Source organism: Vulpes vulpes, chromosome 15 (genome assembly GCF_048418805.1).
Source record: "Vulpes vulpes isolate BD-2025 chromosome 15, VulVul3, whole genome shotgun sequence".
NCBI lineage: Eukaryota > Metazoa > Chordata > Mammalia > Carnivora > Canidae > Vulpes > Vulpes vulpes.
The window spans coordinates 47,779,008-48,022,800 of NC_132794.1; the positions used below are offsets into that span (position 1 = coordinate 47,779,008).

Below are 243,793 nucleotides of genomic sequence, written 5' to 3' on the forward strand. Positions count from 1 at the left end.
CCTGTCTTTCCTCTGGGTTGTAAACTCTGGAGACAACAGGTGGTATCTTAGTTGTCTCTGGATCTCCATCACCCCATATCCCCTCCATGACCTTAGTAAATGGTAGTGGATAGATGGCAGGGGCAGGGCTTGTCACTCTGCTTTGGCCGCTCCTGTTCCATGGGGCACTGAATTTCGACTTCCTATACCATGCCAGCCATTCATCTGTCCTTCAAGGCTCAAACTGGGGAGACAATCCCCCTTATCCCTTAGATCTCTGAAGCGCTTCCAAGGCTGAGGTGATGACTCAAGAAATTCTGTATCCCAATGCCTACAACAGTGATCAACACAAAATAAATGCTTAATAAGTGTTTGTTGGCCAGAAAGGAACATCCTCCTCTTAGGGAGGGGTGGAGATGAAGTGAGACGATGCCAGGCAAAGTGCCATTCCCAGTGAAATCAGGGATGCAGGGAGGGCTCAGCAGGTCAACTAGGACGACGGGAGGAAGGATCGCACAGGGGCCGCTAGGGGGCGCTCCCACCACTACCAGGCCCAGTGTTTTCACTGCAGGGGTTTGAGCAAAGGTGCACAGTCCCAGACAGATAGCGAGTGTGGAGCAATGATGGCTGAGATGCAGCCCCTGCTCTTCTGGAAACTACACTGTGGAGTGCAGGTTGAAAAATGGTTTTGTGGAGGAGGTCTAAAAAGAGATGAGCAGGTGGGTGTGGGTGTTCCAGGCACAACAAAATCATAGAAAAAGCCAAGCAGCAGCGATCATGGGTCTTGTTCTGATTGGGGTGCAACAAGCTGCTCAGTTTGACTCAAGCCCTGAGAGGGAAAGCCTGGTGGGTAGAGGCAATGTTGGGGAAGACAGATTTGGGCAGGGGAAGGAGTGATTCAAATTCACCTTTAAGGGGTGCTTGGACATCTCAGTAGGCTAAGAGGCTGACTCTCTATTTCTTTTTTTTTTTTTTTTTTTTGGTGTCAGGAGTGGGATTGACTCTCTATTTCCACTCAGGTTTCCATCTCAGGGTTGCAAGATATCAAGTCCCAAGTGAGGATCCATGCTGGCATGGAGCCTGCTTAAGATTCTCTCCCTCTCCCTCTGCCCCTCTGCCCCTCTGCCCCTCTGCCCCTCTGGCCCTCCCTCAAATAAAATAAAATAAAATTACGAACTAAAATACTTCCTAAAAAAACAACAACAACTCAGCTTTAAGGACGGGTTAGGTTTAGAGGCCCTATCTCTAGAGGGCTTACCACAGGAGAGTGAAAGAGGGAGAAAACCATACAAAGTAAATTAGAGTACCCTGTGTGAAGTACCTAGTAGATGTGCAGTGAAGGCTTGTCGAAAAGTTGCACACCGGCAGCCAACCATGCTTTGACACAAACCATGGTTTAATTTCTTTAATTAGTTACTAACACTTAGGGGATCCCTGGGTGGCCCAGCGGTTGAGCATCTGCCTTTGGCCCAGGGTGTGATCCTGGAGTCCTGGGATCGAGTCCTACATCGGGCTCCCTGTGTGGAGCCTGCTTCTCCCTCTGCCTGTGTCTCTGCCTCTCTCTGTGTGTCTCTCATGAATAAATAAATAAAATCTTAAAAAAAAAAGAGAGAAAATAGTTACACTTAAAGAGTCTGGAAAATTCATTTCTTTTTTTTATAGAAAAAAGAAAAAAATTAGTTACTAATACTTAAAGAGTCTGGAAAATTCATTTCTTTTTTTATAAAAAAAAAGAAAAAATAGTTACTAACACTTAAAGAGTCTGGAAAATTCATTTCTTTTTTTTATAGAAAAAAGAAAAAAATTAGTTACTAATACTTAAAGAGTCTGGAAAATTCATTTCTTTTTTTATAAAAAAAAAGAAAAAATTAGTTACTAATACTTAAAGAGTCTGGAAAATTCATTTCTTTTTTTTTTTTTTTTTAAGATTTTATTTATTTATTCATGAGAGACACACAGAGAGAGGCAGAGACACAGGCAGAGGGAGAAGCAGGCTCCACGCAGGGAGCCTGATGTAGGACTCGATCCCAGGACTCCAGGATCACACCTGGGCCAAAGGCAGATGCTCAACCGCTGAGCCACCCCAGCACCCCTGGGAAAATTCATATCTAAAAAATCTACTTTTCTAGCTTTTTGTAAAAACCTGGGAGACCAGCCATCTGGGGCCCACATTCCTGCAGCGATCTAGGCACTGAGTTTGGGTCCTCTTGAGCTGCGCAGGCACTAACCCATCCATAGCCTCCACCCAGCCTGCTACCCCAGCCATTCAACTTTGGGACCCCCATCGTCTTATCCCTTATGAGGCAACCTGTCTTCCTATATCGGGGAGTTTTCTCTAAAATGCTTTGGTCCCAACAGTTCAACTAAACACTGACAAAACTGGGTTGTTTCTCCCAAACTCATCCCTGCCCACTTAAACAAACAGCCCTGAAGAAGGAGTGGTTTGCCCTATTGCATAAGACCACTCCCTTCCCCACCCAACCGCTAGACTACAGCCTGGGAAGACACTTTTCAGCTCCCCTTGGGAGGGGTTGTTATCAATAGCACTATCTGATAACCCCAAATCCAGAAGTCCAGGTGGGGTGGAGTGGGAGTGGGGGCCATGAGGGGAGAAGGTGGAGGAAGGGTGGCCCAAACTCTCCCACAGTCTCCCTCAGAATGACTATGTTCTCTAACCCATGACTACTGTGGCTCCTGGGGTTATATCAGTGGAACCTGGAACCGGAATGACCAAGAAAATAAACTGGGAAAGAAATCGAGAGGCTCCTTGTTGCAAGGTTTAAAAAAAGAAAAAGTTATATGTTTAGAACAACGAAACAAAACTGGAAAAACACATTTACCCAAATGTTCCCTCTCATTGATAACATTACAGGTGGTTTTCTTTCCTTTTTAATTTTATTTATTCATCATGAGAGCCACAGAGAGGCAGAGACACAGGCAGAGGGAGAACCAGGCTCCACATAGGAAGCTGGATGTGGGACTCGATCCCAGATCCCCAGGACCACCATGGGCCAAAGGCAGCGCTAAACCACTGAGCCACCCAAGCTGCCCTACAGGTGGTCTTTTTTTTCTCCTTTTTGTCAGCCTGCATTTCCTAATTTTCTATAATAAATGTCTATTGCTTTTTTTTTTTTAAGATTTTGTTTATTTATTCATTAGAGACAAAGAGGGGCAAAGACACAGGCAGAGGGAGAAACAGGTTCCACGCAGGGAGCCCGATGGGAGACTCGATCTGGAGACCCCAGGACCACGCCCCGTGCTGGTCAGGCGCTAAACCACTGAGGCACCCAGGGATCCCTGTCTATTGCTTTTGTAATAAGAAAAAGTTATTCTTTTGAAAAAGTATTCAGATCTATTCCAGTAAGAAACAAACCATCAAAAAAAATGAAAGAAAGAAAGAAAAGAAGAAAGAAAAAGAAGAAAGAAAAAAGAAAGAAAGAAAGAAAAAAGAAAGAAGAAAGAAAGAAAGAAAGAAAGAAAGAAAGAAAAAGAAAAAAGAAAGAAAGAAAGAAAGAAGAAAGAAAGAAAGAAAGAAAGAAAGAAAGAAAGAAGAAAGAAAGAAAGAAAGAAAGAAGAAAGAAAGAAAGAAAGAAAGAAAGAAAGAAAGAAAGAAGAAACGGTCAGACCACGCAGCTCTGTGATGGGATGGAATGGAGGCAGTGGGGAGGGTAAAAAGAAGAGAGAGCTTCTGAGATCTGCGGAAGAGAGGTAGCCAGAGTATGCAGAGTCAGTGGAGCCTACAGGTTTTCTGTCCTGGGAGCCTGGATGGGCGACAGAGCCACCAGCAGACACGGGGCCGGGAAGAGGGGCAGCTTTGAGAGAACCAAAGAGGAGATGAGGGGCTCCCAGGTAGCAGAAGGAGACTGCTTTTATTGATTTTATGATTGCTTACTTAGTTTTTGTTTGCTTATGCCTTGCCTTCCGGAGGAAGGATTTAAAGGCAGCTTAAAAAGGTCTATAAAGTATGAAATAACGTGAGTATAAAGTAGTATGGAGACAAAAAAAAAAAAAAGAGCAAGAAAGAACACCGAGAAAGACCAGGAAGGAGGCAAAAACAGAGGAATTCTGTTGCCTTTGGGCCACACAGTCAGCTCCGCAGGGTCCTGGCGAGGTGTGTCCTGGCGAGGCCCTCACTCTGGCTGTGACGGTCTGGGCCTGGTGGGGAGGCTCGAGAGCCCGAGAGCCCGGGTTTGGGAGCAGGTGGGGGAGGGGGAACGCAGAGGCTGGAGATGGCTGGGAGAGGGAACCGCTGCTCTGAACGCTGGGACAGAGCCTCTGCTTGGAGGGACAGGATCCCGAGAAGGAGTGGGTGGAGGGATGGCTGGAGGGGCGGCGGGAGGCCAGGAAGAGAGCGGTTCAAAGGTGAAGAGTGTCCAGGCCTGCCAGGGTTAGGAAGGAGCCAGCTGAGGAGAGGAGCCAGGCAGAGACTGAGGAAGTGAGGAAGGGCGGCAGGTGGAGGCAGGGGCAGTCACAGGTGTTGTGCGGAAGGGGACAAGAGCCAGCACCCTTTTCCATGGACAGCTGTGGGAGGAAGAGAGGCCCGGGCCAGGTTTTAAGCGTGCAGGGAGAGGCTGAAGGTACAAGGTGAAAGAAACACTGACAGAGTACGAGAGACTACACTGCTGACCCATAACTCACTTGGGGTGGTCTTCCCCCCGGATTTTTCTCTCACCCCCTTCCCTTCTCCCGAACGATCCCTTTGCAACCAGTTTAGGACTTGGGTTGATCAGATGGAGCAGGGTTAGTCTGTGGCCCTCAAAAAGGGGCCCATCATAGTCTAAGGAAAGGAAAGGACTAGATGACAAAGTCCTTTGTATCTCCCAAGCCGTGATGTCAGCCTCTGAGTATAGACTAGGGATCCTTGAGTACAGAGCTGAGGGAGGCTGCCAGAGTCAAGTTGTTGAGGCCCAGAGAGGGGCAGTGACTGGCCCAAGGTCACACAGCCAGTGGTTGGGGACAGAGCAAAGCCAGTATTCCTGAGCTCCGAACGTACTGCTCTGACATCATCTTCTCCAGACAATCAGACTCCTGGCTTTGGTTTTTGTCCTTTCTCTGGAATTGGGACAAAGGAGCCAGGAGCCAGGCCAAGAAGCTGTCAGGGCTGGCCCCAAGCCCCAGGATGCTGGGAACCCAAGGTCTACACCCATGTAAACATGGGCCAGCACTGATACCACTTACTTGGCTCTCAATAGCTTCCTCCAAATCAGCTCCCCACTATTATCTTGCTTATCCCTGCAGGTCTCCTGGGAGCCAGGGAGGGGCAGAAAGTATTAGCCCCACTTCACAAGGGAGAGAAACTCAGACAAGGAGGAAGGCAGTAATTTGCCCAAAGTCGCCCAGCAAGTCAGGGACTGGGCTTAAACAGGAGGCCCCATGGGAGATGGGGTGGTCAGCAGAGCACATGGCCCATTGGGCAGTGGTGGGGTGGTGCCCCAGGAATCAAGGGTCCCCTGTCTCACCAGGACAGTGATCTCACTATCCCCAGAGGGAGACCTCTGGGGGCAGGCTCTGCTTGCTCCCCAACTAGTACAGGGTACTGGAGAGGGGGAGCAGATGGGCAGAGGCAGCAGACCATGGTCACAGGTCTGAGGAAGGAAGCCATCATGGGTCAGGTGTCTCAGGGCAGGGTCTGTTCTGGCTGATTTTCTGCCAGTTTCAAGGGGCCTCTATGCCCCTGCTGGGCCCAAAGTCTTCACTGATGCCTCTCACTGCTGAGGGGCCAGAGAATCACCTGGACACCTAGGAGAGAAGTGGATTGGTGCAGGTGAGAGTCAAGGAGGCTTCCTTGTTAACTCCAATGACTGGCTCTGCCTTCCAAAGGGGTTACAAGTAGGGTGACCATAAGGACAGCCTATTAATAGAGCTCCCATTCAATCTCAAGAATATCCTGAATCTGACAATGAATGTCATGGTCATCCCAGTTATGGGACAAATCCTCTGTTCTTCCTCTGGGCTTTTTAAGAAAGCCCTTAAAGGGATCCCTGGGTGGCGCAGCGGTTTAGTGCCTGCCTTTGGCTCAGGGCGCGATCCTGGAGACCCGGGATCGAATCCCATGTCGGGTTCCCGGTGCATGGAGCCTGCTTCTCCCTCTGCCTATGTCTCTGCCTCTCTCTGTGTGTGACTATCATAAATAAATAAAAATTAAAAAAAAGAAAAAGAAAGCCCTTAAAATGTTCCACGAGGAGGGCAGGCCTGGTTCAGTGCTAAGGTCTCTCCCAACACCCCACCTCTGGCCCGGTCTCCCTCTGCCCCACTCCCCAGCCTAGGACAAGCGAATCTATCCCAAAAACCATGACTCCTGGCCCTGCCCTCTAAGAGAATAATTTCCAGGGCTAGGGGGATAGAAACCCAGAGCCCTGGTGACTCACTAGGAAGAGGCCTGGACCCAGGGTCAGGAAATCCAGATTCAAGGCTCAGTTCGGCCTTCACCTTGGTCAGGGGGCTCTGTGCTTCAGTCTCTTCAGCTGAAAATTGGCATTTATGAGAAGTTCGGTTGTAAGAATGAAAGGTGATAGTGGAGGAGGTAAGGCTGCCTCAGCATGGCTGCAATCAGGGACAGAGAGCCGTGATTCCCCCGGCCAGCCAGCGCTGCCCAGGAAGTCACTCCCTGCTGTTGCCACAGGGTGACTCATGTGGCCCCTCGGCTGACTTGAGTTCTGTTCACCGTGGCCCATCTGGCCGGGACCCAAGGAGGGCGCTGACAGAGCAGGCCTGCTGGGAGCCTGGTTTCCTGGCAGCCAAGTACAGTGGGCAGGTCTGACCTGTGAGAGCCGTGGTTACCAACCGCCTGGGGCCTGGGCTGGTTGCAAAAGGGGCTGGTGCTCCTGACGCAGTCTGCTTTCCATCTCACTCTCCCAAGCTGGTTCCCAAGAGAACGGGGGAGCTCAGCGAGGGTGCGTCACCCCTGCCCTGGGCACCCTCCGCTCCCAGCTGCTTCAGGGGTACACACACACACTCGCCAGGGCCCTGCACAAGGATGCACCCGAAGAGGGACCCCCTCACAGATCCACACAGAGTGGAGCCTAGGCACACGCAAATACGGAGACACACGGCCCCCAAGAAACTGGGCCCAACCTAGATGTGCACACATGGGCCCAGAGACCAACACACACACCCACACACACACATAGATTCGTGTATAATATACAGTCCTGGGACGCTCAGGTGGCTCAGTGGTTGAGTGTCTGCTTTGGCTCAGGTTATGATCCCAGGGTCCTGGGATCAAGTCCCGCATCAGGCTCCCTGCAAGAAGCCTGCCTTCTCCCTCTGCCTCTCAATCTGTGTCTCTCATAAATAAATAAATAAATAAATAAATAAATAAATAAATAAATAAATAAATAAAATCTTAAAACACACACATGCACACACTCCTAAGGGCAGACATCATGTGGGTGCACAGACATACACATACAGAGCTGTGCATATCTTGCATAAAGACAGACACCCACAATGATAGACATAGATACATATATGGAATTATTCAGAGTTTTGCACAAAGACAATAACCATTTTAAATACAAATGCAAGAGCAAAAACAGGGACACAGTGAAATATGTGTGAACATAAATGGACGATGTACATACATCTTGTCATCATTTAGTATTTATTGAACACCCACAATCTGCTAGTCATGCTCCAACAGAAAGCGCCCCTACCCCCACCCCCCCACCCCCCCCACCCCCCGAGTCATACATACACAGAAACCCAAGCTTTCTCCTAAGAGCCACTTGAGATTACATGGGGGCCAGGCTCCAAACCAAAGATGAAGAACTTTTTTTCTGTAGATGGTCACCAACCCATGGTGGAAAAATAATCAAATGCTGACGTAGTCTCATTGACAATAGAAAAAGAAGTTAAAGGAAAACAACCTAAATGCTTCCAAATCAGGATCTAGTTGAAGAAATTACGGTCAGGGTGAAATAGTAAGCAAATATACACATATGGTTACAGCCTCTGGTCAGAGTTTACAATAACATGAAAAACTCTTAAAATTTAATTTATCAGGGCACCTTGCTGGCTCAGTTAGTGGAGCATGCAACTCTTGGTCTCAGGGTCATGAGTTCCAGACCCACATCGAGCATGAAGCCTACATAAAAAGTAATAATAAGGGTGCCTGGGTGGCTCAGTTGGTTGAGCAACCAACTCTTGATTTTGGCTCAAGTCATGATCTTAGAGTAGGATTGAGCCCCGTGTCTGGCTCTGCACTGGATGTTGAGTCTGCCTGAGATTCTCTCTCTTGTTCTGCCCCTTCTCTCACACACACATACATTCTCTCCAAATAAATAATCTTTATTAAAAAAATACTACTGGGCAGCCTGGGTGGCCCAGAGGTTTAGCGCCGCCTTCAGCCCGGGGTGTGATCCTGGAGACCCGGGATTGAGTCCCACGTAAGCCTCCCTGCGTGGAGCCTGCTTCTCCCTCTGCCTGTGTCTCTGCCCCTCTCTCTCTGTGTCTCTCATGAATAAATAAATAAAATCTTTAAAAAAAGAAAAAGAGTCGGTCACTTAACCAACTGAGTCACCCAGGCACCCCTTAAAAAAATTTTTTTTAAGTGTTTGCTATACTCTACATATGGCTCGAACTCACAACTCCGAGATCAACTAAGCCAGGCAGGTGCCCCTGTTAAAATTTTAAATGAAAAAAACCCCAAAATAGAAAATTGTATATACAGCATGATCACACAAAAAAACTTCAAAAATATGCATAGAACAGGCTGGAAGGAAATACATCAAAATGTTACTACTGATTATCTTTGGGCATTAAGACTATTACTAAATTTAAGTAGTTTAAGACTATTACAAAATTTAAAGTTCTTTGGATTTTCTAAGTTTTCTATGACTATTTATTATGGGAAAAATAAGACATTTAAAATATCAGCTAAAAGTTTGTTACACAGACATTAAAAACAACTTATATTCATAAGGCCATATAAGAATGTACATGTAAGGGGCACCTGGGTGGCTCAGTGGTTGAACATTTATCTGCCTTTGGCTCAGGTTGAGATCCCAGGGTCCCGAGATCGAGTCCCATATCAGGCTTCCCATAGGGAGCCTGCTTTTCCCTCTGTCTATGTCTCTGCCTGTGACTCTCGTGAATAAAAAAAAAAAAAAATTTTTTTAAAGAAAAAAAGAATGTAGATGTAAGAAACATATAATTTGATCTGATTAATATAATCAATAGTCTTTTAAATTTAGATCCGAGAATGGAGGGGGGTGGGAGGAAAAAGATAAAACAGATATTATAGAGAGAAACAGAAGCAGAACAAGTCAGTGGGTTTGGAACCAGAGATAAATCCCACCTGTCCCACATAGGCTTGGGCTCTGCCTTTCCAAGGGCCTTTCCAGCAACCCATTGCTCTTATGCCCATCTCCAGGCTTCAGTGATACATAACTGGAGCTGAACCTGATCTTCAGAGTCTCCTCCATGGCTCACTGGTTGGCTTTGTATCTTAAGCATTTAAGGGCCAACAGCGAACATTGCCCGAGCCCAAGACCCTGTGGAGCACAGAGGCTTGAAGAGGACTATTTTGCTGGAGAGATGCAATCTGTGTAAGTGACCAAATTCAGAGTGCCCTCGAAGTGCCAAGAGAGAGCTGTGTGGACACTAATACAAGTAAGAGACACTTCCTGGAAAGGGGGAGTATTAAAAGATGGTTAGAAGAGAAACAGGGCTTGGTGGGGGGCACTCTGCAAGCCAGACAGTTTGGCAAAAGCAAAGACATAGAAATCAGAAGTCGAAAAATAACTGGGGATCAGGGAGTGGGATCATTGGAACCGGCTGACCTGGTCCAGGTTGGTGTTGGATTTGAGAAAGCCTTGAATGTTGAAAAGAGGGCCTGGGAATTTATCACAGGGCACAAGAGCTGGTGACGGTCCTGAGTTGGAAAGGTGCCAGAGGGGGATCCCTGGGTGGCGCAGCAGTTTAGCGCCTGCCTTTGGCCCAGGGCGCGATCCTGGAGACCCGGGATCGAATCCCACATCAGGCTCCCGGTGCATGGAGCCTGCTTCTCCCTCTGCCTATGTCTCTGCCTCTCTCTCTCTCTCTCTCTCTCTCTCTCTCTCTCTGTGACTATCATAAATAAATAAAAATTAAAAAAAAAAAAAGGAAAGGTGCCAGAGGGAAGGCACCTGGATGGAGGGCAGTAGTGGCAGGGATGAGGAGGGCAAGGCTGACAGAGGTGCTGACCAGGCTTAGTGACCCAGCAGAAGAGGAGCGTACATGGATGTGCTGATACCATCACAGAGAATCAGAGCAGAAGCTTGCAGTGGGGAGCCTCACAGATGGCCTTTAGACTTCCTCTCCCTACTCATAGCACCTCTAAGCCACCTTGAAGCAGTTTGACAACCTCTAATCCAGAATTTTGAGTCTTTTATTTTGCAAATGAGCAAACTGAGGCATGCAGAAGGGAAATGATCTGCCTAAGGTCATGGTTGATGTCAGAGTCCGAACTCGAACCCAGTTCTCTGTCCCGGGGTGGGGTAGGGGTGAGGGTGGTGGGGAGTGTGTTGTGCTGGGTTGAGGTAACAGAGACCGTGGAGCTGGGCTGTGAGACCCCTCAGGACCTGGCTGCAATGCTGCAGCCCCAGAACCTCCACCTGAGGAGCAGGGGCACAAAGGGAGAGGAGATGGCTTGGCTCTGTGGGATGGGCCCTGGTGGGACATGAGCTGGACAGTCTTGGCTAAAACTGAATTCGGGGATTATCTCAGGTTTCACTTGGCTAGGGTTTCTGTCCCTCAGCCCTGCTCTGTCTCATACCCAGGCAGCTGTTACTTCCTGCAGATGCAGCTGGGCTGGGACACAGCTCACGCTCACCTGGCCCAGCAGTTACCTAGCAGGTGTCCCAGGTGTGCCTTAGAATTTCCTCTCCACAAGAATAACACTTACCCATGTACAGAACTTTAGAGTTCGCAAAGCGCTCTTACAGCTACTTGGTAATAGCATCTCACCTTTTTTCTCTGGGGCTCACTTTCCTTATGGGTAAAATAAAGTGGGGATACCTGGGTGGCTCAGTGGCTGAGCATCTGCCTATGGCTCAGGGCATGATCCCAGGATCCTGGGATGGAGTCCCGCATTGGGCTTCCGGAGAAGCCTGCTTCTCCCTCTGTCTGGGACCAAACTTCTATTTAAATTATTGACAAAGGGCACCTTGACCTTCGATAGGTCCTTATGTGGACTTCGAGTGCCAAGACTGAAGACCAGGTCCAATCAAATTGACCCAGGAGTCTGGCCAGTGGTTGAGGTTTAGGCTGTATGGAGTCCCTTCATGCTTGGGCTCTGAAACAGGTGCCCCCACCACCCCACCCCCAAGATCCTGTGGACAGTTGGAAGGATCAGAGCAGGAAGGTTTAGAGGGCCCAGCATTGCCGCAGAGCCCCAGCACCAAGAGAACGAGGTGCTCTAGAAAGGAGGGGCAAAGGGGAGGGGCAACACCCGCCTGGTGAGGTCATGGGAAAGTAGCTCTGGCGCTGACACCTGGGGAAACCCGTTCCTAGGCTTCTTCCCACGCTAGCTCTCCTGGGAACCAGCTAAGCCCCAGACCTGCTGCCCCCCACCCCCCAGTCCAGTTCCCATCACACTGTCTCATCAGGTCCAGCCCCCACCTCTCGGTCTGGCCTCAGTTCTTTGGTGGACAACCCATCTCTCTCCTGGCTGCTGGGCCTTGAGGAGGGCTCTGAGGGGGCAAGGGGCAGACAGCTCCAGGAACTGACACAGAGACAGCAGCTTCAGTAACTTAAGGCTTTATTTGTAGACTCTGTACTGCTCTATCTTTTAGGCTGTGGCCTTGGAGAAAGAGGTGACCCCAGCCCCTTCTTCATCCAGGCCCTAGGTCGCTGCTCTTCCCCCCCTTCCTCTTGCTGGGCCTTGCCTCTCACTTCCTGCCCAGCTCCTGGCCCAGCCAGTTTGGGCAGTGCCTAGGGAGCCCTGAGTCCCAGTTCTTCCCAGGGACCGGCCCCGCCCTCCCAGGCCCTGGGGGCAGAGGGCAGCCCAGGTGTCGGCCTTGCTCCTCAGCTGCCCCACTTTTCTGCTCTCCTTGCTCTTCCTTCCAAACCTAGCCTTCTGTCCTGCCTCCTCACCAGCCTGCCTCCAAGGCCTTACTTTCTGCTCCCTCTGTTTCTCCTTGACCTCTGTCTCACCCTGTCCATCCCACACTTTTCTCCAAATCAGGACAGGACCCCCTCCTGCCCTCCAAAATGCCTGCCTTTTTGCCAGGCCCTTCCTCCCCACCCTGCACCAAGGTAGGGACCCCTTGAATTAGGGGTCCTAATTCAGCCAGGGCCGACCTGAGGGCTCATGATAAGAAATTGGGAATTGGATCCCAAACTGTTTGGAGGTGGCCGACACTGTTAGGACCACCCCCATGAGAATCAAAGTGCTGGGATTTCTCTGTGAGCCTTGACCACGGAAATCCAAATCAGAGCCTGGCCCCACCCTCACCTATTAGAGTGGGCAGTTAGAGGCCTGTGTCCTCACAGCGTTCAGATGGAACTGAGTCCCCTGGAGTGGTCTGGTCCTACCAGTATCCCCCTCAAAGATCCCGGGAGGTACCCCAGTTTCCAGAAGTCTGTGGTCTTAGTCCTACCACTCCCTAGCTGCCGCGGCTGTTCAAACAAAGCAAAAGAACTTCTTCCAACGGCAGCGGGAGAGAGTTCGCACACCTTTGGCGTTCAGTTTCTTCTCCAGCCGGGCTTTGTGCTCAATGGCACTAAGAATAGCAGAGTCAAACACCTCTTTCAGGTTCTTCTGAGTCAAGGCGGAGCACTCGAGGTAGCAGGAGGCCCGGATTTTCTCGGCTAGACCCTGCGCCTGGGGTTGAGGCACTGGGCCCTCCCGGCCCCCCTGGTCCAGCTGAATCAGTACATTGACATCGTCCCTCAGGTCAGCCTGGGTACCCACCAGTAGCACGGGTGCCTGGGGGTTGTGAGTGCGGATCTCGGGCAGCCATTTCTCTGTGATGTTCTGGAAAGAGCTGGGCTGCACCACGCTAAAGCAGGCCAGGAAGACATCGGTATCCGGGTAGCAGAGGGAGCGAAGGCGGTCGAAATCCTCCTAGGATGGGAAGGCCTGATCATTAGTAGGGTATTCCTTGCCACAGGTAATGGGAATCTGTGACCTGGGGTTGCAGACCTGAGACTCCAAAGGGCTCAAGACCTTCTTCATTCCTTATCCATCTAGGGTCCTCCCAGCCTCCAGCCCACCTTCTCCCAGACCATTAGAGGCTGCTCCCAGCTTCTCACCTGTCCCGCTGTGTCCCAGAGCTCAATGCGCACCGGCGCTCCATCCACCAGGACTTGCACTACAGGGTCAGGGCGGGGCGGGGGGTAGCGAGTTAGGAAGCGCATCCTCTGCCCCACCAGACCTCACCAGCGCCACCTCGGGGGCCGCTCCCGCCTCCCACCCGGGAGGCTCCCTGGCCCTCCCGCCCCCGCGCCGGCCCCCGCCCGCCGGTGCACAACGCCACCCCCAGCCACGCGGCCGCCGGGGCCGCTGAACGTACCGGAGAAGGTGTCCAGCGCTGTGGGCCGGTAGCGTGCGGGGTACCCATTGCAGGTGTAGCTGACGATGAGGCTGCTCTTGCCCACGGCGCCGTCGCCCACCAGCACGCACTTGATGCCCAGCTCCGGGGGCGCGCTGCCCCGCCGCGGGGGAGGGGTCGGGGCCCGGAGCGGGGACGACTCGGCCTCGCTCAGCTCCCGCGGGGGCATGGCCCGCTCCGGGGGCAGCCCGGGACCAGGCTCCGCGGCGCTCGGGGAAGCAGGTGCCGCAGGCTGCCTCTCGCTGGGTCGGTCACGGCCGGGCGCGCCCGCCCGCCGCTACCCTTGGGTATATGCGGGGGCCCCGCCCACCTCATCTGCATGTCCCCTGCGGCCCCGGGCGCCGCCCACCGCCGGGCCTCCTGCCGGGCCTCCTGCCGGGCCTCCCTCCGCAGTGCACCCCACGAGGCCCGGCAGTCGCAAACGTCCGGGAGGAAGAGAGGCAGATCGAGAACTGGTAGAAGGACAAAGAATCGCCAGAATGAGGCAGACCTAGGTATCATGGCAGAGAAAGATATCCAGGATTTATTGTTAGGAGGAAGAAGCAAATTGCAGCACACATAAAACAGCACGTTCAAATTAAACCTTTGTTCAAAATAAAACAAAAGAAACTAGATAGATGTTTGCACAAGTCTGGAATGTCTGGATAATAATTTTCTTAATCAATGGATGATTTAAAAAAATATATATATAGGTCCTGGGAGCACCTGGTTGGCTCAGTTGATAGAGCGTTCAACTCTTGATCTCAGGCTTGTAAGTTCAAGCCCCACATTGGGTGTAGAGATGACTTCAAAATAAATCTTAGGGAAAAAACAAAAAACAAAAGATTGTCAAAAGACAGGAGATAAACTCAAACATGAACACATCAGGAACTTACTGTACTCCCAGGGGAAGAGCTTCTTCCAGATTAGGCCTGGAGGAGGACTTAAATACCTTCACTATACTCTGCTAAGGGACTTTGGGGTGCTGGAGAATCTAGCTGGAGAGGGTCTCCAAGGACAATTCTCCATTTGAGTGTTTTCTAAATCCCCAAAGTCCCTAATATTATCTTCATCATCATCATCCTCATCAAAAGCACATAGTAGTTACATATTTGCTGATGCCGTTTTGGGCCACCCACTGTCCGTGCCCCAAAAAGAGCTTGCAGACTGAGGCAAGATATCCCAGATAGCTCTAGGAAGGTGAGGTCACCAAGAGAGCTAATTTCATCTCTTTATTTCAGCCACACACCAAGTGACACCAGGCCTAGAATCCTTTCTCTGAATTCTAAGGCAGTCTTTCATCTCAGCTTATACAATGATCATTGAGAACACCTCATTCTTGAGTTGTTGCAGGGATAGTGTTGGGAGGGGAGGAGTCCACGAATATTAAACAATTGGTAGTATAAAAATCCATAAACCCAAATCTCTAAATCTCTTGGAAAAAGTCTCAGGATCCCTGGTTTTTATGTTTCTTCCTTTTCCCCTTCCTTCCTTCCTGCCTCCCTTCCTTTCTTCCTTGTCAAAAGTTGGGGACAACACCTAGAAAGTTGCTGACTTTTTAAAAAGATTTTTTAAATTTATTCATTCAAGACAGCATTAGCACAGGAGAGAAGCAGAGGGAGAGGGAGAAACAGACTCCCAGTTGAATCAGGAGCCCAATGCAGGGCTCCATCCCAAGACCCAGAGATCATGACCTGAGTCGAAGGCAGATGCTTAACCATCTGAGCTACCCAGGTGTCCCAAAAGTTGCTGATTTAACCATTAAAATCTTGAGTGTGGGAAATGGTAGGATCCTCCTCAATATCTGCTTCTATATCCCAATGTCTACATCCTACATTCCCTACGTCCGTATCTGGGGATGCTAATAATCCTGAATTATAGCCCCAGGACTCCTCAGACATATCCACATAAGTTTATTTACCTAGCAAGTGAAAGAGGCCCCAAAGTGTTATCTTGCCATTATAACCTCCAAAAGGAGGTCCAAAAGCTATTTTTGGAGTTTTTTGTTGTTGTTGTTGTTTTTATCTCCTGGAAAGGGAGGCAAGAATGAGGATTTGAAAAGACCTGTGTATATCAGGAGATCTAGTATGCCTACTTCTTCAGCTCATTAACTATGTGATTCCCGAAAAATTACTTGATGCATCTTACCATTATAAAATGACAGGTGAAGCCTGTTTGCTCCTGAAAGCCCTTCTGGTGCTAGCAATCTGTGATTCAGGGAACCAGGTGTCTGGGACAAAATTACTTCACACACATATACACACAGAGGGGCTCTTCTTCACAGAACTCATGTCTTTTTGTCCAAGTTTTAATAATAGTTTTATTGTAGTTGTAAATTTGAGGGTAATCTTGCTTAATCCTTTCTGCAGGTATGGAGGGTATATATAAATAATACACAAATGGGGGGAGTTGTCTGCTGGGCATGGGGAAAAAGCCCTGACTTGGCCCACAGCTGGCCCCATGGGTGGGGACACTTTCTGACCTAGGTCCCTCTGTCTGAGCTGGTTTAGGGACAGTCTTGCCAGCAAGAAGGGGAGGGTGGAGACAACCCTGGGAGCTGATGAGTCACCTGTTTCTCAGCTAAGGACTTGCAATTGTAGCTGCTACTGCTGGGAAAGTCCCCTCCTAAAGGTGGATTGAGTCTTATTCCTGCCCACCCAACAGATCATCTGTCCTAACTTCCAGCCAGACACACATTTGCTAAGATGAAAACTTGGCCCTAACATTCTCCTTAGAGAAATGTTTGATCCAAGAACTGGGGAAGAAAATACACAAGATGAGCCTGGAGCATTCTGTGGTACAGAAAGTGAGGAAGTCCTAAACAAAACAAAGGGAAGATGGAGGTCCATCAAATGGACACAGACCCAACTGAAAGAGCTTCCAAGGGCCAACTCTGGAACAATTTGAACAACACAGTAAAGGAGTACTGGATTATAACCCAAAGTATGAAATAAATATTCACAGGTAGGAATGCCTGAGTAGCTCAGTGGTTGAGCGTCTTGCCTTGGCTCCGGTTGTGATCCCCAGGTCCTGAGACTGAGTCCCACATCAGGCTCCCCTGTGGGGAGCCCGCTTCTCCCTCTGCCTGTGTCTCCACCCCTCTCTGTGTCTCTCATGATAAATAAATAAAATATTTAATAAATAAATAAATATTGACTAGTCTATTCTGATATAAATGATTGAATACATGAATTTATAGACAATAATAGGCAGATCTCCTGTGCAAAATTCCAAATAATGTATGTAGATACTCAAACCTTGTGGAGGAGCATAACCCCTAACTCCTTAAGTGTGGGCTGCACATAGTGACTTTCTTTCTAGGAGGACACAATGAAAAAAGTAGGGGGGTGAGAGGAAGAGTAACTTCACAGCAAAGACTCCTGACAAACACTCCCTCAACCAGGTGATCAAGATGAAGATCAATATCATTAAGTCAAGCTGATAGTGTGTGCCCTTGATATGATGCAATGAGAATGGCATTTTTCCTCTGTGGTCTTCCCTACAGGAACCGAAGTCTCATCGTGAGAAAAATGTCAGAAAAGTTCCATTGGGGCAGTCCAGGTGGCTCAGCGGTTCAGCGCCATCCTCAGCCCAGGGTGTGATCCTGGAGATCCGGGATCCAGTACCACGTCGGCTCCCTGGGTGAAGCCTGCTTCTCCCTCTACCTGTGTCTCTGCCTCTCTCTCCCTCTGTGTCTCTCATGAATAAATATATAAAATCTTTTTTAAAAAGTTCCATTGGAGAGACATTTTACTAATTGCCTGCCAGTACTCCTCAAAACTGTCAAGGCCATCAGGAACAAGGAAAGTCTATTAAAAAAATAAAATCTTGGGGATCCCTGGGTGGCGCAGCGGTTTGGTGCCTGCCTTTGGCCCAGGGCGTGATCCTGGCGACCCGGGATCGAGTCCCACGTCGGGCTCCCGGTGCATGGAGCCTGCTTCTCCCTCTGCCTGTGTCTCTGCCTCTCTCTCTCTGTGACTATCATAAATAAATAAAAAAATTTAAAAAATAAAAAATAAAAAAATAAAATCTTTAAATAAAATCTTTAAAAAAAAAAAAAAGGGGGATCCCTGGGTGGCGCAGTGGTTTGGCACCTGCCTTTGGCCCAGGGCACGATCCTGGAGACCCGGGATCAAATCCCACGTCGGGCTCCTGGTGCATGGAGCCTGCTTCTCCCTCTGCCTGTTTCTCTGCCTCTCTCTGTGTGTAACTATCATAAATAAATAAAAATTAAAAAAATAAAATCTTTAAAAAAAAAACAAGGAAAATCTGAAAAACTGGAAAGAGTCAAGAGGAGCCTGAGGAGAATGTAATGTAGTTCGCTGGATGGGATTCTGGAGCTGAAAGAGGACACTAGGGAAAAACTGAGGGATTCTGAATAAAATATGAATTTAGTTAGTAATAATGTATCCATGTTGGTTCATTGATTATTTTTAAAAAATATTTGTTTGTTTGTTTGTTTATTTATGAGAGACAGAGACAGGCAGAGACACAGGCAGAGGGAGAAGTAGGCTCCATGCAGGGAGCCTGATGAGGGACTCAATCCCAGGACCCCAGGATCATGACCTGAGCCGAAGGCAGACACTCAACCACTGAACCACCCAGGTGCCCCTGGTTTATTAATTTTGACATATATAACCAGATAGTGCAAGATGTTTATAACAGGAACCTGGGTTGGAGGTTTATGGAAATTATCCTGTCAATTTTTCTGTAAATGTAAACTGTTCTAAAATAGTTTATTAAAAAAAAAAAAAGAAAGAAAGAAAGAAAACACCCCCAAAACTAAACATGGCCCTGACATTGAATTATGGCAGGAATAACATTTTATTTCCAGAATGTCTGACACAAATATGTGGGACTTAGACTTATAAAAGTGCTTTAGTTTCCCTGTCTTCCAGGAAGCCAAGTGAGATGGCTGGGGGAGAGGGTCAATATACTGGCGGCCCAGTGGATCAACAGGGGACTTGCCCAACATTAAAGAAGCCAGTAAGTGGTGGACACTTTACAAATTCGTCTTCAGGTGTGGTCAAGTTCTTAGGCATTTCTGTTGTTCCCTTATCTTATTTAAAAATCCTGCATATGTTGAGATACCTACGGCAAAACCACAGCGAGAGCAAACCAAACAAATCTACCCCTACCCCACCATTGTGATTTTCCTACTACTGAAAAGGGCGTTAACAAAAAAACACTGGTTGTGGGGCAGTGTTTACTTAGCAAGTTTAGTGTGCAGGCTTTTTGTGAGAGAAATGCACCTAGAGCAGTCTTTCTCCAGTTTCCATGCATACTCAGCTCGGAGGCCTCCAACTCAGGTCTGTTGCTCAGAAGGAGCTCTGGGAAAGAATTGTCTACTTAACACTTCATTTCTTTGTTAATCATACCTCAGTAAAGCTGGGAAAAACAACATTTATTTACAAGATACAACTACACATACAAAAAATAGACTGCACAGTTAATTGGTAGTTTTTTAAAAATATTTTTTTATGTATTTATTTCAGAGCAAGAGATAGAGAGAGAGAGAGCATGTACTTGTGGAGAACCATGAGCAGGGGGAGAGGCAGAGGGAGAAGCAGACTCCCCGCTGAGCAGGGAGCTCAGTGGGGCTCCAATGCCAGGATGCTGGGATAGTGACCTGAGCAGAAAGCAGACACTTAACCGACAGAGCCACCCAGATGCCCCCACAGTTATTGGTTTTTAACTGGTTTCTCTACTTGGGTGTTCTTGCATCCTGGGAGGGAGTTGGTGGCAAACTCAGAGGCCTGGTCTGAGATGGCCTCATTGTGTCCTCCCAGGACATGGTCCTGCTAGTCAGCTCTCCGACCCAACCCCATCCATGTCCTCCATGTCCCTAGGCTCAGGCTTCTGCCCTGCCCTGCATCTACCTCCTAATTCAGCTTTAGCCTCTGTTCCTCCCTGTCTTTCTCTCTACCTCCTCTACACCTAGCTAATTCCAACTGCTACTGCCCCCCTCAAATCCCTTTTACTCACCCAGATCTTGCACTCAAGCCCTGGGCAGTATTTTTTTTTTTTTTGAGATTTTATTTATTTACTCATGAGAGATACAGAGAGAGGCAGAGACACAGGCAGAGGGAGAAGCAAGCTCCCCTCAGGGAGCCTGATGCGGGACTCGATCCCAGGACCCTGGGATCACAACCTGAACCAAAGGCAGATGCTCAACCACTAAGCCTCCCAGGCACCGCCTCAATCCTTTCTTTGGAGTACTGGACTCCCCTCTTCCCTCTAGCATCGTTTGCCACAATAATCATCTCCTGTCTGCCTCCCATCTTTGCTTGGAACATTGCTGGTGCACCCAAGCTTCCTAAGACAGAAAACTTATTCTGTCACTATCTCACTCAAAGCCTGTAATGATGCCTTGTTAGCCACTGGATAGTGTCTGAGTCTCTACCTGGCATCCTACATCCTCCAGCCCTGCAAACGGTCCTTAAGAGAATTTCCCATGACATGAGGAAATGTTAAAAGATAATATAAATGATATGAGTTATATATACAGTTTGAGCCTAAGTGTTAAAAAAAAAGTGTGCAATTAGAATAAAAGAGAGTCCTATATGAAGGATGTATATTAAAATGTGGAATTATTACCACTAGGTGGGAAGATTATTTTGCCTGACATACAATGTGCCCCAAGTACATGATAGCCATTTTTTAAAATAAGTCGTATTGCTTAGCGACTGCTTCTTCTTTTTTAGATTTTATTTATTTATTTGTTTGAGAGAGAGAGAGAGAGAGAGAGAGAGAATGCATGGCAGGGAGAGGGGCACAGGGAGAGGGAGAGAGAATCTGGAGCAGACTCCCCACTGAGGGCAGAGCCCTGACACAGGGCTCCATCTCATGACCCTGAGATCATGACCTGAGCTGAAATCAAAAGTCAATCATTTAACCTACTGAGCCACCCAGGCACCTCACGTTAGCTATTAATAATATGTTGCTTATTAACATTTCTTTTTCTACAATGAACGTGTTACTTTTGTACAGAAAAAAGTTATTGAAATTAAAAATATAGGGCAGCCCGGGTGGCTCAGCGGCTTAGCGCTGCCTTCAGCCCAGGGCATGATCCTGGAGATCCTGGATCAAGTCCCACATCGGGTTCCCTGCATGGAGCCTGCTTCTCCCTCTGCCTGTGTCTCTGCCTCTCTATCTCTCTCTGTGTCTCTCATGAATAAATAAATAAAATCTTAAAAAAAAAAGAAATTAAAAATATGTATTTCTTGTGTATTTAGAAAAAAGGGGGAAATGCACCAACAAGTAAATAATGATTACCTATGAAAGGCAGGATTATGAATAGTCTGTTCCCTTCATTCGTTCATTCCATGAGGTTCTTTCAGAACTTACTCTCTGGGCCAGGCTCTGTAGAAAGTACTGGGTACACAGCAGTGATCAAAACAGGGTTCATCTACTTCCCGACTTTGCTCTACCCTACACTAACTGTCCCCCTTCCCTGAACCCACTGTCTGTTTCACTAGTTTTGAAAACATGGAACCTGCTTGAGATTCTCTTTCTCCCTCACCTTCTGCCCTTCCCCGGCTCACATGCACTATCTCTCTCTAAAAAAAAATAAATAAATAAAATAAGGAGGGCTGGTCACCTCATTTTTTTTTACTCCTGTTAGCAGTCCAGCGTGCTCTTCAGAAAGACTGCAGCAGCTAGAACCAGAAACAGAGCAGGATTTTCCAGACCCACGTGAAATCATTCACAATTTTGTGAAGGTACTAATATGAAAGGTACTGGGGTTTGTTCACATTTAAATTTGTATAAAGCTAGTATTTCCAAGTCAAATTCCTTTCCCTTCCTTTATCTCAAATTACAATTTTGTCAATAAGTGACGTATTTGCTTGATGGTCAAGAGCATGGGTTCTGGGACACAGCACCTGGATTAGTATCCAGGTTGTGTTACCTACTAGCTGTTGTCTTCTTCAGTTTCCTTGCCTGTAAAATGGGGTTAGAATAGTACCTATCTCATAGAATGTTGTGGGAACTAAATGAATTATGGAGAATGCTTAGCGCGGTGACCATAGAAAGTGTTCTGCAAGTGTGCTCCATTATTATAATTAATTTCTCCCTGGGTCAGGGCAATTTTTTCTGATGAAGTCATGGCCCTGCCTGAGAGTAAACAACACAGATTTGTCAAGTAAGGTAAGATTCAGAATTTTGTCTTCTGAGACCCAGGTAGGGAACAGGAAAAGAAATTCACTTTTATTGAAGTTACCATCCTAACATCCTGGAATTGTTATGATCTTTATTTTACAGATAAGGAAACTGAGTCTCCTTAGAGGTGAAGTGACTAGCCCAAGACCTTGAGTCTGAGACAGCCAGGACTGTGCAGCCCAGGTCTGTGCTCCACCACCACTATCTTTTTAGTCCTCCCCCTTGAGAATTATTTATGTCCTGGGATGCCTGGGTGGTTGAGCATCTGCCTTTGGCTCAGGTGGTGATCCAGGGGTCCTCAGATCGAGTCCCGCATCAGGCTCCCTGCAACTAGCCTGCTTCTCCCTCTGCCTGTGTCTCTGCCTCTCTGTGTCTCTCATGAATAAATAAAAAACATTTAATATATAAATTAATTAATAAATTAAAGAATTATCTATGGGCTACAAAGCAGGTCATCTATTGTTTTGTTATCTTTTGCCATGTAAATACTGATTACATTCCAACATTTGGTCAGAGATCTTTTTAAATTTTTGTATTGTGATCAACTTTATTTAGATATTACATAGAAGGTGTGATAGTCCCCACCACCAGCACAGTCAAGAAATAAAATATTTCCATCTCCCCTAAAAAAGTTCCTTCTTATTCCTTTTTAGTCAATCCTCTACCCCCCTATGCCAGGTCCTAGACAGATGTTGATCGGGTTTTCTGTTGAGAAAGCTTAATTTCTGTCTCGTTAGAATTTCAAATAAATAGAAGCATACTCTGTGTACTCTCTTCTATGTCTGGCTTCCTGTGCTAAACCTGTTTTTGAGATTCATTGTATGTCAGGGTAATTGTTCTTTTTTATTGCTGAATAGCATTCTATTCTACAGATGTGCCACTATTTGTTTATTCTCTCGTCAATAGATTGAGCTGTGTCCAGTTTGTGGCTATTATGCTACTATAAATATTTGTGTGTAAATCTTTGTCTGGACAGATGTTTTCTTTCTCTTGGGTAAATACCCCGGCACAGAACTGCTAGCTAATAAAATGCCTGTTAAGCAGCTGTTAATGGCTGCATTTTATATTCCCTTCAGCATTGAGTTCACAACTTCACCCTAAGTATTGGTGACCTTTTTTATTTTTATTTTTTGAAGATTTCATTTATCTATTTGAGAGAGAGAGAGAGAGAGAGACAAACAGACAGATAATACACACAGGGGGAGGGGTAGAGGGAGAAGGAGAAGCAGGCTCCCAGGTGAGAAGCAGGGCTCCATCTTAATCATCTTAACTGACTGAGCCACCCAGGCACCCTTCAGTGGCTTTTCTAAAATATGTGAGATTTATTATTGTGTCGTTGCTATTGTTTTTCGTTTCTGTAAGAGGCCACATGGGTGAGTCTACAGGCAAGTTAGCTCAGTCGTATGTGGTATGACATAATGGGTGCATTTAGTTGGAGGCAGGATGAGGGCTGGTTGTTAGATTTTACTGGGTTTTACATTAATCAGAGAAGGCTTCCTGGTGGTGGCATCTTTTGAAACGTCTCCTAAACTGAGGGATAGATAAGAAGCATAGCAACCAGCTCTGAGACATTGCCCTGAAAATCATTATTCCCTAGGCACTGTCCCTAAATGGACTGTTTCAATGGTTTGGCTTTCAGAGAACCACAGAATGTTAGAGATGGTCTAGTTCCACCTTCACAGTTTAGAGCTAAGGAAAGGAGAGGAGCCCAGAGCAGGCAGGTGATTTGTCTAGCAGCAACTGGCTGTTATGTTCCATATTCTGAATGAGGTAATAGTTTTCTTTAAATATCAATATTTATTGTGGAGAACAAAAGCCAACCTGGGAGGGGTCCCAACTAAGTGGTGCTGAGACAAAGCATGGACCCCACCAAGCCTCCAATACCCTCTAAAAGAAGTTTATAAAACTCTACTGACCACTAAAACTTTTCATCTTAAGACCAAAAAGTTCCAAAGGATGTCACTTGTAGCATTCTTGTCAATGAATATTGATATTTAAAGAAAACTATTACCTCATCCTTTTACACCATGCATTGGCATGGAAATACCAAAGCAATGTATTTAAAAATGTATCCATTTAAAAAATATGTGACCTGGGGCACCTGGGTGGCTCAGTGGTTGAGCATCTGCCTTTGGCTCAGGTCGTGGTCCCGGGGTTCTGAAATCGGGTCCCATATCAGGCTCCCCATGGGGAGCCTGCTTCTCCCTCTGCCTATGTCTCTGCCTCTCTCTTTGTGTGTCTCTCATGAATAAATACATAAATACATAAATAAAATATTTAAAATAAATAAATAAAAATAAAAAATATGTGACCTAAAAAATGTGACAGAGCTCTACTTTAATAGCTGGAAATTTTACATAGTTTATTTTCTCTTTCAATGTTCCAGTCTTACTAGAATATATGTTATGATCAAAAACTTTTATTGATGACTTATCCTAATTATTATTTTTTAATATTTTATTTTTAAGTAATCTCTACACCCAAAGTGGGGCTCAAACTCACAACCCCAAGATCAAGAGTTACATACTCTACTGAGTGAGCCAGCCAGGTTTCCTTATATTTAATTAGTATATAAATGTTTTTGAACATTATAATGATATATTTCTTGTTACTGTGAGGTTCTAAGTCAACGTTGTTGTCTTTTGAATGAAGTTATCATTATAATTATTATTCAACTGATCAAAACATACATTTTGATTAAAATAATTATACATAAAAAGTAAAATTATATTAGGAATACATCTCTTGATGAGATGCATAGGGCTATTTTTTGGTTTTGTTTTCTTTTTAAAAAAGATTTTATTTATTTATTCATGAGAGACACATAGAGAGAGAGGCAGAGACACAGGCAGAGGGAGAAGCAGGCTCTATGAAGGGAGCCTGACGTGGGACTCGATTCTGGGTCTCCAGGATCATGCCCTGGGCTGAAGTCGATGCTAACCCATTGAGCCACCTGGGCTGCCCAGGTTTTGTTTCTTTAATATTTTATTTATTTATAAATAGAGGGAGAGTGATTGGGAAGTGGAGAAGAGAGGGAGGAGGAGGTGAGAGAGAGGGAAAATCCCAAGCAGACTCCACACTGAGCACTGAGCCTGACACGGGGCTCAATCCCATGACCCTGAGATCATGATCCAAGTGGAAACCAAGAGTCAGATGCTCAACCGGGCCACCCAGGCGCCCCTGGTTTTTTCAATTAGTTCATTTATTCATAGATAGAATGCTTGAATGAGACAAAGTTTAGCATCAATTATCTTCCTATGTTTTTTTGTTTTGTGTTGATCTAAATGTGAGTAAAGCTTGTTCACATAAACGTCAGATGGGAACAGAAGGTTTGATATAGCAATGTCACCTGATTATTTGACTCCATCCCAAATTATATGCCAAAAATGTTAGTAATTTTTTTTTCAATAAGCCAGCACCTGATTAGATTCTCAAATTGTACTCAAATGAGAGAACCAAAAACCATTTGATGTACAAATGATTTGTTTCCTGTTCTTTGTAAGAATACCAGCAATAATTCCAGAGGTCTCTTTGCTGGGCTCCCTGCAGATTTCTATGCCCTAAAGGAAGCACCATCGTGTGGAGGGTTTTGGTTTTACCATCCCACTGTGTGAGTGGTGTGTTATTCTTTGAAAAGTAGGAGCAGAGGAGGTGGAAGAGAACCTGCTTATTCTTCCCAGGTACCTTCTTCTGTTGATAACTTTTAGGAAATAGATGAGGGAAGCTGAGGACACTGATTTCCTTGGCGCTCTGTGTCTCTTGGGGAGAGCCTCTCATACCCCTAAGGACGTGTGAGCCTCAGTTTGAGAACCAATGAACTGAGGATGTTTCATTTCCCACACAGACAAGTGAAAAAGTGTCTCTGTTCCCTGACTTCTAGTGTCTTCTCTGGGACCACTGGGCCTATAATTCTAGAAGGTAGCAGAAAGAAAGAAGGTAGGTTGGGTCCATACATGCCTTGGGTAGGGTTTTGACATTAACTCAGTGAAAGAGAAATAACAGTATCGGGGAGGGGAGAAGGCTTTTTGAAAATTGGGGCCATTCAGATAGGTTTGAAAACATTTGGAAGGGAACCAAATAGGAAAGAGAAGAGATTTACAATCTCTTATAAAGGATTGAGAAGAGGTGTTCTGCATTAGCTAGGGCCTTTTTCCCTTCAACATATTTTTTTTCCTTCAACATATTTTAAGAATGTGCCAGGCTCTGTCCTAGGAGAGGGTATACTTGTGCACCTGTCCCTGCCCTCTGGAAGCTCCCCAGGGAGGGGGAGGGAAAGGTAGGAGGGGGAAGGGGCAAGAAGTAGAAGAGGGGTGGGAGGAAAGAGAGAAACAGTGGAGGAGGAGAAGGGGAAGAGGGAGAGAGAGTGAAGGAACAGGAAAGGAGAGAGAGAGAGAGAGAGAGAGAGAGAGAGATACTACCAGACAATTGTAATGCAGAGTGATCATAACATGGGCAAACAGTGCTAGAGGCTAGAGGAGCACCTAGGAGAGGGCCCTATTGCTGGCAAGGGGAGGGATATCAGCAAAGTCTTTCCAGAGGGATCAAACTCCCAAGACCAAATACTCAAATGTCTGCAGAGGCATGTGCCTTTGGGAACATCCCTAGATCAGCACATCCGGAACACTGAGAGATGAGTACAGACAGGTCAGATAGAGTTTAACGGGGGATGAGGAAAAGGACTGATGAGTTTCCTTAATAAGTCTTATGGCCCTGTTTTAAAATTTATACCTTTTTATGATAATTAAAATAAAAATTAAATTTAAAAACAAATTCCTAGGGACGCCTGGGTGGCTTAGCGGATGAGCATCTGCCTTTGGCTCAGGGTGTGATCCCAGGATCCGGGATTGAGTCCCACATCAGGCTCCCTGATGTGTCCCCCACATCAGGCTCCTCCCTCTGCCTGTGTCTCTGCCTCTCTCTCTGTGTCTCTCATGAATAAATAAATACAACCTTTAAAAAAATAAATAAAAACAAATTCCTACGGATGCTTGGGTAGCTCAGCAGTCGAGAATCTATCTTTGGCTCAGCGCATGATCCTGGGGTTCTGGGACTGAGTTCCGCATCAGGCTCCCTGTGAGAAGCCTGCTTCTCCCTCTGCCCGTGTCTCTGTCTCTCTCTCTCTCTCTCTGTCTGTCATGAATAAATAAATAAAATCTTAAAAAAAGAAAAAGACATATCAGACAAATTCCAACAGAGAGCATCCTACAAAATACATGCTCAATACTCCTCAAAATTGTTAAGATCATCAAAAGCAAGGAAATTCTAAAAAACTGCCATTTTCAAGAGAAGCCTGAGGAGACATGACAACTAAATATAAGGTGATATCCTGGAGATGGAAAGAGGACAGTAGGTAAAAACTGAAGAGATCTGGGGCAGCCTCAGGTGGCTCAGTGGTTTAGCACCGCCTTCAGCCCAGGGCATGATCCTGGAGACCCGGGATCAAGTCCCATGTCGGGCTCCCTGCATGGAGCCTGCTTCTCCCTCTGCCTGTGTCTCTGCCTCTTTCTCTGTGTGTGTGTGTCTCTCATGAATAAATAAATAAAATCTTTAAAAAAAACTGGAGATCTGAATAAAGTATATGGACTTTAGTTAATAATAATGTATCGATACACTGATTTACTAATTTTAACAAATATGCCATACTAATGTAAGATGTTCATAGTAAAAGAAACTGAATGTGAGGTACATGGAAACCCTTTATTATCTTCTTACTTTTTTCATAAGTCTAAAACTTCTAAAAAGAATGTGTATTTAAAAAATAAAACCTAGGGACTCCTGGGTGGCTCAGCGGTTGAGCTCTTGCCCCTGGCTCAGGGTGTGATCTGAGGTCTCAGGATTGAGTCCCACAATGGGCTCCCTACCTGGAGCCTGCTTCTCCCTCTGCCTACATCTCTGCCTTTCTCTCTCTGTGTCTTTCATAAATAAATAAAATCTTAAAAAAAATAAAACCTAAAGGGCGCCTGGGTGGCTCAGTTAAGCATCTATCTTGGGCTCAGGGCATGATCCTGAGGTCCTGAGATCCAGCCCTGCATTGGGCTCCATGCTCAGTGAGGAGAGACTGGTTGGGATTCTCTCCCTCTCCTGTTTCTCCCTCTACTTGCGTTTGCTCTTGCTCTTGCTCTCTCTCTCTCTCTCTCTCTCTCTCAAATAAACAAATAAATCTAAAAAAAAAAATTTTAAACCCCAACTTGGGGAGGATGGCTGCCTCAACCAGAAGAGCATTAGACCTGATCTCAGGGTTGTGAGTTCGAGCCCAATATTGGGTGTAGAGATTACTAAATAAATAAATAGGGACGCCTAGGTGGCTCAGCAGTTGAGCGTCTGTCCTCAGCTCAGGGCGTGATCCTGGGATCTGGGATCAAGTTCCACATCAGGCTCCTAGCAAGAAGTCTGCTTCTCCCTCTGCCTCTTTCTCTGTGTTTCTCATGAATAAACAAGTAAAATCTTGTTTATTCAAATAAATAAACTTTTTAAAATAAATAAATAAATAAATAAACAAACAAATAAATAAACTTTTAAAAAATCACTTAAGTCAATGAAATCACTCCTTTTGGTCTGGGCCTTCATTTACCCAACAATTACTACTAATAGTTAACTTGTATTGAGCATTTTCTAGATACAGACACAATGCTGAGTGATTTGCATAATATCCTATAATTTTCACAATACTATAGTATTTTTCTCATTTCACAAATGTAGAAACTGAAGCATGAGAAAAGTCATGTAAGCAACTGTTTAATAAATATTTATTAGTAAGTTATGACTGCCCCATGATGCTGGGTCTCTGAGTAAATGCCCTGCAGGGGTCTCAGGCACAACTGTCCAGATTATGCTCAATCATGTGACCTCTGCCACACACCCCCATCCAGCTCTTCTTCCTCCTGGACAATGGTTATACTGCACCATCTGCCAGGTCTCCCCAGGAGTTGTCTTGAACCCTTCCTTCTTCCCCACATCTAACTTATCACTAAGTCCAGTGGGCTTTTCCTCAGAAATGTCTCCCCAGAGTTTTCCCAGTCTACTCTCCAGGTTGGGCCCTCACCACTTCTCTGCTTCTGCCTCAGGTCTCATACTCTCTGATGTGGACTCCACCCAAGCCACCACCCATTTTTCTAGAACCCACATCAGATGATCTCATGCCCAGCCAAAGCCTTCTGAGGGCTCATTCAATTGCTTTCATAATCTGGCCATGACTGATCCCATTTCCTATACTGCTCTACTCCCTGACGCTCCAGCACCCCAGCCTCCCAAACTGACACTGTTTGCAGGCCTATCCTATTCTCTTCAGTTTCTTGACACCTGCCTGATGCCTTCTCTTCTTTGCCCTTGGAAATCATACAGGCACTTCAAGTCTTAGCTCAAATTCATCCACTTTCATACACTATTCCTCTCTCTCCCTGGCCCAGCAGTCAACCCTTATCTATCTTGTAGCAACTACCACACAGGTTATAAGAGGTAAGAGCTGGTGGTGGAACTGTATCCCCAGCTGTGAGTTCCTTAAGACACTTCAGTATTCCTGTGCACAGGTTGTTTGGGGTATTCTCCACAATCAGCTTCTGTAATATCAAAGAAAAAAGCCCACACTTCTTTTTTTTTTTCTTTTAAGCCCACACTTCTTAATTAAGGACCAGCAAATGGCAGGACAAGAAAAGCCATAGCAGTTCTTTTTTTTTTTTTTTTAAGATTTTATTTATTTATTCATGAGAGACACAGAGAGAGAGACAGAGACACAGGCAGAGGTAGAAGCAGGCTCCACGCAGGAAGCCCGACGCGGACTCAATCCTGGGTCTTCAGGATCACGCCCTGGGCCGAAGGTGGTGCCAAACCACTGAGCCACCCAGGCTTCCCAGCCATAACAGTTCTAATGGCAAAGTTGTAGCCCAGGGAGGCTTCATGGAGGAGGTAGACTTGAGAGTGACTGTCAGGTTAAAGCCACATTTTGAGTTTCCTGAGCATATGCTCTATGTTGGACATTATGCTATAGCAATGAGCTTCCACTTAGATCACCTCATTTACTTTTTGATACAGATCTATTAGGTAAATATAATTATATCTACAGTATTTCGGTAGATGAGTAAACTGAAACTAAGAGCATCACCGGTGCATGGTGTCCAGCTAGTGAGTGATTGGGCAGGGATAAGAATGCTGGTCTTGTTCTCATGGACCAAAGTCCAACATAAGGTTGGGAGAATGAGTGTGCAGAGGAATACTGCTGTAATCAACTCAACAAGGAGTATGTACTGAGTCTGTAGTAAGCAAGGCCCACTCAGTCCCCACCCTATACATCCCAGAGAGCAGTGAAACCCAGGAGGGAGGTTTGAGGGACAGTGAGGAGGTAGTTGGAAGGACTTTGGGTCTTTGAGACATCCCTGCTATATTGGCTGGCTCCGTGCAAGGAGGGCATTTCTCTGCACAGTCCAGACCTGAGGAATCACCTGTACCCTCTTCCCTTCATCTTGCATTGGGAAAAGGACAGTGCAGTGGTTTGCAGTGGTTAGCTCTTCAGCATCTGCTTGTATTTGAAAACTGCCTTCTGGTTTCCCTGTTTCCTGTCCACGTGCATGATCCTGGACAAATTGCTCCATCATTCTGAATCTCAGTTTCTGATTTTGTAAGGTGAGGGAAAGAGCAGCACTTGCTTCATAGAATTAGGGAAAAATGAAGTAACATTGACTATTATGAACTTAGTGTGGTGCTTGGCAAATTATTGATACCCAGTAAATGTACCTTTTATTACTATCCGACCTTAGGCTGGACCTATTTGTATTTCCCTAATGCAGGTGGAGCCTTATGCACAAGGCAGGGCAGTTCCCTAGCTGGGATCCCTTTTCCCAGGGTGGAAACCTTTTGTCTATGGCTCACCTCTGGCATCTTCCCTTCTCGGACCTAGCCTGCGGGGCAGCACCCATGGCTGGCAGAGCCACTTCCCTCTGCAGGTTCTGGGCAGAAATGGGACCAGGGAGCAGTTGAAAGTTATTTTGGTTTCGTTTGTTTAAAAACATCAACATTTATTTAACATAAAAAAGAAATGAGATATGAACATTTATATTTAAACAATAGTAAGTAACCTTTAACACATGTGCTCATTGTATAATATATACACAAGGAACATAATTACATTTGTACAGAAACTAAGTACTGGATTTGAAAATCTGGCAAGATGGCAGAAGAGTAGGGTCCCCAAGTCACCTGTCCCCACCAACTTACCTAGATAACTTTCAAATCATCCTGAAAACCACAAATTCAGCCTGAGATTTAAAGAGAGAACAGCTGGAATGCTACAGTGAGAAGAGTTCGTGCTTCTATCAAGGTAGGAAGATGGAAAAATAAATAAATAAAAAAGCATCCAAGGGAGGCAGGGCCCACGAGGAGCCGGGCTAAGGCCATGGTGAGAGCCCCCAGGACAGGAAAGCCCAGGACCGGAGAAGCAGGAGCTTTACCAATCCTCCCGGACGGAAAGACGCTTGCAGGGAGCTCAGGCAGGATCCCAGGAGGGGCAGGGGAGCCTCCAGGTTCCCGGGGTCACTAACAGAGGAGGTGTGCCCCAGGGGAGAGCGCACTACACCCCGCAGGCCGAGCTCGGTAAAGGGCTGGAGTGTGCGCCCGGCGGGGGCCCCGGGAGCAGCTCAGGAGACTGATCAGGCGGCAGCTCTGCGCGGAGGGGGCTGCGCGCCCCGGGAGCGCGATTCCAGCGGCGCAGGCCCGGGAGCCCAGGGCGCGGGGGACACAGCCCAGGATCCTGTGCTCCCCTCGGACAGGCCAGGCGGAGGCCAGGAGGGCACAGGACAGCAAGGACTCTCCTGCCCCCAGGCGGCCCCGAGCTGTGCAGATCAGCGCCGCGCCCGGAGCATCCAGGCCAGTGGGGACCTGGAGCTGCGGTAGTTACTGTGGGAGCTGACTCCAGGGCTGGAGAGCTGGCCGCCGCCACTGTTGTTCCTCCCTGTGTCACCCTGTGCCTGGGACGGAGCGGGGACGCCAGGGAGCAGGGGCCTCACAGGATAAACAGCTCTCACTGAGCCGAACACCTGGCAGGGGGCGGGCAGCTCCCCCAGGTGCACACACCTGAGAATCAGCACAGCAGCCCCTCCCTCAGAAGAAGGACAGGGGAAGAGCAAGCTCTACACCTAGCAGCAGTGCTGGAAAACTCCAGGGAAAGTCTAGGGACTTATAGTATATAGAATCAGAGGATACCCCTCCTTTTTTTTTTTTTTTTGGTTATGTTTTTGTTTTTGTTCTTGTTTTTTGTTCGTTTTCCCCTCCCCCCCCTTTTTTCCTTCCTTTTTCCAGCACAACTTGTTTTTAGCCACTCTGCACTGAGCAAAATGACTAGAAAGAGCTCACCACAAAAGAAAGAATCAGAAATAGTACTCTCTCCCACAGAATTACAGAATTTGGATTACAATTCGATGTCAGAAAGTCAATTCAGAAGCACAGTTATAAAGCTACAGGTGGCTCTGGAAAAAAGCATAAAGGATTCGAGAGACTTCATGACTGCAGAATTTAGATCTAATCAGGCTGAAATAAAAAATCAATTAAATGAGATGCAATCCAAACGGAGGACCTAACGATGAGGGTTAACGAGGTAGAAGAACGAGTGAGTGACATAGAAGACAAGTTGATGGCAAGGAAGGAAGCTGAGGAAAAAAGAGAAAAACAATTAAAAGATCATGAGGAAAGGTTAAGGGAAATAAATGACAGCCTTAGAAGGAAAAATCTACGTTTAATTGGGGTGCAAGAGGGCACCAAAAAGGACAGAGGACCAGAAAGTGTATTTGAACAAATCGTAACTGAGAACTTCCCTAACTTGGGGAGGGAAACAGGCATTCAGATCCAGGAGAGAGAGAGATCGCCCCCTAAAATCAATAAAAACCGCTCAACACCCTGACATTTCATAGTGAAACTTGAAAATTCCAAGGATAAAAAGAAGACCCTTAAAGCAGCAAGAGACAAGAGATCCCTAACCTTTATGGGGAGAAGTATTAGGTTAACAGCAGACCTCTCCACAGAGACCTGGCAGGCCAGAAAGGGCTGGCAGGATATATTCAGGGTCCTAAATGAGAAGAACCTGCAGCCAAGGATACTCTATCCAGCAAGGCTCTCACTCAGAATGGAAGGAGAGATAAAGAGCTTCCAAGATAGGCAGAAACTGAAAGAATATGTGACCACCAAACCAGCTCTGCAAGAAATATTAAGGGGGACTCTGGATTTGAAAATCTGCTTATTGCTGTACACATCTATCCCAATCAAAGTATAAGCCCAGTACATCAAAATACCTACATTTTAAACTGTATTTTTAAGAAAAAGTAAGCGGTAACATTTGTGTTTAAGCTGACAAGAGTGTGGCAGTAACTGCTGACATTGCAATCTGACTGAGAAATAATCATAGCAGAAAACAGGACATACTTCACTTAGCAATACTAAAATGGCACATTTTAAATATATATATAAAATTTTTACAAATCAAGTGTGAAACAAAGCATTGCAGTGGTCAAAATGGGAAGGAAAACAAGCTTCATTGGAAATAATAACTAAATTTATGTACTGAAAAACCAAAAAGAAATATAAATCCACCTAAACTTTAGAAACATCAAAATCTAAAAATCAGCAACTAAGTAAGCTCTGGCTGTAGATCACACATTAAAAAAGCACCATTAGGGCGGCCTGGGTGGCTCAGCGGTTTAGTGCTGCCTTCAGCCCAGGACCTGGTCCTGGAGACCTGGGATCTAGTACGATGCATTCAGGCTCCCTCCATGGAGCCTGCTTCTCTCTCTGCCTGTGTCTCTGCATCTCTCTCTCTCTCTCTCTCTTTCTATCTCTCATGAATTAATAAATAAAATCTTAAAAAAAAAAGCACCTTTACTTATGTACTCTGAAATCATAGCAGCAAGCTGGTGTCAGAACAACCTTGAGATTACAGAGTGTACATATGAGCCATTAAAGCTGTTTGGAATAAATATTTTTTAGAAGTGATAAAATGATGATCGGAGGCCAAAAGCATCAGAACTATGAATTTCATAGATTTAAAATATACTGTACAATATCTTCTCACATTGCTGAAGGTTTGTGTCCTTAGCTTTGAATGGTTTCAACAGAAGCTAGTATAGTTTTTCTGAGACTACACACACATGAAATGGGATCCTTCTGTGAGCTGCTGTTGAGTGGCTGGAACTGGCAATGCCAAGGACTCAGGAGATGGGGACAGACTTTTCACTGCCATCATTTGACTTCCTCTAGAAGCTTCAGGAGTTTGTTCATAAGAAACAATAGTTTCAAAAAAAGAAAGAAAGAAAGAAAGAAAGAAAGACAGAAAGAAAGAAAGAAAGAAAGAAAGAAAGAAAGAAAGAAAGAAAGAAAGAAAGGTTTCAGGCAGCCCGCGTGGCTCAGCAGTGGCTCAGCAGTTTAGTGCTGCCTTCGACCCGGGTCGTGACTTTCGACTGGGGGTGTGATCCTGGAGATCCAGGATCGAGTCCCACGTTGGGCTCCCTGTGTGGAGCCTGCTTCTCCCTCTGCCTGTGTCTCTGTCTCTCTCTCAGGAATAAATAAATAAAATATTTAAAAAAAAAACAATAGTTTCGTCCTGCTCATGAATATTGTCCTTTTCTTTTTGAATATTGTCCATATTTTCTTCAGGGTGGCTTTCTGCTTTATGATTTATGATCTGTGTCTCATCCTGAGGGTTGTATGAAACATCCTCAGGCATTTTCTGTTTTCCTCTTTATCCATCATTTCTTCTGAACTTACTCCATTTGGTTCAGGTTTCAAGAGTGCTTTGGAAAAAAATGTCCTCAGTTTAACTCTTTGCTGAAATCTGCATTTTGAGGTTCAGCTTCTTTTAGTCAAACAATTTCTGCTGCAGGAGTTTCGTGGTTCAGCTTTACATTATTTTCTTAAAAAAAAAAAAGATTTTATTTATTTATTCATGAGAGATACAGAGAGGGAGAGAGGCAGGGACCCTTACGCAGGACTTGATCCAGTGACTCCAGGATCACGCCCTGGGCGAAGGCGGTGCTAAACTGCTAAGCCACCAGGGACCCTCTACATCATTTTCTCTAACCATGGTATCCAATTCCTTAATGTTATCATCTCTTCTTCGAGGCTGGGTAGTCATGAATGGATTATCCCTTAAACCTGAAGGGCTTTGTAAGGGTGACTGGTCTGAAGCAGTAGATTTAACCCTTTTTTCTCTTCCCTCAAGCACGCTTGTTGATGTCTCCTTATTCTTTCCATTTGCTCTTCCATAGTCATCCTAGGCTGGGTACTTTCAGCCAAACAGAGGTGGTTCATTGCACTTCTTGGTCTTTCTGTTCTTGAATCCCTCATCTTCTTAGCTTTCCCTAAGGTTACATAGGAGGCTCTTGTCAAAGATTCAGGTGTTGGTGATTTTGTTCTGGGAGGGACTACTCCAACAGGAAAGTGGGAACCTTACTGAGCCATCCAGGTGCCCCTCTGAGACTTTTTTTTAAAAGAGTTTATTTATTTATTCATAAGAGATACAGGAAGACAGGCAGAGACATAGGCAGAGAGAGAAGCAGGCTCTATGCAGGGAGCCTGATGTGGGACTCGATCCCGGGACTCCAGGATCATGCCTTGGGCCGAAGGCAGATGCTCAACCACTGAGCCACCCAGGTGTCCCCCACTCTGATGGAAAGTTATTTTGGATGCCATAAATTGTCGCCTCCTCCTAGGCCAAGGCCACTCCAGGTCCAGAAAGCCCTCGATGGAGGCTGGTGAGCATTCAGTCCTCTGTGCCTGCTTGGCAAGGAAGTTCAGCTTCAGTAGTGCGACCACACAATATACAGTGCAAAGCTGGACACTTTTGAGAGCAAAGGAGGAGCTTTTAGTCATTAGGCACAGGCCGTCGGTTAAAGCTAGGATGGCAGTGACCCTGGCCAGTAGCTTTCCACTTTAACAAGGTAGAGTCCATAGGCCCCAGAAGGGAACATACTCTGTCTGGGTGACCTAGGCAGGTGGAAGAGGGAAACTGAAACACAGTCACACTGGCTTTGGACTCCTCACCAACCTTCAAGATCACTTGTCCCTCATTCCTGCAGGCTTTCCAGGTATTTGCTCCTCTGTGCTCCCACAGCAGTATGGCCGTGTCCCTGGGTAAGCCTCACCAGGGCTGAGACTTTTGTCTGTTTTTTTGTCTGTCAGGCCCCCAGAGCCTGGAATAGTGCCTGGCAGAGAGTGTGCACTCACTTGTGAAAGAGTGAGCTTCTGAACAAATCCATCCACCGCTTTTCTAGCATTATCTACTGGTTCATCGTCCCTGCAGATTTATGACCTTCAAGGACGGTATTGTACTTAATCTGTGACTCCAGCACCTAGCACCTAAGGCAAGGCACAAAGTAGGTGCTCTATGCTGTTTTGAATGAGTGAATGGACGTGAATGGAAGCAGTCCGACACCCCGGGGCCGTGCTTGGCGTTTTCGGCCACTCCTTCGCCACTGCGGAGCCGGTCAGAGGCAGGTTAGGTAGCACTTGCCTTCCTTTGGCCAAGTCCACTTCCGGAAAGCTGGTGGGCCCCTCTATGTGGGAGAGGAGAGGCCAGAGCTGCTTGCCTCTGTCTTGTGACGGTAGGATCAAGACAGCGATTAGATTGAGGAGCGGGAGGATCCTGAGGACCGGGGGCAGCGGCCTGTTCGGAGAGGTCGGAGCGGGAGCCGGACGAGGAGGCTGAGCGGTGCGAGGGAGGAAAGCCTGGGGCATGCAAGGAGCCGGAGACCGGCCCGGAGGCTGGGGCTGGAAGGCGCTGAGCCGGTAAGGGAAGGGCCTAAAAAAGCCGGGACTGCCTCCTCGCGTCAAAGCTCGGAACTGCACCAGGGTCCTATACCGAAGGGCCGGGGTTCCGCGGGGCCAGCCCGGCCCCCAGCAGGCCTGCCCCTCTAGCGCGTCCCGGGCTCCGCCTCCAGCCGAGAGCTCCTGCAGCACTTCCGGCTCCGCCCTCAGGGGCTGACCGGGCCCAGGCCCTGCCCCGCCCCCGCCTTGGCCCCGCCCCCGCCTTGGCCCCGCCTCCTCTCCCGTCGCCCTCCCCGCCTCCTAGCGGCCGGCCGCGATTCGTTCCTACGCTAGCAGACGTGGGGTTCTGAGAACCCGGAAGTTACGTTATAGGCGCGCGTCCCGGGGGCGGGAGTCAGCTGAGCTGCCGGGGCGAGGTTGGGATCTTCTGGAAGCGGCTGAAGGGAGCCAGTGATCTTTTAGGGGGCGGGAGCAGGGTGCAGGACTGCGCCAGATTCAGGGGGTGGGCTCCCCGGGCTTCTCGCTCTATAAGGCGAGAGCGAGAAAATCCTCGGGAATTTTAAGAGGAGGAGTGGGCGGCGGATTGCCAAGATCTGTCAGGTTCTTGTCGCGGCTGGGGAGACGTAGTTTCCAATCCAGGGCGACGGGGATCCCTGGGGGAAGCCCTGTTGTAGTCCCTGGGCCCGGGACGGAGGGTCCAGAGGCCGGGCACCATGGCGTCCATCCTGGATGAATACGAGGACTCCCTGTCCCGCTCAGCCGTCTTGCAGCCGGGCTGCCCCAGCGTGGGCATCCCCCACTCGGGTAAGGGAGTGAAGGGTGCCGCTCACCCTATCCGCTCACCTGGCACCTTCGGGGGACGATCAGGGGAGTAACTCCAAGAGGTCCGGTTCATCGCCCGGAGGTGCAAGTCCAGGTCTAGGCCCCCGATTCTCCTCAGGCTCTCTCGGCCCCCAGCTGGTGGATGGTCGAAGTTTGAAAAGAGCAGCAAGAGCAGCCTCGTGATCTACGCCCTGCCACTAGGGTCCTGAGAGGAAACTGGGACCTAGATAAGGAAGTGACTTGTCTACAGAGCCACTGTTGAGAGAACTGAGACTAGGCTTCAGGCTTCAGCCAGAGCTTATGCTTTTCCTACCAGGCCCCATCTGGAGGTGGGAGGAAGAGAGTGGTCAAAGAAAATGGTGGAAGGGGAATGTTGTAGGGGAAGGAAGGCTGGTTCTAGAGGGAATTTCGTCGCTGAACAGGGAAAAATGAAGTTATTTTAGGCCTTTGCTAGATCTGGGTGAGGCCTGGTGTTGAGGGGAAATTTTTGTAGAAAGTAGGACAGAGTGAGCAGAGGGGTCTGAAGTGCTGGGATATTTTGTGCAATGGTAAAAACATGAGAGCAAAAGCTAGAGAGAAAGAAGCTGCAGTTTGATTGGAACTGTTCCCCAGGGCTCCCTCTGCCTTCATTCTTCTGGAGACTCAGAGCATTACTGCATGGGCAGGGAGGAAGGGAGAGAGTGGATCTAGAATACTTCAGTTGAGCTGGGATTGCTGGGCCCAAGACTGACGAGGGGAAACATCCAACCCTTCCCCCTCGGTACCATTGGGAGCAGGTACATGACAGTGCAGCAGCAGGCCTATGGTTCAAAGAATCCACCCCTCGGGGCTGTCATTATGTGTGAAAAGAGCCCAGGATCCCTATTGTTGAGGTGATTAGCAGACTACTTGATATATTGATAGTTAAACTTTTAACCAAGGGCTTGGGGTAGGAATATGTTGGGAAGGTGGGGTGGAAACTTTTTTTTGTTGCCTCTCCTTGTCCTTCCTCCATGTTTTCCATAGCTAAGCTTTAATTCCCTCCTTTCCTGTAGGGTATGTGAATGCCCAGCTAGAGAAGGAAGTGCCCATCTTCACGAAGCAGCGCATTGACTTTACCCCTTCTGAGCGTATTACCAGTCTTGTCGTCTCTTGTAATCAGCTCTGCATGAGCCTGGGCAAGGACACACTACTCCGGTAAGTGAGAGCCCAAAAGGTTTAGGAGTAGGGAGTAGATTAGTGGTATTTGGGGACTGATCACTGACTGGGGCCTTTCTTTCACTGCAGATGAAATAGTAGATTTGGAATTTTCCAGAAATATCCATTCCCAAAGAGAATTAATGTAGTTAAATCAGGTAGACCTGGATCAGATCCCAGATTTCCACTTACCAGCAAGTCATCCCCAGTCTCTCTAAATGTGTCCCTTCATCTGTTAAAGATAGTACCAACTCACAAATTAGTCACATTGATCAGGGGAACTGTCTAGAGTCCTAAAGTAAATCCACTATAAATGGAAATAATATATCTCAATAAAACTGGAAATAAATACATACATACATACATACGTTAAGTGGAAATAATATATAACAAAGGTGTCAGCAAGCAAAATCGTTTATCCAGAATAACTACCTGGGATAAAACAGAACTAAGCTTCTATATCACAAAAAAAAGTTCCAGGTAGAATAATGATTTAAATATAAAAAATACACTGAATGTCAAAAGAATATTTAATGGGAGCACCTGGGTGGTTCAGTCAGTAAAACGTTTGACTCCTGATTTGGGCTCAGGTCATGATTTTGGGGATTAAGTCTCACATATCGAGCTCTGTGCTGGGCATGGAGCTTGCTTGAGATTCCCTCTTTCTCTTCCCTCCCTTTTCAAAAAAATTAAAATATAAAATTTTAAAAAAATAAGAGAGGGGTGTCTAAGTGGCTCGGTTGGTTAGGCATCTGATTCTTGATTTCAGTTCAGGTCATGATCTCAGGATTATGAGATCAAGTCCTGCATTGGACTGAGCACAAAGCTTGCTTAAGACTCTCTTCTCCCTCTCCCTCTGTCCCTCCCCATACCCCCTTCCACTCGTGGACTCGAGTGTGCACACTCTCTCTTTCTCTCTCTAAAATAAGTTAAGTAAGTAAAAAATGATAAACTTATAAGAAAAAGCATTTCAATCAGGTCACGGTCAAAGATGGTGGGAAAGGGATCCCTGGGTGGCGCAGAGGTTTGGCGCCTGCCTTTGGCCCAGGGCGCGATCCTGGAGACCCGGGATCGAGTCCCACATCAGGCTTCCGGTGCATGGAGCCTGCTTCTCCCTCTGCCTGTGTCTCTGCCTCTCTCTCTCTCTCTTTCTGTGTGACTATCATAAATAAATAAAAATTTAAAAAAATTATAATAAAAAAAAAAGATGGTGGGAAAATGATGTTTTTCCACATGATTAAGGATTTACATCCCTATTCCTTAAAAAAACCCTTACAAATTAATAAGAAAAAGACACTTCAGGAGAAAAGGGAGGGCAAAGAATATAAACCAGCAATTTACAAAAGAAGAACTCTGCCTTTCTAGTAAACATCTAAAAATATTTTCAGCCTTTGGGTTGTACAGTACCATGTTTTTAACCTATCAGATTGACAAAAATTAGAAACAGTAACATACAGTGCTGGTGAAGACACACAAAGGAGGACTCTCACATGCTGCTGGTGACAGTGTAAATTGCCACCATGTTTTTGGAAAAGTAATCTGGCAGCATTATTTGTAGTAGGAAAAACTGGACCCAAACTGAATGCCCATCAAACAGGAAAAAGATAAAATTATGGTTGAGCCGTAAAGGGGAAAATTATGCAGTTTTTGAAATAGTTAGAACTGTATCTGTTGACACAGTAGAATGTTCATGAAATATCATCAAGTGAGAATAGGAAGTTATAAATTTTTTTTAAAATGCTGAGTATCTTTTTTTTTTAAAGATTTTATTTATTTATTCATGAGAGACACACAGAGAGGCAGAGACACAGGCACAGTCTCAATCGAGTGATGTGGGACTTGATCCTGGGACTCCGAGATCACGCCCTGGGCCAAAGGCAGATGCCCAACCACTGAGCCACCCAGGCGTCCCAGCAAGTTATAAATTAATATGTATATATACAGACACAACATGAAGAATTTTTTGTAAAAACATAAAAACTGAGGAAACAACTATGTTGTAAGCATGGAGAAAGACATTAAAACCAATTTTGTCTATGGAGAATGGCACGTTTTAGAAGAAATCACTATACATCTTTGATTGTTTAGAATGAGCATATAATTTGAAAAGAATTTAATAAGGGAAATATAACTTACAGGAACACTTGTCAAGGTTATCATGAAGATTTTTTTTTTTTTTTTAAGATTTTATTTAAGAGAGAGGGAGCAAGCATGAGGGTGGGGGAGGGCAGAGAGAGAGAAAAAAAGAGGCAGATTCCCTGGATATGGGACTCCAGGCTCGATCCCAGGACCCTGAGATCATGACCTGAGCCAAAGGCAGACATTTAATCGACTGAGCCACCCGGGTTATCCCCAAGGTTATCCTGAAGATTAATTGAGCTCTACTAGGTTAAGCTCTTGGCATGGTGCTTGGTATATAGAAAGTGCTCAGTAACTGTTAGCAATCTGGTTGCCTGTCTTCCCAGACGTACTGCAGATCTACTGAGAAGAGGAAAAGACTTGTTAGTGACTTCTCAAAATGAAACGGAAGAATTCTCAGGGTGGAGGGTTCTTTTTTTTTTTTAATTTTTTTTTTTTTAATTTATGATAGTCACACAACAGAGAGAGAGAGGCAGAGACACAGGCAGAGGGAGAAGCAGGCTCCATGCGCTGAGAGCCCGACGTGGGATTCGATCCAGGTCTCCAGGATCACGCCCTGGGCCAAAGGCAGGCCCTAAACCGCTGCGCCACCCAGGGATCCCCAGGGTGGAGGGTTCTTAAGTAGGACCCTGTATGTATTTCAGAGTTCCCTTGGGATTGTATGCAGAATTTTATGTGTGAATATAGATTTCAGGGCAGAAGGACTGTGGCTTTCATCAGATTATAAAGAGGTTTGTGATTCCAAAAAATGATCTGTCCTTCTCTGGAGTGATGCTGTGACTCTTGTCTCAACAGCATTGACTTGGGCAAGGCAAACGAACCCAACCACGTGGAGCTGGGGCGCAAGGATGATGCCAAGGTTCACAAGATGTTTCTGGACCACACTGGTAAATGGTGGTGGAGGTCTGAGGTTGGAGGGCGAGTGGAGCAGAGGGTAGGTCACTGCCTGAGCAGGTGGGATCTGAGAGTGGTGAAGGCAAGGAGGAGGCTGAGGGTGGGAATGGCAGTGTTCTGTAAGGTGCCATCCTCTCCCCCACTCCAGGCTCTCACCTGCTGATTGCTCTGAGCAGCACTGAGGTCCTCTATGTGAACCGTAACGGACAGAAGGTACGGCCACTGGCACGGTGGAAGGGGCAGCTGGTGGAGAGTGTGGGCTGGAACAAGGCACTGGGCAGTGAGAGCAGCACAGGCCCCATCCTGGTCGGCACTGCCCAAGGCCAGATCTTCGAAGCAGAGCTCTCCGCCAGTGAGGGTGGGCTTTTCGGCCCTGCCCCAGATCTCTACTTCCGCCCATTGTATGTTCTAAATGAAGAAGGGGGTCCAGCACCTGTGTGCTCCCTTGAGGCTGAGCGAGGCCCTGATGGGCGTGGCTTCGTGATCGCCACCACCCGGCAGCGCCTCTTCCAGTTCATAGGCCGAGCAGCCGAGGGAGCTGAGGCCCAGGGCTTCTCGGGGCTCTTTGCTGCCTACGCTGACCACCCACCCCCATTCCGTGAGTTCCCCAGCAGTCTGGGCTACAGCGAGTTGGCCTTCTATACCCCCAAACTGCGTTCTGCACCTCGGGCCTTTGCCTGGATGATGGGGGACGGCGTGTTGTATGGAGCATTGGACTGTGGGCGCCCCGATTCCCTGCTGAGCGAGGAGCGTGTCTGGGAGTACCCAGAGGGGGTAGGTCCTGGGGCCAGCCCACCCCTGGCCATCGTCCTGACCCAGTTTCACTTCCTGCTGCTGCTGGCTGACCGTGTAGAGGCAGTGTGCACCCTGACGGGGCAGGTGGTGCTGCGGGATCACTTCCTGGAGAAGTTTGGGCCACTGAAGCACATGGTGAAGGACTCTTCCACAGGCCACCTGTGGGCCTACACTGAGCGAGCCGTCTTCCGCTACCACGTACAGCGGGAGGCCCGAGATGTCTGGCGCACCTACCTGGACATGAACCGCTTCGACCTGGCCAAAGAGTATTGCCGAGAGCGGCCTGACTGCCTGGACACTGTCCTGGCCCGAGAGGCTGATTTCTGTTTTCGTCAACGCCGTTACCTGGAGAGCGCCCGCTGCTATGCCCTGACTCAGAGCTACTTTGAGGAAATCGCCCTCAAGTTCTTGGAGGCCCGACAGGAGGAGGCTCTAGCTGAGTTCCTACAGCGAAAACTGGCCAGTTTGAAGCCTGCTGAGCGAACCCAGGCCACGCTGCTTACCACCTGGCTGACAGAGCTTTACCTGAGCCGGCTAGGAGCACTACAGGGTGATCCTGAGGCCCTGAACTTATACCGGGAAACACGGGAGCGCTTCCGGTCCTTCCTCAGCAGTCCCCGCCACAAAGAGTGGCTCTTTGCCAGCCGGGCCTCCATCCACGAACTGCTGGCCAGCCATGGGGACACGGAACATATGGTGTACTTTGCCGTGATCATGCAGGACTATGAGCGGGTGGTGGCATACCACTGCCAGCACGAGGCCTACGAGGAAGCCCTGGCTGTGCTTGCTCGCCACCGTGACCCCCAGCTCTTCTATAAGTTCTCACCCATCCTCATCCGTCACATTCCTCGCCAGCTGGTAGATGCTTGGATTGAGCTGGGCAGCCGCCTGGACGCCCGGCAGCTCATCCCTGCCCTGGTGAACTACAGCCAGGGTGGTGAGGCCCAGCAGGTGAGCCAGGCCATCCGCTACATGGAGTTCTGCGTGAATGTGCTGGGTGAGACTGAGCAGGCTATTCACAATTACCTGCTGTCGCTCTATGCCCGAGGCCAGCCTGCCTCACTGCTGGCCTACCTTGAGCAGGCAGGGGCCAGCCCACACCGTGTGCATTACGACCTCAAGTATGCGCTGCGGCTTTGTGCTGAGCACGGCCACCACCGTGCTTGTGTCCACGTCTACAAGGTCCTAGAGCTGTATGAGGAGGCCGTGGACTTGGCCCTGCAGGTGAGCCAATGAGTTTTGACCCCTCCAGCACAGGGCCCTGGAGAGCAGTCTCATCAGATGCTGAGGGTTTGGAGTGGGGGGCTGTGGCTAGAGGGTGCTGACTACTCTTGTGGAAAGGTGCTATAGTATAGAGTTTAAGAACATGGACTCTGAGGCCAGCGTTTGAAGTCTGGTTCTGCCACTTAATAAGCTGTATGACCTCAGGCTGATTTCCAACCCTCTCTTTGCCTCAGATCATTCAGCCGCAAATGGGATAATATTCTAGTACTTCCCTCCTAGGGTTGATGAGCATAGTGTATACGGAAAGTGCTCAGAACAGTGCTTGCCCTGCTGGTAAGTTCTACACGTGTGCTAGTGCTAGCAATTGCGTTACAGTCACAACTGCCGGAGGGGAGGGTGCTGAGTTACATTTTTCAATCATGAGTTATCACGTGCCTTTGGATAATATGAAATGCTTAGTGAAAATGCAAATTCCTGGGCCTGAATCCAGGACTTGCTGTATTAGAAAGTCGAAGGTGGGGCCCAAAAATCTGTATTTTGAATATGCTCCCTAAATGATTTTTAAATTTGCCAAAAATCAGGGGTGCCTGAGTGGCTCAGTCAGCTGAGTGTCTTCAGCTCAGGCTATGATCCCGGGGTCTTGGGATCGAGCCTCAGATCAGGCTCCTGCTCAGCGGGGAGTCTACCTCTCCATCTCGCTCTGCCTCTCACCCCTACCCCCACCCATGCTCTTTCTCACTCGCTCTCAAATAATAAAATCTTTAAATAAATAAAATAAATTTGCCCAAATCAAAGCCCCCTCATCGTAGGTAGCTTGTACAAAGCTTTGACAGGGCCAGGCCTGTGATTGAGACAGGTTCCTTTCTGGACCCCCAGAAGCCCCCACATTTCTTGCTGCCCAGAATGTTGGGAATCCTTCCTTGGGACCTCTCCTGGGGCCCAGGTTCCCCCTGGGCATCTGTGTCTCCCACAGTCTCTGTTCCAAGGGGGCAAGGGTCTTGACCCTACCCCTCGCGGTCTCCCCACAGGTGGATGTGGACCTGGCCAAACAGTGTGCCGACTTGCCTGAGGAGGACGAGGAACTGCGTAAGAAACTGTGGCTGAAGATCGCTCGGCACGTGGTGCAAGAGGAGGAAGACGTGCAGACAGCCATGGCCTGCCTGGCCAGCTGCCCCCTGCTCAAGATTGAGGATGTGCTGCCCTTCTTTCCTGACTTCGTCACCATCGACCACTTCAAGGAGGCGATCTGCAGCTCGCTCAGGGCCTACAACCACCACATCCAAGAGCTGCAGCGGGAGATGGAGGAGGCCACAGCCAGTGCCCAGCGCATCCGGCGAGACCTACAGGAACTGCGGGGCCGGTATGGGGCAGTGGAGCCCCAGGACAAGTGCGCCACCTGCGACTTCCCCCTGCTCAACCGGCCTTTTTACCTTTTCCTCTGTGGCCACATGTTCCATGCTGACTGCCTGCTGCAGGCTGTGCGGCCGGGCCTGCCCGCCTACAAGCAGGCCCGGCTGGAGGAGCTGCAGCGGAAGCTGGGAGCTGCTCCGGCCCCTACCAAGGGCTCCACCCGTGCCAAGGAGGCTGAGGCAGGGGCAGCCACAGCGGGGCCCAGTCGGGAGCAGCTTAAGGCTGACCTGGATGAACTGGTGGCAGCTGAGTGCGTGTACTGTGGGGAGCTGATGATCCGCTCCATTGACCGGCCCTTCATTGACCCCCAGCGCTATGAGGAGGAGCACCTCAGTTGGCTGTAGGAGGGTGTGGCCCTGCTGGGTGGGCAAGCGGCCAGGGGCACTCGCCCCCTCTGGGGAAGGCCCCCTGGGGTTCTGTGCTCGGTCATCAAGACTGCTGGGCTGTGACAGCATCAGGGAGAGTGGGAGTATAGCTGTTGCTGTAAGGTGCCATCCGTGAGTGCGTTCTGCCACTGTCCTGTCCGCGCTCTTCTTCAGAGCTGCTCTAGAGCTGCTGTTATGCCAAGCCGTCTGCCTGCCTCCCAGTAGAGGGCCTTAGTGTGGAGAGGTCAGAATTCTGACCCCATCACTGTCCCCCCTCCATCTAACAGTTCTCTTTTCCTTTTTACTTTCCACAGGCATCCTGTTCACTTCTACAGTGAGACTAGCATTCTTTCTTTTCACTTCATGGCTCTTCTCTCTCAGAGGAAGGCCTCTCCCATATCTGCCCCTAGATCCCAGAAACCGAAAGACAGCCCCTCCAAGCCCTGGACGTAGAGGATGGGAAAGGTGATGCCAGTGGTGGGTGCCTCTCATGTACACCTTCTGGGGCTCTGGTGTGTGTGGGTGCCCTGGGGAAGAGGGCTTCATGGAGGCCAGTGGGAGATGGTGATGGGGTTGGGGAGCATTAAACTGCCTGCACTGCACTGGGGGCTCTGGACTTGATGGCTTTGTGTTGATGCTGGTCTGAGAAGTGTGTGAGTCATTTCCAGGGGGGTACCACAGGGAGGCTGCTGAGACCCTGAACGCTTTCCAGCCGTGGCCTTCACTCCCTCAGCTGGAGATGTGACCAATTGATTTTGCTATTCTTGTGATTTGCTCACTCCCTTGTCCCTCCTCCATCCTCTCTGACTCCAGGCTTCAGCTGGAACCCCTGGCCCACCATCCTCTCAGAGCAAGAACTGTCCTCAATTTGGCCGGCAGGTGGTGCTGCTCCCCACAGAATCCTTCACAGGCAACTGGGGGACACTGATTTCTTGTCACCTTCTCCACTGCTGCTTCCTCGGTCTGTTCCTCCCTAGCATGTTCTGGGAGTCTATACTGCCTAATCGTGAATCTAAGTCCTCATCCTTCTTCCTGCCATTAGCCCTTAGGCCTGCTAGATTTTGTGTGCCCTTCCCTTTGCCAGCCTGGATCCTTGCATCCCCAGCTTCTGCCAGCTTTGAGACTGCCACTGCCACCATCCATAGTGTTTGGCAGATAGATTTTTCCTCATCTGACTCCTGTGACCTGCCCCTCCCTGTCCAGATTACACTTTTGTAGTTTTGGCTACCCTAGGGAGTCCTGGATCAGGGCCTTCCTGTGACATCAGAGAGCACCCTTTGCTCCATGGACTGGGGTTCACAGTCCACTGCCCTGCAGTATGGGTGTGGTCTGTCAGCTGCCCAGACTGAAACAAAATAACAAAATAAGTGGGTGTTCCTAGAATGAGGCGAGTGAAGCCCCCTGACTGGTGACTGCAGGCTTTTCTCTCCCCTGCAGACTAGCCCTTCTCCAAGACCTTCACCTCCTGCAGTCCTGGTGAAGTCTTGCCCTGCTGAGGTACCTCCAACCACTAGAACAACAGTGTCTCCTTGTGGCCTCTGCCAATGGACAGGCTAGAAGCTGCCCATCTTTGATGAGCCTCAGACTCCCCATCTTCCACCTAAAGCAAGAGGGAGCAAATGTGAAGCAGTTGGTAATCACTGGGTGGTGTGAGAACATCCTAATCCTGTTCCTCGTGTACCCAGAAGATTTAAAGGGCTCTTGTTCCCTCTTCCCATGTGGCCTAAGGCTCCCCTCATACCTAGACCAGCCCAGTAGAGGACTAAGGGGTACTGTTCCCCACTATCAGTATTAGGTCTAAACTTTGACCTGCCACTTACATGGTCACTTGCTTAGAACAGCTTGGGTTGTCTGTCTCTGCACATAATGGGTGCCTAATACATGTTAGTTAAACAAACACAGCCTTATCGCTCCCTCCTCCCGGAGGACTTGACTAAGACAGCCTGGGATGCCCTTCCCCCTTCTGTCCTCTCTGGAGCCTGCCCATCTGGTCCTAGGCTGCTTCCTCTTTCCTGGAAAAAAAGGCCTCAGGCTTCCTTGGCACTGACAGAATGGGGTTCCGTTGAGTCAGGGCAACGGGAAGCCACAGCTCTTAGATCCCTGGAAACTAAGCAAGGCCTGGAATGGAGGGGAGAGAGAAGGCCCTTGGGGCCTTGGCCCTAAGCCTGGGGAGGGCCAGAAGGGGGTGTGGTGGGGGAGCAGCTGTGTGGGCAGAGACCAAGATGAATGAGCTACTCCTGGAGCTGTCACTGGAAATAGGAGGAGTGGCCACAGGGAGTGACGCTGAGAACAGGGCAGGAGGCCCGTAAACAAGGAAGCCACCTGGGGGAGACTCAGGGCGGTCACTGGTCCTGGGGAGCAGGTGCTTCCTGAGGCGCGCCCTTGAGAGGGCTCTAGGGGGCTGCCTGGCCAAGTCATCAGCTGGCACGAGGGGGCGCTGTCGACTGGCTTCCCGAAACCACTGGCTCCTTTCCACCGCTCCACGGGGAGTGGCCATCGGAGGGTGTGACGACCCAGGTCTGAGCCCTGGCTTTCCCCGCCGGCGGCCCTCCCTTCTGTCCCTAAGGCAGGCTGGACAAGGGCACTAGCCCTGGCAGGTAGGGCACGGGGCTCCAAGCTGGCCAGCACGGGTGTGAGCTCATTCCCCCAGGACCACCAGTTCTTGCATCCCCCCTCCCCCACCCCAGAGCTTAGGTTGCACACTGGGCCCCCACTGACTTCATTGGTTGGGAGGGGGCTCCGAGGCTACCAGGCTCCAGGCTGCCCTTGGAGCTGCCCCCCTGGCGCCAGGGAAACAAAAGGTTAGGGGGCCCAGAGGGAGTTATCTGGCCCCAACACCACCAAGGGATGGGGAGGGGCCCAGGAGGGGCATACCTCCTCCCCACTCCCCGAGCTCTGCAGATTCTTCGAGACACTTTCACAGGCGGAAATTCCCAGAGGTCAGAGGAGGGAAACGGTTAATTCCTTTTATTCAATGGGTCCCCCCTACACGCCTCCCCCCAGCTTCCTCCCTCCACTTCCCGCCCCCCCCTGTGTGAACAGGAAGTGGAGAGGAAAAGGCTCTGAGCTGAGCAGCTGGGAGCAGGAGGCAGGGAGTGGGCGGCCGGCTTGGTGCCAGCCCTGCCCAGGCCTCTTGGTTGCTTGCTGGAGGGCCAGACCCACTGTGGCCTGGGAAAGAACCTGCAGCCCTGCTGACGAGTGGCAGCGGAGCCCGGTAACAGCCTAGTGTCAGAGCCTCTTCTCTCAACCTGCTTCTAGGTCAAAGGCTGCTGCCAGAAGGGCGCAAGGCATCCTCCGTCCAAGACACAGCTGCCCTTGCCACTGCAGCCCCACCCCCACCGCAGGCTGGGCATCCTGAGGCTGGCAGGCATCTCTTCAGGCAGCCGCCAGTCCTGGCACTGGCTCCAGCACTCAGCCCCTCGGCCCTGCCAGTTCTTTGAAGCTCATGCAGTGCTTCCTGTTTGGGGCAGGCAATGCCAGAGCCCCTCCCCCACCATTGTTCTGTAGAGACCATAGGTCCATCTGTTGCCCCATGGTGGGGCCCCTAGGCAGTGCCACACGGGAGCAGCACCACAAAGGACCCTGCTGGCAGCTTTGATTGTGTGGAGTGAAGCTGGGGCCTGAAGCAGGTTGAGGGTGAATGGTGGTCAGAGGCAGGCCTGGCGTGGGCAGTGGGGCTAAGAAGGAGGATGCTAGGTAGTTCTAGTCCCAGGGCAATCAGAGCCCCCAGGTTCCCCCTCCACCTGGAATGTGGCTAGGATGCTATTCAGGGAGCTCTACCTGCTGAAGCCACCAGGAAAGGAACGCCATTCTCACGCCCAGTCTCCAAAAGGGGAAACCGAGGCAGGGGGCCAACTTTGGTCTAGGATGGCTGATAAAGGAGGCACAAAGTACTGTTCTTCTCTCAAGGGGATTAGCCCTTCTTGCTGATTGCCCTCTGATTGGGTGCTTGTGGCAGGGAGTGGCCAAGCTCTCCTCTCCCCAAGCTCTTTGCTGTTTCTCAGCTTCTACCTTGAAGTAGCTCTTGAGCTGAGAAGTCAGGAACCACACAGGGTCACTGCGAGGTTAGGGTGGCCCTAGGTTGGTGACCAGCAACCAGTGTGCACTGAGAACAAGCCCAGGCAGGCCCAGCAGGAAAAGAGAAAGGGGCATTGGTCTGGCCCCAGGAAAACGGGTGCTGCTGAAGTTCCTAGATGGTCGGAGCTGAGTCTGTTTCCCAGGTGCGGGGGCAGGCGCTGTGTATCTGCAGCTCACCTCCTCTGCCTAATCTCACAGCTCTGCCTCCAACCTCCTTCCTCCCACAGGGCTGGAAGCCCAGACGAGGTCTACCCCACTTCCCTTACCAGATTCTCTGGCTTCTCACCAGCCCAGAACCTGAACTACCTAGACCATGCCTCCCGAAGGTCAACAGTGCCGAGACCTTGGCTGCTCTTGTTCAAAGAAAAGCCTTCATGGGTGTTTGGTGCCTGAAATTGAAATGCTGAGCGTCCCTGGTGGAAGCTGGGCCGAGAGGTCCACACCCCTGTTTAGTGTCCTCTATTCCTCCACCCCAATCTCTGTGGGATTGTCAGGATGCTGAGAGGAACCCAGTTGGAAAACCATTGAGCTGCCCATCCCACCTGGTGAACTTAACAGATACTGAATCTCAGAGGAGAAATTGGTGGCTGACGTGAAGCTGTAGCCAGCATCCCGTCCCTTCTCCATGAGATTCACCATAGGAACCCCCATGCCCATTGGGAGCCAAACACTGTCCTTGGCTTCACTGTGCTCACTCTCCATCTCTAGCTAAAAATGCATTGAGCTGAGGGAAAGGGCAGTGATTTGGAAAGAGTAAGTGTTAAGTCTCTGCCATTTACCGGCTGTCAGGTTAACCATCCCCTCAGAACTTCCAATATCTTCACTCTAAAATGTGAATAAATATTACAGAACTTGGAGGCTCAAGTGTAGCTTAGACAAGAACAGTGCAGCATATCAGGCCAGGCCCCTGAACAATTCCTGTTGGCTTGTTTCTCTTCCACTTCATTCTCTGCCTCATTCCTCTGGGACTGGGACCCTGTAAGCCCTATCTTGGCTCTTCCCTCACAAAGCCCTCTGATCTTCTCTTTGGGAAGCAGAGAGGAATTGGGAGAAAGAGATTGCTTGAGAAGGCTTCTCTGGTCTCTCAAAAGATGACAATTCTAGGGAAGAGGTTCAGGATGATCCTGAGAGAGGAATCCCTCAGGCATGTAGAATATGGCCACTGAGGGCAGCCTGGGTGGCTCAGCAATTTAGCACTGCCTTTAGCCTGGGGCCTGATCCTGAAGACCTGGGATGGAGTCCCACATCGGGCTCCCGGCATGGAGCCTGCTTCTCCCTCTGCCTGTGTCTCTGCCTCTGTGTGTGTGTGTCTCATGAATAAATAAATAAATAAAATCTTCTAAAAAATCTTAAAAAAAAGAATATGGCCACTGAGGTAGGACAGGAGTGCTGCCTTGGGGGGTGGGGTTCCAGTTTCCTGGAGGACAGAGGACACTACTCTTGCTCCAGGGGCAGATAGGATAGGCTGAGGGAGCTGGGCCAGGCGTGGCTCCTGTGCCAGCCTGCCCTCAGGGTCCAGCCCAGAGCTTGCATAACAGCCTGGCTGGCTGGCTGGCACTCCCCTGGGAGCTTCAGGAAGCCCCTCTTGTCCCCCATAACCTTTGACCCCTCAGGCCTGTGCAGGCCAGAATTCCAGGCAGCTGTCCTCTCTTTTACCTTCTGTTCCTGGCCATTTCCCTTTAAGGCTGGAACTCAGAGATACCCCAAACTCCCACTTTATAGCTCATCCTTTTACATGCTATCTGGTACAGACCACCTGGAGCCTCCCTGGGGCTGCTCCCAATACTCCCTTTGTGGGCAGTGGGGACCCTGGGTCATAAGCCAGTGGGTAGGACCCTTGGAGTGTAGCTACCTGAAGGGCCTAAGCCTTATGGAAAAGTGGCCCCAGCAAGTACTCCTGACCTCCAGACATCCCAGCTGTCTTGCTTGACTTCTCTGTCCCAGAGCTCAGCGGGCCAAGCCAAGAACAGAAGACAGAGCCTTCTCTCCCTCCATCCTCTGTGCAAAGTTGAAAGGACCCTTGATACTGTTCCATGTTAAACCATGCTGCACCTCACGGCACTCAGTTTCACAATCAAATAATTCCCTTTGGTATTCTAGCGGAATTTTTGCTTTTATTTTTTAGGGTTTCTTGGCCTTTTTTTTTTTAAGCAATCAGTCTAAATTTGTCATCACACATCCCCCATTTCCGCCCCTAAGGGCCTCCTTTTCATCCCCTGGAATCTGGAAACCATATGTGTGGGCAGAAACCCCCCAGCATCCCCCACGGCACCCTGGCCCAGCCTGGCCTCCACAGAGGCAGCCTGTTAGCTGGGTAAGAGTCTACACTCCAGGCTGGGGCTGGAAAGGGAGTTTCTCTTTGGACCTTCCCAGCTCAAGCCATGGAGAAGCCGTGTGGTCTAGTGGTTAGGGCTGGAACACATGGGTTCTGTCCCCAGCAATCTCTTTGACTAACGCCAGAAGCCTGGGAAAGTCCCCTTGGTATCCAACGGACTCAGTTTCCCCGTCCGCTAAGGGACTCAGAGCATTCAGCTAGCTCATCTACCTACCTGCCTTGGTAAACAGAATTTTTGAACCAAAATTTTTGCTCTGTCACTTACAAGCTCTGTGACTTTGACAAATGGCTTAATCTTTCTAAACTTCGATTTTCTCCTCTATAAATTAGAGACTATTGAACACCTACCTCCTGGTTGTTGCTAGGATTAAATAAGAAAACATATTCTCAAGGGCCTAACATCAATAAACATTAGTTGTTAATAATAAGTAAAAATACATAATGAGGTGGCAGTGTGTTCTTACCGGGTGCAGCTCTGGGGCCTAACCTGCCTGCCCCTGCCTCTCCTGCTCGGGCTGCCCTGGCCGGACCTTCTTTGGGCCTCCTCTGGCTCTAGAAAGGGAAGGGATGCACCAGCAGTGCTAGTAGATCAGGCCTGAAGCCCTGCTGCTCTGTCCCTGTCTCCATGGCGACCCCAGCCCCTCCCCTTCTTCCTTCCTCAGGAGCTTTCTGTTTACTGTAAACAGCTGCCCTAGCTCACTCAGCCCTAGCTGATCCCGCCCAGGGCCAGCCAGACCCTCTCTGAACTGGGGACAGGCTGGATGTGAAGGTCTCCGCACAGCATCCTGGGCTCCCAGCAGCCTTGAACACGCTCCATTTTCCCACCTGGACGGGAGGGGAGGCAGGAAGGGGAGAAGAAAGCCCTGTTACCTCAGACAAGGGCAGCCAGGATCTCAGAGACAAGAGTCAATGGAGGACTGTGTAATTAAGGAGACTGTGCGGGGAGAGGCTGGTAGAGAGATCTCTGGCATGGCCTTCAAATTCTAGGTTCAGACCTGGGTTCAAATTCTGACCTGGATGTATGAATGTGGTCATTATGTGACTTCAGTCTGGTCATTTAACTTCCCTAAGCCCCACTCAGTTTACTGATTTGTAAAATGGAGGCGATGACACCCTCCTCAGAAGACTGGTTTGCTGTGTAGGTTGGTGATAACGCACTCACATTATCAGTGCATGTTGTTAGCCTGTTTTGGTGGTGGCTGGATTTATGATTTCACGTCTCAGATACTCTCCTGCTCAGTTCCAGCCTATTCCTCCACCAGACATGCCTCAATCACACCAGCTGCAAGCATGTGTATGTGTGCACAAAGCACAGACACACGTGCACACGGCAAATACAAGTCAAGCATAATGAAATGAATCTCACAAATGTCTGAGGCACAGAATCTCCATGAAGGTAGAGATAGATTCCAGTTGTTTGCTTCTTTCTTTCTTTTTTTTTTTTTTTTAAGATTTTATCTATTTAAAAAAAAGATTTTATCTATTTTCAGTAATCTCTACACTCAGTGTGGGGCTTGAACTCACACCCTCGAGATAAAGAGTTGCACGCTTCACCAACTGAGCCAGCCAGGCACCCAAGTCCAGTTTCTTAAGCCCCTATCTGGGCCTGAGTAGAACAATAGAGGAGCTGGGATGTTGTCTGTACCACCATCACCGGGTCTTCACAAGTACCTACCTGTCTTTCTACTCAATCACCAGGATGGCACTGCCCTCCCTGGTCAGCTGAAAACTGTGCAGGAATACAGAGAATGCTGTTAGGGTACGGCTCCCCATTCCTAGGGGTCAAGCTTTCAGGGGAGGATGTCTGGAATAGAGGCTTCTGGCACCCACCTGAGGGGCTCACATTGGTTTCTTTGACTCCAGTGTCCTTGGAAGTACCAGCCAGTTAGGGGAGCCTTACAGGGTGAGATTGAGATGTCATTCCCCTTACCACCAGAACTAGGGAAAGCTGGGGTTAGGCAGGGGCATTCATCAGTTTGAGTCATTCCCCACAAGCCCATGAGTAAGTGTGGCTCTGGATTTCCAGCACCCCTTCCCCATCAAGATGCCTGTTGGGTCTTCCAGGGCTGGTTCCTATTGGTCCCAGGTGTGGCCCTGGGGTTGCATCCCAGGCTCAGCTCCTTCAGAAGCAGAGAGCAGCATCTGGAGGCTTGTGGGCTTGGCTGACTCTGCTGCCTCACACCTGCCTGCCAACAAGTGGGCCTAACTCCGGAGTTTCTGTCCTCACGCTGGTCTGGGCTGCATGAGCAAGGAGAGCAGCCCCCAGTACTATAAAGTCAGCCCCGTGGACAGGGCTGGAAATCCCCCACTTCTTACCTTGGCTGGTTGAGGAAACAGCCTCCCGGCAGAAGGCCACCTCCCGCCAGGGACTTTTCTCCTGGGGGTGACACAGCATACAGGGCAGCTTACAAGGGACCCTGGCCACACTTTAGCCAGCCCCCCGGGGGTAAGGGGAGTGTCACACAGAACCACTCTCTCCCTTGCAGGAAGCGTGGTAGTCAAAGGTCCTAGAACCCTATGGGGACATAAGCAGGCCTGAAAGGGTAGCCAGGAAGGTCCACACTGCTGGTGGCATCCGGGAATCTGACAGGGCCTAAGCGAGTCCGTACCCAGAGCTCACCAGCCTCTCCTTCACAGCTCCCTTCCCTCACCTAGCACCCAATCTGAAATGGGCTCCTAATGGAATACAAAGTCTTCACAGGGCTTTGGTCTCCCAGGGTAGTGGTTTCCAAACTGTTTTGATTATGAACATTTATGTTTAAATTACACACTATAGTCAAAACACATATGAAATATTATTAAATTTCAATTTATTTTTTACTTAAAAAAGATGTTTAAATGGAAATCTTCCTATTTCCTCCCACCTCCTGACAGATGGCCTTGCTCACTCCTGCACTCAGCCCACCATGGAGCCCTCCACACTGACAGATGAAGGCAGGATAGCCTCGCTCAGAGCAGACCACCCCACCTTGCCGGAGGGTGCAGGGCATGGGGGGCAGCTCATTTTCTTAATCCTTTGCAAACCACAAACAGTTGAGTAACCCACATGTGAAGCTTTTCTATTTGTTGCTGTTCGCTTGAAAAGAAACTTGGTCATCTTTGATAAGGCTCTCTGGCTGTAGTGGTGGTTCTGCTATGGTTCCCTACCCCAAAGGCCCATGCGGCCTGTCCCTAGAACCACAACATCCCCATGCAGCAAGTGAGCATGGATTAAGGAAGAATGCACAGTGCTGTGTGTGTGTTTCACATTTGTGTACATGTGTGCACACACACCCGGGGTGTGCCAATCAAACAGAACCTGCTCAGGGACAGCCTATGTTTTCTGATCTGCTGGCTGTTGGGGCCTCATGCAAGTCACACAGGTACTGAGACACCTGCCATTAACCCTTCTGACCTGAGTCAGAAGAACCTCTGACACTGAATCATAGACTTTTATCTCATCTGCATTCTCACAACCCAACCGTTTAGATAGGTGAGGCAGCTATCAATATGTCCCTGGTGGAGGGGAGGAGCCCGAGGCACAGGGAGGAGAGGGAATCGCCCAAAGTTACAGGGTTTGACAGAGCTGGGTCCCCTGTGTGCTCCCCCTCCTCCCAGGGTTTCTCTCTTCGTCCTGCCACACTGCAGCTGTGGGGTGGCCTGCCTTTTCCATCCCCTAGAGAGAAGACAAGCTCAGGACCTTCTCCCTGTCCTTGAAAATGTGACCCAGCCATGGGTCAACCCTCCTAGCAGGGAGGAGAGAACCCTCTTCTGCCCAGGCCAGGGCCAGAGTTGCCCCCAGCTCCAGTTGGCCTGGCAGGCTTGGGGGGCCAGGGCTTCCTCCTTCACTCAAAGGATCGGAAGGATGGAAGGATGGGTCCTGTAAGGGTGGCAGAAGGGGAGGGTGAAGGGAGGAGGGCTCAACCTTCAGCCCCCTCCCCCCTCACTAACAGCTGTAATCTGCTTGGGAAAATCTCTCTCTCTCTCTCTTTTTTTTTTTTTTTCCGCACAGGAAAAAATATTAGTTGTCCCGATAACAAGGAAAACAAAATCCAGCGCAGGGCATCAGAGACTTCCTGAGGCGGGAAACAATGTCCAGGGAGTTCAGTGGAGAAGCTCGAGCTGGGAGGCTGAGGGGGAGCTGAGAGAGGACACTGGTCCAGGCCTATCCGGCCGGCGGGGGAAGGGGATGACAGATCGAGGAACTTGGAAAAAAGATTTCCCCCCCAAAACCTTGAAGTCTGGGCCATTGAGCTATATCCGGGAAATGATTCAGGAGCTGCACATCCCAACCGGGATCAGGCCCCATCAGCTCAGGTGCTCAGAGTCTACCTCTCTTCCCTCCCAGGCCCCAGCCTGTTCTGCAGGGCGCTGTCACTGTTTCAGGGTCTGGGGGACTAGAAGGTTTGGTGGCAGGGTCCCTGCTAGGGATCTGGGAGAGGCCATGGGCACCCCACAGACACCCCTCCTCCAAGGCTTTTCGCCTTGCCTCTCGGCCCTGCCAGTTGCTGCCTGGGGTAACTTGGGGGGAGGGGGCTGGGGGATCAAGAAGGGGTGGGCTTCTCCAAAGGCTCCACCCCCAAGCCCAGGGGGGAGGCTGTTGCCCATTTCCTGGGCACTTGTGCTATTCCGCTCTGCGGCCGGTGGGTGTGGCCTCTCAACACTGTGGGCTCTGGGAGGCCTCAGGATTTAAAGCAGGGCCTTGTGCTCCCAGTCAGGAGTGATTCTCAACCCCAGGTGCACAACGGGGTCATGTAGGGAGCGTTTCGAAAATACCAGTGCCTCCTAGGCCTCTTTTCTGAACAATTATATCAAAAACCTCTAGGGAGCTGCTCAGGTGTTTCTTGTGTAGTCAGGGCTGAGAAACCCCTGTTCCATGACCCTGTGAGCCTTTGGTCACTTGCTGGCTGGTCCCCTCCACCTGTGCCATCAGCCCTGACCCCTCAGTTCCAGGTTGGAGCCCCTGGGAAATTACCACCTAGCGGTTGGCCTCCAGAGGTGCCTGCAGAGTTAGCTGACCAGCCAGAGGCCAGCTGCCTAACCCAAGAGGAGGATCTGAGTTACTGCTGCCCCTTCCCTCTGCTCTCTTCCTCTTGGGTAATGAGGCCTGGGGCCTTTGTTTTCGGCCAACAGGAGTGTGACCAGAAACCTACCCACAGCTTAATTACAGCCCTGTTCACTGGCCATAGGCTGGCCACCTTCCACATCCAACCTGCCCAGCCCTTCAGCTCAACATCCCCCTACCTCATAACGCCTGCAGCCCAGGCAACTCCTCCCCATATCCCAGGGTCATAGCTGGCTTTATTCTCAGGAGGACTTGAGGTTCCTTCCCCCATATGCCCTCAGCCCTAGCTCTGCACAAAGCCTAGGGCTCCTGGAGGTCTGGGCTATGAGCACAGGAGCTATGATCACCACCAAGGGCTGGGGGCCCTACCAGGGTACTGCTGCTGGTAAACTTACATGGTAAACTAGTAAAGTCAGAGACCATTCCTTGTTCGTTTTTGATTGTTCGTCAACATGTCACAGTCACCTAAGTGCCAGGTCTAAGGGGAGACACACACCTGAAGGGAGCCACAGTCCTTCCACTCAAAGGCCATCTCAAGACAGGGAAGGACCAGGGCACCTGGCTCTTGTGACTCTTGATCTTAGGGTTTTGTGAGCTCAAGACCCATGTTGGGCATAGAGATTACTTTAAAGAAAGAGAGAAGAGACGCGGTGGCTCAGCAGTTTATTTGTTTATTTTTTTAAGATTTTATTTATTTATTCATGAGAGAGAGAGAGAGAGAGAGAGAGAGAAAGAGAGAGAGGAAAGACACAGGGAGAGGAAGAGGCAAGCTCCATGCAGAGAGCCTGACGTGGGACTCGATCCCGGGACTCCGGGGTCACGCCCTGGGTCAAAGGCACGTGCCAAACCGCTGAGCCACCCAGGCGTCCCGACTCCTATCTTCTCCCGGGGATCGCGTCCCTCGTTGGGCTCCCTGAATGGAGCCTGCTTCTCCCTCTACCTGTGTCTCTCATGAATAAATAAATTTTTAAAATCTTAATAAGAGAGAGAGAGAGAGAAGGACCGTACTGAGCTATCACAATGAGTTCTCTGAAACGTTCTCAGGAACACTCTATCAGCATAGAGCAGGGAGTATAGCAACCGCTCCATAAATGTTTGTTGAAGGAATATTCGTTTCTTAAGTGGAGGAGAGTATATCCCTCCCCTAGCTGTACAAATAAAAGGAGATATTTCAGGGGTCAGGGACAAGATGAGGTTCCAATTGCATCAAAAGAGAGGGGGAAAGGATAAAACGAGCCAGGGCAAGCCTGGTGCAAGAGAACTCACTAGGATCCCTTTTTTTGCTCCCAGCCAGGCTTTTACCAACTGAGGGGGCTTGGAAGTCTCTAGGGTCTGTCCAGAGGGCATGTGGGTTACCATCCCCTCTGCCCAAGTGGTCTTGCCCACCTGGAGAATCACCACAGATCCTGAAAGGCAGGACCATAGGAGCAGGCTTTTCCCTTCTCCTAAGGGGGCCTTCGTGGCTTGGGATCCCCAGGGGTCTCCCGTTTCCTGTTGGAGGAGCCCAACCCAGCTCTCAGCCCCCATCACAGCATTTTTCAAACAGGTGGAGGATGCTGTGGACAAGTAGCCACCTGGCTGTGGAGAGGGGAAGCCCCAATGCATGCCCCTGGGGCTTCAGATGCCCCAGGGGAAGCAGTTTGCTGAGAAGCCACTGCCCGCTCCCCAGAAGCTTAGGCTCTGACCCTTGGCCTGGGCAGTGGGCAGCAGGCTTCAGGAGCTTGGGGTGAGGGGGCTTAGAAGGGAGGGGCTCCAGTCCCAGCTGCCTAGCTCTGGGTACTAACAGGCCATGCCGGGGGCAGCTGAGATTGGGGGGGGGGGGCACCACCACCTGCTTTTCCTTGTTTTGTTTTCAGGGCACTAATTACTGTGCTGAGCTCCGAGCTGCCTAATGAGGCCGTTTGGATTTCCTGTTGTTCTGGCTTCCCAAGACCCTTAAAGGGCCAGCATCTCACTAGGAGCATGCCTGGGTGGGACACCAACCCTTCTGGTGAGGGTGAGCACAGAGGGGCTATCCCTAGGTTCAGCCTCAATGCCAAGGGCATGACAAGGGGATGGTCTAGTACTTCCCAGCTGCTTACATCCTCCATGAGGACCTGCTCAGAAGTGCCCGCACCGGAAGCAGGAGCTTCAGAGCTGTGTAGCCTGGCCAGAGCCTGGGGTAGGGTGGGAGGGGGAGGCAAGGAGGCCCGGGCTGAGGAGGAAAGGCTGGTGATGTCACCAGTGCCCAGACTGTGAGAACCACTGCAGCACTAGGCAGGAGGGAAACGCCATGACGTCCTGTTCCCCCCCACACACTAGAAAATAAACACTTGTTGTCTGAGCAGCCAGCGCTACTTCCGAAGGGGCAGGCTAGCCAAGCTAGTGGCCCAGAAATGGGCCTCAGCCCAGCTTTGAGCAAAGTTCTTTGCCCAAGTTGGATGCAGAAAGGCCTGCAGGTCAGGCTGCCCCTAACTCAGCCGCTCCATGGCACACCACCAAACAGGGCTTACAGAATGCATTCAGCCCTTCTGCACCTTATGCTCATCTTTGCACACAGAGGAGCGGAGCGGGGCCCATGATTTCAGGGAACCCCCTTCCATGCTTGCCACAGGCTGCTGATGACCTGGCTGGGCAGGTGGGGGGGCACCCTTCTGCCTCCTGAGGTGCCCTCAGGTCTCCGGCACAGCCTCAGCCCTAAGACGTGTCCCAAGTGCCCCTCAGGCCGCCCCACACCATGGGTCCCCTGAGCCCAGGAGCCCTGGCCTCCAGCACCCTCCCCCGCAGACAGGGTGACGACATTGTTGTTCTTATACGGGGCCTTCCGCCTGAAGTTCCGGCTCCGCTAAATGGTGGGAATGAGGGTCCCAGGGACAAAGCCAGCCTGGTTCCCGCAGCCACCTCAGAATGGACGGAATCCCCATTGTGTGGGGCGCCCTGTGCCCGCCCTCCCCTTGCCCGCGCCGGACATGCCAACAAACAGCTCATTGAGCCCGGGGGAGGGGCCCGGGAGACAACAATGTCCCCCAGCGGCCCCGGCGGTGAGCTCAGCTGGGGGTGGGGGCTGCCATGGAGGCCGGAGGGCGATGATCTCAGCCTGGGGAGGGCCGGCCCTTGCGACAGGCTGACCTGAGCCTGGCCTCCCCGTGAGCCGGTGAGCCGAGGCCGAGGCCGCGGAGGACTGACCAGGGCTGGCCTCACCCTGGCTGCCCCACCCCCGGCCGAGCTGGGAAGCCACCGGGACTTCTCACGCTTAAACTGCGCCAGCCCAGGGCGCCAAGCAGGCGCAGCAGGGGGCTCACAGGACCAGCAGAGCCAGCCCAGATCCAAGAGGCTGGCGGACCCTCCCTCTGCCCATTCCAGAAGGCCCCTGGGCGAGTCCCAGTCCAAACAGAGCCCTCCCAGGCCACCAGGCCACACCGACCACAGCAGGACTTTTGGATCAGTAAGCAGATGCACTGCCTATAACCAGAACTATCTAAAGAGCAGGATCGGCCTGGAGAGGGGGGTGAGGATCCAATCCCTGGAGGTATTCAAGCTCTTGGTCACAGAATATGGGGTTGGACTAGGTGTCCTTGAGAGCTCACCTCACTCTGAGCTTCTCGAGACACCTGTGGATTCTTTTTGTGGAGCTCCAGGCCTGAGGTTAGATGAACCCAAGCCTGATCCAACGCTTTATCCTCTTCTAGGCAAGTCTGGGCTTTCAGGCAGAACCTTAGGCCTCTGAGAGAAAAAGGAGGAAGTGGGAGAACTGGCAGGGAAAGTGGCGTGGCCAGAGTGGCCCTCACCCTCGGTATTAGAGCTGGGGAGTCCTGATGCTGGTCATGTTTGCAGGACTGTATCTGGAAAGCAGATGCTGGTTAAAAAAAAAAAAGAAAGAAAGAAGAAAGAAAGAAAGAAAGAAAGAAAGAAAGAAAGAAAGAAAGAAAGAAGAAAAAAAAAGTATGGGACCTCTTCTAGCAGGTCATCAGGGGGCTGGCATTCTCAGGTGCCCAGCCATCCCAGGGGCATCAGTACACACCTGACCACCAGTAGTACAGAAAGGCTTCTAGCTGCCTTTGGCCTTCCCTTGGTACCTCCCTGTTCTAGACCACCTTGCATGCCACTGCCAGATGGTGGCTGAACACCCTCTTCTGCTCAAGAGCCCACAGGTTCCCTACTGCATCTCAGTCAAATCTGAATTTGCCTACTGGGTCCCCAAACCCTGCTATCTAACCTCATGTCTCACCCTCCATGTGTGAAATCTGTTCCAGCTCTACCTACTTCAATTCTACCCTGATCCTTTTCCTCTCTCCATTCTCCCTGCCAGGAATGCCCTCCCTTTCTCTAAGTTCCACTCTTTTCTTCCATCCAGGATCAGTGCAATCCCCCTCTCCCATAAAGCATCTTTGGATCTTTGAAGCCCCCGCTCCCTCCCTGAACCCTGGTTCCAAAGGTCATCACATTTCTTTCCATGGGTATCAGGAGTGAAGTGGCCTCACTGACCTTAGCCCAGTGCCAGGCACATGCTAGAACTCATCCACGGTTGGTTGACTGATGGACCCAAACTCAGCATACGCATGTGGCCCCAGGAAACCTAGCCATGGGGTGCACACATCTTTTGCCTGCATCCTCTTCTTTTGCTGTCAGTTTGATGGATTTGTCCTAGGTCACCCTAGCCTCCACTCCACCTGGAGAAGAGCTGTAGTAATGGGGGCAGGGGGTCAAGCCACTTAGGAAAGGAAAGGAAGTGAGAGGGGGCAGTTGGCCACAAGGCGACACAGGAATCTTGGCAGCAGAATGCTCCAACAACAGGAGTATTCACTGCTGCCCAAGGAGGACTCAAGACACTGGGATGAGTGGACACAATGAGTGTCCCAGCTTGCCTGTTTCTAAATATATAGAGTTAACTGAGGCTTTTACTGAAGCCCCTGGTGTTGGAGATCCTGAGTGTTCACGATCGCTCTGGAAATTCTCTCTGAGCTCCCAGACCTTAAATCCAGCCTGCCCCTTTACCTCAAAGTTCTTGTAGCTGGACAGCTCCACAGGACTTGTTTTTCTGAGAGTGGCGGCCAGAGGGCTAGGGGCAGGAGAGGCAAAGTGACATTGGCGGGAAGTGGCCTAAGCTTGTCCAGAAAACTCCTTGGGGCTGAAAGGAGGCTCTGGTCCTGGTGCCTCCCAGGCCTCTCTGGACTTCTTCCCTGGGGAAGAGTCTGGACACAGAAATTCTGTGGGCTGGAGGTTCTTTGCTAATCACAGGCAAGGCGAGTTACTCATTAGCAAGCATCAACATGCAATTCTCATCAACTCCAGGGGAGAGTTCAATCTGGATGAACAACTGGGATACAGAGCTTAGACACTGTCACAGGAAGTTCTCCCATATGTCTAACCTAAATCCTTCCTGCCACAATTGAAGCCCATTTCCTCTCATTCTGACTATGGTGGGAGAAGGAGACAGCCAGTCACCATCCTTTGCTTAAGACCCATCACCTACTTGACCACGGCAGTCAGATTCCTCCTCAGTCTTCTCCAGGGAAGTGCCCTGCCTGCTCAGGTAGCTGTTCAGAGTTGGCACCTGTCCCTGAGGTCTTTCTACATGAGAGTATTTGAAATACAGCACTTCCTGGTTCAGGCCTGACACTTTCTCCCAGGGAAGCCATCTGAGTAGCCCCCACTCTCAGGTTCCTGGGGCGGCCTGTCCCCTATCTCTCGCTCACTTCAAGTCCTGGGTGGCAGCAGGGATCAGAGATCAGATGCTATGTGGAGAAATGAGGAGAGGTCAGAGTTCCTTCCAAGAGATGAGCTGCAGCTCGGTGGAGGAAGGTGAAGGACACACAAGCACCCGGGGCCATCCGGAGGTCAGGGAGGATGCCCAGCCTGGATGCCAACGAAGGCCAGAGCCAGAAGAGGGGAGTGAGGGCTGAGGGAAGGGTGGGCCCGCGGAGAGCTTCCCACCTGTCAAAGTTTCCAGAAAAGAGAGTTTCAGAAACAAGTGACCTGGATGCTGGGGAGGGACAAGAGGAGAGCACAGTGCAGGCTAGCCAGCCAGGGTAGAGTATAAGTAAGTGAGGAGGCTTCTACAGAGGAAGAAACACCTCAGCTAGGGAAGCTGGTCTGAGACAGAGGGCCCAACTGCCCTCAGTCCTTCAGCTCAAGTTGGCCAAAAGTTCTGTCTCAGTCCCATCACTTGGAGCAGTGTCTTTGTCCTCTTGCCCCGTGAGCGAGGGTGCCTGAGGGGTGCCTGTAGACTCCTGATGTCTCTGTTCTCTTGCCCTATTCTTTTCTCACCTCTCTGAGTCCTCTGCACCCTGAGGGATCTGGGCAGGAGGCAAGGGCAGGATGGGGTGCGGCTTGCAGCCTGAGGGTCTCCATGGGGGTAGAGGCCTCCCTGAGCCTTCCCTACCCCCCCCCCACCCCCCAGCCTCCCAGTTCATTTGCTAGGGTGGGGACAGGAAGGAGCTAGGGAAGGGGAAGCCAGGGGCTCTGGGAAAGTTGCCGTGGAGGCTACCATAAACCCCAGACTTGTCGGTGTCTGGAAATACCCGCTGCATGGCTCCTGGCCCTAGCTTTCCAGGCATCCCCTGGGTTTGGCAAACGAAGCTGGGACAGCTGCTGGGTCACCACCAGTGAGGACCCTGCCCCTCCTTTCATCACACAGGAGGCCTAGGGAGAGCTTCCTTCTTAGACAGTTGAAAGGGGCTTCTCAGGTCAGGGGAACTCAGCTTCTCCTGTCTTGAGCCCATTGTCTCTGCAGGTCAAAGTGTTCTCCCTGAGAAGGAGAGGGCCCTGTCCACACCAGTTACCCCAGCTCCAGGCGTCCCCTGCCCTGGTCTTTCCAGAAGGCAAAGGAGATACTGTATGGGGCTAGCCTATAGGATATGGAAATCAGTGAGCTTGAAAGAGGGAAATGCTCCTGGTCTCACAAGGAGCCTGAGCACACACTCTGACTCATGCTCAGTGATTTTTACCTACCCAGACATCCATTCCTTGGGACACTGGGTCACCAGTCATGAAGGACAGTCCAGCCCTCTTGGTGATGTGGGGAGGGCTGAGTCCCTTGAGCTACCAGGAGCCTCAATGACCAAGGCAATTCAGAAGTTGACTTCTCCTTCCTCTTACACACCTCTGCTCTGAAACACCACAGGAAGGAGGAGGGCTGCCATCTTGAGACCTACACTTACGCTTGGCAGGAGAGTCATCTCTGGAAGGCCAAGGCCACAGGCAGTTGGTTCTTCTACCCTTCATCTCTTCTCCAGACCCATTCCCAAAGCTCCAGTCTTCTCTCTCCAGCCAAGAACCTTGTCCTATCTCCTTCCCACAAAAGGCCCTCACAGTCAAGGTTTTCCTCCTTTCCATGATCCACCTGGCTTTCCTCCCTTACACTGTTTGCTTTCAGCTCTCCTTTTTCCTCGCCTTCCTCTTAGACCTCATTTGATGTCAGGGATCTCCTTTCTACTCCAAGTCTGCCCCTGGTTGTCACCTGGGGGAAAGGAAATTAGTGTTTATTGAGCTCTGCAAATGTGTAATCAAATATAGTCCCCCAGTCACCCTCCCAAGTTACTGTTATTATTATTATTCCCATTGCACAGATGAGAAAACCCAGGGGTTTAGACTACAAGCTTCAAGAGGGGTGCCTGTAGACTCTTCATCTTGGGGTTGTGAGTTCAAGTCCCACATTGGGTATAGAGATTAAACATAAAATTTAGGAGTGCCTGGGTGGCTCAGTTGATTAAGTGTCCAGCTCAGGTCATGATCTCAGAGTAGTGAAACTGAGCCCTGAATGAGGGGGAGCTGAGCTAGAGCCTGCTAGAGTTTCTCTTTGCCCTTCCCCCCAATTAAAATGATAATGATAATAAAATAAAAGCCCCAAGGCCTCAAGACTACCGTGGCTGAGGAGTGCTAAAAGCCAGGTCCATGTTATGTTTATTCACCAGACTCAGCCAGTGGGGGCACTGAGGAGAGGCTCCATTCTTAGGTCAACCCTCCCGACATCACTATCAGAGTGTTCAGGACTCAGTGTCTCTTGGCGCCCAGGCCCCAAGTCCTACACCTCTCTCCTCACAGGGGCTCTCACATCTATCTTATCATCAGCCACTGCATCCTGTTCCCCCATAAAGGCCCCAAACGAGTCCTCAAGGCTACCACTAAGTCATCATCTTTTACTCCTCCACCAGTCTCCGGCCTGTCCTATGGGAAACCCACTCTGTTCCGCGGGAAAGACCCTGAGCAGGCAGTTCCTCGTAGGGACTCGAGAAAGAGGTGACCGAGGCTCCGCGGGGCACCGCCTGCCGAGCGGGAATCCCTGCCCTAACCGCTGGCGCCCCTCAAGGGGAGGGGTGAGGGCGGAGGTGGTTCTGCGGCGGCATCTGTCCCAGGCGGGCGGGAAGCTGCTGCATTAAATTGTAAAATCGATTTATTGACCGGCAGGTGCGAGCAGCGGCAGATGGAGAGTAGCGCTGCCGGGGCGCATCTGCGGGGAGCGGCGGCATCGATCCTGGCCCCCCTCCGAAACCCGTCCATCCCGGGCCTTTCCCGTCGGCTGGCTCCCAACTGCAGGGCCAAGGTCCGCGAAACTGCGGCGCCTGAGCGGCTAGGGGAGCTCGGCGCCCTCCCCTCCCCCCTCCTGGCCTCAGGGCCCGGGCTGCGCCCCCACGGCTGGCAGGCCCTGCCAGCCCCACTGCCCCAGTTGGCACGCGGCGGGCCGGGCTGACGCGTGGCAGCGCCCTGCGGCAGATGAGGCACGCGCCGGCCTCATTTCAATGTGAATGGATCGAAAGGAGCAGCCATGTGGCAGCAACAGTTTGCAAATCTCCCCGCCTTCTGTGCAGCTCCCGGGCCGCGGCTCCCTGCACGTGGCCCCTTCTCTGCAGCGACCGCAGCGGCGCCGCTCAAGGCTTAAGCGCCCCGCCCCAGCCAGGCCCGCTCCCCCGCCCCGGCCTGCCCGCCGGGCTCGCTGGCCGGCCTCCGCCGCGCTCCTACCTGGCCCACCGCCGGCCCAGCGGAGAACGCGAGTGGGGGTGGGCGAAACGACGCCGGAAGCCGCGGAGCTGCGCGGCCGGCTGGGGCTGGGGGACGGGGCAGGGGGCGGGTGGGCTACTCAGTGCGGGAGGGGTCCCGAGGCTTTATGCGGCCCCAGTTGTACGCCTCTTGACGACCCGAGGTCGGCTTAGGGGCGAGGCTGGAAGACAACCTTGGCCCTTTAAGGCCCCAGGTGCGGGTTCTGCCTGCGGGGGTGCTGTGTGCAGTAGCCAGGAGGAGAGGACAACAAGCAGAAGGCCCCTGGCAGGGGAGGCTTGTGGGCCTTGCATGAAGCCAGGCCTGGAACCTACTCCACTCCTGACGTTGTCTGTGTGAGTGGGGATGAGGACCCGTGGACCTTCAGAGGGCCCACAGTCCATCCAGGGGAGTCCAGGTCGATTGAACTTTGCATCCCTGCTCCCGCTCTAGGGCATCCCCAAGCGTCTGCATAGGGGCAGGGTCAGCAGGTGTCCAGGTGGGTCCAACTCCACTGTGATTTGCGGCCTCCAATGAATGACCTCACAGCCTCCTGCTCTTGGTAGCCCCCGGGACACATGTTGGGTTCTTCTGGTCTCTAAAAGGAGTAAAAGGGAGGAGTTCCAGCTGTGGACACTGGCATTTCAGTTCTGGGCCCCCAGCGGGACCTATTCTTGTTCAGCAAATGAGAGCAAAGAGGGACTCCAGCAGACTGGAGCGTTGGTGGGTACTCAGGGCCCCGCTAGCATCTTAGCAGGATAATGAACTTCTGGGACAGGGCCCAGGTAGCAAATAGATGCTTCATAATTGCCTTTTGATGATGAGGAGAATTTAACCCTTTCCTCCTCCAAAAGGATTTCTAGGTCTCTGAGGATAATAATATTTTTGTTTGGTCCTTAACTGTTTGCAAAGTGCATTTGGACACATTAGTCAGGGTGTGTAAGAGGGGTAAGAGAGTGTTTCAGATCTACCAGTATTGAGCAAGATGCATCCTGTAGGACTGGATGTCTCCCTTGAGAGGCAGGCAAGTGCAAGTGCCAGAAAAGGAGAGCGTTCTTATGAACTCCTAGGCCTGGATTTGGAGGTGGAAGCAGACAGAACTAGGTAGGGAAGGATGCCAGCGCAGAGGAGAGCGAGGGACACTCTTTGGCACCCTAGGCAAGTCTAGGGATCGTAGAGTTTGGGCGGAGCCAGCGTGAGGAACCCACTTGTCAGGACCGCTGTGAGGCAAGCCCTGGGCCCCCCTCCCTCGGGCCTGGGGACTCCGCCTGCCCATAACCTACATTAACTCTGGAGCGCAGCCTGGGCCCATCTGCCGGCCCCCGCCCCACCTCGGTTCCCCACGCCAACCCGCTCGCGCCAGATGGTGGCTGGGAGGGGTGGCCGTGCGTGGGGGACCCCGGAGCCCATCTCCTCATCTCGCCCCTCCCCCAACCCACGCTCCCAACCTCTTGTTTCTCATCTCCCCCCCCAATCTTCCACCACCACCCCCAAGTCAAAAAAATCAGACCGTGCTGCCTAGGCAGCTGTTGTGCTCCACTGCCGCGCCTCACCCCCCTCTAGGCCTCCCCCGGGCCCGCACCGCGTCGCTGCTCCCCCCCCCCCGCCCCCCCCCCGCCGCGCCGATCTTATCGCCCGACGACAGCCATCGCTGTGCGGGCGGGCTGACAGCTGAAGCCACTGCGCCCCCGCCGCCCTCGGCGTCGCAGAGAGAGAGATCCCCGGCACCCCCGAGACTGGGAGAAGCCGGCCCTCCCTGGTCTAAGGCCTCTGGGGATCACGCCGGGTTCCGGGAAAGCAGCTGCCGCCGCTCGGAGAAGTGGGGCCACCCGGGGGAGCTGCGAAGGCGAGACGGTGAAGCCATCTGAAACCCAAACTAGTCCGCGCGCTTTCAGTTCCACCCTACGTGTCCTCCCTAGGAGGAGAGGACCCGGGTCTGCGCGCCCTCCGCCCCTCACCAGGGCTCTCCAGCGGCTGAACCGGCGCTGGAGCCAGGAGAGTTCCTCCCTGCCCCAACGGAGCGACAGGACGCGTTGGGGGCTTGGGGCTGCCGGGGTGGGGGGAGACGGTGGTCAGTGGAGCTGAAGCTGAGCCCAGGTGAGCGGAGGCGCCGGAGGAGGGGCCAGACCCCTATTACCATACAGCTGAGGACGCGCCCCCCTTCCCTACCTCGGGGACCACGCCCCCTTCCCCCATCTCCCGGACCCAGCGTCTAGGGGCTGGCACCGGTCGAGCCCAGGCTGGGGCAGACGGGAGAAGGCACGCGCTGGACACGCCCCCCGCAGCTAGGGAGGGAGACGCCCACCAGGAGGGGGGAGGGAGCCCCCGAGTCTCAGACTCGAGGCTCTCGCCTTGCCCAGTGTGGCCACCGAGAGGTTAAAGCGTCCGCGGGCTCCTCTGTAGCGCGGGGGACGCGAGGTGGGTGGGCGCTCACAGGTTGGGAACTGCGGCGGCGACAGCTTTCAAGGTCGGGGAAGAAGGAGATCCAGGTCCTTCGACACCGCTTTCGCTTTCCGAGCTTAGGTTCTTTTTACCTGCTCGAAGGCTGAAGGTAACTAGCTCCGGCCGCGGACGGACCGCCCGCGGGGACTCCCCAGTGTCTCCGCCTCCACGACCATCCGGGAACCACTCGCTCACCTCCCGCCCCATTCCCCCAGGCCCTCCCCCTCCTCCCAAGGCCGGGGTCTCGGGCCGTCACCCCTCTGTCGCGGAGAACTGGTCACCTTGACATGCGCAGAGTTAGGGGACCCAGGGGCTGAGAGCGGCACCGAGGGGCGGGGACCCGTGCGTGACTGGCTGGCGGGGGCTGGGGATGGCGGGGGCGGAGGCCCCCTCCAGGCCCTGCTGGGGCTGTAGCGCTGGAGGCCCGGAGGGGAGGGGAGAGTGACCATGGGTTCTGAGTGACAGGCGGCGAAGAGAGGAGCCAATATATATAAGGAAGGCTCCCGAGCGCGCAGGTCCCAGTAGCGGCGCAGAGCGCAAGCCGGGAACACGAGGCTCGAGCCGCAGCTCAAGCCGCCTCAGTGCGGTGTCCCGAGCCCTGGCCCGCTTGCAGCCCCAGGATTAGCCCGAGGACACGTCCTCAGCGCGGCCGCCGCCCGGCCGGCCTCACCTGGATTACCTACCGCCGCAGTTGGAGCAGAACGAGCGAGGAGGCGACGCGGGAGGAAAGCCCCACAAGAGCCCGGCTTTGCAGGGAGCCCTCCGGCGGACAGACGCGCGGGAAAGCGGCGTCCCGAACGGAGCCAGCTACAGGGCGGGCGCGGGGAGAGAGCGACGCTCCAGGGGATGGCAGTCGCGTCCCGTAGCGCCTCTGGCTGGGCGCTACTGCTGCTGGCGGCACTGTGGCAGCAGGTAACGTCCCGCGCCCCCTCCACCCCCTCCTACCGCGCTCTGAGCCCCGCGCGTCTGCCGAGCTGACCGCTCCCCTCCTTCCTCCCCTCGGTCCCTGTGCAACAGCGCGCAGCCTGCTCCGGAGTCTTCCAGCTGCAGCTGCAGGAGTTTGCCAACGAGCGGGGCGTACTGGCCAGCGGGCGGCCGTGCGAACCCGGCTGCAGGACCTTCTTCCGCGTCTGCCTTAAGCACTTCCAGGCGGTCGTCTCGCCCGGGCGCTGCACCTTCGGAAGCGTCTCCACGCCCGTGTTAGGCACCAACTCTTTCGCCGTCGGGGACGACAGTAGCGGCGGGGGACGCAACCCTCTCCAACTGCCTTTCAATTTCACCTGGCCGGTGAGCACAGCCTGGGTGCACTGGGAGGTCACGAAAGACGAGAAGGGGGCTCCCTGGGACCAAAGCCCTCCCCCCAGATTTCCTCGCTTCCAACCAAACCAAACCAAACCAAAAACAAAAAAACAAAAACCAAGGGGCGCTCTTTTTTGATACTTTCTTCCGACTCTCTCCAGGGACCTCATCCTCAGGAAAGCTCTCACCACCAGTCTCCCTCTTTCAGTTCTATGCCCTCTCTTCTCTCCACTCTTGGGATGTGGTTTTCATCACTTACTACCCCGGCGCGTTTGCCCCCGTGGAATGACTCTCGCTAACAGGCCCCCATCTCTTGGGTTCTCTCACCTTCCTTGCTCGCGCCATGCTGCGCGCAGCCCCGTTATGCTGACCCGGGAGCTGTAACTGTATCCTGCAATTAGATTAATTAAACCCGCTGCCGCAAGGCACCCCCACCTCCCCCGCCCCTGCTCATCTCTCTCTCTCTCTGTCTTCCCCGGCCCCCTCCCTTGGCCTCCAGGGCACCTTCTCACTCATCATCGAAGCTTGGCACGCGCCAGGAGACGACCTGCGGCCAGGTGAGTAGCTCGCTCGGCCGCCACAGGGGGGCGCACGGCGCAGCGCCGAAAGAGTTAACCTGTACTAGGCGGGGGAAGTGCGGGGTGGGGGGTGGGGGGGCAGGACGCTAAGCTGGGCCAGGAGCTGCGCCCCGCGCTGGACGCTCGGATTCCGCTAGCTGCCTGGACTCTGAGCACAATTGCGTTTCCTGCGGGTTATTTTTGGCGTGGGAACGCGGGGAGCACGGCGGTGAGAAAGGCCGAAGCTGCCAGCGCCGCTGACGGGCCCCTTCCTGTATTTTACACCTTTCGCGAATTCCGCTCCTTTGGAAAGGGAATAATGGCTTTGGGATGTTGTTCTGACACAGAGGAAAAGGATATTTCAGCAGCACAACAATTCTCACTTTGAAAAGGAAAAAGAAAAGCATTACCCATCTCTGAGGGCAGAACCCGTGAACGGGCACCAAAGGACCCCTTGCTCTCAGAGTCCACCCCCGCCGGGCTTTCTTTTTCTTTTTCTTTTTCTTTTTCTTTTTCTTTTTCTTTTTCTTTTCTCTTTTCTTTTCTTTCTTTTCTTTTCTTTTCTTTTCTTTTCTTTTCTTTTCTTTTCTTTTCTTTTCTTTCTCCCTCTTCTCATTCTTTCTTTCCTTTTTTTCTTCCCCACTTTGACCTCTTTCCTAGTCTCTCTGCCTCCAGAACACTGGGATATCTTAATATCCTTCTATTGTCCCCTTTTTGAATGATATCAGGCCTTCTACACATGGACACACACACACACACACACACACACACACACACAGCAGCTAAGTAGTGGGGACACTTGGGTTCCTCTGGCCTGCACTTGCTGGCAGGTGGGGGTCATCTGGACAGCTGCTTTGATCCAGCACTTGCTGGCACTCCCGGGGACTGGCTGCCCTTCCTTGACCTGGCCCTCTGCCCCTTCAGAGGCCTTGCCACCAGACGCGCTCATCAGCAAGATCGCCATCCAGGGCTCCCTAGCTGTGGGCAAGAACTGGTTACTGGATGAGCAGACCAGCCCTCCCACGAGGCTGCGCTACTCTTACCGGGTCATCTGCAGTGACAACTACTATGGGGACAGCTGCTCACGCCTGTGCAAGAAGCGCAATGACCACTTCGGCCACTACGTGTGCCAGCCAGATGGCAGCCTGTCCTGCCTGCCCGGCTGGACTGGGGAGTACTGCGAAGAGCGTAAGCAGCCAAGCTCCTGCCTACCTGGCAGGGGTCCCCGGAGCAAACACGGTGGCCTCTTTTCAGCCACAGCTAACCTCCCTCACAGAACAGGTCCGGGCTGCCCACTAGCTGGGCCTCGGGAACAGGTGGGGATGCTTAGGACAGGCGTGGACTCTGATCTTTCTCTCTTAATGCTCCTCCCCCATCCTGCCAGAGCCCACAAGGACCCCATTACTGCATTCCATTCAGCCTGGATTCTCCTTCCCTGTTGCCTTTAGAACACCCGTGGCTCCTCTGGGAGGCCAGGAGTGGGAAGTGAGCCCAGGAGAGCTGGGGCACCCCCAGGGCCAGGAGAGGGAGAGCGGGGCTTCAGGGACAGCAGGGCTTCAGGGTCCTTGGCATTCCAAACTCACCCCGCTCTGTTTTCTTTCCTCAGCTGTCTGTCTTTCTGGCTGTCATGAACAGAATGGCTACTGTAGCAAGCCAGCGGAGTGCATGTGAGTAGGGGACAGGAAGTGGATGAGGAGGGAGCTGTCCCCTGGCCAAGCCCTCACCTCACCCTCAGCCTCCCCTTTGTTCAACAGCTGCCGCCCAGGCTGGCAGGGCCGCCTCTGCAACGAATGCATCCCCCACAATGGCTGTCGCCATGGCACCTGCAGCATCCCTTGGCAGTGCACCTGTGATGAGGGCTGGGGAGGCCTCTTCTGTGACCAGGGTGAGTCAAGGCAGAGAGAGGATGCAGAAGGGTTGGGACAGATGGGCAGGGAGTGGGAACCAGAGTGGTCACCCTTCTTACTTGGTGACTGCCCAGTTGGCTTTCCCACTATCCTTCAAGGAGCTTGGAGCTTTTAAGGAATCTTACGATTGGCCTAGAATGAGATAGTGAGTCCTTCTTGCTCAGGTGCTGGGGAGGCAGGGTGACTGGAGAAGCCAGGAGCTCTACAAGGTGGCAGCCTGGAGTTCATACTCAAATTCCAGCAAGGCCTGGGAGGAGGGATACTGGGCTCAGTTCCTCTTTCTACCTTGTAGTTACCTATTAACCCCCTAAGTGTTTGCTTACCTGCCAGGGCTGTTTGAGCAGCTCTCCCCTAAACAGCTGTCTGGTGGGGTGTGCCCACCAGCTGCCCTGAGGCTATGGGTGAGCTGCGCCTCTGGGCGGAGTGGCATCTTTTTTTTTTTTTTTTTAATTTTTTATTTATTTATGATAGTCACAGATAGAGAGAGAGAGAGGCAGAGAGACACAGGCAGAGGGAGAAACAGGCTCCATGCACCGGGAGCCCGATGGGGGATTTGATCCCGGGTCTCTAGGATCGCGCCCTGGGCCAAAGGCAGGCACCAAACCACTGCGCCACCCAGGGATCCCCGCGGAGTGGCATCTAACCGACTTCTTGGCTTGAGGCAGAAATAGCCTCCCTCGTTCTTTCCCACTTGCACTTGCCAGGCAGCTGTCCAGGGCCCACAGTCTCTTTCTGGGTCAGCGTGGGCGACTGGTCATTCTTCTGGCTACGTAGGGGTCTACTGGCCCCAACCTTGGGGGAGGAAGCCTTTGCTCCTTCATCTTTCATCCTGGTAGCCAGCTGCAGCACGTGCCTCCCATTTTCAGGGTCAAATAGGGTGGCTGCTGCCATGGAGACACGGGCACAAGCCCCAGGAGGGTGGGCAGGAGGCTTGCCAGGGTGGAAAGAACTTGCCTAGCCCCTGACGTGCTAGGAACAATTCGTGCTTGGAATTCAGCCCCTGTATTCTGTGTGTGTGTGTGTGTGTGTGTGTGTGTGTGTGTCTGTCTGTCTGGCTGGCTGGCTGGCTTTCTCTCTCCTCGCCCCTACCCCAAACACAAGAACACACCTGTGGTTCCTGCCCATTCTCGTTCCTGTTCCTCTCCCCACATTTGCTCCCGGGTGACACAGTCATACACTCATCATATGCAAACACAGCCCTTCCAATCTCTATATTTGAGCTGTGTTTGCTCCCTCCCTGTCCTTCCCAAATAAGAAAACAAATACTTATATTTCAAAACACCCTCATAATGCCTTTCCCTTTAAAAAATACTGGGTCACTACTGATGGTGGCTTTTGTCTCCTGTCTACCATTTCCACCTGTTAAAATTTTATCCCTCCTTCCAGGCTTATCTCAGCTGCCCCTCCTCCACGAAGCCTTTTGTGACTTCCTCCTCAACATGTGGCCTTGCCATCCATCCGCTCCTCTTCCTTCCCTTCATTCTACCCTGGCAGCCAGTGGTTGCGACCTTACCTAGCAGGCAGTTGTCCATCTGTATTTTTTTTAATTTTTAGAAAGATTTTATAAATTTATTTGACAGAGAGAGCACAAGCAGGGGGAGTGGCAGACAGAGAGAGAGGAGGAAGCAGGCTCTGTGCTGTGCAGGGAGTCTCCATGCAGGTTTCGATCTCAGCACCCTGGGATCATGACCCCAGCCGAAGGCAGACGCTTAACCAACTGAACCACCCAGGCACCTGCCAACTGTTTTTTTTTTTTTTTTAACTTTGGTTGGTAGCACAGGTCAGATGTGGGTCAAGGTGCCTTGGTATATGTGACTGGAGAAGGAATGAAGGTGGCTAGGCCAGGACGACTTGGGGCTGCAGGCTTTGGGCCACACATGGACAGTGAGCTTGCACTACAAGGAGCCTGAAAGTAGGGACCAATCTACTGCTCTGCTTAGCTGGCTGGTCCCTGTCTTCGCAGATCTCAACTATTGCACCCACCACTCCCCGTGCAAGAATGGGGCAACATGTTCCAATAGCGGGCAGCGAAGCTACACCTGCACCTGCCGCCCAGGCTACACTGGCGTGGACTGTGAGCTGGAACTCAGCGAGTGTGACAGCAACCCCTGTCGCAATGGAGGCAGCTGTAAGGTGAGCCCCAGGCCAGCCCAGGTCTGGTGAGGTAGTGTCCGGGTGGCCCCACATGCATGGCCAGTGGAGGTACAGCCATGAAAGGCATTGTGGGCAGGTGGGTTCCCTGCCATACATCCTAGTCACTAGTCTTGGGGTCTGACTTTGCCTCTTTCTGGTCTCTCTCCAGGACCAGGAGGATGGCTACCGCTGCCTATGTCCCCCAGGCTACTATGGCCTACACTGTGAACACAGCACTTTGAGCTGTGCAGACTCCCCTTGCTTCAATGGGGGTTCTTGTCGGGAGCGCAGCCAGGGGGCCAGCTATGCCTGTGAATGCCCCCCCAACTTCATGGGCTCCAACTGTGAGAAGAAAGTAGACAGGTGTACCAGCAACCCGTGTGCCAATGGTGAGTCTTGTTGCCTCGCTCCCCTGGTGGGCCAGCCTTAGGACTAAGAGAGCCTTCTGGTGAGGGAGAGTCAGGAGAGGAGAGAGGCTGGGTCTGTCCCTCTGGACAGGCTGAGATGGTCCCAACCTGCTCTGGATGGTGAAGAGCTTGCATAATCAGCTGGGTGGCTTTGGAAGAGGAGCAGGTTGGCTGTGGGTGCAGGCCTTCGGAGGAGGAGAGGTGTCCACCCTGCTTCACATCCTGTTCGCATGTTGTGGAGCTGTCTCCTGGCTGGGGTGGCCTCTGAGCCTCCCCCGGAAGTCCTGGGTTAGAGAAAGGGATATATGAGGCCTTGTATCTTTCCTAGAGGGAGCCTGGCATAGTCAGAGCCCTACGTCTAAAGGCCTCGCCTTGCCCCATGGCCACGTGGAGCCTGGCATTGGCACAAGGTGTCCAAAATGCTCAGCATCTTTTGGGGTGCAAAGCACACCGGATATCTTTGTCTCCTTGGCCTCCTGGTGACCCACTGTGAGGCAGGCGGACAACACTATGCAGGAGAGAAGCCTCACGAGCAGGAGAGGGGCTAGAAGAGCTGAGATGGAGTCTGTTCTCTGGCTAATCACTCCATTAACTTTGTTAACTGATAATTACATTTATTTGACCATTTACTATATACGAGGCATGGGCTCCTGCCTTCATGCGTCATCCAGCCTAACCGTCAGAGATCTCCTATGGAGGGGATAGCACTATACTCTAATATAACAAGTGAGGAGACTGAGGCTTAGAATAAGACAAAGCAACATGTGTCAGATCAGCTTCAGCTTGAGACACAGCTGAGATTCAGACCCAAGCATACTTGTCAGGTTCTACTGTGAAGCTCTGTAAGATGCTAGTCATTCTTACACAGGTGCTCACTGAGGGCTACAAGGCCAGAGGCACCCTCAAGCCCAGGTCTCCTGACTCCTGGTACAATGCTGTTTGTGGTGGGATCCTTGATGGGGTGCTTACCCTCTGCACCAGAGGGGTTCCCAGGTGGTTGCTGACTTATGCCCCATGTGTACCCACAGGGGGCCGGTGCCTGAGCCTCGGTCCTAACCGCATGTGCCGCTGCCTTCCTGGATTCACAGGCCCCCACTGTGAACTCCACATCAGTGACTGTGCCCGCAGGCCTTGTGCCCACGGCGGCACTTGCCATGACCTGGAGAATGGCTTCGTGTGCACCTGCCCTGCTGGCTTCTCTGGCCGGCAATGCGAGGTGCGGATACTTCTCGACGCCTGTACCTCGGGACCCTGCTTCAATGGGGCCACCTGCTACCCTGGCCTCTCCCCGGACAGCTTTGTCTGCAACTGTCCCTATGGCTTTGTGGGCAGCCGCTGCGAGTTCCCTGTGAGCATGCCACCCAGCTTCCCCTGGGTGGCTGTCTCTCTGGGTGTGGGACTGGTGGTAGTGCTGGTGTTGCTGGGCATGGTGGCAGTGGCTGTGCGGCAGCTGCGGCTTCGGCGGCCTGACGATGGTGGCAGGGAGGCCATGAACAACTTGTCAGACTTCCAGAAGGACAACCTGATCCCTGCCGCCCAGCTCAAGAACACAAACCAGAAGAAGGAGCTGGAAGTGGACTGTGGCCTGGATAAGTCCAACTGTGGCAAGCAGCAGAACCACACATTGGACTATAATATTGCCCCAGGGCCTCTGGGGCGAGGGACCATGCTGGGGAAGTATTCCCACAGTGATAAGAGCTTAGGGGAGAAGGCACCGCTGCGGTTACACAGGTGAGCAGCACCTGGAGGCCAGGGCCTGGCCGCAGAGCCCTGCATGATACTCCCTAGGCTCCCCAGGACAGGTGGAAAGCTGGCACCAGGCCCTTGACTGCTTTTAAGCAAATGGGGTTTTGCTACTGACAGGAGGCTCCTCCAACAAGATTTTTGCCAGGGATCCCTCCTTTGTCCCTCTTTCCCATTCATTCATTCATTCATTAATTCATTCACAAATGTCGAAGGTCTACACTGTCTGTGACTTCCATCTTTCCATGGCCTGGCTTATGTAGAGTAGCAATACTGGCTTTCCCCAGGCCTGAGACCCTGGTAAGGTTGGGGGGCCTGTGGCTGAGGGCCTGTTCCTAACTGCCCCCCAAGCTACATTGGGCATCCCCAGTCCCTGTGTCTTCTCTCAGAACTGCCTCGGCCAGTGTCCTTTGGCCATTCAGGGTCTAAGTTAGTGCCCTGCTTGCCCCCCAGCCCTCTCCCATTCCTCCCTCACCGGCCTGTCTTGTGTTCCCTCAGTGAAAAGCCAGAGTGTCGGATATCAGCGATATGCTCCCCCAGGGACTCCATGTACCAGTCTGTGTGTTTGATATCAGAAGAGAGGAACGAATGTGTCATTGCCACAGAGGTGAGTGCTGGGCTCACCTTCCCTTCCAGCATGTCCCCTCCTGCCATTCGGAAATGGGAAGGTGGCCTGGTGACTTTCGACCCCAGGGGCCATCCTGAAGGGTGGGTCGGAATCCCTCCTTGGCAGGGCAGGTTCAGGGGCTCTTAGATCCCGGCTGGCCTCATTGCCACAGAGGGTGTGAAACAGGAGCCGTGGTGGTGAGCTGGCCTAGCTCTTCCTGCTGCGTTAGTGATGGGCTGGGTGGCCATGGCACCTGGCCAGCTCCCCGGCACTGCTTCCCAGCTGCTGGTGGGTGAGAGTGGTTGCCTCATCCCCTCCTGCCTCTTCTCACTGCTTCCTCCAGTGGCCCACTTCACAAACAGAGGCTCGCAGGCATGTGCATGTAATAGGGCAGAAGTCTGGGGAGGGCTACCCCACCTTCCCTTCACCCCACCTGCCTGATGGGCTTCTCTAGGAGAGGCCCTGGGGCAGCCGTGGAGGGAGTGCTTGTCTTCCAGGGTAACCCACTTCCCTGCTTTCCTGTCATCTCCAGGTATAAGGCAGGAGCCTTCCCAGCACATCCCAGCTTTGCCCCAGCAGCTGGATCTTCCTTCTGCATTGTTTACATTGCATCCTGGATGGGACATTTTTAATATGCAACGTGCTGCTCTCAGGAGGAAGAGGGAATGGCATGACCTGGACAGACTGTGAACTTGCCAAGAGATGCAGTACCCTTCCACGCCTTTGGGTGTCTGTCTGGCATCAGATTGGCAGCCGCACCAGCCAGGGGAACAGAGAGGAGAGGTGCCACTGGGACCTGCCTTGCCAGCAGTGGCCTTCTGAGTGCCCCTCTGGGATCTGGCCTGTTTTCCAGAGGGAGTGGCAGTGGCCCTGCAGGGCCTGGAGCTGCTGTGGCCTCCACTGGCATCTGTGTTTCCAAAAGTGCCTTTGGCCCAGGCTCCATGGCAACAGCTGGGTCTAAATCAGAGAGGAGAGAGGAGGTCAGTGTGGGCAGGGCCATCTGTGGGTCAAGATACCATTGAGGGTGGCTTTTGGCAGGAGTTGCCCTGCAGGTGAGGTGAGTGCCCAAAGCGGGAGGAGCACTTTCTGCCCTGTGCCTCTGACCACTGCCTGTGGGCCTTGCTCCTAACACCACTCCAGCTTCTCCCTGGCTGAGGCCCTCTGGGCAAGGCTATTGGTAGGCCTTACTTGGCTTCCACAGCCTCTAGCCTTGGGTGCCTCTGGATTTTGGTGAGCAAACAGGTGAAGGGCCCGCCCCATTGGCCAGCCAAGAGAGCCAGGCCTAACGGGGAGCTCAGGGCAGTGATGTTGGAAATTCCAGTGAGGGAGAAACCAGGTGCTGTTGCCACCGTGGCCCTTTCCTCCCTCAAACCAGCCCTATAGCCTTGAGCCTGGGGCTCTGCCCACACCCACTACTGCTCCCAGATCACCCTTGAAGCCGATCTTCAGAAATCAATAATATGAGTTTTTATTTTGGTTTTTTTTTTTTTTTGTAGTTTATTTTGGAGTCTAGTATTTCAATAATTTAAGAATCAGAAGCACTGACCTTTCTACATTTTATAACATTATTTTGTATATAATGTGTATTTATAATATGGAACAGATGTGTACAGGAGTTTATTACTTCTCGGGTCCTGTCTTTGTGATGGCAGAGTGGGAATCCTCTCTCTTTCCTCTCTGACTCCTCATATTGCTGCTGGCTGCCCCTGCCAGAACCCCCAGGGACCCGTGCATGCACTTGGGCTTGGCCTGTTGTGCTCCAGACCCTTGTTTCCTTCTAGTCCCTGAAGAGCCCTACCTTGCACATCTGACCCCAGGCCTAGGCCAGCCTTCCCTGCCTGCTGGCTTGAGGTTGCTGTGGCTCCCCTTTCCCCCTTATGCTCCCACCATAACTTGGGGGATATGCCCTCTGACCTGAATCTCTCCCCCTTTCTCTCCTCAAGCCTGAAAATATTTTCAGGCTCCTTAGTCAGTTTGGAGGATACAGGAATTTGGGGGAAGGTATGCTCTTGCGTGCATTCCTCTTTTCAAAAGGATTTGCTTACTGGAGAATGGGCTCTCTGAACCAGAATGGTATCTGGGTCTTTCCTCCTGCCACTGCAGGGTTTTTTTTTTTTTTTTTTTTTTTTTTTGTTTTTTCACTGCAGGGTTTTAGATAGACTGGCACCCACCTACTCTTCTCTCAGTCCCAGCAGGGCACTGGTCTTGGGGGAGGGGGGCTCAACTTAGGTCTGTCTATCCTCCTTGCAGCTGGCCAAGAGTGCTGAGTACTTGGGTACAGGGTCTGGTACCTGGTCTACCCAGAGCTGCAGGAATTTATTGAAGACAGCACGGAGGGATCCCTGGGTGGCGCAACGGTTTGGCGCCTGCCTTTGGCCCAGGGCGCGATCCTGGAGACCCGGGATCGAATCCCACATCAGGCTCCCGGTGCATGGAGCCTGCTTCTTCCTCAGCCTGTGTCTCTGCCTCTCTCTCTCTCTCTCTGTGACTATCATAAAAAAAAAAAAAAAAAAAAAAAAAAAAAATTGAAGACAGCACGGAGAGGAGGAGGAGGAGGAGGAGGAGGAGGCCTTTCTCGAGTCTAGGTTTCTTTTTTTCTTTTTAAAGATTTTATTTATTTATTCATGAGAGACACAGAGAGAGACAGAGACAGAGACAGAGACACAAGCAGGCTTCATGCAGGGAGTCTGACGTGGGACTCAATCCCGGGTCTCCAGGATCATGCCTTAGACTGAAGGTGGCCCTAAACCACTGAGCCACCAGGGCTGCCCTCACCACTACCCGCCCCCCCCCCCCCCCCCCAGTCCAGGTTTCTCAGGCCAAGGCACTAATGAGATACTTTGTCTTTGTTTGATGTCTGTCTCCCTGTAAGGTGCAGGATGGTCCCTAGGGGGCCATGGTCCTCTCCCTACAGCCACAAACCTACCCCACGGAGAGCAAATGATGACAAAATTGAGCCACTGACAAAGGTCAAGTAGATGCTCCCAGCTCTCAGCCTGTCCACAGTAAAGCAAAATAAGCCCACCAGAGCTGCCTGTAGAATCCAAGTATATGCTGTGCTACCCGCCCTCCTTTTTCCTCTTTATCCCTGACACATGCACATGGCATGGCTCCTCGACCCGGGAGCTTATGCCAGAGACATAGGAGCCAGAGACCTCGGCTCATTCCCACTCACCCCCATGCACAGGCTCCACGCCTTGCTCTTGCCTCCTGTTCCCCTCACTGAACACACAGGGTATCAAACAGGAAAGCATTCAGGGAACCGTTCCCACAGCCTGAGCCGGCAGCAGGGGGAAGAACAACACGACCTCACTCTTCCTGCCCAAAATGAAACAGGAAAGCGGCTCCCGGGCCCTGGGGGCTGGGGAAACTGGGCTGGGACACAAGGCAGATGACGAGGCTCCCATGTGGGGGACAGGTAGGACACCCGCGAGCCTGCACGTCCACACGGCCAGGCTGTGCTGGGCTTCATGGGCTGCCAGCGCCTCAGGCAAGAGCCTTGGAGGGGAGCTGGCTAGCTAAACCCACTCACTGGCTCTGATCCCCTAGACAGGGAGCTGGGAGAGCCCACCACTAGGCTTTCTGGGGTAAAGGGGATCTGAGCACAGTTTAGGGTTGGGCAGCTCCAACTTGTAGCTCTGCCTCCAGTGACCTGGCAGAGCTAGGCCAGTGGGTTGGGGTGAGAGCAGGCCCCAGCGAAAGCCCTCCATCCCTAGCCTGGAGGTCACTCCCTGGGGGTCCAACTGCCTGTCGCAGGTCAGGCACCCAAGACTTTCCTGACAGTGTCCAGGTATACAGGAGAGTCCCCGGCTTGGCAGAAACAAGGCCAAACGAAGCATTGAAAAGTGCTCTCTGGGCTTTAGCAAGTGCCTGCTTAATTTGTATGAGTACTTCATGAGAGAATTCAGTTTAGTGGCTCCTTAACAGCCTGGAGGCAGTGCCCAGCCTAAAGGCTAATCTGACCCCATGGTGAACTCCAGCTCTGGGGACAGCTGCTTTTCCAGGGCCCACTGGCTGCCTACCACCTGGGTGTCTCTGTGGGGTAGGGAGGTGAGTCAGGAAAAGGCTGTGACTCGAGGAATGCCTTTATTCATCTTATTCAACCAAGGCCCCCTCTCCTGCCTCAGTGCCAGGGTCAGACTGGCTAGGAGGTAGGGATGAAAAAGACAGTGACTCTTATCCGGGCCCCCCCTCCCAAGCTAAATAAGACCACGAAACTCAGTGTGGATGGATGCTCCACCTCCGCCCGAGACCCACACACAGGCTCTCCCCTCTCTGCATCTCTCCCAGCCCTTCCTCGTGGGTTCGCAGGATCGCAGGATCGGCGACCCCAGCCCTCCGTCCCACGTGGCCTGCTGTATTCCGGGAAGGGGATGGAAGTGATTCACTCAGGGAGCTGTGACTGTCCCTTCCCGGGGAGAGGATGCGCCTTCCCCGGGTGGCCGCACCCTCCCTTGCGCCCAGGTGCACGGTTCGGCCCCGTGGCCCGGCCGGATCCCGGCGGACCCGGAGCCCCGGCGCGGCGGAAAGGCAGGTGCGGCCGCTCTCGGGGCCTGCCCTCCACCTGCCGCCGCCGCCGGGCGCCCCGGAGCTCCTGCGCTCCCCCCGCGCTCTTTGTTACAGCCCGACTTCCTGTTTGCGGCCTCCCGACCCCCGCTCGCTTCCCGGGCCGGGAAGCCGCCGAAGGCCGCGAGTTTCTCGGAGACGCCCCCGCCCGCCGGGCTCCGCCTCCTGCGTCCCCGAGTCCCGCCCCGGGCCTGGGAGGCCGCGCGGGGTCGGGGCCGCGGCCGCGGGAAGCCGGCGTCGCCGGCGGGCCAGCGGGCGGGAGGCCGGGCGCGGTGCCCGGCACCAGAGGGCGCTGCGCGGCCGCGGGGCCCGCGCCGTTGGGGGCCGCCCTCCCCCGCCGCCGGGGTCAGAGGCTCGGCCGGGCTCCTCCCGGGGCCGAGGGGCCGAGCCGGGGGAGGGCGCGGCGGCCGCGAGTTCAGTTTTCGTCTTGGTCCCGCAGGGCTCCCCGTGGGCCGTGGGCCCCGCACCCCCGGGAGCAAACCGTGCCACGCTGACCCTAAAGACGCCTCAGGGTTTCCAGAGAAGCCGGGCCCTTTTGCGTATAGACAGCAACCTCCCCGCCTCGCAGTCCTCGGTGCTCCAGCCACCCCCGCCCCGCAGGCACCCCGAGGCACCCCGAGGCAAGGGAGTGGGGGGCGGGCTGGAGAGAACACCCGGTCGGAGTTGCGAGGCTGAGGCTCCTCTGCAGCAGCACCTCCCATTGCCAGATGACCTGGGACAAGTCCATCCTTTTCTTTCTTTTCTTTTCCTTTTCTTTTCCTTTCCTTTCCTTTCCTTTCCTTTCCTTTCCTTTCCTTTCCTTTCCTTTCCTTTCCTTTCCTTTCCTTTCCTTTCCTTTCCTTTCCTTTCCTTTTCTTTTCTTTCTTTTCTTTTCTTTTTTTCTTTTCTTTCTTTCTTTTTCTTTTCTTTTCTTTTTTCTTTTCTTTTCTCTTTTCTTTTCTTTCTTTTCTTTTTTTCTTTTCTTTTTTTTCTTTCTTTCTTTTCTTTCTTTCTTTCTTCTTTTTTTTTAAGATTTTATTTAGTGATTCATAAGAGACACGGGCAGGGGCACAGACACAGGCAGAGGGAGAAGCAGACTCCATGGAGGGAGCCCCACGAGGGTCTCCAGGATCACGCCCTGGGCCAAAGGCGCTAAACCCGCAGCTAAACCCACATCCGTTTCTTCATTCCTTCAACACTGATCGAGTACCTCTTGTATGCCAGGTATTGGCGATAAAATACGGTCTCTGCCCAAAGAGGCTAACGATCCAGTTATTTATCTTTACCCTCTCAGAGATTGCTGATACCTCTTGCACGTTACTATGAGGTTGAAATGAATTGGTGTATGAAATACTTGTGAGCAACGGGTTCCCCCACTGGTGGGTTAATCCTTCTCAAGCTTATGGCAACAAACCACTTTTTGGAGCTTCCACCCTCCCAGCCCACAGGGTGGAGGTGGGCCAGAGAGGACTTGGAGCCTGGCTGGATCACCCCGGCAGTAGCTCTAGGACCAACCAGGCAGAGGAGATCCCAGGTGGTCTCCGTCTTTAAGGAACACCTCTAGTTCAGGTCAACTTCAGCTGTGGGAAGTAGTAGAAGGGGGATCCTGGCTCTGGGAAGGGATGGCAGGGCCTCAAGTCCTCAAGACTCCCCTTCCCCTTGGAGATCTGTCACAGTGGCTTCCACCACATTTTTTCCCTTGCCTCTCGGGCCCTGCACCCTTCTAACACTCTGGCTAAGAGTGGACTCAGCCTTCCCTTCATGCCCAAAGACCTCCTGAGTCTACGATGTAGGTTCCAAGAAGCCAGCCAAAGCTATGGCCAGACACAAGGTAACTAGCATCTCCAGAGTCTGGATTTTGCAACAGGTTGGCTCTGGGCAGGAGCCTGTCCTGTGTCATGGCACCCCCTGCAGGGCAGAGCCAAAGCCCTGCCAGACATGGCCAGCCTGTCTCTAGTGTTCCCGCTTCTTGGCTCAGTTTGGAGGCAAAGTCAGCCATGGGGGTTAGCAGACAAGCACGTACCACTTGGCTTGTCCAAGAGTTGCTGTCGGTTTCCCACACTGGCAGACGTCAAGCCAGGCCCAGCATCCTAGGCCTGGTCTGTTCAGTATCACCTCCACCAGTGGCTCTTTCTAAAGAGATCTATGTCGGCTGTCTCCTTCCCATTTGCAGTAGGCTCATGGGGGATGATGTCCCAGCTGATCTCATTTAAGGGGCTTTACTTCCTTGGTTCTCTGAGGGCCTGAGCCATACTTCTCCACAGGGGCTATTTTTCTAGACTTCTTTTAAGCCAGGTCCTACCACACTGCAGCATTTCTGTAGGGTCTGACATATTTATTCAACTCTGACCCCTTGGTCCCCCTCTCAGCATCCCTGCCACTTCACTGAAATGCTCCTCAACCCTGCAGCCAGCCACTTGCTGTTGCCATGAAGGATGCCTTCCTCTCTCCTTGGAATTGGGAAAGAGGCTCCACCATCCCATCCCACCCTCTCTTGGAGCCCTGGTCCTTCCCCTTCCAGGTGGACAAGGCCCAAGGTCTGAATAACGAGAACACTGGCCGCCCTAGGGTACCCTGTCAGCTGTGTCTTCCTCCCTCCTTAGAAGCTAGACATGGAGCCAAGTTTTCCTATCCCATGCACCCTCTGTCAGGGCATGGGGGAATCCTTACAGTCCCTGCTTATAGAAGGGTCCAAGGAGCCCTCCCGCCTTGGCCCAGGATCTAGCTGGCATACCCAGCAGAGCAGCTGTCTTCTCTCTCTCATCTGAGGCAGACTGTATTGAGAGATTCAGCTACTCCTTTTTCCCAACCTTTTGCCAGAGTGTTGGCAGAAACTATGTCCCTGCACAGAGGCCAAGGACCTGAGGATACACCTATCCCTCAGAAGTCTGTGGGAGGTAAAGCCCTTATTGATTGTGGATTATTAATTTTATTCACTTATTTTAACATCTTTCTCCTCCAAACAGACACAGAAAATCTCTGCTCAAGCAACTGTTCTATTAATAGTGGCTTTGGGGCAGACTATCACCCATCTGCCTTTTAAAAACACTCCTTTAGCATCTTCTTTGCTGGAACAATCTGGGAATTGCATGGCAAGAATGGAGGGTGAGATAGTTGGAGGTTTCATCCATTGAATCAAAAATACCATGACCACTTTCCTGACCCACTCAATTCTTCTGAACTCTGTCAGACGGAGACGTAGGGTGAAGGAAAACATACTCTTCTGTGCATCTCATCTACTCTCAATACTCTCCTATGACCTTTTTTCACTTTTGTTTTTTCTTAAAGGTTTTATTTATGACAGAGAGAGAGAGTGTGCATGCATGAGCATGGGGGGATGGAAGGGAGAGGGAGAAGCAGGCTCCGCAATGAGCAGGGAGCCTGACACAGGACCTGAGATCATGACCTGGACCAAAGGCAGACACTTAACCTACTGAGCCACCCAGACGCCCTCCCTGCTTCCCTCCTGACACCAGACCTGTAGGTTTTCCGGATATCAAGCGATTCTGCAACACCACCTGGGCGTCCTGCAATTTAACTCAGCCCTGACGCTCCCAGCCTGGAGACCGCATCAGATCCCACAGACTCAGGACTCCATCTCACAAGACCGCCTCCCACCTCAGATGCCAATCACAAGTCCAGGTTACTTGTGCCTCTAAATGGCTGTAGAGCCAAGGTCCCCGCAACCCACTCCTTAGGTTTGATTAATTTGCTGGAGTGGATCACAGAACTCAGATTACTAGATTACTGGTTTATTGTAAAAGGATATAACTCAGGAATAGCCAGATGGAAGAGATGCATAGGGCAAGGTATGTGGGAAGGGATCTGGAGCTTTCATGTCCTCTTTGGGAAGTGCCATCCTCCTGGCACCTCCATGTATTTAACAACCCAGAAGTTCTCTGAACCCCTGTCCTTTGGGGTTTTTATGGAGGCTTCATTACATAGATGTGATTGATTAAATTATTGGCCACTGATGTTTAAACTCAGTCTCTAGCCCTTCTCCCCTGCCCAGAGGTTGGAAGTTGGGGCTGAGAGTTCCAACCCTCTAATCACACGGTCAGTTTCCCTGGCAACCAGCAAACCCCCCCGCCCCCCTCCTTAGGGACTTCCCAAAAGGCCTGCGCATTAACTAAATTCAGGTGTGGTTGATATGGGCTTGTTATGAATAACAAAAGGCACCTTTATCACTCTTATCACTTAGGAAATTCCAAGGGTTTTAAGAGCTCTGCCAGGAACAGGATGAAGCCAAAATTTATATTTCTTTCTTTCTTTTTTTTTTTTTTTAGATTTATCTATTTATTTTAGAGAGAGAGTGAGTGCAAGCAGGGAGTCAGGCAAAGAGGAAAACAAGCAGGCTCCCTGCTGAGTGGAGAGCCCAATCCTGAGCTTGATCCCAGGATCCCGGGATCATGACCTGAGGTGAAACCAAGAGTCTGATGCTCAACTGCCTGAGCCACCCAGGCACCTCTATATATTTCTTATTATAAATCACAATAGTAGGTTAGGGCTCTATCCTGGATAAAATGGAAAGTGAAAAGTCTACAGTAAAAATAATAAGGAGCCAAGTATATTGAGGGCTCCCACATTCTTTCAACCCTCATCAGAACCCACAAAGTGGATACTATTATCCCCCATTTCACAGTTGAGAAAACTGAGAACCAGAGACAGTAGGCCTGATGGTAAATGGTGGAGCTGGGCTCAGATCTGGGCAATTGGGGCTTTACAGCCCATGTCTGGGAAGGTTTTATTTTCATCCCTTGGGCATCGGCAGCTTTATAAAGCAACCTTATCACTTAGCATAATAAATTAACACAGTCCCTGAGCTCCTAAAACACACTCTTCCCTTGTTCAGCTAATTGTGCCCACTAATGCCAGAGGTTGATTGCGGACTGGAATGAGAAGTGGGAAGGAACAGATCATAAGGAAATGAGAAAGGATTGCCTGAAGGGGAACAATAAGGAAAGATTAATTTGGGAAAGGTCCAGAAAAAGGAAGCTACCACGTGTGCCTCATGTGCAAATCATGTGCCACTCTTCGAGGTGGAAGTAATCCTCTCTCATGAGGTGGTACTTCTGTGGGCATGACATCTGCAGCCCCTTCCTGAGGGGATTTTCAGAGGAAAGATGGTACGGCTGCTGCAGAAGTTAGAGAGGAATCTGCTGAGTGGGATGGTTGACTGCCCGGGAGTGTCCCACTTGACGGGAAGGAGACATTTGTTGGCAAGGATAAATGAGGAATGGGAACAGGCAAGATACATTCCCAGGAAGGTGGCCAAGACCCCTGAGCCAACTTTTGTGGGGATTCCTATTTTGAGAGGGTCAGGGTTGAAACTGTGCCTTTCAGGATTCCTCCTCCTCTGAACCTCAGGGTGACCTGGCCTTTCCAAAGTAAAAGCTCCACGTCTTCTGCGTAGTTTTGTGGAGAACCTTCCATGAGCCAGCACTGTGTGGGTCCCCCTGAGACTTCAGGGATAAAATCTGCTCTCAGGGAGCTCTCAAGAGTTCTCAGGAAGCAGGATATCCAAAGCCTCCCAGCAAGGAGGATCTGGGGCTGATCTACCTGCCTTCAGACCTGGACTTGCTGGGCTTCACCATATGTGGCTTACCTGCCTTTCCTGTGCTCCACTTGGCTCACCTGGGAAATGATATTTACCTCACAAATTAGGGGAGAAGTTTGTAATTAGAATGAATGTAAAGCATTTAGCTCAATGCCTGGCTCATGGTAAACATTCAACAAACGATTGTTTCTGTTATAAGCATGAAGTGAAGGGGACAGGTAAATAGAAGTGAGGTAAGGGGTTGTGGGAGCATAGAGGAGGAAGTGCCTAACGTACTTGGAGCAAGAGTTGGTTCCTGATGATTTCACCAATGGGGCTTTGTTCGGATGGGAGGAAGTCTGAATGGGCAGCTAGAAAATATTCCCCAGGTAATTCTGATATACTCTGCCCCCTTAGCCACCAGAAAACTATTAATGACTCTTTTAAAGTAACTTTTTGGGGATCCCTGGGTGGCTCAGCAGTTTGGTGCCTGCCTTCGGCCCAGGGCGTGATCCTGGAGGCCCGGGATCGAGTCCCACATTCTGCTCCTTGCATGGAGCCTGCTCCTCCTCTAAATGTGTCTCTACCTCTCTCTCTCTGTGGGTCTCTCATGAATAAATAAAATCTTTAAAAATAAAAGTAACTTTTTATTATTAAAAATTACATTCTGTAAGGCTTGAAAAAGAGAGAAAAGAATCACCCATAGGGACGCCTGGGTGGCTCAGCGGGTTGAGCATCTGCCTTTGGCTCAGGACATGATCCCGGATTCCTGGGATTGAGTCCCACACATCCGCCTCCTTGCATGGAGCCTGCTTCTCCTCCCTCTGCCTGTGTCCCTGCCCTTCTCTCTGTGTGTCTCTCTCATGAATAAATAAATAAAATCTTAAAAAAAAAAATCACCCATAATCCTAATACCTCAACACATCCATCATTGGTATATGATGCCCCCCCCATCTTTTTCTTCATGTATCTTGTTATTGTTGTTTTAATAGTTTTAATCACAGTGCATGTGATAGTTCATAGTTTGCATTTTTGCCTGACTATGCAGCCTCGGGCATTTTTACTACATTGTTGTTGTTTTTTTTAAAGATTTTATTAATTTATTTATGAACGCCGGGGGGGTGGGTTGCAGAGACACAGGCAGAGGGAGAAGCAGGCTCCATGCAAGGAACCCGATGTGGGACTCGATCCTGAGTCTCCAGGATTACGCCCTGGGCTGCAGGCGGCGCTAAACCGCTGCGCCACTGGGGCTGCCCACTACATTGTTTTCAAAATGGATTTTTATTTTGACTTTTTCTTTTCTAAATAGAAGTGGTTTATGTTCCCTTCAAAAATCCCAAAGAATTTGAATTGGCTTTAAAAAAGTGTAAATCTCATGTGCTCCTACTACTCAGAGGTAATCACTGAAACTTTTCATGTGTTCTTGTGGATTCTTTTCTATGCAAATAAAACAAAATTTTTCTTAAAGATTTTATTTATTTATTCATGAGAGACACAGAGAGCCAGAGCCAGAGGGAGAGGCAGGCTCCCTTGGGGAGCCTGATGAAGAACTCAATCCCAGGACCCTAAAAAAAAAAAAATCTCAGGACCCTGGATCACAACCTGAGCCAAAGGCACTCAACCACTGAGACACCGACGTGCCCCTCTTCTAGATTATTTCTTTTACAAATATATATTTTTTAAATTTTTATTTATTTATGATAGTCATACAGAGAGAGAGAGAGAGAGAGAGAGAGGCAGAAGCAGGCTCCATGCACGGGGAGCCCAATGTGGGATTCGATCCCAGGTCTCCAGGATCCTCCCCTGGGCCAAAGGCAGGCGCTAAACCGCTGTGCCACCCAGGGATCCCTTCTTTTACAAATATTAATGTGTAGCTTTTTTTTTTTTTTTTTTTTTAAGATTTGTTTCTTTATTTTACAGAGTGCAGGGGGAGGGGCAGAGGGAAAGAATCTCAAGCTGACTTCCCGCTGAGCGTGACCCCTGGGCTAGATCTCAACACCCTGATCAGGACCTGGCTCAATGGACTGAGCCACCCAGGCATCCCTAACTTATTTTGTTTTTAAAGAACTAGCTTCATACTATACACACTGTAGTACATTACTATTGGAGAATATATCTTACACACTTTGGGAATGACTAAGGGTGCAGATAATTTTTGGTTTAAATATCTAATTAGAGGGATCCCTGGGTGGCGCAGCGGTTTGGCGCCTGCCTTTGGCCCAGGGCGCGATCCTGGAGACCCGGGATCGAATCCCACGTCGGGCTCCCGGTGCATGGAGCCTGCTTCTCCCTCTGCCTGTGTCTCTGCCTCTCTCTCTCTCTCTCTGTGACTATCATAAATAAATAAAAAAAAAAATTAAAAAAAAAAATAAATATCTAATTAGAATCTAATGAGAAGCAATATTGCTTGTTTCGCCTGCCAGAGGGCTCACCCGGATCTCATCAGCTGTTTCCCGAGCCAGCTCTGCAGTTCCAGAGGCAGGCCCTCTGCGGTCTCTGTTCCCCCTGTCGAGCCGGAAACATCCCCAGGCGGCAGCCTCTTGCCCCTGCTTAGGGAGCCGACCCCAGGCGGCCGGGCGGCCCTCCGTGGGTCAGGAGAGAAAGCCGGTAGCTGCTTACAGGCGTCTGGAAGCCTCAATCGGGCTGCCCTGCCTGCGGCTCCCGGAAGCTCCCGGAACTTCTGCGCCTGAGGATGACCCCACTGTTGCAAACCTTTCAGGTCCCTTCAGAACTGCCCATCGCCTCGGGGCAGAAATGCCCGCCTTTCTGGCCTCTCTCCGCAGGTTTCCACACCATCGCCAAAGCCAAAGTGACAGCGATGGTCGCAAGCGTGCTGAAAGGCTCTGTGTACCCCAAGCCTACCTGGGCTCAGGGGGTTCCACACATGGCCCTGGGAGTAGCCCTCACGTGAGGCCGGTAAGCTCTCGGCCCCCGGCCTGACTCAGCGTCGCAGCTTCTGCAGAAACCCTTGCCAGCCCCGTGACTCAGTTTCTCCATTTGCTCACGCGGGCCAACCGCGTGAGGCACCTGTACGGAATGCAGAGGGTGCCTCCGACAGCTTCTCTAAAGTGTGTGCTCCCCCGCGGAGCCCCAGAGACTGCATCTACGCCGCCCACAGAGCTCCTCCGGGACGTCCCCTGCACTGGCCCTGTTAATGAGTCCGCGCTGCCTGGGGTGGCAGTGACGCGACCAGGTGCACCGACAGAGCTGCAGGGGAGCCGCCCGCCTGGGACACGCCGGTGCTGGTTCCTGAAGGGCCTAAGCCATGTAGGGGCTGCCTGAGAGTCGACCAGTGTCCCCGTCCGTGCCCACTGCCCCCTGCCCGCCGCCTGACGCAATCCGAGGTGCCCTTGCTGCATGCCGGAGCTGGGGAAACCTCCCCCGCGGTTGCATCACTCCTGCCAGGTTTGCTACGGAGGTGGAGCCGAGCCAATCAGCGCGCGCGCTGGGCCTGGGGCAGGCCGCTCAGTTACCCATTCAGAGGGCGGCGCGGTTAACCGGGAAGCAAACCAGGAAGGTGATTGGTTAAAAGGGGATTTGCCCCGCCCCAATCACCGCGGCAGCCGGCGCGGTGGGCGGGGCCCTCCCGGCCGGAGGGTTTAAAAGGCGCCTCCGGCGGGGCCGCGCAGCTGGAGCGACCGAGCGGTGCCAGGCCAGGTGTGCGCGTCCGTCGGTCCTTCCGTGCCCGCGCCGGAGACCAGCCCCGGAGGCCGCCGGGCTCGTCCCTGTGCCCAGCACCATGAAGCAGGAGTCCACAGCCCAGAAAACCCCGCCCGCCTCGCCACCCCCCTCGCCACCCGCGCAGCACCCCCGGGATGACAGCGACCCCCAAGCGCTGTGGATTTTCGGGTACGGCTCCCTAGTGTGGAGGCCAGACTTTGCCTACAGCGACAGCCGTGTGGGCTTCGTGCGCGGCTACAGCCGGCGCTTCTGGCAGGGAGACACCTTCCATCGGGGCAGCGACAAGATGGTGAGCATCTGACCATGCCCAGGGGAAGGAAGGGGGTGGGGGCAGGGTAGTGGGCACCAGTGCCCTGGAATGTTCGGGGCTCTCTGGGCAGAGGGTGACTCCGTGCTGGTGGGGGAAGTGTGTAAACCTGTGCCTGGGGTTTGTTGCTTCAATTTCTGTGCCCCTGGATCAGGGTGATGGCTGGAATCTGTGATCCTGTGGATCACCATGTTGATGGATATTTCTGATGATCAATTTGGGCCACTGCCATGTATCTATTTCTCCTGCAGCCATGCATCACTCTCTCCACTTCCCTCTGAATGAGTGGGGCCCTCTGGGTTAATAAGGGACCAGCAGGGTTAATAAGGGTTTCCTCTGGCACTGGTGACAGCTGATTTCTAACTTGTCTTTTTCAAAATCTTTCTTCCCTCCTCAGCCTGGCCGTGTGGTGACCCTCCTCGAAGATCATGAGGTAAGTGCCTGAGTCGAGAGAGAGAGAGAGACCCCGGGGAACTAGCATGAAGGGTTGCAGGCAGAGCTCATGAGTCCATGGCTATAGGGTAGATTAGATGCCTCTCAGGTAGAGGGTAAGAGTGGTCTAGCTAAGTACTTCTCATTAGAATCACCTGAGCATCTTAAAATGCAGATTCCGATTTAATAAGGTCAGAGTGTGGCCTGAAACTCAGATTCCTCTTAATTATACAAATGATGCTACTGGATCTCAAGCCACACTCTTGAGTAGGAATCCTCTTGGCCTTGGGGCCAGACCACCTTATCAACTCTTGTTAAGAAAGGGAAAATGAGCTTGATGTGTGGCTTCTTGACGACTCATCAGTCCTCTGCCCACTTTCCTAATAGAGCACAGACCTGGGGTGGGACTAGCCAGGAGCTGTTTTGAGTGACCCCAGTGTTCGTGTTTCCTCCTAGGGCTGCACTTGGGGTGTGGCATACCAGGTTCAAGGTGAGCAGGTGAGCGAGGCCCTGAAGTACCTGAACGTGCGGGAAGCAGTACTTGGCGGCTATGATACCAAGGAAGTCACCTTCTACCCCCAGGATACCCCTGACCAACCACTCAAGGCTTTGGCTTATGTAGCCACTCCACAGAATCCTGGTTATCTGGGCCCTGCCCCTGAGGAGGCCATTGCAACACAGATCCTGGCCTGCCGTGGCTTCTCCGGCCACAACCTCGAGTACTTGCTGCGCCTGGCGGACTTCATGCAGCTCTGTGGGCCCCAGGCACAGGATGAGCACCTGGCAGCCATTGTGGACGCTGTGGGCACCATGCTGCCCTGCTTCTGCCCTACAGAGCAGGCCTTGGCACTGGTCTGAGGGGTTGAGCCCCTGCAGGGAGTGTCCACGTAGACATTAGGGCCAGGTCACCACTCCTGCATACACAGTGGACTTGATATACCTGGAGCCCGCTGAGAGGACTCGGTGGGTGGCTGGGAGCCTCTCTCCATAAGCCCCTGCCTGTCCCACCAGCCTTCAGCTCTCCTGCCTGACACGGATTTAGTACTTGAAACTATTTATTGCACCATGTTGGTGTGGTGGGCAGGGTGGGGGGCCTGCCCTGGACAAAGGGGCCCTGCTGAGCGGTGCCCCACCCCAGGCACCTGGTGCCTGACCAGATTCCCCCCAGTGCTGCTGCTAACCCCGTACTACCCAGGCCTCTGCCTTCCCACCCCCAGACCAGCCATTCCCTAGCCCTGGAAATACACCACATGTGAGAAGTCCCAGCCTGCTGGTAGGGGACAGGAGGGAGTGAGGAGATGGGAGCCTTACAAGAACTGAGGCACCTGTAGGTCCTGCTCATCCCCCAGGTTCCCAGGGCAGAACTGGAACTAGGGCCCAGGTACAGCCACCGAGGCTGGGCCTGGGTCTCTCAGCCATTTGGCTTTGTTTCCCTGCCCCTCTGTTTACTTGTAAGTCTGTCAGTCTATTCCTGGGAAGCTCATTACTATGGGCCCTGGTACCTTCCCAGTCTGTCCCATACCGTTAACCATAAACTGATCTCTTACTATCTGTGCTGGAATGTGGTTCTTTCTTCAGATGGGGTGTTGGGGCAAGTGAAGAGCTCGAACTCTGGAAGGCACATAAGAGGGTCAGGGGGCCCCTCTTTGTCTCCATCCCTCTCTTCCAGGGAGAGAGCAGCCAAGCAGGCAGGGCTACTGATAGGGTTGCATCACTCCCTTGGGCATCGTTCGGGACTTAGTGCGGGCAAGAAGTGCTCCGAGTCGTGCAGGATTCCGCCCATGTGGCTCAACTTGGCAGCCCCGTACGCAGTGTACTTACCACTGACCTGGTACTCTGCGTCTCTCCTCAGCTGCCCTAAAGAGGCTGGCAGGCTTGGAGGTCAGACCAGGTCTTCCTCTAGCTGCTGCCTCTTGCTGACAGCAAAATCCACCCCCCCACCCCCCCGGCTTCCTGCTAAAGAAGCATGTGGGTTACTGTAGGGTGGTGATGATTTCAACAATGCCAATAGCAGAGACCTGTGGCTTGGAGGATCTAGTGGCCTTTTGGTTTCGAGATCCAGGTGCTTACTGTTGCTTCCTGAGGCTGGGGTGTGGGCTGTGCTTTCTCTGTTAACCGGCCAGGGCTCCTGCTCAGTAGGGAATGAGTTGCCAGGGTGCCCTCTGGGCTGCTAGTATTTACTCTCTGCCTGCCCCCACCCCCATTGCTTCTCCCCCACCCCAAGCCCCTACCCCCATCTCCAGGTGCAAATCCCAGGATCTCAGAATTACCCCTTAGTGGGCTCAGCCTCTATTCCTAGAGCTGTAGAAACAGGGCTCCTGTGACAGCTTTTGCATAGCAGAGGAGCCTGGCTCTACCCCAGCCTCTTCTCCCATTGGCCCAGTGACCTCCAGAAAACTCTTCAGCCCTCTGAGCATCAGTTTACACTGGGACGCTGTGTGGTATGTCTTGCTACTGCTTTTGCTGTGGCTAGTGCCCTGGATGGGTCTGGATGTCCCCAGCGGGGTCAGCTCTGACCAGTTGGGCAGCCGTTGTGCCTGATGTGTCGGTGGCCTCGTGTCTTGGCCATTGATGGGAGAAGTGTGGAGTTCAGCCAAATTCTGGCAACACAGCAGGAGGAGGTGGCGGGTAGCAGGGAGGCATGGGCAGCTGTCTCCCAGGCCAGGGTGGGGCCAGCCAGCCTGTTTGGGTGCTCAGAGCAGAGCCCTACTCTACTGAGTACTGGTGGGAAGGGCTGCATGTCCTTGAAGGGCTCACATTCTCAAGCCTTTCATTGAAGCAGTTACTAAACTGCTATGTGCCAGGCACTGACCTGGGCACTGGGGATATAACAGTGAAGCAGTCACTCTTCCTCTTTTTTTTTTTAAGATTTTATTTATTTGTCAGGGAGAGAGCACTAGCAGGGAGAGGGGCAGAGGGAGGGGAAAGCAGTCTCCCCGCTGAGCAGAGAGTCCTTTGTGGGGCTTGATCCCAGGACTCTGGGATCAGGACCTGAGCTGAAGGCAGACATTCAACCATCTGAGCCACCCAGGTGCCCCTACAACATTTAGCATATTTGAGATTAAAACTGAAATTTAAAATACATTTATTAGGGACCCTGGGAAGTTCAGCGGTTGAACGCCTGCCTTCGGCCCAGGGCGCGATCCCACAGTCCCAGGATCAAGTCCCACATCGGGCTCCCTGCATGGAGCCTGCTTGCTTCTCCTTCTGTGTCTCTCATGAATAAATAAATAAAATCTTAAAAAAATAAAGTATATTTATTAAATTAAAAATCCATTACATGTTAACATATTTTTAAAGAAAAATGATTCTATTTTCTGAAACAAATTTCATGAAAAGAACGGCATTTTTTTGTTTTTAATGTCTGGCTTGATGAAAGCAGTGGGTTCTCATTGTTTCTGCGTTCATTCTGTTGCAGATCCACCTATTGTATAGTTCTGGAAAACTCCACTGTATACTTGTGAGTAACTGAGAGCAGAAAGGCAAATAACCTCTCAGTTTTCCTATGAAAATAGTTTTGACTTTGCAGGTCCCCCGAGTGGGTTTTGGGGACCCCCCAGGGGTTCCCTGGGCCATGTCTATGGACCTCAGGTATAGCAGCATTAATTTTTTTTTCTTTTTTTTTTTTTTGTTGGTGAGATTCAAACAGAGTAATGGGTAAGTGCCTAGCCCTAGACTGCAGCATTGAAGGATTTCACAGTTAGAAGGGAACTCAGAAATCATCCTGTCCATCCCTGAGGACACCCTTCTGGAGAACCAGGAGTGAGCAGGATCAGCAGGTTCAACTGCTATGTACTGAGTCTGTAGTCGGCCACCTCCCGCAGTGGGAGACACAAGGCACAGAAGTGCCCTCACATCTGGGCTTGGGGGTAAGGGCAGGTCCTGGGGCTGGGGTGGTCAGGTCTGGGAGAGCCTTAAAGAAGCTGCAGGAATCCAGCAGGTGTGTGGGGATGGCATGGACAAAGGGGGAACTGACAGAGTAGCTGGTAAGTTGCTGGGTGGAGGAAGCCTTGCTGGTGTTGGGGACAAGGCTGAGAGCCACTTTGGAGTCAGTGCGCAGAGGAAGTATTAGACTGTATCTTGTAGGGAGCTCTATAGTGATGTGGCTTTTTCCCCCATGTGCTTTTCCTCCCACGGAAGGGTCTTTGTTTTTGTTCTTTTTGTTTTGTCTACTTGGAGTGTTGTGTTCGGGCTTCGGTTTACGTCTTGTGGCAGGGAAGACGGTTTGAAGGCTGCGAGCCCTGGAGGGCACCCTTTGCGACAGTCCAGGCAGATACTGGAGTAGATTGAACTAGAACCAGGAATCAGGAATATGAGGACACCTCCTGGCAGCCCGTTGGAAATAGGGGGCAAGCAGGAGGGAAGAGACTGAGGATCGCAGGGTTTTCCCAAGGTGGGGGGCAGGGACAGTGCAGGGGGAGTCGGTGGACCTCGCTCTGGCACCCTTCCAGGGAGGGCAGGCTCCTAGGGATTCTCCAGGTTGCCCCCACTGGGCCCCAGAAAGGACCATGGTCCTCTGGAGGCTGTTAATTCCTTGAAGACAGTGCAGTACCCCTGTCAGTCATCAGAAAAGCAGACGGTGTGGGGAGATGGACCTGGAATGGGAGAGACCCCTCCTTTCCACAGCCCTGACTCTGAGGAGGATCGCAGGGCGGGGGATGCTCCAGGGTGTGAGTCCAGCTTCAGTGCCCAGGGTTATGTTAGGGGAGGCAACAGTTACAGGAAGCGTGTCCCTGCAGGCCTGAGTCCTAGCGTGAGGACCAGCCTCATGCTGCATGGCTAGGGTGTGTAGCTCAGCCCGCTCTGCCCAGGACAGGCCTACTCTGCTCCTGTTGTCCTGGAATAATTATTCTCACTCTCAAAAGCATCCAGGTTTGGATAGTACGGTGGCTGTGCAAACTGGGACTGAGCAGTTCTGCTTTACTAGGGGGGTGTTGACCAGAGCTTGGATGGGCCTCATCCCATCCCTGGACCCTCACCCCTGGCCCAGCACCCTGGGGAGGCCACTCTCCTCTGCCCTTTCCTGGTTTGCCCTTGGAGCATCCCCACCAGCTCTGCCCTTCCCAGGTCAGGTCTGCACCTGCGCTTCCCCTCCGCCTGGGCATTTCCTGGGCTGTGAGAGACAACGTGACACATCCTGAAGGCTCAGCCCCACAGCGGCAACCTGCTCGCTGGAGGGAGAGGGCTCCTTCCGCACCCACACAGCCTCTTCCTTAGGCCTGGACTCACCCCTCATGCCCTGATCCTGCCCCTGGAGCCTCAGCCCCTCCTCGGCTTTGTTCTGGATCCTGCCCCTCCCAGGAGACGGGCCACCAGTAAGGTAGAGTCCAGTGAATGCTTCCATCTTACAAGCTGGAATGTGGGGCCGGGCCTTCTTCCTCAAACCCTCCCACGTTCTGGGATCTGAGGGCTTCAGATGTCCGCCCTATCACCTGCCCTGACGCATGCCCTCCTTCCCTGGACCATTGTTTCGAGTCCAAACTGATCCACCTTCCCGTCTTCCCCCTGGATATTCATTTCCATAATGTAGACTGCAATGCAAAAGGCCTCAGCCCTCCGCACTGCCCCCTGCCCCCGGTTGGCTGGTGTCCCTCTTCAGGCTCCTCACCTCTGCTTTGCACCCAGCAGGTCGGTTTGGTGGCATCTGCTTGCAGGTCTGCCCCACTAAAGTGAGCACCCCCCACCCCCACTCCAGGGCAGGAGCCCGTGCATCCCAGGACTAGCACAGCTCCGGGCCACAGAGGAGCTCAGGGAACCTCAGGGGAAGGGGTTTGAATGGGACGCTCTTCTGAAAGCAATGTCACATGTCCCTTTGGAGGGAAAGACCACGTGAAAACCTCAGTTGTAGCTGAAGGAAAGTGCCAAGTGGCCTCCTCTTGCTCATATTCGGTCTGAATATTTATGTGCACAGCCCAGGAATGTGGGACAATGTGAGACAGGGAGTCCCAAGGGCAAGGGCGGACCAGCCGGGCATGGGCAGCCCCAGCACGTACCTGACCGGGGCAGTACTGACCCGCGCTGGTGGCTGCCATCCTGGGCAGGCCACTCTCTCCCCCTTGGTCTGTCTGAGAGCAGCCAGGCCCTAAACCCTCGCGAGGAGAAGGGCCACGTTTCGGCACGCATAGTCCGCATAGTCCGGGGCAACCTCTGCGCCCTCACTGCTCCTCCCTGCTCTGGGCACTAAGCCAGAGGGGTGGCTTGCGCTTCCAGGGTGCTGCTCCCTGTGCCCACAGGACGGGGAGCTTGGCCTTCCCAGGCACAGCCTGAGGGTATTGGCGGGGGGATGGTGGGAAGCCTGGGGACAGTAATATATCCGCCTAAGGCTTTGGCTTCCCCCACACTGCAGTCAAAGCCTCCAGCCTGGCCCAGCCCCTCCTAGGCTGAGTTGCGTTTGTGCCAGGTCAGGAGGATGCAGAACATGGGGAGGGTCCGACATGCCAGGGGCTCTGGTGGGAGGGATGGTGAGCCCTTGTGGGCAAAAGCTGATGATGACAGGCTGCTTACATGGGGTGTCTGAGTCATCTGTCCACAGGGGTAGGCCCTCGCCAATGGGGGTTTCCAGCGGAAAGGAGACCCAGTTCCTGTTCACAGGCCACTTGCAGCCCTGAGAGGCATGACACACAGTGAACAGATGGGAGCTGACCTCACAGAAGCCTGCACCGTGCCTGCGACACGCAAGGGTGACTTCTTACTCTGTTCTGAAACCTCCAGTCCCTCACCTTGAAAGTCTCCGCCCTGCCAGCTCTAGCCTGGACAATTTGTGACTCAGACTTCAGGGCTCAGTTCAGATGTCACCTTCTCCAGGAAGACTTCCCTGACCCTCCTCTGTCTGACTGCCAAGGCCTGACTTTGGGGCCCTGTCATGTGTCTCTGATATCTGTGCTTTTCTCCTGCAGCCTTTTTTTTTTTTTTTAATTTATTTTTAATTTATTATTTTTCTTATCTTTTCAAGATTTTCAAGTAATCTCTACACCCAACATGAGACTTGAACTCATAGCCTTGAGGTCAAGGGTCACATGCTCCTCTGAATGAGCCACCAGGGGGGACACAGGTCCTGCAGCTTTGAAAGCACTGTGTTTCTCACCTGCCTCTTAGCACCCAGCAGAGCCTACAAAGGGTAGGTGCTCATGTTGCATTCGTTAAACAAAAGTCTTGGAAAAGCAGGCACTGGTAAAGGTAAAGTGGGGCCTAGGGGTCACTCTGAGCTGTCTTCCCATAAAAGCAGAGGGAGTGAGCTGGGTAAGGGATGCAGGGGAGGGGAGGAGATGGACCTACCATGATACTCTGCATTCCAAATTCACCAGGGCCCAGTCAGGGCATCAAACAGCTGTTCAGAGGCAGAGTGAGCATTGACGTGGGATCCAGAGGTTCCAGGTTTTATTTTTTAAAAAATTTTAAAAGGATTTTATTTATTTGACAGCACAAGCAGGTGGAGCAGCAGGCAAAGTAAGAGGGAGAAGCAGGCTCCCCACTGAGCAGGGAGCCCTACGATGCACCCCGGGATCATGACCTGAGCTGAAGGCAGACACCTCACCAGCTGAGCCACCCAGGCACCCCCCTACCCTCCCTCACTAGTCCCGTTTTAAGCTGTGTCTTAGGTAAGGCACTTTTCCCCTCTCTGGGCCTTCGTCTCTGCAAAGGTAAAACGAAGAGCTGCCAATTCCCAACCAGTTCCAGGGGCTTCCCTTTTCTCAAGAGAAACACAGGCTTGAGGGCAGAGGGACTGGGCTGAAGAACCAGGCTCCTGGCCAGGCTATTTATTTATTTACTAAAGATTTTATTTATTTATTCTTGAGAGACATAGAGAGAGAAGGAGAGACACGGGCAGGGCAGAGGGAGAAGCAGGGTCCATTCAGGGAGCCCGACGTGGGACTTGATTCCCTGATCCGGGATCACATCCTGAGCCAAAGGGCCCAACCGCTGAGCCACCCAGGTATCCCCTTGCCAGGTTATTTAATATCTCTGGGCTGCAATATCTTCATCTCTGAAGTGAGACAATCACAACTGCCTGTCACTTCTTGGGACTAGATGAGCTCTCAGTGAAAAACTGTATACTTGAAAGCACTATGTGAATGGTGCTTATTATTATAATTTAACATTATTATTTTTTGCCAACATCTAATGAACTACTGGATTATCTCTAACCCCACCAGAGGGTAAGTAAGCTCCATGAGGGCCAGACCTGACACCTTCCTGTTCATTGCTACACCCTTGGTGTCCAGCATAGAGCCTGGCTTATCTTAGGCCCTCAAAAAAATCGTTGCTGGACAAATAAACAGATAAATGAATTGACTTGGATGAATGACTACATAAAGAAACTCTGCTACTTCACAGAGCCTGAGGACACATGAGGCTGACCAGGTGGAGCGAGAGAGGGGAAAGGGGGAGGGGGCAGAGGAGGAAGACAGTGCTCCCTGGGCTGTCTGGGCTGTGCCAACCTGGGGAGGGCAGGTGAAGAAAGGCCAGCAGGGAAATGACAGACCCAAACTTGGGGCAGGGAGACAAGTCACTCCACTGCTGGGTGCCTTGAATGGGGGGCCTCTGTGTGAGCCCGCTCCCAGGCCAGAGCCCTCCCCCACCTCTCTCAGGCCTTGCCCTGTCAGCAAGTTGGGGAGAGGAAGGAGGAAGGAGGCTGGCTGAAGTCACTCCATTCTGGCTTGTTTACCAACATCACAGTCCTCTTGGGTCATGACAGAGTCAGCAGCCTCTGACCCAGCTAAAAATATCTCCCCTGCTGGCCAGGACCACACAGCCAGCCCCTGAAGACCAGGGACCACCCGTTCGTCCCTCTGGATTGGGCCCTGGGTCTCATCCTCACTCTGAGCCCCGTGTCCCAGGGGAGCCAGTGGCCAATCAGTGTCCAAACCAGATGCAATTACTGGCTGCACCCAAGCAGTAGTTTCATTTGGACAGAATCAGAGGGCTTTTAGGAGGGAAACTCTCGCTGCCCAGCAGTAGGACAATCCAATGGCTCATGCTGCTTCAATGGCATAGTTATAGGCTTTTTGAATATTTAGGAAGAGTATTTCCTACTGTTACTTACTATACAGTACTCTCTTAACATTACCATATAATGTCAAGAGGGGAAAAAAGGCACACAAATTTACATACTATGAATACAATCATGCCTTTTAAAAAGCATAGAAATATGTCTGGAAGAAATCACCAGAAACTGTCAACACAGTTTGCCTCCCAGTAGGGGAACTAGAAACCCGGGATGGAATGAGAGAGAGACTTTCTCTTCTTGTGCCCTTTTGTATGCTTTTCATTTTAAACGATATAAATGTATTACTTATTCGTAAGTAAATAAGTCAAATATGTAATAAAATGCAGATTTGAAAAAAAGAAAAGGGGCCTATGCATAAAGAGGTAGTGGAACCAACGCTGAGAAGAGCACTTATTTGGGTGGTGGGCCATGCAGGGGGCTCCCTTCCCCACCCAGAGGAAAAGCTGGCCCGATGCCCAGGTAAAGCAGACCATCAGCCTTGTGAGAAGAAGCAGGGACCCTATCAATGCTCAGATCCTAATTTGAGGCATGAAAAAGGACTTGCCCTCCTTAGACTAGTTCCCTGTGGTGTGTGAAATGCCAGCCCATGCTTTGCCTGAAGTATGCTTCTCTAAAGTTCCTTTGAAAATATTATTGTGTGTGGGGGGGGGGGCAGGCGGGGTGGGGTGGGGGACGACAGACTATGTTACCATGTGAACCAAATTGAAACAGGGAGACAACTTGTTTGTTTTAAGATTTTATTTATTTATCCATGAGAGACACACACTGAGAGAGGCAGAGACACAGGCAGAGGGAGAAGCAGGCTCGATCCCAGGACCCCGGCATCAGGACCTGAGCCGGAGGCAGAGGCTCAACCACTGAGCCACCCAGGTGTCCCAGGGAGACAACTTGTAAGAAAGCTTTATTCTGGGAAGTATTTCTTCTTGCTTTTGAGTTTTTTTCCTGAATTTTCCTAAGAAACATACTTCTTTAATTAATAATTAATTATACATCAAATAACATAAACAGTGGGAAATGTGGAAAATATAGAATGATAGAAAGCATTAAAAATTCATTCACAATTATGCCATCCAAGAAGTTTCCTTCCTTCTAGTAGGCTCTCTTACTACTCTACTAAAACCTATATTTTGGGGACGCCTAGGTGCCTCTCTGGTTGAGCATCTGTCTGCCTTTGGCTCAGGTCGTGATCCCGGGGTCCTGGCATCGAGCCTGCTTCTCCCTCTATGTCTCTGCCTCTCTCTGTGTGTCTCTCATGAATAAATAAATAAAATCTTTAAAAAACCAACAATCGGGGATCCCTGGGTGGCTTAGCGGTTTAGTGCCTGCCTTCAGCCCAGGGCGTGATCCTGGAGTCCTGGGATCAAGTCCTGCATCAGGTTCCTTGCATGGAGCCTGCTTCTCCCTCTGCCTGTGTCTCTGCCTCTCTCTCCCTCTCTCTCTCTGTGTCTTTCATGAATAAATAAATAAAATCTAAAAAACAAAACAAAACCAACAACCCCCAAACCTACATTTTAATTAGAGGAAACTGAGTGAGGATGGTACAGGAGCCCACTGTACTACCTCTGTAACTTCCCTGTAAACCTAAAATCACTTCTGAGTAAAAAGTTTATTAATGAAAACAATTTTTAAAAAACCTATATTATATGTGGAGGTAAGTGAAAAGACCCATCTAACCACACTTTACTATTTTGTGTACTACTTTTTCACCTAAGTAAGATTAAATTGTGAGGATTTTCCTATGTGATTATTCTTGAAAATATGATTTGTAATGCCTACCTAATATTCCATCATATCAACATACAGAAATTTATATGCCAAATCCTACAGCTTCTATCTGGGTTGTTTCCAATCTTTCGCAAGTTTGATTATGCTGCTATGAACCTCTTACATTAGTTGCATACAACGGAAAATCTAATTCAAGTGGGCTTAATTAAGCCAAATAGAATTTACTGGCAAAACCCAAAAGTTAAAAGGAAGGGAGCTTCAAGCAAGGCTCAGTCAGAGCTTCTGGCTTCTTTTCTCACCTTACCTTTAGCCCCCGGGTTTCAAGTTCACACCCACAGGAGTGGGAAAGTGTGTGGGGGGGACTCAAGGTGTATTACTCTCTGTCCAGTTTATGACAAGAGAGCCAGGAGGGAGGGAGGCTAGGCTCTGATTGCCTTGGGCTTGGGCTCCAGTCCACCTTTGCCAGGTCATTGTGACGGGGTGTGTTTGGGGGAATTAAGCCTACCCCTGTGGCTTTTGCACAAATGGAGGAAGGGAAAATGCTGGCTAAGTAGCCAAAGAATGTCCTCTGCAGTCTGGTTATTCAGACTGGGGTCCGGGAAACAGCAGCCTCCACATATTCTGGAATTAATTGGAAATGCAGAAATCTAGGGACCTCCCCATACCTACTGAATAGCAGTCTGCATTTTAATAAGAGCCCCATCATGAGATTGTGCATTAAAACTGAGAAGACCTGCCCTACAGCAAACTTGATTATCCTCTGAGAATAGATCCCTAAAAGTAGAGTGGCTGGGTCAAGGGGTATGGATTTTTCTAAAATTCATGATACACATGGTCAAATTGTCTTATGTAATAAAGGCTATCACTTTACATTCCTACCCCGGGTATGAGAGGCCTAAAGTTTAAGCAATTTGGGAAAACTCTAATCTTTTCTTTTTAAAAATTTATTTATTTGGGGGGGGGGGGGCTGCAGAGCGCAACGGGTGAGGGAGAACACGAGAACACAGAGGGAGAGGGAGAAGCAGACCACCCGCTGAGCAGAGAGCATGAAGCGGGGCTCCATCCCAGAACCCTGAGATCATGACCTGAGCTGAAGGCAGAAGCTTAACTGACTGAGCCACTCAAGTGCCCATGGGAAAACCCTAATCTTTTTTTTTTTATTTAAATTCAATTTGTCAACATATATAACACAGTGCTCATCATTTACATGCCCTCCTTAAAGACTGTCACCCAGTTACCCTATCCCCTCACTCACCTCCCCTTCTGCAACCCTTTGTTTCCCAGAGTTTGGAGTCTCTCATGGTTTGTCTTCCTCTCTAATTTTTCCCCACTCAGTGCCCCCACCCCTTCCTTTTGCTCCCTTTCACTATTTCTTATAATCCATATTTGAGTGAAACCATATGATAATTGTCTTTCTCTGATTGACTTATTTCACTCAGCATAATACCCTCCAGGTCCATCCACATTGATGTAAATGGTGGGTGTTCACACTTCCTGATGGCTGAGTAATATTCCATCGTATATATAGACCACATCTTCTCTGTCCACTCATTTGTCGAAGGACATTGTGGCTCCTTCCACAATTTGGCTATTGTAGAGATTGCTGCTGTGAACATTGGAAAATGCTAATGTTTAAGGAAAGGAATACAGGAGCACCTGGGTGGCTCAGTAGGTTGAATCCTACTTTTGATTTCCCTTGATTTCTGCTGGGGTCATGATCTCAGAGTTGTGGGATCCAGTGCCCTGCCCCCATTGGGTTCTGTGCTGAGTGAGGAGTCTGCTTAAGAATTCTTTTTCTCCCTCTCCCTCTGCCTCTCTCTACCACTTGCACTCAATCTTTAGAGAGAGATTGAATAAATGAATAAATCTTTTTTTTTTTTTAAGGAAAAGAGGGCAGCCCCGGTGGTGCAGCGGTTTGGCGCTACCTGCAGCCCAGGGTTTGATCCTGGAGACCCAGGATTGAGTCCCACATTGGGCTCCATGCGTGGAGCCTGCTTCTCCCTCTGCCTGTATGTGTCTCTCTCTTTCTCTCTCTCTTTCTGTGTCTCTATGAATAAATAAATAAAATCTTAAAAAAATAAAATAAAGAATACAAAATTAAATACAAAATCAAACATTTAGAATAATAAAAGAGCTAAAAATACCTCAAACATTAGAAAGTAACATTATTTTAAATTATCAATAACTTGACACATATGAAATTGCCATATTTGTAGGTAAAAAAGTCACATGTGGATAACAATTTCATGTTCATACTAACACTTTTCCCCTACATTTTTGGCTATATCATTCCCTGCCCACCCCCCAACAGTTTTATTGAATTATAATCCACATACCACATAGTTCACCCTTTAAAGTATGTAATTAAGTGGCTCACAGAGGTGTGCAACTACTACCACAGTCAACTTTGGAATATTTTCATTCATCCAAAAAGAAACTTCACATCCCTTACCTGTTACCACCTAATGCCCCCAGACCCTGGCAACCATTGAATCTACTTTGTCTTTATGGATTTGCCTATTCTGGACATTTCACAATCCTATAATACATGATCTTTGGTATTTGGGTCTTAACATTTTCAAACTTTATCCATGTTGTAGCACGTGTCAATACTTTAATCCTTTCTACTGCTGGGTAATACATTGTATTTACCCATTCATCACGTGGTGGACATTTGGGTTGTTTCTACTTATTTTCTTTTTAAAAGATTTTATTTATTCATGACACACACACACACACACACACACACACACACACACAGGCAGAGACAAAGGCAGAGGGAGAAGCAGGGAGCCTGACCTGGGACTCAATCCTGGGTCTCCAGGATCACACCCCGGGCTGAAGGCGGCACTAAACCACTGAGCCACCCAGGCTGCTCCACTTTTTTTTTTGTTTTCTAAGATTTTACTTATTTATTTGAGAGACGGAGGAGCACAAGAAGGGGGAGGGGGCAGAGGGAGAGAGAAGCAGACTCCCTGCTGAGCAGGGAGCCCCACTGGAGGCTGGATTCCCAGGATCCTGACATTATGACCTGAGCTGAGGGCAGACGCTTCACAGACTGAGCCACCCATGTGCCCCGAGTTGTTTCTACTTTTTGACTATAAATAATGCTGCTGTGAACTTTTGTGTACAGGTTTTGTATGAAATGGGTTTCATTTCTCTTGGGACTATATGGAGGAATGGAATTCCCAGGTCACATTATTAGGGCTTTTCAAAGATACAGAACTAATAGGTCTCTCGATCTGTGTAATAGATTAACATACAGATAGATAAGATAGATCTAGCATAATTGGCTCATATGATAATGAAAGCTGACAAATCTCAAGATCTGCAGGATGAGCCATGAGCCAGTCAGCTGGGGACCCAGGAGAGCTGATGGTGTAGTTAGATCTGAGAGCTGGCAGGAGGAGTTAATGTTTCAGTTCCACTGAATGCAAGAGAAAGCCAACATTCTAGTTCACAGGCAGGCAGGCAGGACTAATTCTCTCTTACTGGAGGGAGGGTGAGACTTACTGTTCTATTCAGGCCTTCAATTGATTGAATGAGGCCCATCTACTGAATGAGGGCAGTCTGCTTTACTCAGTCTATGGACTTAAATGTTCAGCTCATCCAAAAAACACCCTCACAGAAACACCCAGAACAATGTTTGACCAAATGTCTGGGTACTCTGTGGCCCAGTCAAATTGATACATAAAACCAACCATCACAGAAACTCTATGTTGAACTTTTTCGGGAACTGCCAAACTGTTTTCCAAGGAACCTGTGGCATTTTATGTTACCTCCTGCAATGAAGGATTCTGATTTCTCCACATCTTCATCAACACTTGTTATTATAGGTCTATTTATATATATATTTATTTATTTTTAAAGATTTTATTTATTTATTCATGAAAGACACAGGAAGAGAGGCAGAGGGAGGAGAAGCAGGTTGCAAGGAGCCCGATGTGGGTCTCGATCCTGGGAATCTGGGATCAGGCCCTGAGCCAAAGGCAGACGCTTAACCGCTGAGTCACCCAGGAGTCCCAAGTCTTTTTAATTATAGTCATTCTAGTGGGTGTGGAGGGTTGCACACTCTTTGATTGTCTTTTCAAGCAATGATGATACTGCAATTGCCCTTTCTATAGAAAGAAAAGGAAGAACATGTCTTTTTTATTTTTTATTTTTTTTAAGATTTTTTATTATTTATTCACAGACATAGAGAGAGAGAGAGAGAGGCAGAGACACAGGCAGAGGGAGAAGCAGGCTCCATGCTGGGAGCCCGACGCAGGACTTGATCCCGGGACTCCAGGATCGCGCCCTGGGCGGAAGGCAGGCGCTAAACCGCGGAGCCACCCAGGGATTCCCCCCCCTTTTTTAAAGACTATATTTGAGAGAAGGAGAGAGCAAGAGCAAGACAGAGTGAGAGAGCATGAGTGGGGAGAGGAGCAGAGGGAAAGGGAGAAGCAGTCCCTGCTGAATAGGGAATCTGACTCGGGGCTGGATCCCAGGACCCTAGGACATGACCTGAGCCAAAGGCAGACATTAAATGGACTGAGCCACACAAGTGCCCCAGAAAATGTCTTTAAAAAAAATTATTTAAGTAATCTCTACGCCAAAATCAGGCTTGAACTCAGGACTGTGAGATCCACTAAAGGCACTAGGCTCCTCTGACTCAGCCATCCAGGGACCCTGTAAATATTTAATATACATTTTTTTAATTGATCGTTTTGGAAAGCATCCCATGGCTACCTCTGTAAGTTCCTCCGAGATGCCTGTTCGGGCTAGGCATTACTCACTGATCTCAGTAAACACGGTTTCCCATGGTCCAGCCAGCTAAGGCCTTACTGGTCTGGTGCCCCCCACCATGCCAGTTCCTGGAGATCTTATTGGCTGTGAAGCCCAGGTCAAGGTGGAACAGTATCTTGTTCTGATCACTCTCCTTGGGGTTAACAATGGATCTGAACACTGGATGAAGGCCAAGGGCAGAGTTTCACTAGAGGTTGAAGAATAGCCCCAGGACTACCTCCTCCAAAGCCGAGGGGTTCCCCTAGACTGAAGCAGTGTTCCGTGGCATCTGTGCAAAGGAGGCCCCTACAAAGTGAGGTGTCCTGAAGCTTAAACTACAATATCTCACAGTAAATCAGCCTCTGATTATACCAGGAAGTTGTGAGAAGGCCCATTTTCTTGTATCTTCCCCAACTCTTATAAGTGTTGTTAAAAATCTCAGGGGTACCTGGGTGGCTTAGTTAAACGTCCAATTCTTGATTTTGGCGTTGGTTGTAATCTCAGGGTTGTGAGATGGAGTCCTGCACTGAGCCCTGAGTGGGGAATCCGCACTCAGCAGGGGGTGAGCTTGAGATTCTCTCTCTCTCTGCCCCTACCTCCAACCACCCTGTGCCTTGAGCAGTCTCTCTTTCTCTAATAATCAATCAATCTCAAGGAGTGCCTGGGTGGCTTAGTCGGTTAAACGTTGGCCTTCAGCTCAGGTCATGATCTTGGAGTCCTGGGATCAAGTCTTGTACAGGGCTCCCTGCTTGGTGGGGAGCCTGCTTCTCTCTCTCTCCCTCTGCCCCTCCCTCCCCTGCTTGTTCTCTCTCTCTGATAAATAAAATCTTTAAAAAAATAAATCTAAAAAAAAAGAAAAAAACAAATCTTACCATTCTGATACGAAAAGCTTGGAATCTCATCGTTTTATTTTGCATTTCTTTGACTATTGAGGCTGAACATTTTCCTATATTATTATTAACATTTGCATGTGTGTGTGCAGTTTCTATGCACGTAGAGGGTCCAGCATATATAAGATGGTTAATAATAGAGCTTGAGGGTAGCCCGGGGTACTCAGCAGTTTAGCGCTGCCTGCAGCCCAGGGTGTGATCCTGGAGACCTGGGATCGAGTCCTGCGTTGGGCTCCCTGCCTGGAGCCTGCTTCTCCCTCTGCCTGTGTCTCTGCCTCTCTCTCTCTCTCTCTCTGTGTCTCTCATCAATAAATAAATTAAAACAAATAAAGCTTGAATAAGTGGTTTTGTCATTTTCCTTTGGAGTATTGTGCCCAAGACCAACAGCTATCCATCCACATCTGCTCTCTTCTTCTGTTATTGTATAGCAGCCTCTTTTGCAGCAGTTGGGTGGGTCTTGGCATCTAAAGCTTGTTCTGAGAATGTGGGCTACCAAAGTGCTGTAAAGCCACTTAAGGGTCTAACTCCTAAGGCAGCTGGTAAGCCCCCTCCCGAGCCCTTTCCTCTTCCTATGTTTTTGCAAACCAGCATTGACCATGCAGATGAGGACAACGCATGGAGGTGACAGGAAACAGGATGAAAGGAACCTGGGACTTTAAATGATTATGTGCAACAGATATGAATTCAAACTCTTATGTGAGAGGAATATGGATTTATAACTTATTTGAGCCATTGTATTTTGGGATCTCAGTTATGCCAGTGTTTTCTATCCTAACCAATGTAAGCAATGATATTATTTGGCCAGAGGATTTATGGTTTAACCAGTGGACATCTGCGATTAGTCCTTAGGAATGATGAGGCTGTTTCCATATAGATGAAGCACAGGGTAGTGGAGGAGATCAGGAGATCAGGTTCAATGACACCGGCCTTTGAGATCACCCATTTCATTTTCCTTGTTCTCCCTAATCTTGGATGATGGACTACCTTTGCTTATAGAACTTTCAGATTGCCTTCTGAGAGTGAGCATGCCACCAATCTATTTTTTATTTTTTATTTTTTGCCACCAATCTATTGACTAGACTCCTTGGCAGAGCTGTTCCTAGTTGGTTAAGTGCTTTTCATTGGTTCAAAAGTTCCAGATTAGGTAAAAATGGTTTCCACACCCCCCAGAATTTGGAAAAAGTAAAGTATAAGAGGGAGGGCTACCTCATATTGGCATAAAAATAGTGATGGAGCACAGGTCCTGTTGAAAATAGACTTAAATGCTAAGATATGTTTAGTATGGTGTGTTTAAGCTGTGACATTCCTAAAATCTCTTAGAGTTCTTCAAAGGATTAAATAACAGCTCTCTGAAAGACTTAGCTATTTGGAAAGATTATGGGTAACAGAATTTATGTGGGTCTTTTGAAATCCATTTGGCTGAGGGCAAACTGAGACCACTGAAGCCACAAGGCCCCAGCAAGCCATTGGATTTGAGCCCTCCTCTCTCCGTCTTCCTCAGACATTCCCAGGCAGGTGGCACCAGGACTTCAAGGGTACCAGGTACAGACCCACCCAGGGTCTTCCAGGACCCCTCACTGGGAAATGGGAAGGGAGCCCCTTCTCTATTGTCTGGTAGAAGGAACAGCCACAGATGGGCCTGATTCAGGGTGGGGTTTGTGTGACCGTGGTGGAGGAGGTAAGACGTTCAGAATGCTCCTGGATCTTCTCCCATGGAGCTGCTCTCGGGGGTCACCAGCTGGGGATGGGGAAGCTTAGGAAACTCGCCACTGTCTCCTGTGACTTTAGCCCTCTTCGCCTTGGTAGGCTGCTACAGCCTAATGCCCAGTCCAGGTCAGACCCAGAGAGCCCACTCCAGCACCTGGGGCCCAGCGTTCATTCTCGAGCTTTGGGTCCCAAGACAAAGAAATCCCACAGGGAGGAGCAGAGGCATAGGCCCTGCAGGGCTGCTCACAGGAGCACATTCCTCTGCCTTTTGGGAAGAAACTCTTACTTCTCTAAGAGGAAGGAAAGAGTTGGGGAGCCTCTCTCTCTGGAATCCTTGTTTCTCTCACCCAAGGTGCCAGGAACTAGGAACCATAGACTCGGTGAGAGATGTGGGATACATCTTTTTTTTTTTTTTAAGATTTTATTTATTCATTCATATGAGAGAGAGAGAGAGAGAGAGAGGCAGAGACACAGGCAGAGGGAGAAGCAGGCTCCATGCAGGGAGCCCGATGTGGGACTCGATCCAGGGACTCCAGGATCACACCCCAGGCCAAAGGCAGGCACCAAACCGCTGAGCCACTCAGGGATCCCCGATACATCTTTTTCTTTTTTTTAAAGATTTATTTATTAATGAGAAACACACACACACACACACAGAGAGAGAGAGAGAGAGAGAGAGAGAGAGAGGCAGAGACACAGGCAGAGGGAGAAGTAGGCTCCATGCAAGGAGCCCAATGTGGGACTCCATCCCCGTCTCCAGGATCACATCCTGGGCTGCAGGCGGCGCTAAACCACTGCACCACTGGGGCTGCCCGCCCCCCCCCCCCCCCTTTTAAAGATTTTATTTATTTATTCATTCATGATAGACACAGAGAAAGAGGTAGTGACACAGGCAGAGGAAGAAGCAGGCTCCATGCAGTCCACGATGTAGGGACTCGATCCCAGGACTTCAGGATCACGCCCTGAGCCGAAGGCAGATGCTCAACCGCTGAGCCACCCAGGCGTCCCTCCTTCCACCTTTTAAACCCAGCCGGGTGACTGCTACCTGGGATTGGTATTTCCATAGCCCAGGCCTGGCACTGCTTGTCCCAAACACTTTTTTTTCCCCCAAACACTTTCAAGGTGACAAATGAGTGGGTTCTTTCTGTGAGGACTGAGCCCAAGCTCCTACCACCAGTCCTCAGGAGTCTCCATTCAGCAGCCTTTCCCAGCACCATTTGCTACCATAGAGCAAATACACAGGTGCATGGTTTTAGGACAGCCAGAGGCCCTGCTCTCTTTAGAACAGACCCTGCCCTCCACACACCTTTTCTATATGAGTGGTTTGAACGAGCATCGTGCAAATGCCATAGGGCAGACATCCCTGACCACGGCTGCTTCCCAAGCTCCATGGCTTCCCACAAGCCAGGAATCTCTGAGAAGCTAGAGGAGCAGCCAAATTTCTGCACACCCTTGAGAAGGGCTTAGCAGTGAGCTAAGGAAGTTAACTGACCCTGGGGGATTCTGGTGGCCATGACAAGAAGACAGGCAGCACAATAAGTGAGTCTAGGGATCGCAGACCCTCCAGTGACTGCCAGCAACCTAAGGAGGCTGGATCTTGGCAGAAGCCACACTGGACAGAGTAAAAGCAGATCAGAGATCTATCATACCTAATACGTCTAACAGAGGTGCTACCCAGAGGGGAAGGGTGATGGTAAAAATAATGAGTTTAGTTTTAAAATGAAAAAACAACAACAAAAAACCCTGAGAAAATACATATGGGGACCAACATTTCCTGGAAATACTGGGCTTTCACTTTCTGTCATCAGATGGATTAAGTGGAATAAGGGAAAAAATTAAGTGGTATTTCCTGCACAGGGTCTCCTGGCTGGGGTGGGGACACATAAACAGAGGTAGTTTCCTCAGACTGGCAGGGCTGGAGGGGTGGTGCTCTAAGCCTTGTTATTCCAGGTGTGGTCCAAGGACTAGCAGCATGGCTATCACCTAGGTGTTAGAGGTGCAGTCTCACGCTGGACCTTCTAAAAACTCAGTCTTCAAGATTCCAAGGTGACTCATGCTTATTAAATTTGAGAAATATTGCCTTAAAGGAGGATTCGGGTTTCAATTTCTTTTCTTTCCCTACAGTTGAACTCCACACAAAAATCTTTGCCTGGCAGTAAAAGCAGAACTGTGCTGATTATTTTGGGTGGCCATGCCCCTTGGCTCCTCGTTCACAGCGGCCCCTGAGGTACATCTGAGGATCTCTAAAACTTGAAATCAACTTAACCTGCTAATCTCACCTCACCTCCTAGTTTGGCATTGATGGGAGCTAAGGAGATTAAAAAAAAAAAATCTTTCCACCCAACATGGGGCTTGAAATCACAACTCCAAGATCAAGAGTCACATGTTCTTCAGACTGAGCAGCCAGCTGCCCCTGGGAAGATCTGCTATTGACAGATGGCCTGCTGTGAGGAGCATAGGTGAGGGGTGTGGATTGTACCTGCAAGCCAGCAAGGCTCTATAGATGGAACACGCTGGCAAACACTAGGACAAAGCTGTGCATAAGAACCCAGCTCGATGCTCAGTCTGCATTGCCCTGCTTTCTGCCCAGCCCAACCTCAGGACCACACAGACACAAGCAAGCCCTGGTGCATGTCCAGAGTCCTGGGTGCCTTAACAAACCCCTACGCATAGAAAGCGTTAAGCCCACCACAGACCCTGAATTTCCAGGGCTGCATGTACAGACCCACAGTCTCAAAATTCACTTACCTACAGTCTCCACGGTTGGCTCATGTGCCAAGGTCACCCTGGCCAAAGGACAGCCCTCGATGTGATCCAGGCCAGAGCTGCATTCTAAGGCCTGGGCTTCTAGGCTTCCTGAGGGACACTTCCTTTAGCAGGCAGGAGCCCTCCCTGGCCTTTGGGGACTGGCTCCCACATTCCTAAGAAAGCTGGGCTCTCTCATAGGGGAGATGGTCAAGTCTTCATAAAGTGGGTAGACAGAGTCTGACTCATAACTTGGGGACTGGTTAATGGGCTTGCAGCCTTCACTTTTAAGATTCAAGTCCCATTCATCTATCCTCAGGGAAGGGACAGGTGAGGAGGAACATTAGGGCTGTGAGTGTTTCTCTTTATGAAATGTTAGCTGTGTTTCTTCAGGGACTGGATTAAAAATGGGTGAAAGGGAGTAGGATGGTATGTTTGGGGACCAAGAAGACTAGAGGTCTCTGATGCAAAACTTAACATGCTTTTCAGGCAGGGGCATTAGCCTACCCACATCTGGACAAAACTGAGAGAGGCCGAGTTGTCAGATCTTCAGAGAGGTGGCCACTGCCAACTGTGGCAAGGCTCCAGCAGGAATGTCACTGGGGGCCATGCTGAGTAATGAGCACTGGAGAGAACCCATCCTAGTGGGCTTGTTGTGACTACAAGTGATGATAAGAAAGCATGGTTAACTGGGAAACTGGCATTGGTCTCTTCTGTGTGAGGCCTTGGTCAAGTTTACCAGCAGGGAAAACAAGACCCAGTGTACAGGACAATGCTACCAGAGATCAACAAAATGAAGAAAAGGCTGACCCTGTGACCGGATGAGCAGCCATTACTCAGGAGCCAGCCCACTCCAATCAAGGGTATACAGGGTGAGCCAAGGCTCGCGGGGCCATGCAGCCAGCACACTTGGGAACAGCACGAGCCCTGCTCAAAGGTGACGCAAGAGTATGTGTTTTCACTCAATCAGAGAAACACCAACTGCCAGTCTAGGCTGGGAACTTGCTCTTTTACCAAATGATGGGACAGCTAAGTTTACAAAGTGTGGATGTCTTTGGAATCATTGCACACATTTCACTATTTTCGTTCATGATTCTTACAAGCCTAGCTAACTTTGCGAACACTAAATTCCATTCAGTTTGTTCGTTTCCGCTGCCTTAACTGACCCACAGTGTAGTGTACCAGAACTGCCAAGGGGCTGGTTTCTGGCATTTATACATACATTTGTGGACACACACCAGTTTTAGAAATTGGGACCAAACTAGTTCCTATTAGTTGGGGATCTGATACATTACACATTGCCAGGATCATCTCTCACTTGTGGTTTTTGGAAAGAGCCTGTCAGTCTTAAATAGATTATCACTATAAAACTATCCTGAAGATAGACCAGGCCAAGCTATCCTCACCAGCGTCTTAGGGTCTAGGTCCTGAGTCATCAAAATGAGTTCACACCCCCAGGGCTTTGGCCTCGGCTTGCCAGGCACTGGTCAGATCTCTTCTCTGATGGCTACAGGCAAATTCCTAAACCCAATTAAAAATGCCACCAAGGAAATGCCCACAGAGTGCTCCTTGTCCCAGTGACGACTGGTCCACTCACCACAGGAATGATGTGGGGGCTGTTTCCACTTTACCCTGCCACATTCCTGTAAGAACCCTACTATGTTCCCCGAGAGGCAGCTGCAAAGACCACAGACACCCTGATTTACATAAAATTATCTCACTCCATTTTATTTAAGATTCTTTTCTCCAGTTAGTAAAAGAAAGATGTGTCTCTCTTTATACATATGTACAAGTTCAGTTATAAAAATAGACAGCACATTCAAAGAGAAAAAAGGCTTGGCATTTTTCTGATTCCCTCTAAATAGCATCTGTACACAAGAGTCTGGGTTTGGGCAGAGGAATCTTAATGATTTAAATTAAATGATTCCCCTACCACCCCTACTCCAAAAAAAAAAAAAAAAAGTTTTAAAAATCAATCTGTCTAAACTCAATTCCGCGATTTTCAGGTGTGCAAATTAGAGGCTGGCCTGCCCAGAAGCACCTGCTCCACCAGGGACATCAGGCTGGGGGCAGGTAGACACACCTCCCATGCAACCACCACCCTGTGCCTCTCTCGGGGGTGGGGAAGCAAGCTCAGGCGGGTGGTGCTGGGGCTGGGAGGGTCGGTGCTGAGCTTTCCCCTTTCTCCATCCTCTCTGCCTCACTTCTGCTTCCCTTCCTTTCTCAGTGCAATACAGACAGTGCATACAGCCAAGCAGGGGGCCGAAGGGCAGGGGTGGGGAGACTGTGCATTCAGGAAGGGCAAGGGGAGTCTGCAAGAGGGGCAGTGAGGATGTCCTGCTGATTGAGGTGGCTCCTGGTCTCTTAACTGGCTTCTGGGAGTCCCGGGGTGGAAGCTTGCTGCTATGGTTGCTGGTGGGACCTGAAGGTTCTCTGGCGTGAACCATGCAGGACAGGGGAGGAAATGCTGGGAAAACAAGTGCCTCCAGGCATACCTCCTCTAGCCTCTGTCACCCTCACAAGCCACTAACCTTCTCGCGCTCACTGATCTCTTCAGTGCTGATACTCTGGCAAATGGGGTCTGGAGACTTGGGGAGCTGCCCAAAGACCGAGGATGCCAGATACATGATTTCCTCCCTTCCTAGCTCTACAGGAAATCACAGCCCTAAAGAGATGTCTCCACCGTGGAAAGTTCTCCACAGCACTTGCAGAACTTCTGCAAGGGACATGGCCAGAGCCCAAGAGTAGAATGGGGATGGAGACTGTGTGCCTGAGCATCTAAAGGGGGGGTCTCTGTCAGCCCCTTTCCCAGTGCGAGGTTTAAGATGTGGCTGTCAAGCTCACTTGAGATGCTGCAAGGCTGATCTCTGTTCTTGGGCCTTCTTCCTAATAGGTCCCCCAAAGCATTCCTCTTGAGACACAGGTGAAAAAAGTGCTCACACCGACCACCTGCTTGTCCTTCCCTTGCTGCAACTGGTCATCTCAGCCCTCTGACATGGGATGTAAGATGCTGCACTGGGCAAGCCATCCAAAGACCATTTGTAGGCCAGGACACTAGCCCCTGGTTTGGTTGAAGGAAGCTAGAGGGTCCAGGTGGTTATCGTCCTCCAGAGGGGTTGGTGCCTTTTCCCTGTTTTCGGACCAGGGAGTCTGGGGCTAGGCTGCTGGTCAAGTGGAGGCTCTTGGGAGTCCCAGGAACATTATTTCCTTTGCTCAAAGGGGAACTCAAGGGAGAAGAGGCGCTTGAAGGTCCAAAGTCAGCAAGGCCAGCAGGCCGAACAAGAGACGTCTGCAGAGGACTGCTGGCAGAGATTCCTGTTGGTTTGGAGAAAGAGAAGAGTATAAGCATCAGGCCTGTCTGAGTCACCCCAATGCCTGACCTTGGTTACTGGAGTCTGGGCTGGAGGAGAGGTTGTGGGGAAACCCTCCCACTCCTTGCCAACCTCATCTTAGTACATTTGCTTGTTCCCTTGTCAACTGTCTTTTCTGTAAGAGGGATGTGTTTTTCAGGGAAAAATGATACCTACCCAGCCTTCTTCCCATCACCTCAGCCACAAGGAGAAAGATGTCATGCTGGTACTCAAGGACAGAGCACCACTGTTATATATAACATGGGGAAGCCATGGCTGCAGGATGGTGTGTATCTTCTTAGGCACTAATGTATATTCTTACGTGTTCCTTCTTCCTTCTTAAGACACCACTTGTGATTAGCTACCTCCTTTTTTTTTTTTTAATTTAAGATTTTATTTATTTATTCATGAGAGACAGAGAGAGGGAGAGACACAGTCAGAGGGAGAAGCAGGCTCCCTGCAGGGAGCCCGATGTGGAACTTGATCCCCAGACCCAGGGATCATGTCCTGAGCCAAAGGCAGATGCTCAATGGCTGAGACACCCAGATGTCCCAGCTACCTCCTCCTTCACTTCACAAGATGTCCTCTATTCCCCAAGCTCTGCTGTGTCAAAGATCCAGTTCAAACTGCTCCATAGTAATGGCTCCCAGGGTAACAACTCTTTCTTCTTTGTAAGAGCCAAATCCACTGATACCTGATAAACACTGTCTAATATGCTTCAACTGTTTCTTGCAGACTGGTTTGACTTTCCTGAAGAAACATACTAACCGCTTAGTGGGCACAAACCGTCTCTTCCCATCTCTGAATCAGTGCCTTCCCTGGCTTTTCCATTCCCAGTTACCAAGCATCGTGGATTTTTCTTGTGACACTCTGCCCCTGTTGCCTCCTTCACTCCTCCTGCCCCTTCTTAGACCAGATTTCCAGGAGAAAGTCTGATGGGTGTCTTGCTCTGCCTGTCCTCGGGCGAGACCCTGCCACAGCAGCCTTGACTGCTGGTGTGATTGTTTTTCAAGGATGTGAAGAGCTGACTAAAGGTTAAGAAAGCCTGTACACAGCTATTATACCTCATATTTGTTGAATGAATAAATGAAAGCCAAGATTCCTGCCACAGGAGAAGGGGAGAGGGACTAACACTTACTAAACACTTTCTATCCAGTAATGAGCATACCTGCTACACACCACTATCAGCTAAATACCAAGCCCAGGCTGTCATTGTGGAAAGAGATCAGTAAATGGTGCTCCCCTTCCTACCACTCGCAGTTCTCCTACAGGCTACGCTTATAATCATCCTCCACATGTCATGCTCACAGCCACCTCCCCTCTCAAACTTTCCAGAGCCCCTCATCACACACCTGATAAGCTCTCGTCCATCAGGTCCTGCCATGTCTTTCCATTCTTGACTCCTACTACTCCTCTAGAGCATAGCCTGACCGACCTGCTTGGTGACCCCCAGATATACCCAATCCTTTGTCATCCTTCTCCTTCTTTCTGAATTATAGCCTGAATTACTTTATCTTCAGGTCCATGGTTTCTCTGTCTGCTGAGCTACAGCTACAATTAAGGCCTCCAATTAAGGCCTCCCCTCTTCTGTCATTCAGTATACGAATACTGACAGCTCCCCCTTCTCACTTCTATTACACACTCCAGAGTGGGGTCCATGGGTTCTACTCTTCCACACACAGCACAGGTGATGGTAAATACTGACTATGCTAGCCTGGATTACTGAAATATATTTACTGAAATGCATATCTTGGAAAAAAAACATCAGTTCTCTAAGCAGGAAGAGATGTGATTGTTTAAAGTAGTCCAGTCCAGAAATTCAGCTCTTTTTTCATTGCTACTTCTACTTTGATGGTGAAACTATACTAAGTCACAAGCGCACGGGCAGGAGTGCTCAGCACACAAGCAGAATCCAATGTGGCCTCTGGGAAGGAGCTTCCTAGCCTAGTGTGTGCCCTACCTGCTCTCTGGGCAGAACACACCACAGAACTTCCAGACTGTCCCCATCAGAATGGAGCCTGCAGCTCACCCGTGCCCCCTTGGGCCTCCGCACCTTTAGACACATTGTACCCGTATGCAGCATAGGCAGCGGCGGAGGCTGCTGCAGCCCCTGCTTTGGCTCCTGCCATTGCGGCAGCACTGCCTGCAGTGGACTTCCGGCTCCGGCCTTTCCCTGCTCCTTTGGCTGTGCTTCCTGAACCTTTGGGGCGGCCTCGGCTTCGAGCTGAGTGACCACGTCCTGCGGCTGGCATTTCCTGAATGGAAATTCCTGTGGGAACAAATGGGCCAAGAGGGAAAAGAAAAGTCAATCTCTTCACATGTTAACAGAATCTTCCCCAGACAGGGAAGACTGGCTCTAGGGGTGTTTCAGGACTCCCAGGGAGGGAGCCACAGAGTTAGTAAGAATTCTGAACAGCTCAAACAGCCTGACTCCTTAAGCTGCTTTTCATTCTAGAAGAGTGGTTCCATTACTCCTAAATTTGTTCTTTCAACTGGTTCATTGCTAAATGAACCCCAGGGGTGTGCTGCCTGTAATTTACCTGTGTATTTCAATGAGCTCCTGCCCTGAAGAGTCAAATTACTCCCAAGTTTAAAAGCTAGAGGGCCTCAAGAAATAGTAGCAACACTGGGCCCCAAAGAACAAAGTGAGGAAAAGCCCAGAGAAGCAAATTTTAATTAAAAACTAGCAAAAATAAAGGTGAAATATGAAAGACAGTGCTGACTAGAAAACAAAGTTTGAAATCTTTATAAATTTCTTTCTCCTTTTCACTTGACAGGACTACTGAAAGAATAAGCCTATCAATTCTCCTCTTTACTCCCCTCCACCCTTCTTTACAGACAGTAGAAAAAAAAATCCATGATCTTAAAAGGAATTAGGACTTCATCTAGCACCAAACCAATGCTACTCCTGAGGCAGTGGACCAGGCCCAAACTGTACGAGACCACAGAGCCACTCACCATTCACGGTGTCTGAAACAGAGCCCGTTATGGAAGCAGGAGAGTTGGTGGCCCGAGACTGGGGGGCTGAGGAGGCTGGGTCATCCACAATGACCAGCATATCACTGCTGCTCTCGTCGGGGGGGATAGAGCCAGTGTGTAGCTCACTGCTGATGGAGATCTGGAGGAGGAAGGGTTAAGATCACCACCATTCCTAATGCCCATAGCCCATGGCCCTCATACCCATGTGAGAACGTGCTTCTCAGGCTGCATCACTATTTCCCTCTCCTGGTTGGCTTCATTCCTGAGGGTGGGATCCCCTGCTTTGGCTTCAGAGAAGCCAGCCTGTCCTCATTTCCCTTTCTCCTTATGGATTCCATGTGCAGCCCCCTTCCCCAAGGCAGGAGAACTCCAGGAGAAGCAAAGGCTATAAGGTTAGAACATGTTCTCCACTGATGGCATGAAGGCATCTAAAAGGAACCTCACCTCACTGAAAGGGCTGGGCATGGCTGAGTCCACGCTAATGAAGGAGTCGTCCCCGTCAGCGGAGAGGTTGGAGTTATCAGCCGAGGGAACAAATGGGATCACTAGATTCACACCCTCCTTTCTCCTCTTCCCATCCAATTCATCTTCCTTTTTCTTCTGGGAACACACAAATAAAAAAAGAGGGAAAAAGCATGAAGATAGGCACCAAAAGAAAAGTGGGGTTGGAAAAGAGAGGACAGAAATCTCTTTAAAAACTTCCAGGTTTTTTTTTTTTTTCCAATTAGCATTATTTTAAGAAGAAAAAACTCCTAAGGAAGGAGGAAAGGAACAGCTAAAGAAGACTTTCTATTCCAGTAATACAGAGCTGAGAGGCAGAACAGTCACACCAGATCAGAGCTGCACCAAGCCGGACCTGGACCCATGAGGGGCAAGCTGCACAGTCAGCTTCCAGCATGTCTGAGCTGTAGCACTCATGGAGGGGAACGGATTCACCCCTCTAAGAGGGAGGCCCAGTGCCTTTACTGTATTTTCTGCACATCTGTTTTTACTCTGCCTCTTTAAATATGCATAAGGAGAACAAAGGTTCTCATCATACCCAAGACATAACGGGCTGCTTTTGTCATTATTTTCTCAGTTTACATGTAAATGCTTATGGGTTGAGCTACATTAAGCCGGTCTAGAACCAAGTTCAGTAGGGCTCTGTCACAGTTTAAGGCCCTGAAATTGTAGACTGTGCTCAGAAAACTCTGGGAATCACATCCACTCACTGCATGTAATTGCATTTGTATCCACTCCTATATTAGGTTTAATACCTTTGTGTAGTTTCTACTACCACTGGGTATTTTTCTGAAACTTCTTTACTCAGAAAAGGGATGGATTCTTTTTTTTTTTTAAGATTTTATTTATTTACTCATGAGAGAGAGAGAGAGGGAGAGACAAGCAGAGGGAGAAGCAGGCTCCATGCAGGGAGCCTGACGTGGGACTTGATCCTGGGTCTCCAGGATCATACCCTGGGCCAAAGGCAGCACTAAACCGCTGGGCCACCGGGGCTGCCCTAGGGATGGATTCTGATGCAAACTTAGTAAACCCTACAACGTCCCATATTAGAAAGCCACCTTTTCTTTTTTTGATGTTGTTTCTGAATATTAAAGCTATTTTAAGGGAAACCTGGGTGGCTCAGTGGTTGAACATCTGCCTTTGGCTCAGGGCATGATCCCGGAGTCCCGGAATCGAGTCCCGCATCAGGTTCCTTGCATGGAGCCTGCTTCTCTCTCTGCCTCTGTCTCTCTCTGGGTCTCTCACGAATAAATAAATAAAATATTAAAAATAAATAAAACTGTTTTAATTCTAAATAGTAGTAAGTACGTACGTAAGTAGTAAGTTAGAGATTTGAGGGTGGAGTCATAGTTCCTGGATTTTTCAACTTTATATAAATATAGTGAATATCAGAGCATCCTTCAGGTTAGAGATAGTTCTACTTAGCAGAGGGGGTGAATTTTATAAAAGGAAGAGTTGGTGTATCTACTGGAAGATGACCAAATAATATAGACAAGTTCCTAGGCTGCTGACCATAATAAGGTCATATGGCCAAAGGGACAAGGGACATGAGGCCCAGTACAAGCTTGGAGAAGGGGAAGAGAAGTCAACCTCCACTTAAGACAGAATCAATTTTAACATGTGGCCAGGCAATATGCTTCACACAAACCAAACAGTCCAGAGAAATGAAGCATGGACAACTGTTGGGTGAGGATCCAGAGTTATCAACATGCCTGAAGCTCATGGTAGCTATCTTGTTCAAGACCAGGGGCCCAATGAGGGCTGATAAAGCTAGGAAGGGCAGCACAACCCAAAGTTAGGCCAAAACCACCAGAAAAAATTAGGAAGTACTCTCTCTGAAGGTGGTAAAGTGGTTTCTAACCAACAATCCTTCAGTGTTAGGTCTGAGAACCCAGTCAGAACCAATGGGCTGACTCCTAAAACAAAAAAAATCCTGAAGGCCTCACTTTGATTTATTGTCAATAAGGACCAGGAGTATGGATCGCTAAAATCAAACTCTGGTAGAAACAACAAGATAGGGAGAGATGTAAGGGGAACTACATCCCACTTTGCAGCTGACCTGGTGAGATCATGTGGGAAATGTCAGATGGGAGACAAAAAACAGCTGAAATCTTTGGTATAGAGAAAAAGAGATGAGCAGAGTGGCCAGTGATTTCTTTTTCCAATGATAGAGTACACACATTGAATGGAATAGTAGCAGAATTAAGGTAGGATTGGATATAATGATCTCTTAGGCCCTTTCTCAGATTCTATGGAATCTTACAAATCTGATAATGTGAGATCCATCTTATTCACATTTAGCCTTGTACTTTGCAACAACCCTGACAAATGGTTTCCATAATCACGTGGGATCACAGACAGGGTAGGTCTATGTAGGGACTATTGGTCTACCAAGGCTGCATTTCTCCTGATCAAATGTCATTCAGTATAGAACTGTTACTTACCACAGACAGCCGGAGCAGGGTATCAACCAGTAACCAAGATGACAAGCCATGTACCCAAAGACTTTCTTATAAACACAGCCCCGCCCCCCCCCGTTGGTCTCTGTTGGGCACCCAAAGCTTGAGATACCTTCTCTGCATACTTTTCCCGCTTGCGCTTGCGCTCTTTGACTCGGTTGGTTTCCTCCTGCTGCCGTTTCTCTTCTTGCCGCAGTCTCACTATCAAGAAAATTAAAGAAAAGAAAGATCTGATGAAGTACTAGTGGTAATCATAATGCTCACTCTCTGAAATTAAGGTGGCTGAACCCTCTGATATTTATGTTCTAGGGTAGGACTTCTGTCTAAGGCAGATACTGGTGGTTTTTTAACTTGGAGAGGGAAGAAAGTTCTTGGATTCTTAACAGTTTCTGGTTCAAACCATCATTCAGTTTAACTGTCATGGCCTGTTCCTTGCCTGTATTCTTTCCCTTTTCTTTTCAGCCTTTTAATATCTCTGCACTGCACAAATCAAGTATGGTTGTAGACTCCTGAAAGGGTTTTAGAAGGTGGTGGCAAATATGATCACTGTGAGAAAGGACCTTCATCATATTTCCTGATGTTATGCTATGACATCCTCTGGGGCTCACAAGGTCATTCTGAAACCAATTATTCTCAAAAACCAGCAACTCATGGGACAAGTGCTACAACAGTGTGTTTCTCCAACCTCTCCATAAAAACACTTCTTTGAGCAGAACAATGTAAATTCATTACTGCCGAGGACTCTAGGGTTATAGCTTCCCTGTGGCAAATTTATTTAAAGTCACAGTACTTTTAAAATACACTGGAGTTTAACCTTCTACTCTTTAACACATTCTTTTTTTTTTTTTTTTAAAGATTTTATTTATTCATCAGACAGAGAGAGAGAGAGAGAGAGAGAGAGCCAGAGACATAGGCAGAGGGAGAAGTGGGCTCCTTGTAGGGAGCCCAATGCGGGACTCGATCCGGGACCCCAGGATCATGCCCTGAGCCGAAGACAGATGCTCAACCACTGAGCCACTGGGCGTTCCCCCCTTTATTTTTTAAAGATTTTATTTTTATTTATTCATGACAGAGAGGGCAGAGACATAGGCAGAGGGAAAAGCAGGCTCTCTGTGGGGATCCAATGAGGGAGTTGATCCCAGAATCCCGGGATAAAAACCTGAGCCAAAGGCAGACGCTCACTGAGCCATGGTTATTAACATAAAAATGTTTTTCCCCAAATATGGTCTTTGGCTTGCTGGCACGTAGCCCAGGGCCCCTATCATTTTTAAAGGGGTGGGGCCAGATAAAAATCTTTTGTAGGGAGGAGAGAGCTTTAGTAAGAAGTTTAGAGTACATACATTTCTTCTCCAGTTCTTCATCATCTAGAAGAAGACTAACCACTTCTTTGGGTTTCAAGGTATCTGGTTTGAAGTTTCCACCAGAAATCACCATCCGCTGAATCTACACGAAGCAGATCAAAACATCACCACCAAAGAACCATTTCCTTATGGCTAATATCCAGAAAGAAGGAAATATTTTTCCCAGTCTGCTCCTCTGGCACCTTGATTCCCTATTTCTCCTCAATCATCTCACTGGCTCATCCAATTATTTGTCCAACAGAAAGAATAATGAGAACTACTTTTACTTGTAACTGCTAATTGATAGCTAGAATATCCAATAATACTGAAATCAAGATTAAAAGAACAAACCCCCAAATAATCAGTTCTTTGGAAACCAGAAAATCTGCCATACAGCTTAGAGGCTATCAAATCAAGAGTACTAGGATGAGAGCTCAAATGTCATTCCCTCTTCCCCTGAAATGGAAAGTATGTGAAATAGGAGAGCCATGACTGGTATTGAGCCCCACATGAACGACAGCCCAATCTAGGCTGTAGACACCATTCAGATAGAAAAGGAGTGAAGAATGAACAGCCAGGGCAGTATAGGACTTGATTTTATTTTCTATTCAGAAGAAGTTTTCACCCCTTCTTGATCCATGGAAGGCAAGAGTCTTAGCCCAGTAAATGTGGTTGGACTTTCCAGTTTCTCCTCTATAGTACTTCCTCTGCCTGGCACTTACCTCACTCTTCTCCTTGGCTCGTTGTAGAATGCGTTCTTCAATGGTGCCTTTACAGATGAGCCGGTATACAGTAACCTGCTTTGTCTGCCCCAAACGGTGGGCCCTGTCCATGGCCTGCTGGTCCACAGTGGGGTTCCAGTCGCTATCATAAAAAATCACCTGTACAGGCAGGACAAGAATACAGCAAAGACTGAGACACTCTTACAGCAAAACCAGGAATTCTGAAGGTAACCTGGCCACCTGTTATTTGTAGTTTGATGTCAGATTTTTTCCTAGAATATTAAGACGAGCAGATACCCTCTCATAAAATCCAAGCCATTCCTTCATTGCCCTGGGCAAAAAACACATACCCTAAGCTTTTTCCCCCCAGGATTTTCATTTAAAAATAGGGAACAGCAATAATATTAATAGTTAACCCTTAGTGCTTACTATTTGCCAGTCACTGTTCTAGTTGCTCTAGTGTATGAACTCACTTAAATCCCACAGTCATTATGATTTAGGTACTATTAAGACGCCCATTTTATAGGTGAGGAAAGTGAGGCACATAGGAATTACAGAATTTATCCAAGGTCAGAGAGCCTAAGTAAGTGGTAGGCCTACAAAGTGGGGGATATAAGCCAAGCCTTTTCTCTCTCTCTCTCTCTCTTTTTAAAGATTTTATTATTTATTTATTTATTTATTTATTTATTTATTTATTTATTCAATCAATCAATCTCTACCCCCAACGTGAGACTCAAACTCACAACCCCAACATCAAAAGTTACATGCTGGGCAGCCCCGGTGGTGCAGCGGTTTGGCGCCGCCTGCAGCCTGGGGTGTGATCCTGGAGAACCGGGATCGAGTCCCATGTCGGGCTCCCTGCATGGAGCCTGCTTCTCCCTCTCCCTGTGTCTCTGCTTCTCTCTCTGTGTGTCTATGAATAAATAAATAAAATCTTAAAAAACAAAAAGTTACATGCTCTTCCAACTGAGCCAACCAGGCATCCCTTGAAAGCCTTCTCTTTCACACAGCCTACTTTGCTAAGGGAGAGGAATGGCTTTCCCAGTATTCTCCGGCCCATATTTTCTATTCCTTAAATTCAGCAAAGAAGTGCTAAAGGGCCTCCTGGAAGCTACTTTTAGTTTGTTAAACAACAAACATAAACAACAATGTACTCTCCTCTTCTCTACCCCACAAGTGATCCTATGGTCAACAGATTCCTGGGTCCTCAGCCCTGAGGCTGCCATAGAATATAGGGGACTTCTTGAAAGAAAACTAGTTCCAAATGGTGCTCATCTCTCTCTGTCCTCATTCATATTCAAGCAAGTCACCAAATCCAGCCACTGCTGCTTCAGAAATGAATCTCTTTTTACAGTCCCACTGTCTCTGTCCTGCACTGAGCCTCATCACCTACGCCTAGCTTGCTCTGTCAGACCAGCAGGCTTTTTAGAGATCAGTCCTTCTCTTCTTCAGTGTACTTGGGGTACTGCTGTAGGCCACTCCATCTCCCTGCCAGTTAATGTGGTAACACACCAAGTCCAAATTCCCCTCAATAATCAGGCCCTGCTATACTGGGCCAACTTTATTTCTATTCTTTTCTATAATAAACATGCCCCTTCCCTTTTCTCAGATAAGTCTCCTCAGGGCTCCTCACTCATGTTTTGTCTGCACCGCTTTTTGCTCAAGCTGTTTTTCTGACCTGGAGTCCCTCAATTTTTCTCTGTTGGTCCTTTATGGTTCAATTCAAGCTTCCCATTTTCAGGAAGGCCTCCCTGATTTCTCCTGCCTCTAACAATGTCCCTTTCCCCTATTCCTCATGGTTTCTTCCTAGAAATAATAATGGTTAAAATCTGTTCAGCACTTACAATGTATCTGGCACTACTGTGCATAAATATCTCACTAAATTTTCTCAAAAACCTTGTGTATTTCCTTTATTTTACCAATCAGGAAGAGACTGGCTTAAGCTCACAGTCCTAACAGTCTCCCTCCATAACCTGCACTATTAACAATACCTTGCCTATCCTGGTCGAAGTTCTCACTTAATCACAGACTATCTTCTATGGGTGTCCAGTTAATTCATGTGTATTATTTTAAAAATCTCCCTATCTAGGGCAGCCTGGGTGGCTCAGCAGTTTAGCGCCGCCTTCAGCCCAGGGCATGATCCTGGAGACCCAGGATCGAGTCCCACATCAGGTGCCCTGCATGGAGCCTGCTTCTCCCTCTGCCTGTCTCTAATAAATAAATAAAAAATCTAAAAAAAAAAAAATCTCCCTATCTAGTCATATTGAAGGATAGACAGCATCCATACCTACAAAGCAGAATTCCACAAATACTAGTCAATTGATACTAGAATCTCTAGGGGGACTGATCATCACTAGATCAAGCCAAAAATGTAAACTGAGTGATTCACTCCAAAGTAATTTATTTGTTCTTTCATTTAAAATTGGACACAATTTTATTCTCTGCAGAATTCAGACTTTGAGTGAAGATGGATAAAAGGCATCTGCATTTTCAACATTCTTGTCTATAACAGTAAACCCCCCACTGGCTCTTTCTTATGCTGCTCCTTTTGTCTTGCTTTTATGTGAGGTATAATCCCACAATTTTTAGCATCAGTCAGAATCCTTGGGGAGAAAATTACCAACTGCCTCCCAAAGAAAAAAAAAGTCACTGGGAAAACTTACTGCTAATCCATAGTGGTCCACAGATTTAGGATTTTGAAGTACACAATGTTTGCCATTTGTAGAGGAGCAGAGCAAATCTGACCATAGGATATTTTGGAGATTCAATAGGATATGCAAAATTCTAGAAAATCTACTTTGAACTTTCAGAGAGAACAGGATGGGAAGACAGAGTTAATGAAAAGGAGGCCTCCAATTGGACTGGGGAGAAACACTACTTACCCAACACACCTAAAATGACTACTACTAGAAAATGACAGCTGATGTCCCATCTAAAAGATATTACCTTTAGTTAGTTACCTAAGCCTGAGGCAATGGTTCAGTAGGAATTTGTAATGGGAAGTTCTATATTATGAATCATCTCATGGGTGCTTCCTTAACATTTACATTTTTTCCTGGAAGACTCAATGGCAACCAGACCTGATTCAACTTGGTTTCTTTCTTTTTTTTTTTTTTTAGCTCATAAAAGGTAAATTACAGCTAAGGAGACAGGTCTGCAATTTAACTTCAAGACAACCCCCATATTTAGTGGCTAATTATCATTTAAGTGGGTTAAAAGAGGTGGGGAATTTGTGAGGACTAGAATAAAATAAGATTCTATTAAGAAAACTATGTATCCGGGGGGAAAAAAAAAAGAGTATGGATATGTATAAGCTAGTAAGTTACAACAAGAATGAGAGAACTAAAAACCAAGCCAGACAGATGGTTATTATCTAACCTGACAATGAAATGAACACTGAAATCAACCAGGACATGAACTGGGGGCAGTGAGGAGAGTGCAACGGGAGACAATGCCCACCATGGTGGGAAAAAAATGACACTGAGATTTGGTAATCAGGTTTATGGAGCTCAGTGAGACATTCTAGAGAAAAACAAATAACAATTAAAGGATAAGAACAACTAACTTAGCCAGGAAAGATTAAAGCAAGTCAATGCATGGCCACAAAGCACAGCCCAGCAATGACTAAGGGGAAATATATTAATAGCACCTTCATGAAGTTGTACATGCCAAGCTGGACAGCCATGGGGGGAAGAGGGAGGTGAGAGCTAAGAGGGGGTGGAGGCCTCCGGCTTTACAGGTCACTGAGAAGGAGCTTCATGGGATGAGGGAGTGAACTACGAAACAGGAAAATTTTGAGAGGAACAACTGGAAAAAGGTGGACCAATACTTGGAGGGTAAAACTCGCCTTCAAGAGAATGAGTGGAACCTCAGTTCCTTGGGAGGGCTGAACTGTCTGTCCCATGTGGTCTCAGGGGACACATAGGATCACACTTCTACCAAGAGAGAAAAAAGCTCCTCCTCTCTCTACATTTGAGTATTTAGTACAGGTCTGACACAGGGACAAAACAGTGCAGTTTGTAATAACCCCTCACTAAACACAGTCAAATGCACAAATTCCCTACTTTAGGAAGAATATACAAAAACAAAACCAGGCAGTACAAGGCCATTAATCACATGGTAAAATCATGTTTTTACTAACAGAGTGGGCCAGAGTCCACTGTTTACAAATATACGTCTATATATGCATTTTCAATCATAAGACATTAAGTTTTTCCTGACATTTAGGCTGACTAACCTCTTCCTTGTCCATAAATGGTTCTGGGGAATCTTCCAAAGCTAAATAAATCTCAGGACAAAGGAAGAATGCCAGGCAAGCAGTTAAGCCTATTGTTCTCTAAACACACACACACACACACACACACACACACACACACACACACACACGCACTTTAACTTCACACAAAAGAAGCTAGAAACTCAGTCTTGTGGTCTCAGTTTACTGAGAAGTATTCCAGGAGGTTCTAATTTACAAGTGATTCCCCAAGCTTTCCCCTCAAAATTAAATGTAAATTATTTTGGAACTAAGAACTCAGAATATTCAGCCTTTCTCTCTAGCCCCTAGGATGAAAAGGAATTCCTACTTCAACTTCTCTAGCTATGGGTTAGGCCTACTTGGGTTCTTTGTGGGTGGCAGGAACTCCTAACCTCCACCGGGCAAATTATGTGTACACTGGAAGCAGAATTCAGGATCTCCTCACTCAAATCTGTGTTTTTTTTGTTTTTGTTTTTTTTTTTGCCATGTAAATAAATGGCTAGAACCATGCCTTTTTTTTTCCTCCAAGACTTACTTATTTGAGAGAGAGAGTATGCATGAACAAAGGGAGAAGGCAGAAGAGAGAGACATGGACCCCACTCGCCTTGAGCAGACCTCGAGATCATGACCTGAGTTGAAAACCAGAGTTGGAAGTTCAAAACACTGAGCCACCCAGGTGCCCCAAAAACTTTTCCTTAAAAAACCACAGATAAAACCTGAGATAGGCAGACTGAGAAGAGAAATACATTTTAATCACATGAATTTATGCTAGACTTCCCAGGTAACTTTACCCAGCCTCATGGCCTTAAATATCTAGGACCTAATGATTCCAAGAGTACATCTTCAGCTTCAATCTTTTTTTTCTTTTTTAGAGAGAGGATGCATGCATGTGTGCGTGAGTAGCGGTGGAAAGGAGGGGCAGAGGGAGATTTTCAAGCAGGCTTCATTGCTCAAAATGGAGCCCGATCTCAAGAGCTGAGATTATGACCTGAGCCATAATGAAATGAAGAGTTGGATGCTCAATCAACTGAGCCACCCAAGTGTCCCTGGACTCAATTTTTCTGCTGAACTCCAGACCCTGCAGCCTGGGTGACCCCCTTAAGTGTTTACTAAGAATCCTGAACTGAATACACCCCAAACCAAACTCCTGATTTCTCTCAAATCCATTCCTTTCTGTATCTTCCCCTTAATTGGTAACTGATGTCTCCATCATTGCAGCTGCCTAGGTCAAACACCTTGAAGTTTTGACACCTCCTACACTTCCCACATCTAATGTAGTAGCAAATCCTACCTCCCATGCCTAATTAAAAAAAAAAAAAAAGATTTCCTATTTATTTATTCACAAGAGACAGAGAGAGAGAGAGAGAGGCAGAGACACAGGCAGAGGGAGAAGCAGGCTCCATGCAGGGAGCCCAATGTGGGACTCAATCCCAGGTCTCCAGGATCACACCCTGGGCTGAAGGCGGCACTAAACCGCTGAGCCACCAGGGCTGCACCATGCCTCCTAATTACATGCAAATTCCTATTATTTCTCCCCACATCCATTGCTTCAACCCTTGTCCAAATCACCATCACGTTGTGTCTAACTCCCCACCCCCCCCTTTTTTTGTGTGGTTTTGTGCATCTAACTCCTAACTGAACTTTCTGCTTCTACCTTTCTCCCTGTAGATCTTCCCATCTCATTCCCCCAAAGCCAGAGGGACACATCTAAAACCCAAGCCAAATCATATTACTCTGTTCCAATTCTTCCAGTGGCCTCCCATCTCATCTGTTTCACAACACTTATCTGACAACTTCTCCCCCTCATCCTTTCTATTCCATCTACAAAGGGCTGCTTTCTATGGCCTGATCATGCCAAGCATGTTCTCGCCTCAGGGCTTTGCATTTATCTCTTCTGCCTGGAATGCTCTTCTTTATGCCTGATATATGCTTGGCTTGCTTCCTCACTTTCTTCAGATCTTGGCTCAAGCGTCACTTTATCAGAGAAGCTACACTAGCACATATAAAACAACCCCTGATCATGAATGGGGTTTTGAAGAACAGAGAGAAGTTTACCAGGTGAAAGAGGCGCTGAACAAACAGTTCATGCAACAGTGTAATACAGTATGGTATGTTCAGGCACAAAAAGTCAATCATTATTTCTGGAACATAAATTTTGGAAGGTGGGAGAAATCTGGTGATTAGACTGGAAAGGATAAATACCACAAAATGAAAGCCTTGTATGCCATGTAAAGGAGCTTATCTTTTATCTTGTAAGATGATGGAGATTCCCTGAGAGTTTTAGGCAAAGGGAGTGGCATGGTTAATAAAGAGGGCATAAATAAACCAAGAGAATAAATATGGGGCTAGGAGCTGCAACTGGAGTAAAAAAGAGAAAGTGACGACTCTGGTACTCACATTGAGAGTATGACTAAGTTAGGACTGTATGAGATACTTAAAAAAAAAATAGAGCCGAGAACTAAGAAGTAAAGAAAGCCAGATTTCTGCTATCTGATGTGATATGAAGTGAACCACCATGTCAGAGAACTTACAAGAACACACTTAACACCCATTACAACCTGCCCTTAAAGAAGCCGGAAGCTGATGATGTACATGTTAGATCCAACATCTACCCAGTTAGGCTTCCAGCAGTCCTCAGGCCCTGGAGCCTTGTCCAAACCTGGTTAACTGGATGATGAACTTTACATGCCAAAGAAGGTAACAGCTGAGTCCTGTGGTTGATATGCTACTTAGACATTATAGAATCTGCTCTTCTTTCTTGTACTGAAGCTCTAGGTACAGTAGTTAGTAAGGAGACAGTGGACACAGCCTTGGAGTGGAGACTAGGCTCTAGTTCTAGCTCTGCAGCTTGTGAGTCTATTCAGGCCTCTTCTCCCTTGTACCTCATTTCTCCATAACTCTCCAGGGCTTGCATCCTCCTCCCATTTCTGGGAATTTTCATGCTATTTCACAGAGAAGCACTGCAACAGCCACATAAAATGACATTTTTAGAATCATACTTTCTACAATTTCCCACATATGTATTCTTATGTCTCAAGGTCACTGAAATTGTTATTAAATATATTTGAACACTGGGAATAATTTTGAGATTCAAAAGGAATGCTCTTTTCCATTTCAGTCAACTTAAGTATTCTTCCAAGGAGATTGGGTATGAAAGGATAGCTCATTTGATACAATGCCTTTGGTTTTTTTTTTTTTTTTAAGATTTTATTTATTTATTTGACAGAGAGAGAGAGAATAGAAGCAGGAGGAACAGTAGGCAGAGGGAGAGGGAGAAGCAGGCTCTCCACCAAGCAGAGAGCTGGATATAGGGCTCCATCCCAGGACCCTTGGACCATGACTTGAGCCAAAGCAGACGCTGAACTGAGCCACGCAGGTGCCCCATTTTTATTTTTTAAGGTTTTATTTATTTATTCATGAGAGACATACAGAGAGAGAGAGGCAGAGTCACAGGCAGAGAGAGAAGCAGGCTCCATGCAGGGAGCCCGACGTGGGACTTGATCGCAGGATTCCAGGATCATGCTCTGGGCCGAAGGCGGATGCTCAACTGCTGAGCCACCCAGGTTGTCCCCCATTTTTATTTTTTAAATTACCAATTTCATTGCTCTCCAAACACCTTTTAAAATTTGGGGTAAATAAGGAATTTTTCCCATGGTAGAATAAAGCATAAGAGCAATAAAACAATCATTTCTGATTTGTTCAGTTATGGCTCCTAAAAAAGAAATTGTCAATCCAGGCAGATTAAGTCAATTTATGTACTGATATACTCCAACTGTTTTAAGAACAGTATCAGGGCAGCCCTGGTGGCTCAGTGGTTTAGCGCCGCCTTCAGCCCAGGGCGTGATCCTGGAGACCTGGGATCAAATCCCACCTCGGGCTCCCTGCATGGAGCCTGCTTCTCCCTCTGCCTGTGTCTCTGCCTTTCTCTCTGTGTCTCTCATAAATAAATGAATAAAATCTTAAAAAAAAAAAGGGAACAGTTTCAGACACATAGCATTCACTAAATCTTTGTTGAATGAATGTGTAAGAAACATATTCTAAGAGAATGGACAGAAAAGTCCAAAAGTAAAGCTAAAATGTCCTAGTTCCAACCAAAACGCAACTATTGTCTTTTAACATAACGAGGCAAAGAAATAAAAAGTGTGACACAAAGCAAAGGGTAATACCAACTGAACAATATTTATAGTAGAAAACTTGCATATCTGGTATATTGTGCTCTCATTACTTACTGTATCTGCAGCAGTGAGATTGATACCCAGTCCTCCAGCTCGTGTGCTTAGTAGGAACACAAAGATGTCATTCCTATAGAAAAGGGAAGAAGATATATTAAGAGGGAATTCTTTTTTTTTTTTTAAGAGGGAATTCTAAAAGAGAAAAACGGCATGTCACAAAAGATGGATTTCTGAAAACAAATAGTGTCTAGGACTAGAAAGGGATATCCAGGCCTGATCCACATTTCTTGACACATTGTACCAAGGTGCTCTGATGTTAAAATGAAACCATGGCTGTCATCTAAATTTGCAGATATACTTCTGCTGCACACTAATACTGACTGATAGGCAATATAATTATAAACATGTAGCAAATATAACAGAAAAATGTTATCATGGAAGTAATCACATAACAGTCATAGTTCAAACAAGCCAAACCATTCTTAGTTCACACAGAAGGGACAAAAAGCAGTATTCCCTGGTGATTCCCCCAGGAATCATGACTTCCAATAATTTGGGAACTAATGATTACAATTCCCAAGTACTCATTTTTCAGATGAATAAAGTCAGTTCCAGAAAAATGAGGCTGAGGTCAGGACTAAGACCCAGGTTATGATTTCTATGTATTAAGGTAAACTTAGGATCAATCTATGAAGACATGCTGGAATTAAAGCATTTTTTAATGAATGGCAACATAGCTCTGATGACAGAGTTGTTTCAGTTTCCCTTGACATCCTTCGTCCTTTTAACAAAAGCCAGAATTACAACTAAACCAGTAGGTCCCACTGTCACTCATTCACACAATAAATATTTATTTACTAAATACCTTCTAGGAACAAAGGTCATGCCAAAACACAGAGAGCAGGTTTGGACTACAAGATTTATCTACGTACAAACATACAATTATGGGCTCAGTTTGAACCCAATTCTTCATATATTTTAAGATTCTCTTATGTTTTCATGTTCCTGCCACTCAAGATCATTTTCCAGAACATTTCAGAGACAAAGGAACTGCATTATACTAGTTAGCAAACTTTACAGTCCTTTAAATCAAGCTGCTAATCTCTTTTCTTCAGGACTAAAATGATAAGTACAACTAGAAATTAATTTAGACCAGTGTTATTCAAATTGCAGGTCACACCTATTACTGGTCATGAAATCAGTTTGGTAGATCTGGACATTAAGGAAGCAAATTAAAGACAGGAATAGAATAGATTAGAAAATATTTTAATACAGGGGGACCTGGCTGGCTCAGTTGGAAGAACATACAACTCAAGTTTCAGATATGGCATAGAGGTACTAAATCCCAAAGTAAAATGAATTTTATTTTGCTGGTTCCTACTCCATTAAAGAAAAAAAAAAGAAAGAAAGGAAATACAGTGATATCAAGATGTTCTCATCTCTTGATGCTGTTCTTCCTTGGTAAAGTCATTTGACTGCTGAAGCTCTGTTGTTTCCTGGACTATAAAATGATGATGCTCCGAATATAGCTGAAGTGACTAAGTGATGACACATCAACAGTAAACATGAGTATCAGTGAAGGAACTATTTTGAAAGAAGCCTCCTGGTTAATCACTAAGCTGTATTGGTCCTCGTAGAAATCTGTCCATTATTTGCATTTAGTTAAATACCAGGTTCCCAGAGGCAGGAATGGTAACAAAGTCTGTCTACGAGCTTGTTACAAGGCCAGATTCCAAAAGCTCTATACTCCCACTGAAATTCTACTAGTTTATCCTTGATTTTATCAAGTTTAGTATTTCATAATTTTATTTATTTACTTTATAAAGTGTTCTCTTTTATAGTCAACATATATAGGGCAAACCTAAAAGTTAAAAGGTACATGCTAGTTTGCAAACACATTTTCCTATAGATATGAAATAATGTAAATGGAAGTTGACACCTTACAGCCCAGAGGAGGGTATCTGACCACAGTGAGGCTGCAAATAAAAACTGATTCAGCTTTCCAGGGCTACATTAATCTCTACCGAAAAATCCTTCCCTCTCTGACCCTGAGAAGACTGTTCCTCCTCATACTTCTCTCCAATACCTGTGTAAGAGCAGATGGAACCACCCAATCAATGGTTAGGATTCTTCATAATTCTTTAAGTCCAGAGCCGGAACAAGGTGTGGGGGTAGGGGATGGGAGAGGAGACAAGGAGGGAGGTAGAAAACAGTTGGAAACTGCAATATAAGGAAGGGTAGAGGCAGGGGTGCCTGGGTGGCTCAGTTGGTTAAGTGTCTGATTTGATCTCAGGGTCTTGAGTTCAAGCCTGTTTTGTTGTTTTTGTTTTAAAGGGGTAAAGGCAGAAAGATAGGTCAATTCCATAGTCTGGATAGCCAGAGACAAGTCCCCAGATATGGCAATCACTTACAAACAGGGACCATGTAGAGAAAAAATAATGAAGGGAATTTGGGTAAAAATAAATCAGTAGCAAAACTTAGAAATTGTAACAGTAGAAGACAATTTTTTTTTTTTGTATTAACTTTGTATTGAGAAGAATGCCTTTTAATGATAACGTAGTAAGTAGCAAGATTTGGTTGAATTCAACCTAATTGCATCATATTGTTTTTTTTTAATTTTTTAAATTTTGAAAAATTGCATCATATTGTAATGGGAAAATAAAAATTATGGAAATCTTGAGTTAAAATAAATTACTGTCTACCCTCGATCACTGGGTACTGCTGGATAATTTATAAACAAAAACATCTAAATCAAATTGCTGAGAAGTCCCTTTCAACTTAATAAATCTAGTATTGATCATGGGAATTACTGTTTTGGGGGGCTCCGCCTAAATGGAAGAAAACAGAATCCCTGAAGCAAAATGTTGGTTTGGGTGCCCTCTAGGGGGCTGAGAGAAAATTTCCACTCAGGGTTTTGGTTGGAACAGGCCTTAGTGAGCAGGCTTCTGGGTGGTCTGTGAGGGAGCCCATGAAATCACGTAGCAAAGCATGCTTAGGTCTCACTCCTAGTCTTACTTAATGACCCATTAAGGCCACTGTGCACCAAAATACCCAAATAGTCCCTGGGCATGTAGCCTAACCGACTACAGCAAAGACTTGCTCAATAACTGAAAAAGAGCCAGAATGAAAGAAGAGGCTGGAACTCTATAACACTCTTCTCAAGAAAAAAAAAAAAAAATTGATGCTGCACTCACTTTTTCTCATGTTTTCCAAAGGGTTACCCTGAGGGACCAGGTGATTGGGGGGGCGGGGCAGAGTGGGATCCATTTGGTAAATGTCATGGGGTATCAACAAGGGAAGCAAAGGCCGAGACACTCCAGAGCAAAGACCTTGTGAATGGCTTCTAGAATCACGCACTGATCACATGTTCTGAATGTTGCCCAGTCAGGACATCCTGGCCAAACAGTCTTTAGTCTCAGTCGGACTCTTTCCTGGAAGGATCCCTCATAAATAAATCTTGTATGAAGGGAATGTAAATGGCTTTTTATAGGCGTTCTTGTTTACTCTGGCTGACCTTTGAGCCACAGGGCTCTCCAGTTGAAACTACATTTTTTTCTTTTGATGTCTTTTCATTAATAGTAATGAAAATATTTGGCAAGGAATGCTTTTTTTGTTTTCAAAAACACCTGTCTTTTTCTCTACATTGGGCTACATCAGCCACTCAAATTTATAAATTGAAAATTTCTTCCCATTTGGAGGGGTCTGTCAGATAAGCTTCTTATCAGCATAGGTGCAGTTCTGACTCTATATATGAAAAGGAGATTATGTCCTACTCATTATTCTAACTCTAGTCAACTATCTACCTCATCATGTAGGCAGGGAAGTCTGTTTTTTTTTCTTTTTCTTCCATTTTGCCTAGTATTAGATGCAGGTGGTAAAGGGATGGTTATTCAAATGTGGAATCTCAAAAAAGTCACTGCTCCCTAAGTAACTTTCAGTTGTAGGGTCTGGATGCTCAAGTAAGGTTTCCCAAGAAAGTTGTGTGAAGTGAGCATTTACTATGCAGATCTAGCTTTATTTATTTATTTATTTATTTATTAAAATATTAATTTATTTATTCATCGGAGACACAGAGAAAGGCAGAGACATAGGCAGAGGGAGAAGCAGGCTCCATGCAGGGAGTCCGATGTGGGACTTGATCCCAGAATCCCGGGATCAGGCCCTGAGCCAAAGGCAGACACTCAACTGCTAAGCCACCCAGCCGTCCCAGATCTAGTATAATTTAATGGTGAAAACATCCTTCTTTTGGAGCTAAGCTTTTCAAAAGTATTGTGTGATACTGGGATTGCCCAAACGACTGTTCCACAAGTTAAACAGAAGATTTTAGGGACGCCTGGGTGGCTCAGTGATTGGGCGTCTGCCTTTGGCTTGGGGCATGATCCTGGAGTCCCGGGATCGAGTCCCACATCAGACTCCCTGCATGGAGCCTGCTTCTCCCTCTGCCTCTGCCTCTCTCTGTCTCTCATGAATAAATAAATAAAATCTTAAATAAAAAATAACTAACTAAATAAATAAATAGAAGATTTTAGAAGTAATATGTTAGATACATCTACTAGTCTTTTCCGCTAAAAGACTGTAAATATACTGACCTGGGATCTCATGTCCACTGGGTCAGCTAGAAAAAGAGCTGTACCTTTATCATTCAAAAGACTGAATCATTAGAAGTCAACGTATTACATCTCTGGTGGGACTCTAAGTTGGCAAAACTTTCCACAGAGCAATGTGACAATTTGCAAAGTCTTAAATGTTCATATCCCTTCACTCAGTAATTTTTCTTGTTTGCATCTCAATTAAAAAAACTAAAATGGTGACAAAATTTTGTAAATAAAGATATTCACTCAACATTTTAACAACAGATATGTGGTATAAATATCCAACGTAATAGAGTATTAGTCATTAAAAATGATTACAAAAAATGATTACAAAGACTTTTTAAATGATACGTGAAAAATGTTTAATATATATAATATTAAGTGTAAAAAATCAGGATATACAATCCTATCTACAATATGGTATCAACATGTGAATATAACCACACACATACTAAAGACCAGAGGGATATATCTAAGAGTTGAAACTCAGGCTGGAGTAGGCAAGGAAAAAGTAAAACAGGTTTTATTTGATTTTAGAATTAAGAAAAGAAGAAGACCAGCTGGCAAAAGATTTTTTTTCTGGGGGGAATAACAACATAATGGGGTTAGGAAGTTGACCCTTGAACAATGTAGCAGGGTAAGGGGAGCCAAACTCCTGGCACAGTCGATAACATGAAATATAACTTCTGACTCTCCAAAAACGTGACTACTGATAGACTCCTACTGACTAGAAGCCTTACCAATAATACAAGCAGTTGATTAGTACATATTTTTATGTCATGTTTATTATGTTATAATTTTACAATAAAGAAAACTAGAGAAAGGTTATTAAGAAAAGCCTAAGAAAGAGTAAATTCATTTACTATATAGTACTGTTTTATAGTTATCAGAAAAAAAAAACAAATCTATGTATAAGTGGACCTGCGAAGTTCGAATCCATGTTGTTTGAGGGTAACTGTACTATGCTAATGCATGTCTCAAATAATCAATTTAAGAATCTGCCAATAACTTCTGCTGGTGAGAAGCTAGGTTAGGTCGTCCACACAGTTACTCCAAGGTAACAAAGCAAAGTAGGTTCAAAGCAGATCTTCCCTTTCCATTGTTGGTCAAACAACCACTTGAATTCAGATATATAGTTTCAACTTAGGAGTTACTGGCTTGGGTATAAAACCATAAACCAAAACAAGGTTTATCTCCTTGCCTGTGCTTCATTATAAAGCATTATGCAATAGCAGAAATTATCAATCAGAGGGTACTGTATGTTGAACCATCAATTTTAGGGAAAATTGTTTTATATCTGAAGTAAACCATGCTTTAAAGCTGAAATGAAAGAAATTAAAAATTATAACCTAAATACAAATGACTATGTGCTTAGTTTTCTTCCCATGAATTCAAAACTTAAATATTAATAAACTATACAATTAAAGTTCAAAAATCCAGAATTGTTGTGATTTACAGCACAGTAACATCTCCCTTATTCTTCAGTTACTCAGTTTAAAGAAGAAAATTCAAGGGTGCTGTTCAGCAGCCCTATGACTAGCTAGTGGAGCTTGGCTTTCTCCTTGGAGGGAGCAGTAACCAGACTCTGCTTATTACAATGAGAAGCTGCACTTAGGATAATTATGGCCCTGCAAGCCATCAGCACCCAGCAGGCAGTATTTGAAATTTCATAGGCTCATTATCAGGTGGGAGAAGAACTGTAACAGAGCTGCTGGCTGAAAAGATTGTGCACCACTCCCATTTGTCATACTGTACTCTATTACTACAACGCTAGAGGGAAAGCAGGAAAAAGCAAGGTATTTTTCTTTAAATTTATACAAAAGAGGTAAGCAAAATAAACTAAAAATCAATATCCAGAGATAGCCACTGTTAATATTTAGAAATACAGTCTTACGGACTTTCTACATAATATATTATCTACATAAAGGAGAATCTGGGTTCATACTAAGAAATAATTTCTTTTTTTGCCCAAATAAAAGGATACTGACTTGGTAAGAAAGTGTAGTTTGAATACAAAAATTATCAAGTATTCACATTTTCTCTCTTTCTTCCCTGCATATAGATCTGAACCAATATAAACAAATTTAGCTATTGTCTTAAAATAACGATATCATGACTGCTTAACAATCTGAGATGTGTTGGATGTTTCTTTTAAACTCATCATCTTAAGCACTAGAGGAAAATCAAATGAGAATTTCTGTAATTTCTATTAATGTTACCTGTTTTGAAAATCAGCAACCATGTCCCGCCTCTCTGAGATCTTGGACGAGCCATCAAGCCTCATGTAGGTATGCTTCCTGTAAACCATGTATTCCTGCCAATCAGAGTTAAAAATGTAAGTCTGATGAAAATTACTGTCTACTAATTCCCACAACATCTACCCACCTTCTATCTCATCCATACTGGGGGCAAGCCATTATATCCAGAATAAGGAGAAAGTAATCTGAAGAGTGCAAGAACTTAACTTGTAAATGAATTTATTGCCAGTGTGTCAGAATTGAGGGTACTGTGAAGATTACAGCCACCCACAATTTCAACTTTGAAACTCATCTCATTCCTGCAGATTTCAGTAGGTTTCATGAAAATAAATCAACAAAATAAAATGAAATTTCCAAACAAAAATGGCCTTTCAGTCAGCGACCAGATGTTTCTCACAGCTACACAATATCCAGTGTTCTTTCTGTAAGTAACTCACCCTAGTGTTTTTCTCCCTAACCTATCCTTGCGGAGCAGTATCTTTGAATTTACAGCCTAAGTCTCCTTCTCCTAGCAGAGCATGCATCATTGTTAAGGGAAGCCTAAGCATCTGAGTGAACAGAAGACAAGGTAACTTTCCACGGCAGAGCATGTTCTGGACATCATCTGTAAGAGGAATTACAACTTTTTTTTTTTTTTTAAGATTTTATTTATTCATGAGAGACACACAGAGAGAGGCAGAGACACAGGCAGAGGGAGAAGTAGGCTCTCTGCAAGGAGCCCGATATGGGACTTGATCCCAGATCCTGGGATCATGCCCTGAGCTGAAGGCAGATGCTCAACCACTGAGCCACCCAGGTATCCCGAGGAATTACAACTTTTTAAGACTGGAGAAGAAACTTCAAGAGATGCAATGGAGAGAACATAGTGCCATTCTCTGAAGCTGCAATTTCTCTTACAAATGATGTCCAAATGAGCACTGATTTCCTCTTTCTTACTCCTAATTATATGGATAAGCTTCAAAAAGTCCACTTGTAGAGGAGCCATTATCAAAAACTCAACACAGCTGCCTATTTATAAGAAACATCATGAAACAATATTTCAGTTCTAAAATAACTCTTTCCTACTGAAAAAGACTAGTTATTACATTTGGGAGAGGTCTGTGTTAATTATCTACAATCAAATGTTCGTTTGTTGCAATATTCTCTTGTGTAATTCTTATTATACCTGGCTGGGTATTTCAGCACACAAGATTGCTACAGTGGGGTATGGCTGGTGCAATGCATGTGGCAGCCTACTCTCAGAGTGAGTACCAAAACTCCGATGGCTAGGCAGAGGTCTCTGCCTACCAAGTAAATCTGGTCGACAAAGTGGACAAGCTCACTGAGGCACACATCTTCATTGTGGTGTGTATATATTTTTACTATTTCTTTCTCAAGTAGTTCTTTAATCAAAAAGGAGTAGAACATATTTAGTCAAAGAAGAGCTTCAAATTTAAATTTGGTACTATAGTCCTATAAAGGTACTAGATTAATGGCAGAAGAGTAGGGGGTGTTTTAGATAAGGAGGGATTCAGGAAAAAAGACGAAAAATGAGAACATGATGATAGTCTTTAGAGCTCACTCTAGCTTGGCAGCTAATTCAATCAGGGATGCTACCATCCAGAACAACCAAATAAGTAGATTACACACAGAGACATCCCATAGGTTGACTTCTACCACAGGTGGGCTTTTTACACAGGCATTTTTGTCTTCTGAACTAGAACTTTTAACTTCGGTGAAAGCACTGATGAATCAATCTTCTTGTAGATCTTACTGTTTACATCAGTTATATATCAAGGTCAGCATGACACCAGAGATATTAATCCTAGACCATAATCAAACCAATGCTGATTACAGAGAGCCTGTTACTGAGGCAACAGAAGTGAATCTTTTCCATTTATTGCTTTAAGCCTCTGCTCTCCACCCAGGGGAGCAGTGAGATTTCAGAAGGCTTAGATGAGTTTAGATCCGATTTCAGTAAATAGCTTCAAAACAACAAATAAATGGACATGGAAAAACGCAGTTAAAAGCAGAATAATGTCTACATCCTCACACCACAGAAAGACAGCTAAAATATAAAGGCAGACATAAAAAAGCAATTCAGTATTTCCTTCATTCACAAATTCTGGCTATACCAAAGCTATTCTAGATGTTTCTCTGAAATTCTGGGTGGTTTAGAAAAGATACTTAATTTAATCTGGAAAGAAATGCCTAATTTCTTCCAACTGCTAATTTTAAGATTTGTGCCCACTTCTATGCTTAGTTCAGCTTTCCTATGATCTGAAAAACATCTAAAGATTTAGCATAAAATTGAATTCAATTTTGTTAAAAACATAACACAAATTCTAACAATAAATGATAAGTCATAGCACTTTATTTATATCTAAGTAATCTCTACACCCAATGTGAGGCTCGAACTCATGACCCTGAGATGAGAGTCACATGCTCTTGTGCCTGAGCCAGCCAAGGCACCCCTTAAAAATTTTAAAAAGCTATCTCAAAAAGTCTTTCTCTCTCTCAACAATCTAGACATCATAAGGTTTTGTAAGATCCAGGGCCACTGCTGACTACCACTTGCTGGCTGACTCTACTGTAGTTTGTAAGAACTGTCATGCTGAGCACTCCTGTGCACCAAAGAGGGCTTATGGAACAGAAACACCAGGTATTATCCAGTCCTTTCTTACACAAGGTACTCTGTAGACACCAAGGATCTCTTTCACCCAAGTCCCTTTTGGTATTCAGGAACGACTTAGAAAATGATCCACCAGTATGATTAAATTTCCTGGAGCCTTGTAAAGTAATTCTTTTTGCTCCACCACTTAAAGAAGCAAAGAGAGAAGAGAAACCAAATATAGACCTTCCTCTTCCAGGTCTCATAATTTAGTATCCTCCTTTAATTAAATAAATATGAACATTAGTACTCAAGTGGATTCCTGTGGATCAATAAGTATTAACCAAAGTATATTCTAATTCTGCTTAAACTAATAACATTTTTCAACATTTAAGACTTGAGAGCTATACAGTCCTAGTAGATACTATTTTTAAAAACACTGAAGAAGCCAAAAACGGGGTTATGGACAAGATGTGCTCTTGGTATTTTAGTGATTTTTAACCAGGATTAAAAATACATGTGCCTGGACCCACCCCAGGGATTCAGACTCTAGGTCTGGGCTAGGGCCCAGAGTGGTTTATTTTTAAAAAGCTCCAAAGATGAGTGCAGTAGATACCCTATATCTGTAGCTGAGAACCACCACTACAAAGAGTAGGTCCTTCAGGATCTTGCTACCACAGCATGGCCCTCAAAAGTTTGTTAAAATGTAGAATCTAGGGGCACCTGGGTGACTCAGTCTGTTAAACCTCCGACTCTTGACCTCAGCTTAGGTCTTGATCTCAAGGCTGTGAGTTTAAGCCCCATGGTGGGTTCCACGCTGGGCATGGAACCTACTTGAAAAAAAAAAAAAAAAAAAAAGGAGAATTGAGGGATACACCCCATAACTGATAAATCAGAATTTGTGCTTTAACATGTATTACTACTTGCAAGTACATTTATGCTTGAGAAACACTATTGCAGGGATCCCTGGGTGGCGCAGCGGTTTAGCACCTGCCTTTGGCCCAGGGCACGATCCTGGAGACCCGGGATCGAATCCCATGTCGGGCTCCCGGTGCATGGAGCCTGCTTCTCCCTCTGCCTGTGTCTCTGCCTCTCTCTTTCTCTCTCTCTCTCTCTCTCTCTGTGTGACTATCATAAATAAATAAATAAATAAAAAAAAGAGAAACACTATTGCAGAACAATATCCTTATACTATTTTAAAAGCGCTGGAATTTTTTTCCCCCAAGTGAAATTTAATTTTAATTTAAATTCAATTTGCCAACGTATATTATAACAGCCAGTGCTCATCACATCCCATGCCCTCCTTAATGCCTAGTCACTCCTTCCTCCCCACCCACCACCCCTGAAGTGAAATTTTATATGAAACCCTGCTAGGGGCGCCTGACTGGTTCAGTCAATTAAGCATCTGCCTTCAGCTTGGGTCATGATCGGGTCATGATCGAGGTGTCCCGAATCGAGCCCCATGTATAGGGCTTCCCTGCTCAGCAAGGAGTCTGCTTCTCCTCTCCCTCTTGCTCATGTTCTCTCTCAAATGAATAAATAAAATCTTAAAAAAAAAAAAAAAGCCCCTCTAATATAGGATAAAGGCCATTACTATGCTGGTTGATGAAGAAGGGGGAGTCCAGGACCCTACCTGCTTAATCCTTACCTAGGTTTCCTGTCCTCTACCCTGCCCTACCAGTTTGAAAAACATTCTTGGAAAAACATATTAAGAAGACAGAGCGGGGATCATATCTGTAAGTTACTTTTAAAATAGTGGCTGCACAGGTATCAGCATAACTCAAAATAGTTTCCACAAGTATCTCTCACTCCTTTAAAGTACATTAAAAAAAAGCAAACATTCAGACACCAAGGGGTGTATAACAAAGGAACTAAGTTCATCTTGAAGCAGTAGTAACGATGGTGGTTAGTATTTACTGAGCATTTACTAAGTGACACTATTCTGTGCATTTTACCTGGTTTTGCTTATCTAATCCTCACTATAGTAGTCTTTAGGTGTTGTTATTGGCACTCCCATGTTACAGATGTTAAGCTGTTCCTGTAGATGTTCCTAAAGTTACATAAGTAGGTAACGGAGCTAGATTGGAACTCACGTTAATTGGTGCCAGAGCCTCTGGCTTAACTCCTCTATTGCTTTCCAAATAGAACAGAAGCTTACCACCACCAGGGAAAAAGGTGGTTGTAGTGTGTCGAGAAGCCACATGATTAATACATGCTATCCATAACCTTCATGCATCACCATCATTAAAAAAAAGATAATTGGGCATTTGAAAAAATAAAGGCAAATGTTTGTATGTATCTTTAACATGAACTTCCCATTCTGAGTCTTCTTTTCTATTTCAAAGTTGCCTCTGTTCATTTCAATGCGATTTTACTTTCCCAAAACATTTTGGGGGAAAGGCTCAGTATGATCCACAAACCTGCAGACCTGGTCTAACTTTATTTCCCGAACATGCCACTTTCCATTTTTGAGGTGTATCACCAGCAATGGCAGCCATCCTTCCCTTACCTAATACAAAGAGTCCTTTGGAGCAAGACCTAATCACAAGGCATACATAGGCCCATCATAATCTGCCTTCACTCTACTTGTGTTATTTCCTTTTTTCCTAAACCATATGCTCCAGTCACACCAAGCTAGTCCTGCCCAAATGTCTTGCACCTTCCCATCTCTGTGCCTTTTTACAGCTGGCTTCCTTAGTCTGGAATGCCCTTCTCCTTGACAGTTGAAATTCTATTTAAGTTCAGTTCAGATATCACTATCTATGGGAACCCTTCCTCAAGTGACCCAATTAGAAATAAATGTATCTGCCTTACTGTCTTCAGCTCTGTTTTTATTTATTTTTATTTTTTAAAATTTATGATAGTCACACACACACACACAGAGGGGGAGAGAGAGAGAGAGAGAGGCAGAGACATAGGCAGAGGGAGAAGCAGGCTCCATGCACCAGGAGCCCGACGTGGGATTCGATCCCGGGTCTCCAGGATCGTGCCCTGGGCCAAAGGCAGGTGCTAAACCGCTGCACCACCCAGGGATCCCATCTGTTTACGGTTCATTTTGGGCACTGATATCAAGGTACAGTTGACAGGTGTGTGTATGTATGTGTGTGTGTGTGTGTGTGCATGTGATATCCCCCACTAGATACATTTCTTGAAGTCAAAGACCACATTTAACTTATATTCGCAATGCCTAGCACAATGCCTTCCTCTTGCTCAGCATGAACAGAAATGAATGAAATTGAATAAACAGAATGTAGTTGTAAGCTGACACATTTCCTTCCACCACTCCTAAAGCCTAACCAAAATGCTAGTTACAGTGACCCCAATTTGCTTTTCATTCTGTGGGACAGTTTTAGAATACCCAGTTTCCCAGAGTACTCACAATCACAGCTCCCAAAGGTAACTGGGAGTTCTAAGAGAAGCCAGCTCATAAATGATAGAATGTCTGTTCAAGATGCATCTTATCCAAGTGAAATACTTGTTGATTGGGTAAGTTATAAAACCTAGTGTTCTCAAATGTCATCCTTCACTATACATTATCTGGAGTTAATTTTGTATTGCATTATTTTCATACATTGGTGCAGTTCAAAATTTGTTTGGGTTTCAGTGCTTAACAATCACACCACATACAGTACCAGCTGGCTGACCCTTTCCAAGTACTTTTGTATTACATAGAAAATACTGACATTTCCTTAAATTACAGACTCAGCTGCTTGATGTAACAGGAATGAACCTCAACTGAGACAATTCAGAGATAATGTAAGTCATCTGCAATGAGTTAAAAGCTTTCTGCAACTATCAGAATATGGTGGTAATGAGTGGTAGCGAGTGGGGAGGTTCCAAACTAGGGTAAAAATGGTGGTGGTAGGAAATGTTTTGTCTGACATCCAGCTGGACACCATCATCCCAACTGCACCGTGGCTATGTCTGCTTCCACAGTACCTTCACCAGCAAAGACCCTACAGGTGACTAAGTAAATATAAAATAAATCCATAACATAACATTTAGTGACTGAGCATATCCTCCCCTATCTATGGCTTTGACTTCTGCCTGTGGCACCCTAAAAATTCCTGGCCCTGTAAGTTTAGCAGTCTACTTTTTTATCCCCCACCCAGAAATAGTATTTGGATACCATGAGAAAGAATAAGACATTTCTGAATACAGAATTCTATTTGGAATAAGATCTGATATATTCACAAGAAACTTAACGTCAGATTTTTGCCCAAGAGAAAGACGCTATCAATCACTTCAAAAAATACTGAGCAAATACTAAGTGCACAGAACTAGTATTTCTCCCAAAATGGAAACCTGGCCATACAGAAGTATATGGATTTTTGCTGTCTTCTGGTTCTTGTGAGTCCTAGAAACAAAGAGTCAAGTTGAAAGCACAGAACAAAAAGCCCAAAGAGGCTGTTCTATGTAAGAGATGCTGATGTGCTCCACAATTATTCAACAGAGCTTTAATGTGCCCATGTGAATTTCTACCTTCTGCTCTATTGGAAGCTTTTCTCTCCCTCTTTGATATACAAGGTGTAAGACTGTCAAGGTATGAAGAGAATCCTGAAAAAAAATTTTTTAATCTAAAACTAACCAACCAAACAAACCCCACAACACATTGAGAATGAAGAAGCAAGGCAAGGGTCAAGGTTATTTATTTATTTTTTTAAAGAAAAGGTCAACTGTGCTCAAGGGAAAGCAACTATACAGAAGGGCCTTTCTATAACATGATCCTTAGGTTCATGTGCCAGGTCATGTCTTAAAGTTGAAACATGGCTCTAATAAATGTTTATAGTGAAAGCTTCTATTATGACAGTGACTAAAAAACCCAGAATAACTCTTTGAAAAGGTAAAGAAATGTAGACCTAATCCTGTACTGTCCTAAGATCCACACTAAACTAACATTTCAATAAATGATATATATTAAAATTGTGGGCATTTTAACTCCATGCGTACAAAATAAAATTTGAGGATTAACCTCTTGAAATATAGAATGTGGTTCATTTGAGTAAACAGTATTAAAACAAATAGATAGACCAAACCAAACCAAACGGATGAATGAACTTTCAGGAAATGTAATGTGAAGGAAAAAGAATAGTACAGTATTAAGGAAACTAGACAACAGTTTCATTTTAGTTTTTCAGTAAAACATGTAAACAGTTGCAACATTTTCTGGCTTTAGCATTCTAGATGCATGTTATCCATACGGTTAAGGAATGTTAGCAGCTGTGAAATTCAGTTTTCCCTAATTTAGAATTCTCCATAGAGAGATCAACCACATTTATTTTTTAATTTTTAAAAAGATTTTATGAGAGAGAGAGAAAGAGAGAGAGGGGCAGAGACACAGGCAGAGGGAGAAGCAGGCTCTCTGCAAGGAGCCTGAGGTAGGACTTGATCCTGGATCCTGGGATCACGCCCTGAGCTGAAGGCAGACACTCAACGGCTAAGCCACCTCCAGGTGTCCAGAGATACAACCACATTTAGATAAGGTTCTCAAGCTGCCATGTTTGCAAAAACTACCCACAACATCCACATCCTCTCAAACGTATCCAATAAATCTGCTGGATTAGAAAGAGATAGGAAGCAAACTGGTGGGTACGGTTTATAGCACTCATCCTGAGCAAAGCTCATTATCATACTTTGAATCACTTATTTTGGTAATATTTAGGAGTACCTATAGTGTATAATACATAGAATGAGGAGCCAAAATGTAGGGCTGTATGAAATCTAAACCATCTACACTCCCCTTCATCTGCCAGAGCTAGCTTATTTTTTGGTAGCTTACCTCACTTAACTCCTGAACTTCCCCCTTTAATATGAAGCAACCTTTAAGACTTCAAAATACACTGACATATAGCCTTGGGGAAAAAAAATCATTTACAAAATCTTTTTTTTTTAAAGATTCATCCACATATTCATGAAAGATACAGAGAGAGAGAATGACAGAGACATAGGCGAGGGAAAAGTAGGCTCCTTGCAAGTAGCCTGAAGTGGGACTCGATCCTGGATCCTGGGATCACGCCCTGAGCCAAAGGCAGACACTCAACCCTGAGCCACCCAGGTGTCCCATCACTTACAAAATCTTTATCATATTGCTTTTTCTATAATTCAGAGCAGTGCAAGATCATCATTACTTCATCTGTACTTCCCTGACTCTTCAGGACAAGGCAAAGTGTATTTTATCTAAAAAGAGCCCCAATAAAGAAGACTTACTCATATTTTTAGACTGTTGGCATCATTTGGTTTGGACAGAACATTAAAGATACAGGCAGTCTTTTTATTTTGAATTATTACTGTTAGGACCTTTTACATAGGTAAGATCTGCATCAAACATGATGGCTTAATCACTTCTTTTACAGTGATTTACAGCCACCAGTACGTTTTCTATCATTTAGAAATAGATGGCCTGTTTTATAGGACAAGACAGAAAGTTCAGCCACTTGACAGCATTTGAGGGGCTAAACCAATCCTGTATTAAATGCCAAACTTACTGATTAAATTGATCTCAAATATCATGTGTTATGTATGTCTCTTGCTAAAAAGAAGCTGCCAAATTATTTAAAAAGACCTACTACTGAATTAACAAATTACTATGAAATCCTTTTTTTTTTTTTTAAGATTTTTTTTATTTATTCATGAGAGACAAACAGAGAGAGAGAGAGAGGCAGAGACACAGACAGAGGGAGAAGCAGGCTCCATGCAGGGAGCCTGATGTGGGACTCCAGGAACATGCCCTGGGCTAAAGGTAGGCTCTAAACCCCTGAGCCACCCAGGCATCCCACTGACTGAGAAATTCAGTAAGCCAAGCTTGGCTTCCAAAAACCTACAACTTCTTCTCTATGCTATCCTTTATTCCTTCTGTGCTGATATCCCTTTTCTCTTATTCCTAAATAGGGATAATGATGGTCCAGTTTCCATTTATTTACTATCAGCTACTCCCTGGAATAGCAGGATTAGGATATGAAGTCTTAGCTATATAAAGCCCATGGAAAAACCTGCGAATATTTATACACTACTTACATCCAAGTGCTTTAGCTCCCTGACCAGCGGCTTTCCAACTTTCTAGCACTAAATACTAACTGGTAGTTTGTGATGATTTGTCCTTTCACGCTCCCATTTCCATGTCCATGACTTCCTCTCCCTCAAATAATTAGCCTCCACGCAGACAACAAGGAAGCAGAGAAAACGTCAACACAGAAGTAACTAAAGAAACAGAAGATGCCCTGCACAGTAAAACAAGTTGTATCTTACCATAAATGAATAGTTGTCAACTCTGATTGCATATTAGAATCACCTCACAAGCTTTAAATATCCTGATGTCTAGGTCTCATTATTATTAGGCCTCACCTCACTTATTAAATAAGAATCTCTGAGGATGGGGTGAGACATGAATATTTGTTAAAGCTCCTCCAGGAGAATGCAACATATAGTCAAGTTGAGACCACTATATTAAATCAGACCAAACAGCTGTTCTCTGTTTTTTATATAGAGAATTAATCCTAAATCTTTATTTTCCATACAGAATTTCAGAGGACTTTTTAAATAATTCTCAAGCTCTGATCTCCTTCAAAATTAAGGAATTTCTTCCCTAGTAATGGAAGGAATAGGGGATGTTCTGCTTCACTGGTGTATGGAAGGAGATAAAGTCCTTTGTACATTCTCACATCTGCCAGGAGCTGCTTCTCTTCCCTTTATAGACAGTAAAATCACAAAGACAAGTTTTGGGTTTCCATTAAGCAGGACTGACCATTAGTCATAGACATCTGATTCCTGCAAATTAAATGTCAAGGTGTCCTAGGGTCCCCAAGGTTCCTTCTCCTACCTCCAGCAGGTCTATCATCCTGGTCATCTGGGAGTAGATAAGGACCCTATGTCCTTGAGACTTGAGCCGAGTCAGGAGGACATCAAGGGCATACAGCTTTCCACTGTCAGTGATGAGGCTCTCCTTGCCTGGGGAGAAGAAAAGGGAGGGAGGAGGAGGAAACTGTATTTAATTGAAGCAGCAAAATCACTCACTGCAAAGCTGTATGCAGCCAAAATTACTACAACCAGGATGCTTGTCATCCCGAGAGCAGGAAAGTACTCTAGAGAAGAAAGCAAAGCACTGTTAAATCAAGATCCAGTAGTGCTCCGGGAAGAAGTATCCTGAAAGAGGGAGGTGTAGGTTCCCTTCCAGCTGACAGCCCCCAATCAGATATCTGCTGCTAAGACATTTGAAACCTTCTCTGCTCCACATCCTTACTGAGGGGACAGCAGGTACACATGGACATCTAAAAGTGAGGTCCATGTCATATCTGCTCTAAATGACCCAAGAAACTTGTTTTTCCTGTTCATCCTATCTCTAGATATCTGCTTCTGCTAGTTCCGTGGCTAAATGGTTACACCTCCTGAAAGCATGAGAATGTAGAGAAACAGGCTACTCTTGCCTGTCCCTTGAGACACTTAAATACTGAGAAATGCAAACACATATATCCATTCCTGTCCCCCCCCCCCTTTTTTTTTTTTTATTTATGATAGTCACAGAGAGAGAGAGAGGCAGAAACACAGGCGGAGGGAGAAGCAGGCTCCATGCACCAGGAGCCTGATGTGGGATTCGATCCCGGGTCTCCAGGATCGCGCCCTGGGCCAAAGGCAGGCGCCAAACCGCTGCGCCACCCAGGGATCCCTCCCCTTTTAAATCCAAACTCCTTCTCTTGGATGATTTCAAATAGGCTGGCTGGTAAAAGTCATTATCCTAAACTGTAATTCAATAAAGACACTAAGATTTGTTCAACTTCTCAGAAGGAGTGACTTTGGGTTTCTGTGAAATGAAAATTGCTTTTACTCATTGACTTATGTTTTCTCTTTCCTCTTTCCATTAAAAGAAAAAAAAAGGGAACATTTTAGCTAGAGATCTTTATAGAACACTTAACTCTCAAATTTTCATCTTATCCATTTAGTATCATTCAACTCCCATCACATTTCAGGAAGTAGAGTTTCCTGTTTGCAGACTGGTCCATAAACATGCCCTGAACAATCGCTGCTACTAAGAGGGGAAGAAATGAGGCTGAATGAGCTGGGAGATTTAAGAGTGTATGTGGAAGTAGCTGTGGGATGCAAAAAGGGAGAGACAAAGTATAGACATACTGCACAATTAGGCAATAAAAGTAAAGGAAACGATTAAAAAAAAAAAAAAAACCAAGGTCTATCCCTAGTTTCTAGGTTTGAACCCATAGTTTTTTTCCCTCAGAACTGCAGAGGCTGACTGTTGAGAGCAATCCAAGAGTTCTCAATGGATATTTCTCTGTTCTCGCCACTATTTGCCAAGTGCACAAATCATTGTATAAACCAAACAAGAACGGATGTGCTGACAGCACCATAACAAATCATCGGCCACTCTGTTTTTGCTACAAAGCCACAGGCCCTGGATGTTTACTCCTCTGTACTGCTGCCTGCCTTTCCCACCTTCGGAACGCTGCCAGGCCACATCTCTCCCTCCACCACCCCCTCCCTGATGCTGTGGCACACACCTTTGTTCAGCTTCTTTGTTTGGTCCTGTTTAGATTATTGAAATGCTCTTCTTTTTGTTGATCGCCTTACCAACACAATCAAATGACTGCAGCTGGGACAGAACCAAATGCTAGGCCCTCTCCCTGGCACCAGACAAGGAGATCTGTATGAATTCCAAGTCTGATCAGGCAGTGACGCTTTCCTAACAACTTTAACGTTTTCTTCTGGTCATGATTAACTTTCTCCTTTAACTGGATTCCCTGGGATCCTTCAATTTTGATAGCTCCTAGACACTCCCCACGGAGCTACCCCATCAGCTTTAGTTTCTTTTTTCATTAAAAGTACAGGAAGGTGAAAAAAAGAGAAGGCCGTATATTTTTTAGTCCTTGAGGAGAGTAAGCAAGCTAAGCTCATCAGATTTCTGCAGCCTGCTTATCTTCACTCTCCATTCACATTCTTCTACTCCCTCATCACAAATATTTTAGCATATAGAAATCTGTATCGTGTCTGCAGTCTGAGAAGCTTCATCTCAAAATCATGATTCAGTGGTTTTCACACATTTCTGCTTCTCACATCCCCTTTCCTTCACCAACTACAATGATCTGATGCTAAGATTAGGAGGCTCAGAGATGAAGACTCACACAGGTCCTGAAGGACAGAACTCTGACGCACCTGAAAGAGGCAAGAGAGGCACGTGTTGTTAGCTGTTTCTGTGTATGTGGGAAGTGAAAGAGGATGGACTGGATTTCTTTGGACTATCCTGAAAGAAAAGGCCTAAGCACAAAGAGACGGTAGCGATAGCCTTAGAATATTTAAACAACGAATAATATTTCTGCTTCTCTGTTAAGTGTGTTAAGTTAGCACCCAGTACTTGTCCTTAGAAAGATACACAGAAAAAAGAAGCTTCTTTCCCTGCACACACTGCTGTCTTCTGGGTCTGGCATCCATTACCCAATTTTTTAGGAGCTATCAAAGTTGCACCAGACAACAGCACCACCTGTTGCTAAGCAGGGCGCAGAGCCAAGAAGAGCACAATTCCCTAGAAATTAGGCTGATTATGCCAAGTCAAACCTCTCTTTAAAACAGGATCTCAAAAACTGTTGTACAGACCCTATCCTACTTTCTTGCAATGTTTTCTATGATCCTATAGTACAATCTTACAGTATTTTTACTAAGACACAAGTTCTTACTGGCCACAGTGTAAGAGCCTGCTTAGAGACAAAATGAATATATCCCATAGCAGTAAAACTAGGGTAAAAGATGATATACATACTTTTTCCAAGAAGAGGAGACTTTTGAAAGGACTATACATCTTTCTCCTAGTGAAACAGGGAGATGCATTCAAGGTGTGAAATCCAGATTTTGGTCTTTGGGGGACTATACTGGAACCAATCCTTCCCAAGAAAATAGAAAATGCAAAAGTACAGGAAAAAAAAGAGATAAAATACAGATTTCAGTGCCCCCCCCCCCCCCGCCAGCCCCCGATGCCTTGCTGCCCTGCCCCAGCCAGTCTACAGAGTACAATGGGGTTAGTGAGGAGCTGGTTGGTTCTCACAGTAAACAGCCAGTGAGGCTGGCGCTTTTTATCGATGCGAAAAGAACTCAGACACTTCCTGCTATTTAAACAAGGTCCATTTTTCTTTCAAAGAACAGGAAAAGCCACAAGAGATTCCCACAGCGCCAGCAATAAGCCTTCTACTCCTGTACTGGGAACTTAGGAGCTAGAGTGAAGAAGGGAGAAAGAATAAATAAGGTGTTGTCTTGCTTCTTTCAACACCTGTGCTCATCCTCTGCCTGGGATTCTGGGGTTTCCAGACCTGTTGGATTTTAGCATTCTATTCCCACTGCTAAGTCTCCTTTACAACTGGACTTTCCTCTTGTTTTCTAACAATACACCTTCACTCACCCCTTTCAGGTGTTCTAAGTCTGCTTATACTATGAGGCCACATCCATATTGCTCTCATAAATTCAAAATGGTATCTTCTAGTTCAAAGCACCTCCACAGCTACTACCAGGCTGACTCAAAGTCTCCTGACATGTGGCAGATTCTCTTTTGAATGCAGAGCTCTAGTTTATTTCCATTATATCCAGTAAAAAGAATACAAAGTATCAGAGAATCTGGACAACCAAAACTAACAGGGTAGCTCTCAACTACCACCCCAATCTGCCAGCAGGTGTAAGCAAAGAACATAAGCCTATGAACCCTGTGTTCAGTTTCCTTAAAAGTAGTCTCACTCAAGCAAAGATGAAAACCTAGTTTCCTTTCAACCCTCGACCTTGACTCTAGGAGGTCTGGGAATCTGCTAGAATTTTGGCACAAAACACACTGTTTTTCTTCTGGTTATCATTCAGATCTCTAGTGCTCCGTGCAGGATACTGTTTATGCTACTTCAACCAGGCTTTCTGAGAGTGACGACATTCTCATTCACTCTACTGGCAATGGCACAAGACAACTGTACTCACTCGACCTAGAGCCTTTCCTACCAACTTTATTTCTTACGTCTCCTCCCTCACTTTTTTGAAAGGGTAGCATTCCTTTCTCAGCTGTAAGCTTGTCAAAGGAGAGTACGTAAGCACAAATCTGAAAAACATTTCTCTCTTAAGTCATAAATTACTTAAGTATTTTTACCTATAAAGCTAAGGGCAAAACAGGAAACAAACCCCAAGAACACTGAATTCCAAATATCTAAAGCCACCACATGGAGTATCTCTTTGGTTCTTCCTCCCTTGCCACAGCTGGGAACACATTCCCAAAAGAACAGAGCACTTACCTGGAATCCTGATGAAAGACCAGCCATTCTGAGGCCTGATGCTCCACAGTCCTCCAGCTGGCTCTGGGAAGAACTGGGATCGTCGATTTAGCCAATCTGCCGCTAGTTCAGGGGCCCCATTTAACAAACACTGCTTGGCTGCCAGACTCCCTCCTTCCTTCAGCACTCGCCGCTCATATTCTGCACTTCGGTCATTGCAGTAAGAATCCAATGGCACTGCGGTAACCTGCAGTGAAATATTCATGAGACAGCTCTTGCACATTTCCTATACCCCAACTTTGAAATCAGACAAATGTGGCTAATTCTTGGACTAGTGGTTTTACCTTCCTTGTTCTGACAAATAAGCAGCCCCTAATAATAACTGACTTAGTGAGCTGGTCTAGGTAAAAGGCCAACCTCTTATAGTATGTATCTGCAGCAAACTAAAGATCCAAAGAGTGCTAGAGTTTGCAGAAAAACTGGGATACCAGTCAGGAATAATTCTATCACAGATGTATATATATCTGATCACTCTGCCACCTCCCCTCATTGCTGGATAGTGTTTCTAGCAAAGTTCTATTAGCCATACACAGACTGGTGAGATCAGAAAGGGACTTGCAACTATGCAGTCATTATTAAAGAATGAAAAGAGTTATCGGCCTGATGAATTTAAAGCTGTCTTTAATGCTTTTGTGGCAAAACTCTCAAGTTTATGAAAACTTCTTTCTCCTCTTCCCTGACCTGGTTGCTGACTGACAAGCCTAATGAAAGAGAAGACAATCTTTCTTTCAGGCCATAAGCTGGGATATGGAGGGGTGGAGAAAGCAATTGCCAGAGAGTAGTGGATTCATTTCTTGGCTAGGACAGGGGCTATGCACAAATTCTTATCTCCCCACAAGGTGCAACAACACTGAAATGCGGCCCCCCAATGGAATAGAAGGCTCCAGCCAATTAAGAAACGGGCTTTTTAATCCTTTAGTGATCTGGGTCTATTCCCACTCTAATAAGCATCTGTGTATTCAGATAGCTGTGAAATCACCTGATTAGAAGCCTGAGTTACCTTCTGTTGAAATTTGGACGCTGTGATTATCTGCAAGCTCAGGTTGATAAAAATGCTAACCTCCCATTATACACAGTAAATTGCTCAGAAAAACCTTGGAGCCAGATCAAGAGATGGGGAGAAACTGGGTATAAGGAGCAAGGGCAGAGGAAGGAGAGAGATCAGAACATAAAACACAGGCTGTACCTAGTTAGCTAGTTCTATTGTTGCTATTATTTCCCAGAAGTGAGACATTTAGGAAAATATATCTTGCTATTAATTTTTCTACTTTCATGCCCATCAATCTTTAGGGCAATGGAATGGTTGTCAAGTTCTGGTACACATAAGAATCTTTGTAGGAGCATATCTAAAATGCAGATTTTGATCCAGAAGGTCTAAAGGAGAAGCCAACAGCTTTAGGCTTTTAATGAGCACCTCAGGCCAAGCCTTAATACTGCCCTAGGGTACATTAACAATCAGCTAGCTGATGATGGGGCTGCAGATGCCTCTGCTGGAAACTATAGGATACCAAAACAAGAGAAAGAGCATCATTTACTAAACCACAGGGTCCTCTACTCTGGTTTAGATGAAGCTGAAAAATGAGTTTGCTAGAGAACAGTGCCATCTACAGTCCACGCACAGAACTACAGGGAGGGTCACAGCAAGTTGGGCCCCTGCAGCTCCAAAACCCAGACAGGCTCACACACAAATCACCTTCACATACAGTCCTAGACACAGGTGTTGGTAATCTCCTATCATCTTTACCCACTCCAAAAAGAGTCTGTTCTGTTGCCTCTAACTAATTCCTTTTTTGCACCAAAAGCTGAGCACAGACAAATGAAGACAGATATAAAACACAGGTGGATAAAAACTGGATCTTTCCTGATGTGGCCTGTCCTAGCAGTAGTTCAAGCAGCTTTCTACCATCCAGGGTATGAGTCCTAGAGCCTCACAATCAATAGTGGCTGTACTTTCCTAACAGTGATATAAGCAGCTGTGGTTGGACTACAGAAGCATGACTGGTTCTATATACTATATATACTCTTAGATGAGTAAAGCATATTTAGTCATTTCCAATAAGAGACTCATACTGACCAATTTTACACTCAAAGATAACAGCTTTGTTTTTATTTTTGTTGCTTATTTTATATAAAAGCAGAACTGACACTGCAATTATATAGACTTCAGGGGGAACCTGGGTGGCTCAGTCAGTTAAGTGTCTTACTCCAATTTTGACCCAGTCATGATCTCAGGATTGTGAGATCAAGTACCTCATCAGGCTCTGTGCTGGGCATGAAGCCTGCTTAAGATTCTCTTTCCCTCTCCTTTTGCCCCTCCCCCACTCACTCTTGCACAGGGTAAATGTAATGTAAATAAATACATAAATAAGGCTTCGCACCCAATTCTCCAGATGAAAAGTCAAAAGCCAGTAATTCAGCATGAAGGAATAGGGGAACACTGGCACAAGGAAAATGTGTTTCCTGCCTAGAACTCACTCCTAGGCCCTTCTATGGTTTAAAAACAAAACAATTTTTTTCTAGTTATAAACTTTCACATATTTTCCAATTTCATTTTGCGATATTCTTCCAAGTCCAGGATTGAAAACTAGGAGGTATGTGAGGCCTAGTTCTTAGGGACATATTTTTTTAATGTTTTGATAAGCTTCTTTGGCAGGAGCCCTGGATCAAAATATATGCAGAATCACAGAACGTCGTATCATAAGTATGTAAGCAGTGAACTCAATGAGGTCCAAAAGGAGGCACTTTTAATTAAACTGTGCTTCCCAAGTAAGCTCTATCCTAGACAGCCTCCACCCATTCTGCTAACCCCAAGTGGCCTTCCTGATTGCTCAGAAGCAGGGGGGAGATGAAGCATGACATACCATTTTTCCCTCCGCACAAATGGAAATGTATACTCCCTTCAGTCTCATATGAACTAACCTCTGTTTCTTGCTTCATTAACTCCCTAAACTATAGTATCTTCAAGGGCTGTCTCCTCAAGCATTTAGTGCGTCCTTCCTGAGGACATGTATACTCCTGCTCTAGCTCTAGAAAGCGTGACCACTCCAAGCGCTTCAGTTTTTTGGTAAGATGGATTTCCAGGATCTTAGTTTATTAACCCTGCAGGATTATTTCCTTCAGCTAATGAGAAAACAGCTCCTGTGATTTCTTCCAGAACTGACCCTAAAGTTTCCATAGCACAAGATAGGGACATGAACTTGTTTTAGCTCAAAGCCAAGGTTAAGACTTCAAAGGAAATCAGCACCTCCCATCCCCAAATGGGTTAGAAATCAATATAAGATAACCAAGGTATCTCAGGATTATTCACACTCCAGACCTGATGTGAAAAGTAAAAGCTTATGTATGAATGTATAAAATATTGACATATTTAAAGCTCCTCTTCCTGTCCACATAACCACAGTGTAATTACTCTCATTTCAGGTTTGGAACCTGCTATGTGAAGAAACTACAAAGAATTATGGAAAGAGGAGCTGAGTAGGAAAGGAAGGTACTGGGGAGGAGCGCTTCAGCCAAATGATAAAAAGTCCCCTATTCTCTGCCTGCCAACACACCTTTATAGTATTCTAGCCTTCTTCAAGCTAGTCACCATTTATTGTTCTTTAGGGAAACAGCAGCACGAGGCATGATAATTTAGATTTTGGGCTCCTCAGAAAACAAGTCTTCAGTTGTACTGTTGGGGTATTACAGGTATGAGGATGGTGGGAAAGTGACGTGGTTCTTTACAATGGTTGGCTACAGAGCTATGAGTGGAACAAATGAAGAATTTTTATGCCAGTAAATGCAATGACAGCCTAAGGCAGCTTGCTTTTTAATTGGCTCTATAAATCACTGGGGATATGAGAAATCAAACTATCTGGATATCCCTCTCTGAAATCTAGACTTCCTCTTATTAGGCCACTCAGTATATACACATCAGATCGGGAGGGTGAGAAGAAAATGAACCATACAACTATGAAGCCTGAAGACCACTTTCCACAGAAGCAACTGACTTTAGATGTTTTCTAGAAAAGGTGCATTTCCTTGCATCGACTTAAGCTTCAAAGACCAAAAATGCTTTGGAAGAACAGGATACAAAGAAAATCTAAATACTTTCTATTTAGATAGCCAATATAAATCAAAGTTGACAGTGGTCTGGGAATCAAGTTCATGTAGTACAGGGTCAGCAGAAAGAAGGGAAAGCAGGCAGGAGTCAATGGGACTCATTTCTACCATCTCATTTCCTTTTTTTTTTTTTAAGATTTTATTTATTTATTCATAAACACAGAGAGAGGGGCAGAGACACAGACAGAGGGAGAAGCAAGCTCCATGCAGGAAGCCCGACGTGGGACTCGATCCCGGGTCTCTAGGATCACACCCCAGGCTGCAGGCAGCATCAAACTGCTGCCCCACCGGGGCTGCCCCTACCGTCTCATTTCCATTCAGCTTTCTTGGGACCCTCTGCCAGATTCTGACCTTTGAGAACTTAATAAAGATACAAGCTGATGTAAAAATGACAGAAAAATATCACCAAGGAAGATTCAAAAGGCTCCACCTTCTTTAAATAGAACTATGAACACAGCTTAAGTGTAGAATAAGTGGAGAAAACAAGGTGAAACACAGAAGGGTAAGAAATGTTGGCCTCTATAGAGCATTTTGCTGGCTAACTGAAAGACGCCCCTTACAGCAAAAGGAATTGAGCCAGGAAGACAGAAATGTGTTCTCTGCTCTAACCAGAGTCTGGCGCATCTCTACTCTGTGCCTCTCCCTTCATATACTTCTTCAGAACTGTGAGAGAGCTTCTGTCTAGCTCTGATCAATGACAGGAAAGAGAGGAAGAGGTAAGTAGAGTAAAAAAACACTGCATTGTGCAAAGGAGAGCCTTTGCAGCGATGGTATTGGCAATTATCAGAGTATCCTGTTTTCATAAATGGAGTATTAGGAAGGATCTAACAGATGCTCAATGCTGAAACCACAACAGAAACTGCTCCCAACCTGCAAATAAAACTAGGACTGCTAAATGGTGAATACAGCACAACAGTCGCTTTTCAGAGGGAACATACTTGTGAACCACAGTCTAGGCAGGGCTGCTGAGGAAAGTGATGGAACACCAGAGGAAGAAATTTTTTGATGCTGGAGTGTTATGTTTCCTTTTGTTATTTGGAGACTGTACCAAGGCGATAAGGCCAGATCAAATCTCCCTTCCAATCTGGCTCCCTCCTCTGAAAAACCCTCAAAAACCTCAATGCAGGTAACAAATGGCTCTTTTTCCTTTTCAAATATTCCGCTGTCCCTGACCCTGCTGCTTGGTGATAATCTACCTGACAGATGGCTTGCTCCCATGGTAGTTTAGAGCCCCCGCCTAAATGAAAGGAACTACACAGGAGAGACATTGCCAGGGAAAGAAGTCATTCCCATCTATCATACAACAGTTCTCAAACCAATGCCATTTAAAGGAAAGAATACTGTCTTGGGAAAGCCAGGACCACATATGTCTCCTAAATACTGAAGATTTATGTTTCTTACGGTCCAAACAGCTTAAAACAGTTCTGTTTAAGAAATGGATCTCTTAAAAGTTGGTTTATTTCTTCAAGTATCTATTTTGTCTCTTTCCTCCTGTGGCACTTACTCGTGGACTGGCTACACACAAAAAAGATGGCAGTTCAGTGAGCAGGCAGCAACGAAGCGAGGAGGTAGCTGATCTCCGCTGATGGATGACCTGGTCTGAGTAGCCACTCACTGCTTTGCAGTGGCTGCTGAAAACCAGTGACTACAAAACAAAAAATGCAAATTAGTGTCATTGGCAAATATGTCATTACAAGTTTAATGCAAGCAAAATGGAAAAAAAGTCACATATTAAACGTCTGACTTAAACATATTCTTCTTACTGAATATTGTTAATTCTAATAGATAATAAACCAGTAATTAGAATCAAATGCATAATACAGTCAAGGTCTATGCTAATTTTTAAAAACATGGTTTTATTAATATACTGTAAGCAAGTGGCATTTCTAATTCTATCTTTTTATGGAAGAGATACTGTTAATTATAAATAGAGCAAAACTTTCATTAGACAAAACAAAGTATATATGAGGGGGAAGTTTGGTTCATTTGTTATACCATGAATACAAACTCATGTCTTGCATTAAAAACATGATGGCCAACAATATTTCCTTCTAAATTTTTCTATAAGGCACATTTAAAAAATTTATTTATTCATGAGAGAGACACAGACAGAGGCAAAGACATATGCAGAAGGAGAAATAGGATCTCTGTGGGGAGCCTGATGCGGGGCTCGATCCCAGGACCCCAGGACCATGACCTGAGACAAAGGCAGATGCTCAACCACTGAGCCACCCCGGTGCTCCGCTCTCCCTTTTAAGATTTAAAGTAATCTCTATACCCAAAGTGGGGCTCAAACTTACAACCCTGAGATCAAGAGTCGTATGCTCTACTTACTGACTGAGTCAGCCAGGCATAGCCTGTTTAGCATCACATGTGTATACTAACAGTGCAGTGTACAGCTGACCCTTGAAGAACGTGGTTTTGGAATGTGTGGGTCCACTTACACATGTATTTTTTAAAAAATGCAAATACAAATGTAAATGTATTTTCCTTGTGATTTCCTTAATAACATTTTCTATTTTCCAGTTTACTATCTATAACACTGATAACATACAAAATTTGTGTTAATTGGCTGTTTATGTTATTGGTAAGGCTTCCTGTCAACAGTAGGCTATTAGTAGTTTAAGTTTTGGGGAAGTCAAAAATTATACTTGGATTTTTGACTGCAAAGAGGGTCGGCATCCCTAACTGCTGCATTGTTCAAGGATCAACTGTAGTTCTAGTAAGTTAGCTTGTCTTATTTATTCAGTGACATCAATACAAGAGGTCAGGAAAAGAAAACAATATTGCTTTAGTTCCTTTATCTGACCACTTAAAAATATGTATAAATTCTTCATTTGTATTACTGTTTCAATACAGTTTAACAAGACTAAAAGTTCATATTAAAACTTCAGTTCATAGGCATTCATGCAAAAGATTTTTTTTTTTAATTTTTTTAAATTTTATTTACTTATGATAGTCATACAGAGAGAGAGGCAGAGACATAGGCAGAGGGAGAAGCAGGCTCCATGCACCGGGAGCCCGATGTGGGATTTGATCCCGGGTCTTGAGGATCGCGCCCTGGACCAAAGGCAGGCGCCAAACCGCTGCGCCACCCAGGGATCCCCATGCAAAAGATTTTTTAAAAGTATGCAATGTTCACATAAAAGAATGTGTCAGTGGGATTATAGTGTTCTTTATTACAGATGCAATTCTTCAGTGCAATGCTAGACATTTTATCTTTGGATCTTCATTCTTGATTACTTCATTTTTTTCTTTCTTTTTTTTTTCTCAGATAAGGCAGGTTGTAACCTGAATAACTATATGGATGAAGATAATACATACACAAGGTAGTCAAATTTATACATTGTTATAAGGTCAAGAAAACAAACTGCAAGAGAACAGTAAACAGGACTCTGTACAGAAGAATAGCTATAATTCCAGTACCAAAATCTTCGAGGACTGAATCTCTTTCAAGGCTTCTTTATTCTGTAGGTATCTTTTCCCAAAATAAATGGGCTCTTCAGGATCATGATTCCAGAGAAGCCATCTCAAGTTGTCTAGCAGAATATGTGTATCATAATCCATTTCCATGAACCAATCAGCATTTTCTAAGTAATAGTCATGAACAAACTGAAAGACTTTAAAACTGTTTCCAGGGGAGTTGGGCCATGTCCAATGGTTTCTAACCACACTGAATACTTTACAATACTTTATCACAACATTGGGTCCACGTAGCTTTGGCATGTTTAATATTTTCCTCTGGATGTTGACATCCCTGTCATTACCCAGAAAAGAATTTTAACCTTCCAATAGTTTTCAACCATAATCTGCATTCTCATCTTTATGTTGGTGAGCATGTACATTGAAGTTCATCCACCTCACTATATATTTATGTCCATTACCTTCTGAATGCCTAAGGTGAGGATCATTGCAAAGATAATTAGACCAGGTATCATCCTGTTCTTCCAATACTTGATACTAGATAGCTAAGAACATACACTTAAAAAAAAAATCCTATTCCTACTGCAAAGAAGGTAGTCATTTTTCTTGTTTTCTGCATGCACGTTTTTTTATTATTGGTGGTAAGCCCCCCTTACCCCTCTTCCAGGAGGTGGAGAGATGAGTCTAGTGGCTACTGCTCATGTCATCAAGTTACAGTTGTAGTAGGTTCAGGACTGCTAGTTGGGGTGCCTACAGCCATCCAGGTAGCTGAGGCAGCAGCAGCTGACCTAAAGACCTCTGAATTGGTTTACCAACTTCTAGAGTACTAAGTAACATCTCTGCCAGAGATAGTTATCCTCATTTTAAGTATTCCCAAATGGCAAAATTAAACAAAGCCCATTCCTTACTTCATTCTTAAAATGTAAAGTTGAAAGATGAAAGAATATTTCCTTCAGTTATCTTCTCATCAACACAATTTATTAATAAGAAAGTTAACGTTTTAGCTATAGAGAGTCCTTTTAACACAATGTTATTTGTGATACCTTTTTGGAAAAAGCCTAATGATAACTCTACTCCCAGAGGTGGTCATTCACAAATTAAAATATGTTCACTTGTCTTAAATGAGCTAGGTTAAGATAGTATTCTCATTGGAAGTCACTAAGGCAAGGTGATTTATAGTTTTAAGATTAAAAACAAAACCAAAACCCACTAGCTCAAAATGCTTATACACAGCCTTATTAGCTTTAGAGAAATCCTGAACACCTCCAGCATATTTTATTCAATCTATACTTTTTTTATTTTCTCTATACTTTTTTACATCATTTTCTCTTAACAGTGGTTCCATCAATTCTTCCTCAGTACAGATGGTCCTTTAATGCGACACTACTCACTATTCCCTTCACATAACGACATGAACTAGACACTGCTCCCTACAAAAAAATTTAATGCTTAACACAATAAGGGACACCTTAAATGCCAATACCTAAGATGCCTGGGTGGGGGAGGGACAGAAAGAAAGGTTCATTACCGCTTTAGTCTGTTTTGGACTAAAACAAATTAGAAAAAAAGACAATGTCACACTATGGGAGACATGATTTGGTTATGATATGGGCACAGGTTTTGCTGTTCTGTTGTCCCTTCCTCATGCTCTCGAGTGTCTTCATTATCCCATAGGCATTGGCAGCTTTGTGTATGTCTTGCTACCAGAATCACAATATGCACATAGCAGAGGTTAGGCTTTTGTAAAGAGCCTTTTGGCACTATGCAAAAGTCTCAACTGAAAATAAGTTGGGCAGGAAGATAGACCTCACAGCTGTAAACTTCCTGGCATAGTACAGCAGAGAAAACATACAAATGTTTTTCCCCTCAGATACAGATCCATTTAACAAGGGGCCATACTTTATTCTCCATGTCTTATTTAAAATTAAAAGGAACATTTATGTTACCATTAGATTTTCATTGCTCAGAAATTAATTTTCTGCTTTTGTTCTTAAAGAATATATCAAACATAGGTATAGACAAAGGTCTCATTTTATTATATTATTTTGCTTTTTAAGTGTTTATTTCAATTCCAGTTAGTTACCATACAGTGTTATATTAGATTCAGGTGTACAATATGGATTCAGTACCCACAATTCCATAATTCACTGGGTGCTCATCATGACAAGTACCCTACTTAATCCCCATTAACCTTCCCCCAAGCCCTCTGATCTCTGGCAACCATCGGTTTGTTTTCTATAATTAAGAATCTATGAGGAGAGGTCTCACTTTATTTTATTTTATTTTTTTAAGATTTTATTTATCCATGAGAGACACAGAGAGAGAGAGAGAGAGAGAGAGAGAGACAGGCAGAGACACAGGCAGAGGGAGAAGCAGGCTCCATGCAGGGAGCCTGATGTGGGACTTGATCCTGTGTCTCCAGGATCACACCCTGGGCTGAAGGCAGCGCTAAACCGCTGAGCCACCCAGGCTGCCCGAGGTCTCACTTTAAATGAAAGGGTGTAGTGGGTGTAGTGTTTATAGACCAAACACTAAACTACATGGATTCTATTTTCTGATATTTTAAGTGACCAAACAGAAAGGGAGAAAATAAAGTACAGGAAAACCCTGAATACAATGGCTTCCTAGGGCATTGGCAGCTTTCATGATCTCATGAAGTAACGACAGATATAAATACTGTAGTTGCAAATTAACATTTAGCAGATGAGTTTTTGAAAACTTCCTGTCTGCAATTCTTCATCAATAGCCAGTCAAAGCTCTCTAAGCATTTAATAGAGACAGTGTTTAAAACTTAAACACACAACATCTTTTTAAAAACAATTCTTGCTAACAGACACACAAAATAAATGAATATAAAACAGAGATGCTCCCAAACACAGTTCACACCTATGGCAGCTCGATACTAGGTATAGTTCCTGGGGAAGGAGCTTGGCAGAGCCACTCTCACTGCTCTTGTACACGTAGGCCTATAATGGCTCAGTGCAAAACAAATGCTGAATGCTATTTCCCCTTTTTGCCTTTTTTTTTTTGGTAAAAGTAAAAGTCCTCTTCAGATTTCTTTTGGTTAGTGAAAGAGGTACAAATGTAGGTCTTAAAAGCAAAGTGGAATAATCTTGAGCTTTTGACAAGTGGGGGACACTCTGAACTCTGCTTCTGCCAATCATCATTTTTAACTGGTTATAGCATAAAATCTGCTTTGCCTCCTCAAAAGATGACTACATGGTATATATTCTATAGATTCTGGATTTTGTCTTTATTCTTCTAAGCAAAACAAAATTAAAAAGAAAAAAGATTTTTTTTAAAGATTTTATTTATTTATTCATGATAGACATAGAGAGCGAGAGAGAGAGAGGCAGAGACACAGGCAGAGGGAGAAGCAGACTCCATGCCAGGAGCCCGATGCAGGACTCGATCCCGGGACTCCAGGACTGCGCCCCGGGCCAAAGGCAGGCACCAAACCACTGAGCCACCAGGGATACCCAAAGAAGAAGATTCTTATGTGTAAGACTTGTACTCTTTAATCCTTACAAAACTGTACAAGAAAGGAACTCTAGAGCCAGAGCTCACAGTGGGGAAGGAGGTGTGTGAGAATGAATTCATGAAAAATTTGAACTACTATTCCTTCTTAAAATTCTCACCAGTAAAGCAAGGGTGGAGCACAATAAAATTAAGTGGAACGTAGTAAACCATTCTGACTTCTCCACAAGTATCACAAGAGAAAAATATCAGACAAGCATTCACATCAAATAAGAGAGTTTAAAAGGCCCTAAACTTTGTTTAAAACATCCCTAAGTGTCATCTGATTTGTGTCCTTAGCCTAGTTCCTTAGTTCCTTGATATTTATATATCATTCCAAAGCCAGTATTATGAGAAAGGTACTTCCTCGAACTCTCTAATACAGAATTCAAACCTAACATTCACTGCAGAGTGAGAACAGGATCTTACAGGTGCACCTCTGGGGGGTGGAAAAGCTTCTGTCTAGATTTATTCATATCCATGGTGGGAAAGGGGAGGAGAAGACTGGGTTAGACTGCCGAATGACTCAGCAGTATGGGAGCTGAGGTAGTTTATTGGGAACAAGATGACAAGAAGTAGCTAAGTCAACATTCATTACCTGTCTTCTAACAGGAATGAGAACAAAGCCTTTACCTGGATGTGAGGACTGGAAGCTGTACTTAGGAGACAGGCTGCTGGAACAATAACTACCACTCTTTATAAAACAAACGAAGGCACAGAAGAGAATGAAGGGTTTTCTGCAGTAAGAGGACAAAGCTGAATGTGGAAAAATTAATTCAAAGCTAATTTGATAGCTCCAAAAGAATTTTACGTGAAATTATTATTTGAATAGTACCAGAGAAATAATTCTGACACTTGCTTCCAATTTTAGCACTTCCCCTTGTCTTTGCTCTCAGGTCTGTCCACTCAAGAATAATCCCAAAGGTGCCTGGCTGGCTCAGTAGGTAGAGCACTCAACTCTTGATCTCAGTGGAGCAAGTGACTCTTGATTTCAGTGTTGTGATTTTGAGCCCCATGCTGGGCACAGATTACTTTAACCCCCCCCTCCCCAAACTTCACCTTTAAAAACTGATCTTGAACATGGAATCAACTTGCATGTTCTTCCATCAAAACTTTGTTGTTCTTGTCTTAAAGGTTTTATTTTTTCTCCACACTCAATCAACATGGGGCTCAAAATCACAACACCAAGACACAGATTGAGCCAGCCAGTGCCCACTTCCAACAAAAATGAAATATAATTTTTATTTACTTTGCATAATAAAACAAGGCTATTCTATCTAGCACCACAAAAGAAAGCAGAGTTGGAGAAATAGTATCTCTTCATTATGTTTATAAATAATCAAGGTTACACAATCAGAATTAAGTAGGCAAATCAAATAAAAATACAAGATACAGAATACTATTGAGATTGCAATGAAAAAAAATTTTCTCACAAGGACTTAGGGCTTATGACCAATGAATTCCTGAAGATAAAAGTCAAATGTCATTCTGTGTTTACTATTTTCCTCAGCCAGCATTTGCTGTGGCTAATAAAACTGAACAAAATGAGTAACAAAAAGCAGGGAGAGATACCAACATCCTTTAACCAATTTAAGAACTTTCATGATGTCACAGTCAGAAGCCATCAATAGCCTAGCCAAAATATCAGAACTGACAATATCAAAACAAACTTTATGATGAAATAATATAAAAGCCCAACAGTAAGAGGCTCTGGTCATTTTAAGATATGTTCATAAATTCTCTGGTAACTGGTAACTTTCTCTTCAAAAGTAGAGCCTAGTTCTCTACTCTTAGTGTAACTCCCAAACCTAGATCATAAAAGGCATTGTGGCTCTTCTTTGTGCTTTTGCACATTTTTTATGTCATGTTAAGCTTAGTTTCAGAGATTCCAGAAACTGTAAAACTTTCTTTGTGGCAGAGAGTATCTTTCCATTAATTACAGAGCTCGCACCAATATTCAGTGGAGTTTTCTACCTTATAAAAAGGGTACGCCTGGGTGGCTCAGCAGTTGAGCATCTGCCTTTGACCCAGAGCATGATCCCAGGATGCAGGATGAGTCCCACATCGGGCTCCTGGCAGGGAGCCTGCTTCTCCCTCTCTGTGTCTCTCATGAATAAACAAAAACAACAACAACAACAAAAAAGGTAGCTAACTGCTTTGCTTCCCCACCAATTGTCTGTCTCTTGCATATTCAATTTCCTTCTTTGCAGTCTTCTTCCATTTTAATCTTCAAATCTGAGTCTCCGCTTTCCCACAAATTCAACTTTGATTAAACCCAGAGTCCCTCCTGAAATACCTCTCTATTCTTTTTTTTTTTTTTTTTTAATTTTATTTGACAGAGACAGAGAGAGCACAAGGAGGGAGCACCTGGCAGAGGGAGAGGGAGAAGCAAGCTCCCCGCTGAGCCAGGAGCCTGATATGGGGCTTGATCCCAGGACTCTGGGATCATAACCTGAGTCAAAGGCAGACACTTAACCAAATGAGCCACCCAGATGCCCCTGCAACTGGCTACCAGATTACTCCTTCCAATGGCTTCACAGTAGCTACCAAGTTTATTTCCCCAAGACTACAATTATAGCATCTGTGGAAGAATGCAACTAAAAAAAAAGGCTAAGACTCCTGGTTTAATAACTAAATCCCAAAAGACTGGCATTGAAAGATTCCTTTCTGGCTTTTCTCTTGTTTAGCTCCAGTCTTTGACTTGTAATATCCTTCCTCCTACCCATTATCTCTATCACTCCAAGTTCAACTAAAACAACACCATTTCTACAAAGACTTTTGTCCATTTCAATCTAAAGTGATTTCCGATTCTGAACTTTACTACTAATTATCCACCATCAATCTGGCAATTAACTATGTCTTCTTCCAATGTTTATACTGAATCATTTTTGTTTTTAAAGTCTTTCTAGGGCACCTGGGTGACTCAGTTGGTTAAGTGTCTAACTTTTGGTATTGGCTCAGGTCATGATCTCAGGGTCATGAGATCAAGCCCTGTGCCCTGCTCCAACCTCAGCAGGCAATGTGCTCAAGATTCTCTTTCCCTCTGCCCCTCCCTCACCCCTATGCACTCTTTAAAAAAAAATAAAAAATAAAAAATAAAAGTAAAAAAAAATATATATATATACATATATATTATATATAGCAGTACCTAGGTGGCTCAGTCAGTTAAGTGTCTGCCTTGAGCTCAGGTCATGGTCCCAGGGTCCTGGGACTGAGTTCCTAATTGGGCCTCCCTGCTCAGCAGGGTGTCGGCTTCTACCTCTCCCCTGCCCCTCCCCCTGCTCGTGCTTTCTTCCTTACAAATAAATAAAATCTTAAAAAATATATATATAAGGTCTTTTTAAGTCTGCGTGTGTGTGTTTACTACATGGGTGAATGCTTTTTCAAACCAGAAAATAGGGACCATGCCTGTTAACGCACCCTGCCCACTGCAGACACTACCTGACAAGTTAGCATTAATTATATATGCTCTCTGTGGGAGTAGACTGACACTGGGAGGAGGCTATTTTTAAAAATATTTTATTTAAATTCAATTTACCAACATACAGTATATAATACCCAGTGATCATCCCATCAAGTGCCCTCTTTAGTGCCAGTCACCCAGTTACTTCATCCCCCAACGCTCCTCCCCTTCTGCAAACCTTTATTTCCCAGAATTAGGAGTCTCTCATGGTTTGTCATCCTCTCTAATTTTTTCCCCACTCAAGTTTCTCTGGGAGGAGGCTATTCTAAAGGAAGCCTGAACCAGCAGAGGAAAAGGAGCATTAGACAATCCCTGATCATTAAGCCAAGATCACATTCTACTACCAGAGATTCATTCAATCAATAAGTTCTTCTGACATATAGATCAATTCACCCATTCACTGCAACTGGCCCTTGGTATTTAACAATTAAAAACAGGATGGAGAGAGAAAGAAGAGTGTGTGAAGGAGTATTTCCCCCAATTAATATTGGGCCCTTCCCTCTATCATCATTCCTTACTCAATTAAGCTTCTTTTACTATCCAAACTAGTGGTCTACAAAGAAAGCTTCATAGCCAAGATTAATAAGGTAAGTAATATTAACATGTTAGTTAAAGTGTATCATTTTAAAGAAAATAATACACAGGTAAAGTAGTGAAAATGGAATTTAGTATAATTTAGTAACAGGGGGAAATAATCAAAAAACATCTGGGACCAGTAGTCTACATATCTACAATGTTGAAGAGTTTAAAATATTTATAAGCTGATTCTAAAATTTACATAAGAATGCAAAGAGCCAAGAAGAGCCAAGGCAATAATAAAGAAAGATGAAGCAGAAGATCTATGCTACCAGTTATCAAAACCTGTGAAGCTATATATAGTTCAGACAGAGTGATACTGGTTCAAGGATAGACAAATGGACTTCCTAATGGAACAGAAAAGGGCCCAGAAACAGACCCATACATATATTAGCAAACCTATTTAGCAAAAGCAATGCTGAGGGCAGTAAGGAAAATCATTTCAATAATTGGACAATAAATGACAATCCTTACCACAGACTAAAAAAACCACAATTCCTTGTAGGTTGGAATGTGAAAGGTAAATTTAAAAAAACTTATGGAGGAAAACAGAGGATTATCTTCATGACCTTTGTATATGCAAAAACTTCCAACAGGACACAAAAATGTTAACTATTTAACAAAAGACACCACTGAGAGTGCAAAAGTAAACTGCAGAGTTGAAGATAATCTGCAATACATAAAGACTACAAATCACTTTGAAAACATAGACACCCTCATAAAAAAATACGATCTTTGAATAAGAATTCATAAAAGAGGGCATGCCCCGGTGGCGCAGTGGTTTGGCGCCACCTGCAGCCTGGGGTGTGATCCTGGAGGCCGGGGATCAAGTCCCATGTCGGGCTTCCTGCATGGAGCCTGCTCCTCCTTCTTCCTGTGTCTCTGCCTCTCTCTCTCTCTCTCTCTCTCTCTCTCTCAATAAATAAATAAATAAATAAATAAATAAATACTTAAAAAAAAAAAAAAGAATTCATAACAGAGGTTATCCAAATGGCTAATAAGCATTAGAAAGGGTATTCAATATCATTATTCATAAGGGAAATGTAATTTAAAGCCTCAGTGAGATACCATGGCACAGAGGGGCTAAAATGAACAAATAACATTACATTCTGGCAAAGATGTGGAACAACTAGAACCTCTCACATGCTGTTACTGAAAGTGAAAATACTGGTCCAATTGTTTCAGAAAACTGTTTGGCATTATTTATTAAAGATGACCATAAGCATACGTTATGATCCAGCCATTTAACTACTAGATCTATACTCTACAAAATACATATGAATTTTCACTAAAAGATGTGTATGGTAATACCCACAACAGTAGTATTTATAATAACAAAAACTAGAAAGCACCCAAATATTTGCCCACAGCAACTCTTGGGAAAGCAAGGAGGACATAGCAATGGAGAGGGAAAAGTAAATGGTAATGGGCACAAGGGATTTCTGGAGTAGAGTTCCAGTAGTGTATCTGAAGTAATACAGCTGCATAATTTGTGCACTTTCTCATGTGTGTTAGTATCTCTAGGACAGCCATGGCAACAAAAGTGAAGACATAAAAAGTTTAATATGCTACACTTATTACTTCTGTCTCTAATGTACTTGGCTTGTTATCTACTAAAGCAAAGCAAATGCTCATCTTTTCAGAATCAAGTTAACTGCTTCTCAGAATCATGAGTTCATATAGTAGCTAACTAAAAAAAAATTTTTTTTAACTTGCCTAATAACTTCATTAGGGTACTTACTGGTTATCATGCCCAAATTTTCTTCCTACCCCCACAAGATTTAAAGATGGACCCCACATTTATGTCAGTCCTTTTCAAATCTTTCACGACTTTTCTCATCCTTCTTAAGTGTAACTCACCATCTGAATTATAGTATTTCTCCAGTTATACTATTGGAACATTTACTGAAAATAGTAGGGGCACCTGGGTGGCTCAGTGGTTGGGCTTCTACCTTTGGCTCAGGTCATGATTCCCGGACCCTAGGATGGAGTCTTACATCAGGCTCCCCCACAGGGGCCTGCTTCTCCCTCTGCCTATGTCTCTGCCTCTCTCTGTCTCTCATGAATAAATAAAATCTTTAAAAAAAATATATAGTAAGCATAGTTATAAGTCTATTTCCAGTGAAAATAAAAACTCTGATTCCACAGTAGTAAAATCCCTATTTAAACAAAGTGATCTTTCATAGGATTGTAAATTATATTAAGAATGCCAGAAATATTTTTCTAGACCTCAAAAACAGCAAACAAGTCATATCAGGCATGAGAGGCACAAAACACATATAATGAATTTATCCCAAACAAGAGAGTCCAAGACTTTATATTTAAAATTAACTGAAAAACTCAAACATCAGCACAACAGATAATTATAACCTATAAGTCTTAGCACTCTTAGCCAATCTTTGAGGAGTTATTATTTATTTTATTTTTTTTTAAAGATTTTATTTATTTATTCATGAGAGACATAGAGAAAGAGAGAGAGAGAGAAGCAGAGACACAGGCAGAGGGAGAAGCAGGGTCCATGCAGGGAGCCCAATGTGGGACTCGATCCCGGGACTCCAGGATCATGCCCTGGGCTGAAGGCGGTGCTAAACCGCTGAGCCACCAGGGCTGCCCAAGTTATTTTTTTTTTAAAGACACTTTTTGTAAAAAAAAAAAAAAACTTTTTTTAATGGAAAACTGGCAGGATCAGAGCAGACTATGAAATTTCAAAGGGTGGCTTTCAGGTGTGTATGTACGCTAAAATATCATGCATCTTAAGTTTTAACTTTTATATTCTTAACTAATGAATTTTGGAAATCTAAAGGATTAGGTGTCCAAAATTTCATTTTCTACTCTTCTTTGCATAACAGACAAAACCAGTGTTCTCTAGATAAATACTTCATGAATAAGAAAAACTTAGGTTAGATAAACCAGTGTAAGAAACAGGACAGTCATGGTGACAGGCATATTCTAACAAAGCCATTTTTGGGGGTCAATTCTCATAATAAATCACTTTGCTCAAGCTTGGATACCGTGGGTTCTTCTAAATTAGTTATCTTTACTTACACAATCTCCGAAACCCAGGGATATAACAGTTACATACCAGAATATACTAAGACAGAGACGGACCTTGACTATTCACTGTATGTCAGAGTTACTACAATGAAATGTGCATTCAGCTCTCTGAGCAACTTCTGGTGTTCTCTTTCACATACAGAAAGTCAGACTCTTCTTTAAGTTCCAAATTTTAGTTTCTTTTATTTTCTTACTATTAAAAAGAATGATCCAGAATGGTCTACGTGGGGATTAATACTATGCCTATTAATACTATAAGGTCATATAATGCTCTATTTCTCAAACTGTGAGTAGTGAGGGTCATGAAATAATTTTTAGTAGGTTCCAACTAACATTAAAAAAAAAGAACAAAAGGAAAAAATCAGGATACATTGTACATGAAGGTTAAGTATTATTTTGTGAATATTGTTATAAAAATTTATATATGTATATGCAGTATTTCATGTATCTATAACACTTACCAGGTTGTGATATAAAATATTCTTTAAAAATATATTCCTGTGTTATGGTTACACTTCAATAGCCACAGATCTAATGGACTTTGTTATAGTTTTATTAATTGTTACACATGGAGACTCAACAAAATAATTCCTTATTCAGAAGTTAGGGCAACCTTTAAGATACTATGTAAAGATCATTCTGCTTAATTGAAAGCAGTAATTTCTTAAGACAGATTAACAAACTGGCAAAATACACTGCCTGGTTGATACCTCAATATATACATGTTGGTGATAAGGATGATGAATTCAAAAGCGGAGCTTTTGGGGATCCCTGGGTGGCGCAGCGGTTTAGCGCCTGCCTTTGGCCCAGGGCGCGATCCTGGAGACCCGGGATCGAATCCCATGCGGGCTCCCAGTGCATGGAGCCTGCTTCTCCCTCTGCCTATGTCTCTGCCTCTCTCTCTCTCTCTCTCACTGTGTGCCTATCATATAAAAAAATAAAAAATAAAATAAAATAAAATAAAAAATAAAATAAAAAATAAAATAAAATAAATAAAATAAAATAAAAAAAAACAACAAAAAAAAAACAAAAGCAGAGCTTTTGTATGCTTAGTGTTTCTAAGCATACAGAATTAGCTTTCAGCTACCTGCAACCCACTGGTTATGGACATGGTAAGCCCCTATGACAGCAAATGTCCATCCACAACATGAAATAAAATTAAAAAGGAAATGAAAGTGAATCTAACTTCAATTAGATAACCTTATAGATTTCCGTGTCAATTCCCCATAAGGCATACTGCCATATCTCAATTTCTCAGGAAATTCATTAACTGATACAAGGACCTCACTGAACAGATACAGTGAATACACTACTTTATTTTCAGAAAATAGAAGAATACAAATAAGGGAAGGAAGATCTTTGAGAGTTAAGTAAGATGTAGGTGTCTACATAAGAAGGCATAATAAGCCCCTAGGAGAATGGTGCTTCCTGTATCAAAAAAAAAACCAAAAACAAACTAGCAATGATTTATAACTATAGTAATGGAAATTACCAAATGTAGCTGAACTAGTCTATAGGAGGAAGTCAGGCAACTTGACCAGGTATAGCAATATCTCACTAGTAGGAAATGGCCTTGCCACCACTGACTACATTATTCCAACAGGACTGGAACCTAATTCTACTCTCCTTTTTGCATTACCAATCTCTCCAGAGTCCAAAAAAGTACATAAAGCAATGCTTGAGAAACCAATAGGGAAAACAGAAGGAAATCATATGGGTTCTTCAGTGTAAGGGGGCAAATACCAGATCCAACCAAAGAATATCCAATATTCAATAGCAATTAACTGTAAGTCTAATGACCATTAATTTTCTAGCGAACACCAGGAAAACGCCCTGTCTTCTTAAGTTTTAATTTTGTTGAAGGACCGCAACATATAAATAGTCAAATCTTTTTTCAAAACTTTCAAAACTCTACAGTGTTCCCCATTTCATTCAGAATAAAACCCAAGTCCTTGCAATAAGTGATGATATCCCTTATGATGTGGACTTATATCTATAACCTTATTTCCTGTCACTTTCTCACCTATTCTACAATGGCTAAACAGTTATATGAAAAAGTGTTCAACATCATTATTTTTCATGAAAATATAATTTCAAATCACAATGAGGTAACACTACAAATGCAACAAAATGGACTGACAATATCAGGTATAGGCAAGGAGGATGAACAGCAACAGACTTCTCACACTGCTAGTGGGAGTATTCATTTCTAAAACCTTTTTGGAAAAAGGCTTGGCAAGGACTGCTAAATATAAACATACATATGCCTGATGATGCAGTAATTTCATTCCTAGATATAAACCCCAAAGAAACTAGTACTTACATTTATCAAAAGACATGTACAAGAATATGCATTGCACTTTTTAAAAATATTTTTTAAAAAATTTTTATTTATGATAGTCACACACAGAGAGAGAGAGAGAGAGAGAGAGAGAGAGGCAGAGACATAGGCAAAGGGAGAAGCAGGCTCCATGCACCGGGAACCCGACATGGGATTCGATCCCGGGTCTCCAGGATTGCGCCCTGGGCCAAAGGCAGGTGCCAAACCGCTGCGCCACCCAGGGATCCCATGTGCCACCCAGGGATCCTGCATTGCACTTTTATTTATAATAACTCCAAAATGGAAGCAACCTAAATATCCACCAACAGTAGTACAGGTTATAAAATTGTGGTCTCTTTGTTCAAATGGAATATTTCATAGTATTACAAAAAATGCTACAATGCAATGTGGATGAATCTCACAGACATAATATTGAGGGAAAGAAGCTGGACACAAAAGTGCACACAGTGGATAATTCCACTTAAATTAAGGTCAAGAACAGGCAAAAATAAGCTACAGTGATAGCAGAGTTGTTTTGTTGGTTCATTCTGAACTGGAGGTATTAAATGGGAAGATGCATGAGGGAGACTTCTGGGTGCTGGAAATAAATGTTCTATACCTTAATCCAGGTATAGTCTAGTAGTTACACAAGTGCATACACATGGATAAATTCAAAGAATTGTACATTTAAAAGTTCTGTATACTTTACAGTAATATATGCAAAATACATGTTAAATATACACACAGGCACAAGTACACACACTATTTTTATATATAGATCCATAAACATACAGAATGCCTATGAAGTAATAGTAAAGCTATAACTCAATACACTGCTCCCACTCAAGGAACTTGTGGCTCCATGAGGCTATCACTGATTTTACTATTCCTTTTACTGATGCAAAGAGAAGGGAAGGGAAGTACCACTACAGATAGCTGATAGTGAAATTAAGTGCTTACCTTTAACAAAGGGCAGCTGCAAAGGTTGGGAAAGGAGAGTGGAAAATTAACCCCAAGAAGGAAATCCTTGTTTCTCAGATATCTCTGCTGGCTCTCCCCTTCTGGCTCTCCCCAGGAGCGCAGCTGATGGAGCCTGTAGGAGGCTTTCAGAGACAGGAAAAGAGCTAACCATCTGAAACAGACCACAGCAGACATGCTTATTCAGTGCTCCATGGAGGTTTGAGGGTAGTTCAGAGCAGCGAGGAACCTTGTCTTTCATTCATGTCTCTTTTTTGTACATCTCGAGTATTTTAAAAACAGTTCTTTCCTACTTTCAGATGAAGCCATTTCACACTTTTCTTCTATAAATTCTTTGGCATGACTTGGTTTGCTACTATGAAAACTAAAATCTTCCGTAAAGCTCCTCTCAGTGCTAAAGAATATTTGGCTCTATCACAAAAATTCTGTTATAAAAACATCCTCATATTAGAGAGATAGCTTTTTCTAACGAGGTCACTATTTATCACATAAATACAAAATAGTAACATAAGTGAAAGCCATTATTCCAAAGAAAAAGAACACAGAACTAAGTTTCCCAGAATACTCAAAGCAGGCTATGCTGCAATTACTAACAACTAAAGGACTCACTGGCCACTATTTGTCCTAGAGATGCAGATACAACACAGTAGACTAACTAGAAATTAAGAAGATTTAAAGACCTTCTGGTAGTATCTGGGGAGGAGAGTCGAAATAATTTTTATTTAACGTATATCATGAAGCATCATGCAATTATTAAATGATCAAAAGAAAATTATGATTCCCTTATAAAAATTTTTACTCTTAACAAGAAAAAAATAAAAGGCTTGCTAAGATGATATAATATTAAGTATTTAATTTCACAGTTCAACCTCTCACCCTGTTTATTCCCAAATGCTCTCTCAACAAATCAAGCAAACTTCTCACCTGGCCAAAAGTCCCTGAAGCATGAGGTTTGCCATTTCTGCTGGAGATACATCAATAAAGCGAAGGAAGGAGAAACAACTTTCTTCATTAACACCTGGAATATCAAAGGACAAAGTGAAATCCAAAAGCAAACCAAGAGATAACAGTCAACTAAAGCTACTGAACTGCTATTGTTTTATTTAACAATGAAAAGATATATAAGGTTTCGCCCCAGCCCCAATGATGGAAGTCAGGGTGTTATAATTTTGTACTACAACCCCAAATGGGAGAGGCAAACCTATAAGATATAGCATACATGAGCCAGAGTGGAACTGGCTTATCAGCTACCTTTGGGCTTTTTGGATTCTTGGCTAACTGCCTTTCTCTTTTTATCATGGTAGGAAAAAGAAAAGTATAGAGCTAAAAGATTCTGAACCTTTGCCTTAATTCTCTGGACAACGCTCAAAGTTGAGCTCCTCCTTTCTCTTAGACTAAGGAGGAAGGAACCAAGTCACATTAATGAAACTCCTGCATTGTCTATGTCAAGTTTCAAGGGTGTAAGAAACTCTTAAGAGGCAGGTATAAACTAAAGATGGAAGGTCAGTTTAATAATTTTTTTATTGCTTCATATTATAGCTGCAACTCATAGCATCTACAGATGAAGACAACTAATTTACTTAAAACTTATCAAGACTCTATAATAAAGACCTAGCATGCAGGCAAAACTATGGCTAGTTGAAAATAAGTCACTCAGCAAAACAGAGCATTCTGTGAACCCTGGCCTACTTTCCTTCCCCCAAATCAGAACACCTACCTTTTCTGTGAAAGAGAGACTCCTGGATATAGTCTGGTGCAAATGGAGAAAGAAGAACCCTTAACCACCTGTAAAATCAGTAAATAAAATAAAATAAATCCAACCCAAATATAAATATTGGGAAGTTAACTAGACTGGAGGCTCAAAACTAAAAATAATGTTTTAGATTTAAAACAGTTTCTACTTTTTTTTTTTTTTTTTTAAGATTTTATTTATTTATTCATGAGAGACAGAGAGAGAGAAGAAGCAGAGACACAGGCAGAGGAGAAGCAGGCTCCATGCAGGGAGCCCGACGCGGGACTCCATCCGGGTCTCCAGGGTCATGCCCTGGGCTGAAGGTGGTGCTAAACCGCTGAGCCACCCAGGCTGCCCCTGTTTCTACTTTTAAAAGGCCTATTGCCATATTGCTAGGCAAAAATCATTGCACAAATGTCAGAAAGTAATACAGATAATACAGTAATACAGAAATTAATACAGATATAAGAAAACAATACAAGTTTAAAATAGTCTCAATTTTAAGCTATCCCAATCCCAATTTAAAGCTATAAGTTACCATATACTATATGAAAGAATTTATCCCAATTTAAAGAATCCAATTTAAAGCTATAAGTTACCATATACTATATGAAACAAACAGCACTATATAGCTCTGGTCTATATCCCCCTGCCCATCTAGTTGAGTAACAGCCAGGAGTTATCACAGATAAAGACTTTTTTTGGGCAGCCCCGGTGGCCCAGAGGTTTAGAGCTGCCTTCAGCCCGGGGTGTGATCCTGGTGACCAGGGATTGAGTCCCACATTGGGCTCCCTGCATGGAGCCTGCTTCTCCCTCTGCCTATGTCTCTGCCTCTCTGTGTGTCTGTCATGAATAAATAAATAAAATCTTAAAATATTTTTAAAAAAAATATATTTTAGAGAGAGAGCGTCAGCATAGGAGAAGGGGCAGGAGGAAAGAGTGAGGGAGAGAATCTCCAGCAGACTTCCCGCTGAGTGGGGAGCCTGACTTGGGGTTCAGTTCCATGACCCTGAGATCATGACCTGAGTCGAGATTGGGAGTTGGACACTTAATAGACTGGAGCCACCCAGGGACCCCACAGACAATGAATTCTTAAAATTAAACCCAAGAAATGCGTCTCAATTTCAGATTCATTAGGCTAAATATTGATTATTTTGATAATGCTGCTTATACTGTTTCTCTATAGAAGGAACTCTCCAAATCTAGAATTCTCAAATGTTGATGTGCATAAGAATCCTTTGGGAGCTTGTCAAAAAATCCAGAAGCCAGGGCTATCCTTACTTACAGGTATAGAATGAACCTATACACCTATTTTCTGAATGGAATTGGTCTCTAGCGTATTATATTAACCATCACTTCACCTTTACTAAATCTGTCATGGCTGATTCCAGGAGGAAGATAAATTTGATTAACTTAAAATACAATCAGTTATCCCACAAGTGCTAGTCCCAGTATAAAATAAGGCACCACAAAACAAGTTCAGTACTGGAGTGGAGACATTTAGTGATCTCTCTTGGTACATGTTCCCAGACGCATGTGCATTCCTCATTCAGAAAGGAAACCAGAAAAAATAAAAAATAAAAAATAAAAAAATAAAAAAATAAATGGAAACCAGAAATGGCTACAGCAGTTAAGGACATCCAATTAAACCCTTGATACTGTGCAGATTCCTATTACAACATCTCTCAATAAATAGCTGTCCATCATATGCTTAAATATCTCATTGTTGGGGAAATCAGATACTTTCCACTAAACCTCCAAGAGCACTAAGCCACAAAACCTCAAATTACAAAAACAACCTTAGAATAAACAGCATGTACTCACCTGTCTCGTGAATGGTTGAAGACCCTGATCTGTCCATGACGGTAGATAAACTTTGAAATCTGGTATGGCTTTAGGGAAATATGAAACGGAGACCAAGTTTCTTGTCGTTCAAATAACTCTGGGTGATTACACACCTAAAGAGGAAGGAAAATGAGACACCACTGTCATGTGCAGAAATGACGAGGCATCCCAAACTCTGAATATTCACCTATGTGAATATATACTTTCTCATTTCATCTCTTTTGAACAGCCTTTGTTTATTTGGCAGAAAGGTTAGATCCCTTTTCTTGAAATGGGTTAATGAAGACAACTCCAAGGCAGCTGACCTACAATCTTACCTTCCTAAACTGCATGACTAGATTCATGAGGCTGCTGGTGGTGGTCTGTGCTTGCTGGGTAGAGCCCATAGAAGACTGCAATAAATCCTCAATAGAAATTTTGTTCTTTAGTGCCTGATATAGCAGCTTCTGTCGGCTGGTCAGCTGGCAATACATTAGAATCTCAATCTAAAAATCAATAAGGACATTTATATTTTGAAGTTTATAAGAGAATTCAGCATCACCGTTAGAAACAAATGCAAGCCAGATTATGATTGAACAGACAATATCCATATCTCTAGAAACTCAGTATCTCTATAAACCTGTGATATGGCTAATCATCCAGAAAAATATGCTTTTCTTGACATTCTTCCCTGTCATTTATTCACTCTGCATACTGTCCCTGAGAAAGCTCTTCCATTTCCAATAGCACCAACTGCTATCCATTGCAGTACCTTGCAAAAGTATTTTCCTGAACATTCTCAGCCCCATATTTTCAACTACCCACTATAATAGTACCAGTCAGGGAGTCAGTGGAAAAAAAAAATCTTTTCCACAATTTACTAAATTAATTAACAGCATTACATTCACTCAGTAACCGAAAAAGAAATTTCAATCAGCTCTGGGTTTTCTTTCTCTCTCAATGCCCATGTTCTGTCATTTCCTAAATCCCTCAAGTCCACCTGGAAATTAGCCTCTAATAATCATCCTTTCTGACCACTCTCATTGTTTTACTGCAGAATCTCATCATATCTAATCTAGACTGCTACTATCTGGGAGGAGTGTCTTCCTGCCTACAGTCTTTACTGGTTCTAAGAAACTTTCCATATAAATCTTAAAAGGTGATTCCAAAGTTGAAAAACCTTCAGTGTGTATTACTGTCTATAGTAAAACATCAAAAATTCTCTGGGAAATGGAGGTGGTCTCCCATACTCTAACCAACCACAACTGTCCCAGTCTCCTCATCACCATGTCCTCCTATATATCTTACCAACAATGCTCTGAATAATGTTTGCTAAACATGCTGCATATGTGAATGTTGTTCTACCTTTGTTCACAATGCTCTGGTTGCTTAGCATCCACCTGCTTCCTTACCACATTTTCCTAGTAAATGCCAATTTACCATTCCAGACCTAGCTTACATATGTCATCTCTGCTTTGATGCCTTCTCTAACCTTCCTTAACAGAACTATTCTCTTATCTGTGTTCCTATTATACTTCACATAGACAATCACTGTATCTCTTATGATACAATATTAGTTTAGTTATATATTTATCTCCCTTGGAAATCTGAATGGAACCTGAATGGAACCTGGATACTACATCTTTATATACCAGTGGCTAGCAGGCAATAAGAGTTTAATAAAGAAATTATTATTTAAAAACAGATCAGAAACAATACTGATGTTTAAGAAATCTTAAGAAAAATACTATGCATAGTGATTAAGAATCATACTACATCTTCTAACCACATCCCCATTCACCAAGTAGCAGAAATTATGACACTGCTAGTTTTTTAAGCCCCTTCTGATATAAAAGAATTCATTGTTTTATATAGTATTTTCCTTCTATCAGGTATATCTGTGCAACACTGCTCTTTAGTTAAAACCAGCCAGTTTCACAAAACAGTCATCAAGTTTTCTTAAAAACAAATAAAATAAAAGTACAAGATACTCTTCTCTTTAAAGGTACATCCCCACCACAATCTTCCAAAGAGAGTTACCAATTTCAAAATAATCAAACCTTCTGACAGTGATATAGGAGAACCACCTGATATCATCAAGAACCTTGGAAGATGCCTTGTAGGCAGAGAGTAGAATTGTGAGAAACAGGTGGGATATATGGAAGATGGGGAAAAACTCTGAAGGACTAGGTACTGGGAGGAAAGAAGAAGAAAGCAGAATATGGAGAGGATTCACAGGAGATAAGAAAAAAATAATAGAAGTCTGATAAGGATTCAAAAAAAGATATTTATAACCAAAAAAATGTAGTTTTTAAAGTAATCTCTACATCAAACATGGGGCTCGAACTCATTATCCCAAGTTCAAGAGTCACATGTTCCACTGACTGAGCCAGCCAGGCACTCTAACACACCAAAATTACTGTATGCTTAGTATGAGAAAAAATATTACAACCCGAAGCACACTCAACTTCTAAATCTAATTCTCGGTTTACAGAAATAGAGGAGACCAAAGAACGTTTTAAACAACACCACAATGATGCAATTAGCAAAATCCTCTATGTGGAAAACTCTAGGAAAAGTAACTCAGTTTCTTCAACAGGGAAAAATAATAGGGAGGAATTAAAAGATAATTAAGACATGTATCACCCAAATGCTATGTGTGGGCCTTTCTCGGATCGCAATTTTAAAAGTTCTTTAATTGTTTAACAGAGAAAAGAGGGAGGCAGGGAGAAGTTGGGAGGAAAACGGAGGGAAGAGAAACACACAGAAAGAAAAATGGGGAAATTGAGCAATGACTGGATACGTGACATTACAATGGAACTATTGTTTTCTTTAGCAGAGGTGATAATATATGGTTATGTCTAATTTTTTTTAAGATTTATTTATTTGAGAGAAAGAAAGAGAACACATACAAGTGGGGGGAGGGGTAGAGGGAGAGACCAGAATCCTAAAGCAGACTTCCTGAATGAGGAACCCGATTCTGGGGCTTGATCACAGGATCCTGAGATCACAACCTGAGCCAAAATCAAGAGTCAGCCACTTAACTGAGCCACCCAGGCACCCCATAGTTATGGATTTTTTAAAAGATTAAATTTTTTAAAAAAGGCGAAATTTTTAAAGATATATAAGAACATATTTGTAAATGAAATAAGACATCTGAGACTTGCTTCTGAATAGTCTAGAGGGATGGGGATGGAAATGAGTTGATCACTGTTGAAGCTGTATGATGACTACAAGAGGGTTTGTATACTATTTTTTCTACTTTTATAATGTCTCAAGTTCATCATAATAAGAAGTATAAAACAAAAAGAAGAAAGAAAAAAATATTACCTGCATTGGTTGTCTGACTCACTTTTTTTTTTTTTGTCTGACTCATTTTAAGCCTTCTTTGATCCACTAAAGTTTAATGGTCTTTTCTCAAACTATTCGCCCTTCAACTAAATATTTACCAAGGAGGGTTTTGGGGTTTTTTTTTTTGGGGGGGGGGGTTGTCCTGAAACCCTAAGGTGGTGCCTATTAAGCCTTAAACTAATGAAGTCTTCTTTCCTTACCTTGTCAGACAATTCATTTTCTACATCCTTCTTGATTCTCCTCAGCATAAATGGCTTCAAGATCATGTGTAAGCGAGAGAGTTGATCTAAAATGCCAAAAGGCCCAAGACAAATAACACATTATATTGATTTAACACAAACAAAAGTATCATGATCATCTCTCACTAAACTGTTCTTCTAACTTTTGGCTTAATGAACCTCTAAAAGAAGACTGAAATTTAATCTTTCTTTACATAGGAAATCAAAGAGTCTGAATTTTCACAGAATCCACCTATAGTTGATGGGGCAAGTGCATTTTTCTATCATTTACTCAGACCAATAAGGACCACTTTATTTTTATTAGAATTCATCTTTAGAGTGTTTTAGGATCATTTTATCAAGGACAGAGTTCTCATACGGGTTGAATGGAAGCTATCTGGGGCTCCCAGTGTTCCCCCAAAATCATTTTTTCAAAGTGTGTTAGCAAATTAACAAATTGTAGTATAGGAAAATGCTTTAGGACTTTTCTAATAGTTGGCAGATGTCCATTCATATCTATGTAATAAATACCTCATAACGCTCTTTATTTTTAAGATTTTATTTATTCATGAGAGACGCAGAGAGAGAGGGGCAGAGACACAAGGCAGAGGGAGAAGCAGGCTCCATGCAGGGAGCCTGACATGGGACTCCATCCCAGATCTCCAGGATCACGCACTGAGCTGAAGGTGGTGCTAAACCGTTGAGCCACCCAGGCTACCCCCTCATAAGGCTCTTAAAACTCATTATTCAACAAGGTCAAAAGTATTGATAAATAAGGCTTAAAATATTCTCAGTAGAAACAAATCCTAAGATAGAAAAAAAATAACAAAAATGAGCCCTCTAATATTTCTGTTTTTATCACAGGATAAAAACCTTCCCTCATCCCATAAAGAATATAATTCTGATATGAATTTTTTAGAAACTACATAGAAAATGAGGATTCTGAAGCCAAAATACGGTTTTTATGAATTCTACCTGTTCTACCTTGATTAAATAGTCAACAGTACAGCAGCATCACCTGTATTAGTCCTTTTAGCTCTTTTAAAGATGAACAAAGCACATAATTACTTTATAAGAGAAACATTCTCCTCATCCTGATTGTTCTACGAATAGAAGAAAAATTCTTCACATAGAAGCAAATACTCAATTATGTGGTTGCTTACACTGATAGGCAGAAAGAAAGTTCATAAAAGCACTCACTCTCATCAATGGCAGATTTGTTTTCGGCATGGCTCTCAATGTCCTTGGAAAACCATTCATTGAATTCCTCATGTGAATCAAATAATGTTGGCATAATGAAATGTAGTAGAGCCCAGAGCTGGAAACAAAAGAAGTGAAATAACTGTAGAACAACAAAATGACAGTGTGTGAGAATATAATGAGGGTTTGGAGAGTGAAAGTTGCAGGTGTGTGTATGTGTCTGTGTCTAGGTATAGGTGTAAGTGTAAGTGTGAGTGAGTGGGTGAGAAGGAATGAGTGTGTAAGAACATGCCTCATCAACCAACCTTAATTCTATAAGGTGCTCTAAGCAAACTGAGATTATTTTTCAATTAATTTCAAACAAAAAGTTGGAAAGTACAAGTCCTGCTCAGATTTTGCAGTGGGATAGTTTTAAAGATCTTATATATTTATTTATTTATTTATTTATTTATTTTTTTTTTAATTTTATTTATTTATGATAGGCACACAGTGAGAGAGAGAGAGAAGCAGAGGCAGAGGGAGAGGGAGAAGCAGGCTCCATGCACCGGGAGCCCGATGTGGGATTCGATCCCGGGTCTCCAGGATCACGCCCCGGGCCAAAGGCAGGCGCCAAACCGCTGCGCCACCCAGGGATCCCGATCTTATATATTTAAAATATTCATTTCACAACTGAACACAATCTAAGGTAAAAATAACTTGCTAATAATAACTCTTAATTAGGGGTCAGTAAATTATGGCCTATGGTGCCAAAACTGGTCTGCCAACTATTCATTAAACATTTCTGTCAACTATTTTTATAAATAAAGTTTTATTGGGACATAGCCACACTTATTCTTTACGTATCATATATGGATGCTTTCATATTATAATGGCAAGGTTGAGTAGCTGCAATAGCAACTATATGGTTTGTAAAGTCTGAAATATATACTATCCGAAAAAAAAAAAAATTTGCTATCTGGCTCTTACAGAAAGTTTTCTGATACCTGTTCTAGATGAAAAATTATCTTTTCTAAATAAGGAATTTTAGCTCCTCTCAGTGCCAAAGAATATTACCTTCTCAATCTATCATAAAAACTTCTCTGCATTAGATGGATAGAAGTCCTAATGTGGTCACTATTTATTCCATAAGTACAAAGGAATACATGAATTTATTTGCTTATGCCAGAGAATAATAGGAATGATGCCTAAAAAACCCACTGAAGGCAAGCTATGATCAAATTCTCCCTTTTATAGTGTGGATTTTAATTTGTACATGAAGACCCCTTCTGTAGAGGGTCTTCATGTTCCAAGTGGGCATGGAAAAGAATTCTATTCTGTGCTAGAACCATTCCATTTAAGGCAGGCATAAAACTGAAGCCTTAACTATTGCCTACCTCTGCCATGGTGTTCTGAATTGGGGTTCCAGTTAGCAAAAGCCGATTCCGACATTGGAACTGCAAGAGGATCTTCCAACGAACACTGTTCAGTAAAATGAATTACAAATTCCAAGTTAGCAGTAAATCTTTCTTCATCCTCTTAAGACCTTATACTTCTAAAAATGCTTTCCAAAAAACTACCAAACACCCAGAATCAAATACTCCACCATGTACACAGTGAAAAATACTATTCAACAAAGCTGAGGACAGGAAATGACGCCTATATAACTGAAAACCTGGTATTAGGTTTAGAAAAAATAGCCTTCAAATGGGCAGAATAAGATCCTTTCTGGCTTGACAAAGTACTCTACTATCTTTGGTCAGTTTTGTTGACACAAGCCATTTAATCGTAAGGTATTTATCTTGTAGTAGAAAGCTTTATGATTATTAATATGTGTGCTTCCAGTGAGTTTAGAGAGATCAATGGAGAGACAGTGGAAGAGTATGAGAAGAAAATGCAAACTGAGTATACTGCCCCTGGCTATAAGCATGTCCTTCTTCAACAGAATATAATATGAAGTAATGTCTGACAGAGGATAGAAAGTACCACCCTGTCAGTTAAAATGGATCTCTAAGAAAGTCTTATGGGCTCACCAAGAGTTAATAAAAATGCATCAAAAGCAACATTTAATACCACTAACACATTAAGGTCAAGTACTGATTGACTATTTAGTTTGTAGTTTTGAAGGTAAGAGGATATTTTAAACATGTAACTGACAATAAAAAGAACCTGTGGCTCTAATAACCATCCAGAGACCAAGACCACCTGCATAAAACAGAATCTACAATCTGTATAATGTAATATTCTACTTCCTATTAAGACTTCCTGTTCAAAATAATCTCTGAATCAAAGGGCAATGAGCCTTCTCCCACAAAAATGTTCCCTGAAGAACAAAGACCTGTTAAGATGCAATAATTATTGAGTAGAGAAAAAAAAAAAGTTAAGAAAAACCCTGTTTCTAAACATTGTTTGTATTCCATGTAAAATGCAAAAGGTAATTTTTTTCTGGTCATATACATGGTATATGTAGACCATATCATACCATGTTCTGAAACCTCTCTGATCTTTATTCACTGGTATATATATGTATCATATGTTATCTGTATCATATTTCTATATATCCATACAGCTTCAGTCTACAGTTTGGTTTCTATTAATTGTGTTACCTGGAACTACTCTTGAGTGCCTGAGCCTCATCCAACACCATGTACTGCCACTTGACCCGCTGGAAATACTTTACATCCTGCACCACCAGCTGGTAGCTGGTGATAACCACATGGAAGGGGGCATCCTGAGTGTAGAGGGTCTTCTGTAAATATAAGAAGGGAATAATGAAAATAAATACCTAATAATACATAAGATAATGAGGAATGGACTTTATTTTCTAAGGCTAAGAAGTTTAAGACAGTCCTACTGAAGATGTGCTTCTCCCACATGGTAGATGTGTAGTGAATTAAACCATAACTGTTTTTAAAGTACTTACCTTAATTACAGATCATATTAAAAATTAGTCTTCAGCTTATTTAAGAGTTCTTATTTAATCCTGGACTTAGAGTCTAAATGATGTCTATAATGGGAAAAGTGTTATAGAAGTAAAAAAGTGTACTTGCCTAGTGTCTAGAAATATATATAAGATTTTATACATGAGAAGTTACTCAAATAAAATGGAGAAATGATGGCATATGTATAGTGTGTGTATATAATATGCAGGCGTATGTGTATATGCATTAAGCTAAAAGTTACCTGACTCCAGAATCTCCTGATAACTTTTCTATCATGAGGATTTCCCCAATACGGTAGCACCTGGAAAAAGGACCATTATACAGATTACTTCCTACTTATAATCTTAAAAAGTATCATTATAAATGTTATTCAGAAGGACTTTAGAAGAACCTAAAGCAAAAAAGAAAAAAAAAAGTAAAGAATGAATATAGAATTCCTCTTCTGTCACTGCTGTTAGCACTCTTCCTGCTGACTGAATTAAAGCATACATACATTTGTTTGAAGCCTTCAGAACACTACTGTGGCAGAGCAGAATCAGAGAGGGTCAAGATCCAGAAAAGAAAGTCCATCCAGAAAGTAAAGCCTGACAACTGGGACATGTCTTTCTTAAAGGTGTTGACTGATCCTTTCCAAAAGTTCTAGTTGGGAAACTAAGAAGTTGAGCAGAATTTTTTGTTTTTGTTTTGTTTTGAAGAGATGCAGGGTCTACAGAACAAAAACTGTAGTTCAAGAAGGAAAAATTCTGATAACCACCCACCTTCCTGGCCTTATGATGGGAATCCTAGGATACATACCCATGGGCAGGAAAGGGCAGCTACACATAGATGTGCCTTAACAAGTACTGAATCCCAGCTCTGAATCATTTCAATTCCTGACTAGATTAAGGTGGGGACTTTGAATTTTTAGTGCTGCCCCCACCCTACCAAACCACTAGAGGACAAAACCAAATCTTAACACATATAAAGCCTCCTTGGAAGAAGAAGAAAACAGATCCCACAATTATCTCTAGAACTTTTCCTATATAATGTCTAGTATACAATAAACACAAACAAACAAAACCAACAAAAAACCCTCCAGACATATGGAAGACTAGATTCCATGACTAAAAACCAGTATGAAAAACACATACAGGAAATAAACCCAGAGTTAGACCCAGATGATGAAAATATCAGAAAGAGACTTTTTAAAAATAGTTGCTAATTTGTTCCTGGAATGAAAAGATATGCTTGGGAATTTCAGTGGTATACTAGAAATTATAAAGTACCAGAGGAAATTTTTAGAACTGAAAAATATAACTAAAACTGAGAATTCAATTATGGGTTTAATGACAAATTAGATGCAGCTTAGAGAATATTAGTGAAACAGGTCAGAAGGAAATATTTAGACTAAAGCATGGAGAAATAAAAGAATGTAAAATTTATCACTTTTTCTGTGATGTCTCTCTAGATGTGGTTTTCTTTCAAAGTGCTTCTTGGATCTGTAGCTTGATGTTTTTTGTTTTTTGAAAAATCTCAGTGAAATATGAAATATACAATGAAATATAAAAATACAGGAAGAAATGAAGATCAATGAAAATAGTGAGTAGGTAATATGAATATATTTAAATAAATTTAAAATGTATAGATAACAATAACCATGCATGTTAAGTTGGGTGGTTAAGTTGGTTAAGCATCCGACTCTAATTCTGGCTCAGGTCACGAGCTCAGGGTTGTGCAATTGAGCTCTGTGTCCATGGTCTGTAGCTGGATGTGGAGCCTGCTCAGGATTCTCTCTCCATCTCCCTCTCCCTCTGCCTTGACCCCACCCTGCTCACAGGCTCTCTCTCACACTCACTCTCTGAAAAACAACATAAAACAAAGAAGTATAATAAAGCCCTTGTACTGTCAGGGAACAGTAACAAAAAGTCAGGGATGCATGTTCCTTGACTTCTGGGTATTCTCCTGGGTATCTACTAAAGAATAAAATGAATACATAATTAGCAAACTAAGAAGGAATGAAAGAGTAGTAAATTCTAATCAACCCAAAGGACACAAGAAAGGAGAAAAAGGAAAGTTGTAGAAGTAGAAGCAGCAGAAAGCAAACAGCAAGGCAGATTTAAACTTCATGCATCAATAACTACGTAAAGTCAGCATAAATATTACAAATAAAAGGCAAGAAAAAACCTTAAATGTTGACAGAATGGTTAAATGTAAAAGAAAGAAAAAGATACTACATAAAACCAGAAGAAAGCTAATCTATTTAATACCAGAGAAAATAGGCTTAAGGCAGAAAGTCTTAACAAGAGGAATTTCGTAATAATAAAAGGTTCAATCCATCAGGAAGATAAAATAATTGTAAATTTGTAAAACAACTTACAGCCTTAAAATATAAAGCAAAATGGACAGAAGAAAACAGAAATATAAAAAAAAAATTAAAAAATTTAAAAAAACAACAAATGCATAAACCCTTAATTGGTGGTTTTCTTTTTTCTTTTTCTTTTCTTTTCTTTTTTTTTTTTTTTTTTTTTAGATTTTACTTATTTATTTGAGAGAGACAGGAGAGAGCACAAGCAGGGGAGGGGCAGAGGCAGAGAGACAAGCAGACTCCCCACTGAGTTGACCAGAGCTGAAGTCAAATACTTAACTAACTAGGCCACCCAGGTGCCCCTGTGGTGAATTTTAACATACTTCTTTCAATTAGTAATTATACAGGCAGACAAAAAAATCAGTAAAGATACAGAAGAGCTGAAAAAACCCTGAGCTAATCAACACATACAACGCTACACTCAACAACTGCACAATATCTACTATTTGTAAACAGATACAAGACATTTCTAAACACTGACTATACGGTGGGCCATAAAAGAAAAGTTCAACAAATTTCAAACGATTAAAATCATAAGAAGCCCATTTTTCTATCATAGTGAATTTAAGCTGAAAATCAGTAACAAGAAGATACCTAGAAAATCATCCATTGCTTAGAAATTAAGAACCTTTCTTTCGTTCATTCTTTCTTTCTTTAAAAGCAGGCCCAATGTGGGGCTTGAACTCACAACCCTGAGATCAAGAGTTGCATGCTCTACCAACTGCTGGTCTGGCGCAAGATTCACTCAATTAAATAAGTCAGAAATCAAATAGGGACTTGAAATAGAAGTTAGAAATTATTTTAAATTAAAGAATAATGCAAATGTGACACATCAAACCGTTGGGTGGCTATAGTCATTCTAGAAAGCAATAAATGCCCTTAAATATACTAACTGGAAAAAGCTAAAAATCAACAATCTAAGCTCTATCTTGAGATGTTAGAAAAAGAAAAAAGTGCACAAAAAAAGTAGATAATAACAAAACAGCAGAAATGAAATAGAAAACACACAAAATAGCCAAATTTAGGAATGAAAATGGAACATTAACTATGGAAAAAATGTAAACCATATTTCTTGGGGGGCAAAAAGAAAGTCAGAAGCACTGGTCATACTAGAATTATAAAACAAATGTTACTCAGATACCTGCCAAATAAAATGAACTTTCAGATGTTCTCATCATAGATCTAAATATCTTTTGAACTCAAACTGAGAAGAGTCTGTATTTAACTATGTTCTGTAGGGAAGTGAACATATTTCTGACAATGCAACAGAGTAATGGAAGAAACAGTGAGTCGATAGAGCAGAGGTCATCAAACCTTTTCTGTAAACAGGCAAATGATAAATATTTTTGGCTTTACAGGAAATATGATCTCTGTCACAACTACTGAACTTTGCTGTTTTAGTAAGAATGCAACCATAAATAACAAACAGAAGAGCATGGTTGTTTTTCAACATATACATGTTTAATTTTCATATACCATTAGTTATGAAATACGGCTCTTTTTAAACCAATAGCTTAAAAACATGAAAACTATTTTTAGCTTGCAGCTGTAAAAAAAAAACAAACAGGTGACAGATTCCCTAATTAAGTTAAATTTCGAATGACTTAGCAATTCCACTTCTAAGTACATACCAAAATAACTGAAATGAAAACAGGATGGGGGCAGCCCTGGTGGCTTGGCGGCTTAGCGCCGCCTTCAGCCTGGGATGTGATCCTGGAGACCCAGGATCGAGTCCCACGTCAGGCTCCCTGCATGGAGCCTGCTTCTCCCTCTGCCTGTGTCTCTCATGAATAAATAAATAAAATCTTAAAAAAAAAAGAAAAAAGGACGGGTGTTCAAATGAGAACCTGTACATGAATGTTCCCAACAGTGCTACTAACAATAGCCAGAAAGTAGAAACAACTCAAATACCACTAAGAGATGAACGGATAAACAAAATAGATGTGTGTCTAGATAATGATGTATTATTCAATAGTAAAAAAGAATGACATGCTGACACATATTGTAACATGAAGATATTATATGTGAAAAGAATAAGAAGCCAGACATAAAAGGCCACCCATTATATGATGCCAGTTAGATAAAATATCCAGAATAAGCAAATCCAGAGACAGCAGATCTGTGGTAGCCAGGGCTGGTGGCAAAGGGAAACAGGGAGTGACTGCTTAATGGGGAAAAGGTTTCGGGATCCCTAGGTGGCGCAGTGGTTTGGCACCTGCCTTTTGCCCAGGGCGTGATCCTGGAGAACCAGGATCGAATCCCACATCGGGCTCCCGATGCATGGAGCCTGCTTCTCCCTCTGCCTATGTCTCTGCCTCTCTCTCTCTCTCTCTCTCTCTGTGACTATCATAAATAAATAAAAATTAAAAAAAAAAATGGGTAAAAGATTTCTGTTTGGGACAGTGAAAAAATTTTGCAATCAGATAGCACTGATCATTGCATCATACTGTAAATGTACTTAATTCTAGTAACTGTACACTTTGTATTAGTCTATTTTATGCATGTGTTTTTTGTTCTTTCTTAAGTAATCTCTACACCCAGTGTGGGGCTTGAAGTCACAACCCTGAAATCTAGTTGAATGCTCTACCAACTGAGTCAGCCAGGTGCTCTCCCTATGCATGTGTATTTTATCACAATTAAAAACAACAACAACAACAACAAAAATTAGTACAAACGAAAGTGGCAACTGGAACAGGCCCAAAGGCCATATTTTACAGATCCCTATAATATCAAAATGAAGCTCAAACATGCAAATGAAAGCTCAGTTCCAGGCACAGGACCAAAATTAAAGGACAGGTATCAATGATGTAAGCAGTACCGCATTGCCATCTAATAAGCAGTAAAGTTAATACTGAAAACTCAAGTGATTTGGTGGAAATTTTTAAGACTTAATTTTTCAACTTCCTGACTGTTCAACATGTATGAATGAATGAATGCAGAAAAAATATGGCAGCTCCATATTCCAAATGGCAAACAAGTCTACAGAAATAATCAACAAATTGAGATAGAATAATCTTTTTGAAAAAAACTATTTATTTATTTTTAAAGATTTTATTTATGTATTTGACAGAAAGAGGGTGTTGGGATAGAGAGCGAGCCAGACAGCACAAGCAAGGAGATCAGCAGAGGGAGAGGGAGAAGCAGGCTTCCTGCTGAGCAGGGAACCAATGTGGGGCTCCATCTTAGGATGCTGGGATCATGATCTGACCCAAAGGCAGACGCTTACCCGAATGAACCACCCAGGAGCCCTTAGAATGATCTCATCTTAGAAATTCAAAAATGAGTTAGCCAAGTTAAAAGCTATATACTTAATGTGCCTTGTAAACCATTTTTAAATCTACAATCAGAGAGGTGGGGCTACAGCCACAAAGGTATCCCAAAGTGGAATATCCCAGGCGTGTCCTTATTCCTTACAATACATAAGCCAAAAAACATCTGACTCCCATCTCCACCTTATCCTGTGCCCTTTATATTGCATGGAACCCAGTATTATTATGGAGACCCCAAATCAGGGAGACCATAACAATAACTCTTGATACAGAATTTCCATAAAGTCTTTTTCACCATGCAACCTCATTATCATTACATTACTTTAGGGACAGAACATATATTTAACTGATTTCACCAGTTATACTTGCAAGCAATATAAATCTTACCCATTCTTTCTCATCTCAGTAACTTTCCACAATTAAACCTGTTTAATAAATCTTACCCATTTCTTACCCAACTTAATGCAACATACTTTCCTGCTGATTACTTTTGACCTCAATCTCACTTCTTTCCCTCTAAATTAGTTAAAATCAACTTTCTCATTATCTACCTCAGACATTATAATCTGGACTAGTTCGAAAGATCTGACTTTAAAAGTATCAAGAAAATGGATTATTTATGCATATATCCGGGGGGAGGGGGACACAACAATGCCATAAATTACAGGATATGTGCACTAATAATAGGATTTGCCAAAATCTAGTTTTTTAGGTTTTTTTTAAGATTTTATTTATTTATTCATGAGAGACACAGAGAGAGGCAGAGACAGAGGCAGAGATAGGAGAAGCAGGCTCCATGCAAGGAGCCTGATATGGGACTTGATCCCAGTACTCTGGGATCACACACTGAGCTGAAGGCAGACACTCAACCACTAAGTCACCCAGATGTCCTGCCAAAATCTCTGTTAAACCAAGAAGATAGATATTTTCTAAAATATTTTCTACTATTTGACCAGGAGCATCAATCCATGTGGCTAATGCAGCAAATCATTGAAATTGGACTTTAGCTTTCTCACTTAGGAAATGTAACGATGTAATACACTCTCCTACTGCTCCTATCAGTAACTTAAAAAAAAAAAAAAAGATTTGAGAGAGGACACACACACGTACGAGAGAGAGAGAGAGAAAGCCAATGAGGGAAAGAGGAGGCAGACGGGTAGGGAGAATCTCAAGCAGACTTCCCACTGAGCATGGAGCCCAGGGCCCAAAAATCATGATCTGAGCTGAAGTCAAGAGCTAGACCCCTAACCAACTGATGAGCTCCACCCATCAGTAACTTTTAAAGGGGCTGAATGCAAAGTATTTTGGAAAAAATTCAAAACTCAGACCAATTAGTAAGGCAGCAAAAGAAAAGTCAGAAAGTTTATTTTATTTTATTTTATTTATTTTATTTTTTTTTTAATTTATGATAGTCACAGAGAGAGAGAGAGAGGGGCAGAGACACAGGTGGAGGGAGAAGCAGGCTCCATGCACCGGAAGCCTGATGTGGGATTCGATCCCGGGTCTCCAGGATGGCGCCCTGGGCCAAAGGCAGGCGCCAAACCGCTGCGCCACCCAGGGATCCCCCAGAAAGTTTATTTTAAAGAGCAACAGAGGGCAGCCTGGGTGGCTCAGCAGTTTAGCATCGCCTTCAGCCCAAGGCCTGATCCTGGAGAACCGGGATCAAGTCCCACATCAGGCTTCCTGCATGGAGCCTGCTTCTCTCTCTGTGTGTCTCTGCCTCTCTCTCTCTCTCTCTCTCTCTCTCTCTCTCTCTATCTCTCTGTCCCTCATAAGTAAATAAATAAAATCTTTAAAATAAAATAAAGAACAGAAATTTTTGGATTTTTACCTTAAATTTAGGAACGAATCTAGTAAACTCCTGGTGCCAATTGTTAAGTGTAGAAGCAGGTGAAATTATTAAAAAAGGTCCCCAGATGTTCTCTCTCTGAAAGACAAAAACTGGGTCAGCTAACTGCAGGAAAACTGAAGATATTTAGTTCAAAATTATAATTAATGACAAGCTTAGCTTAAGAATAATACATTATAACAAGAAAAATGGTGCCTAGCTCCCACATCTGCATACTTAGTATAATATCCTATGTTAATAATAACACAGCAAGGAATTTGCTCAGAAAACATCTTGAGAAAAAATACCAAGAAATTAGTCCCACCCTCACCACTTATAGGTCCTAATTTCTATCATTTACCAAGCAGTTATGACATCCTGACTTTTATGTGTTGCTTTCCCTTTTATGTGTTACTATTTTCCTAAAATAGTAACAATTTTACTATTATTGGAGTTTTTGCTTTTCTTCTATACATATTTTCCCATTTAATTCTCACAGAATTCCTACAAAGTAGATATTATCCTCAGTTTGTAGAAGTAGAAACTAACCTCAGAGAATTAAAGTGAAGTCAGAACAAAAGAGATTAGATGAATTGAATTGCCCAAGTTCACATTGTTCAGATGCGGACTTGGGTCTTCTAGTCTAACTAACTACAATGTCTTTGCCCTATACTAAAGGCTCTGGACAGGGGACAGGGGGCAATATTTCAAACCACACATTCTCAAGAACTATTTTAGTCTTGAAAACCAAAAAGCTTCACCACACTATGTCACCCTGTAATGACCCTGAAGGCAAGGAGTTAGTCCTACTGTCCTCATATGCTACAAAGCCTATCACAGCGCTTGATAATGGCTGATTCTCATCCCTGAATCTAGAGTGGGGAAGACAGAAAGACTGCATTTACCCACCTCAGCTAGATGGGCCAGAAGGGCAATACTCTGTACTGTTTTACCAAGGCCCATTTCATCTGCAAGAATGCCATTAATGCCCTGGAAAAAAAAATACAGTCAATACCTCTCACATTCCATTACACAGAGTTCAATCTACTGTTCAAAAGAACTAACCAAACTATCAGACTTATTTAAACAGAAGTGATTAGAAATATCATTTTAGCACTATTACCCACTAATGCGATGATTACTTTTCCCAACTCCATAGCTACAACTATGAATCATGATATCTGAGGTGAAGAGGCCAAAGCCAGGTTTTCAGCTAATTTCATCCAGGCAAAAAAAACAATCAGGTTTACCAAGATCACCGAAGACAAACTATGTACAGGATACAAACATTCTCCAACAAAATTTCACGTTAAAAATATAAAGGCATCTTTCTGACCCTTGTCAAATGGTAAAGCTTTTCAAAAGGGACGAAATTTAAAGCATTGTCTTGTGCTCATTTCATAATACACTGAACTGACGACTTTAGGAAACCAAGTAATGAAAGAGAGTGGGTATGACAGTTCTAAAATTCACCTGTTCATAGAGATTTGCCAACCAATTCATGCCTTTCAGCTGATAGCCTTTTAATTTGCCATTAAAAATTGTCGGCTGTGGAATATCTTCCCCAGCCCGGATAGATGGGTTTGCCAGGCTATAACTCTCCCCAAACCCAGTGCCAGATTTGTTTGCTGCCCGTAGGGCAGCTGCTCGACTTTCTTTTGCATCTTCATCAAATGACCTTGTCTGGAAAATAAAAACACATTAGAAGAAAATATGAAGGAAAAATGAAATTCAAATAAAGTTCATAATGACAATATATCTACCTTGTGGTAAATGGAACAAAATTTCTGATAATATTATGTATATATGTATATATAATATATTATGTATAAAGTACAATGTATGAAATATTACTAATATTTTTAAATTAACAATTAAATTAAGAATATGCTTTTGATGAGCAGCCACTAAGCCATATTACATGACTACCTGCTTCATCAAGGAATTTGTTAAAAATCTAATATAAAATTTGTTTGGATGGGGCTGTTGGGAGAAGGTCAAGTTTATAGTGCGTTGGATGCTGTTACATGGGGTTCCTATGCTGTATATTCTTTACTTTCTTTACTTACTTTAATTCAATCTAACTCACCCGAGCTTGATGAATATGATAAGCATTTTCAGCATTCTTCAGGGCCTGGGCTTTGAAATGGTTACTATCTGAAAAGGAAAACTTACAGATTATCACATGCTAACTGATCTCCTTCAAAGATACAACTTACACAACACTGTCAATCCCTAACTCCCTCAATTTACTCATCCCTAAGCTCACAGAGGATGAGAGAGCAGAAAAGTTCAAATTACATAACAGAGGTAAGGACCTAGAAGTGGCGATGAAGGCAGAGGGTTGCCATGATCTCTAGCAGCCCAAGCCAGCTCACAGAAGCCACCAGGAAACTAAGCTTATCTCCTAATCCTGGGTTTCTTGCACAAAGCAATGACAAAACAAAGAAAAACAAAACAATTCAAAATTGTGATAGGTTTTTTTTTTTAAGATTTTATTTATTTATGAGAGATAGAGAGAGGCAGAAAAACAGGCAGAGGGAGAAGCAGACGCAAGGAGCCTGATGTAGGACTTGATTTCCAAGACCCTGGGATCATGATCTCAGCCAAAGGCAGACATTCAACCACTAAGCCACCCAGGCATCCCTCAAAATTGATAGATTTCTGGTGGGTGAAATTACTCCCAAAGAAGAAATAAAGACATGTGCAACCCCCAAGATCCTTGCAAGCATGCTCATTCTTTTTATTCTGAGCTCAATGTGATCTTGATCACTAGTTTCTGTAAAATTCCCCTCAAACTTCACCCCAATTCATTCCTTCCCTTTTGGTCATAAAAATACAACTGAGAGGCAACATAACTGGGTCAGTTAAGCATCTGCCTTCAGCTCAGCTCACAATCTCAGGGTGCTGTGATAGACCCCCCCCCCACTAGCCTATGCTCAGCAAGGAGTTTGCTCGTCTCCCTCTCTTCCTGCGCCTGTGCTCTTTCTCTCTCTCAAACAAATAAATAAAATCTTAAAAAACAAAACAAAACAAAACTCCACAACTCAACAGTCTCCTTCTCATGTTGACTTGTATCACCAAGAATCTTGATATGTGACGTGATTTTCTCTGCTGAGACAGATTCAACACCCTCCATTTCTACTAACAAATCAAAACATATAAAATATTCCCAAACTTACAAGATCATATAAATACACCCTTTCCTTTTTTCCTTTTCAAATTCTTTAATAGAAGTTATTTTGTATGTTTGCTTATACTTTCCCTACTCCAGTGCAATAAATTCCCCTTTACTAATCATTACCTACTGATCAAGATAAAGCTTGTAATAATAGTGTGTACAACTTCAGATATAAAAAAATGGAGGGTACCCACTTCCTTACTTCCTGATTCAGGACTCACCATAATCCTCCTGTGTGATGTTAACTACCACCCCTCCACCAATGTCAATTTGTCTTTGGGTAGAACTGTCTTCCAGTTTCCTTAGGATTTCTTCTTGAATTCCATCATGACCCATGTCCCGTTTGCGACTCATGAAATGGGCATACAACTCTGTCTGGGTAATTAGGAAGTTCAATTTTCGCTGCTGTCTCTTGGCCTAAAGGGGAAAAAAGTTATTCACTAAATAGAGTCAAATCATCAATCACATACAAGATGTGATCAATAGAATTCACTAAATCTTATATATAGTTTGCATGTAATTCTTTTACACATTCTTTACCTTTAGAAAAGTAATAACTGGTAATGCACACTTTTACTATAATCAAGTCAGTGGACTTACAGCAAAGAATAGCCTTCACTTATATCTAATAATAACATATATTTGCTCTCATTTACAACATGGTATCTTTTCTTCATTAGGCTTCTGTCTAAAATGCTTATTTCCAGGACGTCTGGGTGGCTCAGCGGTTTGGCCCAGGGCATGATCTTGGGGGTCCCGGGATCGAGTCCCACATCACGATCCCTGCATGGAGCCTGCTTCTCCCTCTGCCTATGTCTCTGCCTCTGTGTGTGTGTGTGTGTGTGTGTCTCATGAATAAATAAAATCATTTAAAAAAATAAATAAAATAAAATCATTTCCTGGGACGCCTGGGTGGCTCAGTGGTTGAGTGTCTGCCTTCGGCTCACAGCATAATCCTGGAGTTCCGGGATTGAGTCTGACATTGGGCTCCCTATGGGGAGCCTGCTTCTCCCTCTGCCTATGACTCTGCCTCTCTCTGTGTCTCTCGTGAATAAATAAATAAAATCTTTAAAATAAATAAATAAAATTTTAAAAATAAAATACTTATTTCTTTACTATATTACTTTCCTAGAGTGGCACTGAGACACCAACTAAACTCAACCAATGCATTTTATTCCATAACCTGGGTGTAGATACATGTGTATAGCTTTAGTATCTTAAAAAATGTAAACATGTTAAAAGATCTTCATCACTGAAAGTCACAATAAGTGACCAGGAGCTATGAATTATTCTGAAAGTCAATGCAGGAGATATTTGAGAATAAGAAGCCAATCAAAAGAAGAAAACACTCCCAAAACCAATGTATAGTTTTCTGTGATAATGATCTACAAAATATGAATATAGCTCAAATACAAACATACAAATACATACTTAGTCATTACTCTGCATTAACTATTTTATAATAAAATTCATATGACATACAGCTGACTTATCCTTGATCCACTATCTCCCCAAATGAAAAATAAAAACATAACAAGGAGGTTATTAGCCAAGAAAGGAGACCAGTCCTAAAGTATGGTACATAAAACTGTGCTTTCTCTTTAAGGTTTTGCAGTACTTGAGCCAGATTCAAATCAGTAGGAAATCTAAAAGAACAGTTCAACAGAACAGGGAGTTATTTTTCATAATGGATACAGGTGTTTATGTTTAGTATTTAGCAAAGCTAATGTATTATCAAGAAAACCTTTCCAAATTAAAACAAAAAATATCTCCTTTAATATTAAAAAAGTCAACTGCTACATGCCTAACGGAATAAGGTAAATTAAAGGAATAATAAAGTTCCATCACAAATAGTTTTATTCCGAAAGATTGGAGAAAGACATAGACATAACCATGAAGGAAATTCATTGGTTAACTATCAACAAAACTGAGAGAATGTCTCACAAACTCAGACTACAGGTCTGGCTGCTTGAAAAATTTCAAGATCTGTGACTAACTCTCAAATGCTTCTAAATCTGGTAAGTATTCTGGATAGCATCAAATTAGTGTTAACACTAATATGTTTATCTTACATGTGAAGATTAGGTTACCCAGGGGACTTAAGAGAACTGGACAAAGTCCATATTCATCCTCAACGACATGATAAAGGAGGGAAGATCAAGAGCTCAGAAGAGGCCACAGCTCACAGCTCTGCTCTGATAGGAGTTCTACCCATACCTGAAAGAAAACATCAACCAATCCCTTGATTCCTTTCCTCCAGACCTTAACTTTCCTTCCACACATCACAATTGGTTTGCCCATGGCAGCACAGGATTTTTGTTCTCCTACTCTCTCCTCTTGCTTCCCTAAACAACCTTCTCACCTACATCAGCTGATATCAGGCTTAGAAGAATAATGGCTGAGAGTTAAAACAGTGAAACAGGTGGGGGATGGGTCTCAAAACTGGACTAGTTGTCTATCGTTTCTATCTGGCCCTAAATTTGGCAGCCAATTCTGCTCTTCCAACAAGGTAGAAACTGCAGCCAGTACCTGGAACCAAGCCAAGATAAGCTGTTCTTTTTCTTTGGTTCATCCCTGTTTTTTTCTTTTTTTGGTCCTCAGAAATATACAGAGGAATAAGGCTACAAAGAACAGAAAAACTTCGCATAGAAAAAGAGAGGTGAAGGCTAGAAAGAGGACCTCAATGAAAGGAAAAAAATCAGTTTACTGAAGTTACTATCCTCAAAATTATGCCTTTAAATGATTTTTCAATGATTTCATTGATTAACTTGTAATGTATGTAGTACATACCAATCTCTGGTTATGGCTGCAGCAATCAAGGTTTTCAAATTTTTATATTACAGTCATACCTCCCGCATTTCCTCATCTAACTTCCGCTGCTCCAAGGCCTCCTTCTCTGCACGCTTGCGGTGTTCCTTCTCCACCTTCTCATACTTCTTCCAGTAGAGAAGCATTTCCTTGGTGAGGCGGCGGGCACGAGGCAAGGTCTCCTTACAGTTCTTTTGGGCCTGCAAGGCAGCTCGACGCACCTCTTTCATGCACTGGTGGGCAAGCTGCAGATGACAACATTCACAGAAAAGAGAACACCCAACAGCAGGGCCAGTTTTCCCTGAGCTCTAAACCACAGCATTCCTCAGTCTGCTCAGTGCACACAGTCTTCCTAGGGTCACATCTCTTTCTCCCCCAATGTGACTCATGTCCCCACATGGTACTATGACCCAGATCCAGACCCCAAGGCAATATATGGAATGAGAAACCTATATATTTATAACCTTAGTAGATGAAGTAAAGAAGTATAATGATCTGAGATACAGTGGGAAGTTACCAAGTATTATTACATGCATTAATAATAATAGTTATTAACGCTTATTATATGCTAGGCCCCACTCTAAGCCTAACATATATTAAACTAATTTATTCTTCACAAAACTCCTTATGAAGTTGGTAGTATCAACATCATTTTACAGATGAGGGAACCAAGGATGGGTGACCAGCCCAGGGAAACAGAACTAATAATATTACCTCATCTGATCTCACAGCTTTCAAAGTTGTGTTACTTCCCTCTAAAAGGAAGGTACTGATATTAACACCATCATTTCTTAGATAGACTGAGACTGAGCGCAAGAAGCTTCCACGATCTGCCTAAGGTATCAGAGCAGGCTATGGTCTCATCCAAAAAGGTTCAAATACCAGAAATGTGAGGAAGAGTAATTTTATTTATAAAATAAATTGAAAACATTTAGAAATCCCCTTAGTCACTAGATTTATTATTGACAGGTCACAAGAGACAAATGCAGCAAACATTAACATGTTACAGCATAACATAAAATGGGAAATAGAAAACTAAAATTTACCTTCCGGCTATTGGTGAGAAACAGGTTACGAGCTGAAGCTTTCTGCTTGTTGGCCTAAAATATTTAAAAACAATTATTTCATTTAGGAGTCCTTCTGAAATAAGATTATGTAAACAGACACAGTCTTTTATTCCAGTCTTCAAGGTTTAAAAAAATAAAGTCATCCAAACATACCAACTCAGAAACACATACAAAGCTACTAAAGTAGTATTGAGAAAAATAAGCTAGTGCTGTGGTTGCCTTAAATAGAGTCTTTTGTATCCTTTTGGAAAGAATTTAAGTTATATTTAAGGCTTGAAGTGGACTAGGAAAATATAACAACATATCCAATATACACCATCCTGACTAAATAAAACACACTGCTTTCCAGAGCCAATCTGCAAAGAAGCTGAGATAGCAGGCACTCATATGCAGAAATTGTTAGGAGAGGGGTAAACTAGCCTCTCCATTTGTGATTCTATCTTTCAGCAAGGACAAACCTGCTGTTACTATGAATTTCTGCCAACACTTAAGCTTCAGCTTCTCAAACAAAAAAGTCCAAGACAGATCTAACACAAGATGACTCCGCAGCCAACAAACCAGTCATGAGCTGCTTATTTTGTCTTCTAATTCAGTTAAAACAAAAAACTCAATAAAGAAACCTGATTTCCATGATGATCCACATGGGAGAAGACAAAGCATAGGCACAGCTGAGTGAGTGAGTCTCTAACTGTTAAAGAACACTCTCCCTAGTTCTGAAGAAATAATGGGTGCAAAGTTATAGAGGGCCAAAATGCCATTTCTACAAAATTCCCACCTCAGACTGTCTGCTTATGGGAATTTTTAGGCCCTTTATCAAAAACTTCCTTTTACTAATGCTTAAGCAACTACTGCCACTTTAAAGACAACAATCTCAAATACTTCTATTGAATTCCTGATCATCAGAAGAGCATCATTTTCTAAAAATTATTTTTATTTGTTTTTTAAAGTAATCTTGATACCCAGTGAGAGGCTGGAACTCACGACCTGGAGGGTAAGAGTTGCACACTCTACACACTGAGCCAGCCAGGTGCCCCAGAAGGGCATCATTTTGAAGGCTCTTCACCAGATACAAAGAGGGGTTCCCCATAACTTTTATCAAGAATATTCCTATGTAGGGATCCCTGGGTGGCGCAGCAGTTTAGCACCTGCCTTTGACCCAGGGCGTGATCCTGGAGACCCGGGATCGAGTCCCACGTTGGGCTCCCAGTGCGTGGAGCCTGCTTCTCCCTCTGCCTGTGTCTCTGCCTCTCTCTCTCTCTCTCTCTCTGTGTGTGTGTGACTATCATAAATTAAAAAAAAAAAAAAAAAGAATATTCGTATCTTAATTTTTTTCTCCAATAATACTTATTAATTGGTATGGGGAGAAAAATAGTAATTATAAAGTAGAGAAGCACCAACACACCAAGGAATAGAAGTAGTATCATCATACTGGGATAGGTGTGTCATGTGCCTCCTAATGTGTCATAAAAAGGATACATATCACTGCTTTGGTAATCCTGCCCAAAATGCAAAACCCAAATCTTACCATGAGGGATCACATGAACCCAAATTCTGAAACACTGTACAAAATAACAAGGGTATACTATTCAAAAATAAAAACGTCATGAAAGAACACTGTGTCAGATTTAAAGGAGATTAAAGAGATGTGACAACTAAATGAAACATGGAATTCTAGATTGGATCCTGGATTGAATCAAGAAAAAAATAAAAGCCCTATAAAGGAAGTTATAGAAACAATTGATGAAATCTGAATATGGTCTGCGGACTAGATAATTTTTATAACTGCACTGTGGTTCCATATGAATGAATGCCCTTTTTCTTAAGAAACACACATTGATATTACAAGGAAATTCAGTACAAAGTGTCAAACTAAACCTCAAAATGGGGGGGGGGGGGGTAGGCATATGTGTAACAAAAGCAAAGGAAGCAAACAATTGCTAAGTATGAGTAAAAGTAACATAGCAGTTCCTTGCGTTATTCTTGCCATATCGTTTTAAAACGTGTTTTGAACAAATTTTAGACTTACAGAAAAGTTGCAAAAAATAATAGAGTTCTCTTACCATCCCTCCTGCTGTTTTTCCTAGTTTAAGCATCTTATATAACTAGAATATAATAACTAAAAAGGAAAATAACACTGGTAAGATATTAACCAAACTACAAGTCTTACTTAAATATTAACAATTTTTCCACTAAAATCCTCTTTCCTGTTCCAGGATTCTGTAACAGGATCTCATGATGTATTTATTAGTTGCTTCTCTCCTTAGTCTCTTCCTGTATGTCACATTTCTTCCATCTTTCTCTTATGGCATACTGAACACTTTTGAAAGGCACCAATCAGTTACTCTGCAGAATGTTCAAAAATTTGTTATTTTCTGGTATTTTCTCATGATTGGAATGACATTATGCATGCTGGCAAGAACACCACAGAAATGTGTTTTTCTCTGTGTCTCATGTCAAGTTCATGATATCAAAACCTATCTTACTAGCGGCTATTTAGATCATTTGAGTAAGGTCGATTCTGCTCCAATTTTCACCACAATAGTTACTCTTTTTGTGCTAATATGTGTGCTGAGTAGAGGCTTTTAGTTTGTGCAAACTGGTTTGTGCAAACTGTTTCATGCAAACTGTTTCTCCCCTAACCTTTCTCTTCTAACTTCAGCCTTCATCAATGGATCCAGTCTGCAACAATTATCTCTGTGCTATTTGTATAATAATGGTTCTCTACTTCCTTCTTTCCTTCTGCACTCATTAACTTGAATTCTACCACAAGGAAGAGAGCTACTCCTTCTACCTTACCTATTTGCTTATTTATTTTTTTTAAAAATTTTTTATTTATTTATGATAGTCAAAGAGAGAGAGAGAGAGAGAGAGAGGCAGAGACATAGGCAGAGGGAGAAGCAGGCTCCATGCACTGGGAGCCCAATGTGGGATTCGATCCCGGGTCTCCAGGATCGTGCCCTGGGCCAAAGGCAGGGGCCAAACCGCTGTGCCACCCAGGGATCCCCCTATTTGGTTATTTAAAACAGTATGGACTCATAGGTATTTCTTTTAATCTAGGTGTTAAAATTCAGTACTATCTTTTCCTTTTTTTAAAAGTTGGCTCCATGCCCAACATGGAACCCACTGTGGGACTTGAACTCACAACACTGAGATAAAGACCTGATGCTTAACCAACTGAGCCACTCAGGTGCTCATTATCATTATCAATTTCGGTGCTCAATTATTCTGACTTTGACTCTGAGGAGCTCCTTCAGATTGCTTCTGTATTCTTTTTTTTTTTTTTTTAATTTTGTTATTTATTTATGATAGTCCCACAGAGAGAGAGAGAGAGAGAGAGGCAGAGACACAGGCAGAGGGAGAAGCAGGCTCCATGCACCGGGAGCCCGACGTGGGATTCAATCCCGGGTCTCCAGGATCACGCCCTGGGCCAAAGGCAGGCGCTAAACTGCTGCGCCACCCAGGGATCCCGCTTCTGTATTCTTTTTGACAATTCCCCATACCCATCTTTCTTCAGGCACTTCTTTACTTTCTGGCACTACAAGATGTTTAAGGTACATCTTGTTATTTTCCCTGCCGAATTCTGGAATAAGCTACTTTTCCAAGGAGCTCTGGTTCCTTTTAGAAAGGAAAAGGTGTTTAGAAATCAAGATCTGGGTACAAGATATACTCACTGTTACTAGGGTCTCACTGCTTTTAGGCATTCTTAGCAAAGAGCTAGAAAATAAGTATTTACGCATACTTGCATATGTGTACACACACAACTATATTTCTGTACATATCTGTGTGTGTGTGTGTATCTCCAAGAATTTATACTGATAGCTCTGATTTCAATCAAATTTCAAATGCTTCACTTTAGTGCTCCCAACAGTGAGAAAGTGGCTGTTATCTACAACATATTATTTGTTCAATTTCAGTATACATATAAAGTAGTTCCAAAATTACTAACCCACTCCTTTATAAGAAACACTTACTATGTCAATCATAGCATTTATGTACCATTCTTTTGGTCTTCAGCCTTACATATCCAGTCCTCAGTTACTTCAGTGAGTTCTTTTCTTTCCCCACTCCCTGAAACTTGATTATTCATTTCTAACAACACAGTTAACATTTGTTCCTGTCTTCATTCCACTTTGCCCACATGGCCCCTCAGCCTCCTTCTTCACACACATCCTGATTGGTTTTCATTGTTTTATTATTGGGGTATGTGAGAAGTATATGAAATATTACTAAGATTCTGAAAGTCAGCCCTACATACAAAAAGATGTACCTGAAGACTGCCCCCAACGTTGCTACTAACCTGATTCCATTCCCTCCCTTCTTTCTATACTTTCCCCACCTGTACCCTATAAAAAAAAAACTCTGATTTCTAGTTTATCCTTCTTGAATCTCTTTTGCATGAATGACGATTTATTTGTGTGTTTTCTTGTATTCCTGTTTTGCTTGTATCAAAGATAAATAACTATAGATACCTATTTTTGTTTTGCTTTTTTTTCTGTATATTTTTTAATTGGAGTTGGATTTTCCAATATATAGTATAACACCCAATGCTCATCCCATCAAGTGCCCCCCTCAGTGCCTGTCACCCAGTCACCCCAATCCCTTGCCCATCTCCCCTTCCACTACCCTTGTTCGTTTCCCAAAGTTAGGAGTCTCTCATGTTCTGTCACCCTCTCTGATATTTCCCACTCATTTTCTCTCCTTTCCCCTTTAATCCCTTTCACTATTTCTTATATTCCCGTATGAATGAAACCATATGTTTGTCCTTCTTGTTTTGCTTTTCTCACTTAACAGTGCAACCTAAAAAATTACTCTGTATCATCTCAGAAAGGTCCTCAACATTATTTAACTACAGCATAATAATCCACTGTGCAGATCTATCATAGTTCAATTCAAGCCCCACATATAGGCACTGAAGTTGTTTACTTTACTTTGCAATTAAAAATAATGCAGTGGGGCAGCCCCCGTGGCGCAGCGGTTTGGCACTGCCTGCAGCCCAGGGTGTGATCCTGGAGACCAGGGATCGAGTCCCGCATCGGGCTCCCTGCATGGAGCCTGCTTCTCCCTCTGCCTGTGACTCTGCCTGTCTCTCTCTCTCTCTCTGAATAAATAAAATCTTAAAAAAAAAAAAAGAAAAGAAACTTTTCCCATACCAAGGTTAAATAGAAAGGTAACAGTTTTATTCTAGTCTTTATATGGTTTCATTTTTTACATTGAGAACCATAATACATTAGGAGTGTATGTGTGAGAAACATCTAATTTTATCTTTTCCCAAATGGCTACCTAGTTGTTCCAGCACAATTTATTAAAAAGTTCATTAGTCTACTCAACTGGTCTATTTACCTATTCATGTGGCAGCACTACACTGTTTTAATAATAGAGATTTATAGTATATTTTAATGTCTGATGGGGCTTTTTCAGTGTTTCTCCAGCAATTCTTATACACTGACCTTATCCTGGAGTTTAGTATCAATTTTTCTAAATTCATAAAATATCCTGTTCATGTTTCTATTAGGATTGCACATAATTTATAAGGCAATTAACAAAGTAAAATGCAAATAACCGGTGAATCTGAGTAAAGAGTATATGGACATTCCTTGTACAATTCCTGGAACTTTCGAGTTTGAAATTATATCAAAATAAAATGTCAAAACCAAACAAATTAGAAGAGCAAAAAGAATGCTTATAGATCTTTCTCTTGCATCATTCACATTTTTTCCTAATGTCTGTGATTATTCACCAACATCAAAGTATTTATAAATTCTCCAAGAAACTCAACTTCACCATTTTGATTTCCTCTATTACCACCTATCAATTTGCTATCACATCTCTACTGCTATTAATAAGAAAACTGCTTTCCTTTCTTAAAGAGGTCTCCCTCCATTTTTTGGACAAGGAACATCATACAACTGTCTTGTGAATTCTGATCAAAATCTAGAAAAAGAGTTGACTGACGAGAGTATTCTTCAACATAATCTTCATTCCAAGAAATCAGTTTCCTTTCTGAACACTGTGAAGATATCTAGCTCTCACACCTCCTCTTTAGAGGGGTGGGAGACAAAATATTCTTGCCATCTCCTATGCTGGAGGCACTCACGTACCTTTGGTAGTTCCTTTTTCACAATGCTGAGCCATACTTTCCTGCGACGAGCATTAAGCTGCTCGATGGATAAGTGCTTCTTCTTGGTGCCAGGAGGAGGTGCATCATGAGAGAACTTGGCAAAGACTTTGGTCTGGTGGTGATGGCAACGAGGAGATTCTTCAGAGGAGAGTTCTTCATCCCTTCGCCTTTTTTTCTTCACTTTTTTCAACTTGGCTGCAAAGGAAAATGGACCCTGAAAACCATGCATTTCTGCCCTTCCTCAGAAGACATCACAAACAATCTCATCACTTTAAGACAGTTCAAAGTGTTTTCCTCATTCCACCTGAGACTAGCAAGGTTTATCTCTTTATCTATTTAGGCCTATTAATATTCCAAGAGGAAGGGATCCCTGGGTGGCGCAGCGGTTTGGCGCTTGCCTTTGGCCCAGGGCGCGATCCTGGAGACCCGGGATCGAATCCCACGTCGGGCTCCCGGTGCATGGAGCCTGCTTCTCCTTCTGCCTGTGTCTCTGTCTCTCTCTCTGTGTGTGACTATCATAAATAAATAAAAATTAAAAAAAAAAATATTCCAAGAGGAAGATCTCACTACCTTGGAAAAGAATACTGGATACTCCCTATGTTTACATGAAAGAGAAACACAGAATAAAACCTAAAAACTGAATTTCTGTTGAACCCAACAACAGGAAGGGAGACTTACAAAGTACCACGAACTCAAGTCATGGCCAAGAGGAAGGAAACATTTCTACTTGGCGGCAATGTAAGGTAATTAAAGAGAAAGAACAAAGAAAGAAAAAAGCACTCTAATAGGACATTCCAACCTGTGAAGAGAAAAATTACACACAGAACAAAAAACTAATTTGTAGGGGGAAAACGTAGAGGATGAGAAAATAGAGATAGACTAGAAGATGTGGGAGAAAGGGAAGAAGGCTGAAAAGAATTTCTGATAGAGTTCATACCTTCAGGGGAATAAAATCCGCCTTGTACAGATAGTTCAAAACTTTCCCTTCCTATTTCCTTCCTGATTTCCAGCTGCTTAGAGCTTAGTAAGGGAGGAAAACATACTTCCTGGCAAACATGCAAACAAATGCTATACAAGATTATCAAGAAGTGATCTATTTTAAACTTCCATGTATGGCAACAATTATAACTTATTCCCAACACTTCAGGTTGCTCTTCATACTTTTCTGTGCATAATACCAACTTCTTCCTCTCTCAGAACATTTTCAACATTTGGAAGAGTGTGTAGAAAAAAACGAATAAACTGGCTTAAACCTTTGGCTAAGAATCCATAGTCCTTATGTCTTTATAATTTTAGAAAAGATCATAAACCAAATATGAAATAAGGTTAATACTACTACTTAGAGGAGACCAGGGTTTTTCAGATAAAGCGAGTTTCTACTTCATGGATTCAAATGTCCAAATGTAACAATAGGCTACATACAACACTGAAACTAAGAAGGAGTAAATATGGAAGGCAGGTCAATATGCTCACCTTTAAGTTTCTTTTCCTCCTTGAATTTCTTTTTTTTGGGTCCAAGTAGGTGTCGCTGTTGCTCATAGAAAGGGTCGTATGTGGAGAGCAGGCCTGCACTGTAATATTGGTACTGCTGCAACTGAAGCAGGCAAAGATAGGGAGGCTTAGAAGGGCTGATCTGTGTTCTAAGATGGCCTTTCAAATCATCTTTATTACAAAAAGTTAAGCCAGAGAAAAACCATAGTTCCTAAATATGGTATTCATCCCACAAAAAGACCAATAAAGATTTAGTACCTCAAAGTGAATTATTTCCTTACTTCAAAACAAAATGGGTTCATCAGCTATGTACATGGCAAGTTGCTGAAAATAACTTAAGAAAGGAAAACGCTTCAATTCCCACCAGAATACTTGCTTGATCCTGACACATATTTGACAGATACAACTAACTGCAGAAAGGGCTTTGCATGGAACTCATCAACAAGAAATAAACCATATTTCTATTATGAATAGGTCCTCAGATTTACTAATGTTTTGATACCTGTTATTCTGGCTTTTGGTCTTCTATCTGATTCAGAGAGTCACTAGTCATCCCAATTCCCCTTTCAAGTCTTTTCACTTGAAAAGATGATGACAATATTAAGGATAATGCCTACACTGCCAGAATTCTAACATACAAACAACTTATTATTTTTTTCTGAGATCCTTTCAAACACTGCATTTAAATTGACCCCCAAAGCTCACATTAATTCTGTCTCACTTATTTTTAATGGAAAAATATGAATATAAAATTAAACAGTCCACTGTTGAATCTCTTTCCTAGATTGTAGATAGTCCAAAAACTGAAACTAGGACAGAAGAATGACACAGAGAACTATCACAAGATCCCCTGTCAATGGTCAAATTAAATGAGTATTCATTGAGCTATACAGTTAAAATCTATGAACTTTCCTATACTAAGTTTTATTTCAATTTTAAAAAGACCAAGTATTGCAATCTCTACCAAAATATCAACAGCATTTTTCACAGAACTAGAAGAAACAACACAAAGCTGGAAGTATCACAATTTCAGATTTCAAGATATACTACAAAGATGCAGTGTCAAAACAGAATAGTACCAACAGAGAAACAGAAACAATGATCAATGGAACAGAACAGAGAAACCAGAAATGAGAGGCACCTGGCTGGCTCAGTTGGTAGAACATGTGACTCTTGATTTCAGTGTCATGAGTTCAAGCCCCTGTTGGGGATGAAGCTTACTTAAAAAAGTTTTTTTCAACAATACAGAATAGAGAACTCAGAAATAAACCCACGCTTATACAGCCAATTAATCTATGTCAAAGGAGGCAAGAATATACAATCGGGAAAAGATAGTCTCTTCAATAAATGGTGCTGGCAAAACTGGACAGCCACATGAACAAGAATGAAACTGGACCATTCTATCACCACAAACAAACAAAAAAACTCAAAATGGGTTAAAAAACTTAAATTTGAGACCTAAAACCATAAAAATCTTAGTAGAGAACAGAGAGTAATTTCCCTGATGTCAGTCATAGCAACATTAAAGCAAAAATAAACTACTGGACTATTTCAAAATAAAAAACTTTTGCACAGTGAAGGAAAAGCATCAACAAAACAAAAAGGCAACCTACTGAATGGGAGAAGATATTTGCAAACTATATATCCAATAAGGGGTTAACATCCAAAATATGCAAAAAACTTGTACAATTCAACACCAAAAAAACAATGTGACTTAAAGAGTGATTAGGGCAGTCCCAGTGGCTCAGCGGTTTAGCGCCGCCTTCAGCCCAGGGCATGATCCTGAAGACCCAGGGTCGAGTCCCACGTTGGGCTCCCTGCATGGAGCCTGCATCTCCCTCTGCCTGTGTCTCTGCCTCTGTCTCTCTCTGTGTCTCTCATGAATAAATGAATAAAATCTTAAAAAAAAAAAATTAGCGGACGACCTGAATACACATTTTCCCAAAAAAGACATACAGGTGGCCAACAGACATGGAAAGATACTGAGTATCTTTTGGGGTCCAAGTAGGTGTGTATCACTAACCATCAGAAAATGCGAATCAACTACAATGAGGTTATCACCTCACACCTGTAAGAATGGCTAGTATAAAAATCACAAGAAATAACAGGTGTTGGTGAGGATGTGGAGAAAAATCCTCATGCACAGTTGGTGGGAATGCAAACTGGTGCAGCCACTCTGGAAAACAATATGGAGATTCCTCAAAAAATTAAAAGTGGAAATATTTATGATCCAACAGTTCCACTACTGGGTATTTACCCAAAGAAAATAAAAACGCTAATTCAAAGAGAAATGTACACTCTTATGTTTACTGCAGCATCATTTACAATAGTCAAGATAGAGAAGCAACATAAGTGTCCAAAGACTGGTGAATGGATAAAAATGTGGTATACACACACACACACACACACACACACACACACACACACGTATGCATATATATGAGTTCTGCCATTTGTGACAACATGGATGCTCAGTGAAGTCAGACTGAAAAAGACAAATACCACATGATTTTACTCATATATGGAATCTAAAAAATAAACAAAAAGCAGCATCAGATCTAAAGAGAGAATAAACTGATGGTTGTCAGAGGGGAGGGTGATGGGGATTGGGTAAAATAGGAAAGGGAGTGGAAAACATAGGCTTCCAGTTATAGAATGAGTAAATCATGGGAATAAAAGGACCAGCAACGGGAATACAGTCAGTGATATTATAATAGTGTTGTATGGTGACAGATGGTAGCTGTACCTGTGAGCATAACATAATGTAGAGATGTTAAATCACTTATGTTATACAAATGAAACTAATACTTTATGTCAACTATACTAAAAAAACAAAACAAAACAAAACAAAAAAACCAAACCCAAATATTTAAAGCACCAAATGTCTAGCACTGTACTTTAAGAAGTAACTGAGTCAAAACAGTCAGTTAACTATTTATTACTTCTGTGGTTTTATAACCTTCATATATCAACCCCCGCCCAAGTGAGTGAGTGAGCATGGGCCAGGGTAGAAGGAAAGAGAGGTACAGAATCTTAAGCAGGCTCCATGTCCAGTACAGAGCCTGACCCAGGGATAAATCTCACAACCCTAAGATCAAGACCTGAGCTGAAGTCACAAGTTGGATGCTTAATGGACTAAGCCAGCCAGGCGCCCCAACTTTCAGCATGTTATTCAAAGCTTCCTGAATTAATTGTGGATGTTAACCAATTGCTAAAAAGTTTTTAGGTCTTCAAATATGCTGTTGTTCATTATGTACAAAGCACCACACTTCCGACAAAACTCAGAAAGTTCTGTTAACAGTATTCAAATAGTTGTCACTTAAAACTATCATCAATCTGGGATCCCTGGGTGGCGCGATTTGGCTCCTGCCTTTGGCCCAGGGCGCGATCCTGGAGACCCGGGATCGAATCCCACGTTGGGCTCCCGGTGCATGGAGCCTGCTTCTCCCTCTGCCTGTGTCTCTGCCTCTCTCTCTATCTCTCTGTGACTATCATAAATAAATAAAAAAATTTAAAAAAAAATTAAAAAAAAAAAACTATCATCAATCTAATGTTAGTATGTAAAAAAAACGGAATTTTTTCAAGATAGGGACACTTCCAAAGAGCAAATGCATTCAAAAGGAACTCCTAGGGTGCTGGGTTGCTCAGTCAGTTAAGCATCTGCCTTCAACTCAGGTCGTGTTTCCAGGATCCTGGGATGGAGTCCCACATGGGGCTTCCCACTCAGCAGGGAGTCTGCCTCTCCTTCTGCCTCTCCCATCCCCCTTCTGCTCCTGTGCGCATGCTCTTTCTCTCATGAGAGACAGAAAAAGACAGAGACATAGGCAGAGGGAGACGCAGGCTCCCTGGAGGGAGCCTGATGCAGGACTTGATCCCAGGACCCCAACATCACGACCTGAGCCAAAGGCAGACTTTCAACCACTGAGCCACCCAGGTGCCCCAACAAATAAAATCTTTTTTTATTTTTTTTTAATTTTTATTTATTTATGATAGTCACACAGAGAGAAAGAGAGAGAGGCAGAGACACAGGCAGAGGGAGAAGCAGGTTCCATGCACTGGGAGCCCGACGTGGGATTCGATCCCGGGTCTCCAGGATCGCGCCCTGGGGCCAAAGGCAGGCGCCAAACCGCTGCGCCACCCAGGGATCCCAACAAATAAAATCTTATTAAAAAAAAAAAAAAAAAAAACGAACCCCTAGAATTTAAAATGGTGCAGCTACTTTGGAAAACAGTCTGGCAGTTCCTCAAAAAGGTCAGTACACAGCTATCATATGACCCAGTGATTCCTCTTCTAGGCAAAACACAAGAGAAATAAAAACAAATGTCCATACTGAAAACCTGTACACAATCTTCATGGCAGCATTAGTCATAATAGCCAAAAGTGGAAACAATCCAATTAATTCATTAAGTGATACACAGATAAATAAAATGCAGTATGTCCACACAATGGCATATTATATGGCAATGAAAATGAATAAAGTACAGATACATGCTACAATATGAATGAATCGTGAAAACATGCTAAGTGAGAAGATGTACACTAAGGACTACATGTTGTTCCATTTGCATGAAATGTCTAGAACAGGCATACTTTTAGTGCTAAGTGGTTTCCAGGGGTTGAGGGAAATGGAGAAAATGAAAGACAAAAGCTAAGGAGAGTGGTGTTTCTTTTTGGAGAAATCATTCTGGAATTATATAGTGATGATAGTTACCCATCTCTATGATATCCTAAAAACCACTAAATTATACACTTTAAAATGCTAAATTAAAAAAAAAGCTAAATATTTTTGATATGTGAAATATATTTCAATAAAGCTTGTATTAGAACCACTACCACCATCACATAATATAAAGGTAAAATGACAAGTCTTCAATGAATATGTTAATAATAGGCTAAATACCCAGCATGAAAGCCTGAGATTTCCCCTGAAACATTCTCTTACCTCCTTGTCTTTACTATACTTGTTCTGGTGAAGTTTCTTGTATTTGTGCAGCCGCAACATGTTATGAAGTTCTTCTCTGCTGAGGTGGAGTTCTTCCTCCTCTTCTTCTTCATTGTCCTCACTCTGAGAATCTGCCTCACTGGACTCATCACTTAGCAGAATGCTCTGCAAACCGAAGGAAATGGGAATGGAACCTGTTGCTGTGGAGCCAATTCTTTCTATAACCTAAGCATCTTTCCCAGAACAAGGAAAAAAACAGCTGGAAGACAGAACACAGTCACTCCAGTCTCCCAATTCAAGAAAAGAAAAGGACACCAACTGACCTTAGTGGGCATGAACTTAAGAGGATTAACATAATGGAAATGCTATATAAAGAGCAACAAAGCTAGATTTCACCAAGTACTTACAACTACACATAGGATATATTAACTGTCAAATACCAAGGCAAAAAAACTAAACAATAAAAAAAAAAACCCTTTAGGGTATAAAGGAATATAGAAAGCAAGCTGTGATGACTAATAAAGGAGAAATAACCCAAAAAATTATTGATTTTGTTATCATCCGGATAATGAAATATTATTTAGCCATAAAAAAGGACTGGAGTACAGCTATGTGCCACAACATGAATGAACTTTGAAAATTTGGTAAATGGAAGAAGCCAGGCACAAAATACCAGATATTATATGATTCTATTTAAATAAAATGTCCAGAATAAGCAAATCCATAGGGAAAGAAAACAGTCAGTGGCTGCCAGGGGCTATGGGAAATGACTGCTAATAATCATAGAAATTCTTTTTTGGAGTGATGAAAATGTTCTGGAATTAGTGGTGATGGCTGCATAAAACTTTACTACAACATGCACTTTAAAAGGGTAGATTTTGTGGCATGTGAATTTTATCTCCATTTTTAAGAATGTGATGGCTAAACAAAGATTTCTGCATTACCAATAGCTTAAACCCTCAGTGATAAGAAGCAAACAGGCCTTCTACACATGAGCTTTTAAAAGGACCTCACAATTATAATGAAAGAATACTTTTAAATTACTTTGAGCTCTTCACAATAAAAGAAGGCAATAGAGAAATAATTAGTTTCAACAGAAGAAATGCTACCCTTAACTCAGCTGGACCAATGACAGTAATCTTTTAAGAGTGTAAATAAGAGACTTCCATTTCCTTGCTGACAAACACTCACAGAAAATATAGAAACACTCTGTTCCTCCCTATAACACTCACAGAAACTTACCAGAGTAAAATACAAATTCTTTAACATGGTGTACAAGGCCCTACACAATCAGACTCTCTAACCTCATCTTCTATCATCCCCTCTTTCATTGTGCTCCAGCTACACTAGTCTTCTCCAAACATTCTGAGTTATGTTCCTTCTGATTGAAATGGTCCTACTTAAACATTTACATGGTTCTAATCATTCAGAAATCAGCTGAAATGTCACCTCTTTAATGAAGTCATTTTTATTTCTTTCTTTGTTTACAGACCTACTCATTGCCTCCTCCCATTTGAATGTGAGCTCTACAGAGCAGGAACCCTGTCTGTCTACAACAGTATCTGGCAGGTAGAATATACTCAATCAACATTCACTGAATGAATGAACTACTCAGGAACTAATGAAAAGAACACTAATAATCCTGATTACAATGTAAGCCAGTGAGGACAAGGATCTTACCTATTTTTTTACTCCTTTACACAGTGCTTTATACTCAAAAATGTTTGCTAAAATGAACTCCATTGAGGCCTCTAAATTTTTCTCTATAATCACTTCAAAAAATCATACCCACAATAGAAGATTCATGTCTAGAAAAATCTCTGCTAATGTGTCAGGATGCGTCAATAACTTCCTCTCCTATTTGTAACTTTAATGGGTTATATGAATTATAAACATTTGCCTTAACTCTTACCTTTAGCCACTTTCTGCTTTTCTTCAACTTAGAGAAGTTATATAAATTCCCTTTGTCAGATTTTGATTCTGTGTAAAGAAACATAAAGAACAACAAAAATGAAAGGACGACTGCCCCAAGAGAACTGATGGTCCAAAGAGGGATCTCACACCACACTGACCTGACTGTAGAACTCCATTCAGCGAGTATGTGTTTAACATTCCAGAATTGCCTGCTCCAGAAGTTTCACCAAGCAATGAATTTGGAGGTTCTTCCTTAACTTGTATTAAGGGATCCCCAGACTGGGGCAATAAAGGATTACTGTCATCCAGCCCATCTTCACTCTCATCACTATAAATTGAAGAATGATAAATCTATAGTCACAACTGACCCAGTAAAACACTATAATTTATGGTCAGCAGACAGAAGAAACTAATCCTTTAAATAAGTTGTGTTCTATTTGAAAGAAGGAAGAAATATCAAACATACCAAAAAATCATAAAATACTTTAACCCTAAAACCAGAGATAATTGGAATCAGAAAGTGGTCAAACATTATATTAGAAATACATAATCGCATACCTAGAAATATTCCTATTGAAGATGGCTGATGTCTGTCGCAAAAAATGGTCCAACCGGAGGGCCCTCTCCAAGTACTGAAGATAGAGGGGCTTTGCCAGCTCAGTGCAGCCGCCATCGTCCCCGGCACCCAACTCCGAGGCCATAGAACAAATCTGTCTTCATGCACAAGGGTCTCCGACTTCTCGGCTGCAGAATGGAGATTAAACAATGAAAGACAAATTATTATTTATTCTCCCTTTATTTTACCTGCCTGCTATCAATGTGAAGAGAAATCAGACCTTCTAGAACACATGATTAAAAGAGCAGTCTGTAGAAAGATCTTAATAAAGTTCTCATTAGGCACTGTTTCCTAATGCAAAAGCAGAAGTTAAAAGAATGAGAATATCAAAATATAGAAATATTGTCTTATTTATGTCACAACAAAAATTTATATTCTACTTTTTTGAAATAGAACCTTAAAATTTAGAGCCACTTACCTTTTGTCCTACCATTAACAATTACCCACAATTATCTAAATCTACACCACAAACTCTCTTGTATACTTCATAGAGGAACACTTGTTCTCAGTATCACCTTCAAAACAGCTGCTTCCTTTTTCATTTTGTATTTACATTTATATGTATGTGTGAAGTATTTCATTTACAATGGAAGAGAGATATTGTCAGAGTATTTTTACACACTCGTCAACATTCTTTAAAATATGAAATATAGAGGGACTCCTGGGTGGCTCAGCTGTTAAGTGCATCTGCCATCGGCTCAGGGTGTGATCCCACAATCCCAGGATTGAGTCCCACACCGGGCTCCCTGCATGGAGCCTGCTTCTCCCTCTGCCTGTGTCTCTGCCTCTCTCTCTCTCTCTCTCTCTCTGTCTTCCATGAATAAATAAATAAAAATCTTTAAAAGAAAAAAAAGTCTGCCTTCGGCTCAGGTCATGATCTCAGGATAATGGGACTGAGCTCCCTGCTCAGTGAAGGGTCCGTTTTTCCCTCTGCCTCTGTCCTGCAACCTGCTTTTGGCTTGCTCTCTCAAATACATAAATAAAATCTCAAAAAAAAAAAAAATGGAGCAAAGAGAGTAGAAGAAAGAGTGAGAAACAAAGGTGTAGAGCTTGAGCATTTTCTTTGCTACTTTACGGTATTAAAGGAAACCATAACACTTTTGAGTTATCCTCTCTTTTTATTATAGTTTTTAAAAGTTTTCTATATAATATAATCTTTCTTCTTAAAGGACATGTTAAAAATTCTCCTCATCTAACTATAGATCAAACATAATCTCCAAAAAAGCCCCAGCAGGCTTCCTCTTCTTTTTCAGAAACTAACAAGCTAATTCTTAAATTTATACGGAAATGTAAAGAAACCAAAAATAACCAAATAATTTTGAAAAACAAGGGGGTTTGGGGCACCTGGGTGGCTCAGGTCATAATCCTTGGGTCCTGGGATTGAGCCCTGCAATGGGCTCCCTGCTCAGTGGGAAGCCTGCTTCTCCCTCCTCTCTCCTCTGCCCCCTACTCATGTGTGCTCTCTCTCAAATAAATAAAACCTTTAAAAAAAAAAAAAAAGTTGAATAACTTACACGTCCTGATTTTATATTATTTTATAAAGCCACAGTAATAAGATCAGTGTGATAGTGGCATAAGGATAACCACACAGACCAAAAAACAGACGGGAGACTCCAGAAATACACCCTTACGGAGGCACCTGGCTGGCTCAGATGGTAGAGTATGCAACTCTTGATCTCAGGGTCTTGAATTCAAGTCCCACAATGGGCACAGAGCTTACTTGAAAACAAGAGGAAACAAGAATAGTTGGGTTTAAAACAATAAACAAAAAACAAAAAAACTGGGATGCCTGGATGGCTCAGTTGGTTAAGCATCTGACTCTTGATTTCAGCTCAGGTCATGATCTCAAGTTATCAGATCAAGCCCCACGTGAGATTCTGTGTTCAGTACTCAGAGTCTGCTTGAGGTTCTTTCCCCCTTCCCTTCACAAACTTCCCTCCCCCACTTGCATGCTCTTACTCTCTTTGAAATAAATAAATATTTAAAAACAAACAAAAAACTCTTACACTTAAGGGTCAATTTTCAATGTAAAAATTTAGACTGGAATTATTGAAGAGGATACTGGGATAATTTTTAGATTTTTAAAAAAATATTTATTTGTTCATGAGAGACACAGAGACAGAGAGAGAGGCAGAGATACTGGCAGAGGGAGAAGCAGGCTCCATGCAGGGAGCCCGACATGGGACTCGATCCCAGGACCACAATCTGGACCGAAGGCAGGCACCAAACCACTGAGCCACCCAGGGATCCCCTAATTTTTAGATTAAATAGGCAACACATTAATTTGTTTATAATACTACATGTCAGGAAAAAAACGCTTTAGGGGGCACCTGGGTAGCTCAGTTGGTTAAGTGGCTGACTCCTGATTTTGGCTCAGGTCATGATCTCTAGTCTGGGATCCAGACACCATGTCAGGCTCTCCCTCTGTCCCTCTCCCTGCTTGCGATCTCTCTCTAAAATATATAAGCTAAAAAAAACAAAACAAAACAAAACAAAAATCAAACCTTTCAAATGCTGGGTTGAATCTACTTTATGTCCACTCAAACAGAATCTCACAGGGAGAATTTTAAAACTGTAAGACGGGTGGCAAGACTTAAAGCTCATAAAGCTAAGATTTTTTTGACTGCTCGGATAGCAAAAATCTTCACTATCTATCCTATTTAATCTAAACTTTGTATTCAAGTGAATTATATGAAGAAGTATTACTAGGTTTCAATCAGAGGGGGGGAAATGGACTTGTATCTACAATACATAAAGAACACTTATGACCCAATAAGAAGACAACTCAACTGAAAAATGAGCAAAAGACTCTGAACAGACATTTCAAAGAAATACAAATGGCTAATAGGCACACGAAGATGCTCAATATAAAAAAATGCAAATTAAAATGACAGTGAAATACCACTTTACACTCACCAGAATGGCTATAATAAAAGATTATAACAATTGTTGGGGAGGATGTGGAAAAACTACAACCCGAGACATTTTAACCAGCTGGTTAAAATGTAAACTACTATAACCACTACAGAAAACACTTTGGTACTTTCTTAAGATTTAAATATAAAGTTACCATATGACCTAGCACTTCCCTCCTAGTTACTCAAGAGAAAAACATACGCCCACCCAAACCCTTTAATGTGAACACAGTAACACTATTTGTAATAATCAAAAAGCAAAACAATCCAAATGTTTATCAACTGGTGAGAATGGATAAACAAAATGTGTATCCACACAACAGAATATTATTAGCAATAAAAAGGAATAAACAGTTTTTACATGCAACAACATGAATGGACCTCACAAACATTATGCTAAGGGGAAAAAAAAGAAAAAAGAAAAAAGAAAGCCAGACGACATCTTGTATGAATCCACTTAGATGAAAAGGAAATCTATAGTCAGGAAGTAGATTAGGGGTTGGCTGGGTGCACAAAGGGGGACTGATTATAAATGGAAATGAGACATCTTTCTCACGGATGTTGGAAATGTCCTAAATGCACACTGTATTGATGGTTGTACAATTCTGTAAGTTTGTTAAAAAATCACTGAATTGTACATATAAATTAGGTAAATTTCATGAATATAAAAGTTTTTATTAACCCAGCTAAAGAGAAAAGAATGTTAAAAGATTTTTTAAAAAGATTTCAATAGTTTCTACTTTTCAGTGTGAGACCTAATATGCACCCATTCCAAAAGATTTCAAAAAACACAGTTTTAAAAATACAGCAAAATTCTCTAAGAGAAAACATTTAATTCATCCGGATATACATACACATAAATTAAAGCATATAAAATCCTGCACGGCTCCCTCCTAATGTTTCATTAAAAAATAACTGATCTCATGCACTTATTTCGGCTGATAATGAAAATGGTCCTAATTAAGGAGGTATGAAGATATGACTACAAAGTAATACTCGGTGATTCAAAAAGAACTATTTTCAGAAATAATTCCTAAGTAACTGTATATGAACACTAAGTCAAACCAATTTGTCTAGGAAAGGTCACAGTTACTTCTATGGTCTCACAATGCTTAATATATGTCCCCATGTGACTCCCAGTATGCATCAATCCTATAGTCTGATTCTCCCAGAATCACTTTGTAGCATATCACCACACATAGCTGAAACGGCAAGCGTGTTCTACTCCCTTATTTCCACAAGGCTAAAGAGAGGAGGCAGGTACTTCAAGTATGAAGTTTCTGACATCTCCACATGTAGTCTTATGATGATATCTGAAGAGTAAAGGAATATTTTTTAAAGTGTTCAATTACCATCTCTTTTATTGTGAACTATACATAACATAAAATTCACCATTTTAATCATTTTAAGTGTACATACAGTTCAGTGGCATTAGGTACATTCACAAAGTCATGCCAATCATCCATTACCGTACCCTCAATCATTTTATTTAACCATGTTTAAGACTAGCAGCCTCTCAGCTTTGCGTAGTGGCAGTATCGTAGCTAATGAGGTTTAATCTGAGGTGCGATTATTGCTAATTGAAGACTAGTGGTCTCTCTATTCAACCCATTTTGCCTTGGCCAATGTGGTAAAAGCTGCTTCTCTTAGGTGCCTGGATGGCTCAGAGAGTACAGCATGAGACTCTTGATCTCAGGGTTGTAAATTCAAGCCCCATGTTGGGTGAACAGATTACTTAAAACTAGTATCTTTAGGAATGCCTGGGTGGCTCAGCGATTGAGTGTCTGCCTTTGGCTCAGGGTGTGATCCCGGGGTCCAGGATGGAGTCCTGCATTGGACTCCCTGCGAGGAGCCTGTTTTTCCCTCCACCTATGTCTCTGACTCTCTCAAGAATAAATAAAATCTTAAAAAAAAAAAAAAAAAAAAGCTTTTGTCTAATAACGTATACTTTCATCTCTTAGGCTTGTCTTTCTCTCACTCTTCACAAGGAAACGACAGGGCCATGCTAACCTCACCCACCAGCTGTTATCCAACTTCAACACAGCAGATGACATTTCCCAAGAATCCATTTACCCACCTTGTATCAATTATTTCTAAACTCTCTGCAAAAAAATAAATAAAATAAAATAAACTCGCTACAAAGATTATTTCAAACATTTTCCCTCTTCCTCAAAATTCTGAACTCATTCCCCCTCATCTTGGAAGAGCCTGAGGAGCAAATCTCTCCATTCTTTTTTATTACACTATAGTTCTTTCTTTTCTAAATGTGGAGTCCACTAAAGTTCTTTTATCCATCCTTATCCCTTAGTAAACCTCATCTACTACGGAGACTTGAATTAATACTGCTGTACAGCTGACTTTCTGGCCTCCATTTAACAAAATACACAATCTACATTTCTAGATGCTTATTGGATATTCCACCCTTGATATACCACTGACCCCTTCAAACTCAAAACTTCCCAACTGCCCCTATACCATCTAGTTCATCTGTCTTTCCTATTTATAGAACAGTTAGTTATTCAGACTCAAATCTATGAATCAGTTTTTACATTCCTCTCTACTCTTTATCCAATCTGTCTCAATGTGTAGCTAATTCTTCTTTAGGGATGATGTCTGGAATCTGTCCTCTTTTATTACTAATGTTTTTATTAGGTTCTTATCATCTCACACCTAGACTACTACTTCCTAATTTGGCTTCCACCTCTAGGTTCTTCTCACTTTAATCCATCCTTGCAACAACTGTCAGATCAGTATTCCCAAAATATCACTCTGATTATGCCATTATCCCTCAAGAGCTTTCCAATTTGCTTCCAAATTCAATAAAGTCTAAATTCCTCGACCTGAAATTCAAAGACTTTTATCATCTGGCTCCAAGTTACCTTTCCAATTTAATCTTTTACTATATCCCTACACTCCAGATAAATTAAGAATACCCTGAAGATGTCTCAACTTCCTGTCAGATTCATGTTAATCATCAAATGAAGAGCTCTTTAAAATTCATCTGACCACAAGGTCATGCTGCCATTTTGAAGGATAGAAGGACTATAAACATATGTTGTTAGAGCAATTCACCATTGAATAGCTTGGTTCATACTCTGAATTCTGGCTCTTTAAACCCAGTTATCCTCCAACTGGACTTTGATCCTACTTCAGTGGCCCTGACTACAGTTTGATATTCATAGTAAATTGTCTGTTTCTGACTCACACTTACAATGTATTTCCCTGTGTCCATGTGTGATCCCAGACTGACTGCTTTACGCTCTCTAGTTACTGCTATGTCTTTATGGAAGCTGTCTTGCCCTTGTTCTGTGAAAAATGTTTCTGTAAGAAGTCTTACCAACTTGAACCAAAATCCTTCAAAGACAAAATCAAAACCCCATTCCAACAATACTTTTTAATTATTCCTAGCTAAGACTCTTCTCTACTATTCTAGTTATTTTTATTTTATTTTTTTTTAATTTTTTTAAATTTTTATTTATTTATGATAGTCACAGAGAGAGAGAGAGAGGCAGAGACATAGGCAGAGGGAGAAGCAGGCTCCATGCACCGGGAGCCTGATGTGGGATTCGATCCCGGGTCTCCAGGATCGCGCCCTGGGTCAAAGACAAGCGCCAAACCGCTGCGCCACCCAGGGATCCCTATTCTAGTTATTTTTTAAAAAGATTTTATTTATTCATTCATGAGAGACAGAGAGAGAGAGAGACAGACAGAGAGAGAGAGAGGCAGAGACACAGGCAGAGGAAGAAGCAGGCTCCATGCAGGGAGCCCGACAGGGGACTCGATCCTGAGTCTCCAGGATTATGCCCTGGGCTGAAGGCAGCGCTAAACCGCTAAGCCACCCAGACTGCCCTCTGAATGGTTATTTATAGAAAGCCTGGCACTTATATGATCCTACAGTCTACTTACTATACACATGCATGTCTTATCTCCCTTACTAAATTATACAGTACTTGAGCAAAAAAGTCCCTATCTCATGAATCTATTTGGTTCTGATATTTGCAAATAACCACATTATTCTGCTTTTTTATGTACCATGTCAAAGATGAAGGCTACAAAACTCTATTCTACAAAAAGACAATCTATAGTTCATGACCATAGGCCTCTACTTTCATCCTGGACACATGATTTGGGGATGAAAGTTTAAATAAAAGAAATGAAAAGATACAAAACTTCGGTAGTAGAAAGTTAAACAGAATGAGTTCAATCATTCATTATCCATACTTACTGAACAGTGTGTGAATGCATGTACTAAAAATCTTTCAGGCAATTCTACATAAAAACTGTCTCTCAGGGGCAGCCCGGGTGGCTCAGCGGTTTAGCGCCGCTTTCGGCCCAGGGCCTGATCCTGGAGACCCGGGAATCGAGTCCCGCATCAGGCTCCCTGCATGGGGCCTGCTTCTCCCTCTGACTCTCTCTCTGTGTGTGTCTCTCATGGATAAATAAATAAAATCTTAAAAAAAAAAAAAAAAACTGGGCAACCCCGGTGGCGCAGCGGTTTAGCGCCGCCTGCAGCCTCGGGTGTGATCCTGGAGATCCAGGATCGAGTCCCACATCGGGCTTCCTGCATAGAGCCTGCTTCTCCCTCTGCCTGTGTCTCTGCCTCTCTCTTTGCTCTCTCTGAATGAATAAATAAATCTTTAAAAAAAAAAATAAAAAAATAAAAAACTGTCTCTCAGACAAGCTTTAGATGAATACTGGGAGGTGAGAGGAGATCAAGATGTTACTTCTAGACAAGAATCTGAAGGACAGGATCCCTGGGTGGCGCAGCGGTTTGGCGCCTGCCTTTGGCCCAGGGCGCGATCCTGGAGACCCGGGATCGAATCCCACGTCGGGCTCCCGGTGCATGGAGCCTGCTTCTCCCTCTGCCTGCATCTCTGCCTCTCTCTCTCTCTCTGTGACTATCATAAATAAATAAAAATTAAAAAAAAAAAAGAATCTGAAGGACACCTGCCCTACCTGCTAATTCTTACCTAAGGATAGGATTTTCATCTTCTTCCAAATGAAAAGCCTAACAAAATAACTATTTGGAGAGAAAAATCACCCTATTTCTGGGTAGCCTAATCTAACAGTTTTTAGTTTGGTTAAAAAAAATTTTTTTTGTTTTTTATTTTTAAATAGAGAAGGGTTGACTTTTAATCTTTCTCACTACCAGTAATAGTAAAAACATGATATATAATGACCACCTCATAAAGTACTACAATTACAATGATGGCCATTAACAAGTATTTCTCCTAAGACCTACACATTTAAACATTCCACACTTAACTCTATTTTCACTTGTTTTCTCTTTATTGACACTGCCCAAAATTGGTTTCATACCAATCACTTATAGAAGCATTTCCCAAAGTTTACCTCTCTGAATACTAGATCAAGATATTAACAAATGTCCATTAATATTAAAAATTATTAAAGGCCATTAGGTTAGGCCTAAAATGTTTTAGTCTCCAATATGCTGATGTACTCAGTCTCTCTTCAAGAGGAATTCCAAGCTTATTTGATCATTTTTTGGTAAAATACCTATCCAAATAGCTCAGAGAAGACCAGACAGGTCATCAATGATTCAGTCAAATACCTAAAAATATATCTCCCTTTAAGAAGTAATTCTTCAATTTACCAAGACTAATATAGAAAAGGCCAAATAAAAGTATAGCTCTTACAAAATGAACTACATAGCTTTAAAGCATTTGCAGGACTATAGTAGGTAATGGGCTCTAGCTTATAGAAAAGGCCAAATATTAAGAGAACAAATTAATTGAATTTCCTACCTCTGCTCCCCTGTAACTCAGACATTCTGTAGCCCAAACCTGTTATGACTGAACTTGATCTACTGAATCAGATCAATAGGTTACACTGATAATTTGTAGGACTAGACCACAAATAGCAAGACCAGGCCAAATAAATAAACTCGGTAATATTTTAATAGATGGAAATAAGACCAAAAAGAAGTGATATGTAATTTTCACATGAACACTGGAGTGGTATTTCATTCACTCAGCCACTCAACTGCTGAACTCTAAGCACAGTGTAGACAAAGTTATTTCCTTCAGAGAATTCAGTTTCTCCCTCTGACCCTCCCCAGGCTCGTGCTCGCTCTCAAATAAATTTTAAAAATCTAAAAAACTTTTAAGGTTTCCAACTTCCGAAAGAGAGAGAGAGAGAGAGAGAGAGAGAGAGAGAGAGAGAGAAAGAAAGAAAGAAAGAAAGAAAGAAAGAAAGAAAGAAAGAAAGAAAGAAAGAAAGAAAAAAGAAAGAAAAAAGAAAAGAAAAGAAAAGAAAAGAAAAGAAAAGAAAAGAAAAAGAAAGAAAGAAAGAAAGAAAGAAAGAAAGAAAGAAAGAAAGAAAGAAAGAAGAAAGAAAGAAAGAAAGAAAGAAAAGAAAAGGAAAAGGAAAAGGAAAAGGAAAAAAAAAAGAAAAGGAAAAGGAAAAGGAAAAGGAAAAGAAAAAGAAAAAGAAAAAGAAAAAGAAAAAGAAAAAGAAAAAAAACAATAGCCAAACTGTGGAAGGAGCCTCGGTGTCCATCGAAAGATGAATGGATAAAGAAGATGTGGTTTATGTATACAATGGAATATTACTCAGCCATTAGAAACGACAAATACCCACCATTTGATTCAACGTGGACGGAACTGGAGGGTATTATGCTGAGTGCAGTAAGTCAGTCGGAGAAGGACAAACAGTGTATGTTCTCATTCATTTGGGGAATATAAATAATGGTGAAAGGGAATATAAAGGAAGGGAGAAGAAATGTGTGGGAAATATCAGGAAGGGAGACAGAACATAAAGACTCCTAACTCTGGGAAACGAACTAGGGGTGGTGGAAGGGGAGGAGGGCAGGGGGTGGGGGGGAATGGGTGACGGGCACTGAGGGGGACACTTGACGGGATGAGCACTGGGTGTTTTTCTGTATGTTGGTAAATTGAACACCAATAAAAATTAATTTATTAAAAAATAAATAAATAAAAAGTAAAATATAAAGAAAGAAGAAAGAAAGAAAGAAAGAAAGAAAGAAAGAAAGAAAGAAAGAAAGAAAGAAAGAAGAAAGAAAGAAAGAGAGAGAGAGAGGAAGGAAGGAAGGAAGGAAGGACGGACAAACACACACCTTTGCCAAATGACTCCACTGGTGAACTTCATCAGACATTTAAAATAGAAAAAAAATAAAATAAAATAGAATTAATATTGGGGTGCCTGGATGGCTCATTTGGTTAAGCGTGTACCCTCGACTCAGGTCATGATCTCAGAGTCCTGGATAGAGCACCACCTCTGGCTCCCTCCTCAGCAGGGAGTCTGCTTATCCCTCTCCCTCTGCCCTTCACCCCCACTTGTTTTCTCTAATAAATAAAAATCTTTAAAAAATAAATAAAGTAGAATTAATACCAATCCTTCACCAACTCTTTCTAACCACGGAAGAGGAAAAATAACAATTGCCACATCATTCTATGTGGCCAGCATTACCCTGATTCCAAAGCCACCCAAAGACATCACAAGAAAAGTACAGGCTAATATCCCTACAGAAACAAAAATCCTCAATAAAATATTAACAACTAAATCTAGCAACATATAAAAAAGATTATACACCATTATCAAGTAGAATTCATTCTAGGAATGCAAGGTTTGTAGAACATCTTCAAATCAATCAATATACTATACCACATTAATAGAACAAAGGATGAAAGTCACTTGAGCATCTCAATTAACAGAAAAATGATTTGACAGAATCCAACACCATTTCAAAATAAAAGCACTCAACAAACTGCAAGTAGAAGGGAACTCCCTCAATCTGATAAAGGGCACCTACAAAACACCCACAACATCATTCTAATGGTGAAAGACAGAATGTTATCCCCCTTAAAATCAGGAATAAGACAAGGCTGTCTATGTTTATAACTCATATTCAAAACTGTACTTGAAGTTCTAGCCAGAGCAATTAGGAAAGCAAAGCAAAGCAAATTAAAATAAATACCATCCAGATTGAAAAGAAGTAAAATTTTTACTTATAGATTCTTACACAGAAATAGATAATCCTAAAGAATGCACTAAAAAATGATTTTAACTAACTAACAAACAAGCTCAGTAATCTTGCAGGGTATAAAACCAATATACCAAAATCAATAATATTTCTATATACTAGCAATGAACAATCTGAAAATAGAATGAAGAAAATATTTTCATTGACAATAGGATCAAAAAGAACAAAATACTAAAAAAAAACCTGTTTTTTTTAAAGGTTTTATTTATTTATTCAAGAGAGACAGGGGATCCCTGGGTGGCGCAGTGGTTTGGCGCTTGCCTTTGGCCCAGGGTGCGATCCTGGAGATCCGGGATCGAATCCCAAGTCGGGCTCCTGGTGCGTGGAGCCTGCTTCTCCCTCTGCCTGTGTCTCTGCCTCTCTCTCTGTCTCTCTGTGACTATCATAAATAAATTTAAAAAAAAAAAATTAAAAAAAAAAGAGAGACACAGAGAGGCAGAGACACAGGCAGAGGGAGAAGCAGGCTCCTTTCAGGGAGCCTGATGTGGGACTCGATCCTGGGTCTCCGGGATTAGGCCCTCGGCCCAAGGCAGCGCTAAACCACTGAGCCACCTGGGCTGCCCCCCAAAAAATTTTTTAATAAAAAACTTTGGAATAAATTTAACCAAATAACTGCAAGACATATATACACTGAAAACAAGACGTTATTCAAATAAATTAAAGAACTACATAAATGAGAAGAGATTCCATGGTTCTTGGATCAAATGATTTAATATTCTGAAGATGGTAATGGTATATAGATTAAATATAACATCTGTCAAAGTCCAAGCTGGTTTTGCAGAAAGAAAAGCTGATCCTAAAATTCATATGGAAGTGCAAGGGACCTAGGATAGCCAAAACAATCTTGACTATGAAGAACAAAGCTGGAGGACCCACACTCCCTATTTTAAAACTTACTATATAGCTGCAGTATATAAGATGTGTGCTAAGATATATGGCTAGATATATAGACCAATGGAACAGAATGGAGTCTCCAAAAAATAAACCCTTACCTTCAGAGTCAAGTGATTACCAACAAGGGTATCAAGATAATTCAATGGGAAAAGAACAGCCTTTCCAACATACGGTACTGTGACAACTAGATAGTTACATGCAAAAATATGAAGTTGGATCTCTTCTTTACACAAAATTTAACCATAAAGAGATCACAGATGTAAATTTAAGAGCTAAAACTATAAAACTCTTAGAGGAAAACAGATAAATCTTCATGACCTTGAATGAGGTAATGGTTTCTTAGCTATACCAAGAGCAAAAAGAACAAAAGGTAAAATAGATAAACTGGACTTCATTAAAATTAACTTTAGTGCTATAAACAAAGCCATCAAGAAACTGAAAACCAACAATTGGGGGAAAAGATTTCCAAATCATATAACTAATAAGGGAATGATATCCCAAATGCATTTTTTTAAAAACTCTTAAAACTCAATAATTAAATGGCCAAAGAATGTGAATAAACATTTCTCCAAAGGAGATATACCAATAGCTAATTAGCACATGAAAAGAAGTTTAAACATCATTAGCCATAGGGAAATGTAAATCAAACACACAATGATACAATGCTTAGCACCTACTGGTCCAATTACAAGAAAGATAAGAGATGACAAAGATGTGGAGAAACTGGAACCCTCATATACTGGTGGAAATGTAAAATGGCATAGCCATTTTGGAAGTTTGGCAGTTCCTCAAAAGGTTACACATAAAAAGTTACTATATGTAACTTGTAGGAATACCCAAGACAAATGGAAACATAAGTCCACAAAAAAACTTAGATATAAATCTTTATAGCAACATTCACAATAGCCAAAATGTGGAAACAACCTAAATGTCCATCAAGTGATGAATGGATTAAATGTGATATAGTCACATAACAGAATACTTGTTGGCACCTGAAAGGGAAGGATATACTGACTGATGCTACAACATGGATGAACCCTGAAAACATTATGCTAGGTATATAAGCTCTTCAATAAAGGCCTCACATCATATGATACCATTTATAAGAAATAACCAGAAAACACAACTCCACAGAAACAGGTCAATGGCTGCATGGGGGAAGAGGGTGTGGATTGTGGCACTGTGCAGTGGAAAGATAGGAAGTGACTGCTAATGGGTAGGGGTTCCTTTCTGGGCTGATGGAAATGTTTTAAACTTAGACTGTGGTAGGGGTTGTAACTCTGGAAATATATTAAAGCCAATGAATATACTAAAACCATATATATACTTTAAATGGGTGAATTTTACAGACTGGGAATTTTATCTCAATAAACATGTTAAACGTGTTATTTCTGTACAGGACAAAACAGTAAGGATAAAAGGTAAACGATAAATTGTGAAAAATGTTCGCAACACTTTACTGATTTAAATGTCATACCGAGGATTCTTATAAAATTCCTGCAGTAGTATAAAATTCCTAAGAACATAAAACCCAACCATTAATTTTCTGTTTAAAGAGATTGTGACTATTATCCCATTTACAGATAAGGAATCATGTTACTTACACACTTTAAGTAACTTACTCAAGGTTGTACAATTTAACAGGCAATGTGGATTTGAATCCACTGCCAAGCCCTCATTTAACCAATGTAATGGTTAAAACCATTACATTGTAAGACTAGATAATGTCTGAAAAGTTACATCCCAAGCAACTTAAGGTGTTTATTTCTGGGAACTGGATTAAGAGGGACCTCTACTTTCTACTTTTTAATTTCAATATTTTTCAAAATTCTTACTACATACTGCATGTAATTTTTTCAAATGAAAAATTATGAATTGAGGTATTACTTACATTTTGAAATGAACAAATACTAAATAGTTTGATGAGTTTTGACATACGCATACACATGTCTAACCTATCTCCCTATCAAGATATGTAAGAATAGCTCATTACCCCAGAAAGTTCTCTCAGGCTTGTGCTTCTTTCCAATTACTCTTAACAGAGGCAATCATTGTTCTGATTTCTACCACCACAGATTAATTAATTTCTAGTATAGAAATTTAGAGAAAGGGAATCATATTGCATACACTTTGGTGTCTGCATTCTTTTTGTAAGGCATGTTTATGAGATTTACCCATGTTACTGCATATATCAAGAATTCACTCCTTTTTGTTGCTGAATCAGATTCCGCTATGAATATAACCATAGTTTATTTATTCATCTTTTCATGGACATTTAGGTCCACTCTGGATAAATTCCTGGGAATGGAACTGCCATGCCAACAGGTAGATATATGGTTTTTTTTGGGGGGGTTGGGGAGGGATTAGACATATGTTTAACCTTATAATGAACCACCAATTTTCCAAAATGGTCCCACTATTTTACATTTCCACCAACAATGAACAGGAGTTCTAGTTGCTTCTCATCTTTGCCAACATTTGGTATTATAATTGTATTATCACTGCTATTCTAATTTCTACATCCCTGATGACTGATGGGTACCTTTTCACATGCTTATTGGCCATTTATATAACTTCCTTTCTGACATATCAAAGTTTTTTTGACTACATTTGAAAAAACTAGTCTTTTTACAATTGAATTATATAGGAGTCCTTTATTTATTATAGATATAATTCCTTTGTCAGACACGTATTACTAAGTTTTCACGGATTGAAATATTCATTATTAAGATGTCAATTCTCTCCCATATATCCTCTCTTATCTATAGATTTCCAATCCAATCCCAGGAGGGTTTTTGAAGAAACTGACACACTCAGGCCTAAAATTTATATGGAAAAGCAAAATAGTCCAAACAAGTTTGAAAAAGATAAGCAGGGAAGTCTGGGTGGCTCAGTGGTTGAGTTTGAGTGACAGCCTTTCTGCTAAGGGCATGATCCTGGAATCCCGGGATTGAATCCCACATTGGACTCCCTGCATGGAGCCTGCTTCTCCCTCTGCCTATGTCTCTGCCCCTCTCTCTCTGTGTCTCTCGTGAATAAATAAAATCTTAAAAAAGAAAGAAAGATACACAAAATTCAGGGTTCACACTATATGACTACAAGACTTGCTATAGGGGATCTCTGGGTGGCTAAGCAGTTTAGCACCCACCTTTGGCCCAGGCCATGATCCTGGAGTCCCAGGATCGAGTCCCGCATTGGGCTCCCTGTATGGAGCCTGCTTCTCCCTCTGCCTGTGTCTCTCCCTCTGTGTGTTGTGTGTGTCTCTCATGAATAAATAAATAAAATCTTAAAAAAAAAAAAAAAAAGACTTGCTGTAAGTTACAGTAATCAAGATGGTATACTGCATTGGTCGAAGGACAAATCAATGGTACAGAACAGAGTCCAAAGAAAGATCCGCACTTACATGGTCACACTTTTTTTTTGCTTTTTTAAAGATTTTATTTATTTATCCATGAGAGACACAGAGAAAGAGAGAGAGGCAGAGACACAGGCAGAGGGAGAAGCGGGCTCCCTGCACGGAGCCTGATGCAGGGCTCCATCCCAGGACCCCAGGATTACAACCTGGGAAAAAGACAGATGCTTAACCACTGAGCCACCCAGGTGCCCTGGTCACACTGATTCTTGAGAAACAATCCAACAGGGAAAGAAGTTTTTCCTTCGTGATCCTGGAGACCCAGGATCGAGTCCCACATCAGGCTACCTGCATGCAACTTGCTTCTCCCTCTGCCTGTGTCTCTGCCTCTCTCTCATGAATAAATAAATAAAATATTTAAAAACTAAAAATAAAAAAATAAAAGCTTGCATAACATATGCTGTGCTTAACTAGTATCCCTTACTGATAAACAAGAATGTCTTCCCTAATATTTTCTCTTAATTACATCTATATCATTGTGATTGCTCTTAACTCTAGGTCTTGTGAACATTATCTTATATGCTGTTTGGTAAATAAGGAATCATATGGAACACCAGAAGTAGCTGGAAGTCTTAGTACAAGAATACTTTCTTTTGGTCACAGTGTGGATGCCTATACTATGGCATAAAGTCTATGAAAACTGATTTTCTTTAATTTCCTTTAGAAAATCACAAATAATTAAAATTGACTAAGTTAGAAAATTTCAAAAAATATAGGGGGAAAATAACTCAAATATCAAAAGAGAAAAAATAATTCTACACAGTACAAATACTGGTGAGAGGGGTACCTGGGTAGCTCAGTTGATTGAGCCTCTGCTTTTGGCTCAGCTCATGATCCTGGGGTTCTGGGAGAGGGCCCCATGCTGGACTCCCTGCTAGGCGGAGAGCCTACTTCTCCCTCTGCCACTCTCCCTGATTGTGCTCACGCACTCTCTCTCTCAAGTAAATAAGTAAGAATCTTTAAAATATATACTGATAAGAAATTTAGTGAAATTCTCACTTAAACTGTTTTTTCTCTAACCATTAAAATTTGTATGAATCCATTAAGTTGAAATAAAAGTTACAAGTGACTATTTTGCCAAACTGAAACTATTAAATATCTTTCAGCAATTCTGCAAAAAATAATTGGGGAAAAAAGTTTTTCACGAATATTTTGAGAAAGTAACAGTAATTAGGTTTCATAGGATATTCATTTCCCACTCACCATATTACACAATTTAACAAAAAATAAGTTCAATGGCTTAAGAAACACTTCTGCATTCACTAAAATGTTTTAGTGAAATGTTTCAGTTAATCTTAACCATTAAAAAATCTTTCATAGCGAGCCTCTGTTAAAAGTAAAAACTCTAGTATGGCAAGATAGGAGGAGAGGACAAGGAATCTACAATGAATAAGAGCACACTAGTGTAGAGAGCTTTTCTGTCCTAGGTGCTTTCATAATACCAGCCCTTTTAATCACCACAATTACTCAAACCTTATTCTCAGTTAAGCTAAATAATTTGCCCAAGCTAGAATCAGAACTCAGATCTACTACTGTGACACCAAATCCCCAATTCTTCACCACCAGACTGCTATAACAAAAACAAAGAAGCCTCATGACTTGGGCATACCTCGTAGTTGGTTTGCCCAAGACCCCATAAGTTTGCTGTCCTAACTAAGCATAATCACAAATAGTCTGTTGCCCTTCATTTTCAAAAGTATCCACATTTGAACAATAATTTTTGGTCACCCTAAGACATGCAAATAAGATGTAAATAAATCACAAAGCACTCTTTAAAATTATTTATTTATTAATTAATTAATTTATTTATTTATTTATTTATTTATTTAAGAGAGAAAGAGAGAAGGAGTGAGCACACAAGCAGAGGGAGGGGTAGAGAGAGGGGCAGGCTCCCAGCTGAGCAGCGAGCCCAACTCTGGGCTTTATTCCAGGACCCTGAGATCATGACCTGAGCCAAAGGCAGACACTATGAAACCAAGCCATCCAGGCACCCCCAAAGCACTCTTTAAATAAAACCCCAGTTGAACCAAAACTTTTCTTTCAGACTATCAAATATTCATTAAAAGGCTACTATATACCAGACACTGATTGAGGAAAAGACCTTGTCCTCAAATAACAAAGACCAACAGAGCCCTCTACAAGTAGGCCAGAAACAATTTGCTCAAAGGAATCACTACAAGAGCATGGGCACAGGGCAGCCCCGGTGGCCCAGTGGTTTGGCGCCGCCTTCAACTTGGGGTGTGATCCTGGAGACCTGGGATTGAGTCCCACGTCGGGCTCCCTGCATGGAGCCTGCTTCTCCCTCTGCCTGTGTCTCTGCCTCTCTCTGTGTGTGTCTGTCATGAATAAATAAATAAAATCTTAAAAAAAAAAAAAAAGCACATGGGCACAGTCTAGCAATTTAACAAGCCCAGAGTTTACCCAAAACAGTTTCAGAAATAATAACACCTGCATTTTAAATGCTCCCAGCTAAAAAAAGGATGGCCCTTTCATAAATTCCTAAAATGGCAAAGAAAATATTTTGGCCTACCTTAAAGGCATATTGAGGAAGAAAAAAAATGCTATCCACATTTTCCCTTCCCTATTGTTATTAATGACATTACACTACTATATGAAAAAGAAGTATGTTAACAAAGATTTTTTAAAAATCAATTTCAATGCATTTGCTTTCTTCTAGGAAAGTATCACTTCAACTTCCTAAAAGAGTATCTTCACCAAGACAGGGAACAAAAACATCTTACTGAAATAATAAAATAAGTATCTTTACTAGCACAACTGCCTCTATGGAGTTCTGCAGTATACACTATAGACAGAACCTTAGGTTGAATAAGTTTAAACCCTATTTATTAAGCATTTAGGGTTTATATATTACTAAACCAAAAAATCCAAAAGGGAGGAACAGTTTCCTGAGCTATCTACTGGACCTTTCCACATGGTAACTTAAAAAAATTTTATGATTTTTTTTAAGATTCTATTTATTTATTCATGAGGGAGAAAGGCAGAGATACAGGCAGAGAGAAGCAGACTCCATAGAGGGAGCCTGATGCGGGACTCACTCCCAGGACTCCAAGATCACTCCCTGAGCCGAAGGCAGATGCTCAACCGGTCAGCCACCCAGGTGTCCAAGTTATGCTATTTTAGAGGTTATATTTTCATATGGTTATATTTCCATAAGTCTTGTAGTGAAAAGCACTCACTTAATAACAATTTATCAAATTAAAAACTTGAAAACATAGCTGAAGATCTCTTACCGAAGAGCCAGTTATTGCAACAAATTTCACAGCTAGATTCATGAAAACACTTACCTTTTCCAGAAAATGATATAGCTCAGAAAAAGATGTTCTCATATAAGAGAGAAATTAAAGGACTGAACTCAGCAGCCCAGAAAACTTGAGCAACTCATTTCATTCCTCAGCAAAGGGAAGATAGCTTTAGCCTGCTTAATGGTTACTTGTGAAAAAGAGAGATGCCTCACCAAGTGCTGGGAAATTTTAGCTATCAGTTCAATAGTTAATCCTCTATTAGTCACTTAGATGTGTAATGATTTTATTAACACTAAATACATTTACTCATTCTCTTCATTATACAGTCAATTAGAACAAGGCAGATATTGTGTACATCAAACTAGGTGCTCAATAAACACTTGTTAAATTGAAGTTAGACTTTTTCCTCTATTTAAGAAGTCTGGCGAGGTGGGGATGGAGATTCCATTACAAGCGATTCCAAATTGTTTGATCTTGTATCAAATACAACAGATTCTATTGAGAGCTATGTGCCAAACATTTTATATGCATATGTATTTTATATATGCATTAACTCATTTAATCCTTTTTTTAAACATTTGTATTTATTTATTCATGAGAGACACAGATATAGGCAGAAGGAGAAGCAGGCTCCCTGCAAGGGCCTGATGCAGGACTAGATCTCAGGATCCCAGGTTCCCAGCCTGAGCTGGGAAGGCAGTAGCTCAACCAGAGACACATCCAGGTATCCCGCACTTAAGACCTAGGCACTGGGGATCCCTGGGTGGCTCAGCAGTTTGGCGCCTGTCTTTGGCCCAGGGTGCGATCCTGGAGTCCTGGGATTGAGTCCTGCGTCGGGGGCTCCCGGCATGGAGCCTGCTTCTCCCTCTGCCTCTCTCTCTCTCTCTTTCTCTCTCTCTCTCTCATGAATAAATAATAAATAAATCTTAAAAAAAAAAAAAAAAAAAAAAAAGACCTAGGCACTATTGCAACCTCCGCTTTACAGAAAGTGAACACAGCCAGAAGTATCAAAGCCAGGTCTGAAATCCAAGAAGTCTGACTCCAAAGTCCCACATACTTCAACTTCAATACTGTCTGAACAATCTCAAGCAAACCAGAGGCTCCTAGGGCATAAAACTACAGTAAGGCAGTATTTCAAACAATATATTCATTTACTCAATCATTATTTAGAGCATTATAGACTCAAAAATATTGATTTTATATTACAGGTTATAATCCAATGCTGCTTAGTTTATTTTGCTGCTCAAATCATTCCAGTTTTGGCCACTGAGAGCTCTTTCAGCTGGCTCCTGACATACCCTCCTCGTCATGGGGTTGTGTTGTGGTGGTGGTGGTGAGTGGTTTTTGTTGTTAGAGCACTTCCTTACTTTCTGGCACTACAAGATGTTCTAGGTTCATCATATATTTCCTGCCCCATCCTAAAATCAGCTATTTTTCCAAGGAGCTCTTGTTCCTTGTATTAAATAATGGTATTAGAAACTAAGATCTTGGGATCCCTGGGTGGCGCAGCGGTTTGGCGCCTGCCTTTGGCCCAGGGCGCGATCCTGGAGACCCGGGATCGAATCCCACGTCGGGCTCCCGGTGCATGGAGCCTGCTTCTCCCTCTGCCTATGTCTCTGCCTCTCTCTCTCTCTCTCTCTCTCTCTCTCTCTCTCTGTGTGTGACTATCATAAATAAATAAATAATTAAAAAAAAAAAAAAGGAAACTAAGATCTTGTGTTGCTCCTGAGTTTCTTTTAATTTCAGCTGACAGACCACAGAAATATATGTATATTTATAATATTTATAATATAATATGTATTATATTATATATAATATGTAATATATTTATAATATGTAATATGTATAATATGTAATATATTTATAATATGCATATTGTATATTATATATGTATATAAATACAAGCATGTATACACATATACAAATATTTCAATATGTAACCATCTGTATTAAGCTAAACATGAGTTCTTGCTGATGTTCCCAACTCTAATCCACCACATGAATCATTCTAGCTTCCTCCCCTTATCTGTAAATTCACACAATAACAGTGAGGAGCCCATCTCTTACCATCTATTTACTAATTGTTCAATTGCAGTATACATACATATCAGTATCAGAATTAACCCACACCTTCACGGGATACAATTTTATCAATTAGACTACAATGCTTATGTACAATTCCTTTTGTCTTAGATTCCACTCATTTCCAAGATTACTTAGGTCAGCATGCCCCTTCTTCCCTTTTTAGTAAGGTTATTTCACACATTTCTAATACAATTAGATTCTCTTTTCTACATTCCTTCATGGGACCTCTCTACCTCCTAAATGATTTTTGTTTAATTTTTACACATTAAAGTTAATTTTGTGCTGTAAAGCCCTACGGGTTTTAAAATTTTCATGTCATAGCCACCATCATGGTATCCAAAAGAATACTTTTATCAAGCAGTATTTTAACTAAACTACATGCTACTAGAGGCGCCTAGCAGGCTCAGTCGGTAGAACGTGCAACTCCTGATCTTAGGGTGGACATGGAGCCTACTTGGAAAAAAAAGATGTTACAAGGTACTACAATCCTCTATGGAAGCAACATGGTTGGATGGAGAAGTTGAAGTCAAAAGCTGTGACTTTAATGCTACTGACAAGCCAGATAGACTTTAGGAACATTGGCTATCCTCTCAAGGTCCCACAAGCCTCTTTGTAAAGTGAGAGGGTTCAATTAGATGATAATATATAGCAATTAAACACTATGTGTTTATGTGCACTATGTGCACTATGTGCAGCCCCGATGGCTCAGCGGTTTAGCACCGCCTTCAGCCCAGGGCTTGGGTCTATTATTACATTTTAAAAATGACTCTAGGGCAGCCCTGGTGGCTTAGTGGTTTAGTGCCGCCTTCAGCCCAGGGCGTGATCCTGGGGACTCGGAATCAAGTCCTACGTCCTTGCTTCTCCCTCTGCCTGTCTCTCTCTGTGTGTCTCTAATAAATAAATAAAATCTTTAAAAATAATAAATAAATAAATAAATAAATAAATAAATAAGACTCTTAAAAAGGCAAACTATTACTAACATTAGAATAACATTCAGCGGGGGACCCCGGGGTGGCTCAGTGTGTTTAGCGCCTGCCGTCGGCCCAGGGCATGATCAAGTCCCACACTGGGCTCCCTCCATGGAGCCTGCTTCTTCCTCTGCCTGTGTCTCTGCCTCTCTCTCTGTGTCTCTCATGAATAAATAAATTCTTTTAAGAAAACAATAAACAGGGAGTCCCTGGGTGGTGCAGCGGTTTGGCACCTGCCTTTGGCCCAGAGCATGATCCTGGAGACTCAGGATCGAGTCCCATGTCGGGCTCCCTGCATGGAGCCTGCTTCTCCCTCTGCCTGTGTCTCTGCCTCTCTCTCTGTGTCTCTCATGAATAAATAAATAAAATCTTTAAAAAAAAAAAAAAGAAAAGAAACAAAAACCATGTGTTTATCTTTACAGAGACCCTCTATACTCTCCATGCATATACACACACCTGCATTAATTCACTTGTATATCCCGAGTCTACCATAGTCCCTTGAGTGTGGCAGGTGCTCAAAAAATTGTTGTTGAGAGGGTCAAAAAGGATTCATTAGGTGTTCAATAAATATTTATTAAATGAACAAAATAAGGAGTTTCATAAACCATTAGGTACAAGCATCATTAAATGGTTTGCTGACCTGAAATGAACTAGGACTGGATCACAAAAGTCTCTGGCTTTGTAACCCTTACAACTGTGTCTGGTTTGTTCTTGAGCCTTAAACACCTTCTGTGCTAATAAGTTTCATAAACAAACAACTCATTATATACCTGTCAAGCAATATTCATCTTTCAAACTAGTTCTCAATTTCCAGGATTATAATTCATGTTTTTCCAAATTCAACTTAATTTAATCACAGTTCATCCCAGTCTTCATTATCCCATCACGGAGTCAAATTTCTTTATCTTCATGTGAAAGCCTTACCTTCATCATTGCCTTCATCATTTATATTGCCATTTTCTCGAAACTTCCCTCCTGCTTAATTTATTCTTCCTTGAGGTGCAATAATTGGAATCCATTCTATAGTCTAAGAGTGGATTGTATTGTGGTTTTGTACCAAGATAATAAATGCAGTCCATTTTTATATTTTCTTTTTCATACCTCTCTGGGGAATGACTAACATTTTGTTGGCTTTCTGGCAACACTCAGCAACATTCTCAGGAATAAAGTGACCCAAACATTCTTTTTACCATATTTATATTCACTAGTCATTTGTTCATGCACAAAAATATGAAAGATTTACCCACAGGTTATTCTACTTAGCTACTAACTTCTTACACAGAAGTTTCATGCAAACCTGAAAGAACTTTATTTGTTCTTTTACAAGAATAGTTTTAGTACCACTACCAAAAGACGAACTCTATGCTTGAATGCCCTGAGTAGATCCTATATCCCATACAGGCTGTTCCTTCCTACTACATAACAAATAGTTTCCCTTCTCCCAAATCAGAATAGAATGTATGTCATGGTCTTTGGAGTATTTATTTCTTCAAAGACAAAAATAAACCAATTTTCATTAATATGCTATCTTACAGTTAATGTCATTTAATTTCAGAAGTGAAAATTATTATCCCCATCCATTTCACAGATAAGGAGAACTGAAACTCAAAAATGTTGAGTAGCTTGGGGCACCTGGGTGGCTCAGTTGGTTAAGTGTCTGATTCTTGGTTTCTGCTCAGATCATGATCTCATGGGTCCTGGGATCCACGCTCAGCAGGGAGTCTGCCTGAAGATTCTTTTCATCTGTGCACCCCCCCACACACACTCCCAAGTGCTCTCTCTCTCTAAAATAAATAAATCTTAAAAAAAAAAAAAAAAAAAAGTTGAGTAGCCTACCCAATGGTTAAGTGGGACTCAAACTCAAATCTTTCTTAGTCTAAAAACAATGTCTCAAGGACATCTGGGTGGCTCAGCAGTTTAGTGTGCCTGCCTTTGGCCCAGGGCGTGTTCCTGGAGTCCTGGATCGAGTCCCGAGTCCTGCATCAGGTTCCCTGAGTGGAGCCTGCTTCTCCCTCTGCCTATGTCTCTGCCTCTGTGTGTGTCTGTGTGTGTGTGTGTGTGTGTGTGTCTCGTGAATAAATAAATAAAATCTTTTTTTAAAAATAAAAATAATAAAAAAATAAAAACAATGTCTTGGGACCTCTGGGTGGCTCAGCAATTGAGTGCCTGCCTTCATGCCCAGGATGTGATCCTGCAGTCCTGGGATCGAGTCCCACATCGGGTTCCCTGCATGGAGCCTGCTTCTCTCTCTACCTATGTCTCTGCCTCTCTCTCTCTCTCTCACAAATAAATAAAAATCTTAAAAAATCTGCATCCTTATTTTCAGTAACCTATAGCTGAAATTAGCATTTCCTTCCTTCAATTCTGAAGGTAGGCAGCACAGCCCAGCAAGATTAGACTTTCACTAGTTATTTATTTCAGTAATAAAAAGGATATTTCTTACATCATAATTACTTTTTAAATATGGAAACTATATATTATATATTTAAATGTATAATATATTATACAACATATCTCATATTCTGAGAAGGCATTCACAAGCTTCTTTAAATTGCAAAGGGGTGCAGGGCAAATAAAAAAACATTAAAGACTCTGCTCTATAGGGGTGCCTGGCTGGCTCAGTTGGTGACCCTTGATATCAGGGTTCTGAGTGCAAACCCCACACTAGGCATGGAGCCTATACTTAAAAAAAAAAGAAAAAGAAAAAGAACCCTGCTTTACAGACCATCACACAGGCTGTCAATCTTTGGTAGTGAAAGTTTATAAAAGCACCTAACACAGTTGATTCACTGTCTTTCAGTCCATTAAAAGTATCAATATGGGGCACCTGGATGGCTCAGTGAATAAGCATCCGCCTTTGGCTCAGGTTGTGATCCTGGGGTCCTCAGATCAAGTCCCGCATCCAGCTCCCTGCAGAGAGCCTGCCTCTCCCTCTGCCTATGTCTCTGCCTCTCTCTCTGTCTCTCTCATGAATAAATAAAATCTCTTTTTAAAAAAAAGTATGAAAAAAATAAAAAATAAAAAAAAGTATGAATAGCATTTAATCCCAATAATTTTTTTAATATCTAATTTGTCAACTACATTTACTATTACTAATCTCCTACTTCTGACCTAACATATATAGAAATCTCTATTATGTACTTATTAAAGCCAGGCATTAAGCTTCGTGACTTTTTCCAACCCTAAGCAAACCTACTATATCACGATTAGAAGCGAATCCAATGCTCTGTAATTGAATTCCTAACTTAATGTACCACCATAGTCTGAATGTTTGTGCCCCCTCCCATCATATGTTGAAATCCAACTCCAAAAATGATGGTATTAGGTGGGACCAGAGCCCTCATGATTAGGATTAGTATCCATAATGGGTGTTCAATAAGTTATTAGCAACTATGTTCTTCTCATCCTCTGCACGCTACAGCCTATCATATCAAAATGTTCATGCTTAAGATTCAACTTAAAACTTGTCATCAGGGCAGCCCGGGTGGCTCAGTGGTTTAGTGCCCCTTTCAGCCCGGGGTGTGATCCTGGAGACCCGGGATCGAGTCCCAGGTCAGGCTCCCTGCATGGAGCCTGCTTCTCCCTCTGCCTGTGTCTCTGCCTCTCTCTCTCTCCCTCTCTCTCTCTCTGTGTCTCTCATGAATAAGTAAATAAAATCTTAAAAAAAAAAACAAAAAACTTTTCATCAACTTCATTTATTTTGCCACACAAATTCAAAGTATCCTATTAACCCTATCCTGTTCCAAACTCTCAAAACTTCACTGGATCCCGGCATTTATATTTTGTGTCAACTTGTATGTTGACGTTAAATCCCCAAGCCAGTTTTAATCCCCTTGAGGGCAGAGAGGTGTCTATTACTCCCTCCCTAGCCCTGTGTCTACACAAGTAACAGCACTCAAAAGCTCTTAGGAATACCATTCCTTGGTAATACAAAGACAAGCAATTATTTAAGTGAAATTATAACACCATAGTTTACGGTCTGTTGCTTAGACATCACATTTCCACCCTGATGTACTCAAAAATGTTTTTATTAGTCATAAACTTTTCTAATCACATTTGTCCTCTTTAAAATTTTTTCTATTAAAAGAGACGAGGATCTTTTTTTTTTTTTTTCTTGAGACGACGATCTTTAAAAATTAGTTTGGATTCTACTGAAACAAAATAAAGAGAAAAAGAACACAGTAGACTAGAGTAACAGAATTTAACCCTTAAAAATACAAATTTATTTTATTATGTAGTAGGAATGTGACTTTTACCATATAATAACCTCAAATTATTTATTTATAGGAAGAGCTTGAGAACTTCAAGCATAAAACACAAAGGGAATGGAGTATTATTTGGCAACAAAATCCTGATACATGCTACAACATGGATGAACCTTGAGAGCATGTTAAGTGAAAGAAGCCAGTCACATAAAGACACATATTGTATGATTCCCTTTGTACGAAATATCCGGAATAGGCAAATCTACAAAGACAGAAAATAGATTAGTGGTTGCTAAGGGCCAGGGAAAGGGCTGAGGGGAGAGTGACTGCTAATGGGACTTCTTTCTGGGGTGATGAATTACACAGTGGTGAAAGTTGTACAACTCTGAGTATATTAAAAATCACCCAGGGGATCCCTGGGTGGCTCAGGAGTTTAGCGCCTGCCTTTGGCCCAGGGCGCGATCCTGGAGTCCTGGGATCGAGTCCCACGTCGGGCTCCCTGCAGGGAGCCTGCCTCTCCCTCTGCCTGTGTCTCTGCACCTCTCTCTGTCTCTCATTAATAAATAAATTTAAAAATCTTAAAAAGTAAAAAATCACCGAACAGTATTTTTGGTATGTGAATTATATTGCAAAAAAGTGGTTACTTAAAAATAAATAAATAAAACGCCACCACTAGCAAACCACAGTGAAAATCTCCTTGGAAAAGAAAATCATGAAAGCCACTGATTGGAAAAGTAAGCTGGTTACCTGTGACTTTTTCGAGGTCAACCTCCTAATTCCATCTCCCAATCCTACCAACAAGTACTCAAACATGAAACTAAACAGTGTATGAATCAAAGAATTCGGGCACAGTTGGCTGTAAACTAAAATAGTTGAGTGCCTTCTTAGGCTCTAACACTCCCAAACTGTAGGGGGCTTCCACCCTAGCTGATTACGGAAGTAGTAGTTTTCACCAGCAAGCTCAAGTAGGAATGTCAAAATTGGATGACACTTGCCTAGACGTTCTACAAAAACCTAAAAGACCACAATGGGTGTCCCCTACACACTCCTAAATATGTGCACGTGTTAGGCTGTCCCCACCTAACACCGACAAACAGCATACTCCATTTACCCATATCCCAACTTGCTCCCCATAAATTGGCATACTCTTAAGCTCTTAGATCTATTTGTTTAAGAGGACAGATAAAGCCCTCACAGGGTTCCCACTTGAGCTCAACCAGCCCCCGCCCTGACCCACCCCACCCCCAAACCCACACACGTGTTAGCCCGACACCGCCCCACCGGGTCCCACGTGCACCTGGTCTAACACAGTCCCCACGTGTGGGCGCCCCACGGGCTCCCTCGGCTATGTGAGGTCACCGCGTGACCCCAGGTCTGTAGAGGTATGAGAGGGGGAAGGACGAGGCCCAGGTCCCTGAGGTCCCAACCCTACGGGGAGTGTCCACACCCATCCTCCCCACTAACCCCAACAAATCCAAGGGCCGGGGGCGACGGCCCCTTTAAGACGCGGCCCAGTCGTCGCCCGCAGAGAGGGGCGCAACGGGGCCTACACAACCCCCCCTTCCGTTCGCCCGCCCACGTCTAGTCGCCTCACCTCGGGCCGCCGGGCCCCGCCGCCGCGGCGGCGGCGGAGGGGGGGCGGGGTGCGGGCGGGGTCCGAAGGGGGGGGTCGCCCCGCCGACGGTGGAGCCGCGGTTCGCTCTCTGAGGCCGTGGGACGGTGACTGCGTTGGGCGTGGACGCTCCTAGCTCGCTCCCTCGGCGGCTCCTGGGACCCCAAGATGGCGGCGGCGCTGAGGCGGCTGCGGGCGCTGGGCCGGCGGCGGCGGCGGCCACTTTCACTCACTGAGAGGAGCGGAGCAGGGACACGGGGAGCCATGGCGGGGGGGAGGAGAGGCGCCATAGCCAGGCCAGAACAATCGAGCCGCTACTCAGCTAGCTTACCCCCGCCCCGCCCACGCTCACAGATCGTCGCCAGCCCGTGGTCTCCCGCAGTGCCGCTGCCGTCGGCCTCGTGCAGCTCGCACCCCGCCGCTGCCGCCTGACGCCCAGTGTGGACTGGGGTTCGGGGGGAGACCCTGATCCATGCCATCTGAGTGCAGATTGGTCGAGGCTGAGACTGGCGAAGATTGCCGAAAGGCGGCGGGGAGGAGGAGGAGGATGTCGTCGCTAGAGTGAGCAAGCAGATCTCGCGGGAGCAAATGTCG

General features: G+C 44.7%; 5 protein-coding genes and 1 pseudogene across 6 annotated transcripts; 4 read left to right on the forward strand and 2 right to left on the reverse strand.

Moving 5' to 3' along the window:
- Nucleotides 1-11,702: 11,702 nt before the first annotated feature.
- Nucleotides 11,703-13,955, reverse strand: RHOV (ras homolog family member V). Its single transcript, XM_025998492.2, has 3 exons — nucleotides 13,476-13,955; nucleotides 13,216-13,274; nucleotides 11,703-13,027 (listed from the first exon to the last, which is right to left on the reverse strand). Exons 1-3 carry the CDS (start codon nucleotides 13,681-13,683, stop codon nucleotides 12,584-12,586), a joined length of 711 nt encoding a protein of 236 aa, XP_025854277.1. The 5' UTR covers nucleotides 13,684-13,955; the 3' UTR covers nucleotides 11,703-12,583.
- Nucleotides 13,956-36,652: 22,697 nt separating this feature from the next.
- Nucleotides 36,653-45,819, forward strand: VPS18 (VPS18 core subunit of CORVET and HOPS complexes). Its single transcript, XM_025998493.2, has 5 exons — nucleotides 36,653-37,196; nucleotides 38,249-38,390; nucleotides 41,325-41,416; nucleotides 41,572-43,442; nucleotides 44,471-45,819. Exons 1-5 carry the CDS (start codon nucleotides 37,106-37,108, stop codon nucleotides 45,194-45,196), a joined length of 2,922 nt encoding a protein of 973 aa, XP_025854278.1. The 5' UTR covers nucleotides 36,653-37,105; the 3' UTR covers nucleotides 45,197-45,819.
- Nucleotides 45,820-67,846: 22,027 nt separating this feature from the next.
- Nucleotides 67,847-78,343, forward strand: DLL4 (delta like canonical Notch ligand 4). 2 transcript variants are annotated; one of them, XM_072738300.1, is made up of 12 exons: nucleotides 67,847-68,176; nucleotides 68,759-68,979; nucleotides 69,085-69,354; nucleotides 69,866-69,923; nucleotides 70,848-71,111; nucleotides 71,530-71,590; nucleotides 71,678-71,808; nucleotides 73,794-73,963; nucleotides 74,133-74,352; nucleotides 75,399-76,101; nucleotides 76,612-76,720; nucleotides 77,253-78,343. In XM_072738300.1, the coding sequence occupies exons 2-12, from the start codon at nucleotides 68,914-68,916 to the stop codon at nucleotides 77,256-77,258; spliced, it is 2,058 nt and encodes a 685-aa protein (XP_072594401.1). In that variant the 5' UTR covers nucleotides 67,847-68,176; nucleotides 68,759-68,913; the 3' UTR covers nucleotides 77,259-78,343. The 2 variants fall into 2 exon arrangements, with proteins under 2 accessions (XP_072594401.1, XP_025854279.1); XM_025998494.2 differs by lacking the exon at nucleotides 67,847-68,176 and having other exon boundaries at nucleotides 68,376-68,979.
- An 11,024-nt stretch (nucleotides 78,344-89,367) lies between these two features.
- Nucleotides 89,368-92,770, forward strand: CHAC1 (ChaC glutathione specific gamma-glutamylcyclotransferase 1). The gene is made up of 3 exons (XM_025998495.2): nucleotides 89,368-90,771; nucleotides 91,187-91,222; nucleotides 91,678-92,770. Exons 1-3 carry the CDS (start codon nucleotides 90,541-90,543, stop codon nucleotides 92,077-92,079), a joined length of 669 nt encoding a protein of 222 aa, XP_025854280.1. The 5' UTR covers nucleotides 89,368-90,540; the 3' UTR covers nucleotides 92,080-92,770.
- A 20,990-nt stretch (nucleotides 92,771-113,760) lies between these two features.
- On the reverse strand, nucleotides 113,761-243,319 carry INO80 (INO80 complex ATPase subunit). The gene is made up of 36 exons (XM_025998496.2): nucleotides 243,182-243,319; nucleotides 215,765-215,950; nucleotides 215,365-215,534; nucleotides 215,205-215,272; nucleotides 213,293-213,457; nucleotides 208,333-208,453; nucleotides 206,840-207,054; nucleotides 200,721-200,774; nucleotides 199,716-199,919; nucleotides 197,088-197,283; nucleotides 195,775-195,842; nucleotides 195,159-195,368; nucleotides 194,595-194,675; nucleotides 193,689-193,784; nucleotides 186,486-186,545; nucleotides 185,909-186,051; nucleotides 184,700-184,784; nucleotides 183,327-183,444; nucleotides 182,109-182,194; nucleotides 178,896-179,063; nucleotides 178,558-178,691; nucleotides 176,719-176,786; nucleotides 175,926-176,019; nucleotides 174,984-175,155; nucleotides 159,176-159,316; nucleotides 153,532-153,757; nucleotides 149,094-149,221; nucleotides 138,649-138,743; nucleotides 131,895-131,967; nucleotides 123,411-123,569; nucleotides 122,689-122,791; nucleotides 121,461-121,549; nucleotides 118,833-118,988; nucleotides 118,368-118,527; nucleotides 117,463-117,678; nucleotides 113,761-115,374 (listed from the first exon to the last, which is right to left on the reverse strand). Exons 2-36 carry the CDS (start codon nucleotides 215,905-215,907, stop codon nucleotides 115,157-115,159), a joined length of 4,683 nt encoding a protein of 1,560 aa, XP_025854281.1. The 5' UTR covers nucleotides 215,908-215,950; nucleotides 243,182-243,319; the 3' UTR covers nucleotides 113,761-115,156.
- Nucleotides 220,256-220,407, forward strand: LOC112920113 (U4 spliceosomal RNA; annotated as a pseudogene).
- Nucleotides 243,320-243,793: the final 474 nt, after the last annotated feature.

What these genes read in the sequence shown, in the direction of transcription:
- RHOV (XM_025998492.2), bottom strand. Translation starts at nt 13,683, where the DNA reads ATGCCCCCGCGGGAGCTGAGCGAGGCCGAGTCGTCCCCGCTCCGGGCC. An exon ending in AGCGCTGGACACCTTCTCCG is followed by an intron (nt 13,275 to 13,475) that starts GTACGTTCAGCG and finishes CTGACCCTGTAG; the next exon opens with TGCAAGTCCTGGTGGATGGA. An exon ending in TCTGGGACACAGCGGGACAG is followed by an intron (nt 13,028 to 13,215) that starts GTGAGAAGCTGG and finishes TTCCCATCCTAG; the next exon opens with GAGGATTTCGACCGCCTTCG.
- VPS18 (XM_025998493.2), top strand. Translation starts at nt 37,106, where the DNA reads ATGGCGTCCATCCTGGATGAATACGAGGACTCCCTGTCCCGCTCAGCC. An exon ending in GATGTTTCTGGACCACACTG is followed by an intron (nt 41,417 to 41,571) that starts GTAAATGGTGGT and finishes CCCCCACTCCAG; the next exon opens with GCTCTCACCTGCTGATTGCT. An exon ending in CCGTGGACTTGGCCCTGCAG is followed by an intron (nt 43,443 to 44,470) that starts GTGAGCCAATGA and finishes GTCTCCCCACAG; the next exon opens with GTGGATGTGGACCTGGCCAA.
- DLL4 (XM_072738300.1), top strand. Translation starts at nt 68,914, where the DNA reads ATGGCAGTCGCGTCCCGTAGCGCCTCTGGCTGGGCGCTACTGCTGCTG. An exon ending in CTTTCAATTTCACCTGGCCG is followed by an intron (nt 69,355 to 69,865) that starts GTGAGCACAGCC and finishes CTTGGCCTCCAG; the next exon opens with GGCACCTTCTCACTCATCAT. An exon ending in GCACCGCTGCGGTTACACAG is followed by an intron (nt 76,102 to 76,611) that starts GTGAGCAGCACC and finishes GTGTTCCCTCAG; the next exon opens with TGAAAAGCCAGAGTGTCGGA.
- CHAC1 (XM_025998495.2), top strand. Translation starts at nt 90,541, where the DNA reads ATGAAGCAGGAGTCCACAGCCCAGAAAACCCCGCCCGCCTCGCCACCC. An exon ending in ATCGGGGCAGCGACAAGATG is followed by an intron (nt 90,772 to 91,186) that starts GTGAGCATCTGA and finishes TTCCCTCCTCAG; the next exon opens with CCTGGCCGTGTGGTGACCCT. An exon ending in CCCTCCTCGAAGATCATGAG is followed by an intron (nt 91,223 to 91,677) that starts GTAAGTGCCTGA and finishes GTTTCCTCCTAG; the next exon opens with GGCTGCACTTGGGGTGTGGC.
- INO80 (XM_025998496.2), bottom strand. Translation starts at nt 215,907, where the DNA reads ATGGCCTCGGAGTTGGGTGCCGGGGACGATGGCGGCTGCACTGAGCTG. An exon ending in GCAGCTGCCCTTTGTTAAAG is followed by an intron (nt 159,317 to 174,983) that starts GTAAGCACTTAA and finishes TTTGTTTTGTAG; the next exon opens with TCACTGGTTTTCAGCAGCCA. An exon ending in CGGGTACAATGTGTCTAAAG is followed by an intron (nt 115,375 to 117,462) that starts GTGCGGAGGCCC and finishes CCAAACCAACAG; the next exon opens with GAATCTCTGCCAGCAGTCCT.